The sequence below is a fragment of the Nuphar pumila genome, chromosome 1, assembly GCF_984573655.1.
Source record: "Nuphar pumila chromosome 1, dmNupPumi1.hap1.1, whole genome shotgun sequence".
NCBI lineage: Eukaryota > Viridiplantae > Streptophyta > Magnoliopsida > Nymphaeales > Nymphaeaceae > Nuphar > Nuphar pumila.
The window spans coordinates 11,624,494-11,912,851 of record NC_143249.1 but is presented as its reverse complement, the minus strand read 5'-3'; the positions used below and the strand labels follow the sequence as shown (position 1 = coordinate 11,912,851).

The 288,358-nt window shown below is 37.8% G+C and overlaps 4 protein-coding genes, 1 long non-coding RNA gene and 1 pseudogene across 8 annotated transcripts; 3 read left to right on the top strand and 3 right to left on the bottom strand.

Moving 5' to 3' along the window:
• Window positions 1–1,325: 1,325 nt before the first annotated feature.
• LOC149847976 (large ribosomal subunit protein eL39) lies at window positions 1,326–2,024 on the bottom strand. The gene is made up of 3 exons (XM_090011601.1): window positions 1,959–2,024; window positions 1,717–1,820; window positions 1,326–1,588 (listed from the first exon to the last, which is right to left on the bottom strand). Exons 1-3 carry the CDS (start codon window positions 1,959–1,961, stop codon window positions 1,540–1,542), a joined length of 156 nt encoding a protein of 51 aa, XP_089867727.1. The 5' UTR covers window positions 1,962–2,024; the 3' UTR covers window positions 1,326–1,539.
• A 25,866-nt stretch (window positions 2,025–27,890) lies between these two features.
• Window positions 27,891–28,817, top strand: LOC149847975 (uncharacterized). The gene has a single exon (XM_090002869.1). It carries the CDS (start codon window positions 27,891–27,893, stop codon window positions 28,815–28,817), a length of 927 nt encoding a protein of 308 aa, XP_089858995.1.
• Window positions 28,818–52,323: 23,506 nt separating this feature from the next.
• Window positions 52,324–72,299, bottom strand: LOC149847973 (plasma membrane ATPase 4-like). The gene is made up of 18 exons (XM_090009971.1): window positions 72,135–72,299; window positions 65,759–65,878; window positions 65,473–65,571; window positions 64,908–65,045; window positions 64,380–64,694; window positions 63,957–64,283; window positions 63,585–63,704; window positions 63,305–63,427; window positions 62,843–62,947; window positions 61,383–61,692; window positions 60,988–61,226; window positions 60,806–60,838; window positions 60,633–60,714; window positions 54,333–54,493; window positions 54,018–54,191; window positions 53,724–53,906; window positions 53,387–53,568; window positions 52,324–52,666 (listed from the first exon to the last, which is right to left on the bottom strand). The coding sequence occupies exons 1-18, from the start codon at window positions 72,195–72,197 to the stop codon at window positions 52,570–52,572; spliced, it is 2,871 nt and encodes a 956-aa protein (XP_089866097.1). The 5' UTR covers window positions 72,198–72,299; the 3' UTR covers window positions 52,324–52,569.
• LOC149847974 (NADH dehydrogenase [ubiquinone] 1 beta subcomplex subunit 7 pseudogene) lies at window positions 60,090–60,422 on the top strand (annotated as a pseudogene).
• Window positions 72,300–84,828: 12,529 nt separating the features above from the next.
• On the bottom strand, window positions 84,829–264,782 carry DCL4 (dicer-like 4). 4 transcript variants are annotated; one of them, XM_090011173.1, is made up of 25 exons: window positions 264,580–264,782; window positions 264,322–264,499; window positions 235,019–235,129; window positions 233,930–234,064; window positions 233,752–233,824; window positions 230,763–230,827; window positions 230,503–230,646; window positions 230,071–230,199; window positions 228,548–228,686; window positions 191,629–191,725; window positions 150,128–150,317; window positions 147,335–147,495; window positions 147,029–147,235; window positions 146,633–146,898; window positions 146,278–146,552; window positions 145,748–146,187; window positions 138,713–138,813; window positions 126,560–126,765; window positions 117,446–117,655; window positions 115,848–116,315; window positions 115,493–115,768; window positions 106,469–106,795; window positions 101,894–102,173; window positions 101,639–101,759; window positions 84,829–85,417 (listed from the first exon to the last, which is right to left on the bottom strand). In XM_090011173.1, the coding sequence occupies exons 1-25, from the start codon at window positions 264,672–264,674 to the stop codon at window positions 85,258–85,260; spliced, it is 4,854 nt and encodes a 1,617-aa protein (XP_089867299.1). In that variant the 5' UTR covers window positions 264,675–264,782; the 3' UTR covers window positions 84,829–85,257. The 4 variants fall into 4 exon arrangements, with proteins under 4 accessions (XP_089867299.1, XP_089867381.1, XP_089867457.1 ...); XM_090011255.1 differs by having other exon boundaries at window positions 115,493–115,765; XM_090011331.1 differs by having other exon boundaries at window positions 126,560–126,762.
• On the top strand, window positions 133,245–134,253 carry LOC149847972 (uncharacterized). Its single transcript, XR_016432798.1, has 2 exons — window positions 133,245–133,767; window positions 133,867–134,253. It is a non-coding gene; the product is annotated as an uncharacterized LOC149847972 (long non-coding RNA).
• Window positions 264,783–288,358: the final 23,576 nt, after the last annotated feature.

Genomic DNA, 288,358 nt, shown 5'->3' with positions numbered 1-288,358 from the left:
CCACTAAAGGCAGTGTATGAGATCAATAAGATGTCTTAAACATCTGCATCTAGGCTGTGATTTCCTCTTTCTCACCTATTGGTGTCCAAACAACTCCCACTAAATATTTATCACCTTCAACGAATGCATTCCAGCACTTCACATAATTTTCAAGCAAAAAATAGGTGCCGTATAGCCTTTGCTCATACCCAAAAAGAAACAACAAACAACACTAACACAGAATTATTACAATGAAGCTAATGAAACAGCTGAACAAGAAATCATATAATATAACTACACCAGTAGCAAGAAACACAGCAAGGTTAGCTGGAAACAAGCACCCATATAAAGCATAGAGAATGAACTGATGTCTGCTCTAACATGTAAGCAACCTGTTGGAAGGCTCTATGAGATCAGGCCCAAAAGAGGGATGGTTGGTACCACATAGTGGTTGTGGTGGTGGTATAGTGATGTGTGAAAATCAAGTAAACAACACAGAAACGCATGAAGAGTTCCACAGGCTCTTGCCATATTAGCCACCATGAAACAGCAATAACAAAATCATCAGTAAGCTTTAGAATTATTGTAAGTAAACTTTTCACGTATCCATCAGGAAGTAGGAAGATTCTAAATACAGCATCTAGTAAATACAATTAAGTGTTTATGATAAGACAAAATATCCAGCACGACATATACAGCACACCAGACCATATTGTTTAAAGGGTATCAATACTTTCAATGATGTGAAACCACCGTTCCAAACATTGCCACAAAATCCATGACGTAACCAAACTGCAACATGGCTGCAAACTATGAAAAACAAAGACAATTCATCTATCAAAACAATCAATCTAAATGGTTCACAACCGATAGACCAAACCTCTGGACCCCCATCTTCACTGATGTTCTCCATCTCTCACATCCACTCCAGAGCATAAGATTCTACCGAGATGGTGCAAAATTTTGCAGAAGTTGTAGGATCAAAATCCAACTCAACAATGCACCCATTTTCACGAGGTCAAAAGCCATCTAACAATACTATGTATGAGCCACAACAAAGTGGCGCTGTGGAAAAGTGAAGTTGAAGCATATTTTAAATCAAAAAAACAAATTCAAGCTATCAATCATATAACAAAACCAACAAAAGGAAAACAAACTAGGCAATTCGTGCATCTTATTATCCACCAACGACCAAACAGTCGACCGGCTGCGCAGAATTCCAACCGACTCAGAACAAACTCAAACACCAGCCGCAACAAAGCATACGCAACGTCCATCCACATAATGCACACAAGAAGAAGAAAAAGAAAAAGAAAAATAAGAAGAAGCGTAGAAGGAAGAATTCATAAAACAAAGTATGCAACTTCTCAAGGTATGGAGTTAACACAAAGCAAATCAAATCCATCCATTAACGAGAATCCAATAATATGAGAAAACAAAGCAACAACTCTCGCCGCCGCACATCTCTTCGAATCAGTCTACAGATTCCATATCAAGCTGATGTAACAAAAAGAAAAGAAAAAAACCTACTCTACGTATCCAAAACATTCGGGAATGACCTCAAAACCCTAACTTCGTCCTGCGCCAGTGTCTGCGCTTCGCGTTGTACCTGCATCGAACCGATTCAATAACCGATCGTCAGAAATTACAGAGAAACCCACGAACATTCTACCAACTCAGTTTAAAATAGAAACAAATATTAGAAAAACGCTTAAAGGAAAGAGATTAAGTTCTTGCCTGATGGTGTTATCCGTCCTCATCCTGATCCAGTGAGGGATGGGCCTATTTTGCCTCATTTTCTTCGCCAACTTCTTCTTGATCTTGAACGTCTTGTGTGAAGGCTGCACCACGTCAAATGGGAGAAAGAAAAAGCTCAAAAATTTCCCTTTCGATAGGCTTAAAATATCGAACCAAATTGAGAGAGAGAGAGAGAACAGTCAAGAAAAACACAAATTTTTTTTAGAAAAATAGCGATCTACCATCTCTGCGACTGCGCTATGCTCCGACCCCCCGACCGAACGAAGCAACGAAGACGAAGTCTCTCCCAAAACCCTAAACGGCGCAGGAGGGTATTTATAAGCAAAAGGAATTACTGAATCAGTCCTTCGATGGAAAATAATTTTTCATCTGGAGCCCTTCTTGCTTTCTTAATTTCTGAAAGGCCCTCCTCTCTTGAGGCAACCATGTAAAAGGGTCGGACTTGATCGGCTGGCTCTTTGATCCGAACGAGGGCTGGTATACAAACTGAGCCGCTTGTGGTTCGACTCGGCTCGGTTCGGTTCGCTCCCAAGCTCCTTTGTACTCAGCTCATTTAGCTAACGAGACTCGGCATACTTTACCGAGACAAGTACAAACAGTGCATGTTCATCTTTGGTTCCACTGGTTTACGGGTTGTTCAACTCGTCTATTGCCGGCAAAATCGTTTGAGCTCGGTTGCTCGTGATCGTAAGATTGCATTAAAAAATATTTTGAAAAATCCTAACTTATTGAAAACATATTTTTAAAAAATCTAGAATTACTATTCATTTATCTCAAAACAATGTCGTAAAAATCCTGACTCATTAAAAAAATATTTTTAAAGAGTCAAATATTAAGAATATGGTTATGCTGACTGAGAATAGCGTTTTATTTTTTTGAATGCTATAATAAAATATTACAAGTGACATATATATATACAAGTTTAAACATAAGAGTTTAAACATAAGATACACAGTTATACACTATTGTTATATCTCTACCAAATTAGCTGGGATATCATTATCCTAGGCTGGACATCTTATCTGTACTGTTAAGGTTGTCAAGATAATTTTTATCGTGATCTGAGGTTGTAACTAACAGCTACAATATCGCTCTAACATGCTCCCCTTCAAGTTGGAGAGTGGGGATTGATAACACCCAACCTGCTCTTCAGTTGAAAAAATTGATCTCGTCCCAATGGCTTGGTAAACATATTTGTGCACTATAAAATTTGTCGAAACAAATTGAGTTCTAATTGAGCCGTTTTAAATTTTTTCTCTTATAACATGATAGTCGATCTCTATATGTTTAGTACATTCGTAGAACACTAGATTTGCTACAATATGTTACGACAATGAAGCCATACATGATACTTCAAGTACAAAGTTTTGATGATGAGCAAGTGGAATCAACTGCATTTCAGCCAAGGCTATGAAGAAATTGAAGAATTCGATGAAGAATCTTTGAAGACTAGTGTGCAAATGTTTAATTCATTAAAAGTCTTAGATTCTTGTAAGAGCCTTACTTAGAGTGCATATTTAGGTTGCATTTCACCTTAAAAATCTTTAGAAAAACTTTTCTAAAAGAACCCCTCATGAAAATCTTTTTAGAAAACTCTTTTCTTAAATTTTCATGTTTATTAGTCGACCAATCGACTTACCAGTCGACTAATCCTTTCGCGTCATATTTTCTAAAAAGTCATTTTTGTCAAATTAGTCGACCGAAGGTTTTATCAGTCGACTGGACAGAATGTCTGTTTTCTGGAAAATTAGCAGCAGTCGACTAATGGTTTTATCAGTCGACTGAACAGAACATGTGTTTTCTGAAAATTTAGCAGCAGTCGACTAATGCTTTTATCAGTCGACTGAACAGAATGTTTGTTTTTCAGAAGATTTTAGCAGCAGTCGACTAAAAGGTTTTTTAGTCTACTGATGATATTATCAGTCGACTAACTTTTCTCAAGTCGACTAAGTTTCAAAAGTTCAGATTTTCAAACGGCTCGATTAACAGATCAGTCGATCGACGATAACTGTCAGTCTACTAATAACTAACTATTAGTCGACTAACTGATGTTTCAATCAACTAATTTTTGTCGTTTTCCTGAAACTTCAAAAAGGCGTGTCTTTTCATTTTTCAAATGTTTTGATCGTTCAAAATGGACAGTTTTGACACCCTTTCATACTCTCAACGTATGAAATCTTTCAACTATAAATATGAGTGCATTTTACACTCAAAACAAAACAAGAATTCAATTGATTTGAATCATTTACTTATTGTTTTTCACTCCTATTCAGTCAAGTATTTATTTTCTCACTCACTTGATATTTTCACTTCAGTTTTTCACTCAAATCACTTTGAGAGATAGTGAATTCGTGAGTAGAGTATTTCAACAACCTTAAAAGCCAATTGCATCTCATTTGCATTCAAAAGAAAGGCTCATAGGTTGTCTTGTAAGTTGTTACTTATTTTCTGTAAAAAGAAGGACTCCTTGGTTTAAAGGAGTTGTTTGCTTTCAGTAGGGTTGTTACTGAAAGTGTGACCGGTTTTGGTCTGTGTGATCTTGTAGTTAACAAAGTTGATAGTGAAATCTCAAGCGGGTTTTGCTTGGGGACTGGATGTAGGTCGGGATAGACCGAACCAGGATAAAATCTTGTGTTCTTTGTGTGTTTGCTTTTCAATTTGCAAAATCCTTCAATATTCCGCAGATTATTTTTAAAAGCACTATTCACCCCCCCTCTAGTGCTTGTTGCCTCGATCCTAGTGCACTTTCACAATATGCAATGCCACCTGATTGTCATAGAACATCAATATAGGCTGGGGATGCTTGATTCCTAAGTCGAGTCAATAAATGTTTTAACCATGTTAATAACTCCATTTGTTAAAAAAGACATAATTGTTTAGCCAAAAGACAATTTGAGTATATTCCATCAAACTTGCAAGACATCGATTTATTAGAATTAACAAGATACTGAAAATGAGAATTTGAAATATGCCCGAGTTGATAATGCCAAAGATAAAGAGGGTTGAACTTAGAAAGAACGACTCCACTCTGGATTTCAATTATATAAAGTCTAATTTGCATTTTACCCACTCTAATCATCTGTTTCAAGCAACAATCCTAAAAATTGCATGATTCGTTGGTGAAGACAACATCACATTATAAATCTTTAGTCAATTTGTTAACAAATATCAAATTGTATTTAAAACTAGGGACACATAAGACGTCAATGAGGGATATTTGTGAATTTATGCTTGCAGTGCCAATGTGAGTGACTGGAGTAGATAGTCCAGTGGGTAATCCTATTGGTGGACAAACGATGGATTATAGAGAGTGTAATAAATCCAGACTAAAAACTATGTGGTTAGTAGCTCTAGTGTCTATTATCCAACAAGAAGAGTAAGAAAGAAAAGCTAAAATTTTACCTGTTAAATTGGCTTGAGGTTCCGGTTTATCTTGTGACATGAGGGTTATGAGATGTTTATATTGTTCGGACATGATTTGTGGTAGGGCAGCCCCCTCACTTGACGTGGCCGAATTCAGCCTTGCACTTGTGTTGCTTGAATTGGGGTAACCATGAAGTTGATAGCATTTAGCCTTGACATGACCCAACTTATCGCAATGGTCACACTTGGGTTTTGGGTGATTTAAATGTAATCTTGGTTGAGAAAATCTTGGATTCACGCCCCTATCATCCTTACACTTAATAGTGGCAGCCAACATGTTGTGTTCATTTGATGACGGATAAAGAACTCACATCTTTCTTTGCCTTTTTTTCTGAATTATGAGGGCATATGCTTTCGAGACGAAAGGAATAGGTTCGATCAATAGGATCGAACTATGGATAGAGCTATAACTATCATTAAGCCTCATAAAAATTGCATCAGACGGTCTCTTTGTCGCATGTCTTGGACTACTTTTATTGCTCTACAAGAGCAATTCAGATATAAGACATATGAAGCTAACTCATCCCACATTCCTTTAAGCTTTGTATAGTAAACAACGATGGATGAATGATGTTGTATATGATCGATTATATCAAATTGAATTTGATAAATGTGTGGTGCATTTGATTGAGAGAATTGTTTGTGAAGCTCATTCCAAACATCAAATACACTTGTAGAATATGTAACACTTGAAGACGGGTTCTTATGAATTAACTTCAAGATCCATGAAAGAACTATGTCATTGTATCTTTACCATCCTGCAAATAAGGTAGAGTGAAGATCCGGTTTTGGACCATCAATGAAACTGATCTTATTTTTGGCACTTAGAGCTATACGCATAGCTTGTTTCCATGAAGAATAATTATCCTTAATTAAAACTTGGGATATCGGCACCGTACCTGGATTGTTAGAGTGATGTAAAAAATATAGGCTAACGATAGACTCCATTGACGAATCCCCTTCGGTGCTGATGGATTTTGTGGTTTTTGCATGAGTCATGGGTATTGTGCAGAAGCTGATTTAGTCGGCAGAGAGGTGCACGTAGATTGGGAATGCGCAGACTCTAGATTTGATCTAGATAGAAGCAGTAGAGCGATTAGAGGGTCAGTAGGGTCTGGTTAGCAGCGTGTTCCTGATCCGCCTAGACTGCCTAACCGGACTGACACAGCAGACCAATTTGATCACGTTTATGAGCACAGAGAGTGCGCATGCAGCAGCATACATTGATTGAGCAGGACCTAACATTTGTGAGCACAGAGAGTGTGCGTGTAACAGCAGACGTTGAGGATCTGTGAACAACAGTAGAGGGCATCAACGAATATTGTAGGATATCAAACACCGATAATAAGTGACAAGCATCGTCGAAGAAGCTGAACGACTGATGAAGAAGACTGAGCTTGATCTCGATCTGCACAAGCACATACATTGAATGGGATGTGAAGAATCATGATCAGGGTATCGACTGCTCTGATACCATATTAAGAATATGGTTACGGAGACTAAGAATAGTGTTTTATTTTTCTGAATGCTATAACAAAATATTACAAGTGATATATATATATATATATATATATATATATATATATATATATATATATATATATATATATATATATACAAGTTTAAAGATAAGATACACGGTTGTTGTATCTCCACCAAATTAGCTGGTATATCACGATAAGGTCATCGTTATCCCACGATAATTTCTATCATGATCTCGACTGCAACTAACAGCTACAATATTGCTCTAACAACAAACTCATTGAAAAATATTTTTAAAAATTCATTCAGTGCAAAAAATATTCTAAAAAATACAAACTCATTGAAAAAACTATTTTTATAAATCTAGACTCTCTGAAAATGTATTTTTACAAATTCATCTTGGGCAAACAAATATTTTAAAAAATGATACATTAAAATTATGTTTTTAAATATCCAAACTTGCTGAAAAAATATTTTTAAAATTTTATTTAGTTCAAAGAAATATTTAAAGAAATATTTTAAGAAATTCTAGATCATAGAAAAAATATTTTTGAAAATCCAAACTCTTTGAAAAAAATAGTTTTAAAATTTTATTTAATGAAAAGGGAATCAACTTTTGGATAATTCGAGTATGACACATGAACATGTTTCTATAAGGTTTCAAAAATCAATTTTTCAAAATTCTCATAAATGTTAATGCTCATAAAATCACTTTTTAATAAAAAGAAAGACAATCCATTCATCAATTTATAGCAAGTAAAATAAGTTGAACACATTTGTAAGGTATGATTTGCTGACTTAAAATATCCAAAATTAATGTGTAATCATAGGGTGGACATTCAAGCCATTATAGAGCCTACCACCTACCTACATGGCTGGTACCCGCTTTGACAGAGAACTTCATCATAAAAAAAAATTCAAAATTAGCACTGTGCACAATATCCGAACCATAGAAGAAACCGATTTTGATATATATATATATATATATATATATATATATATATATATATATATATATATATATATATATATATATATCAAAATTATTAAAATATCAACTATAAAATAGTATAAGACATAATATAAATATATATTTCAACATAAAATATAATATAATTATAAACTATAATATATAATAAATGTTTTACATATAATGTAATATAATATTCCCAACTATAAGATATTATGAGACATCATAAAAATATATATTATAACATAAATACAAGATATATGCTTATAATATTATATATGATATAATTTTGATCATAAATATATAATACAATATTGAAATGTTTTTTATATAATAAAATATAAATTACATAATATAAAATATCATACATATATAAAATAATAAATATGAAATGGCATCTTTATTATTTATAGGGATTTAAAATGTGACTAATGATGACATTTATGTAATATTTTAATTTTATATTTAAAAATTATTTAAAATGATTGGTAAAAACAATCACAGTTTTTAAGTAATAAAATATTTGTTTGTAATTATAAGTATAACATAATTTAAATATTTTATTATGCTCTTTTATGTGTATTGCATCACACCGTTGAAGCAATGTTTTTGAGATCTATATTTGGGTGTAGATTGTGTAGATTGGAGACTAATTATTTGATACAATTTTTTCCATATAAAGCGATTATCTCCAACTATTTTTACCGGATCTGATATCGCCATATAAAATTTGTATATGGATTTAACTCTACCTCATCACATCTCGTATGAGTTATTTTGATGCAAAGTTGTTGCCCAAAATTAGATTCAGATTCAAATTACTGATCGTTTATACTGCATCAATCCGGTTGTACGCTATCGGGTCCTGGTTTTTAGATTAGGTTTTTTTATTTGGGTTTTTGTCTAGAATTGAATCTTTCTTTGTGTAATGGATCCATTTCTCTATAGATGCTCATTATAAGGTTTTTGTACGGGTTAGACTTGATGTGATTCTTCATCAACCCTTTTCTTTTCCTTTTTCCTATTCTCTTTTACTTTATTGTTAATATTATTTCTCTTTGATTTATTGAATTTTCTGTTTCTTAGTGTAATCATAGTTTAGTTTTGTGAATCCGGTGAGGGATGTGATCACTCGTTCAGGTAAGCAATGACGTTTTTTCTTTAAAATTTAAAATTGTTTTTATAGATATTATCATATTATAGGTCTTTTGATTTGTAAAACAAGAAGCCAAACAAAATTTTAAACCAACAAAAATGCTCGATTTTCATAATTTTTTTTTTTGACAGAGAAAGCTGGGGTTAGGCAGACCTCTACCAGTTATACAACTCTACCACAAGGATTCGAACTTGCAACCTCCCAACACAATGTCTCTTTTCATATTTTTTATTTAAAATGTAAAGATGGCAAATAAAAGCGACCTTTTTAATCCAAAAAGTGTTTTTGCCGATACCACCGTTCTTCAAGGTAGATAAAATTAAAAAAGGGTCCATGATTGGGTTTGAGTATTTGGAAAACTGACAGCCCACTGAACCCATATTATTTTAGTACTGGTTTGCCCACAGGTTATACTTGGCAAAGATCAAGACTGTAGTTGGTACTTTTGTGCAAAAGATATATATATATATATATATATATATATATATATATATATATATATATATATATATATATATATATAGAGAGAGAGAGAGAGAGAGAGAGAGAGAGTCTAAGTTTGCTAACGTATATTTTGTATAAACTTTACAAGGCCGCTATGCAAAACCTAGTCCAAACTTGTTTTATGTTTGAAGGTTTTTTTGTTTCTTTAATTTGGAAAAAGATAAGTTTGGTTGCTATTTTATCAATTCTCCCTAACCATAAGTAAAGTTTCCACCTGGAATTGAATGAAATCTCTTACCTCCACCTAGGTCGATTACCAAGTAAACAAATAAAATAAAACAAGTGCCATCCGAGATAGAAGTTGAACATTTTTTTTTGTTGTTTTTTCGGACAATGGGTGACCATGCATGAAACTCGACAGTGGTTTTTCTTTGTTAAATTTTGTTGTGTTCCAATTGACAAGATCTATTCAAGTTTGATACCTAAGGTGACTTTCTTAGTATACAAAGAGGTACCCTCAAGAGTTTTACATTGTCAACTAAACCAATAATGGTGGTAAAATTGATGAAGAAAAAACTGACTTTCTCACAAGTGTGAATCAATGGAGGCAATACAACGATGACAGTGAAAGAAAGATAAATCAACATCGAAAATAAAAACAGCACACAAATTTATGTGATTTCCTCTCAAAATGAGGTACGTCCACGACCAATAGGTCAGCACCTTTCGCTATTTTCAAACAGAGATTACAAAGTGGCCAAAAGACATAAGCCTTACAAACACACACGGTGTAATGAAAAATAAACAAAGAGGATATACCTCACTGAAGAACAAAGAATGAATGTTCTGAAGATCCAGCCTCACGAAGTTGTCCTGAAAGAAGTGTAGCAACACTTCTTGCATTGTTCTCTTCACACCTTTTTGGTACCCTAAAAGGTGTTTCTCACACTTTTTTTCTGCTTTTCAGCTCTATCATTATCTCACTCATCATTCCTTAAATAGAGGATGAGACCCACATTTAATGCGAAAGACTAAACATCTTGCACAACTTACAATGCGCCTGAATCGCCTTATTACAAATCGCTATCCAGCGAATATTGAAACAAAACGCTATCCAGCGAATACTACAAATCGCTATGCAGCTTAAAGCACTAACCACAAATCTCCATCGACAAATCACTGATCCTCAAAACTTTGAACAACTGAATCGTCATTTAGCTGTGAGGACTTTTATAAATCGCTATCCAGCGAATACTCCAAATCGTTCTCGAGAAGATCAAGCATCGTGCTTGAGAATTCTGCCGCGATAATGAATATGCATCAAACTATTGATGATGCCATAAATGATCAGTTATCAGACGATCCATTTCCAAGATAGATGGGTCCCATAAGGAGAGAAACCCAACAATTCTCCCCCTTCCTGACTTATGAGGAGGCTTCTACCATTCCTGCTAGTAATCGACACTTCTCAAGCTTGTCCTTAGGCAATGCCTTAGTTAACATATCTGATGTATTATCATCAGTGTGAACTTTCTCAAGTTACAACAATTTGTCATTCAAGACCTCGAATCCAATGGTATCGAACATCAATATGTTTTGATCTTGAATGAAATGAGGAATTCTTACTCAAGTGAATTGCACTCTGGCTATCACAGTGAAGAACATACCTTTCTTGCTTCAAGCCTAACTCTTGCAAGAATTTCTTCAACCACAGTAATTTCTTACTTGCTTCTGTAATGGCGATGAACTCAGCTTCTGTGGTGGAGAGAGCTACACATTTCTGTAATTTTAACTGCCATGCAACTGCCCCCCTGCAAAAATAATCAAATACCCAGAAGTAAATTTTCTACTATTGACATCACCAGCCATATCAAAATCTGTGAACCCATCGAGAATAGGTTCACCATTTCCAAAACACGGACTAATCTTCGAAGTGCTCTGAAGATACCTTAGAATCCATTTCACTGTTGCCCAGTGTTCTTTTCCTAGATTTGACAGAAATTGACTAACAACTCCAACATCATGATCTATGTCTGGTCGAATACAGACCATAGCATACATCAAAGAACCTACTGGCGAAGCATAAGGAATTTTCTGCATCTCAATTTCTTCTTCATCATTTGCAGGACATTAACTTGAGCTAGGTTTGAAATACCCTGCAAGAGGACAATTGACAGGCTTTGCTTTATCCATGTTGAACCTCTCAAGAACCTTTTTGATATAACTCTCTTGAGATAACCAGATCAACCTATGTGATCTGTTACGAATGATTCTTTTCCCAAGAATCTACTTTGCTGGACCTAAATCCTTCATGGCAAAGGTCTCACTCAGCTCCAACTTCAGCTTGCTTATCCTACTGATGTCTTGGCCCACAATCAGCATATCATCTACATAAACTAAGAGAATGGTAAAATTTTCATCTGGAAATTTTTTCACAAGCACATAATGGTCTGTGGAGGTTCTTGAATATTCATGCTCAGTCATAAAAGAATCAAACTTTTTGTACCACTGCCTTGGTGCTTGATTCAATCCATACAAGCTCTTCTTCAGCTTGCAGATAAGGTGTTCTTTGCCCTTATCAATGAAGCCTTTAGGTTGTTTCATATAAATTTTTTCTTCCAAGTCACAATGCAGAAATGCAGTCTTCACATCAAGCTGCTCAACTTCTAAGTTCATGATTGCTGCTATACCGAGCACAGTTCGAATGAAGGACATTTTCACAACTGGTGAGAAGATCTCATCAAAGTCAACTCCCTTTTTCTGACCAAAACCTTTCACGATAAGCCATGCCTTGAATCTAGGTTGAGAGACGTTCCCATCAGTCTTCCCTTTAGGTAGCTTTACCAGATCAAAGGCGTGATTCTCATGCAATGAATTCGTTTTCTCTTTCATTACCTTGAGCCACTCAGACTTGTTTTCATTTTCCACAAATTCTTTCTTCAAAAGTTTCTGGCTCTTCTTGATCTATAAACATCACATACTCATTTGATAAGTATTTTCTGAATGGTTGTTTTTTTCTAGTGAACCTCCTTACCAGAGTCTGAGGAAGTGGCTCTTGGGTTGTTTGCTCTCCCTCAATTTTTGTCTCAACACTTTCTTCCTTTGCATCATTATGAAGAGGTGGGATCTCTTTCACAAAATCATGAACAGTCGGTGCATCAAGGAGATTTAAGTCAATAAGATCACCTTTACTGGACTCTGATGACTCAGACTTACCAATGTCTTCAATGGTCTGATCTTCCAAGAAGACAACATATTGACTTCTGACCACCTTCTTATCAACAGGGTCATACAGTCTGTAGCCAAATTCTTCATGGCCATAGCCAAGAAATATGCATTGCTTGGCCTTTGGATCAAGTTTGGACCTCTCTTCCTTTGAAACATGAACAAAAGTTTTGCAATTGAATACTCTTAAGTGATCATAGAAAGCTTCTTTTCCAGTCCAAACTTTCTCTGAAACATCGCCCTTTAAGGGAATAGAAGAAGACAAGTTGATAAGATCAATTGCTGTCCTTATTGCCTCATCTTAGAAAGATCTTGGTAATTTAGAGTATGACAACAAACATCTGACTCTCTCAGTAATCCCATTTTGTTGAGGTATCATCCTCATAATCCTTTCATGCTTGATGCCATGATTGATGCAATACTAATCAAATAGCCTAATGTATTTGCCACCATTATCTGAGCGAACACATTTTAACTGTCTGCTAGTTTCTCTTTCAGCCATGACCTGGAAATGATTGAATACATTTAGAACTTGGTCTTCAGTTCTCAGTGTATAAGCCCAAACTTTCCTAGAGTGATCATCTATGAAAGTTACAAAATACAATACACCACCAAGTATCTTGACCTTCAAAGGTCCACACACATCAGAATGTATAAGATCTAAAACATGAGATTTTCTAGATGCAATGCTTCTATGAAAAGAAACCATATTCTGTTTATCATGGAAGCAATGAACACATGGTTCCAAAGATGTACCTTTTGCCCTTGCTAGGAGCTCTTTCTTGACCAAGACTTGCAGCCCCTTCTCGCTCATATGCCTGAGCCTTTTATGCCATAACTCTGTGGACGAGCCATTCTCCACAACATTCACAACATTTTTATAGATCTTCACTTGCAAAGTGTAGAGGGAGCAGATATTCGTTCCTCTTGCTACCACTAAGGAGCCTTTGGTTAGCTTTCACCTTCCGTCATTGAAGGTGTTGTTGTAGCCTTTATCATCCAACTTTCCGGCAGATATCAGATTCAGTCAGGTGTCTGGTGCATGCCTAACATCTTTGAGCAATAATTTGCAGCCAACATTTGTTTCCAAGCAAATGTCACATATGCCAACAATCTTTGACACTTCTTCATTTCTCATTTGGACATTCCCAAAATCACCTTGCAAATAGAAAGTGAAGAAATCACCCCGTGAGGTAACATGAAATGAAGCTCCAAAATCAATTACCTAATCAGTCTTTTGACCGATCAAGTTGATGCTAGTACCATCACAGATAACCATGAGCTCTCCATCTGTGACACTTTGCTTTTCTTTTGAGCTTTTCTCTTTGTTCTGCTCCTTGAACTTGAGCTTCCTATACTCCCGCTTCATGTGCCCTTTCTTGTGGCAATAATAACACTCGACGTCTTTCTTTGAACTTGAGTATGAGTGACCTCTGAATTTGTCACGATAGTGCAGAGTCTTGCTCTTACTCCTTCTTCTCCCCTGATTTTCATTCACAAGTGCCTCAGAGAGGGAAGGACCTGATGATTTTCTCCTAGTTTCTTCATTCAGCAGACTGCTGATAACTTGGATCATCATTACCGTTCCATCAGGTGTGGAGTTACTAACTGTGACCACCAAGGTTTTCCAACTCTCAGAAAGGGAACTAAGGAGCAACAAGGCTTGCAACTCATCATCAAAAGTGATTTTCATTGTAGCCAACTAATTTATAATGCTTTTGATCTCATTTAAATGCTTTGCAATAGAGATGCCCTCTTTATATTTGAGGTTCATAAGCTTTTGAAATAGAAAGATTTTATTCACTATGGTCTTTTTATCATAAAGACTTTTCAGTTTGGTTTAAAAACCATGCACAAAAGTTTCTGTAGATACATAATGAAAAATACTATCATTGATCCATTGCCGAATGAAACCGACAGCTTTCCTATCTAGCTTTTTTCATTCATCATCTTTCATCTCTTCTGGTTTGCCGCTATCACCCTCTATAGGTCCATTCAAATATTTACAAATTAAGAGGTCTTCCATTTTTGTTTTTCAGGTCATCCAGTTTGTGCCATTCAAACTGATCATACGATCGACATTGTTCTCCATGGCTTCACACACAAATATAACAAGCTGAGACTAAAGGAACCAAGGCTTCGATACCAGATGTTGGAAAAAAACTGACTTTTCCACAAGTGTGAATCAATGAAGGCAATACAACAATGACAGTTAAAGAAAGGTAAACCAACAACGGAAAGAAAAATAGCACACAAATTTACGTGGTTCCTTCTCAAACTGAGGTACGTCCACAGCGATCAATAGGTCAACACCTTCCACTATTTTCAAACAGAGATTACAAAGTAGCCAAAAGGCATAAGCCTTACAAACACACACGGTATAACGAAGAATAAACAAAGAGGATACACCTCACTGAAGAACAAAGAACGAATGTTCTGAAGATCCAGCCTCACGAAGTTGTCCTGAAAGAAGTGTAGCAACACTTCTTGCTTTGTTCTCTTCACACCCTTTCGGTGCCCTAAAAGGTGTTTCTCACACTTTCTTTCTGCTTTTGAGCTCTATCATTCTCTCTCTTATCCATCCCTTAAATAAAAAACGCGACCCACATTTAATGCGGAAGACTAAATGTCTTGCATAACTTATAATGCACCTAAATCGCCTTATCACAAATCGCTATCCAACGAGTACTACAAATCGCTATCCAACGAGTACTATAATTTGCTATCCAGCGAATACTGAAACAAATCGCTATCCAACGAATACTACAAATCGCTATGCAGCTTAAAGCACTAGCCACAAATCACCATCGACAAATCGCTAATTTTCAAAACTCTGAACAACTGAATCATCATTCAGCTATGAGGACTTCTACAAATCACTATCCAGCGAATACTCCAAATCGTTCTTGAGAAGATCAAGCATCATGCTTGAGAATTTTGCCGCGATAATGAATATGAATCAAACTACTGATGATGCAATAAATGATCAGTTATCAGACGATCCATTTCTAAGACAGATAGGTCCCATAAAGAAGGAAACCCAACATAAAATACTCCCGGAAGATGATGGAGAATTTTCTCGTAGAAGATACAGAGCAGGAACAGTACTCGATGGCATTGCAGGGGCGGGGCGGCCCCCTCCGAGAGAGGATCTAGGACAACCAACACTAGAAGCTTAGAGCAATCTATGCCAGTTCCAGAAGTTGAATCATGGACCAATAACCAAGCATTGTTGGAAAGAAAGAGGCAATGATGAGAGACAAATTGGTGGCAGTTAGCCCAGATACCTCATCGGAGCACCCTAAAGTCATCAACTAGACAAGAAGGTACTCCCAACTCATGGAACCTATGAAGTGGACCCTTCTTGCTAGCAGACCAGAGGATATCAATTTCAAAAGTTTAGAATATAGCTTCATGTTCGAAGCTTTGAGGGGGAAATGTTGAAGGATGGATGATTTGATATTTTCCATTCTTATGGATTCTTTTTTATCTGGACATCCAGTGATGAGTAAAATCTATAATAATATAAAAGAATATTTCCAATCACACATATGGCAGTTATCAAGATATCATTTATTTTGTTCTCAAAATTATCACTTATCCTTAACTATTATTTCTTATGAGTTATTGATAAAGATTATTTATCATTTATGATAAGATTGAATAAAATGAAAAAAAAAAGATAAAAAGAGAAGATCAAAGTTTTTTCCATGGATGTAGGCCTTTGGTAATTTATTAAATTTTATTTAATCAAATTTTATTTAATCAAATTTTATTTAATCAAATTTTTTATTTTATCAACACTCTCATTGCTCAAAAGGGCAAATGGGGGGTTGTAAGAAGGAGCTCGGTCATCAATCATTGGTTTCCAAGCAATCAAATTAGAAATGAACTCTGCTATCCCAATCTGGATTCATCCCCCAAAATTATCAGTTGAACTTTAGTCGAGTAATGTATTTATGGGCATTGCCTCAACACTAGGAGGGGAATACTTGGGGTGAGATTCCTATAGTCGATCAAAAGAAAGGCTTCACTGTGCGCGTCTCAAGGTAGAAGTCTCTTTGGACTTCAAACCAGCCCCCAATGTGGAGATTAAAATCGAAGGAAGAGTAATTTTATAGGAGGTCTGAAAGAAAAATCGAATCAAGAATACAAGAAAAAATATTTGTATTTTCTCTTGAAAAAAAACTTGCAGAATGGTGCAGTACATATATAGATTACACATACACGTAACAAAAGAAAAGATAACAAAACGGAAAAGACACATGTTCAATTGTATGTACATCTTGGCATGTTCCCTTGATAGTTGGTGATATCCCTTGAGAATCGAGCGTGTTCCCTTGATTATCAGTATCGATATTAGCCTTGGTTATCAATACAACAAGATAAACCGAGCCCTTCTCCTTGATTATTGACATTTACCATTATCAATAACATTTGATAACATTTTACCATTATCGATAACAAGGCCAAGATAACACATGTATAGTAAAAATGTACACGTGAAATAAAAATCTTTTACTTCCCCTCAAGTTGGAGGGTGTGGATTGAGGACGCCCAACTTGGTTTTGAGATGAGAGAAATGGTCGGTGCCAAGTGTCTTGGTGAAAAAATCCGCATACTGAGAATGTGTAAGAATGAATCACATTTGAATCAGACCATTTTGAATTTTCTCTCGCACGAGGTGGTAATCAATTTTGATATGTTTGGTGCGCTTGTGGTAAATTGAATTGGCGGCAATGTGAAGAGCTACTTGGTTATCACAATGTAGCGTTATGGGTTGAAAGTGATAAATGCTGAAGTCCAACAACAGTTATTTGATTCATGTGAGTTCACAACATGCTAGGGCCATAGATTGATACTCGGCTTCGGCCGATGATCGTGATACAGTGGACTGCTTTTTGGTCTTTCAAAAAACAAGGTTGTCCCCAATCATAATGCAATAACCATATATGGATCGACGAGTTATTGGGCAGGAGGCCCATTCCGAATCACAGTAACCAACTACTTAATATTGTTGGTAGATGATATTAAAATTTCTTATCTTGGGGAACTCTTAATATATCAAATGACCCGCATGACAACATCCATATGAGGTTGGCGCGTCTGATTACTGAACTGAGTTAGAATATTGACCGCGAAAACGATATCGAGTTGAGTTATAGTGAGATATAACAACCAACCCACTAAACGCCTATACGACCCTAGATCCTCCAACAAATCTCCATCTTAATTATTGAGTTTGATATGTAGTTCCATGGAAATTTGACTTGGCTTGGCTCCAAGGTAACCCATGTCCTACAGAATATCGAGAGCATATTTTCGTCGGAATAAGAAAATATCATTTTTCGATCTTGCAACTTCAATGTCGATAAAATATTTTAATCGTTCAAGGTCCTTTAATCAGAATTGTTGATTGATGTGAGACTTAAGCTGCTTGATGTACGTAATATCATCTTCTGTAATGATAATGTCATCCACATAAATTAGAATAAAGATATGTGCCGCATTAGTTGCTTTTGAAAAAAAATAAATAATTGGCTTTAGATTGGGTGAATTCTTCTTGAAGTAAATAGTGTGAGAGTTTGGCAAACTAGTTTCTAGAGGATTGTTTGAGTCTATATAGTGATTTATGCAACTTGCAAACTTTACACTCCCCTTGAAGAGAAAACCCTGGTGGTAAGTACATATACACCTCTTCATCAAGGTCCCCATGGAGAAAGGTGTTATTAACATCTATTTGATATAGATGCTAATTCTTTATTGTTGCAATAGCTATCAAGCATCGCACTATTACCAACTTAGCAACGAAAGAAAAAGTCTCATTATAATCCAATCCTTCAATTTGGGTATAGCCCTTGGCCACGAGTCAAGCTTTATACCTTTCAATGGAGCCATCAGAGTGATGTTTAATTTTATACACCAATTTGCAATCAACCGGGTATTTGTCCATGAGTAATTCCATAATCGATCAAGTGTTGTGCTCTTCCAATGCTCTAATCTCTGAAGTCATAGCATCACGCCAATATTGAAACTTTATGACATCAAAAAAGGATTTGGGTTCTAAGTGTTGAGAAATGACACTTAAGAAAATATAATATCCTTTGGAAAAGTGATCATACCCTATGACTTTTGACAATTCACGATTCGTGTTATAAACCTTCTCTCTCATGTCAGTTGATTGGAGTATGGGAGCAACCATGTAATAGCTGTAATCTTTGAGATGCAGTGGTCATTGACGGATTTTATCGGATCTTTGGAGATGGACTTGAGTTAGTACAAGAGTTTCATGATTGAGAGATTTGGGGTTTGAATCAAGGTGACCAGGGTTAGGGATCTCATTGACTTGAATATCACTGGGTTCTTGAATCTCATAAAGTCGAGGCTCGAATATGGACATAGGTAGGATATGCCCTTTCCCTTTATCCATATTATTATAATCTTGAAAAGGAAATACGTTTTTATAAAACTTTACATCTCGACTAACAAAAACCTTTTTGTTTCAAGATTATACACACGATAACATACTTTACCATATGAATACCCTATGAAAACTCCTTTGCATGCGCGATTGTCAAGTTTATGAGAGTGATGTATGTTGTGGGCATAGAACATACATCCAAAGACACGAAAATGATCATAAATGGGGTTCTTCTCATGAAGTAGCTCGTAAGGTGTTTTGCCCATTAATGGTTTAGAAGAAATGCGATTAATGATATATGCAGCTGTTAAAACACATTCTTCCCAAAACTTAATGGGTAAAGAGGCTTAAAATCTCAAGGCTCTTGCAACATTGAGAAGGTCTATGTGTTTGCGGTCGACCACGTCGTTTTGTTTGGGGGTCACAACGCAACTATGTTGGTGTTTAACACCCTTTTCTTTTAAAACTTTTGCATGTCGTTTGAGAAAAATTCAGTTCCATTGTCAGATCTGAAACTCAAAATCTTGCTGTTGAATTGATTTTCAACAAGTAAAAAAAAATTGATCTAGACTATGGCTTCTGATTTATGTCGCATGAGACTAGAATAGTCATCCACTATGGTTAAGTAATATTGTACTGCAGATAATGAGGTGGTTTGATATCCTCCTCATATGTCGCAATGGACTAATTGAAAAGGTTTTGACGAGAAAATCGACCCATTAAGAAAAGGAAGATGAGTTTGCTTGGCCATATGACAGATATCACAATGATTGTGAGGAATACAACCACGTAATTTATTATCATTTATAAGGGTTTGCAATCTGGTATTCGAAACATGTTTAAGTCTTAAGTGTCAGATATTGGAATCAAAAGATGAACTACTCATAAAAAAATTATCACCGATCTCAAAAACATAAAGTCCACCATGTTGTTTACCCACTCTAATATTCCTCTTCGAGAGATGGTCTTGAAAAACATAATGATCATGATAAAAGAAAACATTACATTTCAGATCTTAGATTAATTTACTCATAGAAATAAGATTGAATTTGAATTCTAGAACAAAAAGAACATTTGATAGAAGAAATTTTGGCGTCAATCGAACACTACCTATATGAGTTGCATGTGTAGATGATCTATTTGGTAATCCAATGGGAGAAACAATGGTGGGCCTTGGAAGCATTATATTTGACAAGGAATTAGTAATATGCTCTGTCGCGCCCGTATCTATGATCCAATTTTTGAGCGATATGGAACAAACAAAAGGGGCATCAAGATTACCTGTTAGGTTGACCGCAAGTGTTTTTTTGGGATTACTTAAATTTAACGCAACTAATATTTGGTCAAGTTATTCCTGGGTAAATCGTTGGGGGTTTGGACGAATACTGACTTGTTGCCTTTGAAAGTCGCAAAGTTAGCGTTAGCCTGACTCCATTGATGGGCATTGGAGGATGTACTAGATCGATTTGAAAACCCGTGTAGGAGAAAACATTTGGCCTTCACATGATCGAGTTTTCCACAGTGATCACATTTTGAAAGAATATGATTTTGTCGATTTTTACTTGGATCCATGTTGATCTGAGCATTAGACCTGTTTGTGATTGCCGCCACTGGTTCTTCGTTAGACGTAACCCTAAGATCACGATGCCTTTCTTCCTGTACAAGTAGTGCGAAAGCTTTAGATATATTCGACAATGGTGTCATCAAGAACAATTGGTTATTTAATGGCACTGTAGCTCACATTCAATCCCATAAAGAATTATATAAGTCTTTTCAGGTTTTGTTGTTCATAAATGGCCTTCACAGTTCCACACGTGCATGACAGACTAGTTATATATGTTGACAACTCATCCCATAGGCCCTTCATTTTTGTGTAGTAGGCTACCACAGAGGTTTGCATCTGCTTAAGATTTATGATTTCTTGCTGAATTTGATATATGTGCGAAGCATTCAATTGAGAGAATCGATCACGAAGTTCAACCCATACTTCAATAGCGGTTTCAGTGTAGATGACGCTTGAAGATAGATCTGGATGCAACAAGTTGAGTATCAATAATTATATCATGTTGTTGCATCGTTCCTAGTTAGCAATGGATTTTGTGGAAGAAGACGATTTTTTGATGGATTCATCTACGAATCCAAACTTATTTTTTACAGATAGTGCCATAGTTATATCACAACACCATCTGGTATAGTTGTTGCCAGTAAATGGTTGTGATACAAACGTCATGCTAGGGTTGTCTAAGTGATAAAGGAAAAATGGGCTCTCTATTATTTTAGAATTCTGGCTTGAAGCACTTTCATTTTCGCTATCCATCATGTCAAGATGTCACCTGAGTGCTTGGATACCACGATAGAAAAATGAAATTAAGGATACGTGAAAAAATATTTTTATTTTTTCTTAAAAAAAAACTTGCGAAATGGTGTGGTCCATATATACATTACACGTAGACGTAACAAAAGAAAAGATAACAAACAGGAAAAGATAATGTTGAACAGTATGCACATCTTGGCATGTTTCCTTTTCCATGTTTTCACGTGTAAGTGATTGACCCGCATGTGGTACAGTAGACGATGCTCGTGTAGATGACCTTAAAAGATTATTATTTCACGTGTACGTTCTACTGTACATGTGTTATCTTGATGTATCATCAACAATCAAGGCAATCTGTTAGCCTTGTTATCGATAATGGTAAAATGTTATCGATAATGGATGCCAATAATTAAGGAAAAGGGCGCGGCTTATCTTGCTGTATTGTTGTATTGATAACCAAGGCTAATATCGATACCGATAATCAAGGTAACACGGTCGATTCAGTGAGATCAGGCAACAGAGAGGAGAAGCCCCCGATAGGAGACCTCAACCCAAACCAATGGCTTTCAAACGAGGTGGGCAAGAAAATGCTACAAGGAGAAGGAACTCAATTGGGAAGGTGTGTCAAAATGGAGGAGTATCTAAGCAGGCTATTCTGCAAGATTTGAATCACTTGGCAGAAGAGCTAGAGAGAGGGCTTCAATCCTTTAAGAAGCGCAAGAAAGATAGAAAGGCACCCTCATGAACCATATCAGATGAGTTAGAAGTGGAGAATTTGAAAGGATGGAGGCCACTATGACCCCAAATAGAATTGAACCTACCCCAAGCCCTCATCCATGAAGATAATGTCTTGGTATGATAGAGGTTTGGGGCAAGGGTGGTGGGTACGAAGGGAGTTAAATTCTACCCTCCAGCATGAATGTGTGAATGTTGATTTCTTTCTGCAGACAAAAATTACAGTAGAAAAGTTTCAGCTGATGCAAAAGGAGTCCCCCCAGGTTTTGGTACATATTTTGTATAAAAATCAATAGAGTCAGAGTTTGCTTTGTCTCATGTTTTGCTCATTTTTTGGACAGACTATTAGCCCCACTGGCTAAATCGGGGTTGAGGAAGTCCTGAAAGGACCACCGATACCCTTTCATATGAGGGTGTTCAGTGTATTTTGAAATCATTTTTCATCAATCAACTGGTAGATGTCTGCCTAACCCCAGCTTGCCTATCAAAAAAAAGAAAACAAAAGTTTTACATTGTCATATTGAAACAGGGCTAGAGTCAATGAGACACCTCTGGGCCTGTGTTGGAGATGTGAGAACCATAACAGTGGGTTTATCTGAAATTAAAAAAAAGGTTCATAGGTTGATAGGCATTTAAATATTTGCAACATACACGCATCATCTAGCTTGGTCAAGGACAAAGATGTCCTCCCAACAATAATAACAAAACTAGCAGTCTAAAACTTTAAATTCATTAAATAATCATCATTTGGAAATTTAGTTAATTTTTTATGATGGTAATGCTGACAATGATAATGGCCATTTTGAGAGAGAGAAAGTGAACCATCATCATGGTTAGGATGCTCTATGTTATGGGCCAAGAAGTGCCAAGTTGACGGCCGTGATTCTGTGCCTGTGATGTAGAACTTTACGAGTATTTCCTCCTACTCACCGGAGATATTTTCCCGATGGCTTCAACCTTGCAGCAAGAGACAGCAACACAAGACAATATAATGCCTGATTACACAAGAAAATGTGGCGCCCCATCTCATGCAATGGCAGATGTCTAATTCAGTTTAGAACCTAGTCAGAATCCATCGGACATGCATCGTTAAGGGAAAGATTGACACATGTTTCTTGTACATTAATCATATTGCACCTGACTCCTCATCAGAGGGGTAACTTGCACGTCCTCGTGAGATGAAGCAATAGACGGTGAAGATGTCAAATCAGGGAGCCTTTGTAGTGGGCAGCTTGATTATGGTAAAAGATAACATAATAATATCATTAGTCGTTGATGGTAACAGTCTTATAATAGCCATCACGAAGCACTTGGTGATAATTTGTTTTTTCATGTAAAACCAAACACTCAGCGTGGTGCATACGACGGACTTAGTGTTTAGGACCGTCATGTTTTTCACCTTTTTGCTCTGATGTATATACCTTTTTGGCACTCTAGAGTGCTCCACAAGACCTTAAGGCCTAAGAACCCCGTGTATTCTGACCCTCTCTTTCCCTCTTGATGTACTTTGCTTTCAAGTATTTATAAAGAAGCTTTTTGCATCTCTCTTTCTCTTTGTGCTTGTGCATACGCGTACTCTTGCTTTTGCTCATGCACGTGTGTTGTGTGTTGATTGTGCGCTTAAAAGGCCTGCCTTCGGTGTGTGTTTGCCCAAAGCTATGTCACGGGGGCCTTCGCTTCTCAGCCCGTGACACTTAGGCCCCATATGCATGACCATGATCATTAATTAAGGGGCATTTCATCCTCTTGCTTTTAAAATGGCCGGCATTCAGGGCTGAGTGTACTGTCCTTTTTATATTCCTTTATACCTTCCATCAAACATAGGAAAAAGCTTTCAAGCCATCAAGTAGGATCACATGCATTAAGGCAGAACTGTTTCCCACACCCATAAAAATCGGACTACTTTGTGTCTTTTACTATTTGTCTTGGCATCACTTTTACGTAGGAATCCAATCCCATGTTGTTGGATAGGAGTCCGGATCGGGTGCAATCACATGGCACAAAATTTATGCATGACAGGCCTGTCCCCAAGATGGAGGGTGCTTAATGCACAAATGTGCAATCATATTGCACCTGATCTCTTCAGGATCGACAAAACTAAATTTTTAAATACACACCAAACTTTTGGCACCAAAGGTTTCTCACTTTTAATCAAATGCTCCATCCCTAAACTGCCGTTAGCGTGCCCTTGGGGCAGCAATAACTATTATATTAAATTTACTAATTTGCCCTTGCAGCAATTGAACTGCACATCTTGGCTTTTCTTATCAACCCAAACTTAATTTATATCTAATTTTTTTTATCCACGTTAGGATGGTGCGATAAATGAGGTTTGAATTAAAAATTTGATTATGACAAAAATAAAAATCATTGAAATAAAATTCAGTATACATTTAAAATTAGATGCTTGTTTGAAAAAAGTGCATAAGAAAATATAACTACCTAAACTATATACCAAATCCAATGGCAAAAAAAAAAATGCTTAAATCAGGGATGTCAACGGGTCATATGTAACCCAACATCCGACCTGAATCCAAATCCGATTTGTCAGATTACTAACCAATTTCTTTTATTAAGTCGGATTGAGTTAGCATAAGCATGAAAAAATCCAAACTCACAGTTCAATTGCTTCAAGGGCAAAATAGTTACTTTAAAATAATAGTTAGTGCTAACCCAAGGGCAAGCTAACCGGCAGTTTAGGAATGGGGGCATTTGATTAACAGGGAGAAACCTTTGATGCTTAATTGAAAACCTTCAAAAGTTTGGTGGACATATGAATTAGAGCCAAGTTTGGTGTGTATTAAAAAAATTCTCATATGATGATGATGATGATGATTACAAAAAAATAAATAATATACATATCACATGATGGCATAGCACTATCCAGTGAACCTTGTGTGACAATGAACCGAGATGTAATCTATGTAATTCATTCAGTGAAAAACATATTTTAAATTGCACAATTTTGATATTTAGACATGTTTTAGAACTAACAAAAAAAATCTTACAATACAAAATGAGGATTTTAATTATATTGAAGCAACACCATGCAAAACATGTGTTATGGTGAAAAATGAAAAATGATAAAACACATGGACACGTTTCATTTAGGTAGATAATACTTGCAAATCCAACTTAAATTTTGTACGGTATCATCAGTAGTATTGAATATTTACATATGAAATATTTTGGTACACTCAAAAGTATTATACTCTCTGGTAGTCGCCTTCCAAACGCGACCATCCTTTTAGTGGAGAACATGAATTAGATCAAGTGATTTTTATGTGCAGACGTTTGCAGAAAAGTCTTAAGATCAGTAGCCCACAATACACTAAACTTTCACATAAAAGTTTTGTTTTTACATGAAATTAATTTCTTTTTGCTAAAGGAGAGTGCCAAACTCTCTCTCTCTCTCTCATAAAGCTTAGCACTTTTGTTAATAATAGATTTTGCACTTGTTGGGCTTGCACCAATTGAAGCCTACGAAGTCTTTGTCTTCTTGGTTAGGGGCAGTTATGGTTTGTCACATGACAGTTGGATGACCATGGTTCGAAACCTACATAAGCATTCCTTGCTGCAAGGTTGAAGCTGGGAAAGCTAGCCTACAACTTGGTGGGCTGGGGGCACTCAAACATTTTACCAACCGAGATCTGGGAACCAATTCAGGCATTGTTGCCACCACACAATTTCGAGTCCAGTTGACTCGAGCTGCCAAAGTGGTGCACATGCAGCTCAGCTGGAAGTGGGCATGCCCACAGCATAGGGATGTCAACGAGTCGGACTTTATCCAATATCCGACAGAATTAGATTATATTTAGTTACATTTGGTAAGCCAAAACCATACCCGATTATAATCAGATATGAATATGGTTTTGAGTTTTGCTACCAAATCTGACAAATATCCGAATATGTTTACATGTAAAAAAGCAGATCTAATAGTATCTTTTTACCATCCAAATCCAAATCTGAATTCAAATCCATTTAACCAACATCGATTAGTCGAACATGGTATTGGCCACATCCGAATAGTATCAGCTTACATCCCTACCACAGCCCTATATGGCCTGGAGCTTGAAGCTCCAGGAGAGGTCCAGAACCGTAACCCTACTACGGTTTTGGGGACCAAGGTCCAGTCTAACGATCGCTATCTAACCAACTAACTGACCCAACCGAGCAGGTCTAGCCGACCTAAAACTGAGCCGTGCAGGCCGGGCTCGCATGGACCTTCGATCCAGTTTTTCCTTGGTTGGAACGGGGAAGGAAGTAGGAAGCAGATCAGGTCATGCTGAAAATGAGCGTTTTTGCTCATGCGGACATCGTGGCCGTCTGTTTGCATTTTGGATGAATGCCACGTGGTTTTGTTGACTTTTGAGCTTTTTAAAATGCAAATCGGATGGCCACGATGTCAGCATGAGCAAAAACGCTGATTTTCAGCATGACCAGATCTGCTTCTGTGAGCTAGCGCGGATCACGTAAAGCGTATCTCCAAGGTCAAAATTGCACTTGTCATGCGTTGTGGGACCCACAAGTTCTTGTGACTAGTGCCAAATAAAACAGGTCGCGTTTTCACCGTTACATAATGAAAGCTTTTCTACTGGCCTGGCTTTTATTATTAACGCATCTTCTTCTTTTTTTTGGAAAGACAAGCTGGGGTGTGGTGAGGCAGACCCACACCAGTTATTACCACAGTGGGTTTTGAACCTGCAACATCCAACCAGAAGGAGAGGTGCACTGACAGCTCCTACCAACCACCCAGAGTCCCCGTTGGTTATTAACGCATCTTCTTTAAGAACAGATAGTGCTCATAGCATATTACAAACACGGTTTCATTACATTATTTCAAGATTTCCTTTTATTTTCTTTTTTTGTTTCTACGGGTATTACTTTTTATTGTCATTGATTAAGTTATTCACCCTTGAAACTGATATGTTTGCTTAAAGGTTCATTGCCTTCCTCTGTGTTGCTGTCATGGCCCAAACCAAGGCTTGGTTGTGTGCTAGTCAAGACGGTTTGAGTGCAAACCTTGCCACTCTCTCAACACTAGAGCTGTCAAAGGTGGTAACTGCTAATCACTTTTTTAGCTAACTGTCAGTTAATCAAACTTTTAAAGGTCTTTTTTTTTCATGTTTTCTTTAATTAATCTCATACCACATATGTATTCTACATGCTTGATTTTATAGTAACCAACTGAGATTTTTGGATTTTGAAATGCAGGTAGCTTTTTTATAAAGTTTAAAAAGCAACCATCTTAGATTTTCTATAAATATTTAAGTCTTAAAAATTAAATTTTTTATGAAAAGCTATTGATAAAATGTCATTATAGTAAATTGATCATGTCGAACACATTTATACAGTCAAATTTAAAAAGATATAATAAAAAAATCCTTCAAAAAGCGATTAGCTAGCCGGTTAGCTGAAAAAGTGGTTCGCAGTTACCAGGGAATATATATATATATATATATATATATATATATATATATATATATATATATATATATATATATATATATATATATATATATATATATATGTCATATCTTAAAAATCTAAGCGTAAATTAGACTTTCTCTCTCTCTAAACATCAGAAAAGGCATGGTCAGTTTTGTCAGGTCAAAGAAAAAAAAACCCCAGAAATTTCCCGTCGAGCAGAAGACAAAGAGCTACCCTTCAATTTAACCCACCACGAGTCACGAGCAAACTTAAGATTCGAGAGAGAGAGAGAGAGAGAGAGAGAGAGAGAAAAGGCATCTCATCATCGTCATCACCATCTTCTTCTTCCTCAACTTTTTCACTGCCTTCACTCTGATCTCCAGAGAAAAAGAAGCCCCAAGAAAAGAAAAACCACCGTTGCCAAACATGGTCATTTCGGGATCGTTTCGGAGATGAAGAAGCCCGCAGGAGCCATCGGGTGACCACCTCCATCGGGCTGTTAGTGGGTCGTGCCGGGCACCAAAAGCCTTCTGAAGAAGAAGAAGAAGAGAGGATGGTTCAGAACCTGACCACCTGCCTCTACCAGACGGAGCTGGGCTTCATCACGGTCACCTGGTGCCGTACCCTGATGGGTGGCCAATCCCTCAGCTTCACCGTCCATCCCAATCATAACGGCCAGGATGACGACGACGACGAGACGGCGTCGGTGTCGCACCGGGTCCAGATGAACCCGTGGCTCTTCTGGAAGAAGAAGGGATCGAAGAAATTCTACCTCCAGGGCAAGAAGGCGAGGGTCTACTGGGACCTCTCCAAGGCGAGGTTCTCCTCTGGCCCCGAACCGGATCGTGGCTTCTACCTCTGCCTCGTCTCGGATCGGAAGACCATGGCCCTCCTCGTCGGCGACCTCCGCCATGAAGCCTACGCCAAGACCCGCGCCCAGCCGCCCCGCGATGAGCCGGCCCTCGTCTCGAGGCGCGAGCACGTCTTCGGGAGGAGGCTCTACGCCGCCAGGGCGAGGTTCGGCGGCGGCGAGCCTCACAGCGTCACCATCGAGTGGGAGGCCGACGGGCCGGTTCTCTCCTTCCGAGTCGACGAAAAACCGGTTCTGAGAGTAAGGCGCCTGGCGTGGAAGTTCAGGGGGAACGACCGGTTCGTAGTCGACGGCATACCGGTTCAGGTCTACTGGGACGTCCACAACTGGCTGTTCGACCCGGGCTTCGGCCACGCCGTGTTCATGTTCCAGGAGGAACGAACCGGCGGTTCGTCTTCGGTATCGGAAACCGGGTGCTCCGTGCCGTTTCCGAGCGGGTTCGGGCTGAACGGACCCGAAAAGAGCCTCCTGAAAACCGGTTCGTCCTCCTCCTACTCTTCCTGCTCCTCCTCCTCCGGCTGCAGCTCTTCTGTTCTGGAGTGGGCCAATATGGAATCCGACACGAACGCGTCAGGGTTCTCGTTGGTGGTGTACGCGTGGAGGACTTGAGAGTTGCCGGCGGTTTTCCGGCTTTTGGCTTTTGAGTTGACATTTTGTATTTTTATGTTTTTAAACAATGTATGGATAAATAATGCACCAATCAGAGAGGGAAGAAAAAACGAATTCCGTTTTGTGTTTGTGGTTTTCTGTTCAGTCCCCCGCCGTAAATCTCGCCGGTGATAATGTGGTCGTCCGATTTCCGGCGAGCTTTTTGGGGGGGGGGGCTTTGAAACAAGGATTTTGCCATGGCGTGATTCCAGGTGCGAAAATAACGTTTTGGACTGCAGTTTGACCGTTGACCAGTGGGCTCCATCTAGTTGACTGGTTCACGTGGTGAACCGTGCACGCCAAAAGCTGCGTTTGGTGAATTCATTAAATGAGCCAAGCTCGAGCAAGGGCTATTTAGCCCCAGCTGGGTTCGTATAGGATCAAGCGGGCTTGTAAGGACAACGTACGTATTGTTTGTAAAGTATGTCAATTTGTTTTAAATAAATTGGTAGTTCGTTTCTTCGCTTTAGCAATTTATTTTGAAAAAACAGACCCAAGGGGTTTGGAGTAGTGGGATGGTGCCTAGACTGCTTGACCGGCAGTCTAGGTTCAAATCCCATGGGCATCTCCTCCCTGCGTAAGCCAAAGCTCGGCGACTCCCTCGGGTAGAGGGGTAAACCCTTGTAGTTTGATGCTGACATGGACAGAGACCATAAGTACGGCAGGCTGAGCCAAACTGGCTCTGTGCCTGGGGGCGGTTTCTTTGAGTAAAAAAAAAATTCTTTTGAAAAATCCAAAAATTATGTGAAGAGTTCTCAAAGTTCAAATTAACCCCTTGTCTCCCTTACGAAAAAATATAGATATACAATTTTTTTACATATAAACTCGTTAAGCAGTATTGCTTATATTTTACATATATTTCATATCGTAGATCGTCGATGATTGAAGTGTCTGGCTTGCAAGCAATTAGAGTTCAAATCCTATTGCTTACAACTCAAACAATGTATTCATTTTGCAAATGAGCAAATTTGAGCTGGCTCAAGTGAATTGTTCTGAATCAGTCAAAAATAATTAAACTATATTACGTGTCAATCATAACATGACACATGTTATAACTATTAAATTAATATTAAAAAATAATTTTAAGTTATTTTTTTATATATTTTGTAAAATATAACCGATTGAAGTCGATGTCGCCATACGATATGTATGGGCCAATATACGCACTGCATCGGTTTTGGACAGGCCCACGAAAATAATAATAAGATTCTGACATTCAAGTAAGACATTTTCAGGTTTTTTTGGTAAATAACCTCTATGAAAAAGGGTGACGGATAATTGCCACAAATTCTTTGGAAACGACAAACATCTCTTTGTTTCTATTCAATGCATCAAATCACGATAACCTCATTTTCAGCCATTCCTCATAGGGCAAGTTGAAAGCAAAAATCACTTAATCCCTTAAACTTTCTCTTTCAAATCAACCCATCACTCACAACGACAATTAAAATGTAGATCATGAAAGACAAAAACCATCCGGATTGACGAAAAATGAACTTTCTATTTTAGCTTATACATAAAATTGATTAAATAGAAATCAAAAGAAGAACGAAAGCCAAAAAAGAAAAAAAAAATGTGTTCTTTTTTTCTTTTTCTTTGGCCTTCCTTTCAAGAAAAACTATAGAGACGGGAGACAGCTGAAAGAGATGAGAGACCAGCAAATTGGGAGAGACAAGAGACCAAAGAGAGAGAGATCAAGGAGACAAATGAGATGGCAGAGATGAGAGAGCGAGAGAGAAAAGGAGTCATCAACCCTAATTAAGGTCAGGGACTCAACTAAGGCATACGTCTCAAAGCGCATTAGGCATACACTTCAAGGCATTTACGCTTTGTTTTAACTTCTCAAGGTACAAAGGCCCTTCTCTCCTTGAGGTGAGACGCGCTTTTGAGATGCATTTTTAATAACATTGCTTGGGATTGATTTTCTTAGAGACATCGGGCCGTTTGGTTGGTGGGTGTTCTTTGCATGTATAGATGGTAGTCCAGCAATCAGGGTTGGGTGCAATGTTTTTTTTTTTTTATATGATAAGAACGGTTGGGTTATATTAAGGATCTGCTTTAAGCCCTTTCTTATTTGCTATAGTGATGGATGAGCTTACGAGATCAATTCAAGAAAATGTGCCGTGGTGTATGTTGTTTGTTGATGATATTGTTTTGATTGATGAGTCTAGAGCTGGGGTTAATGCTAAGTTAGAATTATGGAGACAGACATTGGAAGCAAGAGGTTTTAAGTTGAGTAAGAGTAAGACAAAATACATGGAATGTCGATTTAGTAAGCAACGAAGTAGTGATGGGAGTGTAGTGAAGCTTGGTGAGCATGAAATACCGGTGGATGATTATTTCAAATATTTGAGATCTATCATTCAAAAGTATGGAGAAATTAATCTTAAAGCTCACACCGGACGGACTTGGTCTCAAAGCAAAGTGCTCCACACCCTAGTCTCCGTCTGCAACATAATTTTGCATAAAAAAGAAGCATTTCATTGCATGACATGCTGGTTTGAATGTGGGCATCACACCGTTTGACCCCCTCTCGAACCGAATCGTACAAGTTTCATCCTAGGAGAAAAATTGGCAATTTTTTTTTGTGCAATCACGTTGCACGTGATCCCTGCAGCCTGCTTAACATCAGTAAGAGGTCCAAGAGATAGCACCAGGTGATATTGAAAATCACCATTATGGTGATTTTCAATATCGACCGCCCACCCTGGTGGATCAAAGCCTCCATCTCAAATGATTTTTGGGGGATTTGGCGTTCGGTGCAACACAATTGCCATCAATGGTGATTTTCAATATCAGTTGATCCAAAACCGAGATCCACTGCATTCAAACGCAACCGTAGCCCTCTGTTGTGCTTCCATCAGCATAGCAAAGAAAAGTGGGGAAGCATGAAGCCGTCAGCATGCAACGATTGAGACAACGCTGTTGGGGTTGCACCTTAAAAACAAGCCTTCAGTTGACATCATGCCACACAGACATATCACATCTCAGGGAGTGATAGTTGGCACGTCCTCATTAGAAGCTTGATTTATATAATACATCTGATCAATGTTATTATTGTTGAACATGCCTCGCTCTCCCTTGCATTTTTATCGGACGATAAAATAAATAAAAGATTAAAAAAAAATATATATAAGAAAAATTAACAAGAATGTTGAGAATAGGTAAAAAAATCGAGTAAGTGCCATTTTCAAGTATTCTGCCAATAGAATCCCGATTCAAGTGCAATATTTTTGCTTAAAAGATTGATGCCATGGTATTTCAAAATATTGCAATGTATTGAACGTTTTAAAAGGCGAACAAAATATCATATATATATTTTTACGACATTTTCACAATATCTCCCATATTTTGTCACTATGATGTAGATTAAAAGTTTGATTCCAAAGCTCGTGCTTGCCTGATAATCGTGACCATGGCAACCACCAAAGTGAGTGAGCCCACCAATTCGCAAGTAGATTCTCATTCTAGGGGTTTAGGCCATTGAATTCATCTCTCTATATATCCATTTTATAAATAAGAAGCTTTACAATAAGTCGGAAATTTTCACACGAGTTACCCAAAAAATGGTAATCTAGAGATTGAGAATTCTCTTTCTTCATATTTCTTTGGAGTGAGGTTTCACTTTTACATGAGAATTCTATTCCAAAGTATCCAAACACACTAGACAAGTCGGCAAGGAATGTTGTTTGTTTCACATGGTTTTCTTGATCAACTATTGAGTATGCATCGCTTTCCTTTCCTTTATGAGACAAACATCCACGCCTGATAACAAGAAAGTTCCATGTTGGTACAAGTGGGCCACAGTTTTTATTTTAACCACATTCTTCTTTTCGGGCATGTTTGCAATGTCCCGGTGATTATAAACCATAATCACCATACTTCCTCAAGGTTAATTTTTTTATCAAAAAGTAGAAATTGTGATTGTGATTGCTAGTTGTAAACTTGTAATTGATTTTTTGCCTTGAAACTTATGAAAGTAGATAACCTTACTTTCTCGGCTTCAACTTTCTCACCTTTGACCAAAACAAACATGGCAATTTTCTAGAATCAATGCCCCTTTTTTCCATGAAAGACCATTCCCCCCTAAAAGGTTTTCAAATTAACAACCACACTCGAATAAATCATAAACTTTATCAATTTTCTGCCCATAAAATACAGGCCGATACTGACAACATTATTGGTCCAAACACACCTTGAATGGTTCTCCCTCGTTATAAAAGTTTGATGCTGTCGTGGTCACCAAACACATTGCAGGGACAGAAACATCTGGTGGGACCCACTGATCAGCGTTGAAGCAGAAGCTATTGGCCATTAAAAGGCAAGGGTACAATGAGGGATGACTGGCCTCTTTGATATTTGAAGCCACTGCCTAGGGTCTCTAATTTAAAAAAAAAATGTAACGCTTATATTTTACATGCTGCTGAGGGCCTCCAATGAAAAGAAAAAAAAAATAGAGAAATATAGACCTCCAATGAAATATGCCTAGGGCCTCAACTTCTCATAGCACCACCTTGAATGGTGCAGGTTTTGGTAAGACTTTGAACGGGGCCAAGTCAAAAGTGGGTGGTGCCCCCACGGACTTTGGTCCGCTCCCAAAAATGATCTAGTCTATACACGCTTTGTCTGGACCAATATTATTAAAAATGCGTCTCAAGGTGCAAAATATGTGCCTTGCCTCAAGGCGAGGGGCTTTATGCCTTGAGGCGCACATATAAAGCGCAAAAGGCTCAAGGTGTGCGCCTCATAGGCCTTGAGGCGCACGCCTCAGGGCGAGGCATATACGCCTTTAATTTTTTGGTCAAATGAGGGTCAAAGCCCCCATTTGACCAGAAATGAGGGGTTTTCACGCGGTTTTAATTGATTAGGTTAGTAAAAAGGCATTTTCATGCTCCACCTTCGCCTGCTCGACCTTCAGTTCCTCTTCGGCTCGTGCTTCCCTCTCCTCTCCTACTCGCGCTTCCCTCTCCTCACCTGCCCACGTCGCCACCACTGAGCCAGCTCGCTCTCCCTCTCTCGGAGGTCAGGTGTGCTCTTCCCCCCCTCTGTCTCAATCGTTGATGCTCTTCCCACCTTTCAACAAGTGTGTATGCGAAAATCAATGACTCTGCAACTGCTGTGCTGTTAGCATGCTATCACAGGCATGTCTAGTGCATTTGATGGATTTTGCAGCCCATGCGTGACCTCTACTTCTGATGGTAGAGGTCAACCTGATGCCATTCATCCATGCGATGAACAACATCCCATATAGTGTCAGTTGAAAAACCTTAGCTGGTTTCTTTTTTTGTTTCCTGTTTTGTTTTAATATTGTTGAATTGAGTATCGTTTGCATTTCATTTATAATGAATGATTTTTATTAGCGTGTGCACACAGTAGATTGCTGTATTGTTCTACGTTCTGTTCCCTTTCCCTTGTTGTATTTGTATTAGCATTTTATTTTCATTGGATGTTCCCTTGTTGAAAAAAACAAAAATATGTTCATTGGATGTTCTCTTGTTGCATTAAATTATATTGTGCTATGTCTTTATCCTCTTTCCTCCTTATACAGGATCATCTAAATGGTCTTTAAGATTTAGAATATTCGTTTGGACATTAAGATCACGTTTGGATGTTCTTTAATGTTAATTTTTTATTCAATGAACGCCCATGTTTTATTTTTTAGATACTTACATCAATCAAGTTGTTGCATTAATGCTACTTTTACATGTTAATCTCATATTTTTTCAGTATTTATTTGAGATTTTTTATTTCTTGTTGGTTGTTGCTTCATCAATAAAGAATTTTTTATTTATTTATAATTTTAGATATTTTTATAGTTTTTTTTAAGTTAATTTTTTTTTGAGGCTTATACTTTACGCCTCGCCTCAGATTTTTGTGGAGCGCCTCGCTACGCCTCAATGCTTTTCACAACACTGGTCTGGACCAATATTATCAGTATCAGTGAGTATGGGCCAATACACATCATATCATAATTTTGATACTCTGCCAGCCTGAATCGGCTAATTTTTAATAAATATAAAAAACAAAAGGTATTTTTTAATATTATTTTAAAATTATATTAATAATTTTAACACGCATCACGTTATGATTGAAATGTAATGATTTATCATTATTTTCGGGTCAATACAGAACAATTCAACCGAGTATCGGTATCGACCGATAGAGCTGAATCAGTGACCCAACCATTCAGGTTCGATACCGATACTGACAACATTGGTTTGGACAATCAGATCCCTTCACAAACAATGAGCTTTTGTGAAGAATAATTCCATCAGGTCTACATAACAAGTGTCACTTATGAATGTAGGACCTCATCATTGTATACCATCCATCTTCATGATGTACTATAATGAGATTATTATAACGCATTAAAGCATTTATGCAAATACTGTAACTGAGATTACAAGAACTATTCTATAGCCTACGATCTGTTGTATATTAATCTACTTTAGATTAAAATTTTGGTGAAAAACAATGAAAATAATCAGAAAATAAAAGAAACGGCTATCAATAATCAATCACTAACCTCTTGCAATGGGTCTTTATAGTTGCTATTTATAGGAGTATAGGACATGAAGAAACCATAATTTTAATATCGATGAAAGACAGATCTAATATCCAATTAAGATTCGAAAAATGAAAACTAATATTCAAATAAAAAAAAACCCAGCCCTAAAGGGGTTTGGCATAGTGGGATGGGACCTAGGCCTTTAGGCAGTTTGTCTAGGTTCAAATTCCATGATCACCCCTTGTGCAAGCTGAAGCGTGATGACTCTTTTGGGGCAAGGGATGAGCTCACAGAGCTTTACGCTGGCAAGACAACGATCATAAGTATGACAGGCAAAACCAACAGCTAGGTATCTGATCTTCAAGGTGGTTTTTGTTGGATGTAGAAAGAGGAGAGGAGATAATTCAAATAAAGAAAACAGTTGGGGACCACTCCTTTATAGAGTGTGTTTGGCCTTTGATGATGTGGAATAGTCCTATATTAAAGAATCTCAAAATAGTTGTGGGCTTTATAACCTACATGGAGGTTCTAACACTTGTTTCAAAGAACAAGGGAATGTGATGGCTACCACACACGCTCGTGTGCACGCCAGCCGCGCCGCACCTTGTCAGGTTTGGGTAATTGGCCCTTTAGGGGCATATCCATTCTAAGTCCAATGTTCTTTATAATCGAACATTGGATACCAGATCAATCTGTTGGATCGTCACATCCATTTATAATGGGTAACATGTCTCTTTCACATCTTTTGTAACCGTTCAGGGGTTATAAAAGGGCGTGGTTAGAGGGTTACTGCATACACAGAACGTGAAAAGGTTTATCCTCTCTCTCTCTCTCTCTCTTGTGTTTCCCAAAAAGAGGTTTTCTGCAACAGTAGTTTCGAAAGGTTGTCTTCAGAGGGCGATCTACCGTCGGAGTGCACCGATCCGGATCGCCGAGGCTATTGTATCCTGGGGGAGGGACGCCATACCCTTTTTTGCACCGTATGTGGGGGTGAATCTTCTCTAAGAGAAGTATTTTCATATGCCTTAGCCTGTTGCATAGTATTAACATATTTCTATTGTTTTTATTATGTTCTATGCATTTGTTTGGTCCTTTGTATTTGTCTGAATTTTGATATAATATGAAAATCGACATGTCTGCTTCCTGTTTTCGTTTCAATCGACTGTTAATCATGTTTATTATGTTAATACCTATTTGGATTTTTATGATGATGTTGATTGTGAAACGATGTGATTGAGAAATTAATCTAACAGTTTTTTCATGTAAATATAAAATCAAACAAATCAATTTCCAATCCATGTCATGTGCACCAAACCATGCTTACCAAATTTACAACCTTGTCAATGACCCAAAGTGCAAGGCATAGAGAAGCTTCATCGCCATGCCAATTTGTCATCATGGAATAGTTTTGTTCTTTAATCCTGGGCCAACGAAACCGCTTCAACCTTGTGGCAAGAAACACCTACGTCCTTAGTGTGAGCTTCGAACTCGTGATGTCCCATCAACTTGGTAGCAAGTCTCTCCTACCTCGTACCAACAGACGCTCCTCTTGTTTGGTAGGAACAGCTAATACACGTCCTTTTGTGTTGGGACGTTGCAGGTTCAAAACCCAATGTTAATTATAATTATATAACTGGTAAGGGCTAATTGCTTAACCCCAGCTTGCCTTTCGAAAAAAAAAAGTCTCTCCTACCTCGTGAGCGTCATCATGGAATAGTTAGAAGCAGGGTTGGTAAGTGAACCGAGCAGTTTGTGACTTTGCTGAATTCGGCTTATAACTACTTATTCACGATCGTTTAGCTTGAACTTGTCGAGCCATAACACAGGGTGTTCAGCACCAGAGGGCTCATACAAATAAAATATATATAAATGTTTTATGTATAATATATGTGTTAAATATAATATATAAAAAGAAGAATGCATAAAATATATGTATAAAGAGAAGGACGCATAGAAAATATATACATAAAATCTGAACCACTAAGTATAATATACAAAATATACATATTTTAAGTGTAATATATATATATATATATATGCCTAACATGAAATGTTTTAAAACAATTCATTAAAATAAATAAATGTTTTTACACAAACCAGCGAGCTTATTCACTAGTAAATGAGCCAAGCCCGAACATCCCTTGTTCGGTCTACTCGTTTACCAACGCTAGTTAGAAGGTGAAGTCAAAATAAAATGTCTTAGCCAATCACGTTGTGAGCTAACAGTGTTTTGAAGGATGGACGCATTTTCAAAGCCTTGCAGTGATGGCTTTGAAATTTAAGTTGGAGGAGAGGACAGTGGGTTTGTGCTCGCCATAACGTTCTTCGTATTAAATGCTCACTGACTCGTATGGCAAATCAACAAGAAGTCACATGCTCTCTGTATTGATTTGTCGAGAGAGAGAGAGAGAGAGAGAGAGCACCAAATAATTGCATCATATTGAAAGTAGTGGGGACAGAAGATTGTGCCTCTGGCTGCACAGTGCCTTGGATGCTTTTCATCCATGGGGGTTTGATTGGCGGACAGACTTGGACAGAGACATCATGTTCTATTTAGATGCCCAGGACAGTAACAAGTGTTGAAATTTGCATAATTTTTTAATGAAATTTATAAATATTTAAATGAATAAATTAATTTATGTTTTGTTTATAAACAATTTCATATCATTGCATGCAATTGTGCCTTGTATAAGTTTATATTGTGGCATCATATTGGAAGTAGCGGGGACAGGAGATTGCGCCTCTCACTGTATAGTGCCTTGTTTATCCATGGGGGTTTGATTGGAGAACAGTCTTGGACAGAGACATCATGTTTAGTTTAGATGCTCAGGACAGTAACAAGTGTTGAATTTTGCATAATTTTTTAATGAAATTCATAAATATTTAAATAAATAAATTTATATTTTGTTTATGAACAATTTCATATTATTGCATGCAATTGTGGCTTGTATAAGATTATATTGTGGCATCATATTGAAAGTAGCGGGACAGAAGATTGCACCTCTGACTGCAAAATGCCTTGGATAATGTTCACTGTATAGTGCCTTGTTCATCCATGGGGGTTTGATTGGCGGACAGTCTTGGACAGAGACATCATGTTTTGTTTAGATGCTTAGGACAGCAACAACTGTTGAATTTTGCATTTACGTTTAGTTTATGAACAATTCCGTAGCATTGCATGCAATTGTAGCTTGTATAAGTTTATATTATGGTACTAACTGGTTATCTATAGCATGAGATCATCTAAAATTTAAACATGACCGATGTCCCCAGCCTAAGGACTGTTAGATGTAAAACACATGAAATTTCAATATTTTTATTAGGAATAAAGGTGAATTTAATTTTAAAATATTATTTGAACTTAAGATAAGATTAAGTTATAATTTGAGCTTTAATTTGTTTTTGGAATGAATTTCAAATTAGAATTTATTTTAAATTAGGGTTTTGTTTTTTTTAATCAGATTTAATTGGGATTTAATTTGAAGTTTTATCAAATTTATAAATTTTGAAAGTTATTCAAAAAAATAATTTTTAAATATTTAATTTGAGTGAAATCGGGATTCTATTTAATGCCAACTTGAAATTTAATTTACATGTTAAATTAAATTACCATTGAATTAGGGTTTAAAATTTAATTAAAATTCAAAGTTAATTTAGGCTTAATTGATATTTAGAATTTAAATGCAATTTAAGGTGAATTTAGATTTTAGGAAGTCAAATTTGGATTTGGATGTGGAATTGGGTATGAAAGTTAATTGGATGTGATTTAACTTAAATAGAATTGGATCCAATTTGGATTTGGATTCAATTAGGATTTTAAATTAGGAATTTATTTGAATTGAAATTCAATTTAAGAATATAAATAGATTGGGATCATGTAATTTATTTAATGTAGTAAAACTAAGATCCAAGGATGGTGGGACATCCCCACTCATTTTTTAATAAAATAATTAAATTTGTTAATTAAACTAAATAGAGTTCTAATTAGCTAAAATAATTAGTAGACCTTAATTAATTAAAAGCAACTAAGCTAAGCTAGGTATTTTATAAGAGACATACTTAGTTTAGGCAGATGAAAAAGTCAATTTTGAAAATCTTATCCCTCTCACTTATTTTGTAGACTCCATATAGAAAAGAAAAACAAAAACAAAGAGTCTGCTTTCTTGAACTATATTACATTGGACTCATTAGATGTGGATCTTAACTCCACACCAACACATGCTGCTTGTTTTCATGGTCAATCAGGTTACCAAAATAATGTGATACAGACATTTAAGAGAGACATGTACTTCACGTACCAAATTATGTTAATAGAACCTTGCCATTTGAATTATACCACAAAAAGATCAAAACACGGTTTGCAAAATTGGCAAGGTGTATCAATTGCTCTATATGTGAATCACCTACATTTTTGTATTCTCCAGAAAACATGGCCAGAGAGGAGGGACATCCCCTACCTTGCCATATTAAAAATTTAATAGAAATTGAATAGATATAAAGAATGAGAAAAAAAATCTTTAGTAAAATTGAAATAGTATGAACGTCCCACTATTGTGGGTGTAACGCCCTGAAATTTTAACCCTAAAATTTTAGAGAAAACTTTTTTTTTTTTAAAAAATAGCGGAAACAACAGTTTTATTTGAGTTAAACATTTTGGGAAGGTAACAATACAACCAATCATCATAACTGAATTAAAATATGACCATTAAGATTTAATTCAGTTTCAATAATTTAAAATACATATCAGAGTATTTTGATAACAATAATTATTTTTTCAAAACTATCCCCAAAAAAGAAAAAGAATGGCTCTCGATGCCGCCTAAGCATTCTGCATCCACTCCGCGGTTACACGTCATAATCTACCTGAAAACCCTATAAAATAGGTCAGACACATGAAAGCCTGGTAGAAAATAATATACTTGCATAATATACGATATCAGAATACATTCAAATATAAGCTCAGAGATATCAATCATGTCATACATATCTTAGCATACTATAATATAAAAATCATGCTAACAATTAAAATAACAGATCAGTTATATGCACATCCATTCATACTAAGTTTTGCATCAACACAATAAATTATGCATATGCATGAATATTTGCAAAATGCATGAACTTACTATTTTAGTATTGTAAATCCTTCGTACATGAATAACTTATTATCTTCACTTATTGTTTTCTTGCTTAAATGATGCATACCATGTTCTATCTATATGTAATTCAAAATCTTATTTTACTTGCCAATATCTTTTTATAGGTACAATACAGACTCTCCCAGATAGAGGTACGACCCAGGTTTATATTTTTAAACAATTGAGTATTATTAACCTGCATGACGCTTCAACTGTGCATACTACGAAGAGAGAATATAATTTTATAAAGAGACTTCATAACTTCTGCAATCTCGATATATCAGATTTTTCTCATAAGTCTTACTTACCACACTGCGGATAAATCATGGTAGTTCTCTTGATTACTGGTCCTATGAATGGGAGACAAAAGCAACCTTCCATGTTAAGCTAAATATCTCACAGAACCGTCAGTACCATGCTTACTCTCTTAATAAGCCTCAAGATAATTAATTTTATTTTGATTTCTTAATTAACTCACTTGTTAATAGTATCAATGTAAACATGCAAACACATTCAGGGTTCATATGCAACAATATTCATGGCACTCTATACATGCTTTTGATTAGTCTCTACCGTAAACTCAATACAATAATATAATCATTATGCATTTATACAGTCAAGGTATGCTAATCATTGATATTTATGCATGCTCAATTCAATCAATAATGAAATGCATTCATTTAACATGCATATCAGTCCAATATCCCATTTAAGCACCAACAAACATGCTGAAAAAAGTAAAATACAACTCGGCATTCACACATGTCATACTGTGCAGTTCAGATCTCTGTTAACCGAATTTTGAAAAACCCATCAAAAATCATAAGTACCGAAGTTAACTCTCAAAAGTTTATTGGGATTGCCCCATCATCTTAGGAATATAGTCCAAGAAACATAATTGCAAAATTCGTTGTAATAAAATCAAGAAAATTTTGGGACTAAACCCTATTCAGAAAATATATCAGACAAATCCTATTAATTGCAAAAATTTAATCCGGTTTGAGGAATTTCTCAAGATTTACAAAAAAATCTTTTGACAAAATCCTTTTTACAGAATATTTTTATACATGCTACCTTTCACCAAGATTTTTTATAATTTATTTTGATTAAGGTTTTAGAGCTTTCAAAATCTTTGGTTAGAACAGTCCTGCTGACAGGGCAGAAAATTTATGCTATGTTCCAATGGATGTTTTGATCTCCAAATTAAACCAAACGAGACGAAACGAGATTATAAATTTAAGCTCTGGATGTGTAGAACACTCTAGTATTTTTATTTTTATTTATTGACCTCGCTTTTATAGAGATTATTTTTTTTGAAATTGGTCAAAACAAAAAATATGAAAAAAATAACCAAGATCTAAACTCATGCAAGATCTATTAAGCAAGATCAAGAAATATAGTGAAACTCATACAATTACATTTTTTAGATGCTCTAAACACATTTACAACATCATACAATATATCTTTGATTATATTTAAGCTAATCTTGCTAAAATATTAACAAACATAATCCAAAAATTACAAAACCTTCATGCAATATCTCAAATATGATTTTATCTATACAATAATCACAAGAGACATAAAAATAACATGAAATCATGAATTGTTTTTCCAATAACATATTGTTTAATCATGCTATACATGTCATAATCTATCATATATGATTAGATTAGTTTTTTTTATCATAAAACATCAAAACCCTAAAGCATTTTTGGCAAAACTTTCTTTAAAATGATTTTCGCATATTTTTAACCAAGATCTATGCAAGAGACATATTTATAGCATCAAGATCCGTGAAAAAATACTCAAAAACATGCTTCTACATTCATTATTCATGATAAACAATCAAATAAAATATAGATCTATCTATTTACATGATTTTTGTTTTTTAAGGCTTTGAAACTAGTCTTTTCCAAATTATTTTCTTAAAATCAATCATCCAAAATACCGTTTTGAGTTTTTAAAAATCTTTTACATGTAGATCTAATAGCTATAGATGTTTTAGGCATAGATTACATGAAGATCCAAGCTCTATATTCAAAAAAGGGTATGCTAATGGATCCCAAAATCGAACATAATAAAAGTAGAGATTCTTTACCGAAAACACATTTTTCTCAATGTCACCATCATTTTTTCTCCACTCGTACCTTATTCCAGGCTGGATTAGACCCCGATCAAGGTGGTTGTAGGCCTTTAATGAAGGTCTGAACTTTCTTAATGGCTTGGAGGAAGAAGCAGATGTGAGGAAGAAGAATGCACATCCCTATTATGAGGGTCTATATTTATAGATAGGCCTAGGCAAGAGTCTTATCTCTAATGTATGAGATTAATATCTATTATTTTTTTTTATTAATAAAATAGGTAAATAAATTATGGGTCATAACTTATTAAATTTTGAAATTGATTAAGCTAAAGAAGAAAGGTGGGGTATTCTTACCTTGACTTGAACTCTAGTGACATAGTAACCTTCTGTGAGACTTACAGACCCAAAGACTCAACATAATTTGACATTTAAATAGTTGATTTGATAACACTCAAAATGCAGATCATCGTGGCGGTCTTAGATTTCATCGTACACACACAAATCATCAAGAAAATTTAGTTGATGTCGAAAAATATTAATTTTTGACCTACAATTAAGCATGAACTTTGATCGATAATAAAATGCTCAAATCAACACCAATTTGGGTGTGTAAATAGTCGATTTTGATGCAATCAAAATGAGAAACGTTAAGGTTAAATTTAATTTAATAAGTAAGGCACTGAACGACCAAATTTTTTGTCAAAACAATAATAACGCTGATTAGTGCGTCTGACCCTATGGGTCCAATCCAATGAGATTGGATCTAAACATCCTAAGTTATATCTGACCCAATTAATCTTTAATTAAATCTAAATGTTATAGATTATATTCAACCTAATCGGGTTAAATAAAAAAATCATTAGTTAAATTAATTACCTAATTTAAGGTCCAAATTCATATTTAATCTAAATCTGAATGCTAGGATTTTTATCCAAATCCAATATCCATAATCTAAAAATATTAAAATAATTTACATTCTTGTTTAGTTCACATATTTTAAGTTTTTTAATTATTCTTGCATTGTTCTTCATAACTAGAGACTTAATCTCATAATAATTTGAAATAAAAAAAATCAAGAATTTCTAGAAAACTAAGAAATCGCATTCATGTCATAGATGCCACAAAGATCATCATTTATTTATTTTAATTGTCAAAGAAAAATCTTGGGTTTTAGATCCTACCTCCCTTAAAAAGAATTTTATCCCTGAAATTCGATATAAGCATAAAACAAAAGAACTCAAAATATAGTTCAATCAATTTTAAACAACCACATTCTGAACATTATCCAAGTTGGAAAAATCCAAAATAGAGGATGGTTAATTTTAAAAATTATATTTTTTGAACCAACTCATAACTGAAATCGCCAAATCTAATCTATGAGATCTACGACTCATAACGACCTAACTAGAGTCATAGTTCAAATTAAACTCTTGAATTTTACCTAAATTTAACTTGATTTAAGCCTATTTTTTATTGAATTTTGCCTACATTTAAATGTTAAAATAAACAAAATTCACAAGTGTTACATTTTACCCTTCTTAAAAAAATTTCATCCACGAAATTATCAGTTTCTAGGTTTTCAATCACATAAATAAATTATATCAAATAATAACAATATAATTAAATTAATAAATAATTAAATCTACTTACCGAGCGATGCCGAACTACTGGACGTGCCATGAGCCAATGTTTTCATCCTGCTCTGATACCATTTTATAATGCCCTAAAATTGTAACCCTAAAATTTCAGTGAAAGCTTTTTTTTTCTTTTTAAAACAGCGAAAACAACCTTTTTATTTGGGTTAAACATTCTGGACGGGTTATAGTATAATAAATCATCATAAGTGAATTAAAATATTATCATTAAGATTTAATTCAGTTTCAATAATTTAAAATATATATCAAAGTATTTTGATAACAATAATTATTTTTTCAAAACTATCCCTGAAAAAAGAAAAGATTGGCTCTCAATGTCGCCTAAGCATTCCGCATGTGCTCCACAGTTATACGTTATAATCTACCTGAAAACCCCATAAAACGGGTCAGACTCATGAAAGCCTGAAAGAAAATAACATACTTGCATAATATACAATATCAGAATACATTCAAATATAACCTCAAATATATCAATCATGTCATACACATCTTAGCAAACTATAACATAAAAATCATGCTAACAATTAAAATAACAGATCGGTTATATGCACATCCATTTATGCTAAGTTTTTCATCAACACAATAAATTATGCATGTGTATGGATATTTACAAAATGCATGAACATATATAATATGCATGAACTTACCATTTCAGTGTTGTGAATCCTTCATACATGAATAACTTCTTATCTTCACTTGATGTTTTTTTGCTTAAATAATGCATGTCATGTTCTATCTATATGCAATTTAAAATCTTGTTTTACTTGCTAATATCTGTCTGTGGGTACAACACAGACTCTTCTAGATGAATGTATGACCCAAGTTATCATTATGAGCCGTAGATCTCGTAGATTAGATTTGGTGATTTTGGTTATGTGTTGGTTAAAAAAAATATAATTTTTAAAATTAACCGTCTTCTATCTCGGGTTTTACATCCTACCTCCCTTAAAAAGAATTTTGTCCTTGAAGCCACTCATGTATACGAACCAAATTTGGCAATGGTAAGTGCAGACATTTTTAACTGCTCATGTATAAGATTTTAATTGCTTATTAATGATATTCTTATAATAAAATGTGATGATATACATAATTGAATGAATAATTGTTTGGATCATTGCATGAGTTTATTTGAAAATATGATTATGCATATTGCTTTGATTTACTTGAGATGGATATTTACTTGTTTTAATACACGATAATATATCTCATGTATATTGGTTTCAGTTTACTTGTATTGGTAATCTCTACTAGGTTTTCACAAGTTTGCCCCGTTTTATGGGTTTCGGGTGAAGTATGATATGCAACTATAGAGCAGATGTGGAATGATTGGGCGGCGTCAAGAGTCAGTCTTTTTCTTTTGTGGTGATAGTTTTGAAAAAATAATTTTGTTATTTTAAATTGAAAGGACTCTAATGTAAGTTTTAAATTATTGAAACCAAGTTAAATTTTATTAGTGAATGTTATTTACATTTTAATTCAGTTATGATGATTGATCTTAGTGTAACTCACCTATAATGTTTAACCTACAGAAAAGTTTGTTTTCGTTATTTAAAAATAATAATTCTCTTAAAATTTTGGGTTAAAATTTTGAGGTGTTACATTAGACACATTACATTTAATGTCTCACATATCAGCTAAGGGTAAATCTTGAGTAAGTTGAGGTGATGCAGTGTGTTTTATTCTGTTTTATGGCAGTAGGATCTTCTGAAGAAGAGACCTTCAAGAGATAAACCTACTCATGGTACCAGTATGGGAAAATTACTCATGAGCCCAACAAAAAAATGTGGTGCATGCAACACACGTGCTTGCAGGAGACCCATATTGTCCCTCTATGTCGGTTAGACATTTTTCGGTGTGTGAATGATAGGTAGTCCTATGAAGAACAATGATTAACAACCACACTCGTTGGAGACCTTCAATTTGGAATTAAATGAGCAAACTTTGGTCTTAGGCAATTAATGTATCGATTATTGGTTTGCATGTCCATGTACTGGATAAGCAAGGCTTTCAAATACCTGTTACAATACGGAGTTTGAGCACACTATGCAAGCTAAACATCTAATACGTCTTTTAATGTGAGTTATATTAATATGTAATAATAATTAAGTTTATTGAGTCAAAATTATGATTTATCAAACAAGTTTTTATAAATCAAGTTTTTAAGAACGTGCTTATAAAAATCAAAATTATTGGATATTATTTTGGTACCCTTAAAATCTCTACAACCTTCTTTTAGAAAAGTTATAATTTATTAATTAAAATTAATTAGTGAGTGTTTTGGTTTAAAAAAATATGGTTGGAGATAAGGCCAACTAAAATTCCTATCTTAACGAGAGAAGGGATTCCCGACACTATAAATAGGGATCTCGCCTTTGTAGGGAACATAGAAAAATGGCCAAATTGATATGCCGTTCGTCTGTGCAATTAGGCAAGCTACATGCTCAACCCGGATCTAGTTTGATGGGTATGGCTGTTGAAGTAGCATGAGCTTAGTTGCCATATTTATTGAATCACAGTTTTTCGTCTTTTTCTGTTTTTTTTTTTGTGAAAGGCAAGCTTGAATTAGGCGAACCCCTACCAGAACAACATTCGCCCAATGTGGTAGAGGGATTCGATCATGTGTTTTCAGCTTGACACATGACCCCGTTTACGCCTCTGTTAGTTTGGCAAGATTCGTATTATCATAAAGTTGCCCATTGATTTTTAATGATATTTTTTCTTCTTGGGTGGCTATTAAAAAGTATGATAGTAATATTATCATTATAGTAATATTATCATTATAGTAATATTACCATTAACATATTCCACGTTCTATGACAATGTGTTGACATTATTATGTCATATCTTCGGGATGGCAGTGGGCGGGAGCGGGGACAAGGTCTCCACCCTCTTTTTGTCTCAAAATTCTGCCCTCCATTCCTGCCTCCATCCTTTCATGGGTTTCGATTTTAACTTCCTTCCCCTTTTCACTTCATCCATCCCCAGTCCAAACGGGGCAGAGCGAGGCCCCGTTTTCCCTCAGTCCACTGACATCCGTAAAGACAGAGAGGAAGGTTTACTAACGAGGATCGGGGACAGGGCAATGCGAGGCAAGGCGGGGCAGGAAAAAGTGTAAGTCCATCCCCACCTCCATCCCTACACGGGTTTTGATTTTAACCTCCATTCCGGTTTCATGTCCTCCATCCTCAGTCCAAACGGGGTGAGGCAGGGTGGAGCCCCATTTTCTCCTGGTCCACTGGTCCACTGCCATCCCTAGTCTACGTTTGCTAGAACAATATCGTGGTTTGAAATTATTTTATTGCTTTTACATATTTGTACTACTTCACGTTTTCTTTGTTTGGATGAGAGTAGCATATAGTATGACAATCAACTCATACCAACAATATTGTTGAATTAATTTTCTCAGTTTTCTTACATAAGGATTGTTTTCATGTTATGTAGTGCTATGATATGTTATGAGCATGGTTACACATGAATCGACCATTAAGAGATGTGCATGGTGGTTTCTTTAAAATGCAAAACTTATTAAATATATTTTGTGAAAATTTACATTATGTCACATAAATGAAAAGCATAGTATGAGCCATGACCAGTTTTATTAAAAACAAACTTTATGATTAACCACATTCAAAATTTGATTTAGCTTTAAACAAAATTTATTTAATTTAATTAAATAAGATCTATATGTTATTTTACAATCCTAACCTATCACATTTTCCAACAGCAAATTGTTTATGTCTCGCATTTGCCTTGACCACGGTCCATATGTCTCGCACTTGATTCATCATTGCCGACAACTTGGACACAAATGTTTAAAATTTATGTATTTTGATTAAAAAATTCATATTTTAAGCATAAAGAATTCGATTTAGCATGCATTCACTCAATAAAATAGAAAATTAAAATATACTTCATAAATTACAAAAATAAGGATTAAAATACAAAAGCCTAAAATCTACATGTGTCTGAAAAAAATTAGATTTGGAATACATACACTAAATAAATTACAAAAATATGAAATACAAAATCCCTAAAATCCAAAGCATATCCAAAAACATTTAGCAGCATTTACTTAATAAATTGCAAAAGCTGAGATTAAAATAAAAAACTTTTAAAACCTAAAGCATCTAAAAAAAAAAACAAATTAAACATCAACCACTCAATAAATTATAAAAATAGTGATTAAAATACAAAACTCCTAAAATCTAAAGAATACTTGAAATAAAAAATTAGAATTTATCATTGTTCACTCAATATATAAAAAAAATATGATTAAAATACAAAACTCCTAAAATCTAAAGCATATAAAAAAAATCAGATATTTTTTTTTTAATTATCAAGCTGGGATTAGGCAAACCCCTACCAGTTATATTAATATTCTCAAATTTGCTCAAATATTATCAACGAAAGGATACTAATCAGGTGGCTTGTCATTCCAAAGTATGTCATACTCCAGCATTCCTAGGTTGGCTAAGAAAATAGCAACATTGTTACATTCTTTGGGAATCCATACATAACAAACATTGTTTGTGGTTTACAAAAAAGTCTGGTATATCTCAGAGGACCCTCACTCTATGAAGACGACCTTCCAATGCATGTTTAAAACACATGCAACATTCTTGCAGGAAGTTTGTATGATGAGATTGGGTGCCTCAACCTCCAATAAGTCGATACATATTGCCAGAAAATCGATATGATACTGACCTGAATCAGCTATTTTTAAAAAAATATAAAGGTAGCATTAAATTAAATTTTAGATTATTTTTGGTCGATTCAGAATGATTCACTTGAGAATCGATATCGACCGATTCACCTGAATCGTTGGCCAAACGATACAGGTTCGATTCCGATAATGACAACATTGATGTCATTCTGTGAGTGATAGCAGCTCTAGGGACATGGTTTTTCACCCATATAAGCTTGTAATAGGCTTTTTATCTCTTTTTAACCTTAAAAATTCTCACGCGGACTTGGCTTCAATAACATCGGATGGATCCCGTAAGAGTTTATGGGATCCTTCTCCCCTTATTGCTTCACTAATCTCAATCGGGACTTGCAAGCCCAAGTAAGTGATTGAGCTAGCACCCTCAATTACATCTTGTAAAGATATAACCCTCATGGCCTCATATTATCTCGTCAGGTTGCACTTCCAACATGCCTATTAGTGGAATAAAACCAGTAATCGAACGAAAACTTGATCATGCTACCTGCTACTACACTCTTCCCTTGACTATGCGAGAACCCTCATGTAATGATCTCCATCCCCATTACCAAAGTTGTTTCCTCCACTCAAACCACAAGGAGTTACGACATAGATACTTTTCTTTGACTAAATCAACTCATACATTTGATTTTTTTGAAGCCACTGGAAAGCTCATTTATGGTAAGCAAAGCTACATTCACTTCCGCAATCCTTCGAATTCTTAATCCCCGTTCTTTTTTAAGAAGGCAAATGGGCAACTAATTTAAATACAAAACCTCTAAAATTTACAACATATCTGATCAGATTTAGCATCATTTACTCAATAAATTGCAAAAATAAGGATTAAAATACAAAACTTCTAAAATCTAAAAGTATAAAAAAAAATTAGATTTAGCAGCATTCACTCAATAAATTACAAAAATAAGGGTTAAAATACAAAACCCTTAATATCTAAAGTATATCTAAAAAAATTAGATTTAGCAGCTTTCACTCAATAAATTACAAAAATAAAGATTAAAATATAAAACCCTTAAAATCTAAAGCATATTTTAGAAAAATCAATTTTTAGCAAACCTTAAACCATAAAATCAAGTTAGGGTTCACTCAACAAGAGAGAGAGAGAGAGCACCTACCATATCAGAGATATTACCGCCAAGAGTGGAGGACACCGGTATGTGTGGTGGTGGTGTGTGGGGGATGGAGAGGAGGTATAGGTATAAGGGTCATGAGATGTTTTTCCTTTTGTATAAGGGGTGTTCAACACCGTTTGGACACCCTTGCTCCATGGGAGAGGGTGGAACAGTGATGGACATGCCCATGATGGACACGCGGGGATGCAGTGTCCAGCAGCCTCATGTGTTTTGTGTTTGCATGGGCGCGTAGTCCCCACGCTTTGCAGGGATGGACACTGCCATCCTCGCAATCAAATGCCCCCTTGATGAGCAGCAGCGAGAACACGATCTCAGTTTGTTGTTGTTGTTTCAGCCGTTCATTTTTTTGCTGTAGATGCTGTTAATCTAAAACCAATGTTGATAAAATGGGTCCGAATCAGTTTCATGTCGGCTTAGATCGAATTGGATCAACAGAGGTTTTAAAAGGGTCGACTCAATTCTGATTTTTAATATTTTTTAAGAGGGTTAATTCTTTTTTAATATTTTATATTTTCAAATGACGTGTGTCATTTGCCCCAAAGGGGTTTGGCATAGTGGGATGAGACCTAGACGGCTAGGTAGGTGGTCTAGGTTCAAACCCCATGGGCATCACCCCTTGCACAAGCCAAAGCGTGGCAACTCCTTAAGGGGCAAGGGGTATGCTCATGGAGTTTTATGCTACCAGGAGAATGACCACAAGTACGACAAGCAAAGCCAGCAGCTAGGTTTCGGATCTTGGGAGTGGTTTCCCCGTGTAAATATAAAAAAATTGGTGTGTCTTTGATGGTGAAAAGTTGATCGATTTAGCTCAATTCGATTTTTTTTTTTAAGAAACCAATTAATCTAGTGAACGGAATAACTCTCAAAATCTTGAATCTCTCATAAAATTTGTGAGACCCATCTCAGAAACAACCGATCCATCTATGTTTCACCTGTACTAGGTCTGGGAAACAAAATGAGCTGCTTGTAGCTTGGCTTATGTTGAGCTCACATAGAGATGGTCGAATTTATAAAATAGGTTCGGCAGGCTGAACACAAACAACAAAGCATTTAGCTAGTCTTGGCTTTTATATGCTCATTAAATAATAATAAATATACTTTATGTATATTGTATATCTTAAGGTGTTAGATGTTTAAGTGTTTAGCGCATAAGTGATAAGACTAGAGTTCAAATCCTATGGCTTACAACTTTGAAACAATGTTTTCATATTTCAAATGAGACAGTTCAAGCTTCACCCAATGGCTTAGACTCTAATTTTACTAGCTTCAGCGTTAAAAAAATATAGATTTTCTTTTTGTAAGCTGGTTCATTTAGCTCAAGCTCGTCATGAGCTTGAGCTCACTCGGCTCACCACAAGAACCAAATAAGCTTGAACACCCTAAAGTCGATTTGTCTGGCTCATTTTCGCCAGACCTATGACGAAAGGCTTGAGAATGCACGATGGACACTCGTGACGAAACGCTTGAGAAATGGGCTCCAAGAGGCCCTGGTGGGTCACTATACGAGATTTGTGATAGTAGACTAGTAGTTTAGTTTGCCATTCCGTTGCTTGTATAATTAGATCCTAGTGTTGTTGGAAATTGCTTATGTGCTTTAAATTTCCATGCTCACCGGCAAATGCAACAGGTTTATTGAATGCATTACGAGTACGCCTAGCCCATCTAGGCCAAGGATCCATTAGGTCCACCTTTACTTGTACTTTGGTTACATTTTGCATTTGTATTCTCTTGAAATTTGGATAGGATTTATTAGGAGACTTGAAATCAAAATCTCATGTAATTAGCCACATCATTATATAAATAGGTGGGGACTCTTGTATAGCTCATATCTTTGGAATCATAGACAAATTGAGCTCTTTCTCTCTTGAGATTAGCCTTGGGCGGATCCTCACCTTTAATTAGAGAAAAATGAGCTTTTGATCCAGTCTTCCACCACTAAAGATTAAACTTCATTAGCCTCTACTCCATCTCAGTTAACCACTCTTAGCTAGCCAACTCCCTTCTTTCCACCATTTCCTTCTCAAATCCCTTCATCTAAGCCTCTAGATCCTATCAGAATGCTCAAAATTAGAAAACCCTAATTCTTAAGACATCTCTTACGACTTATGGAACCATGATAACAATTTGTTCGCTATGTGGCCTACAATTTTTTTTTTCTCCCAGAGAGTGCATGATTTCAGTAAAAGAAGCCAAAAGAATACACTAAGCCACCGTCTTCTATACAAAAACAAAAGAAGCAAGATAAAGCTATCACTAAAACGAAAAATAATACAAGAAAAGAATATATCAATAATAGCACACCCCCTTTCATGTTGCCTTTTTCACCCTGCCTTGTAAGATAACCCTAGCATACAGAAATTATTGCTTATTTTTTCACCTACATCATTCAGTTAAGACTGAAACAAAAGAAAAACACATCAATTCCATCCTGCCCCAAACTGTGTGTATCATCTACCAGCTTAACCAAACCAGTCGCTTAAACGGTATAGTGTTGTTGCAAGGTCTCTATATCCAACCCTTTCATTTTCACGACAGACTCCACATGTCCTTTAAGTGTGTGAAGCTCCCGCAACCTGTGATCGGATACGTGAAGAGAACAAAATTCAGTTTAAATGATCAACAGACCAGTAGATTGTGCAACCAAAAATGCTTGAAACCAATCTCAACTATAAGAACTGGCAAGTATCTAACCTAAAACCAACGCCCTTCATTTATGTTAATTCAGAGTCAGATTCCAAATTTACGAATGAGCTCCATTTGGGAGTGCCTATATTAGAACGAAAACGTCGAACCCTAGATATCTGAAATATTGGATTTGGGAGCCTTGGGATTCCCCAACACCCATCACTGTTCCGAGCTGGTATTTGGCAACTGGCTGGAGTTGACGTTACTACCAGCTCCTAAACAGTGAATATGAACAAAAAGGGAATTGAGAAGGGAGATGACAAGGGTGTCCAACATTGGAGTTGCCAACTACAACCATACACGGTGGAGCTGCCAAATCCTATCTCATCTCTTGGGATTTGTCATATCCAAGCTCCCAAACAGTTGTGGGTGTTGGGGGATTCTTTGAATCCCCTCCAACAACTACCAACTAGAGTCTCCCAAACGGAGCATGAAAAACAGTTAGTATGAGCCAATGCAACTCCTTATAAAGCAAAGGGTGTTGGTCATACAAACACAAGGATGCAACATAAACCACCCTCTTCTTCTTGTTCTTGTTCTTGTATGGGCTGCACTGGCTCACAATAAGATCAGTTGTCCGTCAATTATTTGACAGTTTGATTCATTACCTTGCAACTTCGGCACGCCTCTTTGCCTGCTCTGCGATCTCTGACAGTTCCCTAAAGTTGTTCTTGTAGCTGAAAAGATTAGCCGACTCTGGCGGATGAAGCCCATGAAGGGTGCGTTGAGCAAGAGCCCATTGGGCCTCTCTCTCCCCTCTTCCATAATCCTTTTTGGTTGTGAAGGCCGTCTGCCAGAAACCAAACACGCATGATTATCATAAGATCAACTTCACAAAGGATTGGGGGAATTTTTTTTTTAAAGTCAGTAACAATGAAACAAGAAGGATATCTCATTCTCCCCAACTGCTTTTCATTCCGTGTTCTTTCTTTTCTGATAATATACCTTGTTCTGGAGCAGGGAATCCCAGGCCTTTCCACTCAAAGCATAACGGACACAAAGCTTGATAAAGTCGAGAGGAATGTAGAAGACAACGCTGTAGAGCCAGATCACTCCTGCCCATCCCCATCCCATACCCTGGATCCTTGCGAAGCCCCAATTGGCATACACTGCAATGAATGTTGCAATCTGAACAAAACACAACGAAGCTTGAGATTCTGGTGTATAAATGTAGGAAATTCTTCCATGGTTGGTTGAGATCTCGTTCCAACTCAAAGGAAATGAAGAAAGAAGACTCACCAACTGAGCAATGACGAAGGCACCGACCAGCAGAACACCAGGGCGCTCAATGAAAGACCAACTTCTCGACCGTGTCACGAAGATGAGGGCCTGGCTCACTATGCTCACTTGAAGGTAGAGAGCGGCCGTCAATTCGTAATCGTTGTCTCTAATTGAACTAACCCCAAAGACATTCTGCCAAACACATACCAAGATTGGAGATTAGCAACGATTGCGTCATTGCATTTTCACAAGGTGGTTTTGTTTCAAACTTTCAAGGTCGTAAACCATCAATTTCTTTGATGCGGTGGGGCTCGATTGTGGCCGACTACTTACGGAGAAGAAGTCGGTGTCGTAGGCAGCCCAGAAGAAGACAACCGTCATCATTGCGAGGTAGGTTCCTAGAACGATGCCGGTGGCGAAGATCTCCTTGAGCTTCCAACTGTCCGGCATGGGCGACGGCTTCACTCTGTCCTTTGAAATCGTCATGATCGTCCCTGCTCGATCCACAAACAAGTTGCAGGAGAGAGAGCCAGGATTTCAACATAGCCACGGAAAGGTTGAACACAAAAGCAGAAAAATAAAAACAAAACAGAAACAACCAAAAGCAAAACAAACTAAAAACAAGCGATTCAAGCATGAGCCGCAAAACCAATAAGGTTCGGAGGGAGCGAAGTGACAACAAGAGGAGACGTTAGATCGAAAAGATGAATACGCAGAATCGCATAAACGTCCACTAAGATTTTTTGCGCAAGATGATTAATGTCGACCGAAGATTCCCGAAAAAAGACATCGTTGCGTGCCAACCAAACGAACTACCAAATGGTAAACAACCCTGACCTCCAGATTAACCGCCACCGCTTACTGCACCGAAGGCAGACCAAACCCAAGATGAGGTTTAGTGCAAAGGACTCCTCCATAACCAGGACCTATGGGTGCCTCCAAGTCCTACGAAAGATCTCCACAAAGGTAGGGCAAGACCAGAAGAGGTGGAACGAGGATTCTTCAGCAGCATGACAAAGCACACACCAGCTCGGAAGCTGAAAACCCCACCGCTTTAAGGTAGAGTGAGTTTGAACCTTATCGTGCAAGATTAACCAAGCCAGAAACCGAGAACGGGGTGAAGGGTCCTTCGTCCAGAGCGCAGATTCGGGCAACTAGGCCGCCCTCGGGGGAAACAACGATCTATAGACTTTACTGGTCAGGAACCTCCCGGTAGGAGTAATGGTCCAATGCACCCAATTACCAATATCGGCGGGATCATCAAAATTATCGTTGAAAAAAGCTAAATCCGACAACTGTGAGTTACGTAGATGAGAAAACGCTCAACGCCGCGAGCGGAGGAAAACCAGAAGAAAAGAATGAGGCTCATACTTAGAGAGAAGAAAAGTAGCGTAAGGATTATCCGGTTGATGAGCAAACCAACATTGCTTAGAGACTAGGGCAATACTCCTGAGTCTGGGTGCATGAACACCTAAACCGACCATAGAACGCGGCAAGACCACCGAACGCCAGCCAACCAGGTAGCACTTACCCTTGAGGTGACATGCAAACCAAAGGAAGCCTGCCAACAGACGCGTCAAATGCTTCTCCACACCCACATGCATAAAAAACATGAATATGAAGAATTTCGAAATGGTCAAGAGAACGTGCTTCACTAAAGTTAGGCGGCCAACGTATGAGAGATAAGAAACTTGCCACAAGAGTAATTTGCGCTTAACTTTAAGAAGCGTCGAAGCCCAGGCCACAGAGGAAAGGCGCTTAACTTGTAACAGCAAACTCAAATACAACATATGCAACTCAAATATAACACAATTAAAAATCTTTATCCCAACAACTAATATAGAGGGTTGGACGTGGAACATAGAAAGAAAACATTTTTGCTCATTGAGAGAAAGGTCAGAAAGAGAGAAAATTTTGAAGAATAAGCTTGAACCAAAGCATCTGCTGAACACTAGCGCGACCGAAAAATGATCATATCGTCAGCATAAATAAGAGCATGAGCATGAAAGTCCTGGACCGGTAAGGGATTAATGAAACTGCAGGCAGCGGTCCACTTAAGCAGCACAACAAGACCCTCAGCGACCGCATTGAACAATAAAGGTGAAAGAAGGCAACCTTAACGCAAACCCCACTCCAGCTTGAATCATTCCCCAAAAGTGCCATTGATATTCACAATAGCCTGGGCATTCGAGACTAGTTCTCTAACCTAACTAGAGAACTGACGACTAAACCTGAAGTTCGATAACATTTGAAATAAGAAGGATCATTGTACAAAATCAAAAGCCTTATGAAAATCTAATTTAAGAATGAAAGAAGGTTGACCGCAAAGATGCAAAGAGTGCACAACCTCGGTTGCCGTGATAAAAGAATGATAAACCCTCTTATTATGGATGAAGGTGAACTGAGAGTTGGAGAAGATTTGCTGAGCCACCGATTTTAGCCTGTTTGCCAAAACCTTGACAATCATACGGTAAAGAACACTAGTTACCGAGATCGGGCGAAACCGAGAGATATCTGAAGCGTCGACGTCTTTAGGAATAAGCAAAATATTGGCTAAATGAAAAGGGTAGGGCAGCTTGAAATTGCGATAAAACTCATCGAAGAGGCTAACCACGTCCGGTTTGACAGAATCCCAAAAAATCCTGAAAAAGTCAACATGAAACCCATCAAAACCGAACGCTTTTCAATCAAACAGATCCTTGATAGCATGAATGATCTCAACATTCGAGAATCTTCTTTGTAAAGCACAGGCTTGGCATAAGAGATCGCTCGTAGCATGACAGACCCAATATTCCCCTCCACAACCACTGAAGAGGCATAAATAGACTTGAAATAACACGTGACGACCTGGTTGACAAGTTGATCAGAGAAAAAGATGCCCTCAATGGAGATAAAAGGGATGGCCTTCCTCCTATGGCGATGTGACACATATGAGTAAAAAAATTTAGTGTTGCCGTCACCGGTTTTGAGTCAATTCACCCTGGATTGTTACTTCCAACGGATTTCATCTCCGACTCTCCAGTTATTCAACAACATAGATAGCTCAACAGACCTGGCCTGAAAACTTAAAAGTTGAGGTTCTAAAAAAGTATCATAAGAAGAAATAGACTGGTACAATTCAGAAAACTCACGCTCCCAGGCATCCAAATGCTGAAATTTCACAGCGTTGCAATTATGGATCCAGGCCCTGATATCCATAACAAGACGCGAAAGCTTGCTGATAAGCCGAAGAGCAACCCAGTGCTCAACAGAAGGTTTAGACCAAAAGATCGAAATAACCGAATTGGAATCCGGCTCCTGAAGCCACCATTGCTAAAAAACAAAGCGTCTGGTGAAGAAGAAGCTATCCCCCCCAAAGAGTGATGAGCTGTCCATGGTCAGAGATAGAGGGCACAAGCAAGACACATTTAACGTCAGGGATGAGGTCCAACAAAGAAGATGTGACAAATACCTTGTCCAGAACCCGACAGCACGGGCGCGACCGCCTATTCGACCAAGAGAAGCACTTGCTGGTAAGAGGATAAAGGAGATGCCGGTGAATAAAGTCTTGGAAGCCTCGAATAGAGGGATTAAGAAGGACAATAGAATTGAAATCATGAAGAGAAAACAAATAATTGAAACCCATAATAAGGTGACACTGATCATTAGAAGTAACCACTCTATCAAGGTCATCTCAAAACGTAGATCTCCTGTTAGTAAGGTTGGGTCTATAAACCACCGACACCACTGCTCTCCGACCAACCGACTGTAAGCTAAAAACAACAGACAAAGAGTAGAGACCCACGTCCAACTGCGATAAATTTAAAGACTTTGGCAAACAGGTCAGGATTAGCCTGTCTAATCCAACTCTCAAAAAACAAGCGCTTGGGGGCAGAATTGAGACCCCTAATATTCCACCAAATGAGCTTTATGGTACAAAATCTAAAAAGACCCGTGGCTGCCGCAACCTAGGCAATCTACGAGGAGACCAATCAGGAGAAACCAAATCTGAAAAGACAACCCTCCTCCGTCTACGATTACCAATGTGAGAACGTTGAACATTCCTGATAGGAGAGTCATCCTGCGAAGAATTGAATGAAATAGAAGGGGGGGGGGGCAAAGGATATCCTCGGAAACAGAATGAAGATAAAAAATAATCGAGTCCATGACAGCCGATAGAGCTAGCAACTGAGATGCAGAGAGAGATATCCAGCAGCCGATCAGCGTCGCCGATCTCAATACCCAGGGGGTGCGGACTGGGATGCAGATAGAGCTGAGAGGAAGGCAAGTGGGTCAACCCCCCCCCCCCCCCCCTCCCGACAAATCGCTGCTGGGGCCAATGATAGGAGAAAAAATCGAACGCGGGGAATATGAGATAACCTCCTGGGCACGAGGGAAAAATGGGCGAGGATGAGGAACCGAGAAGCCAATCACCATGCAGTTGTTGGCTTGGTTGAAGATATCATGAATCGCCATAATATAGATAATAGGAAAGCATAATTTCAGGATAAAAAGAGAATGAAGGAAGAGATTGAACTAAGGCTACCATGAGCAAGACTGTCCATCCGCGCTACCGAGCAGCAACTGAAAAGAGAGAAGGTCGAAGAAAACGTCGGGTCCTAAGCATGCGAAGAAATGAACGACTGACCTAGAGAATGAAAAAAAGAGCAAGCCTTGGTATGGGACTGCAAGCCCAAACCTGGTGGCACGAGCTGCGAAAGAGAAGGCAGAAGCACCACAAGCCCACCTCGAGCAAGCAAACCTGAAGGCGTCACCAATGAGACTTGGGAAGGCACGCAAGAATAAGCAAACTGAGGGCCCCACCCAAGAGGAGAAAAAAGCTTCAGGTCCTGATAAGAGAAATCATTGAAAGGGACATACTGCATGGGACCTTCCCCATGCGAAACGGCTGACGTCCTGAAGAGGAATGAAAAAGGTGCCAAGTCCTAAGGAGACAAATTGATCGTATGAGCTGCATCAGATAAATCTATGCAGACCTGGGCATAGGCATGCGAGGCCATACCAGGCAGCACGAGCGATAGTGTTGAATGATGAAGGTCTGATTCCCCACTCTATTCAAGCATACTTGGAAGAGCCGCCAAAGAGACTCGGAAAAGAGCGCCAAAAACAAACAAACCCGCGTAGAACAACCAACAACTGGGAAACACGTGCATCGAGGAGCCAAGCCAGAATGAAGATATCCTTCACCGGAGAAGAGACAGAGGAATCCAGAGACAAGGACTGAGAAACCTTAGCACTGGGCGGCGGTCGGACCAGGACCCAGATAGACCTAATCTTGATCGTGAGGAAGGAATCCGTCGGCTGCTGAAGATCACCGATTTGCACCCACAGTGAGAAAGATAGATGTCTGATTGGCCGAGGATTACTTCAGCGAGCATGAAAACGCCCCAACCCAGCAAGGGCTTGGGATGGAAGAGACGACCCCACCTAGAGCGAAGGAGAGAAGGCAGAACGCCTGCACATCCAGACCGGGTGACGCCGAGAGAAAAAGGAGGAATCACACTTGTAGCAGTGAAGGCGCTTATGAAAATTCAGGGAGAAACAAACAACACACCACCAATCCCCCTGCCTAGCAAGGCTTAACTGAGATCTAGAGCGAAGTGCATGGAAGGAACGCTGTCAGGAAGTGAAAACATGTTGCCACGACTGATCCGCTGCTCGAACCGATAGCACACGGAAGAAGAATGGTGGAGCCAGCGTTGCCTGAGCAGAGCACGTGGCGAAAGACTCCAACCTTACCCCACGCAAGAAATGTTGAACGTCCGAGATGAGAAGCGAGCCCACGATAAGGCAGGAGCACAATGATGCCGAAAGGAAAGAGAAAAACCTATATTTGAGCCTGAAAGGAAGGACAACATCGATACCCTACTAGCGGAGAGCAAAGGCAGCCCCCTAGTCATTGATAGCAACCTGGATGAAATGAAGGGCTCGCTGGTTCGAGCCCAACGAGCGATTCAGAGCGAGGCCCCAGAAACGGGCTATATATATATATATATATATATATATATATATATATATATATATATATATATATATATATATAGAGAGAGAGAGAGAGAGAGAGAGAGAGAGAGAGAGAGGTGTTGCAGAATGGTGGTGGAGGGATCGTCGAAGAAGATAATCACGACTCAGGAAGAGATAGTGGAGGCCAGGGTCCCTGTCCCCTACCCAGACTAGAGTGCCCACCTTCTCATCTCCCTCAACAAATGCAGGGTCAATGAGTTCTACCTTCTTTGGAAGTGCGAGAGACACCGCTACGAGAAGTGCGAGTACGAGCTGGTGATGGAGAGGGTCATGCAGATGCAAAAGATTCATGATGAAGAGACGAAGCTCAAGGAGCAGCAGAAGCAACCCATTCTGTTGATCCCCAAGACCGCCAACGCAGAGTCCCGTTGTCCCTCCAACTTGCCAAGAGAAAAGTAAAGCAATAGGAGAGAGAGAGAGAGAGGCCGTAGGCTGTGCAGTTAGGGCAAAACGGAGGAGGAGAAGGGCGAGGACTAGGGGAGAAGGGATTAGGGCTGGAAAGAGGGGAGGTTCGGGTGGTTGCGCACTGTGCAACTAAGGCAAAATGGAAGAGAGAGAGAGAGAGAGAGAGAGAGAGAGAGAGAGAGAGAGAGAGAGAGAGAGATTTACCATCGTTGAGGATGGCGATGATCAGAACCATAAAAGGGGAGAAGTCGAACTTCCAGATGAGAGCAATGAGCATGAAACCCAGCTGCCATTTTCCAAAGAAATCGTGTAAAAGCCAAAGTTCTAGGCAGCCGGTGCAATATACTAAACGAGATTTAAACTGTTTTGGTACTTACAACTATACGGATTGTAATGGATACGGCATATATCTGCAAGGAAATCAAACACCTTAGTGAGAGTTTTTAAATAAGCAACTACCAAATGCAGTTGAAGGGCAGCGAACGATTCTTATTAAAAGACGGAGAGAGAGAGAGAGAGAGAGAGAGAGAGAGAGAGAGAGAGAGAGAGAGAGTTTTACAGTGTAGTTCTTCATCCTCTGGAAGATGGCTCTGCTCGTCAAGACAGCACTAACAATGACGCTCAAACCAGGCTCGGTGAGGACGATATCAGATGCACTCCTGGCCGCATCAGTAGCGTCGGCCACCGCAATACCAATGTCGGCCCTCTTGAGGGCAGGAGCATCATTCACACCATCTCCCGTCATACCACAGATGTGCTTCCTCTCCTGCAGTTTCCTCACGATCTCGTATTTGTGCTCTGTTTTAACATTCAGAAACCAGAACAGAACTCCATCAGAGACACTAATTCAGGTGGAGAAAAATAGCATACCCATCACAGGAATTCATTCTATAGAGAGGGTTAATCTGAGAGGTGGGTGGTGGGTTGGGTGGGGGGAGGGTCTTTGAAGCTCACCTGGGAAGACGCCAGCGAAGCCATCGGCCTTCTCAATCAATTCGTCGACGGGGAGAGCAGCGACGGACTCGCCCTTGCATTGGCCCAGCAGATAGGAGGAAGGATACATGTTGGTGCCCATCCCCAGCCTTCTCCCGGTCTCCTTGGCGATGGCGAGCTGGTCACCGGTGATCATCTTCACATTGACGCCCAGGTGGAGAGCTCGGCGAATGGTCTCCCCGCTATCGTGTCTAGGAGGGTCGAACAGGGGCAGCACACCCACGAATTGCCAGGGACCTCCAGCACCCTCTTTGGTGGCCTCGGGCACCATCTGCCCATGCACATAACAAGAAGAGAAGTCACAACAGAAGCATTCTCCATACTGGGATTCGCCTGCTTCTCCATTCTTCCTAGTTGCCAACAAAACACTTTTGTTTTTCTCCCCCCACAATGGCAATATGTTCAGGGTGCAGTCTCTTCTTTTCCCACATTATTACTTGGTATTTGTCTCGAAGTTTCTCTCTTCACATTCAGGATCCCCTAGTGGCGGATCACTTGGTAGGAAATTTTGGGTGTGAATCCTCTGTCAGACAAGATGGACTCAGAGACAAGTCAGGTCCGAGCCCTGTCTTAGAGCCATGATCCAAGCTTGTCTGTGAAGGTACCAACAGGGGCTCCCATCATCTGGTAGGAGCAGTTTGTGCAAGTCACCATGTAATGGGACGTTGCAAGTTCAAACCCCACTGAACAGGCCTCTGGTCTGTCTGGATTGGCTTACAGGCTGTTGGTAAAAGAGGGGCCCTAATTCCCCCAGCTCTGTTATGGAAAGAAAAAAAAACGCCTGTGAAGATTTCACTGTCACTAGTACTTGCTCGGAATAAAATCAAGTTGGCGAACCCAGCAAACATCCCTATCAAATTAAGGTGCACATGATTGGGCCTTAATTTGTGAGGAAGATTTTGACACTAAAGAGAGACAAGCTTCCTTTTCAAAATCTAGACCACCTTTTCTGGGTCAAGTAAATATGGTCATTTTTGTGACTTCCATTTCAGGCTAAAATGCCAAATTACCAACGCCAGAAGCAAACCTGTGAGACTCGTAAAAGCGAGATGCAGGGATCTCACATTGCGATTCTTTACTGAACGGTTTTATCTTTCAACTTCCCCCAAAATAAGTGGGAAAGGGGGCAAGGTAGTCACGAGATTCATATCTCAATGGTGGGACTAGGAACTTCTACATGATTGTTTCATAGAATTTTCGTCTTTTAGATCAAATGAAATTCAGACTCCACAGTCTGGGAAAGCGAGTGCAAGGCAAGCTGATGTGTGATTTGGAAGTTTTATTCCTTGATTTGTTCTATAATAAATGCTAGGGGTCAAAATCAATTCCAAAGAACAAGCTTCAAGAACAAAACAGGGCGCTAATAACGAGCAGTGCGAGAGAAAAAAAAAACAGAAAAACTGAGAACACTGTGTCCAGACCTGTCTTGCAACGGCCAGTGAACGGAGACCACGTTCAGCAAACTTGTCAATGATGGTGTGCACTTTCTTCTTGACATCGCCTCTCAAGTTGCATAGCTCTACTATCTGTTTGATTCAACGCCAATCAAACAATCAATAGCCAAACGCAGATGAGAGCAATAGGGTGAGTAATAGCGCCTATTTGCGTGAAGTTGGTTGTCTCGGAAATTAGCAAAAGGGAGATCCAAGGAAGACAATTATCGCGCTTCATATTGGCAGTAGCAGCTGCACGAGCTTGTTTCCCAAGAAGATTCGAGAGTTATAGAGCCTTTTCTTTTAGGTTTCTCGCCAAAATGATAGAGTGAAGAAAAAGAAAAGAAAAGACCACCAACAGGAGCAAGTGAAGACTGTACAGTTCACGGACATCATTTGAGTATACCAAAGCCATCTCATGATGCACACGAGAGGCGTGAAATCTCTCACCTGCTCGGGGGCACCTTTGCTAGCACGATGCCAGGTGCCGTCTTGGTCGATGTAGGTGATGGCAGTACGCTTGTCAACCGGGTTGAAGGGCAAGAAGTGGACCTCCCTGATGCCTGCTCTTGCCTAATTAACCAACAAAAACAGCAAACCAACTCCGACCAGTTAAGCTTAACGGAGCCATGGTGGTGTCAGTGCATTTCCCCATAAAAAAACTTGAAAAAGTGGAAGAATCCGAAAGCGAAGCAAGGCGGGGGGGAGGAGGGAATTTTTCCAAATATACCTCTTTGGGGTCTGCCAGCATTCCGACGGTGGCAGCATCGATGGCGTCCTGGTTTTCTACTCTTGATGCCCTTGCAGCAAGCAGTACCACCATATCCTTGTCCATGTCCTTGACGAACACCTGCAACCAATCTCCCAATAAAATCATCAGTTCATCACTCGTAGTATTCAAGAAGCTAAACAACGCCACCTGGATAGAGAAGTCCCGGCCCACGTCGGTTTAGCAGAAAACACAATCTCGGTCACCTTTACTAGCTAGGACGTCCTAACGACCTGAAGAAATACTAACCCGATTTATATTCACTCTTCTCTAGAATTAGAGAAGCGGTAATGTGTTAACATGCGTAACTGGGTCAAGTAACTAACTGCATACCTCGATGAGGTTCTTGTCGATGGTGAGCTTGTTGAGGGTGAGGGTGCCGGTCTTGTCGCTGCAGAGGACGTCCATACCCGCCATCTCTTCGATTGCGGTCATCCTCTTGGTGATGGCACCCTGCTCAGACAGCCTGTGCGAGCCGATAGCCATGGTCACCGAGAGGACGGTGGGCATAGCGATGGGGATCCCTCCAATCAAGAGCACCAACAAGTTGTCGATTCCATCCCTGTACCTGCGGCGCTGGATGGGATACATCACCAGGATCTCGATGATCATGCCCACCGCAATGGAGCAGATACAGAAGTTCCCAATGGCCGTAAGAACCTGCAATTGCAAAATACCCAGTCAAAAACAACGAACAGACATAACCAATACGCTCATTATTTCATTATAGCTTGAAAAGAAGAAGAAGGAGAAGACCTTTTGAAAGTGACCAACTTGATTGGTGCTGTCAACCAAATGGGCAGCCTTGCCGAAGAAGGTGTGCACACCGGTGGCAATGACAACGGCTTCGATCTCGCCCTGCTTGCAGGTCGACCCGGAGAACACCTCGTCTCCTGGCATCTTGGTCACGGGCAGAGACTCTCCAGTGAGGGCCGATTGATCGATCTTCAGAGGATCACCCTCGAGCAGTCGGGCATCGGCCGGGACGATGTCACCCAGCTTGATGCTGATGACGTCCCCTGGCACAAGAATTGCAGCGTCCTGCTCGCTCCATTTACCATCTCGAAGGACCTTCATTTCAGCATTAATTAGCATCAATACAAACGGCTCAGTATTTTTTTTAAAGGCAAGCTGGGGTTAGGCAGACCCCTAACAGATATCTCTTAAGCCACGTGGCAGAGGGATTCGACCCCGCTTACCTCATGGGATACCGCCTCGGTGGTACAAATGGCTCAGTATTGGTGTTAACTGTAACCACTTTCAATTTCATTTCGTTGTGCTTACCTTCGTCGTTGGTGAGAGACCTGCCATGAGAGCAGCTGCTGCATTCCCGGCGTTGTTCTCTTCAATAAAACTGATTGTGGAGTTGATGACCAGCAAGACAACGATGCCCACGAAGTCTTGCCAATCTGGGGGCTTGCCCTGCAAAGGGATGATGGGTCCATTAATGATAGCAGTTGGACGGGACCGCCAGTTTGGTGGGTAACGTGAGGAAGAGGTGATACATGGAACAAAGAAGGCTATGGAATGTGGAGTAAATTAAAAAAAGGGGGTTACTCCGTTCTTGGGGATTGACATATTTGTTTCATCTATTTTTCTTGTATACCAACTTTTTCTTCAAAAATGGCAAGAATCGGAAGCCATTTTTCATTAATGTGTCTGTTAGCTTTACAACATAAGAGCTGACACACAAGAAAATTAAAGCCAAACATGGCAAGCCCCATAAAAAATGGCACGCACTAGATAAGACAGTTGGAACGTCTCATATGTGGTTAAGTGGACCATGAAATTAATGCAAAACTAATGCGTCACGTGACTTTCCTATGCATATGAAGGAAAGCAAACGTACCCCTCCGTTGGCTAGAGCAATGGCCATCACGGCAGCGACCTCCATGACCCATGAGAGAGGGTTCCACATGAAGCCCAAGAACTTGAGGATCTTGCTTTCCTGAGGGAATTCAAAAGAGTGGAATTACAAATTTACAAATCCGGCTTAAGTCCATAAACCCCACCAAAAAAAAAAAATCATCACCCGAGTTACAAAAGATAAAAAAAGAAAAGGGTAACATTGATTTTTTTTTCTCTTTTTTTATGTAAAATGGGCAGTGAATAAGTAGTATAGAGAAAAAACACACCTTCTTCTCCTCCAACTTGTTGGGTCCAAAGATCTGGAGACGCTGCTCGCCCTCATGCGCGGTGAGGCCCTGCTTGCTGCATTTGAGCTGCTCGAATACCTCCTCGATCGGGATTCTCTCCTGATGGCATGAAGATGATCGTGGGTGGTGATCCAAACGAACAACCCCAACGATAATAAATAGTTAAAAAATCAATAAAATGGAATTATATATTAATATTATATTACCCAGATAGCCTATTAAAAAAATATTAACATTTTATTAAAGAAAATGCCTCCTTGCAGTAAAACCGTACGTACAGGTTCGAAGGACAGAATTATCATGGAGAGGAGAAGATCCGTAGGATTTGAGGAATAATTTTATTTTTAATTTAGTTTATTTTTGTCTTTATTGATTGGATAGGGTATTAAAAACAAGCCACCGTCAAACAAAAAAAATCGAAAAAATACGAAAACAAAGAATGCGGCGTAACTACTTGCGTAGATTTGCGTAAATTACTTATTAAATTTACTTTATCCGAACTGGTGTAGCTGTATCCGAGTGGTATCCACACGGTTTAACCTCCCTCCTTATCTCTATCGTCTCCTCGTTAAGAGGCTAGAGGTGATATATGTATAAACAGGAGATTTGATGTAACCTTTTTTTCTCTTTATTAGAAAAAAAATTATCATCTTTGACGTGGACACAGGCTATCGTAGCTGAACCACGTTAATTTCTTTTTCACGTTAATTTCTCTTTTGACATTTACGTTCCTCATTCATTGACATAGCTTAACATGGTATTAGAATGGGTTGGAGATTGATCGTCTTTCTTGGATCATAACCATAATCAGCGACGCCAGCAGAACCAATATCCCTAACAACGAGTAGCATGGCAACTCCGTCACCAAGAATGTGGTGCAGTTGCAGAATCCCATGCTCAAAATCACCACGGTACTTCTCAATGGTACCAATTATCGGACATGGTCGAAGCCTGCGATGTTCTACTTAAGCGAGAAAGGCAAACTCGGGTTCGTCAATGGAAAGAACCCTACCCCTGTCAAAGAGCACGCCACCTACGATGAATGAGAATTAGAAAACCACTTGGTTATGTCTTGGCTCCTAAACTCAATGAAGCCAAAACTAGCTGAAGGCTTCCTCTTTCACAACACGGCCCAAGAGTCTACGGACAACAGAACAACATGACACCTTTCACGAATACGTTGACGATTTGCGTGGGATGATCAATAAACTGAGCCAGTACCGGCCCATCACTACTGACATAACAGTGCTCAAACAACAAGTAGAGGAAGATAAAGTTTTTAAACTTCTTGCTGGTTTGCATGATAGTTACGATAATTTATGGTGCCAAATTCTGATGTCAAACACACCAGTATCCTTCAACAATGTCTGTGCCACCATACAACACAAGGAGACTAGGCGGCAAGTAATGAGAACAAAAAACAAAACCAACAACGATAATGCTCATGAGAAATCAGCATTCACGGTGCAAAACACATAGGAGTCCAACAACAACCGCGACAAGCCCAATTCCAACGATAGAAGTCACAACAGAGAACATATGTGCACACTGTAACAAACTTGAACACTCTAAAGACCGATGCTGAGAGATTGTCTGTCGACCAACTCATCTCAATAATCAGAACATCAAGAAGCCTCCATCCTCGGAAAGAAACATGGATGATCTTGCCAGACTCCTTAAGCAACTCAACAAAGCTAACTTAGCAGTAAGAACCGTGATGGATGATAAAAATGAACCCTCAGGTATGTCTCTTATCGCTCTCATTGTTAGCTCACTCCAAGACAGATGGATAATAGATTCCGCTGCCACATATCACATGATCGGACACCGTGATTGGCTTGTGTCAGTCAATGACACATCTCTTAGCCCTGCGCGCATAGATAACGGTACCCTTGTTCCCGTTCAAGGCAAGGGAACTCAAAATTTTTTACAAAGCAATGAAGACTTCTGACGTCCTTTACATACCTAAGTTCCCAGCAAATCTCATCACTATGATGTGATTTTTTTGGCTAAATAAGTGATTTTTCAGGACGTCAAGACAAAGAAAACGATTTATAGAGGAGCGGAAGTCAATGAACTCTACATTTTGGACAAAGAAACTAAGGCCATGTTGGCGAATAAGAGGGTTGATGAAAGCAAGCTATGGCACTCCAGACTTGGTCATCCATCCGATCGGGTTTTAAAAGCTTTACTTCCTGATTTAGTAGTTGATACAAATACATCTTGTGATGCATGTCAATACGCAAAGCAAACAAGACTTCCATTTGATGTTTCTGAAGATAGGTGTAAGAACATCTTTGAGTTGGTCCACTCTGACGTTTGGGGTCCAACCCCCTCAGTTTCATATTACGGTTTTAAGTATTTTGTCACATTCATTGATGACTGTTCGAGAGCTACGTGGATTTACTTTTTACAAAAAAAAGATGAGGTCCTTGATGTTTTTAAAGAATTTTGCAATATGGTTCATAGGCAGTTTGTCTTCCATGTCAAAACTCTTCGATCCGATAATGGAGGAGAGTACACCAGTAAGGAATTCAGAGAATACCTCAGTCAACATGGAATCCTACTCCAAAACACATGTGCTGGCACACCTCAACAGAATGGGGTGGCCGAGCCCAAGAATCAACACTTGTTGAATGTTGCGAGAGCCCTCATGTTTCAAACCAAGGTCCCAAAACAATTTTGGTCTGATGCCTTGGCGGTTACTTGCTATACCATAAACAGGTTACCGAGCAAAATCATCGGAGGCATGCGCCCCATGCATATATTGCGTGGAAAGAATTTCTCCATTGCTCATCTAAAAGTTTTTGTTGCACTTGTTACGTTCGTTTACAAACCAAGGACAAGGACAAATTGGATAGGCGAGCCATCAAATGTATTTTCTTAGGCTACTCTTTTGTCAAAAAAGGCTACAAGTGTTTTGACCCACATCAGAACAAACTTTATATTTCTCGTGACGTGCAATTTTTTGAGCATGAGCCATTCTTTCAGAACACGAACTCGGATAAGTTGGAATATGAACCTCAGGGGGAGTCCACCAATACCCAAGTTCTTGAACTTGTTTTACCCAACATCCACAATACTAAAGCCTCCCAATCCACTCATACAGAGCGACGTCCATTACCAAATGTCACCATTCTATCTCCGCTCGATCCTAGCACTCAACCATCACAACCTATGGTTGAAACTAAACCCATCAGAAGGTCCACTCAGACCACTCAAGCTCCAACACATTTATGAGATTATTATACTTACCTCACCTCCAACTCCATTCATCATCCCATCGAAAAATACCTATCACTTCAGAACATGTCCAACCAATACCTAAATTTCCTAGCAGCTACCTATTCCCAAATAGAACAAAAGTCCTTCCAAGAAGTCGACTCACAACCTCATTGGAAGAGAACCATGCAAGATGAACTCTCCGCTCTTGAAAAAAAAATCACACTTGGGATGTTGTCTCTCTTCCTGCAGGTAAAAAGCCAGTTTGATGCAGATGGACTTACAAAACAAAGTATAATAGTGATGGTAGCATAGAACGCTTCAAAGCCAGACTAGTGGCAAAGAGCTACACTCAGATCGAAGGCATTGACTTCAATGAGACCTTTGTGCCAGTCGCTAAGATGAATTCCATCAAAATCCTCCTTTCCATTGCATCAAATAGAAGGTGGGATGCGTACCAACTTGACGTGAAGAACACATTCCTCCATGGTGACCTCGAGGAAGAAGTGTAGATGGACCTACCCCCAGGCTTCAAATGAACCCATAATTCGAACATCATATATTGATTAAAGAAAGCATTGTACAGCCTGGAACAATCATAAGGGGCTTGGTTTGCAAAATTGAGTGAAGCACTATTTGAACAAGGATTCAAAAGAAGTAGCGTCGATCACTCCATGTTTGTCGCCAAATGTGTCTCCGACATTGTCATTGTCCTTGTCTACGTAGATGACATTATTGTGACGGGGGATAACAAGAGAGGCATGGAGGAGGTAAAGTAAAACCTCAACAAAAATTTTGAAATCAAAGATCTCAGAAAGCTGCAATATTTTTTGTTCTCTCAGAGTTCTCCCGCCAGCATCAACTCCAAGCACCCAACTGACCAGCCTAATTCTTGGGATGGTGTCCGTCAACTTGTTAAGGACACAATGCGTGACTATTTATATAAAGCAATTTTCGACGTTATTCGTAATGAGTTATGCTGCTTTTTCGTGACAGGAGAACTTTGTCTGTAGGTGCCTGTCAGGTATGAAAGTTTCATGTTATTTGTTTTATGTCATTAGATTTTAAGCTAGTATATGAATGATTTCATCACATATGAGCATGATTTCATCACTATGAAAGTTTCTGCATGCCTTATAACATATATATGCATGATTTCATTACTATTAAAGTTTTTTTAGAACACATATAAGCATAATTTCATCACTACGAAAGTTTTTTCACTACCTTAAAACACATATATGCATGATTGAATCACTATGAAAGTTTTTTGACAATCTTAGAACACATATTTGCATGATTGAATCATTATGATTTTTTTTCTGTCAGCCTTAGAACACATCTGAATTCTGTCAATATCCTTCACTTTATTGCTAGCTAGAGTATGTGTAATTCACTCATGTTACTTTGATTGCCTTAGATTAGGTGCATTGCATATAATTTATTTCATTATATTTTGTTTATCAATACTAACCTTTCTTTTCTCTTATAGGATGCTGGAGATAATCAGCGTAGAGGAGCTGAAGGGGCAGATCGAGACAATGAAGAAAATGATGCACAAAATCTTGGCGATGATTAGATTCATGTGTTGAATTTATTGTACCTTCTTATTGTTTCAAAAGAAACTCTTTGTAAATGTTCACTTGTAAATAATTAGAACTTGACGAGGATTATAGTGAATCAATAAATTGTTTGTAGTTGCTTTGTATATGTATTTTTTAGGTGTACTTTGTTTTTTATTCACAGGATATATAAATTGTATCACGAGAATTTTTTTCTCGATATTTATATTTTATACATTTTTTTATTTTTTTTATTTTTTACGACGGATTAATGATGGATTTTATCCGTCGCTAATTGGTATCGGCCTCTAATTTAGCGATGGATCAGAGACGGATATTTAACCATCGCAAAACTGACTCGACTGATGTTGTGCGACGGATTTTAATCCATCGCAATTCTGCCGGTACAATAGCGTCATAATTAGTGACATATTTATATCTGTCGCAAACCCAAATCTTTGCAGATTAATGACGGCCTTGCGATGAATCATAGCATTCGCTACTTCGTCATAATTTAGCGACAAAAGTAGCGACAACTATGTTTCGTTGCTAATTAGCGATTAGAAATTTGCGATGAAAGTTAGCCGTCGCTACTCATCGTTAAACTCTACAGCAAGGGATTGGCGACAGATTAATGACGGATTGCAGCCATCGCTAATCGTGTCCTCTTTGATCCTTGATTCGGATGCCACCTTTCATATGAAGAGATCTTATGTAACCCATTTTTCTCTTAATTAGAAAGTAAATTACCATCTTTGACGCCGTGGAGGTAGGCTATCATTGAACCACGTTAATTTTAGCTTTACATTACTGACTATTTTTTATAGATCAAGAATCTCTAAACAGGGAAAAACAATCCCAATTATTTTTACAAATTCTGGAAAATAATAAGAAAACTAAGAAAAAGAGGTAGCACTTGCATAAGGAAAAAAAATCACTGAAAAATAAGAAAAAAGAAAAAAATAATGAAGAATTGTCACTTGATGCAGTCTACCATTTACTGGATGTCAATCTAAATTAAAATGCTTATTGAAAAATCAACACAAATTAATTGAAATCAAATAAATAAATAAATAAATATCTTCACGCTCTTAAAAGCCTCTACGAATCATATTTAAAAAAAGAAACTTAAAGAAATCTTAATTTTATCTCGATAAATAATGAATTTAATATCCAAATTAAACCCAAAAGCTTCAAACAAAAAAAAACCAAAAATATTAAAAAACAGAACCAAATGAAATGTTCTTCAAGCCGTTTCCTGACCAGCAAGAGAGATCCAACATTTGAGACGGTAGCGTCCATAAAGAAAAATAAATAAATCCGGTCAGAAAATTAGATAGGATGAGGTCAGAGACGATGTGTAGAATGAGGAGTAAAAATAAATACCGCATTAAAAGACGCTTTTTGAAATAAAATAAACGATTAAAAATAAAAAAAATGTTTTGCAGGGAATTCAGTAGCGTTTCCTTTTAGAAAAATTTCAGTGGAGGATTAAACAGAAGCTAAAATTCAGCCAACAACGACCAAAAATGTCAGAAAAAAAATGAACGAAAAAAACAAGGAAGACTCACGAGATCGACGGTATCGTTCTTGAGGTCGTCGAGGCTGATCGACCTCGCATTGCCGTCCGCCATCTTCTCTCTCGGACGGGAACCTCCCCGATCTTAGGCCACCCGCCGGAAACCTCTCCCGAGAGCGAGAGAGACGAGAAGAAGTACGACGACGACGATGACGGCGGCGGCCGCGGTCGCTCTTCCTCTTCCACTTCCTCTCCCGGCTAAGCAACCTCTACAGCGAACCGACGAGCATCCTCAGGATGCGGCATCCCGAACTTCGTTCTGCTTCTCCTGCTCCCTCGCTTGCTCTGGCTCTAGGCCTCCTCCACGGACATGGTCGAGTTGGTGAAGGAAGGGAAGGGGAAGAAGGCTACGTCGACCCGCGCTCTCCGCTTCCCTTTTATGCTCTCCCAGACCCCCACTCCTCCCTCCCTTTCCCGCCGTACGACCGGGGCCACCGGTGACGTGTCAGTCTCTCCAGCGCTATTTCGTTAGTCGTCCGTCGCCCAGGCCAGCAGGACGCCGCCCGCTTCGCTCCGTCCTTACCGATCGTGCGGGGTCAGCAAGTGGGACCCACTCTCCCTCGTGGTCCACGACTCGGGCCCGGACCGGACTTAAGGAGGGGGGATCTCCTTTTAAGTGCCCCCCGACTATGTGACCCAGCCAATCGCATGACAGCATTCCATGCAATGCGGTCATGTGATTGGCTGGGTCACATTGTCTTGGGGGCACTTAAGCGGTTCGCGCTTTTTTTTTTTATGATTTTTTTTTTCAGGCTAGTGGGACGTGGTGCAGTGGCCCCTACTGTGGTTGAGGTTCCAGACGTCTGATGATTGGTTGCGTGTGTGTTGTGTCAAAAATAGGGCCTCAATGGTCTGCCAGGGGCCTCTGCTCATCTGGTAAGAGCAACTGGAAATTCACCAAGTTCGTGTGAACTGATAGAGTAGGATGGTCCTTACTAACGGTGTCAACGGGTCCGGTTTGGTTTGGATCCAGGTAGAATCAGACTTGGACTAAATTTTTGGATTTGGTATCGGGTTCGGACCCAGGTCTAACCGGGTATATTATAAAAAAAATCATACCCGGACTAATAAGAACTACATGAAACAGACCCGGCCGATACCCGATAAAATAGTATTTTTTATCATTTTTACATTGAAAATTTGTGTTTCTTAATCGAAATTCGGGTTGGGCCCAGGTCTGGTATAAAATTTCACAAACTATACTCAGGTCCATGTAATAATCAGACCTTTGTGTCCCAACATGGGTCTTAATCGGGTCTTCTTATTTGTCACTATACCCAAACCCTATAGGGTTTGGTTTAGGTGGGGCAGGGGTAAACCCGACCCGTTGTCCTTACCCCATACTTTCTCTTTAACATGGATCTCTTGCTCGCCCGTATTTATAGTTGAGGTACAACTCGGTGAGGGATAGACCCATGTGGCCTTTAGTGAGGCTGCGACCTACACGTCTGCCATGGGAGCCACTTGATCCGGACCTTGGGTTCTAGAGATGGATGGTTAATAACACCTGCTCATCTTGCGTAAGTGAGGCATGGTGCGTACATGGATCTCTTAGGAGACGACTTAACTAAAATCAACCTGGATCTCGTTATCATGACTGGATCCAAACCAGAATCAGGGAAACCTGTCGCTGTAACTAGACTTTGTGCTGTCCATGGGTTGGATATCTGATCCAACAGAAGATCCATATCAGAAAATATGGTCATATAGGTCTCCCCCCCCCTCACCTTGAAAGATCCATTCCTTTTCCTGTGTGCACAAATGAAGAAAGCCCATAAAAAATGGGTGAAATTAATCCGGGTCGTACACGTCTTATATGTTTGTTGGAGTTCATGACCCTGGACCAGATCCAATAAGATAATTAAGTGGAACATTGACGATTGTGTGGGCCCTAGCTTGGTTGCGTCATCTGCAAAATATGACTGAAAGAAGAATATTTTATTTTAAATATATAAACCAAACAAATAAATAACTTTATTTATTTACTAGTATGAAAATTCCTAGAAGGTTTTTACCATGAGGCTATAGCTGGATGTCCTTATAGTATATGTCCCTTTGCCATGAGATGAGGCTAAAGCTGGATGTAGTACCTAGTGAAGCAAGGGGGATCTACGGTTTTTACTTGGCAATTTTTCAGAGGTTATCAAAAAGAAAAAAGAAATTTCCTATAGTTTTAGTGTCTTCTCTTTTTCCTTTTTTATACACCATTATTTATGCAAATCCGCCTATTTTATTACTCACGAATAGCTCAATTAAGAAGTCCAAACTGTATGAGCCGCTCAAAGGTTAGGTTGGTTAGGTAGACCTGAACCTACCTAGCCCAGAGTCAGGTCCATTCAAGATTACTTGCTCCCTCCATGACTATGACACGAAAGAGTACCGATTTCACCCTCCAATCTATCCTCATGTGCAACGTGCCACAAGGTGCAGGGCTCATTATTAATAGCTTGAGGGTTATGGCCAAGAGCCTTTTCTTGCTTTGCCTATTGACCATTTTACATCGTTCCTTAGCCCACAAGGGCTCCACTCACCAGGTAGGGGCGACTTGTGAATGTCACCAAGTTGACGGGATGTCACAAGTTCAAAACCCAGGTATTAAGGGTTTTACCAACTGGAGGCCAGTCAATGTGCAAATCAGAAAAATAAAAAAAGACATTGAACCTTTGACTCACAATTGGAACCCAAGTATTTGAAGGTCATGAAGTGCACTACGTTCGTATTTTTTTTCACCAGAAGAGCTTATGCATGACAACCAGGACATCCATTAAAAGGGTGTACTATCATACAGGATAATAATAGTAAAGGGGATATTTAGGTATGTCAACGGGTTGGATGTAACCCAATATCCTACCTGAATCTGAATCCGATTAGTCAGATTTAGTAACCAAATCCGGATCCGATTAGAAATCGTATTCGAATTTGGTATTAATTTTGCATTGAAATCCGAATCTTAATCCGATTAAAACATGGATTTAACTAAGATCCAAATCCGATTAAGTGTAAATATGGGGTTTTAGACTAGTTGGATCTGGATTCAATTTTATCTTTCTCCATCCGAATCCGATTAGGTCGGATCCAATTCAATTTTATTTTTTTCCATCTGAATCCGAACCATTGACATCCCTAGAACTTTGGAGCATAATTCTCATAAAAAAGTGAATTCTCAATGCAAATAAAAATCAAGAAAATAATTTCTAATATCTAGATTTCCATAGTTTGGGAAATTCAGTTGAGCTCATTCCTTTCACAATTCTCGTTCCTTTCCTTTCACTGGTGGAGATGTAAAAGGTAGAACTCAGTTTGGATATCGATAATTGCTGAAACCAACCTAATTAGGTCTGGCCTAATCAGATATTAATTTAGATTAATTTGGAGTTGAATGATAAATATAATACCCAAATCTGGTTCATGATAAAGCTGATCGAATATGTATTCTGTACAATTGGATCAGATTATTCATCAGATTTGGATTTAGTATGGATTTGGTTGTAATCAGATCCAGATTAATCGTCAGACTCGATTTAGTTTGGTTTGGTTTTGGATTCAAATTCAAGATGCATGTTGTGTTTCTCATTTGCACAATTAACCAAACATGTGATTTGGAATCTCATACAAATGAGAAACGAAAATGTGATTGGGGCACGTTTGGAAGAGAGAAAAACTCTGGTAGGAAAAGAAAGTTTTGCCTATAAGAGTTTTTTATATGAAAAGTTTTCCAAAAAAAAGTTTTTAGCTTGTTTGTTTAGCATGAGAAAAAAGGGCTGAAAACAAAAAAGAAAAAATTTCGCTTGTTTGTTTGTGCATGAAAAATTTTCTGACTAGCTAACAAATGGTAGTTATTCTAGCGTTGGTTAGATCGCACTATCATAACTGAGCTTCTCCAGTTTGAATCCGGGGCAATCCTGCAGCATGTCTATCAAGAAAACCAAAAAAAAAAAAATGCTGCTGCACCAAGAAGCCTGCATTTGCATGTGGCGGGTAATGAAAGTTCAACCTTACTAATTGCAGAATTGATATTGCCCCTTTCCCATAATCACGTATGCTACTGAAAGATTACAATGATGCCTAAATTCTGCAACAAAGAGATGATAAATTCTTCTATACGAATGATCTGTTTTTGCTGTAACCATGAAGTATCCCAAGGCCAACTCACAAAAGCATATTAGCCCAATAAAGGAACCTCATAACTACGAATATGGCACAATTGTGATATTCAACAACGTTAACAGAAAAATTCATGGAAACATGATTATTTATATATGCATTTATGTATATATAATTTAGAACATATTAACATAAAATTTCAGCATATATTAACGGAATTTGGAAACATGCTTTCACAGAATACACACAGTATACATAAACAAAAATACATGTACAATATATATTAACAGAATTTGGAAACATGCTTTCATAAAATACACACAATATACATAAACAAAAATACATGTACAGTATATATAAACAAAAAAATTCAGCATATATTAACAGAAAAATTCACAAAAATATATAAAGTATATATAAACCAAAATAATGAAACAAAAATATCCGTATATACAGTGCATATAAACAGAAATATAGTCTACAGGTTATACAAAACATATATATATATATATATATATATATATATATATATATATATATATATATATATATAAGAAACGCCAGAAAGAAAAATTCAACTCTGACATAAAAAATCCAGGCAACAACAACAACAAACAACAAACAACAAACAACAACAACTACGCCTTCATCCCAAAACAATTGGGGTCGGTGATATGAACCAACAAAGAAAATCATTCTGGGTCTTCCACATGAATCCTTCTCCTCCATTCATTTCTATCCAATGCCATGTCCTCGGTGAGGTTCAAAGCATTCATATCCTTTCCTATCACCTCCATCCATGTCTTCCTAGGCCTACCCCGACCTCTTTTAACTAATATATTTTCCCATTTCTCCATCCTTCTAACTGGAGCATCATTAGGCCTTCGTCGAATATGTCCAAACCACCGTAAATGATTCTCTCTCATCTTATTTTCAATGAGTGCAACGCCTACCTTCTTACGTATCTCCTCGTTCCGAATCTTATCTTTTATTGTATTTCCACACATCCATCTCAGCATACGCATCTCAGCTACACTCATTTTTTGAATATGATGTCTCTTGGCAGCCCAACATTCCGTACCATATAGTAAAGCGGGCCTAATAGTCGTCCTATAAAACTTTCCCTTCAACCGCAATGGCATTCTACGATCGCACAACACTCCGGTTGCACTCTTCCATTTCATCCACCCAACCTTTATCCTATGATTTACATCTTCATCAATTTCTCCATACTTTTGAATGATAGATCCCAAATATTTGAAAGAATCATCCACCGGTATTTCTTTCTCACCAAGCTTCACTACACTCCCATCTCTATTTCATTGCTTACTAAATTGACATTCCATGTATTCTGTCTTACTCTTACTCAACTTAAAACCTCTTGCTTCCAATGTCTGTCTCCATAATTCTAACTTAACATTAACCCCAGCTCTAGACTCATCAATCAAAACAATATCATCAGCAAACAACATACACCACGGCACATTTTCTTGAATTGATCTCGTAAGCTCATCCATCACTATAGCAAATAGGAAAGGGCTTAAAGCAGATCCTTGATGTAACCCAACCGTTATAGGAAAATTGGTTGTCACCCCTCCACAAGTGCGAAAAAAAACCAAAATCAAGCAAAAAAAACCAACATCAGGAACAAAGAAGGCGCCCCAAAAATCCTCTCTTTTAGCGAATTCTCAACTTACTTGATGGGTTCTCCGCCGATCTTCTGGAGATCTGCAATCTGCTTGGCTTGGATGTAGATCCTCTTCTGCAGGACGACAGTGAGGTAGGCTTCATCCCTCCTCTCCCTGCCGTTGCTTTCCACATCTCCCCCTTGATCGCACGTCTGCTATCAGCAGAGTCGACGAAGGAAGGAGGAGGAGGAGATGAAGCAGAAGAGGGAAACATAGAAAATGGATGGAAGAGAATGGGAGAGAAGCAAGGATGAAGATGGCGTGGAGTCACTGAGGGAAGGAGACCAGGCGAGGAAGAGCATTTCTGGATAAGTGGTTGCCTTGTGGAGTCTTTCCTATCAAAAGTTGTACTTTTTTCGAAAATGTTTCATCTCATGACATGAGATTCAAATCACATGAGATGCAACTGAACATATCTACCCCAGGAGTAAAAAAAAGGCCCCACAATGCTGCTCTATACCTGTTGCAGGTTTGACACCTTCCAGATGTCCATGGTTCACGTTCTTCATCTCTTTGACGCCTTATCAATAGAGCTCCTCACCTGGCATCAGTAAAAGCACATGGACTAAGATCCAATATGAAAGAAAATGCTTATCCACAATTCATTCATTCAATCTCATTCGAGCAAGTTCAACGACTAGACGTGTCTCTGAGATACGATTTCCAATTCCCATCCTTTCATCAGTGTCTTAGCTTGCTGCAAACAGGGTTGTGAGCAGGCAATGCGATATGTTTATTCAGGATATGAGAAGATTTTTCAGTCCTTGACGAATACATGTGAATTCATGAATATTAGCTTGTGTATCAATACCAGATAGGAACATCACACTCGAGCTTGTTTTTGCCAAGCATGTAACATGTCAAGCTGTGCAGCTTGCTTACAGTCCTCATTTAAGAACTAAATCACAAGAATCTGCACCTTCAGTAGTTTTCTTTGAACAAACTTGAAGTTTTGCATATTGGCAGTGATAACATTAATACTCATACACCTCTAACAATGGATGGAAGCCGCGCTTACGGGCTGGTGATGCTACATGGACATGAAACTAAAACTGCTGTTTCATTAATTTTCTGTTATTGATTATAGGCAATCCAATAAGATCCAGAAATCGTCTCAAATGTAAATAACAAGTAAAGAAATGACATCCACAGAAGAAAAGGAAATGCCTGATATATCCTTACAGATGAGACCCAACAAGAAAAGAATGATATATATATATATATATATATATATATATATATATATATATATATATATATATACTGAGAATCACCAAGTAAGAAATTGCCATATAGTCTGAATATATGTAAACTGGAAACAAATTGTTGAGCCTTAATTAGTCAACCTGCAGTCCACCAAACATTGAGAAATGAACAGCTCACCACTCACCAACAGAAGGCACCCAACTTCCTGTCGTCTGATAAATTTGTCCCTCACAACTCTTTTATTTTCTCTAAACAGTATCACCTAAACCACATTTGATGGTAAACCCTCCAATCATTCTAGCAGCCCAGAAAACTTGCATCCAGAAAGGTTATTAGCAAAAGCTGCCACCCCAAAGTATACAAATCACCAATGATGACCATGAATCTAAGGAGAGAACAGTTTTGAAGAGACACCTGCCCTTTATCGGATGATTGCCAAGGTGTTGGCTAATAGGTTGAAGGTCATGGCTTACCATTTTTTTTTTGAACTCTCAGTTCGTCTTTATCCATAATAAGAGGATTCACTATTCATTCATCTTGACCTCTGAAGTCATTCACTCCTTACATCTTAGTGGCCAACCCTATTTTTCTCTTAAATTAGATTTTCATAAAGCCTTTGATTCTGCGCATTGGTCCTTCTTATTTCAAATGTTATCTAATTTTGGCATTGGTCGCCATTTTTCTAGGTGGGTGAGAGAATTGGTCTCTAATGCTCATGCCATGATTAATATTAACGGCACTAGAGGTGGCCAGATCAAGTTGGGGCCTGGATTAAGGCAAGACTGTCCTCTCTCGCCTTTGTTGTTCAATGCCATTGTTGAGGGTCTCGTGGTGTTGCTCAAGCGTGCTGCGGAGAAGCGCCTGATAGATCCTCTAGATGTTCCGGATTTTTCGGACCATATTCTTATTTATGTTGATGATATGATTATTTTTGGGCGAGAAAACATGCAGCAGATGCTTGGATTCAAGGTTATTCTTCAGTTCTTTCTTTCTCTTTTTGGGCTTTCCCTAAATGATAGCAAATGCTAATTACTATGTTCAATGTTCAGTCTCCTATGCTTGCAACGGGTCAACGGATTTTTAATTGTGCAATCTCTGAGTTGCCGATGACGTATTTGGGCCTGCCGTTACAAGTGAAGCACCTCTCTTCCGCTGCTTGGGCTCCAACTATTCAAAAAGTGAAAAACAAGCTTTTTTCGTGGAAGGTGTCTTATCTCTCTATTGCTGGCCGTCTAACATTAATCAGACATGTTCTTTCTTCTATCCTTGAATTTTTCATGTCAATGTTCGTGATGTCTGTGGGTGTGGAGAAGCAGATTTGTGGTTTAATGACGAATTTTCTTTGGTTTGGGTGTCAACTTAAGAGTAAGAGCCATTTGGTTGGTTGGCGAACAATGGTGTTACCTAAGCGTATGGCTGGCTTAGGTATTTTTGCTCCAAGATAGAGGAGTATTGCTCTTGTGGCCAAGCAATGTTGGATGGCCCATCAACCAGGTTCTTCATGTGCTCGTTTGCTTCATGCTAAATATGGTGCTCCTGATTTATCTCATTTTCGTCATGCAACCCGGGGATTGGCGATCTCGCACTTGCGAAGCATGTGGCTAAGAGCCTTATCGTCCTTCAGAGATCAAAATGGGGATGCAGGAAATTATGATCAGTGGTTGCAATGGGCGATTGCACCAAATGGTTCGTTCCACACCCACAAAGTGTATAGATCGTTGCTCCCCCCAGGGGCAGATTGGTTTCTTGAGTGTGCGTTATGGGGTAAGGGCCCTTCCCCAAGATCTCGGGTCTTGGCTTGGTTAATTTTGCATGATAGGGTTTAGACTCACAGTTATTTAAAGAAGCTGGGCTTTCAGTTTCCAAGTTGGTGTGTGTTGTGTCAAGCTGCTGAAGAAACTACTTTTCATTTATTCTGGTACTGCCCAATCTTTGTGGCCCTATTTAATAGGACGTGAAGATCTCCGAACGTAATTGTCAAAGAGGAGTCCTTTGCGCTTGATCTGCTCCTGGGCCATATTGAAATTAGACGATGCAAGCGGTGGAGATTGATCTGGAAGACATGGTTGCTTACTACTTGGTGGTTTGTTTGGATGGCACACAATGATGCTACTTTCCATCAAATTCCAGACATCCTTAATAATCTTGTCCATAAAATCCTGGTTGATGTATATGTGATTCTACGTATGCATCTTAGAGACCTCTTCTTCCGTCTGAACAACGTTCACTCATCGGTGGTTTCTTTTAATCCAGCGAATCCTGGTTGAGCTTGGCTTTGTTGTTTGTTGCTAGCTGTCTGTAGTTTCTTTTTCTTTAGCTTTTGTTTTTCTATAATTTAGTTTTATTTTCTATTTTGTTTGGTTCATGGGTTCAACATTTTGTTGATCTTCATGAGTGATAATGTTGATCCTCTCTCTATCTCTCTCTCTCCGGACAATTAAATCCTAATAAGTTAAGCTGAAATAGAAGCTTTAACATGCACTCTGCATGTGCCAACTAAAATCACATAAGTTCATGCGTAGAAAGAGGTAAGTATCAACCACACGGGGCTGCAAACACTTATTCTTTATTGGTCACCAATAGAAAAATCAAATAATCAAAAGTCAGACCATAACTTTGATAAAATTAAAAGCCAATGACAAACAAGTACTGGTTCAATTCCACTAACTGAAAAATCCATATCTGCATGAAACTAAAACCCTGCCTTCTGGTGGCATTCTTCATATTGGGATCCAATGTCAATTCATACAACAAAGACTTCGAAAAATGAAGATACTATTCCTGTGGCTTCATTAGATTAACTCTAGGAACGAAGGGAAAAACAGAAAAAAAAAACATATAACCTTTTCACTTTCAACTAATTCTAGAGTTAAGGAATGTCACGACTTAAAAAACTACCGAAAAAAACAGAAAAGGGAAAAACAATATAACCTTTTCGCTTTTAACTAATTCTTAAGGAATGTCACAACCTGAAACTCAAGTTTAAATATTGAGCATCACCAAATTAAGTTTCTGGAAAAGAAAATGACAAGCTATAAAAAGTATCTAAATACACTCAACAAATCTGGTATTCATATTGCAAGGAAGCGGAAAGCACATTACTTGCTTCCAGATATATTTTCCATTTTAGTGGCAGAGACCTGTTTGAATGTCATTTTGCGATATAATACAGCATGACCTAATTGAGAAGAGCCAGTTCTCCCTTCTTTTCTTTGAGGATTCTAATGCCTTCAATTCCCTTTTAAAGTATCTTAGGCATTCAGTCTATTAGAAAAGATCTATCACTACGTTAGGTGATTGCACTCTTCAACATCTTTAATCTTTCATTGCCAACGATATAGCATTGGATCAAGATGTGTTCAACGATAGTAACATGTTTATCCCCTATGTCGCATTGGTGCAGGTGCTGGTGCAACACAACAATTTCAAAAAACATGGGTGTGGGAGTGCGGCTAGGCTATACACACAAAAATGAATGAACTAAAAGATATGTATATATAAGGGTACTATTGAAGGCACAAAATTATTGAGCTGGAAATCATAGGCTCAAGCTTATCATCGATGTGTTAGCATGACTTGTCTGCTGAGGATCAACTCTTGGATCATGTCATTTCATCTAAAAATATGATTTTTTGAGTTGTAAAATTTTAGTGCATTGTGAGCGATTGATTTTTGAAGCCCTTTAAAAAACCCTACGTACATGTTACAATTACATGATTGAAAAGTCTTTGTCTACTAAGCAAACCTTGTAGTATCACGTCCATAAGGTCCAATCTACAAAAAAAAGTCTTAAAAATATGAAAAGGTGATTTATACCCAATAGTTCCATGTCAAATGGACATGGATGCTGGAGCAGGACATGATGTGGACTCCATTGGTATGATTTGACAGTTTTGAATAATTAGGACATGGGGACACGACTGTATACACACATACATGTATGTGTATGTATAAAAAAATATTTCTAAATCGCTATAATTAAATACATCAAATAATGAAAATAAATTGAAATGTAATGCAATTGGTGATAAATTTTAAAAGAAAAATAATTCAAGTGAATATGAAATAAGTAAATACAATAATAAAAGTTAATGACACAATGTTCAGATTTGCTACAGTCGTTTGTATATGCAAACGACATGGGGCAGAACCCCCTTTGTTTTTTTTTCCTCACATCTAACATCATCAAGTTTTGTTTAGTTAGAACCAGATTTTGGAACTCCGGAATCTAATCTGTATATAGGTTTTTTCAGCAATCCAAAAATCAATGGCTATGAAGGCAACAATTTTTCTCGACTCATAAAAGCATGTTTTTTCATTGAAAAAACATGATCCAACCGTCAATTCCTACTAAATCAATCATTCTGAACACACCTATGAGGTTAGATTGTGTCAAAACAACTATTTTTTATTGATTCAAACCAGATTGTATGTACAATCGATTGTACCAAATATAAACGCAAATATATATATGTTGACTACATTGACACTATGGAAGCAGCATCCAAGCGTCACACCAACACGGGCACTATCTCATTTTAGGAATGTCCATATTACATAGTTTATTCCTATAAGAGCAGAACCCATATCCAATCCATCCGCAAAAAACGGCCGAAACTTAATATCTCATACAAAAGATTCATATATTGTGATCGCCTTGAGCCCTTATGAAATGAAACCTACACTCCATTTAGTTTGAATCAATAATGTCCATCTAGCACTTAAAAACATGTTCAGTTGGTTTTAAATTTGTGGGAGAACCCGTTTAAATAATAGCAGGTCTGACACTAACAAAAAAATGTGAAATTGTGTTTATATGTTATAAAGAAAAGACTCGAAAAACAGAACTTTCCAATATGTTCTCAGATAAAACTATCCAGAACTTCAATCTCTATAACCATCAACACCCATCATCATAATCAGCAAACCTCTTCCGCTGATATGTAATTTGTCCAATAAATTCAGGGGAACAGCCATATACACCATGTTCCATGATAAAACTAATTTGATTTTAGTCCCTTTTCTTTCTAACTCAAACCTTTCAAAACCATTAACCAAGTAACTAAGTTTTAACCCAAACAATCAGTTTTTATCATTGTTAAAATTAAAAAAATATAAGAAAACATATAGAATTCTGAGGCATCAACAGCAATAGCAACAGCTAGATCAACAACGATGATGATGATAATGAGTTCTTTCACATGACAGAGCGCATAAGTAAACATCTCGAAACATTTTTCTTCCTTGCAGTCGTGGAAAAAGAATGTACAGAAGTTCCACCAACTTTTCCCTTTCATTTGTGATTGTGCACGTACACATACACACATCTGCAAGTGTCCATGCCTACATCCACACGCATGTGTAGTAGTGTGACTTAAAAGAGTTGGATCCTGACTCTTGTTCGTGAGGGATGAATTAGGCGACTCCAGATTGTCCCCAATTTTGCATACATATGAGTGGCAAAAGGTTCCTAAAAAGGAAAAAAAAAACCTCCATTTTCCTATGCAGGTGAAACAAACGTGCCAAATTCATCTTCCTATGGGGCCCATAGTCATGATGAGTTTTTTTTTCAAATTGACCATGCATTTACTATGTAAATCTATACACCCCCCCCCCCGCTTGTGTCACATGGTGACCTTCCCATCATGAAACAATTGACCCTAAAGAAAAAAAAATGCTAGGATTTCAGCATAATATGTTTATAAATATTGGCTATCCAACAAATTTTATTTACATGAACATAAAGTTAGTACTCATTACATCTCAAAATAAGGAAATAGCTCCTGCAGCCAGCAGCTTCCATACAAGGAGAAATCATAGGAATCATCATGTTTCAGATGATCTGGAACTGAGTTTGCCATGACTGCAACCCAAACAGGAATTGTTCAAACACATGCAGATCAAGATCTTGATAGGACTGCAATTACTAGAGCTGGAGACAAACATGATTGATGCTGAAATCACTATAAATTCTGCTTCTGCAGCACTCTCAGATGCGTCTTTCTTTTTCTTCCAGACTCGTCAAAGCGTTCTAGTTATAGGAGATCACTCGGCTGTTATTGGACAAAGGTGGCACTTGTACTTCCAACCTTGAACCTGGATCTTGGTAAGGAACATTTATAGAGCTGGAGACAAATAACCTTGATGCTGAAGCCACCACAATGCCCCTTCCGCAGCATGCTCCGCTGCATCTTTCTTCGTCTTCCTGGGTTCACTAAAGCACTCTAGTATTGTATTAGTGGCACCTAGTATTTGAACAGTCACCTTGAATGTATACCTAGAAAGCACATGAACAAATTCAATTATGGTAAAGGAAAAGAAAAAGAGCTAGTCTACAGATTGATTTGGAATCCTAATAATAGTAATAAATGAATGATTCAGCTCTACCAACTTCAGAAACAAGGCCAATATGATATAGGTAGACAAAAACACATAGCTACCGTCTTGAATGGTTCCCAAGGTCAAGTGCAACAGGGACTTCATTTAGGCAATTAATGCAAAGGAGACACACACTCGTCGCAAAAAAAAAAAACAAAGGAAACACCCCCACCTTTGAAGTGCATCCCAGATGGATAATGAAGGCTAGAATATTCAGGAATTTCACACAGATATAAAGTTATTGGTCATGACATCTTTTGAAAATGTAAAACCTCAATCAAAAGTAAAATCCAGAAATTGTACGAGAGAAATCCAAAGCTGCCAATTAACTGATGCAACATTCACTACTGTACAGAAGGATTTTTGACTTGACAAGCAGACTCAGATTGTCTAAAGAAACTCCTACATAATTATATCCAAGGAATAGAGGGACAGTAAAGTAGGTGATTACACTCATTCCATCACTTCCAATTCACAGTAATGGCTTGTCTGCAGGTTGCAGTTTAAGGGAATAGCACGCCTGTATGCCTTCAAACCAAATGGCAGGAATCAGAATTCACGCAACTCAGAAGAGGAACCATATAGAAAGAGATTTTGTGCGATCACAGTATCTATATCCTTTTGGGATGTTGCCAGTTTCATACATGCTGTGCGACAGAAATATTTTCGTATGACGTATGATCTGAAACCTGAATGTAACTTAGTATATATGTAATATCTTGCAAATTTTGCTAAATTATAAAATTTAATAAATGTATTTTTTTATTAAATAAATTTTTTTTAGCATTTAAATTGATATATATATATATATGTGGCTGACGTTAAATGGATCCTAATATGGATCGTGGACCCTTTGGGCTGAGATCCAAGATCCATGTGACGTTAAATCGATCCAGATATGGATCTGGACCCTTTGGACTGATATCCAAGATCCATGAGTAGTTGGAAAAATAAACTTAAAAAAAAAAGATAGTAATAATGTAATAGATAATATATATATAGATATATAAATATTATAGTTAATGTTTTGATTAGAAAGATTTCTATTGCCTTAAAGGAATAGAAATCTTTCCAAAACAGTAGGGGACGCCCTCTTTAGAATAGGAGTCCTATTAGAGCTATAAATAGGGGCGTGAGCCTCCCTCAACATCGATTTTGAGAGAGAGAGAGAGAGAACAGCCCAACGTGTTCTCCTCCATCTTCTTCAACGACCTCTACTTCTTTCTTTCTCTTTTCGCGAATCTGCAGCAAAGGTACGGGTTCTTCTCTTATTCCGATGGTCGAGGGGTTTAGCATGGACTGAATCATGCGTGGCCTGGGTAATAGGAGGACCAAATCTGTGTTTCTATGCACAGATTTTTTATTTATGAAACATTTATTTTTTGGCTGTTTCGAATATCAACCTTGATTAGGTTTTCATGGACCTGAATAGCTAAATCTATGGTAGTCATAATACTAAGACAAGTGATTATTTGTGTTGGGTTAGATTTTTTTTGGCCTATCTATAATCTGTGTTTTTCTTGAATCAAATTCAAGATGGATATTTTACTTTAAAAATTCCTTTATCTAACGTTTTCTGTTTATTCCACAGCATGAACTGGTTATACTTGAAACATGAATAGCGTGTATTGATAGACAGCTGCATAGTGTGGTATGCACAAGCTTTGTTTTGGATGTTGGACTGATTTTCTATTGGGTTTCTGATTGAACCCAAGAGGCTGTCCCTAACTAGATTTCTGATGGGTTTGGGTTCATGAAATAAAAGAAAAGATCCGAGTCTGGTTTGTATTCAACTTGGGTGGTCGAGCAATATATATATATATATATATATATATATATATATATATATATATATATATATTATGTGCTGCAGGAGATGCAGAACCGTATGTTGATCTGATTCCAAATATTAATCTGGTGTGGTTTTGTTTATCAGTCCCAACTAACCAGATTTATATTCAGTTATATATCAGATTCATCGACATCCCTACTCACTGGGATATCGACTATAACCTATTTCTGTGCGTGATCAAATTCTGTTATACAGACAGAATCAATGTATAGTTTGAAATTTAAATCTATGTATCCTGAAAAATCATGTATCTGACGTTCCAGCAGGGGCAAATATACCTACTACTGTGCTGAATCTGAATTTTTACAACCCTTGTTGTCACGTTTTACTCTCTTATTCGAGCATAATGGAGTAGCAATGTTCAATCTGAATTTTTTATTTTGTGCTTAGGCTTTTATCAGCATGAATCATCTTTCTTAACCAAAGCAGTGTCAGTCAAACAAGATCAAAATCCAATATCAATCATAACACGACTAAACCTGTCATATCAGGCTTTTAGTGCCTGTTTAAGACCGTAAAGAGCTTTTTCTAAGCAAAGAGCTTTACCCTTAGAGATACTAATACCAGGTGGAGCTTCCATATAAACTTCTTCAACTAGATTTTTATTGAAAAAAATATTATTGACATCCATTTGAAATATAGGTCATTTTCTAATAGAAGCTTAAGTTATTAATGTCCTGACAGTGGTCATTTAGGCAACTAGAGCAAAAGTTTCTTCGTAGTTGATGCTATACTCTTGGGCATATTCCTTAGCCACTAATCTGGCTTTATACCTTTCAAGAGTTTCATCACTCTTGGTTTTAACTTTATAAACCCACCGACAACCTATAGGTTTTTGTCAGAACTTGGAGTTCCAGCCACGTCAATCAATCTTCAGCAAAAAAGTAGATGGAAGATAACAAAGAGGTTGCACAAAAAGGGTCATCAATCGTGACCTAGAAGTATGAACAATAATGTCCCCTGATTATAAATATAAAATACAAACATGTGCAAAATACAAAACCTAATATATGAGTATGGACCAGACGTGGATCCAAAACCATATCACGTCTTCTTAACAACCTCCCTCAAGTTGTGCATGATCTTGAACCATGGACAACTTGCCCTTTACAAACCAAAAATTGTAGGGGTGGCCTCTTGGTCCAACTTTATAACTCAGTAGTTAGACGACCAAGTCTTTCCACCACAGGGCCTCTACCCCTAATCGAGCGACAACGCATCCGTCGCGCGCCTCTGCTCGACCCACTTCTCGCACCGTCAGAAGGGTCCATATGGTTAGGCAGAAAACTTCAATAAAACATGCAAGGTTCTTTTAGCCTAACGATGTAATCAAATTACAACCAAGAAAAATGATTTACTTACAGCGCGATGCGGATGCTTGATGGTCAAGAACCACTGTTTCAACAAACTTTGATACCAAGTTGTAACACCCCAAAATTTCAAACTTATAAACCTTTTCAAAAGGGTCCATAGACTAGAAAATTCTCTTTTTTTTTCAGAGTTTTTTAACAAATCAGCAGAAACATTTTTTCTTTGAATACGAAAGGCAAGTTGACAACCTTGGGCGCATTAGCGTAAAAATCTACATTTTCAACACATATAACTTGCAAACATTTTCATAAGCCATTTGTATTAGAAATAACTTCAAGTAGTACAAAATTAGGATTTCTTGAGGAAACCCTTGCCAAAAACCCAAAAATTCAGAACACGAGCTGCTAACAGAAACAGTGGGATCCTGAGATCATCTTGCAATTGTGCCATCGTCTGCCTCGCAACCTATTCATCACCTGTGCCCATAAAATGGGTAAGTTTCGCGAAAAACTGGTAGGTGCACAAGAGAGACGACAGGAAACTGAATTAAGTACATTTGATTCAACATGTTAAGCAGTTTAAAGCAGATAAGCCGTTAAAGCAGATAAGCAGTGCAACTATAAAAAACAACATAAAGATTCATTCAATCGTAGGCTGTGAACTACCGAGCAACTAACAAGTCTTATGACCCATCAACTAGTGCAAACAGACTTATTCTTCGATATTAACTGGCCTGCGGGTACGCGCAGACGCGAATCGTAGAAACAACTGAGACTAGTTCGGGCGTCTGTTATTCTATGTATTTTCAATAACCCGAATAGCTAATTGAGTCTGCTCCTAAGGAGATGGCTTTTGGCCGAGAGAAGATTCCCCAAAGGCAGTTACTTGGCAACAGATGCATTCAACTTATGCAGAAGTCCATGGGATCTACCACCTAGGATAATGTCTGGTAGTCCCTTCCCCTAACTCTAATGACTGGGGAGGCCGAATCTTTGCCCGTGGGATGGTTGTTAACAACCTGTCCATTGGAGTTTTTGTACTGATACATCCTCTCCCTTGACAGAAACAAAAGGCGAATGAGTGCGTCAGGCGTTGCTTAACCGATGACCCATTCTACATGCTCTAGTCTTTCAACTATTCGAACATTTTGCCTATGAAGGCGATCCATCACCATTTTATGTGATTACAGAATTATGCAATTAGCACTGTTCGAGGTCACATGACCGTCTCATCCGATCATCGTAGTACTAACGAGCAGTGCACGTCTACAAGTACTCTATAATGAAAGGGATATAGTTCCTTAACAGGAGCCTCAACAGAAGTGTTTCACAAAGATGTAATGTTTCTCAAACCTTACTTTTGACATTCTTTATCTTTCAAAACAGTCGACAACTCGTAACAACATATGACATGCGATTTTCTAGAATCTCTCATCCGTTATCGGAGTATCTGCATGATTCGCATGGCTCGATACTGGCCTTGATGAACAAGATACGGGTTTCTCAACAGAACCCCCGCCAAGAAGTTCGTTCGAGCCTCAATTCGGGGTTACCCGAGATGTGTCGGATACACGAACTGAAATAGACAAACACCCATTTTCCAAATACGTAGATTTGGGTAGTCTTCGATGTTTTAGCGCAACTCCCAAAAATCCTCAAGTCTACTTTGCAGGACTGCTCACTCGAAAAGCAGGGATCCTTGCTAGGGATCCCTCTCCTTAGTCGAGGATGTATCGTTTAAGCCCCCGACTCGTCTCTTATCTTAAGAGGGAGAGTGGTAAATGCCTGTGCATACTCCACGAGGATGTTGTAAGAAAGTATGCAAAAAGGTATAACAAGAATGCTTAATGCATTCGCACAGTCCAATGAATGAACAAACCCAAACCCACAATGGAGAATATAGAAATAGTCCACTAAGGGACAACACAAGAAGCCTTCAAAGAGGCAACACATAAAAAATATATGAACTTTATTGAACGAGGGCTTGAAAAGCCATAAGTTACATAGGAGATTACCCCTCTATTTATAAGCAAAGGAAAGAATGAGAGAGTGAGAAAAGAGTGAGAGAGAGAGGGCATTGGGAGGCCCAACAAGGACTCGTTGGGCCCCCAACGGTCACATTTGTGACCGTTGGGGGTCCAACGACTCTTAGTTGGGACCCCCAATGCAATGCATTTACAATAAAAAAAAATAAAAATAAGAAAAAAAAGGAAAAGTAAAAGTAAAAGTAAAAAGACTAAAATGCCCCTATTGGGCAGAATTACAGAAATACCCTTTATCAGGTATGATGTGATATATATATATATATACATGATTACATATATTTTAACACCCCCCTCAAACTTTACGTGGAGATAACGAAAAGTTTGAAGATACAAAAAGAGGATTCCAAGTCTTCAAAAGTCTTCAATGAAAGCTATCATCTTTATAGCAGATGAAAGAACTTTGCAAATGTCAACCTTTAACTGTCTTTAATGATCATCCCCAAACTCCTTCCATGATGTATCATAGGTACTTCTTTCATCTCGTCTTGAAGATCCTATGGAACAAGCCAAAAAACTCCAAGTAAAAAGTATCTTTGTATCTCAATCAAATAAAATATATCAAATAAAATGAATCAAAAGACCATAACATTGATCAAGAAGAACATATGATTCACAACAACAATTCAAAAGATATTCCACGCATTTCAATGCAAAAAAAATGAATTAAACTTAAATACAATATTGATAAAACTCACTATGTTCTTGAAGAAAGATATGTGCACAAAGGCCCGATAAATACTCGCAAAGGAATTTATCAATACTTGGAAGTAAGAAGTGTGTGCACAAAAGAACACAGAAAACACTCACAAGTGCACAAAGACTCACAAAATATGAGATTTGTATTAAAATCAAGTAAGACTCTTTTAGAAAAGTTTTATGTATTAGAAATATCTTTAAGAAGACAATGTTCACACAAGAACTAAATGCTCCCAAGGAAATGTGTATAAGAGCACACGAAAGAAGGTATGTTTAACACACACAAATCAATAATAGGGAGACATTTTATCACCAAAAGATGAGTTAATGATTTCTCAAACATCTTAGAGAGAGGAAAGACTATGCCAACAAATGTCATGTGTGATCTTACAAGAACATGATTTAATTAAGTATAATAAAGACATCCACCCAAGAGTTAAGAATGAATGTTATTTGAGTAGAGAACCTTACACATTGAGGAGTTTCTTACTCAAATATTTGCAAATACAAAAGTTCACTAGGTGACCGAAAAACCATAAACACTTAATATGCAAAGTACCTGAATTCCCTATAGGGTAAATGCCAAAATGTAAAATTGATTTTCAAATATGCATATCAATGATATGATCTTTTTATCGATAAATATTTTTCTTTGCAAGTAGTAAGGATTAAGGAAAAACTCATTTAGAGGGAAATCTCATATGATATATCCAGATTAAAAACAAATTAAGAATGAAATTTTACAAATTTCAACAATAGTTCATCCACTACAAGCAACCACCTCATTAGTCCTCTAAAACCCATAAATCAAGTGTATAAGCTACTAGAACAAGAACATAAACATAATGCCACTAAAGGCCAAAGACACACACAAAGATGTGTATAAACACCTCTTATCTACATATAATAATACTTGAAATGAGTGTATCAACGACTAGAACAAGAGTACAAAAGTCAACAATGAGCTAAAATCACACATAAAAATGTGAATAAACATCTCTTGTCTACATATAATGACACTCTAAATCAAGTATGTTCAACTACTAGAACAAGAGCAAAAAACCAGTCATGGGCTAAAATACACACGAAGGTGTGATAACACATCTCTTGTCTACATAAAATGACACTTGAAATGAGTGTATCAGCGACTAGAACAAGGACACAAAAGTCAACCATGGGCTAGCATCGCACACAATGGTATGAAACAACAAGCCTTGTCCATATATAATGACGCTCAAAACAAATGTGTTCAGCTACTAGATCAAGAGAACAAAGCCAACAATGAGCTAACAACACACACGAAGGTGTGAACAATATTTATTTTCTACATATGATGACACTTAGATAAGAGGCATAAGAGGAGAAGACACTTGAGGCAAGAAAGCTTGTAATGAAAAACATTTAACAGGAAGGATATCAATTTTTCAATAAACCTTGAAACACTATGGTTTCAAACCTTAGACATCCATCACAGGTATACATAATTAAGAGCATCCATAATAAAATCAATGGCCAAAAACAAACAAGTGACACACTCATAATCAGAGATCACATAACATGTCATTTAGAGTCAAACTACAAGTTGACAATCTAAAATAACATAACACAAGGTGCACATAGCTCACCCCAACAAACATCTCTATAATAACAAGGTCAAAAAATGATGCATTAAATAATAACCTGTGATGGACAATTATAAATGTCATAAGAAGGCAATAAACACTTAGGGAATTATTTTCCAAATAGGTGATTTGAAAAAATTAAATCAAAGATCCAATATTGGTAGATAATCAATCACAACAATATGCCTTATGACAACAATTTTGCGTAAATCTGAATCATGCTTAACATGATCAATTCTTCAAAATGAAGACATTTATACCAAAAAATCTTATTATGCAACAAACACAACATGAAATATTAAGCAAATAATGCATATGAAGTTTTTATACCATGTAAGAAGAGGAAGCTCACAAAAGATCTCTCTTAATGAACACAATGGTTCATACAACACACTCACAAATACTCAAAAAGTGCACACACAAAAGAGAGAAAATATATCTCATTAAAGTGGGATAGAGCCCACACAAGAAGTTTTTAGAAGAACCTTTTATAACACAATTATTACCAATCACGAATATTTGAAAGATCATTTATATAGAGGCTATGAAATTATACCAATAATAATGCAATCTATTTTGACACATTTTTAGAGAACATTAAGTTATCAAAATGCATTCAAACCAAACAAACTAGAGATGAACACAAAAATCTAGGATTATTCTCAAGCATCGAGAATGTTTTTAGCTTTGATTTTTGAGGAAAACATCTTAACGCTATCAATTGTAATACAAAAACACATATTTTTAAAAGATGACACAAGAGAGTTTAACAAGGAACCAAAACATATGTATAGATAAAAGAAACAATATGAGAGACTAAGTGCATACATTCTCATAGAAAAAGCACTCATGCAATAATTAAAGTCACACATCTTATACAAAAGACATGTTTTCAACCAAATAAATGCAAGTGATAGGATTTATATAAAATTTTACATTTTAAGCATGTAATGGGTCAAAAAAGTTTTAAACATGAACACACATGTCTATCAAGGATGAAATACAAATTGTATTTGACGATTATCATATATATATATGTGTGTGTGTGTGTGTGAAAAATAAGTTTATATAAAATAAGACATCATTATCAAGTTATTAAGATAAGACAATGATTGACGAAACATCTAGAATTAATAATTCATGGTTATATATATACATATGTATATATATATATATATATATATATGTATATATATTAGAGTTATTTTCAAAAAGGCTTCAAGATTCAAAACATACTACGTATATCTAGTTTTCTTAAAACAAGTTCAATGATGGTTAAAATACTATTTTAGAATTTTTCAAAAACCATATATTTCGTTTTTATTTTAATCATGCAAAATATATGTTTATATGTATATATGTTTACATATATATCTATATATCTATATATATTCAATGGTAAAGAAAAAAAAGTGTTTTTCTCATGCGTAATGCATGGGCTAAATACTTGAAAAGTGTAAGAATACATGCCAAGTAATTCCAAGTACAAGGAAGAGAGATAAGAGATAACAAACACTTCACCAAAACATAGAGAAAGAAAAGAAGTAACAAATACTTCACCACTTTTTCGAATTTTTGAATATCACACTTTCCGATGTACTAAAGGACTAGCTTGATTATAACCTGGCTCTGATATCATGTAAGAAAGTACGCAAAAAGGTATAACAAGAATGCTTAATGCATTCGCACGGTCCAATGAATGGACAAACCCAAACCCACAATGGGGAATATAGAAATAGTCCACTAAGAGACAACACAAGAAACCTTCAAAGAGGCAACACAAAAAATATATGAACTTTATTGAATGAGGGCTTGAAAAGCCATAAGTTACATAGGGGATTACCCCTCTATTTATAAGCAAAGGAGAGAGTGAGGGAGTGAGAAAAGAGTGAGAGAGAGGGCATTGGGAGGCCCAACAAGGACTCGTTGGGTCCCCAACGGTCACATTTGTGACCGTTGGGGGTCCAACGACTCTTAGTTGGGACCCCCAATGCAATGCATTTAATGCATTTACAATAAAAAAATAAAAATAAAAATAAGAAAAGAAAAAAGAAAAAGGAAAAAGAAAAGTAAAAGTAAAAAGACTAAAATGCCCTTATTGGGCAGAATTACATAAATACCCTTTATCGGGTATGATGTGATATATATATACATGATTACATATATTTTAATAGATGCATCTAATAGTGCATGTGATGAGCGAAAATATTAGCATCATGTGCAATGGCAAGGCGATAACAACACATTTGCAAAAGCAGGAGCCTGGGCGCAAAGCGCAACGGCAAAGTAAAGACTGAAAGCAGGAGTGCAAACGCAAAGCCTGTGCACAAAGCGCGATGACAAAGTAAAGATTGAAAGCAGGAGTGAAAACGCAAAGCATGTGCGCAAAGCGCGACGGCAAAGTAAAGACGGAAAGCAGGAGTACAAACACAAGGCTTGTGCGCAAAGTACGATGGCAAAGTAAAGACTGAAAGCAGGAGTGCAAACACAAAGCCTGGGCGCAAAGTGCGGCGACAAAGGAAAGACGTGACAGAAAGTAAAGGACAAAGATCGTGAAACCACGTCCTTGAGCTAAATTCGTACTCATATAAATATATATACATATATATATATATATATTTATTTAATTGTCTTGTTAATTAATTGAACTTAATTCAATTGTCCAAGTCCTCCGTGCAATCTTTTCCTACCTTGGGGACTCTCAAAGTTGCGCTTGCCTTCGTGCGTAAGTAATGAAGGGCTCGGGCTGCGAGGCGCAAGTGGGATCCGTCGTACGAGCTGCAAAAGCGACATCCTTAGCAAGCTAACACTAAAATAGAAGGACAGGGGCACTGTCCTTGTCCTGACGTGAAGGAAGCAGAGGCAGGGGCTTTGAGCCTCTGCGCACCTGCTATCAGCGCAAGAAGCAGGGGCAGGGGCTGCGAGCCCCTGCTGACCTGCTGTCAGCAAACAACGGGGAGGCAGGGTGTTGCACGTGTTGCACCTCTGCCTGTCGATTGTTCAGACAGAGGCAGGGGTTGCGCCCTTGCCTTCTAGGAGGTCGGACAAAGGCAGAAGCTGCGCCCCTACCTTCCGAAAATGAGAGTAGCCAGGGGTCGTGCCCCTACCTAACAAGGTGGAAGAGAGGCAGGGGTAAAGGCCCTGCCTAACAAGAAACAACGAGGGAGGCAGGGGGCTACGCCCCTGCCTGCTGAAGGAGCAAAGAGGCAGGGGCGAAGCCCCTGCTCGTTGGTCACAAAGGGGGAGGCAGAGGGCTTCACCCCTACCTACCAGAAGAAGAAGGTGCAGGAGGGGGCTCGGCCAGTCCCCCGTCAAACTGAGGGTGCGGGGAGGGGGCTCGGCCCCTCCCGTGCAAAACGAGGGCACAGGGAGGGGCTTGGCTCCCATCCCTGCCAAAGGGTATGCAGGGAAGAGGCTCGACCCCTCCCTTGCATACAGAGGGTACAGGGAGGGGGCCCGGTGTAAGATCGCGTATTTTTGGTCCTTAGTCAATTTATGAGATTTTTGAAATTTGTCTGGTAGAAAAATTGTTTGAGGCTCGATTTTTAGACCAATGTCTTTGAGTCTAGGCTTGACCCAGGTATCGTCGACAAGGTCGAGGCAAGCCAATCAAAGTGTAGTAAAGAGTTTTAAATTAGACCATCAAATACACGCGAAATTCGGGTTAATTTCAGACGGGATTCAGAATTTCATAGGCATGTCGTATTTCGTTGGATGCGTCTCAGAATTTTGAGCGCAACAGTACTTTATTTTCCTCGATTTGGACTACGGTTGGCCCGAAAATTGTATTTTTACAAAAAAGGAGCAGTTTGGATCTCAGATCCGAATTTGGATCGGATCTGATGGGTTTGACCCAAATTAATATGGATCTGGACTCTTATCCAAACCCATATTAATCTGGTTTTGGTTCTATCCGAAATTCATTTGGATTTGTCGAGTTGGATTTGGATTTGGATCCGGATCTAGATCCAAATCCATGTCCAACAAAATTATAACTTTAAATTCAGTTAAGGGCTTTAAATTGAAGTTATTTTCATATAAAAAGTCTTCCTAGTCAATATGACCAATTTGGAAGCTTTTAAATATTTAAGAATTAATAAATTAAAAAAAATAAATATTTAATTTATTAACTTTTATTAATTTCGGGATGGAGGTTAAGAAGGATTAGGGTTTAGGTGAGATAAGCCTCTTGCTTAGCTAAAAAGGAGGCTAAAGACTTCCAAGAATATGAGAAAGTCAAAAAGTCAACAAAGAGGAAGTTAAAAAAATTTGGAAACCTCCCTTAGAGAGAGTCCCACTTTTGGGAACTCTTTCTAAGAGAGATTGCTGGAGATAGGGGGGTGTCACCTCCTCTCTCTCTCTTTTTATTTAAAAAAAAAAGAGAGAAAGAAAGGGGGAGAGAGAGAGAGAGAGAGAAGGAAGGAGGAAGAAGAGGAGGTTTGGAAACCATTAATCCTCAGCCCAAAGCTTGTTCCACCATTGATTTTGTGTTTTTCATCAAAGGTACGAGTATTTCTTGGTGAACCGGATGAGAAATTGGGTGGAGATGGATTCCATGCATGTTTTTGATGGAAATCCATGGGGAATAGTGGATCTATGATTCCACTGTTATATATATGTATTTTTCTAGGTTTTTCTATTGTTTTTCAAAATAAAATAAAATATATATGTATGACATCAGATGGCATGGAGATGTCGGCTGACAGACTAGTCGAACCAGGTTCGGCTGGCCTGTCAGGTCGTGCCTCTGGTTGTAGGCCCAGCCGAGTGATCGGCTGGAAATGACTTTTCAAAAAAAAAAATTATAAATAAAGTTTTTCGTTTTGTTGTGCTGTTAGGTCTGACAGCATACACGGGCCCGGATCGGGCCTGTGCATATGCTGCCAGACCCAGCCGACAGGGTCGGCTGGGTATGGGATGAACCAACAACAAAAAAAAAAGAAGGTTTCTGCTCAGTATGTAAAATACATATTTTTTTTTTAATGTTACTGGGCTGGGCTGGATGTCAGATGAGCCCAACCCAGTGGTCGGCTGGGTGTGGCTGAACAGGCCCAGCCGAGTGATCGGCCGGGTATGTGTCCCTTCGGAAAAAAAAAATATAGGCATATTTCATGTGACTGAAACCTCTGATCTACTGTCCAATTTTGACAGGATACACAGGCCCGGATCAAGCCTGTGCATAGGTTGTCAGACCCAGCCGACAGAATCGGCTGGGTATGTGCTTAGTGTAAAAATAAATTGTTTAATTTTATAATGTTTATGCTGCTCGGTCTTGACAGCATACATAGGCCCGGCCCGGATCGGGCCTGTTCATATGTTGTCAGACCCAGCCGACAGGGTCGGCTGGGCTGGATTTGTTTAAAAAAAAAATAGCTATAAGATAATAATTGCATCTATATGAGTCTAGTACTGGCCCATGATTTATATTTTCGTACTTGCAATCATGTATGCTCATGTGATTTCTGGACTGGCTGGGTTAACCGGCCAACAGGTTGTCCGGTCCGGGGTTGACATACCCGACCAGCAGCTCAGATATATGCTGAAGTATGTGCTTTGACAGGAGGAAATGTGAATTTTAATATATGCAGCTTTTATAGTAGTGAGCATTCTTGTGGTTATGCAACTATACATGTAAAATTGTGTTGTCATGCATTTTGCTAGATTATTGATGTTTCATTTAACATGAACATGCACAATTGATGGGTTTATTGACGTGCACATACACTCAAGGGAGTATGTTTTGACACGGATGCATGTATGTTGATGCAAGATTTCACGTAGCGAAGATGCATATACATTTAGAAATCACATGCTTATGAATAATCTGTTTGCATGTTCGATAAAGTGTTGCATGTATGTATGTGCATTTGAAATATGAGTCTTGTATGATAAATGACACAATGCTTGGTTTTGGCATGCGATGCATCGATGGTCTAAATGAACCATCACCGGCTTGGAGAGCAGTGAGCTTGGTTGTTTTTCTTAATTTTTTAATTGCATTGTTTAAATCACACTTGTTGGTACTGCACACTACTATATTGTTCTTGTTGTCCTCACGGGCTGGAATCCCGTAAAGGTCCTCGCAGGGGTGGATGCGAGCTTTGTGAATGTTGTTTCAAAATTCCTATGATTAAAATCCGGTTCAATCAAAGCAGGTTGTGTGTTGTTTGTTGAAAGCAACCTGTTTGTGTTTCTCAATATGACCGTGATTTTTTTTGTGCTGATATATTTTCCTGTGGACTGAACATTGCATATGAGTTGGATCTTAATCTGTGTGATTAAAATATATCTGTTAATGTTTTGGTAAAAAAAAAAATTGGAATTCATTTAAGTGATCGGTTGCTGAGTGCCATGTAACGAGCCCAACTGCCCCCTTCGTTGGATCTGATATCCACTAGTTCGTGTTGCAAATTTTAATTGATATGACGTATTTACTGTCACGTTATTTGGTTTGTTGGATTATCGTGTCTTGCGTGTTATATATATGTGTGTGTGTGTGTGTGTGTGTGTGTGTGTGTGTGTGTGTGATCCAAATCTTATAGAACTGCCACTTTTATTGTTTATGATACTGAAGTTCGGTGGGAGTTGGAGAAGGGAATATTAGAGTGTTCTTATTGCAGGTCGCGTTCGACGTTATATATATATACATATATTGGGTAGATCACGTGTATGCGATCAGATTTTATTATCACATTGAATTTGAAATTATATTTAGAATTGACACCTTGTTTAAAGAGTCAAAAATCACTTCCGCATTAGAAAGTAAAGTGTAAGTGCATTTGCGACCCAACTCCATTAGTCGGTCGCATCATCAACCCTCTAAGCAATGTTGTGATAGCAATAACCCAATATACATCGCCAACAATCATACGTTTTATAAGAAAAACATATTGAGATGGACTGTCACTACGTTAGCCAAGAGTATTTACGGGGAACTATCACTCTTCCATATGTTTCCTCGGAGTACCAGTTGACCAATTTTTCACTAAGTTACTACCATCACCAAGATTTTATTTGCTTTTAGGCAAATTTTCAATGTTAGCACCGTATGTTTAAGAGGGGGTGTTAAGTTATGTAGTATATATATAAGTTGTATTTAAGTTTTATTTTAAATGTATTTTTTGTTTTTCTTACATAGTGTTTATAGGAGGGCAGTTTGGCCTTTCTGCCAAACTAGTTGTTGGGGACTCCCAACCGCAATATTTCTAGCCGTTGGGAGCTCCCCAACAGCTACTAGAGGTCTCTCTCTCTTCCCTACTTGATATATATGGGACTTAAGTACCTCTTTGAGTATGCATTCTTTGTGCATTTTGTGAAGATTAATAAAATAAATATTTTTATCTATTGTGTGCTCTCTTGCCCTTAGTGGCTTATGCTCTCTTGCCCTATTGGCTTGTGGTTACGCCCTTAGTGGCTTTGTGTGTGCCTACTTCCTACTTCATTACAAGGTGTACGTAAATGTTTGTAAAAAATGAAGTCCAACTAAAAAAAATGTGAGAAACTAAAAAGACATCGCTTATATCATTCAATGCTTAAATATTCCTGAACAAGAGTAAATGTGATTGTTGGACCACTAGAATTGTGATATCCATAACCTATGTAGTTAAAATCCTGCCTAGGCACAAGTCTACTGCCTAGGAGCACCAGGATGCCTAAGAAAGTACATAGGTTGGGGTGGGGGGAGGGAACCAAGGTTTCCGCTTTATGTTTGTTTTTATAACATTTAAAACATTAAATCATGTTCTGATTGTGAATTTTGACATATTTAAGTTTCTCAATATGTTTTCTTATATTTATGTTTTTTACATATTTTTTAAATAATTTTATTCTTTTGTGTGTCTCTAGGTGATGCATCTAAACAAATACTTGCTTAGATGGAATAGAATGTCAAAAATATAACCATATTTTAATTGTTTAGATTCATTCATGAATTTCTTTTTGGTTGTTTAGCTTCATAAACTGTGTTGAATATGAATTTTCTATTATTTTTAAGAACATATTCTAGTTTTGTAATTTTTTTAGTTTGTTTTTATCCGACTAGGCCTTTTAGGAGGTTAGGGACTAGGCACCGGCTAGTGCTTTTGACTACTTAGTTCATAACTAAAAGGTCTCAAGCTTGAACCCCAACTTGATCATCACTCTCCTCCCTCACCTGCACCTAGGCAAACAAAAAAAAAGGCAAATCATAGCTTGGAGAATATTGAGATTTAACTCTCATCAGACAATAGAGCCCTATCATGGCACAGATGTCGCCAATATTTGAAAAGATTTGCATACTATCACAAGTGGAAAGATGATTTAAAGGGTAATATCATAACATTATTGTGATATCATCACAATAATATACCACAATCGTTTGTATTTTATCTTAGTTTCCCTATAGACGTATATAGGCTTGTTTACTATCCTTTCCTTTTCTATGTTTCAACAATTTTCCTACCTCATACCAAATTTATATAACCAAGGAAAAAATGCAAATGATGATCATGACACATTAAAGCTTGATGTTTAATAAACTAAGAATAGCATGCATAATCAGAACAATCATGTAAACACTACATTTTCTTGCAAAAAACTTGAGAACAGTTTGCTTACAATTTCATATGATTTGGTCCTTCATCCTTATAGCAAATGAATGATGGTCGTTCCCAAAAATGTGCTGAACAAAGCTCATATAGGTGAGACCTAGCTGACTGCAACTGCATAGCATGATAGCCTGGGGAACCAAGAAGGATGAATGCTATAATTAAAGCGGTGAGATGTGCATAGCTAGAACACAGTTGTTGGTCATGGAAGATAGTGAAAATAAAATATGCAGAAATCGTAAGTTGCATGTATGCCAAGCCTTGCCTATTTTCTGTTCATTCTTGTGGTAATTTGCTCCATTTAAATCACTCGAATTCTTCTGCTGCAGAGTTTTGAAATGGGAGGGTTGCACAGAAGGCTTGTCACCATTATAATTGCAAGAAGAGTCTAATTCTTCATGAAGCAAAAAACCTTCAAGTGCCAAAACTTTTGATTCATCTGCAAGAATGGGGTTTTCATCATAGCCGATGAGCACTGGAACCCGTTTGCAAGGAGACTCTATAATTTTATTTAAAGATTTAAGCTTATGCTTGTAGCCATGAGTCTGCACAGATTGAGACAAGGAATTAGAAAGAGGCAAAAAAAAAGGACAACATGCTAGTAACGTCACATGATTCTTGGGCAGTCGTCTTGAAACTACTAAATAGGGGTATATATCATTAAATTCTAATTCCAGAATAACAAACTGATGTTCAAAAAATTAGCACAGAGTCTTCAGACAATTGTATCCAACAATACATCAGTAACAGCTTACTAAAACATGTCAAGAAAAATGAAAAACTACCCACAAACTGTAAGTAAACAAAGGGAGCAGCAAACAATATTAATACCAGAAAGGAAAAGCTATATGGTTCCAAACATTTGAAGTGGCTTGATACAGTGGGACACTGGAAGAATATCTGCAAACTACTTGCTCCCACTCTTTAACCAAGCTAAAAGTAACTAAATCTCAACCAATAACTCATGAAAAACCCCAAGAAACACTCCATTGAAGAAAATTAAATAGATAAAAAAATGTCCAGTGATCCAACACAGGAGATCTTGTTAATATGCTAAAATTTCCTAAATATCAAGGCACTTGAATTTGATTGCACAAAATACCACTTAGAACAAAGATCCTAGGCTTTCTAAAACTCAAAATTACCTAAATGTTCCAGCAGAGGCTAGAACAGCAACTTTAACCTTTTTTTTTTTTTGTCAAAGTATGACAACTAACATGTCTCAGATGAGCAATCTCAAATATAGGCTGGATCAGTGAGGCTTGATGATTTCAATTTGAAATTGCTCATTCAATTCCCACAAGCCAAAGAAGGTACCCAACTTCATCAGGTCTTTCAATGGCTCGCACATGATGACCCTAGGTGATTTAGGTGGTAGCTAGGTTGCATGGCATGTATCAAACCTGCAATGTGAGCCTTCCTTTGGCATAATTGTCCCTGAACACCTGGCTTATGGCTTGCATATACCCACAGATGTAGGCCAGTGCTGTGGTTGGATTCTCATACTTGGCTCTGAGACCGTATCATATAGAGCCACATGAAATTTGGTAAAGATGTCATATATTATTAGTTTGTTGTATTTATGGATGGTCAAAGGTATCACAACCAAATATGTCCAGTATTGCCTACTTAAGGCATTGTTGTATTATTCTCATGTAGGAGCAGTTTGGTCCAAGAAAATTGTAGAAAAAGGGTGTTGAGTCCTTTTATCTTCGTAACCTTACCCTAACTGAACAGAAAGAAGTTTCCTCTTATTGTGCTCTTCTCTTTCAGTGTGTAACAAGATACCAGAGCCATGATTACAATCTAAAGAGAAAATTGATCATGGCTGCAAGGAGGAGGAAGCTCTATTCAATCATTGTGAACAGTGCCAGAGCTGACATCAGTGTGACATCATCCCAGGGTGTATCAAGCAGTACAACAAGGCCAGGTTTGGGGATTTTAAGTTCTGGATTTGCTAATATATGAATTTATAAGGCCTATGAATTAAAACCAGACTAATCTGGAGAAGTTTTGAAAATTTGGAGATTTTTCCTGCACCCAACATTTGTTTGATGAGAATATGACATCACATACGTGATCCGAGATTTGAGAGACTGAAAGTAAGTTAAGATGTAGTTTTGGTATAAGTCTTACTTTTGGAATATAAAACTTGTGTTTTGTCAAATCATTTTTAAAAATCCCAACACCTTTTATTTCCAGAAAAGTTCCATCAGCAGTAGAAACAAAGGATACATTTGAGTTAGATTGACATTCAGACAAAATAGACTTGTGTGGGGTCATATGAAATGAAGCTCCTGAGTTAAGAAGCCAAGAGCACATACCAGGGGTTGAAGAGGATGCAATAGCCGCTCCTGATGTAGATCCTTTAAGCAATGGTTGAAATGCCTCCGTCAATTGAGACAATGATTTGGTGAGATCTTTAAGACTTAGAACATCCTCTTCTTGTTTTAACGAAGCCGCAACAACCCTTTTTTCTTGAGGTCTATAATCCTTTTTGAATCTAGGACATTGAGGTTTAATGTGACCGTGCTCATGACAATTATGGAAAATTATTTTGAATTCTCTTCTATTCTTATTAAAATGAGGAAGTCTATATGGTCTGATATAGTTTCCTGGTTTGGAGGCGGCAAGAGCATAATCCTCTTCTTGACTGTTGCTAGGAGTAGCAAGAACACTATCATTCTTACTCATATTTAGTCTAGTCTCTTCTCCACTAAGTTTAGTGAGAATTTCATGAATAGGCAGGGGTGATGTAGAAGATAGGAAAGAAGCCCTAGTTTGTTCAAACTCGGGTCTCAATCCATAAAGGAAAGCAAAGAGTCTATCTTCTTCAACTTTAGTCCTCCGCATCTCAATACACTTACCTTCCCATTTGGGTTCAAATTGAGCAAGTTGAGTCCAAATGGAAGACAATTCTATAAAATAATCTCTAACATTTTTATCTCCTTGTTTGATATTTCTAGCCTTTTCTTGGAGATAATACTTATGGGTCATATCTTTTTCGGTAAACATACCCCTAAGATACTCTCATGGCTCGTTTGCTTTTTTGAAACACAAGAGATTTGAGGCAATTTTTGTTTCGACTCCACTTAGCATCCATGAAAGAATCTTGGCATTTTTCATATCTCATTCATCTAATTTTTTTTAATATTCCTCCATTGTTTTGTCTCTTTCTTTTTCTTTGAGACTTGTCTCGACACCATTTTCACATATTGTAATTTTAGGAGTGGGTTCAAAAATAGTACCTCTCACGTACCCCCACAAACCTTGTCATTTTATGAACGTCTCCAAGTGTCTCGCCCAAATGATGTAATTGTTTCCATCAAGCTTAAATGGTGGAATAAAATTGGAGTTGCTTGAATTGTGCGGAAAGTACACCCGTGATGAGAAGAAGAGAACCACGACCAAGGAGGAATCATGAACACGCTTCACGAGGCAGCCCACCAATGCATGCTTTACGAGGCAGCCTTTACCAGTAAGTATAAACCAAGCTATGATACCATGTAAAGAATCTCACAAATAATCAAGTTTATCAAAACTTGACAAGAACATACACTCATTAAATGCACTAAGGCATAAATATTAAAGTGCACTAAGGCACAACAATACACACATGAAATACCGAATATTATTGAGAGAAAACCTCACTTGAAAGACACATTACAATGGGGTAATGACCCCTTATTTATAGACTTGAAAACAGGCTGTAGCCATTGGGCTACTTCCCAACGGCTCTAATTATAGCCATTGGGAACAACCCAACAACTATTCAAACAGTCAACTATGTTGACTTTGACTTGACTAAAAGACAAAAAAGCTAAAAATAAAAAAGATGAAAATGGAGTATTACAAAATGTATTTATTTTATATACGTATATACTTTAAATACATATATATATATACATACTCTTATATTACGAAGAGTATATATACATATATATATATATATATATATATATATATATTCAAGTATATACGTATATATAACATGTGATGTTCTAACAATGTTTGTATATGTTATCTGGTAGTCTGTAGGGAGAGTCTAAGTCTTAAAGTATAATCATGTAAAGTGTTGTGAAAGAAGTTCGTGAAAGATCATGTCTTGTTTTTTCTTTTTAGGGAGGTCAATGGCAGACGGCTCGGTTGCCCTTAGTATATACATGTAAACAGACTAAGTAGACACCAAAAAACTAATAATGCAGCGTTCACTCAAAGTGACCAACACATATATAATGAAAACCTACCCAATAAAAAACATGCCAAACCTAACCAATGGAAAATTTATGGTGTTTTTTTTTAAATTCTGACTGTACAGATGTGTTCAGCATGATTGATTGACTAGAAATCGACACTTGGATCATGAATTTTGGATAGAAAAAATGGTATTTGGAACCTCAAAACTTTATGAAAATTGTACGCCGTAGCTTTTTGAAACTTATAAAAACCTATCCATGCATCAGAATCAAATGCTCCAAGAACTGATTCCTATAAAAACAAGCATATAGATGACATTTGTACAGTCCGAATTTTGAAAAAACACCAAAAATCCAATAAAATATGTGGTGGGTAGGTTTGGCATGTTTTTTAGTGGTTAGGTTTTCATTCCTCTATATATATATTTATATATATCAGTAAGAATACCCCTGCAACAAATTTGATACAATAGTATAGTTACATGTTTTCACAAATATTACGTGCTTGTTCCATGGCCTACTTATCATGACTTATAGCACCATATAATCACAAGCAAAACAATCACAAGAAATGTAAAGTATGACATGAACATTTAATGGAACATTCCAATAGACAATCAGCTACAGAAATAATTGCCACTTACCTCCAGTTCCATCAAAGCTTCTTCAGCAGCCAGTTTTTCAGCAGCTTTTTTATTTCGATTAGTTCCTTGGCCAATCAAGAAAATATCATTTACCTTTATCTTTGCCTTGATAGAAAACTGATCTTTAACCTTTTCGGAAGAAAAACCCAGTTCCAAGTTGCAAGATTGACACAGTTCTCGAAGTTCCCTTATTGGATTCAGTTTCAAGCTAGAAATATCCGCAAGAGGGTCCAAGATGACAATCATAATATTCCAAACAAGATTCAAGTCAAATCCAGAATCTAGAAGTATAGCACCAGCACAAGATTCCACCAAGTCACCAAGAACCTGGAATTAAAAAATAATAATTAATAAGCATGCAATCAGACAACTCCTAAACTCAAATCTGATGGAAAAAGCATCAAGAAAAAAAAGGAAAACCCACAAGAACTTATCAAAACTGAATTAAACACAGAAAGCATGAGCATAAAGGAATATACAAAAATGAAAAAAGAGATTTGGTGAAAAAGAAACCAACACACTGGTTTGGACCCCAATGCTTCATGGACTTAGTTTGGATCCATTGCCAAGCCTATAAGAGTGGCTAGCTTCTAAAGCTTTATTGTACTACTTCCAATGATGGTGTTTGGATCCATTGACACTTCCTATGAGTGGCTAGCTTCTAAAGATTTATTTTACCACATCCCAATGATGGCCACAACTCTGCTACATGATGAATAGTTAAGAGTACATTGAATTGGGTAATGAAATAAAAGTTGAATTAAGATTGGAAAGGCAATGCTTGTCACAAAAAGAAAAGGTGCACTTTTTCAGTTTCCTTCCCCATATATACTCTTACTAAAATATCTACACAAATGGTCCCCATCTCATCTCTCACAGTTGTATTCATGTGAGAAACATGCTAAATAAGACCAATAGTAAAATTAAGCAAGTTTTTACTATACAAAAGAGAGTACGAGAACCTACAAAACTAGAAGCAACCAGCATCCCTAATTTTCTGTTTTAAGCTTAGCAACAATGGCGTGAAACCCAAGAATCACTGACTTACATGCAATAAACCTATCTGCCAATCATATATGTATCATATTTAACATCAAAAAGCAGTTCAACTGCAAACCTATGTCACAAGGACATGACATTTTGGCTGCCTATCCTTGGTGTAACAAGCGGACATGGATTAGTATTATCAAAGCAAGAAGATGAACTCTAGAAGAGAGAAGTTGAGAGGAAGCACAAAAGGAAACTCCAATGCTTCAAAAATGAGAAAGAGACAACAATATAAAGGAGACTCCCCTCTACCACACTAGATGACAAAAATAATTGACTTTACACCTAACTACGACAAAGTACAAGAATGCCTCTATAAATAATAAAATGTACATATACATAAGAGGGGTATGTATAGTAATACATACATTACATCAATCTTAACACCCCCTCAAACTTGAGATGATACAAAGAGGAATCATCCCAAGTTTGGAAAGAAAAGAGCTACAATGTAAAGGAGCAAAACTCTTAGTAAACACATCTACAATTTGATCCTTAGAGCTCATGTGTTTAAGAAAAATGCTTTTGTAACAACCCCAACTCATAACCCTTGAATTTATTTTTTTTAAAATAAGTGCGGAAACAATCCCAGAGACCCGGGGCCTTTACAGTTTCAATCACCATTGGATAACCAACCAACCACAAGGGATCTTATACTCATCTTTCATACCAAACTAAAATCAAACCAAACTTTATTTATTCAAATGTAAAGAGTCTGAGACATAAGTAAATGAAAGTAAAGAAAGCAAAAAGGAAAGACAAGAAAAGAGTCACGCCATACAAAGAATCTGCCATGTAGTCGTGTGGCCCCCTCGTGACTCTTCTCAGAAGCCAGTCCTCCCCACTAAGCATCTAAGGCTGCGAAAAAACCATAGAAGTAGGGTGTCGAAATCGAAATCCTGAGCACAGGTACTTCTAATGAAACAAGTGAGCATAACGAATACAAATAAAATTTCATGCAATCATTTAGAGGAAAGCAATTATGACAACTTCATAATTTTAATTAAACATTCATGCAACAGGGAATAATTTCTAAGCATGAATAATCATTAAGCAATAGCATGGATCATAATTTAAGCAAGCAGGACATTTAGCATGCATTAGGAATTAAACCTCATGCATTCACCATCATCTAACGATTAAGGGAACATGTAAAATATGCAAGTTCTAAAGCATAACACGGATATGCATGATTTTAATGCAATGCATGAATAATTTATTATCTCCAATTAAGTTTTCTTTTATATGCATGTCCTTATTAGGATGCACACAATTTAAGTTTTTCTTTTCAATTACTGTTTCCCGCGGATACACCAAACGGGTAAAATTTCCGAGGTCAAGTAGGGTTTCCAGGGTAACTTAGCACATAATTTGTATTTTATTACTCGGTTCCAAACTTAGCCCTCGACCGATATCAGAAAACAACACTATCCATCGGAACATTGGAAAACATCCAATGTCGGGGACACCATGAAAATCAGCATCCACTGATGTCACTTTCTTGGTATACCAAAACAACAACAGTTGTGTCAAACACACCACCCCCAGGCAAAGTGGCGGATTCTCCTTAAAACCGTGGACAGGAGAAAGAACCTCAATATCGAGTTCAGGGCAACAACAACGCACACGGAGTTTTTGTATCCTCACGATTTCCCCAAACCGCAACATCCAAGATTCTCACACTAAAGAAGAGACATCAAGGAAACATAAATTAAAGGTTTCTCAAATGAAACAAGTGAGCTAAAGAATACAGATAAGATTTCATGCAATAATTTAGAGGAATGCAATTAACCACTTATGCAGTAGGGAACATTTACTAAGCATGAGGGAACATTAAACAAAAACAGGGATTATAATTTAAGCAAGACATTTAACATGCATTAAAAATTAAACATCATGCATTCACTATCATGTAATAATTAAAAGGACAGATAACATATGCATATCTAATACATAGCAGGAATATGCATGATTTATGTGCAAAGCACGAACACTTTATTATCGTTTATTAAAGTTTTTCTTTCTATATGCATGCCTATTAAATGCATATAATTTAAGTTTCTCTTTTTAATTACCGTTGTCCGCGGATACACCAAACGGGTAAAATCCCTAAGGGCAAATTAGGTTCTTAGAATAACTTAACACACAATTTGTATTTTATTATTGGGTTCCAAACTTAGCCCTCGACCGAAACAGTATTCAGAACATTAGACCACCCATCTAATGTCGGGGACACCAGGGACACCCCATGCCCACAAGTGTCACTTTCTTGGTATACCAAAAGAACAGCTATGTCTACATACTACTCCCAGGCAAAGTGGCGGATTCTCCCTAAAATCGTGGTCAGGAGAAGAACCTCAATATCGGGTTCAGGGGTAATCAATATAAAGCACACAGAGTTTTTGTATCCATGTGGTCCCCCAAAACCGAATATCTAAGAGTCTTGTACTCTCGACGATACCTCTTAGAAAGTACATTACACTGTTATTTTATTTTTATTAGATTATTATTATCCCAATTCTTTAATTTGCAATCCATCATGCAAACAAGGCAACAACTCACATTTATCCCTGCGAGAGCCATCACGGGACTCCCGCCCGTGGAAACACACAGAATAGTGCAGTTCAGTGCAAAATATTAATGTGATTTATGTGATGCATTCAAAATTAATAAAGGAGCAAACCACAGCTCGAGGCCCACCCGACCCTCGATGATTAATTTTGATCATCGATGCACTATATGCAAAAACCATAACAGTATGCCACATATAACATAATGTCAACATGCTTTCAATGCACATTCATGTATGCCAACATAACAATGTGCATGCAACACTAATAGTCATATGCACCCTGATGCGTATCCATATATCTCAATTCAACCATATGTATGAGCCAACAAGTTCAGTTAAAGCATTGGGAACGACTTATACGACAACAACCAAGGATGATTACATGTTTAGCTAAATCATTATAGCACTCGTAACATTTCTGTCGGTAAAGCTTAAAACACAGTGTTTCACAATTATATAGCATCACATAATTTCAACTACAGTCAGAATGCCATACACAGGTTCATAATGAATCAAGAATCATAATGGCAATAAAGATTAAAAACACAGTTTTTCTTCTTTTCTTTTTCTTTTCTTTTCTTTTTCTTTTTCTTTTTTTTTCTTCTAATATCGCCCATTTTTTTCTACAAGTGTAGTGCCCATATACAGCCAGCAAAAAGGGTCGGCGACAGTTGGGCTTTCAAGGGTTTGTGCAAAAGACTATATTAAAGACTTGATTTATTCACAGTTAGGATCACCATAGGAAATACATGTATACTTTTTTTTTAACATGCTTAAACCTGAAAATTTCTAAAGCGAACCCATAGCCAATATATTTTCATTCTTGGATTCACACAGAGGCTGATTACTATACTTTTGCTATTTAACATTATGTAAGAAGAAAAATACCCAAGGTATACACGTGAGTCTTGAGTTTGGTTATTGAACATAACTAAAAAAAAGAATTCTGTTATGTATTGAACACAGATGAACACTGTATCCTTGAGTATAAAACAAAAATCGAAAAGTGAATGCATTTAACATAGAGATCCCAAACTGTAATTGAACTTAATACACCATTTACACATAACAAGTGACTGTAATTAATGAATCATTAAGATTGTAACATAAAGCTTACAATCTATGTCACACGGACTCGGCTAGGGAGGCACTGCACCCGAGTCGACGCGCCCGGACATGGGTGCGGCTTCGAACACGGCCCGGACTCGGTCAATGCCGAGTCAGACTCGGTCAACGAGTTGAGGCTGAGTCCGTCCTTGTTTTGGACTCGGTCAATGTTGACTGAGTTCAAAAATGTCCATTTTTAGGATAAAAAACAAAAAGAAAAGATCTTTTTATATATTTAAAAAAAAATTATATATATATATATAGCATGAGTCTCAAACATAAGCCCCAGAAAAAAAAAATCCAGGGGGCGCTGCCCCCCTACGCCCCCCCTGGACCCGCGTCGGGGAGAGCCCCCGGACCCCCCTTTCTGCAAGTGCAAAAGTACAATTTGCAAAGTTTGTAAAAACACTCATGCTGGTGCCAAACTTTAGAGGACAATATCCACATATATGCACACACTGGATATAATATTATATATATATATATATATATTTTTAAAATATATATATATAGCCGAGTCCCCGTGTCCAAAATTTTTAAACTTGCGCCGCACCCGTGTCGCACCCGCACCCATGTGATATAGCTTACAATTAATCTTCACCATCATTTTCATCAATTCTAAGCTTCCTGACCCACCTATACTATGAGAGACTAACAAATTGATAGTATAGCTGCATCAAACAGAATTCCTATCTATATAAGATTCAGATGTTCCTTGAGGGCTCCAGCCAACAGTCACAACATTTTTTTTTCAGATTAGCACAACTCATTTGTTTAAAAGATTGAAAAAGCAGTAATAAGAGAATGTGCAATAAAGCAGCACAGAATACAAGTCTGAGTGCAGATTTTTATTTACTTCAGCTACTGTGATAACTCAACTAAGGACAGGAAAGAAACGAAATAAGTCTCTAAAGGTAGTGTAGGAGACGGCTAAAACAAATCAAGCATGATGATTTTGCACGTCTTAACTTATTCCATTTGGAAACAATTAAACTTGAAAAGAATATTTTGGAAGAAACGAAATTCCAAGATTAAATGTACTAACAATTCAGCAGGTTGAGGTCCCTTTTTTTTTCCAAGTATTCGAGATACAAAAATTTTGTGTCTTATGCAGCTATTCAATGCTTCTTGCATTCACTTATTAGACAGAAAATGTGCAACTGATTATAAAGGTATCGATTTTTGGTACTGGGAAATCAGAACACACAAAAAAAACATACCCACTATCAAACTACGCAGGCTGCTAAGCTTTAAATCCTTTTCTCTCCAGGTATATATTGAAATTTCATAGCACAACAACCCAAAACTCCCCCCATCAGCGCTCCAAAATCCCCAAATCTGTCGATTTGGGGTTTCCGGCACCTCAAGCCCCCAAACCTGCCTCTCTCTAATGATTTCCCTAAAACATTCCATGGAAAGCGAATCTGCACCGTCTTTCTCACTCGAAATCAAAAGGGGAACCCGTACCTCAGACCGGCGATCAGAGACTGCTGTCGCGAAAGGAGGGTCGGTCGACGCTAGTGCTACTGCTGCCGCGCGCGAAAACCAGAGGAAGAAGGGGATACTGAGGGTAGAGAAGAGAACAAGAGGCAGAGGTGGGGAGGAAGAGCACGGGAGGCCCTTTGTAGAAAGGGGGTCTCCCGAAAAGGAAGGAGTTTACCTTCCATCTTCCGGCGGCCACGTATCGCCCCCTTCCCCCTTTTGCGATTTTGGGGTTTCTTCTATGTTAGGGTTCATTCAGAACCCTAACTCCTCATTTTTATCGGGCAACCCGTATCGGGTTGCCTTTGAGTTTTTATCTTTTTTTTTCGTTTGTTTCACAGGGCACGGGCCGGGTCTGAGATCGATGTCCGGGTCCAGTCGGGGTTTTGGGTCCGCACCACCCACACGATATGGATCCATGGATTGGATCCGAATGGATCCAATCGTGGATCCCTTAATATACTTACGTCCATTTATATATATATATATATATATATATATTCCACTTCTTATTTTCTTTTTCTTAAATATATATATAAGATATTATACTTATATAAGTAAATATCTTGGATCCGAAACGTGGATCCCTGGCTTATTTACGTATTTTATCTACAAAAATTTTAATTAATTCCCAAAAAAAATGCGGTTATTACACCATGTGATGTATTTACCAGTTTTCTCAGCTGGTTCCTGTTCCAACAGAATATGCTTGACCGACAATCCATACGAAAAAGGGTTTGCAAAAACCTTATATTCTCCAAGAACCTCCCCTTTTTTATCCTTGTCTTTAGAATGTGAATCTGCCATTTTTAACTTCAGGAACTAACACCAACTAGACAGGACCAGCGCGTAAACAGCCACTGACTTCAATCAAACCTGGCTGTTCCACATATATATATATATATATATATATATATATATATATATATATATATATATATATATATATATATATATATATATATATATATATATATATATATATATATATTACTCACCAGAGGTTAAACTGGAATTAGATTCTGATCATCTCCACTCAGCCAACGAAAGCCATGGTCTGAACCCTCATTCAAAGCCACCCAAGTGTCACGCAGACAGCAGGCAACTCTCACAGCCCATAAAATCGATTCTGATCAGAAAAAATACTTTCCAAATCTGATTTGGATTCCAGATCTGATCGACAGAAACAATCTGTTCCCTATCAAAAAAATATTGATAGCTCTGTTAAAAAAAACACGATCGGTTCTCCACAAGCCTGATCTGCGACAGACAAAAAAAAATTCACGGCAGAGCTGATTTAGATCTGAATGAACCACGACAATCAACAACCAGTTCTCCATGTCAGATTTGAGACTACCGCATAAATCTAAAAGGTTCTTCACGGCTATCAACAGATCAGATCTCCACTTGATCTGATTCCACCGATCAGATCTCCACTTGATCTGATCTTCTCCACAATCCACACGCCACGATCATCTTCAGCAGCAGCATCCCAAATGAGAGTCCTGCTCTGATACCATGTTGATTCTGGCTAGACTGAACCTAGCCGCTAGACCTAGACCCAGCGGCCAGTCAGCCACAGGCAAAATAAAGAGGAAGAGAGAGAGAGAGAAGGAAAAGAGAGAAAATTAGAGGGAGAGATGGCTCAGATATCATTGATCCCTAATCCCTAATCCCTTTAAATAGGGATTAGTTAAAGAATAGTTTACAAAAGAACTCTACATACTTTGCCTTAATTACTTATTACTACTTAGACTTATAAATATTTTCTTTTAACAACCTGGATTTTGGAATTAGGGATTCAGAATCTTCAAATAATATAGCGAAAGGAGTTTCCTAGGCAAGCACCAACCAATAATAGCTATGGATAAGAATAAACAAGGAACAAAATAAGCGGTAATTTAGCAAAGGGATTGCCTAGAGAAGCATGAACTGATAATTTTTAATAGCAATGGACAGGTATGAACCAAAAGAAATAGTGTTCACTGATATGCATTAGAACGAGTTGAACAACTTAGATCTGTGCATATTGGGTCTGCGACAAATGGCATAACATCAGGGAAAAAAAGGGAGCCAAAAATTCTAGGTGTTTACCATAAAGTTAGCATAACAGTTCCAGGCCAATGCTGAAATAACTAAGAATTCAGAAAGCAAACTTCCCTGTGTGGATGCGTGCAGCCAAAGTGCAACGTTCAGAGAATCCCATTTCATGAAGCAACTCATGAAATTCAGCTAAAAAGCCACCATAGTACTTTTTCAGTTTGCCAAACAAGATTAATGAAACATACCAGAAAAACAAGCATGTTAAAGAAGGTAACAAAAATCTATGGAACTGCTATTCTGCTTATGTCACAGAGGTGTGGATAATGGTGCACAGAATGTCACACACGTGGTTTTTTTCCAAAAGGAGGGCACTGGTTTGAGTATGCTGTGCACGTGTGTGTGCACATACACACTGTAAATGGAGAAATCCACTGAAGTATAAAGGAAAAATATAAAAAGGTATAAATATACATGAAGACATGCACCATATCCTCATATCATATAATGTGTCTATGTGTAGCAGCCACCTGGAAGCACCCCGCACCAGGACATAGAAGTACCAATATAGACATGGATATACTGGACATTTACCCATGTCACAGTTATAATGTCGAACAGAGAAAAGAGCTTTGGATAATATATTACAAGTCATAAGCAGAAAAGAAAAATTGTACCTTGTTGCAGGAAAAAAAATGCTACAGCACAAAAAATACGTTTACACAAGCAATCAAACAACAAACGTGAAAAAGAGAAGAAAAAGTTTGAGGCTAAACCTTTGAATATTTAGGCTCCTCCATCAAATCTCTTTTGGATGCAGGTGTTTGAGCAAAATTCACAAACTTGTTTATGCCCTCAGAAAGACCAGCAGAGTCACTAATGAGATAGGAATGGAGGGAACAGCGAACTGCCGTATGTGCAAAAGAATTGTTGTTTACCGAAAATGCTCTTAAATCTGTTAATTGTCCTGGCTTAAGATCCGGACAGGATGAATACAAGTATGATGTTATTAGGTAGTCCAGGACTGCATCTCCAAGAAACTCAAGTCTCTGCTGAAAGACATAAACTGCAATAAGTACAGATTTATTGTTTGTGCAACAATCAAGTAGGTATGCCATTAAACATGCTAACCTGATAGCATCCGCCACTATTCTTGTTGCAGGAAGGATGCGTAAATGCCTGAAGAAGCAAACCCTTATTCAGAAATTTGTATCCTAATAAAATTTCCAAGGACTCAACATCCATGGAACCCACAAGAGACAAACTTCTCTGACTTTTAATCCATGCCCTAAAAATATCTCCAGAATCAAAGCCAACATCTATCCCTATCCATTCTAGAAAAGTGATAGCAGCCCTGAACCCACAATCAACAATAAATGCTCCAACAAGAGCTTCTACAACATCTGCAATGGTCTTCCCATACAGTATCTGGTGGGACTTACTGCATTTGATTGTGCAGGAATCTGTTTGATGTACAAATTCTCCATTTTCCTTTTGACCATGAATTATTGATTCTGAATCGTTATTGCAAATCACAGTACATGGGCGCCCAAGTGCATAAAAGTTGCACGGATTAAAACATTGATCACGAATATACATCTGTATGGAAAAAGACAACAGATTAAAGAAGTGCCATAACAGAGAATGCAGCACCATTCAAAAATTTCCCATGAAAGCATCCTTGCCACTTCTTATATTGCAAATGGCCAAGCATAAATAAAACAGTGAAAATGGTGCAGATTTTGAATTTGTCAAATATATAATACTACAATTCTTATAACAGAACTGTTAATACATGCTCATGAAGCTCATATTGGATACTCTAGGCCCCACAGGCCATTTTAAGTTTGGGTGGATTTAATTATTGTAATATTTCTGTTTAATGAGTTTGGCTGTAGGTGGCCAATATTGTCTGAACATTGAGCCACACATGCATGCACTTGAATGGAAGCTCTTCCTCTATGTGATAGAGGCTATTGCACTTGGCTAGAGAGTACACAGAGACATGCACTCTAGATTCCCTATGCTACTCATTGAAGTGTCCATGTTTAATCTGAGGATAATCTTCTAGTTAGAGATACCAAGTCCAAAAAAGCATAGAACCATATTGTCATCAAGTACTCTTCATAACCAGGACAATCATATCATCTGCAAGCTCTCCACGCATTTGGAAAACAAGACAACCAACCAAATTGGCCATTTAATTGGACAAAGGTAGCTCAAAGTTAAGGCCTATATGTTTGGAGGTTGCTAAACATTAGATGGTTGTCACTGATGAAGCCGTTTAAATATAAATATATGAATAAATGTTGCACCAATAACTGCCTCTAATATGAATGACATCCCATTCATTTTGGAGGAGATTGGACAATCTTCTGCAAGTTAACTAGGTATTTATCTATGATTTAGCATCTGAAAAAATATGTTTGAGAGGTAAGAATCTGGAAACGTCTCACAGTGATAGAAAACATTACACATGGGTATCTCAACGCAGTCAGATCATGGATACAAGTTTTGGTCCCAAAAAAAAGGAAACATTCACTTGTAGTGGCCATCTTGATGTTTTTGCATCAGTTTCATCTCACACATTGTTGAAAAATCCTTCACATTTTAGCAAATTGTGTGCCATAAGTCACTAGCTTTTCCAGAACTACTTCAGATGAGATAATGTTAGAAGATCAATATGCATTGAAGAGAAATTGGAAAAAGTGATGGAAAATCCATTTTACCTGCAAGTTTCTCCTAATGGCCAACTTGTACAAATTGTGATTATTGACAGTTCTTGAACGCAAGTCTGTTAGTTGCCCTTCATCCAATGCTTCATATGAAAGGAATAGGTGTCTGCTAACAGCATATTTGAGAAAGGAGTCACCAAGTACTTCTAGCCTTTCCAGAGAAAAGCGCTCTAAACATTTCTCTGTAGTCAAGGCTTCTAGAACCTACAATGAAGCCTCTAGTTCAGGGTAAAAAATCTCTCCCACACAAACAAAATTAAATAAGCCAAAAACTTAACATGCATGAAAGTATAAATTGTTGAAGAGTATACTACGGATGTATAGTATGTATTTCTAGTTTTGGTGCTACCCTACTCAATTGTACATAGGATTATTTATCAGGGACACATTTGTATTTTGTCAGGAGGTTAGAGGTCAATCAGTTTTGTCTTTTAGTGTAACAAACGGGATCGTCCCCTATATGTTGTATTTCTTTTACGTTTGCTTACTAATGAAGTTACAAGTTCTCCTCTCTTGTTGCTTCTTCTTCCTCTTAACTTCCATGGCTGATTAAATTTGAACGTGGTATCAGAGCCATATTTGGAAGAGAGCAGAGACATCTGGTCGTCTCAGGGAGGCTGCAGCTCCATTCTGGTCGTGGGACTCACACCATTGCTGACATCATCAAGGTGAAGAACTGTATGGTCAGGTGCTTTGTTTTTCAATCTAATTTGGGGCTTCATTAGGGTTTGATTTTAAAAGTCTTTGGAATCAAACTACAGTTGTTTTTGGTGCAGTTCTGGATTGTATACAGATTTTCTAGTATTTTCACTGTCGTTAAAGGAAGCCTGACCAGATTTCAGAAATCTGAAGAATCTGATCAGATTTCTAGTAGTTTGGGACTCCGATTGCTTGCTCAAGTATTGTTTGCTGATGTCAATTTTTAGGCAAAGATCAATTATATTTTGGTGGCTATGTTGATTCTTGTGAATATGACTAGCAGGCAGAACTCGTTACTCTAATTACAAAAGCACATATAAGTCCAAGAGTGAACAATTACAAAGAAGATAGACAAGCACAAAAGGGCATAGACAAAAGTCCACTAAGGGACAATACAAAGAGCCAATAAAAAATAGAATATTATTGAAAATGTGCTTGGAGAGCAATGAGAAATATAGGGGGAACTCTCCCCTATTTATATACAAAATACAAGAGGGAGACCATTGGGAGCTCCCCTTCATAGAGACGTTGGGGAGCTCCCAACGGTCATATTTAAGACCATTGAGGCCCCCAACGATTCTATGAAGTGGGGCCCCAATGACATGAAAAAAAGGAAATAAAAAAAAGAAAAAGAAAAAAAATAAGAAAGAGGAAAAATAGTTGTTTTTAATAAACAACTATTTTTATATACAAAAGGACAAAAATGCCCCTATTGGGCAAACTGTTACAATACAGATTATATATAAATATATATGAATATGTATATATATACATAAGTATATATACATACATATATATTTTAACACTCCCCCTCAAACTTTACGGGGAAATAACAGAAAGTTTGCTGAGGAAGATAAAATGAATAGTGTGGCTACTTGAATAAGGAGCACCAGAGCCGAGGCAGACGAGAGAGAGAGAGAGAGAGAGGTCGGCTGAGAGAGAACTCGTGGTCTTTGATTAGGGTTAATCTCTATGTTAAATAGAGAGAGGCCAATGTAAAAATTTACATACAAGTCCCTCATTAAACAAGAAATATCAAATAACATACAGTTTAAGAAAACTTAAACTTAAAACCTCTTAATCTCAACAAATAGCAGAAAGAGAAAACGAGTAGCAGGAAGAGCTTTGGTGAAGAAATCTGCCAACTGGTACTCCGATGTGACATACATCAACATAATAGTTCCTCTTAGATATTCATCACGAACATAATGACAATCCATCTCAATATGTTTGGTTCGCTCATGGAAGGTGTGATTGCTCGCAATGTAGATTGCACTCTTATTGTCACAGCACATCTTCGAAGGTGTTGAGATGATGATTCTCATATCACTGAGAAGACTTTTAAGCCACACAAGTGTGAAAGTATCTTCAACAAGATACTTTAGTCGATAACGCAACAACCTTAAGAATAAATGTGTGAACATACACACCCAAGAACACTTGTGCACAACAAGCACAACACACCGAATCACAAATGTGCACTTGCACCCATAAGTTTCATAAACACTAAAGAGGTTGGGCTATAATCCCAAATCCCTTGAGAAAATACAAGAGGAGCTGCCCATATATATAGGGCTGGAGGAGGCCTTGGGAGGGGCTCCACATAGTCGTTGGAGCCCCTCCAACGGTCACAAATGTGACCGTTGGAGGGGTCCAACGACTAGTGGGTTGGGCCCCTCCCAATGCTAGTACAAGCATTAAATGCGAAAAATAAAAAAGAATAAAGAAAAAGAAAAAAGAAAATAATTACAAAAACATATTCTTGAAAAAGAATATGTGTAAAATTCCTAAACTACCCTTACTAGGAATATATATATTTTATATATATAATTGGTAAATACATATACATATACATATATTATATATATGTATATGTATTACCTTATATATATAAAATATATATGCGAAATTACAAGTTTGATTACATAATTTAACACCCCCCCTCAAACTTAGGGCAAGATGACCGAAAGTTTGCCAAGAAGAAAGTTGAACCGTGGGGCGCACAGGGCTTTAGTAAAGAAGTCTGCCAACTGATATTCGGACGTGACATAGGGAAGATCAATAACTCCTCATAGATATGCTTCACGAACATAGTGACAGTCCATTTCGATGTGTTTAGTCCGCTCGTGAAAGGTGTGATTCTTTGCAATGTAGATTGCACTCTTGTTGTCGCAGCATAGCTTGGTGGGTCCTTCAATTTTGATCCCCATGTCTTCTAGCAGTTGGTGAATCCAAACAATCTCCATAGTAGTAGTTGCCATGGCCCGGTATTCAGCTTCAGTTGAGGAGAGCGACACCTTTTGTTGTTTCTTGCATCTCCACGAGATTAGTGAGTCTCCTAAGAACACACAAAAACCAGTGGTGGAGTGACGGTTATTTGGGTCACCTCCCCAATCTGAGTCAGTATAAGCAATCAATTTTAAGTCAGAAGAAGAGGACAGAAAAACTCCCTTATTTAGAGTACCCTTTATGTATCTTACGACCCGTAAGATGGCACTCATGTGAACGGATGTAGGCGCATGCTGGAACTGACTTGCAGTATGGACTGTATGGGATATATCTGGTCTGGTAATACTTAGATACATCAAAGATCCTACAAGCTGTCTGTAGGGTGTCGGATCCAAAAGGCGAACCCCATCATCAATTTTCATCTTTGCTCCTACAACCGCAGGAGTTTCACAAAGCTTTTCATCTGTAATACCTGACCTGTCAATGATCTCAGAAGCAAGCTTAGTTTGAGATAAGAAATATCCTCTAAGAGAGTATGCTACTTCAATTCCGAAAAAATAAGTCAGAAAACCCAAGTCAGACATTTCAAATTTATCTTTTAAGATAGATTTTATACTCTTAATCCCGTTAGAATCACTCCCAGTGATGAGCATGTCATCAACATACAGAAGTAAAATTACAATCCCTGCATTGGATTTTCTAACAAATAGAGCAGTGTCAGTAAAGCAAGAGGAAAAACCATTTTCAATCATAACAGAGTTAAATCTATCATACCAAGCCTTGGGGGCTTGCTTTAGACCATAGAGTGCTTTCTGAAGACGAAGCACCTTTCCCTTAGGAATCTCCATTCCAGGAGGAGCATCCATGTAAACTTCTTCGCTTAAGTCGTCATTTAAAAAGGCATTTTTCACATCCATTTGATAGATGTTCCATTTGTTGATAGAGGCAACGGTTATAAGACATCGAACGGTGACCATACGAGCTACAGGAGCAAAAGTTTCTTCATAGTCAATACCATATTCTTGACTATATCCTTTTGCAACCAAGCGAGCTTTGTACCTTTCAAGGGATCCATCACTTTTAGTTTTTACTTTAAAAACCCATCGGCACCCTATTGTTTTCTTGCCTTCAGGAAGATTTTGAAATTCCCAGGTTTTAGCTCTTCTTAGGGCCTCAAGTTCATTGTCCATGGCATTAATCCATTCAGGGGACTTTCGTGCTTCTTCAAAATTTCTCGGTTCGGTATAGGAGTGGATGGCACTAAGGCAGACTCTATATCTTGGTGAAAAAGAGTCATAGGAAATGAACCTAGAAGGAGGCCTTCTACTTCTCTCAGTTCTACGAGGGATCACTTCATTCTGAGAGGTACTGGAACTGGCATCATTATATCTGTCAAGAGCACTCCTAAAGTTGTTTTGATCTCTATGAGAGTAGGTGATAGGGTCTCTAGGTAATTCAATAGGTTGATGTGACGAGGGTGGTAAGGAGATGTTTTCCTCGGTTTCAAATTCATTTGTGTTACTTTGATCTGACTCATTATCACTAGTGTCATCGTCCTTGTTTAGTAAAGCAAATAAAAAAGAATAATCCATATTTTCATTATGGGGGTCACAACGTTCAAATCCACTAATATTTTCCAAGAAACTTACGTTTCTGGAAACATACAATTTATCACTTTTGATATCATAACAACGAAACCCTTTTTGGGTTTCACAATAGCCAAGAAAGGCACAAGGAATGGCTTTAGGAGAAAGTTTGTCATTCTTATCAGTGAGAACAAAACATTTACACCCAAAGACCCTTAACCTGCTATAATCAGGTTCCTTATCATACAGTTTTTCAAAAGGGAAAATTTTGTTTAAATTTTTCGATGGGAGTCGGTTTATGAGATAGACAGAAGTAAGGGTTGCCTCAGCCCAAAGATTTTTTGGAATGTTTTGAGAAATGAGCAAAGTCCTAGTTGTTTCAATGATGTGCCTGTGCTTTCGTTCGGCTAACCCATTTTGTTGAGGGGTTTTCAGACAAGATTTTTGGTGAAGAATACCAAAATTTTCAAGATAACTTTTAAATTCATTTGAGAGGTATTCTCCTCCAGAGTCAAACCTAAAGATTTTCAAACATCCAATGAATTGATTTGAAATCATCATGTGAAAATTTTTAAAGGTTGAGAAAACTTCATGTTTATGTTTAAGGAAATAGATCCAACAAAACCTAGTATAGTCATCCACAAAGATCACATAATATGAAAATCCTCCTTTTGACATTACCGGAGCCGGTCCCCATACATCGGAATGGACAATTTCAAATGGTTTTGTCGTAAACATGGATCTTTGAGGAAAAGGCAAACATTTCATTTTCCCAAGAATGCATTCATTACACAAAAAATCACTTTTACAAAGATGTTTAACAAAAGGCAAATAGGAGATTTTAACTATATTGGGATGACCCAATCTCTTATGCCATACATGAATATCTTTGTTTTGAACGACGTTGCAAAATTGACTCTTGGGAACTTGAAGAAAATCAACGTAGTAGAGGTCTCCTCTTCTAGAGCCTTCCCCAATCAATCTCCCGGACTGGCGATCCTGTATCCAACACTTATTAGAAGAAAATTTTATATCGCAACCATGGTCCGAGAGTTGGGAAACGGAAAGAAGATTTAGGTTAAGGTTTGGAATAAAACGAATTTTTGGAACAAAGAAGTCTTGTTTTTCAAAATTCCCTATTCCTTTAATCTCAAGAGATGTTCCGTCCGCGGTTGATACAAAGGATGGAAAAGAGTTTTTAGAAAAATTTGAAAGAGAGCAATAGCTAGGGGTCATGTGAAAGGATGCCCCGGAATCTAAAAGCCAAGATGTCTTACCAGGGGAAGGAGATGACATAGCGGCTCCGGAAGTGCCTCTCTTGAGAAGAGGTTGTAGAGCTTCTACGATTTGTTGAAGAGAAAAAGACTCACTTGATGAGGAAGGGCGTTCTTCAATTTGAGATGCCATAGCCGTTGCAATCAATTTCTTCCATTTAGGACACAAAGGTTTGATATGTCCGGGTTCTTTACAATGATAGCAAGTCACTTTGCTATAGTCTCTTTTACCATACCGATCATTTCCTCCTTGACCTTGATTCTTGAAATGAGGAGGTCTATAGGTCCTCATGTTATTTCCTGGTCTTGACACGTCATTAGCCATTTCACCATCTTCTTGAGTAGAGGAAGTAACAAGAATGCTAGGATTATTTTTGCCAATCCCCATACGGGTTTCTTCACCACTTAGCTTGGTGATAACATCTTCAAGAGAGGGGGATGTGAAGGCGGAGAGAAGAGAGGACCGAACTTGTTCAAATTTGGGTCTCAGGCCATTCAAAAAATTAAAGAACCGATCTTCTTCAAGTTGTTTGTGCCTTAATTCGATTGCCTCACCACTCCATTTAGGTTCAAGGATGGCAAGCTCGTCCCAAATGAAGGATAATTCGGCAAAGTACTCCCGAATGGTCATGTCATTTTGTTGGAGAGTCAAAGCCCTCTTTTGGAAAAAGTACTTGTGGGATAGATCTCTTGAGGTGTACATTTTCTCAAGATATACCCAAGCTTCGGAGGCCCTTTTAAATTTGATGATATTGGCGTTTATCTTGGTCTCAACGGATGAAAATATCCAAGATAAGATCTTGAAGTTCTTCATTTCCCAATCATCATGTTTCTTAGAATACTCTTCAAGAGCCTTTTGTCTTTCATCCCCTTCAAAGATCTTAATATCCGCTCCTTCAATAATGGCAATTTTGGGTTCCGGTTCCGGTATGGATCCATGAACGTAACCCCAAAGCCCCTTTCCTTTAATATGAGCTTCCATATTACCGGCCCAAACATGATAGTTTGAGCCATTAAGCTTAAACCCAAGGGAGAAATGGGAGTCTTTTTCGCCCATTAGAGAGGAAAGAATGCAAGGGATAGTACGTACCTTAATTACTTTTCGCGTCTTTCTTGACAAGAGAGGAGCCTAAAATATTGCTCGAAGAAGGTGATCCCCTTTGATTTCAAAAAACTTGAAGGCACGCTTTTCGAGGAATGCAAGAGGAGGCGAATCGTAATTCTTCTTCTTCAACGAGGCTCTGATACCATGTGAAAGTATCTTCAACAAGATACTTTAGTCGATAACGCAACAACCTTAAGAATAAATGTGTGAACATACACACCCAAGAACACTTGTGCACAACAAGCACAACACACCGAATCACAAATGTGCACTTGCACCATAAGTTTCATAAACACTAAAGAGGTTGGGCTATAATCCCAAATCCCTTGAGAAAATACAAGAGGAGCTGCCCATATATATATAGGGCTGGAGGAGGCCTTGGGAGGGGCTCCACATAGTCGTTGGAGCCCCTCCAACGGTCACAAATGTGACCGTTGGAGGGGTCCAACGACTAGTGGGTTGGGCCCCTCCCAATGCTAGTACAAGCATTAAATGCGAAAAATAAAAAAGAATAAAGAAAAAGAAAAAAGAAAATAATTACAAAAACATATTCTTGAAAAAGAATGTGTAAAATTCCTAAACTACCCTTACTAGGAATATATATATTTTATATATATAATTGGTAAATACATATACATATATTATATATATGTATATGTATTACCTTATATATATAAAATATATATGCGAAATTACAAGTTTGATTACATAATTTAACAACAAGCTCCATTGTTGTCGTACTCATTGCACGATATTCGGCTTCAGTTGAGGATAAAAATACTTTTTGTTGTTTCTTATATCTCCAAGAGATCAACGAATCTTCTAACAAATACAAAAACCAGTAGTTGAGATTGTATCATTTGGGTTACCACCCCAGTCAACATCAATATAAGCAGTTAAATCTAAAGATGATAAGGAGGATAAAAAAAGTTCTTTTGAAATATTGTTTTTAATGTATCACGCAATCCTCATAAATGTCGTCATGTGCACTGTGGTAGGGTGCATGTTGAAACTGACTTGCTGCATGAACACCATGAGCGATATCAGGTCGGGTGATGAAGAGATAAGTGAGAGATCCAATCAATTGACGATATGGAGTAGGATCTTCAAGCAATACGCCATCTTCGAGTTTTAATTTTGCATTTATGACTTCTGGAGTCTCCACCTTCTTTTCAACTGAAACTCCTAACCTAGCACATATGTCAGCAGCTAATTTCATTTGAGAGAGAATATATCCTTTGGGAAAGTAGGCAACCTCAATTCCTAAAAAGTATCTCAAAAAACCCAAGTCAGACATATCAAAAGTTTTCTTTAAAATTGATTTAATTTCATTGACACCTTCTTTGTCATTTCCTGTGATGATCATATCATCAACATATAGAATAAGAATCACAATTATAGTACATGTTTTCTTGACAAAGAGGGTAGTGTCAGTATAAAAAGATATAAATACTAAATTAATCAAAACATTACTAAATTTATCATATCAAGCCTTAAGAGCTTGTTTAAGACCATACAAGGCCTTTTTAAGTTTTAAAAAAAATCTATTTAAACTAACCCCTGGAGGGGTTCCATGTAAACTTTCTTACCAAGTTCTCCATTTAAAAAGGCATTCTTAACAACTAATTGAAAATTAGACCATTTTTTAATAGAGGCAATGGCAATGAGAGCTCGAATACTAGTGATTCTTGCCACAACAACAAAGGTATGGATAAGATGGCTTTTGAAAGATCTTGGTATTACAGTTTCCGGGATAATCTCCTTATACTTTGACAACATGAGTGTCATTCATATTGCTAAAAATCCAGAATTTCATGAAAGGAATAAGCATATCGAGATTGATTGTCACTTTACAGAGAAGGCTTATGAGGATGGGACCATAGCTTTGATGCATATGAGCTCGAGAGAGCAAATTGCAGATGTGTTCACAAAGAATTTATCATAGTATGTATTTCTAGTTTTGGTGCTACCCTATTCAATTGTATATAAGATTATCTATCGGGGGTACTTTTGTGTTTTCTCAGGAGGTTAGAGGTCAATCAATTTTGTCTTCTAAGTTACAATCCCTCTCTTGTTGCTTCTTCTTCCTCTTAACTTCCATGGCTGATTAAATTTGAATATAAATTAATTTAAATAATCTGTTTTGATGAATTTATAAATTAATTGAAATAATCTATTTCTGTTACTATTGGCAGATATATTACAGAGGCCTTACACGATTAGCTGTAATTTGGGATCCTTCAGAAAATGAACTTGATAACAACTCCTTGAGCTCAACTGCAACTAGCAAACTTTCCAGGCGATGCATTAAAGAAGGCAAAAGTGAGAGTGAACTTCCAATGTCCCTAGGGAAGCCTTTTATCTTCAAGATGCAAAGTTCTGGGGGTAACTCCACAAAGTGTTCCTCACGCTCGCTTGCTTCTAATGGAAAAGAAAACTAGTTAGTATGCAAGTCAACAGCCTTTTCTGAAGAAAAAAGGATATTTCCCCATATCAACAATTTCTCAGAACAGTAGATACATGACTGCATAGCTAAACATTAATGAGAACATTTAATGTGCCTCTCTCAAGTCTCAACCAATACAATGTAAGGATGCAATATTTACTAGTCTAACAACTTCTATATTTCAGAAGCTGAACAACTGTGATTAATACCAATGTTACAAAGGCAAATAAAATGCATAACAGCAGCCACCTAATCATAATCAATAAAAATTGAATAACAGACAACATAGCACCTATGAAGAAGGATCTTGCAGTATAAAGGGTCAATAGTTGGTTGATAAAATAAAAGCAAAGAAACAACATGGCCGTTGAGTTATATTTCTATAATAGCCAATGACATTAGTATCCAAGTTCTTTGATCTGAAATTTTCATAAAAACCTATGTTAGCTGGGTACTCCTGGCAGCTCATAGTATTCGTGTCTGGCACTTCACAACACCAACACTGACATTTTCACTTGGACACTTCTAGGCACTCCATTTTTTTATGTCCAAGGCTTCTCGACATTTTTTTTGTTATCATATATATTATCTTCTGTTCAGCTGGCTGTCTTTCTCGCCAAAGTACAACCACTCTTTGTTTTTGCATGCTGCTTTCCAAACTCATGATGGTTCCTTTCACACCATCTTGAGTTTGAGGGGAAGCGTATAAAAAAGTGACTGTATACTATGCACTTTAGTTTGTTACAATATGGTATTTTGTCTTTTCCACCCACTAATACATTGTAGTCTTTTTTATATTTGTCAATATCCTTTTAGTCTAGGGTTGGTTAAGAGTATGGACAACTTTTCATTCTCTAATGGAATATATCCAGGAACATAATGAACATTCGTGATACTTCATTGGGCAAAGTGAATATGGAACCAGTCTTCACCTAATTTTTCATGGTAATAGCATTTTGCATGAGATGACTTCTCCAAGAGCATCTGATTCTAAATAGTACAGCACAAACAAAACATTGCAATATAGCTAAAGATGATCCCTTTTTATGATCTTTAAATAAAAGAAAATGATGAATCTTTAGATAAAATACTAGGTACTAGCATTTTGAATGAATACAGTCACCTTATTCCATGTTGCTTGATAAACATCTCAGTTACACTTTTTTCTTTGAATGCTCTCACTTGATAAATTCTCTCCTAGAGAACAAATTTGCCACTTGATTGATTACGATGATGAGTGCAAAAGATATAGATGTTCCAGTCAACACAAGAAACAAGTTATATTAAAGCATGCTCCAGTCAACACAGGAAACTCTAGAATATTTATTTATAAAAATTTGTTTCTCAGTACATACATCGTATTTACAAAAGTTTTATCGAAGCAAATTTTCATAACTATCATCCAAATAGGACCTTTGTAACGGCCCCAACTGACCCACGAAAATAGTGGAAATCTTTTTTTAAAGCATTTGCGGAAAACTTCCCAAGGACCCGGGGTACATCACAGAATTAATGTAATATCTCATAATTTTTCCATCATTTTTAAAGTCAAAAATATAATTTTAAATTATACATTCATATTTAAAGTTGATATCGTGAAGCTTGATTTGAATTCAGTTAGGGATGCAAATTTCCAGAATATGCTATTTGTATTACACTTGGCTTTTCGCATGCAAAAGAATAAAATGATCACATGCTTAAACTTGATATACCATGCTGAATCAAAGTGTTAATGCAAGGTTGCTTTCTTGTGCATGTGCATACATTAAATGGATGTGTTTTGACATGTGCATAATGGCATGAGTGTGCACACTGTTTACTTGAGATTATTCTTGAATGAAAGCATCTAAGTGGCATGATTTTGTGAACACATGCATATGAATATTGTTGTTCATGCACATCTCTGAATTTGCATATGTGATTGTGCATTGACAAAGCATGTGAAATGAATGCATAAGTTGCATGTTCTTTATGATTCTTTTGCATATGGATGCATCGATAATCAAAATGGGTCATCATGGGACGTGTGAGCCTTGAGCATATGTTGCTCATTGTTTAATTGTTTATGCATAGCAAAAAGCATATTTGATATTATTGTACTAATTGCACTATTTTATGTTACCATGGGTTGTGATCTCGTGAAGAGCTTCGCATGTTGATTTATGAACCTGTGTTATTAATTATGCACGTTGAACGAAAAATTAAAGAAGTTGAATTAATAACAAGATAAAAGAAAAAAACAGTATAATCTACGTTTCCTCGATGTCCCTTCTATAGTATGAGAATCCTGAACATTGTGGTTTTGGGGAACCGTGAGGATACTAAGACTCCATGTGCGTTGTTGTGCCCCTAAACTCGATATGGAGGTTCTTCTCCAGACCACGGTTTTAGTGAGAATTCCGCCACTTTGCCTGGGGGTGGTGTGAAGACACGGTTGTTGTTTTGGTATACCAAGAAAAGTGACATTAGTAGATGTTGATTTTCATAATATTCTGACATTATATGTTAATTTCTAATGTTTCGATGGATAATGTTGATTCCTGATATCGTTCGAAGGCTGAGTGTGAAACCCAATAATAAAATAAAAATTGTGTGTTAAGCTACAACTGGGGACCCACTTGACCTCGAAAAATTTTACCCGTTTTGAGTATCCGCGGACAGCAGTAATCAAAAAAGGAACTAAAGTTTGTGTGCATTTAACAAGGACATACATATAAAAGAAAACTCTGATAAAAGATAATAATTTATTCATGCATGTGCATTGACATCATGCATATTTTCATGTTATGCATTAGATCATACATAATTACTTGTTCCTACTTATGATGTATTGGTGATTGCATGATATTTGCTCTGTATTGCATGAAAAATGTCTTTATTGCTTAATTGATGTTCTCTATTGATAATAATTGTTCTCTATTATTTAGCAATTGTTCCATATGGCTTGAATGATTATTTGAATTGTGAATTTGTCATAATTGCATCTCTCTAACATGTTGCATGAATCTTATTTGTGTTATTTTTACTTGTTTGATTCATTAGAGGGACCGGTACGCAGGATCTTTGGATTTTGGAACCCCTACTTTTGTGTTTTTACCAGTGTTATTAAAAACGCGCCTCAAGGCGCAAAAAGCGTGCCTCGCCTCCAGGTGAGGGTCTTTTCGCCTTGAGGCGCACTTAAAAAGTGTAAAACCCTCAAGGCGTACGCCTCATGCGCCTTAAGGCGTACGCCTTGAGGCGAGGCGCGCCTCACCATGAGGCGCGCATTAGAAAATCGGATGGGCCCGGACCCGAGTCCGACCCGGACCCGTATGCTTGAAGGTTTGAGAGAACCTGTGTCTTTAAAAAAGGCATCGACTCCGTCCCCTCTCAAACCTTCTCTCTCCACTCTGTCCCCTCTCGTCACCCGCCATCGCCGGCCACCACCCGCCGCCGGTCATCGCCTCTTCCACCTTCTTCTTTCCTCTGCTGAAAAGGCGTCGACGACCCGCCGACTACCACCGTCTTCTTTTCTCTGTTGCGAGGGGGCCAGCGACTCACTGCCACCGTCGTCCGTTCTGGCGACCTCTGTTTCTCTGCGTTTTCCGGTGACGTCGAAGTCTCCGCCGCCAGGTAAGCCCTCTTCTTTACTTCTTCTCAGTGAGGGGTCGACCGACAGGGGGGAGAGCCCCCTGTCGTCGCCTCTCGTCGGCAGGGGGTTACCCCCTCCTCTGCTTTTCTTTCTTGGTCGATCGATAGAGGGGCGGAGCCCCCTGTCGTCGCCTCTCCTCGGTAGGGCCCCTGCCTTTCTTTTGGGATCGACCGACAGGGGGCAGTGCCCCCTGTCAGCGCCTCTCGTGGGCAGGGGGTTCCCCCCTCTACTTTCGTCTCTTGGTCGACCGACAGGGGGGCGGAGCCCCCTGTCTTTGTATTGGGGTCGACCAACAGGGGGGCGATGCCCCCCTGTCGTCGCTTCTCGTGGGCAGGGGTCCCCCCCCCCTTTGCTTTTCTCTCTTGGTCGACCGACAAGGGGGCAGAGCCCCTGCTTTTCTCTCTTGGTCGACCGACAGGGGGGTGGAGCCCCCTGTCGTCGCCAGGGGGCTACCCCCTGTCTTTCTATTGGGGTCGACCAACAGGAAGGCGGTGCCCCCCTGTCGTCGCTTCTTGTGGGCAAGGGGTCCCCCCTCTGCTTTTCTCTCTTGGTCGACCGACAGGGGGGCGGAGCCCCTACTTTTCTCTCTTGGTCGACCGACAGGGGGCGGAGCCCCCTGTCGCCGCCAGAGGGCTACCCCCTGTCTTTCTATTGAGGTCGCTTCTCGTGGGCAGAAGATATTTCATTTTATCATATTCCTGTAATGTTGTAGAATTATATGTATATATTGGCGAAATGTGAATAGAAAGTTCATTTAATACATCAAGAAATTTTTGGTTGATTTATTTATCTTTTCTATGCAGTAACTGAGGCCCTTTTAACTTATGATAAGCCTTACCGATATTAGTTGCTGTTATGGATTAATATTTCTCAATTACAATATTTTAATTCTATTTGACGCATATTGCAACGTCTTAGTTCTTTTATAGTGGTTCTGTGAATGGCATTTCATGGTCGTCGCTTCGTATGAGTTATCCTTCTCCATGATTCCGTTGTCAGTTTTCTTTTGTTAATCTTTCTTTGTGTTTTCTGAGGTTTTGTGATTTTTACAACAGAACAACATCCTCAACAGTATGTCCTAATGCAACCATGGGTTCAAGAAACACCCACTTTTTGCAGGCCAATTAAAGTTCTTTCCTTACCCATCCTGTTCACATTTCATCAAATCAACATTCTATCTAATAGCAGTATGTTTACATTTTTACATCTCCTATTATGGATTAAGGGAGTTTGTTTTATCATGCAATCGATGCATTGAAGTTCTTAAATGTGCAGCAACATGAACATGTTGGGCTTTGAAGTCCCCTTTCCATGGTACTTAATGTGAATATGCAGTTTATTTGTTAAGTTTATTTCTTTAAAAATCTGACTAAACATGACAAGTTTTGAATGTGGTTTACATTTTTTGCATTTGTTTTCATGTAATGTGGTCAGCAGAATGCATGATGTTAATATATATTTTGTTATATGTATTTTTGCAGTTAAATAATGGGAAAATATGTGGGATGGGATCATGGAGTTAAAGTTTCAAATCCCACTAAAGATCCCAAACTCGTAGGACATGGGCGAGGGTTCAAACTGCCTTCTTATCATGAGATCAAAACATGGATTTTGAAGGACGAGGTAGATTGTACTCATAAAATTTTGAAAGAGTTCAAAAAAGAATGGCCAAATGTTGGTTGCAGTATTATGGTAGATGGTTGAACAGATAGAAAAGGAAGAAACTTAATTAATTTTCTTGTGAACAGCTCATTTGGGTCAGTATTTTTGAAGTTTGTTGACATCAGCGACATGAAAAAAACTGGTGCAAATTTGTATAAGTTGTTTGAAGAAGTTGTTAAAGAAGTTGGTGAAAGTAATGTGGTGCAATTCATTACAGATAATGTACCAAATTATGTGGCAGCTGAAAATATGTTAACAGCAGAAAAAATATATTTTTGGACACCATGTGCAGCGCACTGCTTAGATCTTATGTTAGAAGATATTGGAAAGATATCAATTTTTAAAGATACAGTGGAAAAGGCAAAAAAAATTACAAGATACATTTATAGTCATGCATGGGTATTAAATTTAATGAGAAAATTCACAAAGAAGAAAGAACTTCTGCGTCCAGCCGTCACTCGTTTTGCCACAACATATCTTACACTTCATAGTATTGGATGTTATAAGAAAGTGTTAAAGTCGATGTTCTTATCTTCAAAGTTTAGAACATCTAATTACTATAAGAAATCATATGCTAAGAACATTTCTTATATTGTTCTTAATAATCATAAGTTTTGGGTTGTCGTATCATATGCAATTAAAGCTACACTATCTCTCGTGAAAGTGTTGCGACTCGTTGATGCAGACGAACCTCCTATGAGATTTTTATATGAGGCAATGGATAGAGCGGGGGAGGAAATTGCTTCAAACCTTGACAATGTCGAAAGAAAATATAAACCTATTTGGGATATCATTGATAGACGATGGGACTTGCAACTTCATAAGCCTTTGCATGCAGCTGCCTATTATTTAAATCCACATTTTCATTATGCTGACAACTTCAACCCTGATGGAGAAGTTATGAGTGGCTTTTATGATTGTATTGAAAAATTAGTTACTGATGCAAATATTCGGTTGAAAATTATAACACAAATCGATGCATTTAAAAAGGCAAAGGGCTTGTTTGGCAGAGAGGCAGCTCTTACAACAAGAAAATTAAAAAGTCCTGGTAAGGTTGCAATTATGTTGTTATTTGTCAATATTTTTTTATGTTTTTGTTAATTATGACATTCTTAATGTTTTTATCAATTTTTTATTATTTTATTTGAATGCAGCTGATTGGTGGAGTTCATTTGGGCACAAAAATCCTAAGTTGATGAATTTTGCAATTCGAATTTTAAGTTTGACATGCATTGCATCGAGCTATGAGAGGAATTGGAGTACTTTTTCATTGGTTTGTGACTTTGTATTTTATTTTTGAAATACATTTTTATTAGTTTAATTATCTTATATTTGATTATCAATGATTTGAAATTATAGGTGCATACAAAACGAAGGAATAGACTTGAACAAGAGAAGATGAATGCATTGGTTTTTGTAATGTCCAATATGAAATTAAGAGAGAGAAATATGAAGAGGAGGGCTACCAAAGACCCTATATGTCTAGATCATATAGACTCAGACGATAAGTGGATTGTGGAGAAGGAAGATCCAGTGTTGCCAAGTGATCTCAATTGGTTGGAGGATTCATGGTTGGATCCGAACTTCGACATAAATGCCATTGAGCATGTGTCTATTGAAAAAGTCACTTCACCTCATGTTTCACAAAGTGGTTCTAGGCAAGACATGTCTTCAAGAGATCGAGGTAAAGTTATATTCCTTTTACCTAGCTATGAATATAAATGTATTTTTTTAATTACATAACATAAATATTTAATACATGATTTTTTATTGAAGAAAAAAGAAAAGCAAAAGAAGTAATTGAGGACGTGGATGAAGAAAGTGTAGATGATGAAGAGTCAGAGAATGAAGATGAAGAAGAACCTATTTATATGGATTCTTCAGATGATGATATTGAAGACTTAAATATTGATGATGACGAGACACAACAAGAGCCTAGGCCCTAATTCATATCATAGAGCTATTGGTCATTTATATGTTTTTTGGGTCTTTCAGTTGTAATTGTGAATGTTAACACTCTCATTTTGAAGAATTCTGGACAAATACATTAACATTTGGTTGTTAATGTTAACATGCATTTTTTAATTATAACATGATGTTGTTAGTGCTAATATGCATTTTGTTGTTAATGTTAGTTTTTTATTGAATGAATGCTCATATTTATGCAATTAGATACTTATATAGATCAAGTTGTTGCATTAATGTTACTTTTACATGTTAATCTCATATTTTTTCGTATTTATTTGAGATTTTTTTATTTCGTGTTGGTCGGCGCTTCATCAATAAAGCATTTCTTATTTATTTATAATTTTAGATAATTTTTATAGTTTTTTTTAAGTTTAAAAAAAAAAATTGAGGCTTACGCTTTGCGCCTCGAGGCTTACGCCTCGCCTCAGATTTTGGTGGAGCGCCTCGCTACGCCTCAACGCTTTTCACAACACTGGTTTTACAGTCTCTGAGGCTCAATGAAGGAACTTGCTTTTGCGAGGAGCTACGAGGACTACACGACTACTTGACAAACTTTTCTTGGGACTGCGTGACTATATGTTTTTGCTTTATTTATATTCTTTTGCACATGTCATCTAGACTATATGAATTCAATTAATAAACTTGGTTTGTTTTGGGTGATGGTAATATAAGATCCCTTGTGGTTTGGTTGTATTACAATTGTAAAGGCCCCGGGTCTCCGGGAATGTTTCCGCAATTGTTTAAAAAAAATTACCACTTTTTCACGGGTATAAGTTGGGCTCGTTATAAGAGGGGGTGTCACCCTCTAGATAAATCCTTAATAAAATGAATTAAATAAAAAAAAAAAAGATAATGAGAGGACAATGGAGAGTGGTTTGGTAGAACTCTACCCTCTATGGGATAAAGACCTCTAGAGGGGCATCACCCTCTAGAGGAGTCTTTTAGATAAAAAAAATAAGAAAAATAAAATTCTAGATAACATGATGATAAAGGGGGTTGTTTTTCCCCTCTCTAGAAACATGTGTTTCTAGAGAGAGAGGGTGAGAGTTGAACTCATGGGAGAGAGAGAAAGAAAAAAAGAAACAAACAAAAAAGAGAAGGAAAGAGAGAAAGAAGAAGAAGAAGAAAAAGAGGAAAGGAGGAAGATCCACCTCCCATGTCTAACATCCGATGATTTTTCTGGTCTATTTTCACTTCTAGAATAAGGTACGGGTTCCTCTCTAGATTCGAACAGGGAAAAACGGGTTTAAATCCGATTCATGTAATATTTTCAAGGGAAAAAATCAAATCTGATTTATAAAAACAGGTTTAAACCTATGTTTTGATTCATGATTTTGTATATCTTTGGTTGATATAACCATACCAACGATTTTATGGATTTAACATAAAGTGTTCTTGAGTATACACACATAATGCTAATTTTTTGCATCTAGTTCTCTCTCTATGCTGTATATATATATATATATATATATATATATATATATATATATATATATATATATATATATATTTATTTATTTATTTATTTATTTATTTTTGGCCCAGCCGATTTTGGCATAGGCCTGTTTTTATTATTCATGTTCAAAGAGAATATTGACATATGTAACAATATTGTTTATTTATTTCTGCATGTAGTTGTTCTTACTGAAAATACTTTGCCCAGCCGATTGCTGTTTTGGGTTGGTTGTGATCAAACAGAAGATCTGAAGACTTATTTTCATACACAACTTTGGGGTATGGTGTTTGACATCAACACTATTTTGATGTTGTCACTTGGATTAGCATCAAAACAGTGTTGGATGTCAACATGTTTGCTGTTGTAAATCCCTTTTTAAGAAGTTGTCAAACTATTATTGGACTTTTTATTTTCTGGCCGACTGCCATTAAATCTATTTCTTGCTATTATGCTGATCAGATTTAAATCTTGTAATAGCCGTAAACATGTTTGGGTGTTATGTATATCAAAATTGTTATTGAACTAACTTTATTTTCTAGCCGACTGTCATCAACTTGATTTCACTATATAAAATTAAACCATATAGTGGACTGTTATTAAACTTATTTTTCTGACTACTAATCACATTTGTTAAACCATACGGTGGACTGTTATTGGACTTATTCTTTTTTTGTCCGACTGTCATCAATCTAAATTCACGTTTTACATTCTGGTTTTGATGCTGATATGCATATCAAAACTGGTTTTGATGTTTTTTTATACATGTCAAAACTGTTTTTTTTTTGCTGATTATGTTGTCTACCATTAGAATTGAATATACATGTCTGGGGGTGGTTTTGTTAGACTCAACTACTGTTATTAGTATACCAAAAAAGTGGCGTCAATGGATGTTGATTTTCTTGTCGTCCCAGCATTAGATGTTGGTTCCTAATATTCCGATTGATGGTGTTGATCCTTGATCTTAGTCGAAGAACATGTGTACAACCCCTAGACAATAAAATACAAATTGTGTGTTAAAGGATTACTGGGAATTGCCTTGAACCTCAAGAATTTGGCATATTTTTTAGTATTTGCGAGTTTTATATAAGTGAGAATTTAACTTTGTGCATTAAGTAAGAACATGCATGTAAAAACAATATTGATAATTAAAGTTAAAAAGTCATTCATGCATGTAGCATTTATTCATGTACCCCTAAATGTTTAATTTAGCATACGATTGTTGGTTGTTTGAATTGAACTGCTTATATTGCAAGCCTGTTCTGAATGAAATATTTGTAGAGCCCTCTTAAACTTATGTTTGATTTGATTTATGTTAATTTTCTTACTGTTGGATTTCGAAAGGGTCTCGTATGAAACTTCGGTTCTTACCCTGTTTTTAAAAACCTTTTTCAAGTACTGTGGCTCAGTGATAAAAGGACCGGCTTGCTGAAGGGAGCGACTGTTATGATATGGTGGCCCAGATTCTGACAAAGTTGAGAGTTTTTGTTTTGGGAGAACATGTTAAACCCTAAATAGGAATTATTTTATTAAATTCGTTATTTGATTTATTTTATGTGTAGAATGATTGTTGGGTTGTGTATATTAAATCTGTAACGTGCCCCGGATCCCTGAGATATCTTTCCGCAATGTTTTAAAATTATTTATTCATTTAAAAAAAATCTGTAAAATTTTCGAGGGTCAGTTTGGGGTCGTTACACAACTTGTGCTTTATCATGTTTCACTAAATTTGAGAAAGAGTTGTGAGATTTGTAATCACAAGAAGCTAAGAGAATCAAAGAATTACAAGACATTGCAAACATGCCCCTATTATTTTGTGACAATAAGATTGTCGATTTCTACTGATACCGTGCAACCTGTCAAGATGAATCATGTAGAGCTGGACCGATATTTTGTTCAAGAAAAGGTTATATATAAGAAATTTTAACACTTGTACATCCAAGATCTGTTTAATGAACTTGTAGCTTTTGAAGACCAAACTATCTATTATACTTACCAACTATGGTTTTAGTGGACTTGTCAAGAATAAGTACTATTTAAGGGGTCTTACATATAAGAGTTTTAGTATACAAGAAGACAGGACGCATAATCTTGGTAACACCAACCAGATGACCTTCAATAAAAAGTAAAAATCCATTACAAGTTCATGAATGTCCTTACTTTTTTTCTTTTCTAGGTTTTGCACCTTGTCATTCAAGTTAACAAGTACTTATTTGCAAATTTTGGCTTCTCTATCCAAAAGTTCTTTATATTTGTTCATCATGCTCTCTTCCATATTCTGATATGGGCAACTGTTTAGAGTCAAGTTCAGAGAAATTTCATCGTTTTTGTACATTTGTTAGGAAGGAACAAGGAAAGGTCTTTCAACATCAAACATAGAAAAGTGGTACCAATTTGTGCAGCATATATCACAGATATGGGTACAGCTACAACAGAAATTTCTAAAAAGATGGGTACATGGGTATATATGTATATATCTGTACATATATGCATATGTATAGGTGGATATAAAAGCATATAAAAACATGCAAAATTGCACAATTATGCTACAGTTTACAAAATGCTCTAGATATGAATTATAAGCTGACAATTAAAAATGAGAAGTCTAAAGCATGTCTATATATATATATATATATATATATATATATATATATATATATATATATATATATATATATATACAGTTAACTAACAAATGATTATCAACAAATATATAGTTAACCATAGACACTTGATGCCAAGCATAGACTACACATTGATTGGGTCATAGGATAGATAAAATATATCAAGTTAAGTTTGAAACCTGGTTGACACGTAACCAGAAGTACCCAGTATCCTTATGGGTATGCCATGGCTACAACATTGTACATGTGCCTAGCAGAAGTACCATGTTATATAGGTTATAGGATGACATTTGAAACCACTTGATTTCTTCACACGGACTGCACCTTCTAACTACATGAGGTTCTCATCTCCATTTTCCAGTTTTCGGCAGCAGCCACTTTACCCAGATGACCAACTTATCCAAGCTTCTTCCCCACCCCCACAAACAAAACCAAGGTCCATTTCATGCACTATTTAGAGAGAGAGACGAATGGGGCAAGAAGTACCTTTCTGTGTGTGCATGCTGGTTCTTATATGTGCGTCAACATCATCTTGAAAACAGAAAATATACAAAATCAGCACATAGATTTTCCATTAATTTTACCTGAATTTTTGCCTAACCGGTTGTGCAATAAATTGTGCAAAGAAAAAAGTTGCTTGGCCTTCAAAAGTGGCTGCTCTGGATATTTTAAAATAATATTGAACCTGATTTAAAAAGGAAATAATAACATAAGAGAGTTGGCTAACAACAAAGTACGAAAACCAGAATAAAAGATGCATTTCTTAAAAGAGGAAATATTTCCTAGTGTAATATAGCACACAAATGATAAGTTACTAAAAGTTTAAACAAAATAAGGATCAGTACACTTGGCTTGTGCAAATCCAGGTGGACACATAATAATGAGGGCCAGCACCTTAGTCATTTTATTTATATAGGAAAGTCCTAATCAAAGTAATACCATTATTCGAATAAAAAAATTACATGATGCTATTTATAAATGATGTGATGCAAGAAATAATAGACAGTAATGAATGCGTATATATATAAATATATATGTATGTCTCCCAGAAGTAGTGCGACTAATAATAAAAATACAAGAAATTACACACATGCCACAGTTATTCCTCAAGTTATACATCATGTTTATGTACACAACCATGTAGGTTTTCGCTCCAGAAGTCCTTAGAAGGTGTTAGGGTGGATACGAGGTGATTCAGGTATGTAGAGAACAGCAGAGAGAGAGGGGGTCTAGGAGCGGAATAGTGACCTCTCACCTCAAACCACCTTAGAGCTTCTACTAATTAAATTTCAAAACAATGCATACAACGTCTACATTATTGTTATATAACTTATATGACAAAGTGTACCCAGTCAACTCGAAAACAGAACAAAAATAATCTCCATCTACTAACTGTAAAACCCGAAAAAAAAAACTTGGATTCGGGTCGGATCCGGACCGGGACCCAACCTGAGGGCACCGCCTCCCTCATGCCTTCTAAAGATAGTGAGGCAGGGGATGGGTTTCAAATAGAAACCCCCTTTCCCCTCTCGCTCTCTCGTTTCTCTCTGTACTCTCTCTCCCCTTTCACTTCGCGTTGGCAACCTCACCGCCACCGGCGACCTCCTCCGGCAGCCCCAGGTAACCCTAACCCCTTTGTCTCCTCTTCTCTCTCCCTCGACCCACTCTCCTCGCGTCTGTCGAGTAGCGGCCACCGGCGACCCTCCCTCCGGCATGCTTCTTCCGAAAACCTCCAGGTACGCACTGTCTTCTTCCCTTTCTTTCGCGTTGAGTCGGCAGGGGAGGGGTCAAGCCTCCTCCCTGCTCCCTTTGATGGTGGGGGAGGGGTCGAGCCCCCTCCCTGTGTTTCCTTCCGGCAGGGGACGGGTCAAGCCCTCCCTGTGCTCCCTGCGGCCAAGGGAGGGGTCGAAACCCCCTCCCTGCACCACCTTTAGCAGGGGAGGGGCCCAACCTCCTCCTTGCTCCCTTTGACAGTAGGGAATGGTCGTCCGGCAAGGGCTTTAGCCCCTGCCACTTTGCCGACAGGTCGGCAAGGGTAAAACCCCTGCCACCTGTGAGAAGGGTCTTGATAGGGGGTTTTGGGGCCCCTGTCTGCCCTTTTGTTTTCACCAGAGAGGGTCAAGACCCCGCCCTATCTCTTCTTTTTCACAGGGAGGGTCGAGCCCTCCCTGTCTCCTTTTTTATTGCGCAGGGAAGGGTTCGACCCTCCCTGCCTCTGTTTGTTTCGAAGAGAGGCTCGAGCCCCTCCCTGCTTGTTTATTGCGCAGGAAAGGGGCCGGCTCCCTCCCTGCTTTCCTGTTTCGTTGGGGGGGGGGGGGCGAGACCCCTTTCCTCCCTTGGTTTGGGCAAGGGAGGGACTGAGCCCCCTCCCTGAACCCTCTTCTTTAGGGCAAGGGCATCGCCAGTTTTTGACAGGCAGGAGCGAAGCTCCCTGCCTCTGTACTTTCCGACAGGCAAGGGTGAAGCCCCTGCCTCTCTCCTTGCCTTCGTCAGGCAAGAGCGCAACCCCTGCCTCTGTCTAAACAATCGGTAGGCAGGGGTGCAACACCTTGCCTCCCTGTTCTTGTTGACAGTGGGTCAGCAGGGGCTCGCAGCCCCTGCCCCTGTTTCTTGCACGTAAATAAGGTTCGTCGGGAGCATACTGCCCCTGCCTCTGCTTCTTTCACGTCAGGACAGCGGCAACGCCCTTGTCCTCTCTACCTTTCTGATTGAGATAGCATGTTGATGTCTCGCTTTTGCAGCTCGTACGACGGATCCCGCTCGCGCCCCGCGACCCGAGCCGTCCATCGCTTACACCCACAGACGCCAGCAATCTCGCAACTCCCCAAGGTAGGAGAAGATTGCATGGAGGACTTGGACAATTGAATTGAGTTCAATTAACTAAAAAGGATAATCAAATAAATATATATGCATATATATATTTATACGAATACACATTAAACTCAAGGACGCGATTTCACGATCCTTGTCATTTACTTTCTGTCATGTCTTTAATTTGTTGTCGCGCTTTGCGCTCAGGCTCCTGTTTTTGCAAATGTTTCGTTATTGCCTTGCCATTGGAGATGACACTCAAGTTTTCGTTCATTGCATGTTCTATAAAGGGCATCCTCATGGAGGATGCCAGAGGCATTTACCGTTCTCCCTCTTGCGATTAGAGTTGAGTCAGGGGATTAACGATACATCATCGTCTAAGGAGAGGGATCCCTAGCAGGGATCCTGACTTTTCGAGTGAGTAGTCTTGCAAAGTAGACTTGAGAATTTAGGGAGTTGCGCAAAAGCAACAAAGACTGCCCAAATCAAAGTATTTAGAAGGATGTGATTGGCTGGTTTTGTTCGTCTATCCGACATATCTCGTGTAACCCCAAATTGAGGCTTGAGTGAACTTCTTAGCAAGGGTTCTGTTGAGAAACTCGTATCTCGTCCATCGAGGCCGGTATCGAGTCATGCGAGGCATATAGATACCACGATAGCGGATGAGATTCTAGAAAATCACATGTCAAATGTTGGCACAAGTTGTTGGTTGTTTCAAAAGATAAATAATGTCAAAAGTAAAGTTTGAGAAACATTACATCTTTGCGAAACACTTCTGTTGAGGCTCCTATTGAGGAGTTATATCCCTTTCATCCTAGAGTACTTGTAGTCGTGCACTGCACGCTAGTACTGCGATGATCGGATGAGACGGTCGTACGACCTCGAACAGTGCAAAATGCACAATGCTGTAAACACATAAAAATAGGATCGCCTTCATAGGCAAGATGCTTGAGTGGTTGAAAGACCACAACATGTAGAATGGGTCGTTAGTTAAGCAACGCCTAACGCACCCATTCGCCCTTTGGTTTCTGTCAAGGGAAAGGATGGATCGGTACAAAAACTCCAATGAATAGGTTGTTAACAACCACCCCACGGGCAAAGATTCAGCCTCCCCTGTCATTGAAGTTAGGGGAAGGGACTACCAGACATTATCCTAGGTAGTAGATCTCATGGACTTCTGCAGAAGTTGGATGCATCTGTTGCCAAGTAACTGCCTTTGGGGAATCCTCGCTCGGCTGAAAGCCGCCCCTTAAAAGCGGACTCAACTAGCTATTCGGGTTATTGAAAATACATAGAATAACAAACGCCCGAACTAGTCTCAGTTGTTTCTACGATTTGTCTGCATGTACACGCAGTCCAGTAATATCGAAACATAAAGTTTGTTCACACTGGTTGATGGGTCATAAGACTTTCGTGTGTTTTGGGTACGTATTTTTTGTCAAGTAAAACTTTATCGATGAAATTACGTATGATTTTGGTGTCTCCGAGATTCTTATGACTATGATGCTTATGCAGGTAAATGACACGTCACACCTACATAGTTGTATTGCAGAAGATTGCATTATGATTGTTATCTGAATATATCATACCTGTATAACATGATTGATAAGTATCATCAATATTTAATTAAAATGTCTTGAAGATATGTGTGTGAGTTACACGCTAGAAAGGTCGAATGTGATGTGCTTTGAGATAAGAATTGTGAATGCATATGATGATGCAATGATATGAATATTTGCACATATAACTTGAATCCTATGTGAATTTATTGAACTACGGAGAAGTTACGTATGTTGAAGTTTAGTTTATTCATAATATATTATGTGTATGCGACTGTGTTCTCATATGTATAGAACTCATGCTTTGATTTCGCATGCTTTGAGGTCCTATTTGAGGAATGCAATGTTTTTTGTGGCAATGATGCGATGCGTGGTGTAATATGCTTCTGTATGATGGGATTGAAATGCCAAGTGATAAGAAATGTTGAAAGCATGCGATAAATGTTCATGGTTCATGGAACCTTATTGGAGGAATGTGTGATCTTGTGATTTTGTTTTACCATGTGAAGTGATACGATGCATATTGCTGGTATACATGCTTGTGCCCATATTGGTGGCTACTGACCCCAAGAGCGGTCAATTGTTCGGACCAGTCGATTGTATTGATACATATATCACTGAGTATGGTATCTGTTAAGGACCTGATCTCCAAAGGATTATCTGTGAGGGTGTGTATGATCAAGATCAGGTGACCCGGCTAGGGTGGTAGATCTCTATGAGGATGTACACTATCCAAGAGCGAGTGGCCGCAAGGACGGCAAACTCCTGTGAGGAAGTGTATGGTCCAAGACCAGGTATACCATCTAGGGCGGTAATTCCTTGTGAGGTTGTACATTTCCCAGACTAGGTGATCCGACGTTAATCTTGTTAATTATAATAGTGGCTATCGACCCTAAGAGCGGTCATTTGTTTTGATGCGTGTATCACAATAATTTTTATTGAATATGGCTTTTGTTGAGTAAGAGCAAGACAGAATATATGGAATGTCGGTTTAGTAAGCAACAAAGTAGTGATGAGAGTGTAGTGAAGCTTGGTGAGCAAGAAATACCGGTGGATGACTGTTTCAAATATTTGGGATCTATCATTCAAAAGTATGGAGAAATTGATGGAGATGTAAATCATAGGATAAAGGTTGGGTGGATGAAATGGAAAAGTGCAACTGGAGTGTTGTGCGATCGTAGAATGCCATTGCGGTTGAAGGAAAAGTTTTATAGGACGACTATTAGGCCCGCTTTACTATATGGTACAGAATGTTGGGCTGCCAAGAAACATCATATTCCAAAAAATGAGTGTAGCTGAGATGCGTATGCTGAGATGGATGTGTGGAAATACAATAAAAGATAAGATTCGGAACAAGGAGATACGAAAGAAGGTAGGTGTTGCACCCATTGAAAATAAGATGAGAGAGAATCGTTTACGGTGGTTTGGACATATTCGGCAAAGGCCTAATGATGCTCCAGTTAGAAGGATGGAGAAATGGGAAAATATATTAGTTAAAAGAGGTCGGGGTAGGCCTAGGAAGACATGGATGGAGGTGATAGGAAAGGATATGAATGCTTTGAACCTCACCGAGGACATGGCATTGGATAGAAATGATTGGAGGAGAAGGATTCATGTGGGAGACCCAGAATGATTTTCTTTTTTAGTTCATATCACCGACCCCAATTGTTTTGGGATGAAGGCGTAGTTGTTGTTGTTGTTGTTGTTGTTGTTGTATGGCTTTTGTTGAGGACCGGGTTCCTAAAGGATTCTCTGTGAGTGTATGTATGATCAAGATCTGGTAATCGGCTAGAGCGATAGAATCTGTGTGAGGAAGTACATTGTCCAATAGCGGATAGCTGCAAGACGATGAAATCCTGTGAGGAAGTGTATTGTCCAAGACCAGATATACTATCTAAGGCGGTAATTCCTTGTGAGGTCGTACATTTCTCAGACCAGGCGATCCGACGTAGAACTTGTGAATTTTGATTACCATAAAAAGTTATGGTGAGCTGTGATGATCTTCTGAGATTTATTGAAATAGCCAGTTATGAATTTATAGATTTGGCTTTCTGTTTTAGCATGATTATATGTTGAACCCAGATGTGAGAATCAGATCTTTATTGATTTGAGAGCATGTTTTGGACATTCTATGGAAGGGTGGGTTTTTCTGAGAAAGTATGACGCCTTAAGTGAGTCATAACAGGTGACAGTTGGCCGTGTAAGGCCTTGAGAGATGAGAATAAATTAAGGTTGTTTAGGACAAGGAGTTTGTTAGAAGTAGTGAGAGCGACAAACGATGACCTGATAATGATTAAATATAAAGACCCCGTTCAAGGAACGAAAACAAGCTAGAGCAATGTCTCATTGTGTCTCTTCATCCGTGTCGAATCAAGTAGAAGATAGCATTCTTATAGTCTTCTGCTAAACCCTTTTTATGGATCTGTATAAACTTTTGCGAAGACAAAAGTTTAATCACACATGTTTTGTTCAATCGAGTTTTGAACTGCTTACTTGCTTTGAACTGCTTACCTGTTTAACTGCTGATCTGCTTTAAACTGCTTAGCATGCTGAATTAAATGCTCTTAATTCAGTTTCTTGTAGTCTCGCTTGTGCACCTACTAGTTTTTCGCGAAATTAACTCATTCTATGGGTACAGGTGATGATTAGGTATACCACGGGCGATGGCGCAATGGCAAGATGGTTTCAAGCTTTCCTTTTCCTGCTCTTAACTCGCGTCCTAGACGTTTTTGGGTTTTGTCACAGATTTTCCTTTGGATATCCAAATTTTGTACTATTTGGAAACTTCTTTAAATGAAAGTGGCTTTTCCAAGTGTTTTGCAAGTACCATGTGTAGTGAGTTTTGGTTCTTTTAGCTAACGTGCCCAAAGTTGTCAGCTTGCCTTTCTAAATTCAACAAAAGAATTATCTTCCGCTGATTACATAAACAAACTCTGAAGGGAAAGAGATTTTCTTCTAGTCTCTTGCCTGTTTTCTGAAAGGTTCGCAAGTCTGAAATTTTGGGGCGTTACACTAACACATACAAACTAAGGGAACATGATTATCGATGTGCATGATAATCAGTCAGGACAAATAACTTGGAATAATTTTTAAAGAGAAAAGGTGAAATAGCACAACCACCATAAGTACTACATGAGACAATGGTGTTATTCATTCATTTCAAAGCAAAAGGAGAATTGTTTATAACCAAACTGACATGAAACAGAAATTGCATTTATCATAAACACCCAGCAAAGTATTGTTACTTACTTTTTCAAGTAGAATTCAGCATAACTTGCTGCCTTGGAATCCTTGAATGTGCTATTCCCATTCATTCCATCAAAAATATCACAAATAAAGAAGAAGAGTCCATTATGGGGGGCAAGTACCATACTGGGCAAAATCTCATTTAAAGCTACAGCGCCATTAGCCAATTGCAAAACCCTGCCTCCATATGGAGACTCAGCCTCTAAAGTATTCACTGCTTTGCTAAAAACAGGTGATGATAAACAATTTTTCACAGTACTCCAGTCAACAGTCAGTTGATCATCAGTATAACCAACTTGCTTAAGAGGTAGCAACAAATAGTATGTTGATGAGCTCAAGTGTGGTGAATCTTTCTTACCCAATTCAACATGGTCATCTGTAAGCACTGACCTGTCAAGTATGATTTTGAAACACATTTCTTGAAATTTTTCAGCATCCATGATCTGCCCATGTTACAAATATTTAAAACACATTAAAAAAATATAAACCTAAAGTTGTAAACTAGTATTCTATTCTAGCTGGAAATTGCCTACCTCACTTTTACTAAATGTAATTATCCCAGATGGGACAAGTTCAGTTTTGACAATTCTACCATAAGCAAGATGAAGATCAACTTGCATAACTTCGGCTTCTTTGGGAAGAGGAAATGCCAAAAACAGGCCAAATTTTCTGTAGCACCGATCCCTTGGCACAGGAACAAAGTGCAAATAGTAAAAATGAAAATTGAGATGAGAAGCAGACTCATCCCAAGGCACTCGAAGTGCATCAGGTACTACCATTTCATGAAGTTCTGCCCTGGAGAACTCATCTACACATACCAGACATTGTCATAGAGTAGATATCAATTAGAACAAAAAGAGAAGTAGCCATAGAAACACAATACAGTACCACTAAAGTTTTCAAGCTTAGCATGTGGAGTTTCCGAGCTTTCTTTCATCACATCCTTTTGACTTGGCAAAAGATAGTCCGTCAGGGAACCTAACTCATGTAGCTTCCTGCATGCTTGAAGAGATGCAGCTCTTTTAGCTATATCTTTTGAAGTACATGATGGCCCCTCCACACGACGAATGGGGGCATTGGAAGGAAGAACCACATGGCAGGAGACTCCGTGCAAATCATCAATGTAAAAGAACTCTGGTATAGGATTAGAATATCTGTGTATAGCTGTAAAAAGTAAGTCAAAGAGGCTACAAATATAATCGTCCAGGCTGAAAATAATCCATTTAGTCTAGATGAGAGAAATACAATCCAATGTCCGAAAGTGAAATAAAACTCAAACCATACTCATCTCGTGGAAGTCTTGAACAATAGTGATGCAGCAGAGATACACTGCATCCAGTACTAATAGAAGCACCAGTTATTTCAACATTATACATCAAATCTTCCACATCATCAAAAGCCTCATCAGATGTTCGGTCTAAAATTTCACTGTTCATGTGTTTTTCGCCAGATATGAAATCTTTGACCAGATTTAGCTCATGGTTATTATTCCTAGGATTAGATAATGAAATTAATAGTTTAAACAACAGAAAACTAAATTAGAGATCAAGACACATGGATCCTGTGGCCAGCTAAACAAATAGAGATTACCTCTCTACCAAAAACAGATATTCAGACTCCTGCATGCGAGCACGGCCTCTCGACTGTATATAGCTGGCAACTGTTGCTGGTAAATCAAAGCGTATAATGAGGCAGCAAGATTGAATATCAAGGCCTTCTTCAGCAATATTGGTTGCAATCAAGAGATTCACCTAATAATGTGTATATAACAAGCACACATGAAGCCCGAAAGTAAAGCAAATACATAAAGTAGCACTAATGAAGAAAAAGAAAGTCCTGCTCCCACAGAGGCGAGGGATCTTAATTAAAATCCTAATGAATGGTTCAATGAACTCCAAATATCATCAAAATGACTTAGTGATTTATGTCTCAAAATATAATACCCAACAAAACAACACAAGCAGGGACAAAAATTACAATATATCAAATCGAAGCATGCTAATTACCACTATCTGATGATAATGGTGAAAGAAATATGTATGGTTTTTATAAGAATATGTATTGTTAATAGAGGGTATATTTGTCATTTAAGTTATAAGAGCTGATTGTCACCCTTCATTAGTGAAGAGTATTTTTGTACTTTGAGGGAATTACACTATACATAGATACTAAAGGGACATCCCAGGCGCCTTCTAGACTGCCTAGATGTCCACCTTTGGCTGCACTCTCTTCTTGTTTCCTTCCTTTTACAAGGCATGCATACTGAGGTTGAGTAAAACATAATATGGTATAAGAGCCACAGCAAGATGTAAGTCCCCTGTTATCTCTTAAAGTTTTCAAATCAATTATTTCTCCTCTTATATTTTTTTTGTTAATAACTTTCAAAGAACTAAATCTTCCACTAAATATTTTCCTTTTTCCTAAAAACTTTCTTTATTCTATTTACTTTCATCCTTTGAGAGAAAGAGTACATGATCGACTGATACAAGCTTCAGCCTGGAGATCCACCTTCTATTAAAAGGGGGAGGGGGAGTGACATCAGCACTGATGCAAGCACAGACATAAGCAGTCACAGCAACCTTATCTACGATTGCTAATGCGATTGGCTGTTTATTTCACATGGACACTTCTGCTTGACATGCATATCCCATGTAAACAGAAGTCAGAACTTGGACACACCACGACCCTTTATGTACAGTTGTACACCTTCAAACTTGTACCTGCCACAATCAATACTGTGTCAACTTTATTCCTTTTTTTCTTTTGGGGAACATGATTGTTTATTTTGTATTCAGTTATGTATTTTTTCTTTTAAATTTGTCAATGATCATCTTACATTTCACTTTTTAACTTAAATTATTCTTTAACATTTTTTTTTCATAATGATCTAGAACTGGTATTCAAGATTTGGACATTAGGTGCATTCATGCCTTATTGTTTTACACCAAAAATTTTGAATGCACATAATCTATGCACACACTAATATATATATAGAGAGAGAGAGAAATTGCACGAATGTCCCTATGTCTTGATTTTATAGAACTTACACGGCATACCAAACATGTCTACAATGTGTCCCATAACCATATCCATGTCTATGTGACATAATCAACTGGATTTTCCAGACAGTTGCAGCCCCTTTTCCCAACAGAAAAAAAAGTTGTCTTGGTTTATAGATCTGATTGTATTATTCTCCTTGTTGTTTTTCTCCTTTTTGTAACCTCTTCATTGCCATGGTTTCTAATTCCTCCTCGGCCACCTCACATCTTCTCTCCCCAATCAAGTCATCATAGAAAAACTTTATTCCTTCAATTTCATCACTTGGAAGAAGCAATTTTTTCCTCACATTGGAAGTTTTGATATAATGGGGAACCTTGACAATTCTAGACCCATGTCTTTAGAGTATGTGACCTGCAAGAAAACCAAAGATAAGAAACCTACTTGAAGGATTAAGAGAAAACCCCAAAGTATACCACTTGGAAGAAACACGAACAATTGGTTGTTACCTACATCATGACAACCCTATCCAGAGAGGTCCTAATTTAGGTCCTCTCTATTAGGAAGCATAATGGATGGTTCAGGGTAGTAGGGTGAATCGTGAAACCAATGCAAGAAGGCGTCCATGAGTGGATTTTGTGGGAGGAGTTTATGAAGGAGATTGACAACACTCAGAAGGTGATCATAGAGACGTCAAGAAAGGATGTAATGACTCATGCCAATGCAGCGATAGAAGGCAGGGGGATTGAAAACACCATGGATTCAGGTCTCATACGACAAATGCTTAGTTTTGATAGAGTACTTTGTATATGGAGTCACAGTTCACATAATTTACAGGATCTGGAGGGAATCGAGGGATAAGCCACCTGAGTGGTTCCCTAAACTTGACATTTTGCAATACCCTTTTTATTATTTCTTTATACTGGTCAGGTCCTCATAACCCCAGCTTGATTATCTCTTCCCACACCTCCTTTCCAACCCACCCAACCCCCCACACCCACCAAAAAAAAAACTACATATAACAATCAACCTAAAAAATGTGTTGCATTCTGAAGTACCACTGAGATAACAGGTTATGGTCTTGAAAACACAGAATCCTTTGTTGTGCACAGAACACACCAGTAGCAGTTGATACTGTAGGAGAAACAATGATAAAATGTTTTAATAAAAAAGAACAGGATATTGATAGTTTAAGAATTAGCTATATGGTGGTAATGGTTGAGAATTGACACAATCTCTAGGCACAAAGGTAAAAAACATCTTACAACACAATTTTTTTAACAAATTAGGCAAAACATTTTAATATTAACGTTTCTGTCTCCTACAATTTGAGACACAGAACAAAGCTAAATAATGAATAAAATTTAGTGCAAAAAGGAAAGATACCTCTCCTGAACGGAAATTATCAACAATGCCATTCATCTTTTTTCGTGACATTGACTTTAGTCCCGAGTGAAACCCCACAAGAAAATCACACTTCCAAAAGGACACACACTTCAATCTTCCAAGTATATGAGCCAATAATCTTGCAGAAATGATCCTACTAACAAAAACTATACACTTCATATCATGCTGCCTGATGAAAAAGAACAATAAACAGGTAAAATGAGAAAACATTTGAATCACATCACCAATTCATGATGTGTCATTAACAGCAAAATGGATGAGAAATGCAACCATAAGTAACATATTAAAATGTCAGAAGAGAAAAATGAATTACTTTGTGCTCTCAGGAAGATTGTCTAATTACAATGAGCATCAATCATTTATAGTGCAATAGTTGGTACAGAGAAATTCTTATTGTAATATCTCATATTTTCCTAAAATTTTTTAAAGGCAAAAATATAATTTTTTAATTATATATTATATTTAAATTGATAAAATTGTGGGAAAATAATTGATTTATAGGTGACGTCAGCTGGGTTTGGGCGTGGCCCATAGACCATTGACAAGACCTAATTGAGCTATGTATAATTTGAGAAATTTTTGGTTTTTAACCTTTAAATTCAAGCGAAATTTGAGCAAAAAATGGGTTAAATTCATAGGCAAAATTCAGGTACGACCACCGTTAGATCCACCTTGGAATGTAGATAGCGTTCGTGACCTGTTTTTCTGAAATTGGATTACGGTTAGCCCCAAAAATGCATTTTTCAAAAATGATTGGCCTCTATTTTTGACATTTTTCTGGAAAGGATCAAACCGGATCCACTTTGTTTGATCAATGTTAATATGGATCTAGACCCAGACCAGGATCCATGTTGACTAGGATCTAGTCCAGGTTGAATCCATTTGGATTTGGATACGGATTTGGATTTCGGATCCAAATATATATCCGAAATCCATCCATGGCAATTTTAAAACTAAATTGAATTTAAAGTTTTAAAAATAACTTTTAAATAAAATAAGGATGAAGTAGAGTTCTACTAACTTTTAAATAAAGTAAAGATAAGGTAGAGTTCTACCTGAGGTAGAACATTACCCCATAAAGAGCTTTCCAGAAGAGGCGTCACCTTCCTAGAATATCCTTTAGAATATTAAATAAAAATTAAATAAAATTTTTAAAAGATAAAGTTATCGAGATGAGAGTGTATAGTTCTACACATAGTAGAACTCTACTGTCATAGGGGATAGATCTAGAGGGGACGTCACCCACCCTTCTAGACTAATACACATAATATAAAAAGGGGTAATACTCTCTCCCTCTCTAGAACTCGAGTTCTAGAGAGAGAGAGGTAGAAAGAGAGTGAGATAGAGAGTAGAGGTGAGAAAAACAATAAAGGAAAATCGTGTGAGGGTTTAGAGAAGAAATAAAAGGAAAAAGAAAAGAGAGAAAAAGAAAGAAGAGGAAAAAGAAGAAAAAATTTATTTTTTCAAAGCATCCATCGATTTTCTAGTCTTTTTCACGCTATGAAACAAGGTACGGGTTTCTCTCTCAATTCGCATGGAAAGGAACATGTATAAACTAATTTACGCATAAGTATTAAAAGGAAAAGGGAAAATCCGACTTTAATATATATGTATATATATATATAATGTCAATTTTATATATATAAATAGGTTTATTTCTTTATGATTGTTGATTTTCTCTTGTTTATCTAAATCTGAAAATATGCATGTTGAATACATATGCGCCGATTTTCTTGATCATGCATCTGAAAATATGATATCGATTTTTTTTAGACCATGCATCTGAACTCATATTGTCGATTTTCTCATTTTCACGCAAATCTGAATATATATATATATATATATATATATATATATATATATATATATTCTAGGTTAGTCGATGGTTATAAATCTGAACATGTATTTGTTGTTTTTAGATTTGTTGAGTTTCATATACATGCATCTGGAAATATAGTTATGATTCATATTTGTTGAGTTTCATATACATGCATCTGAATATATTTTTTCATTCAAATCTGTCGAATTTCATAACCAAGTATCTAAAGATATTTTTGCAATTTAGATTTGTCGATCACGCATCTGAAAATATATATATATATATATGGTTCCATCGATCATATGAGCATGCATCTGAAAGAGTTATACATGTACTACTGATTATTGACTTTTCTTGATCATGCTTCAAAAAATCTGCATGTAGTTCAGACCTAATGAATTAAATATTCATGCATCGAAAATCCTGTGTAAGATTCAAATTTTGTCAAGTTGATACTCATGCATCGGAATATTTGTGTTTCAGATTATCGAGTTTCATACGCAAGTATATATGCCGTCAGCATGGTGTACAGGCTGTTATATGTATATTTTTTTGGTCTGGCGGACCCATGTACATGATTTTAATCATGTACATGGATCAACCAGTATGTTGTACAGGCTGTTATATGTATATCTTTGGTCTGGCCGACCCATGTACATGGATCAGTCAGCAGGCTGGTACATGAGTAATTTGTGGTCTGGCCGACCCACATACATGATTTTAATCATGTATATGGATCAACCAGCATGCTAATTTTCTGCTTATTTCAGGTCTGGCCGTGTAATAACCCAAAATTTTGAGTAGTTTTATGCATATTGGGTCCAAGATCCATTACCGGATCGAAAAGAATATATAATAAAAGATTTGGGTAAATGGGGTTTGGATCCATATTGGAGCCAACCAGATCCAATTTATGGATCCATTACCCAAATTCAGGTGGATCCATGTGGATCTGTCAAATGGCTGCCAACTCGGATCCACATTAGAGTGGATCCATAGTCTATTATTGACCCGGACCCGACCGCGTCTTAAAAGATTTAAAGACAAAGAATCGTGCCTAGGGCACGATTCTTGCCCAATACAGGAAGAATGGGGGAGGGCTACAGAGAGGCTGCAACCCATTTTCTCCACCATTCTCGGAGAGGGAGGGGGCCTTCGCTCGATTTAAGGGGAGAAGAGGACCTCGCCCTTCGGCAGATCCCCTTTCACCTCTCATTGTTCTTTCGTCTCCCTCTGCTCTCATCTCTCTCTTCCTCTCGTTCGTTTTCGAGCACGCCGGAGGAAGCCCAGACCACTTGCTGCCATCGCCACCGGCATCCTCCTTGCAGCAGCGCCGACCATCTCCTGCCGCCAGCAACCATTCTTCTGCCAAGAGGGTAGGATCATGTGCTTTCTTTGTACGTATTGACTGATTTTGTATGGGATTGGGTTGGTCAGGGGCAAGAAGTTTAGATCTCGCATGCCTTAAACACCTGGTGCGATTCTGGGCTGCCGGAAAACCCAAGCCTGTAAGTTGGGGTTCTGGCAGCTGCGACAACAAGTTGGAAGGGGGTTAGGTGTGTGTTGGCGTAAACCCAAATCAACTAATCCTGGGAGTCGGGGTTTACGGTCGTGGTAACAGGGATTTGGTGAGTCCAAGAACCCAAATCGTTCAATTTGGAGATTTGGACTGTCAAGAAAGAGAAATCTTGACTGGCAAGAATGGGAAATCTTTACAGTCAAGAAGGGGGGGGGGGGGGGGGGGGTTATATCAACCCTAGTCCGAAAACCCCAAATCTACGATTTGGGGGTTTCGGAATTTTGTTTTATAGAGGGGGTTTGCATACGGTCATTAAGGGGTTTCGAGTGTTACTTCGATCTTGTTGTCATGTGTTTCGGTTTGAACTGTGCCAACAACGAATGATGAACTTTGTGGATGGGTCTTAGTTGATTTTCGTATTTGAGATTTTTGTTTAGAGGGTATTAGTATGATTTCGGCAGCCACTGAGTACGAATGTGGATTCTGTTCATCTTTTTCTGAGTTTTCCCTTGCTTTGTAAACCTAATGTTCTATAGTTGGACAGTTGAGTTATTGGGTGTGCTTTTCTCTTGATGGGATCTTGGTAGTTTGGTAGAAATTATCACTCTATGTAGTTTGAAGCTTGAATAATGAGAGTTCACTGTAGTGGTCCTCACTTTTATGCCTGAAACTGTCTCAAAGGTTCTTTGGGAACTTATGCTGGCATATTATCTTTGGAGTAAATAAAACGATTGGATGGTGTTTTATATCCTTTTCTAGTTTTTGGTACATGTATGAATCGACATGGATGACGTCATTGTTTTGGTTTAAATTATCATCAGATGGTATAATGTGATTGGATGACACTTTCTTATTTATTGTTTTCTTGTCTGTCTGTATGGATTACTTTAGATAATGTGATCATATGGATTTTCTTGATCCAATTTGTTGTCTTGATCATATTTATTGTCTTGATCAGATTTGTTTTGTGATCATATGGGTTTTCTTGATCAGATTTGTTTCCTTGATCATATTTATTGTCTTGATCAGATTTGTTTCGTGATCCTATGGGTTTTCATGATCTGGATCATATTTATCTTCTTGAGCAAATTGGTTTTTCTTGATTCTTGCATTGGATTCTATATCATCTACAAAGTTGTGTGTCTAGATTCTGTTTTGGGCACCTGATTTCATGTGGAAAAATATATAAGTAAACCATGTCTTAGCATCGTGTGCTTTATTGATTGATTAACCGAATATTTCTATTGTTATTTTGTAAACATAATAAGTTTGATGTTACTTCTGAATTGTCTAAATTGTGCCTGAAATGCTATGTCTCTCATGTTTTTATTTAGTAATTAGCATGTCTGCCTGACTGCAAGATTGTGGTACAGATGAGTCACTTCACTCTTAGATTTGTCTTACAGGATTCAGATCAGTTCACATCCACTGTAGGCCTTGTCATATGCTGAATAGATAACCTGTTTAGCATATCTTATTCTGACTAATGTACCATGTTATATTTTGATTAGACATTGTTAACAATATTCACCACATTGATTTCATTGCAATAATATGATTTGTTTTCACAGTACTATTAGTATTGCACTATTATGACTGTTTTTCACAGTAATGATCTATTTAAAATAACATGGATTGATTTCATTGTAGCGAGGGAGGGTTTCACTTGATTACAGCAGCCTTACTATGGGTTTTGCATAAGGTTGTATCAGTTGGTTTGACTCTGTGTTGTATGATAGTAACAACAAAGTACTTGGGTTATATTTTTCCTGAAAGTAGCTAGCTGGAAATGCTGTGATGGGGTTTGATGTAATACCATGTATGGTACTCTGTGTTGGGTTCATACGTATGCACATGCCGCTAGCTTGTGCTATAGAAATGTTCCTTATATGTAGATACCCATGATCTATATACTTATTATAATGATCCTCGATTTCTTATGAAGCTGCATGCATTCCATACTTCCAAATGTCAAGCTAGTTGCCTGTTATGATGCATATGCCTTACTGTTTCAAATGCATGATAAGCCGTACATTCAGAAAATTAGTTGCAAAGTTTTAATGCTCAAATGCCTATTTAGTTGCATATTCGCTTATGCCTGTTAAGCTGCAAATGTTCTAATATTCAATGATAGTTTCCAAATCTTATGATAAATTCTCTATCTCTTTTCGTAGAAAAGGAGTGTGACGTATCAAAGAGATGTGTATTGACACTATTTGTTGCATATATTTAGATTATGGGAATTGCTTTTCTTTGGTTCATTATGAATTGAAAATATATAATTTGAATTGCTTGTATGCAACCTGTTACCTGTGTTGAGGAATGGGGTTGTTATATTGGTTTCACACATATGATGGTGTATTTAGTGATATATGGATATGTGCTTTGCCTAAGAGGGTAATATGAATGAGTTACCCGATGTGGGTATTTGGCTATGAGTTTGTGTGCTATGGCAATAAGAGTGATGAAAACTTAATTGCAGTTATTGTGTGCTTGACTGGTTTAAAGGCCCCGGAGCACTCTGGGTGGGATTAAGAAATCGATATGGAAAAAAAAATATGGATGGTTTATACATCTTGGTAAAATGACTAAGGTTGGGATCTACTGCTATGGCAGTAGAAGGAAGTTGGGAAATGTTCTGAACTTCGGAACAGTAATTAAACAATGAAACCAGTTTTTGAGGCTTACCTTGGAGAGGGTAGGTGGTACAAAACTTCGAGGACTTGTATTGTGTTTCGAGCGTGAAGCAACTCGTTGGTCCCCGTCCTCGGAGTTAGGGACCAGGACTACCTATGTGTCCTAGGTGGTAGTTTCATGTCTTCTGCAGAAGTTAGGGATGCATCCTGTCTTGAGTTGAGCCATTGGGAGATTCTCCCGGCTATTGGTCGCTCTTTTGGGGATTCAGTCTCAGTTAGAATGTTCGGGTTAATAAAATACTCTTGAATAATATACCCCCGAACGTTCTCTTCTGAGATGGTCACTGTAAACACCCCAAATTTTCCACATCCATTCTCAAACAACCCTCCTCATGCAGTGCCAACCCTGTTAGGTCAGTGTAGGAGTCAAACCCCGAGTCAGTTTCAGAAAATCACCATTTTACCCATTTTCATTAGGAAAATTACCATTTTACCCCTAGGTCATCCCAGACCCCAGTCAGTTGGAGTCAACCAAGCTCGTTGGCCAGTTCAGAACAGTTAGAATACCAATCATTTCAAGCTCACCCGAGCTCACAGTGAGAAGGTTATTTTCATTTCTGACCATTCCTGCTAAAATGGGATCATTTCTTCAGAAACGAGCTCATTTCTTCATAAACGAGCTCATTTCTCACCCAAATCCAAGCTAATTGTCTCTGAGTCAGTCATTTACAGTCAGTCATATTCCTTAGAGTCTAACTTGAGCTCACCAGGAGTTCAAGCGCTCCAGTTTCAGTTCAAAACCATTTCTAAGTGTCCAGGAGCCCATTTTAGTCAATTTCAGCTCTTTCAGCTGAAATTGAGTTGAGTTCAGTCAGTTGAGCTAGTGTTTGAGCCTCGATTTTAGTTCATCTCAGTATTACTGACCTTTGTTTCAACTCAAACCCAGTTCAGGTTCGTAATTCACTTCATTCCAGTGATCATTCCGTACCATTTCTCTAAAAATGGCAGTTTTTCTTGAAAATTCAGTCGGAAAGGTCAGTTGAGTCAGTATCATTGTCAGTTCATTTGAGTTCTGAAACTCTAAAACTCAGCTCAATCTAGCTCATCTCAGTTCAATCCAGCTCGAACCCCAATTTTCAGTGTCACTCTGACCCAGTAGAGTCCCGAAAACCATTTCTTGAGATATTTTGCAAATTTTATCAGTTTTAATGTTTTTTTAAACGGGTACAGCTGCCAATCGAGGTCTAACATCTAAAATTATTCATTCAGTGTCTGCATTTCGCATGTCATTTCTTAGCATTTCATAACATTTCTTAGCATTTCATAACATTTCATTTCATTTTCGAAGTCCAGAACTCCAATTTTATAAATTTCAATCCAGATTGAGTTTTAAAAGTTTTCAGAAATCAATTTCAAACCCCGGGTTTTCAAAATTGACATTTTTACCCACGGGAGTCTAAATTTGAAAATATTTTCTCAAGAAAAATAATCTGGATTTATTTCAAACTCAAAATTTTGAATTCTACACTGGATTTGCTTCACAACGAGGTATTGAACTTCAAAATCCGAGCTCGTTTCAAAAATTGCCAAAAATAGCTCGTTTCGTCTGAAAATAAATTTGGAAGTATTTTCTTGAGAAAAACAATCTAGATTTCTTTCAAAATTAAATTTTCAAATTCTACACTGGATTTGCTTCGGAACGAGGTATTGAACTTCAAAATCCGAGATCGTTTCAAAAACTGCCAAAAATAGCTCATTTTGTTTGGAAATTTTCTGAAAAAACTATTTTACCCCTCTAATCGTCAAAATGAATTTCAAAATCAAAATTTGGACCCGCTCTGAGATGGCCCATTCATTTACATTTCTACTTTATTAAAAAAATGTTTCTTTTTATTTGTTTGTTTTGTTTTTATTGATTTTTATTTTTTTTTTTTTTTTTTATTTTAGAGATGAGGTGGGACCCACAAGGTGGTCACCCAAGCCTCCAGCCCCATTTCCTTCTTCCTTCATTTTCTTTCTTCCCTTCCTTTCATTCTTCTTTCTTTTCTTTCCTTTCTTCTTTCCCTTCTTCCTTCCTTTTCTTCCTTTCTTTCCTTCTTCCCTTCCTTCCTTTCCCTATTCTCCAACCCATCTCACCTAAACCCTTCTTTCCCTCTCATTCCTTTCTCATTAAACCCTAAGTTGAAAATGAATTAAGACCTAAGTTAAGAGGACCAAAAAAAAGAAAGAAAGGAAAAAGGAGGCTTTACACGGCTGCTCCCCATTGAACGTCTCTCTCTCTCTCTCTTTGTCTCTCTCTCCAACATCCTCCTTCTCTTGCACACCCAGCCAACAGGTCCCAGCCATTACAGCTCCACAACATAGCAGCTCCTCTCCTCCAACGTTGAAGCAGCTACCTCATCAAGTTGCAGCAAATCCTCACCATTGGTCCAGCCACAACATCACCAGCAACTCCCTTGGACGTCCAGCTCCATTGTTTCAGCCATCCTCAACACATCAAGAGCAGCCCTCCTTGCTGCATCTTCATCCAGCCAACAGCTCCACAGCAACTTCTCTCTTTGTGGCAGCCATTGCTCCACCTTGAAGCATCAGCCGACAGCCACTTCCTCTTGCCTTTCCTTTGATCCCAGCCTCCTTGCCTTCACCGGTTCAACAGTCTAACAGCCACCACAAGGAGCTACAGCCGACCCACGGTGAAGCAGCTTCCGCCACCAGCCCGCCATCCCCAGCAGGTCTGCAGCACCTCCAGCACCATCCTCTACTTTGCTTCAACCATCTCCCTGGCTGCAACTATTCCATCAAGGTGCCAAGGTAAGATCTACTATTTCAGCATTGTTCGCCAAATTAAATCCATGATCTCCTTTCTTTATGCTGTTTAATATTATGAGATTATCACAAAAATTTTCTTTCTTACCAAAACATGAACTGGTTCCATCGTGGTATTTTATTCTGGATTCATGGTCTTTTAGGTTAGGGTCGCGTAAACGAGGTGATCCGTCCAATGGATGGATCGGGTCCCTCGATTCAAGGGCCAATAAAAAAAAAAATGGATCATATCCCCTTGTGTATTTTGATTTAGTTTGATGTGATTTTTTATGTTTAAACATGGCATTTAATCTTATCACATGATCTCACATTCGTTTCATTAGTCTCATTGAAATGTTATTAGATAGTGTTAGATATTGATATTATGCACGCAGTCCAATTAGGATTTCATGCTTAAATTTTTGTTTAAAATTTCTGAGTTTTTCGTGATAGATGTACTTATATGTTTGAGATTTCACGTGAAAAATACAGATTAATTTGATAGCTGTAAACCCATTTTGAAGATCAAACTCCAAAACTGGATTTTCTCCTTTTGGAATTTCCAGAATTCCTTTTAGCAAGCAAAAACCCATGAAATCACCCTCGTGGGAGATCCGGATTGTTCTCAAAAAATCACATTGGATTTATAATTGAATCTACTTATGATCTGGAAATTTTGAGGATTTTCCTGACAGTTTTGACCTCTGTAAAAAATCGGATTTCTCAGACCCCTGAGAAAATATCGATTTTCTTTCGTCAGGGTATAGACAGACCCTAATTCATCAAGTCCACCCAATCTGTAGCCCGTCTGCAAAAACTTCCAATATGAAAGTTGTTTCTAACATAATTTCCTGTCATTTCCCAAAATTTGGGAATTTTTTGATCTATTTCATTATTTTTTCCGGATTTTCGTTTTCTGTCTAACAGATCCAATGTCCAAGAATTCCAGAGATTTAGGTCTCTGATAACAGTGTGGCCTTTTCCAAACCGTAACCCGAATCCTAATAGTGTCAAAATATCAAATCTTCCTCTGTTTGTCAGGGACAGTTTCTCACAATTTCAGCCATTTTCCCATCTGTCTGCCATTTTTCCCACATTTTCTACTAAAACCTGTCTGTTTCATTCATTTACTAGAGTCGCCGGATTTCGATCCGACTTGCCGGAGTGGTACAGCTCCGACCATAGGTCAAAAGCAGAAAGTGTAAAAGACAAAAATCCTTTCCCTACTGTTCTCTGTCACCCCATAAAATTTGGGAAATTTTTATGGAAGTTTGATATCCTAAATCTCCTTTAGAATCAACATTTTAGGCAAAAATCACGAAAATTAGGATTTTTATTTGAATTTCCATATTTAAAAATACAAAAAAATTAGATTTTCGAGTTACATTCTGTTTTTAGGGTTATTTTAGGTGTCCATGCCAAATTTGGTTTAATTCCAAGTTCATTTGCTCCATGTGTTAGTTTATCTTTAAATTTAGAAGCGAAAATCAGGCGAAAATCAGATTAAATTCGATGTTTTATGATATTTTCGCCATTTTAGGGTTTTTATCATGTACATAAGCATGTAGAATCATATTAGGGTTAATTTCAATATCATTTTCATTTCATATTTTTCAATTTTACAAAATTTATTTCAGAAAACCCTGGTTTCAAGGCCATAGTCTTGTTATTGGGGGTATTTTGGTCATTTTGACCTAAATTTCGAAATTTCAATTTATAATTCTCCAAACTTTCATGCATATCATCATATATTATCATATTATGTTTGATTTATTTCATTTGATTTTCAAAATTCCAAAATTTACAATAATTCTTTCAGAAAACCCTGATTTCAAGGTCATCAGGGGTATTTTGGTCATTTTGACCCCAATTTCGAATTTTCAAGTTTATTTTCGAAATTTATTCATTATTTATCATGTTTATATCAAAGGGGGTATGAATTTGGGTTTATATCTGAATAATATCCGATAATTTCCCATATTTTTGGATAAATTCAGAAAAACCTACATTTTTGTGCTAACCTTGTTTTCTAGTTTTGCAGAAACATTCAAGAAGAAGACTTAGCTTTTATTTTTTTTATTTCAATTCAATGTAACCTCAAATGTAATAATTTGGAATAAGAGTTACTTTTCTGCTTAGAATAGGGCTGTATTGCATATAGTTTAATTTATGCAAATTTCAATATGTGATGTATGATCCATGCACATTATTTCAAATTCACTATGGTTTACACGAATGGCATATGCACAAGCTCTTATGGAGTTTATAAACTCGGTGGGATTCGTATTTATGGCCATAGTCAGAATACGAAGAAAACCAAGATTTATGATCTTCATATTAGCCACATTCAGCCTACACTCTTAGGCTAACTTCAAAAATGCACTGCATTTCTCAAAGTTTCAAAAAGATTTCCCAATTCCCCAATGAAATTCCCTTTTCAAATTCATATTCATTCATTTACATCATTCAAATTGCATTATTTTCAAATTCATTTTCCAATTTCAATTTCAAAAAGAAAAAAATTCAGTTTTCTCAAGAATTTCCAAGTCTTTCTCAGGATCTGATTTTCTCAAAATCCTAAGTTTTCAAATGACATTTCAAAGCATTTCCCAAGTTCAAATCAAGATTTTCCTATGCTTTAAAATTCTCAAATTTCAAAATCCCAAGTTTTCAGAAATCGATTTTCTCATATTTTCCAGTTTTCCTAAGAATTCATTTTCCATTTCAAAAGTCATTTTCCAATGAATTTCTTAGATTTTCTCAGAATCCTCAAATCCATTTTCTCAGAAAAGCAATTCCAAATCTCAAAATCGATTTTCTAAAGTTCAAATTTTCCTGAGAAATCACTTTCCAATGCAAATTTCTGATTTCCAATAGAATTCAATGATTTTCCCAGAAATTCCATTTTCAAGCATTTTCCAGTCCTATTCTGAATGCATTTCAATTTTCCAAAGTAAACATCATATTTTCTCAAACTTGCAATTTTCAAAATTCCATAGCACAAGCCTGATTCTTTGTGCATTCTAGGAAAAATAGAGCATAATTTAGATATTTGAGTCAAGTTAAAGCACATAATTGGTCCTTGGTTCAATTACCCCTGGTAAAGGCGCCAGGAACGGTTGAACCTCGTACCGACAGGCGGATCCCATTCCATGGAATTTTCCCGCAAATTTTCAAAACGGAGGCGAGTAATTTTTAAAACCATTTTCAAAACTTTGGTCGAGTTTGACTCGCGAAATTCGTTTCTCTCTCGCAAGGGAGGAAAAAAATTTTTGCGATGATAACAGTTTTGGCGACCGTGATGGGACCTGTTTTCGTCTGATCAATTTTGTGCTTTGACTTAGTTCAATTATCAAAATCCTGTTCTACAAAATGTCAGCTTTATTTTCTAATATCATGTGAACCTAGGAGCCTAGACTTGAACCCAGCTGACATGGATTGCATGTAGACTAGGCATGGTTTGGTAGGACCATATTGAGGAGAATTATGCACGCTCACATAGATTTAGGTCTGAAATACAACACTCCTCAATCTAGGACTTGTATGAAAACAATGTTTGATTCTTCAAAAAATTTCAAAATTCTATCTCTTTAGGATTTAGAACCCTCTGTTTGTCTGCATGTGATCATATTTCAAAAACCACCCCACCTATGTCTACCCGGTCTTCACGTTGCTGGGCTCTCTTCCAGAACCATAGTTCGGGACAGAGCCTCACAACTGGGCCACTTATTTGGGCTAACGCCCCCCTGCCACGTACCAAGGGCCATAGTCCAACGTATATCGGCAGGCGCTCAAGGATGTTGGGAAAACACAAGCCTAGAACCGGAGATGAATTTTTATGCCACGTACATCGAGCCTCGGTTCGAGTATATCGGCATAGCATGGTTGGACACAGATGATCTGAGCCTAGAGTCAAGATTAGGGTCCTACAGATCTTTCAAAATTGATGCATTTAGAGTCAGCTTCTTAGGGAATGTTGTATGTGCATAATTGTTTGTGTAGGATGTGATTAAATGCATTCTTCTTTTATTTCTCAATTCTCTTTTATTTTCCTTTTACAAATTTCATCTATTTTTCTTCAACAATTTTATCAAAAACCCTGGACGATTTTCAAAACCTCATATTTTTCCTCAAAAGTCCAGGCGATTTTCCTTTTCCTACCTTTCCTCTGGACTTCGAATTTCTAACCTTATTTTGATCCTGCCTGCAATTTTTCAAATGTTCAAATCTTGTCAAACTTCTCTTCTTCATATATGTCTTCCAAATTCTATTCAGAATTTTTGTCTCTTTCCAAGTCCTTAGACATCTCCTTCATCATCTCTATTTTTCCCAAAAATCCTTCAGTCTAAACTATTCCTTTATTCTGCAGAAAGTATTGGCATTTCACTATAGTTCAAACAAGGTCGGGAAAGAGAACAACACCAAGCAGTATCGAAAAGATGAGTTCTTCGAGGCCAGTCAAGAAGCAGGACAAGACAAGTGAAGATGAGATTGATCCAGTCATGTACAGAATGTTTCAAAAAATGATGACAAAGATGCTATTAGAGCTACCCGAGTCAAGCACCAGAAAGGAACCAGCCAAGCGGAATGATCAACCTCTCCAGTCCAGTACCCAGCATAAAGGGAAGGAGAAAGAAAAACCAAAACACAAAGACTGGAGTGCTGATCGAAAGTTCACCCCTCTGGATCAGAAGCTCGAGACTATTTTAGAAAATTTGCTTGCAAAAGGCATGGTCCATTTACCAAGAGTCGTTGATCCTCCGTCAATCATGGGCAGATTCAAAGAGCAATTTTGCAAGTTTCACCGTGCAATAGGACACGATACAGAAAATTGTTTTGTCTTCAAGAATATCGTTCAGGATCATGTTGATAAGAATATTTTAGGGGAAAGCAAAATAGTAGACCAACCGGCTGTCCTAGCCAAACCCCTTCAATCCCGCTCCCAGCAGAAAGCAAGCAGTCAAAAGAGGCCAAAACATGACGGTTGGGGTTACGATCGCGAATTTACCCCTCTAGATCAGCCCCTCGAAGAGGTCCTTGAATACATGCTGAGCAAAGGAATGGTTAAACTTCCAAGAATTGCTAATCCTCCGGTCGCCCTAGGGAAATGGAAAGATCGCTTCTGCAAATTCCACCGAGCTACAGGGCATGATACTGAGCGATGCTTCATCTTCAAAAATATCGTTCAAGACTGCGTTGACAAGAATCTCCCTATTAAAGAGGAAGACCAGTCGGCCGTTCTGACCGAGCCTTTCCTTGATCATTCATGAAGACGACAAATGCCAATGCTTTCTCATTTCCATCATTTCTGCTTTTTGCTTCTCTGAATAAATGTAGTCTCCAGTTGCTTTCTTTAAATTTTTCATCCTTCCTCCAAGACATCAATAAAATCATCAACTTTCCTTATATTTGGAGGTCATTTTCTTCATAATGTTATTTTCTGAACTCTCCTGCAATATGCCCTTTGGGATGAATGCTTTTCCCTGAAAAAAATCTTCCTTCTCAGATAACCTCCCAAGTTCGTAGGGAAGCTCATTACCAATTATGCATTACTTTGTTATATTCATTTAAAAATGTCTTTTTCTTCATGGTTGACGGCCTCGCCTAGGTAACAAGACATATCTCGGTTGTTTATTTCCTCTCATGGAATAACAATGCAATTGTCGCAATCCCAGCAATAATCCCATCCCTGGTAAAGGGATATCCTTCAAACTGTCAACCCAATTTCAGATCTTCATCCATTATTTTCATTCTATTCTCCAAGTCATTGCCTTCAAGAATTTTCTATCATTCTAATCATCCTATTTGTCTTACAGAGAATTTCAGCATCGTGGAATGGTTCAGACCAGATCCAAGAAGAAAATAGTGTTGCTTCAGTACCCTAACAGTAGCAGCGAGCAAGAGATGGATTCTCCGCGATCTGCTAGGAACCAAAGTCAACAAGCCAATGATGATATCGATCCTCAGATATATGCCATGTTTCGAAAGATGTTGAATAAGATAATGGCAGATCAAACAGGGGACAGTTCTGACAAGATTCCTACCAAGAAAAAGATCAAGGGCCGAACATTAAAGAAACAACTGAAGATATCCAAGAAGTGTATCCAACATGAGGATACATCTGATGAAGCAGAATCAGGAGGTGGCACCGATGAAGAGTGTGAGGCTCAGCAAGCTTTTCAGAAGATGACACAGGGGCAGGGGTCAGACAATAAGCTAAAAGATCATTTTGCTAATAACTCTGACCAGTCGCAACTCAAAGATGTGGTCAAAATGGTTAAGGATCTGCAAGCCCGCGACAAGGGCAAAAGGATTTTTATAAGCGAAGATTTCTATGATGGTTTAGATGGGGATGACAGCCTAGAAGATCTCCCCCGTAAATTTGTCAAATTTGATGGGACAGGCGATCCCAAGGCTCACCTGTCTATGTTCTTTGCCGAGTGCAATCGATTCAAGAGAGACAATCGTGCTTTGTTCAGATGTTTTCCTCACAGTCTGGAGGGCACCGCCGCTAAATGGTACTCAGAGCATATCAATCCCATCGAATTGAAGGAATTTGATAAAGTGGTTAATCTGTTCATTGAACGATTCCTTTTAAACACCAAAGCGTCGCCAACGCTAAACCATCTCTATAATACAAAGCAAAGAGATAATGAGAAAGCCAGAAACTTCATCCGCAGATGGAGGGGCACTTGCAATAAAATGAGAAATCCCATCTTAGAGGAGCACGCACTCCAGATTATTCTAAACAATTTCTCACAACCTTTGAGAGGTCTTATCTCCACCTCACCCTCCAAATCTTTTATTGAGCTTACTAAACGGGCCGAGTGGCTCGAGATGGGAATAGAGAATGGGGTCTATGATGGCATCACCCTTGTCAAGAATAATCAAGATTCAAAGAAGAAGGAAAATTTCATCTTCTTTGCCAATGTCGGCCGCAGTGGCCACAAAAATAGCAAGAGCAATCATGCAGGTCAGAAAGAAAAGTCTTCAAAGAAGAATGAAAAATTGAGTCAGCAGAAAGAAAAGATAAAACAGGATGGTTGGGGTGACGATCGTCAGTTTACTCCTCTTGAGCAACCTCTCGATGAAATCCTTGAATATATGTTGACCAAAGAAATGGTAAAGCTTCCAAGAGCCACAGATCCCCCCATGATCATGGGAAGGTTCATGGACCAATTCTGCAAATTCCATCGGGCAGTAGGACACGATACTGACCACTGTTTTGTCTTCAAGAACATTATTCAAGATTGCATTGATAAGAATATCCTCGTTGAAGATAAAAAGAAGGACTAGCCATCTTTCCTCGATTACTCAAAAAGCCGACGATGCTAGCATTTTCCCATTTCTCATTTTGCCTTCAAAGGATGATGTAATCCTGTCTATCTTTCCTTGATTTGTCATTTTCCTTCAATGCATCAATAAAATTATCAATTTCTCCTTCTCTGCACCATGTCCTTCTGCGAGAAGTGATATTTTTCAGAGTCTCTCCGGAATCAATCAAAAGTCAGGAAGTATTCTTCAAATATCAATTACTTATCCTTTCATCCAACTTCTCACTCCCCAGTTATACTGGGGCATTATTTTGAAAATTGTCTTCAAAACATCCTGTATGCAGGCAGGGTCAAATAAATCTCTCATTTTGCATGCATTTGCATTCATTTACATACATTTGCATTCATTTGCATTTGCATGCATTCATTCGCATTCATTTGCATCCATATGTACCATTTTCATTTTCCCCTTCAGGTTAAGGGATAAACCTGAACATCCCCTTCAGGTTAAGGGATAAACCTGAATTTCCCCTTCAGGTTAAGGGATAAACCTGAACTACCCATTCAGGATAAGGGATAAATCCTGAGACCCCGACAGTTGTCTAAGTCATCGTGAGAATGAAAATTGAAAATCTCTCATCAGAATCAGTTGGGTAAATTTTCAAAATCCAGTGTTCGTGCTGGTAAGATTTTCAAAAACCAGTGTTCGTGCTGGTAAAATTTTCAAAAATCCAGTATTCGTGCTGGTAAAATTTTCAAAAAACCAGCGTTTATGCTGGTAAAATTTTCTAAATCTAGTGTTCGTGCTGGTAAATTTTCAAAATCCAGTGTTCGTGCTGGTAAGATTTTCAAAAACCAGGGTTCGTGCTGGTAAAATTTTCTAAATCCAGTGTTTGTGTTGGTAAATATTCAAAATCCAGTGTTCGTGCTGGTAATTCTTCGAAAAATAGTATTCGTACTAATCCATTTTTAAAATCCAGTACCTATACTGGTTCATTTCCAAAATCCAGCATTCACACTGGTACATCTTTCAAAATCTAATTGTTATTGGTCGGACTTTCAAAATCCAATTTTTATTGGTCAAACTTTCTAAATCTGGTTTACTGGTTAATGTTTTTAAACCTAATCCATGCTAGTCTAGTTTTCCTTCGGGATTCGAGTTCCGACTCAAATTTTCTTTCCTTCTAACCGGTCTAGTTTTCCATCGGGATTCGAGTTCCGACTCGAATTTTCTTTCCTTCTAATTAGTCTAGTTTTCCTTTGGGATTCGAGTTTCGACTCGAATTTTCTTTCCTTCTGACCGGTTTAGTTTTCCTTCAGGATTCGAGTTTCGACTCGAATTTTCTTTCATTCCAATTGATCTAGTTTTCCTTCGAAGATTCGAGTTCCGACCCGAGTTTTCTTTTCCTAAAATTGGTCTAGAAGATTAGAGTTCTGACTCGAATCTTCTTCCAAATCCAATTTCAAATATCAAATATCAAATTTCAAATTTCAAAGTTCCAAATTCTAATTTCGGCCCTCGGGCCACCCAATTTCCAAATTTCCAATTTCGACTTTCGGGTCAATCAATTTCCAATTTCCAATTTCCAATTTCCAATTTCCAATTTCAAATACCAAATTTTAAATTTCCAATTTCCAATTTCCAATTTCCAATTTCCAATTTCCAATTTCCAATTTCCAATTTCCAATTTCCAATTTCCAATTTTCAATTTCCAATTTCCAATTTCCAATTTCCAATTTCCAATTTTGACATTCGGGTCACCCAATTCTCTATTTCAACCTTCGGGTCACTCAATTTCTAATTTTGACCTTCGGGTCATTCAAATCCTCAATTTCGACCTTCAGGTTATTTAATCCTTCAATCTCAACCTTTGATTTCCCATTTCGACCCCTTGTGTCATTTGACTCCCAATTTCGACCTTCGGGTCATGTAATTCTCAAATCTTGACCTTCGGGTTATCCAATTTGATCAATCAGGCCTCTGGGCCGTCCACTCTATCAGATTCTCAATTCAAGCCTTCGGGTTACAATCTTACCAACATCAATCATTCTCCTGCCTTCGGTTTACAACTTTGTCAATATCTATCACTTTCCAAGCCTTCGGGTTACAATTTCATTAATGTCAATCATTTTTAAATAAAAAAAATCCTGCTTTTGAGCTGGTCGGTCAACAAATCCTGCTTTCGAGCTGGTCGGTCAACAAATCCTGCTTTCGAGCTGGTCGATCATCAAATCTTGCTTTCGAGCTGGTCGGTCATCAAATCCTGCTTTCGAACTGGTTGGTCAACAAATCCTGCTTTCGAGCTGGTCGGTCAACAAATCCTGCTTTCGAGCTGGTCAATCATCAAATCCTGCTTTCGAGCTGGTCGGTCAAACCAAATCTTGCTTTCGAGATGGTAAAATAAAACAAATTCTGCTTTCGAGCTGGTCGGTCATCAAATCTTGCTTTTGAGCTGATCGGTCAAACCAAATCCTGCTTTTGAGCTGGTAAAACAAAACAAATCCTGCTTTCGAGCTGGTAAATCAAAACAAAACCTAACTTTCAAGTTGATCTCTTACTAAAGTATTTTCAGGACTCAATTTGGTCATGGATGTGTCAATTAGACCTCAAGCAATTTCTTTCACCAAGGATTTCAAGAACATTTTGCCAATTTGCCATTAAATATTTGTTGATTTCAAAATTTTTATTGCACAAAAACATTACCTCAGAATACCTTCAATATTATTTTCGAAAGGTCAAAGCTTTTGTGAAAAAGAATTCAAAATTCAAATTCTTTCTATTGGCCAACCAAAAGGATGAAGAATAAATCCTCGATATGGCCAGCAAAAGGAAATTCAATGTTGTTGCAAAGCCATAAGTGATCGGTATTGATCGCAGTCAATGGCACATTTTTAAAGATCATTCTTGGAAAATAAAGCAGTCGAAATATCCTGGGTGATACAGAAAAATCCATTCAATCCCTATATCTCCTCAATCACCTAAAGCTGCAATTAAATATCTGCAAAAGGGATCTCTCAACTGTCGTCAAGATGAAGGCAAATTAGGCGAGTAGACCCCCGGGGCCAAAGAAGATTTGGATCATCTCCAAGATGAAGGAGTTTGTGACGGATCCTTCCAGGGAAAGTTCAGAGCACCGTCAAGATGAAGGCGACTGCGATAAGCCTCCCGACAAACCCTAAAGGATATTTAATTTCCGCTATCATCAAGAGATTTTCAACCAATGAGTCAATAACCGTCGATATAATCCCTGAGAGAAAAAGAAGGATCGGAACATCTCCAAGATGAAGGAGTTTGTGACGTACCCTTCCAAAAAAAAAAGAGAGAAAAGTCAGGACATCTCCAAAATGAAGGATGATGTAATAAAATCCCCAAAAGCCCAAGAGAGCTCTAATTCTGCCAATAAAGAAAAAAAGTGGGCAGAAAGATCATCATGAGAAAAGAATCCCAGGATATCAGACTGCCAAATTTGCCAACGAATCTTCTTTAATTTTGTGAAATTCTATTATCAATATTCTTTCACCAATTGCTCTCACAATATCAAGAATACTCTCTTTTCTGCTCATATCAAGGAAATTGATAGCTTCTTTGAAAGAAAGCCAATTGCAAGCAATTTGAATTCGAATCTTGATTCTACGGAGTTAAGCACAGTCGAAGGTAATACTTCAGGTAGAAAAGAGGAAAGATTTTCATACCAATATACATCAATTTCAAGCATTTTGAATCAACAAACAATTTTTAACATTTTGGCAATATTTTCTTACTATCTTGACATGAAGTGAAGAGCTCGATGTCCATCTTGACACATCCTGATATCACCTTTTACCTCCTTGAGAGAGTAACCTTTATTCATCTTTCGCGTTGTTGAAAGATTAGCCTTTTCTGTGAAAGGATCGCCTTTGTTATCTTTCGCGTTGTCGAAAGAATTCATCTTTTGCGTTGTCAAAAGAATCGCCTTACTCCTTTGGATCGCCTTGTCATCTTTCGCGTGTTGAAAGAATCGCCTTGCTCCTCTGGATCGCCTTGTCATCTTTCGCGTTGTCAAAAGAATTCATCTTTTGCGTTGTCAAAAGAATCTCCTTGCTCCTTTGGATCGCCTTATCATCTTTCGCGTTGTTGAAAGAATCGCCTTGTTCCTTTGGATCGCCTTTTTCCATCTTTCGCGTTGTCGAAAGAATTCATCTTTTGCGTTGTCAAAAGAATCGCCTTGCTCCTTTGGATCGCCTTATCATCTTTCGCGTTGTTGAAAGAATCGCCTTGTTCCTTTGGATCGCCTTTTTCCATCTTTCGCGTTGTCGAAAGAATTCATCTTTTGCGTTGTCAAAAGAATCGCCTTGCTCCTTTGGATCGCCTTATCATCTTTCGCGTTGTTGAAAGAATCGCCTTGCTCCTTTGGATCGCCTTTTTCCATCTTTCGCGTTGTCGAAAGAATTCATCTTTTGCACTGTCAAAAGAATCACCTTACTCCTTTGAATCGCCTTGTCATCTTTCGCGTTGTTGAAAGAATCGCCTTGTTCCTTTGGATCACCTTTATTATCTTTCGTGTTGACGAAAGAATTCATCTTTCGCGTTGTCGAAAGAATTCATCTTTTGCATTGTCAAAAGAATCGCCTTGCTCCTTTGGATCGCCATGTCATCTTTCGCGTTGTTGAAAGAATCGCCTTGTTCCTTTGGATCGCCTTTATTATCTTTCGTGTTGACGAAAGAATTCATCTTTCGCGTTGACAAAAGAATTCATCTTTTGCGTTGTCAAAAGAATCGCCTTGCTCCTTTGGATCGCCATGTCATCTTTCGCGTTGTTGAAAGAATCGCCTTGTTCCTTTGGATCGCCTTTATTATCTTTCAAGTTGACGAAAGAATTCATCTTTCGCGTTGTCGAAAGAATTCATCTTTTGCGTTGTCAAAAGAATCGCCTTGCTCCTTTGGATCGTCATGTCATCTTTCGCGTTGTTGAAAGAATCACCATGTTCCTTTGGATCGCCTTTATTATCTTTCGTGTTGACGAAAGAATTCATCTTTCGCGTTGTCGAAAGAATTCATCTTTTGCGTTGTCAAAAGAATCGCCTTGCTCTTTTGGATCGCCATGTCATCTTTTGCGTTGTTGAAAGAATCGCCTTGTTCCTTTGGATCGCCTTGTTATCTTTCGCGTTGTCGAAAGAATTCATCTTTCGTGTTGTTGAAAGAGTCACCTTATTCCCCTTCAAGAAAATTGTCTTATTCACCATCCAACTTACCATTTTCATTTCCCGGTCAGGTTAAGGGTTAAACCTGAGCCGCATTTTTATGAGGTATTTCGTTTCCCAATCAGGTTAAGGGTTAAACCTGAGCCTTATTTTGATGAGGTATTTTGTTTCCCGGTCAGGTTAAGGGTTAAATCTGAGCCTCGTTTCTACACGAGGTGTTTCCCGTCCTATCCAGGTTAAGGGCAAAACCTGAATCTTACTTCTTTTGAGGTAAAATTTTTCTTCTTTATTCTCCATTTCATATCTACCATTTTCATCAGGGCTAATCTCTTCACAACCAGTCAGATCCTTTTAACTGGGGCATTTTTATAGTCCAAATTTGGTGTGTTTTTCTTTGCCACTAAGCTCGTCTTCAAGCCGGCTTAGTAGCAAAGAGGGGCATTCTGTGCCCGTGTGTACCTTCGGGGTAAGATAATTTAAATACAATTTAGAGCAGTTAGGTATCACAGTGAGTGGAAATACTGGAAAGATATGTTTATGTTCTTTAACATGCTTTATATTTTGAGCTTGTGACGATATAAAATTGTGAAATGTGTAGATATGAGGTAGTTGAAGAATTATTTGAGAGTTGTACATGTTATTGTTATGATTGTTGCAATACACATTGACTTGCTTATTAATGTTGCACAGGATGCTTTACCTGCTCAGTTATGGTTGTTGGATAACTATTTACATGCTCATGTATATGAATGTTGGTTTCTGTGGCATAAACTGCTTACTTGTTTAGACATATGTTGAGAATCACATTTGACACCCACATCACATGCTAGATTCACGATATACCTGCATTGAAAGTTACAGTTTTCCTACTTAGACGTGGTACTCTAATTCCAATCTTTTTAACATTTTCAGGTAAAGAGTAGTCCTATTAGCGGTTGCAGGATGAAGCCTCGGATCGAGATTGTTGATTTACTGTTCCAGTGATCTCTTGGGTGTATGGCAATTTAGTTGTTCATATCATAATGAAATGAAATACATGTGTTGAGTTTTCTCTCAAATGTAATGTTCCGAAATGCTTAACCCTATATTGGTTATTCTTTTCGCTGTTAAAAAAAAAATCCACATAAATCTGAGTTAAAATTTCAGGGCGTTACAGGCCAACCCATGTACATGATTATGATCATGTACATGGATCAGCTGGCATGTTGTGTATGTATTTATACAGGTATGGCCAACCCATGTACATGATTATGATCATGTACATGGATCAGCAATCATGTACATAGATCAGCCAGCAAGTTGACAACATGAACTTTTCAGCTTGGTTGACCCATATACATGATTCTGATCATATAGATGGATCAGCCCCAGCTATTGGCTTGATAATCAGACCAGCTACGATATGTTTATTATTGAGTGGTCAATTCATGTACATGAATCCGATCCATAGATTACACTTCTCTACATGTACCTAAATTCTAAGTATGTACATGAATCGAACCAATAGTGGTAAATTTACTGCATAGTTGATTTGAGTATATGAAATTGGTCATGTACATAAATCTGATTGGAATATGTATTCTTTTTTAGATGATACATAAATCTGATCTTAAATGGATCTGTTTGCAATTGTGCATATCATACGCATGAACCTGAAATTAATTTGATGTTTGCATGACTGTGATCATATGTATGTTTGGTTGATTATGCATAGAATTGATCATGAATGGTATGTTCTGTAAGTATTATATTTACATGCGTATGTATTTGGCTTAATATGCATTAATATTTTGTGTTTTGAATATGCATTGTGAACATGTTTGGAAACAGTGTGTGCTAATTGTTCACTGAAATTTTGCAAGTTGCATAAATTACATTGAGATATGTTGGTGGTCAGATATGAACCACTACGAGCCGTGTAGGCCAGAAGCATGTGTTGCTCCAACTGTTGATTTTATTTATGCATTGCAAAATTTATTTTTAAAAAATTTTGGTTTTCAAAATTTAATTACACTGTTAAATTGTGAGGGTCAAGGCCCCAAATTGTTTGTTTTGCATGTAGATTTGCAAAACGGTTCTTGCGTCAAGAACTTGAAATTTGTTTTGAAATGGTATAAGAGACCAAATAGAGTAATTATTTTCTTGATATCCCTTCCACAGTGTGAGAATCTTGGATGGCGGTCATTGGGGACCGTGAGAATACTAAAACTCCGTATGTAATTGTGCCCCAGAACCCGATATGGTGGTTCAACTCCCGACCACGATTTTAGAGAGATTCAGTGGGAGTGATGTTGTTGACTCAGTTGTAGTCATTGGTATACCAAGAAAGTGGCATCAATGGCTGAAGATTTTCATTGATGTCCCGCCATTAGGTGAGCATTCATAATGTTCTAATGGAAGGTGAGGATCCCTAATATCGATCGAGGAACAAGTGTAGAACCCAGTGATAAAATACAAATTGGGTGTTAAGCCATGTCACATGGGTGCGGGTGCGACACGAGTGTGGCGCAATTTCAAAAAATTTGGACACGGGGACTCGGATATATATATATATATATATATATATATATATATATATATATATATATATATATATATATATATATATATATATATATATAAGACTCGGTCAAAGTTGTGCCCATTAGGGGACAGGTGATGAATTGTGAAGCCAGATTCAAGGTTTTTTTCCTTACAGGAGGGGGGGCTTCCCCCCGGCGCGGGTCCCGCTGCGCGGTCAGCGGGTGGGGTCCAGGGGAGGCCGCCCCTTACGGGGGTTATCTGGGGGCAGCACCCCCCCCCCCCCCCAAGAATGTTTTTTTTTTAAATTTTGTAGCCCAAATTTTTAAAAAAAAAAATCCAAAAAATGGACTAAAATGACCCTGGGTGTGTTGACCGCACCCAGAATCGGGTTGACCGAGTCCGAGCCGCTGTGAACACCCCAAATTTTTTAAAATTTTGCAAAAATGACCTTTTTGCCCCTGATTCTGTCTTCTGAGAAAACCAAAGCTAAATTTCAGTCATTCTTCAGATTTTCTGGATTAAAGCTCATATTGATACATTCAAACTCGATTTCGGAGCCGAACCCAGTGTTCAAGGTCCAAATTTGAGCTTCGTTACTCGATTTACAAATCGAAATTATAAAATACCAAAAACATCTTCTGAATGGCTCAAATAGCTCATTCGGCACTCCGTTGGATCCATTATTTTATATTTTCTCGATTCGAGGTCCAAATCTCGAATATCACCTCAAATTTCGGGTCCAAATTTGCTTTCTGAAGTTTTCAGAGAAATAACTTTGAATTCTCAGAAAAACTCTCTTTTGTAAATATTTTGCAAAAATACAAAAAAAAATAGTTTTTAATCTTGGTTTCTCGTAAAACTTTAGGATTTTATTCTAAAAAGGCAAAAAAAAATGAAAAATAACATCAAAAACCAAAAAAAATGGAAAAACTACGAGAAAAACAAATGATTTTGAGCCTTTTTGAATTTAATTTTGCTAAAAGCCTCGAAAGCCCCCTCTTTGTAAAATCTCGAAAATCAGAGGGGCTCCTCTGCAAAACCTTTTTTTAGGGTTTGAAAAACCCTTCGTAAGCAAGGAAAGGGCGAAAGAAAGCCGCCCCCTCCCTCCATTCTCTATTCATTCTCTCCATCGGAAACCCTCCATCTCCAAAGAACCCTTCCTCCACCTTCGATCTCCAACGGCCCTTCACGAACCTTCCTCTCCTTCCTTAAAAGGAGGCACGCAGGGCTCCTTCTGGTCATCGTTTTCACCCCTCTGAAAAGAAGAAGTCATTTGTATATGTCTGACCCGATCCATTTATATAATGGATCGGGTCCAGATCCAATTAGTATAGAATGTATATTAACTCCTTTTAAAGGGTATTTTCGTACCCTAGTTTTACACACTAATTGTATTAATAGAATGAGAGGGCAGTCACGATGAACTGACCCCCTTTTCTCTTGATATCGTTTTCTCTTTCTCCCTCTCCCTCTCTCTCTTCTCTCTCTGCAGATGACAGGACCATGCAGAGAATAACGAGCGTTATTTCTCACATGGTATCAGAGCAATCATCTGGAAACGTAAGGCATCAGGTGCGTGAATCAGTGTGGTTGGCCTAAACGAGGCTGGTTGACCTCGGTCTGGATCTGCGTGGGCTGCATCATTTCTTGTCCATCAACGTAAATCTGGAACGTAAGGCAGCGTGAATCTAGAACGTAAGGCACAGGTTACCTCCTTTCTATTTCTGAAAAACTCGACTGAGGCATCAACGTGAATCAGGGAACGGAAGGCACAGGTGAGTGGATCTGTGTGGATCTAAAAGAGGCTGGTTGACGTCGATTCCACGATAACAGGTTTTCTCTTTCCTATTTCTGAAACTCTTTCCTCTTTCCTATTTCTGAAACCCTTTTCCTTTGAGATTCTATCATCGTGATTCTGTTTTTCATTTCAGATTCCCTTTTTCCTTTGAGATTCTATCATCGTGATTCTGTTTTTCATTTCAGATTTCTGTGTTTTTCCTTTTTTGTTAATCTGATTTTCTTTTGCTAATCCCTGTTGTTTTCTGTTTTCGTTGACTCGAAAAGGAGTGTCTGCAAATCACTATTGCTCTCTATGTCAACATCTATCAGCCGAGTATTCTCTTTTTGTTAATCTGTTTTCCCTTTGTTAATCCTTGTTGTTTTTCAGTCTTCGTTGGCTCTGAAAAAAAGTGTCCGCTGTTTGTTTATCCCTGCTGTTTCTGTTTTCTGTTGCTCTCTCTGTTGGCATCTGTCAGCCGAATATTTTCACTGGTCGAGTACTCAAAGCAGTGTTTTGTTTTGTTTTTCTTTTATATACCTAAGTGTCAGTTCAATCAAATGGATTTTACTCATGGGAATTCATGCCTGTCCTCAAGTTTCCTCGGCCAACTAGTCTCTGAAAAACTGAATAACTGTAACTTCTTAACCTGGAAAAGACAGATCATCCCGTTTATAAAGAGTCAGGACCTCTCTGGTCATCTGGATGGATCGATTCCACCACCTCCAGAATTTCTTTCGCAAGAAAGGGCCGATGATAAAGGAGAACAATCTGTTGTTCTTCACAAGAATCCAGAATATGTTGCTTGGATGAAGAGGGATCAATCGTTAGTGGCGTATATTACCTCAACTCTTTCACAGGAGGTCCTTATTGCTCTTCCTGATGATTGTTCGGCAAAGGAACTGTGGGATATGTTAGTTCAAACATATTCACAAATCTCTGAGGCAAGAATTATGTTTCTTAAGCGAGAATTTCAGATGCTGAAGAAAGATTCCATGTCTATTATGGAATATCTGAATAAAATGAAAGGCATCACAGATCAGTTGGCTGTTGTTGGGTGTCTTGTCAGTGAAAAAGATAAAGTACAACAAACCTTGAGTGGATTGGGGTCAGATTACCATGTTATGACGACAACCTTACTATGTTTACCAGAACTTTCAAAGTTTGAAGATCTTCGTGCAAAACTGTTGCAATATGAGATGAATCTGAAAGGTTCCTCTGAAGCCTTTCATGGGAATTCCGGAACACAAGATGTGTTGGCTATGGGAATGAGTTATGGTCGAGGTAGAGGAAGTTCTTTTCGAGGAAAAGGAGGACAAGGGAGAAATAACTATGGAGGTCGTGGCATACTTCCAACACCCAATGTTCAGGGACAAAGACCCATTCCCACCTGTTTCCTATGCAACAAGAAAGGGCACATTAAAGCGGATTGTTGGTTTAATCCTCAAAACAAAGGGAAAGCTCCACAAGCAGAGGCTAGAAAGGATGGAGAAGTAAAAGAGTTGTTGTTGGCAGCCTTGGCAGGATTGAATATGAAACAAAATGACAAAGGAACTTGGTATGTCGACTCTGGAGCAGCTACTCATGTTACAGGTGATGTAGGTAAACTCTTGACTCTTACACCTTATGTTGGAAAGAATAGCATTGTCACAGGGGATGGATCACATCATGCCATCTCACATACTGGAAATGCCATTATACACATGTCAAAGTCCTCTCTTAAACTTCCAAGTGTCATCCATGCTCCTAATATTCAAAAGAACATTGTTTCTGTCTCAAAGCTTGTTGATGATGCAAATGCTTCAGTTGAATTTACTCCCTCTTCTGTTTATGTCAAGGATCTTCGCACGAGGAGGACATTCGCTGAAGGAAAACGATGGGGCAACATGTACATCTTCCAAGAAGATCCTTCCTTCATTCATCCCAACTATTCATCCTTGAAGCCTCACCAAGTCTTTGATTCTGATTTTTTATTTAATGTTTCTGAAAGTAATAAGCCAAGACTTTGGCATAGTCGTCTTGGCCATTGTGGTCGCCATTTTATTGAAAAACTTGTCATGAATAATCTTATTCCTAAGTCCAGTCTGAGTTCAGAAGTCATTGATACAAAATGTCCTAGCTGTCATTTATGTAAGAGTCATGTCTTACCTTTTGCTTCCATTAATAAAAGAGCTTCAAGGCCATTTGAGGTCATTTGTTCAGATGTCTGGGGTCCTGCTCCAATTACTTCTTTTTCTGACAGTAAATACTATCTTATTTTCGTTGATAGTTATTCATGTTATACTTGGATATTCTTTATGAAGCACAAATCAGAAGTTTTTGGATTGTTCCAGAAATTCCACTCTTTCGTTCAAAATCATTTCTCTACCAACATTCTTAATTTCCAGTGTGATGGAGGAGGTGAATTCTCCTCGAGTGATTTTGTTAATTTTCTTCAACATAATGGGATAAAGAGAAGAGTGTCTTGCCCTCATACACCTCAACAAAATGGGATTGCTGAGAGGAAGCATCGACATATTGTTGAGACTGCAATGAGCATGATGCACGGGAGCAATCTCCCTACATCATTATGGACTGAGGCCTTCCACTCCACAGTTCATGTGATAAATCGCTTGCCCATGAATATCTTAGAAAATAAGTCACCATACTTCTCTCTTTTTGGCATACAACCTGATTATCATGAATTACGTGTGTTTGGGTCTGTTTGTTATGTGCACATTGATAGCTCACTCAGGCACAAGTTCCAAGATAAAGCTTTGAAATGCAGGTTTATAGGATATGCCGAAGATTACAAAGGGTACAGGTGTTATGATCCCCTGAGTAAGCGTGTCAAAATATCAAGGAATGTTATTTTCGATGAAATGAACTTTGCTGATCAGGATAATAATTCAACTATGGTGGATACTGATAACTCAAGCTCCAGCATTGAGGTATACTACCCATGGTTAAATTCAGAACTCTTCTCCAATGGTACAGTAGAATGTTCAGAAAATTGCAGTCAGAATGAGCCACATGAGTATTCAGCCAATGAGACCCAAACGGAGGAAACTGTCACATGTGACTTGCAGCCAACAAGGTATAAGGGTATTGTATACACTCGGCGAGAGAAAGAACCCTCATCCATTCCTTGTATGAACACGGATCCTTCTGGATCATCTGTTTCGCAGCAAATGGATATCAGAAGATCTTCACGGATTCGACATCCGCTTGACAGGTGGGTAAGTTATAAAAAAATTTCATTGGACTTTCAGCTATTCTTGACATCCATATGGAAAGAGGATGAGCCTCTTATGTTCTATCAAGCTGCGAGCTCTAGAAGATGGGTAGAAGCAATGAATGAAGAAATGGAGGCCTTACATGAATGTGGCACATGGGAGATTGTGCCTAGACCACTGAACAGAAATGTCGTTGGGTCAAAATGGGTGTACAAAATAAAATATAAACCAGATGGGAGCATCGAAAGGTACAAAGCTCGACTTGTAGCCAAGGGATTCACACAAGAGGAAGGCCAAGACTTTGATGAAACCTTTAGTCCTGTAGTTAAGATGGGGACCATTCGTATTGTGTTGAGTCTAGCCATTAAACATGGATGGACATTGAGCCAGCTGGATGTAAAAAATGCTTTTCTACACGGGGATTTAAAAGAAGAGGTCTACATGGAACAACCCACTGGATATGCAGAACGAGACGCCAAAAAATATGTATGCAAATTAAAGAGAGCACTCTATGGTTTGAAACAAGCTTCTCGTTCCTGGTTCGACAGTTTTTCTCTAGAAATACAACGGCATGGCTTCTCTCGGTCTCTTTTGGATCACTCATTATTTATTCACAATGAACAAGGAGTCACTACTCTTCTGTTGATATATGTTGATGACATCATCATCACAGGGAACTGTAAAAGTCACATTGAGCAGGTGAAGAAGTTATTAAATCAGAGATTTAAGATGAAAGATTTGGGAGAGCTGCGATATTTTCTTGGGGTAGAAGTTGATAACAGAAATGATACCCTTATCCTTACTCAACACAAATACACGTTGGACATTCTTGGCAGAGCAGGCATGACAGATTGTAAGCCGTTAACCACTCCAAGTGTCATTCATCAGAAATTGAGGTCACAGAAAGGGGATATATATGAAGATCCCACTAAGTATCGCAGCTTAGTGGGCATGTTGCAATACCTGACCTTTACTAGACCTGACATAGTATATTCGGTTAATCAAGTATCCCAGTTTATGCATGAACCTCGTATGTCACATATGGAGGCAGTCAAACGTATACTTCGTTACCTGAAGGGTACAGTTGGTGATGGGTTGGTATACAAGAAAAGAGAATTAGATCCATGAGGGGGCCATGAGATCGTCACTTATGCTGATGCTGATTGGGCAGGTGATCCAGACGAACGACGATCAGTATCCGGTTATTGCAGCTTCATTGAGCCAAACTTGGTATCCTGGAGTAGTAGAAAACCAAAGGCTGTTGCTAGATCAAGCACCGAGGCTGAATACAGATCGATGGCCACTGCCACGGCCGAGGGCACATGGATTAGACATCTCCTGACAGAAATGGGAGAACCGATTGCTCGGTCACTGTTGTTGTGTGACAATCAAAGTGCCATCAACATGTCATTCAATCCCATCCACCATAGTCGAGCAAAGCACATTGAAATAGATCAACATTTTATTAGAAAAAAGGTTGAAGACAAGGAGATTGAGCCTGTGTATGTGCCAACTGAAGAACAGGTTGCTGACATCCTCACTAAAGGCTTGACAAAGGATAGATTTTGGTTTCTGAAGAACAAGTTGTTCATGGTCCAACACCATGCACAACTTGAGGGAGGGTGAAAAGAAGAAGTCATTTGTATATGTCTGACCCGATCCATTTATATAATGGATCGGGTCCAGATCCAATTAGTATAGAATGTATATTAACTCCTTTTAAAGGGTATTTTCGTACCCTAGTTTTACACACTAATTGTATTAATAGAATGAGAGGGCAGTCACGATGAACTGACCCCCTTTTCTCTTGATATCGGTTTCTCTTTCTCCCTCTCCCTCTCTCTCTTCTCTCTCTGCAGATGACAGGACCATGCAGAGAATAACGAGCGTTATTTCTCACACCCTCCACCGCCTATTTCTTCCTTCCCTTTTCCTTCTACTGTGGTAGAAGCAAAAGGACCTCCCGCAGCAATCTTCCTTCAGCATCGATCCGGGATTTCCCTTCAATCACCCACCGACTTCATCCATTCTCAACATCATCGATCTCACGCTCTTTCCCCCTTTCTTCTTCCCCTTTTCTTCGTTTTTACCATTTTTTTTATCTGGTTCTCATTGACATCAACTGAAAACAATCGATTGAAAGTCCCTACAGCAGAAGGTAAGTGGCTCCATTCCTTGCTATTTCCTATGGCTCATTATATTCTGATTTATGATTTGCTTTGATTTTTTTTTTTAGGTTTTGACAAATATTCATTACCTAATTTTTTGTCTTTCCATCATTCGATTCATGTTGATTTCGAATCTCTGAGTCTTTTTTTTCTCATTTTCAGTATTGACCCCCCCTTTCTGATTTTTCTTTTTTTTTTCAGCCCCATTTACGCAATAATGGTGGCGTTGGGTTGCCTGTGCAACACCAACCCACTCTTAAGCTACAACAAGAGGAACGAGTGTGTTCCAACACCATTTTTTGTTTTGATTCATCCATCGCTTTCGCTGTTTACATTTCCATAACATGTAATCTTTCCATCAATCTGTATTTCCAGAGATTACTTCCCTGTGAATTGAGATCTGAAGTTACTGACTTATTTTATTTTTTCTGAAATTGTGATTTATAATCTGAGGATGGCATGTATCTCGTTGATTCCCTTTCTGAGATCTTACTTCTGTAATGGGTGATTTGGAGATATCGTTCGTGATTTCTACTCCTCAGATTATGCCCTTGTGAGGGGTAATCTAAGGGCATAAGTTCATGGGGACGATTCGGGTCTTCTGGGAGCTGTGACCTCTGTGCTGCCAAGATCAACCAGCCCCGATCAACCCAGTTATCTGATCCAGAGCTACCATCTGTTAGCACTTAGATCAGTTCAACCATGATTTTTCCTTTTATTTGTTCCATCCGATGTGGAGAGAAGAGTTTCTCTTGATAGAATATCTTGGTACTTGTAAAACATGTATTTAATAATCATTACAGGACATCAATCCTTCAGTTACCCTATGTGTCACGAATGGATATGCAGCACCATATTTGTGCCCCAGGAAGTTTTATTTAGAGAACAGGATCATCGTCATGCCAGGCATTTCGTGATTCTCTGGATATGATTTCTTATGTGCATTTCATATCACGCTTCCTGCAGGTTCTATTTTCTTTTCTCTCTTTGCTTGCCCATATCATGCTAACAAAATATCTGGTACAGGATCACTAGGCAGGATCTTTTGGGTTAAGCCCCGTCTCATTAATCAATTCAATTTCAAAATGAATCTCATTCAGCATTGAGTGGACATTAGAGCTGGAATTTTGTCACAGCCTCTAATATCCTCCTTTTGGAATCCATATGTCTGCCATGATACGTTTGATATGATTCAGTTGGAATAGATTCAGCCATGATCCCACCTATGCATCGAATCGAAGTCTTACAAAGATAAAGGCAGGTTGAGATCCAATCGAACCCAATACCAAAATTCTAGCAGGATTAAGAGGCGGCGGTAACTTTCTAACAGGTCAGCCCTCCATGCCTTGCATCTTTTCATTATTGTGTTTGTTAGCATAATCCTAACATCTCCAATAGCCATCAGACTATAAAAGGGAGTTTGAGGTAGATATTCCTGAATATATCAATTGATTAGCCACGTCATTTGTGCCAGTTTTTCTTGAACTTCTGTATCTCGTTCATCTCTATTATTTGGCTTTATTAAACTTGCTGTAAAATCATGTATGTTCCTATTCTACTGCTAAAGTTTGATTTGTCATTTGATTAGTTACACAGGTAAAATTCCAAGTGCTTTCAAAATACAAAATGTAGAAATTAGTTCCCAATCGTGGATGGTGTAGCATCACACCGTCACCAATTTTGGCACAGAGGTTTCCTTTATTGACTGTCAACCATATACCAGTTCCTTTTTAATCTTGTTAATTAATAATTTCACCATGAAATACTGATGTAAGACTTATCTTTGCCTTGAATTTTTTAATATCCTGTGTTAATCCTTGAATCTTAAGGCATCGTGTTGTGTCTCATGATCATTTTGATTGCCTATGTGTCAAGTTACCTGATTATGTATATTGAGTTATGAAATCAGAGGTATGCCCTACAATAGATGGAATGTGTTGCAATTCGTTATTATAATGCTAAAGTCATTTGGTTTGGCATAGGATGATATAGTATGTAACAGTGTACCTGAGAGCACCAGTCAAAACCTGTAAGCACAGGAAGGTGTTGTTCCCGAGGAAAGCGATCCCCGGAATGGCATTAAAATAAGCAATTAAAGTGGTAGAGGAAAATTTTATTGGATCTCCTGTGTGGATCCTCATGTTTTCATAAGCCTTCATTTGTGCTTCATGGTCAACTCCATCTCTCCTGTTCATGTTCCCTGTTATATAGCATCACCACATATCTAGATGATATTGACAAATTAAAGCCTGATAGTGCCACAGATTTGAAAAGTAAAAGTGTGAAGGAGCTGAATAGTAGTGAAAATTTGTGATCAAGCTAACTCTATCGAAGTTAAAACTGATGCAAGAGTGGGTGAATCAGCAGTGGTTAATGAGAATGAAATTGGAAAGGAGGAAGCATCAAAAAAAAAGAAAAAAAGAAAAAAAAAAGCTATGGTTGATCAGCAGCACGATGCATCAACACGGGGTGAGATATTTTCCTTTACTCCAGTCCAAGAAACAGAAGAGGTCTTAGCAAATTCTGCTGGAGCAGATGCTCCTATGGTGTCTGCTTCTGCCACAGAACCATCTGGTTTAGATTGTATTGCAGCGGCCGATCCAGCTTCAAAGATTGATTTCAATTTGAATGAAGGATTTCCTACTGATGATGAAGATGAGCCAGTATCAGTAGCAACTGTATCTGCCAGTTCTACCGCCATACATCAACCCAGTCCTGTGCCTTTTTCTGTTTCTACAATATTAAGTGGTATATCAGTTTCAATTACTGTAGCTGCGGCTGCAAAATACTCCACTACACTGTTACACTGTTATTTACCCTCATTCACTTCCCCCTATATCATCGGTTTCCTACATATACACTGTTTGCATGTATGCCGAGTGCACATTTTGTTATGTATGCTCCACTGTAGGTATATTACAATAGGCACTGATCTTAAGTCTACCTCCAATGTGAGCACATCTTCACTGCCACAGTCACATTCATCACTGTAAACACAATGGCTCCAACACCCAATAACTGTCTCCCAGCCTCCCTCTTCCTATAGAGTAGTCTAATTTTCATTGTTCTTTTGTTTTTGTTGTTGTTTCCTAAATACAATCTGTTCAAATTTCTGTATAGCAGGTGTGTATCATGAAAACAGGAATGCAGACATACTGTTATGAAATTTTCTTTTAGCTATATTCTCCATTACCACATGTTATTTCTCTATTGCTGTAATTTGTACATTTCTTTTCTTATAAACTTGTTTAATATCACCTGTTCATTCCTGCATACCATATTCCCACCAAGCTGTCAAGACTTGGCAGCCCTGATAAATAGTCTGTTAGCCAAGAGCATGCATTGTACATATTCTTGCCGTTATATTTGATTCATGTTTGAGGAGGGCAATGATAAGACTGGCTAAAAGGTTTGATGCTTCAGAAGATGCTGATTGAATACTGTGAGAAAAAAAAAAAACATCTAGCTCCTCTTCCATTGGTGCAACCCCAATGAGACCAGTAGATGCTCACTTTCAGTAGCAGTCGAGTAGGGGATCTAGCTTGGAGAGCCTTAAAACTGACGTGAATCAAAGGCGCAATCCACCGGACTGCTCTCTCCTGAATTTCAAAGCTATGGCATTATATGGCTTCTCACATTTTCCATAGTAGCATTCCACCTCACATCATCCTCTCACTTACTACCCATGTTACTTCATCTCCTGAGAGTCATCTCTTGTGTCATTTAGCACACCCATTAGTTTTTGGCACAAGTGTACCTTCCCTTCAAACCACCTCACAGCAACATCACATCCTACGAATCTCATCTATGTTATGCTGTGTTTACAGCGATGTTATACCCGATGTAGCAGAACAATACCTACCTGTGGCACCCTCCTTGGATGCCCACTCCATCTATACAACATTTCCTGTATATCTTATGCCCTTTTCAGCAACATTATATTTACACTTCACATCTGTTTGCACCATTGTTACATGACCATATATGGCTCCATTACCCCCGTCACAGCCTATACACTGTCACCATATTTCACTTGCATAGCCTCACTTGACACAATTCACTTACTCTATATTCATGTCATATATGTATATATATATATATGTATATATATAAACACATTAATGGCTATCCTTCCATATCCTAAATTATCAAAGTTGTTCCATCAAGTATTAAGCGCAAAGCAGGGGATATGTGGAAGATATCATTTCTTAGAGTCGTAAAATTTTCATATCTTGTAATAGTTAGATCTTGAATGAAAATTTATATTCCTTGTCTTAGATAGAATGAATGAGCATCGTAAATATCATAAATTGTTTATTTTCATGCTTTTTGCCTTTATTTCTCAAATTCTCACAATGGTGAAACACGAATGGCACGTGCACCATTTCGTAAGAGGTAATTAATCCTAAGTTGATGATTTACATCAATGGCCATAGTCAGGATGTAGACAAAACTTAGGATCCTTATCTTTTATAAAGTAACACTAGATCCACAGTGGATCATTTTCAAAATTCATCATGTTTTCCTTAAATATTTTTGTTCTTTTATCAGAATATAATTTAAAATTAAGTCAATACATATACCAATGGCCATAGTCAGGGTATATTAAGGGTTAATTTCATTTTAAATTCTATAAAAACACTAAAATGTATTTTATTCTTCATTTGAATTTAAATGTGATTATTATATAATACATTCAATGACCATAGTCAGGAGTGTATTATATCATTAATCTTATTTACATTCATTTAAAGAATGAAATATGATTTTCAAATCCAATTTTAAAATTATTCACATTCATTCATCATTTAGGATAGAACTGCATCATATTTTCAAAATTCTTTTCAAAAACCCAAGTGATTTTTGAACATCTTTTTTTAAATTTCTATTTCAAATTCCAAATTCTATTTCAATTTCAAAGTCCAATTTGACTTTGAAATTTCAAAAATCATTTTGTATTCAAATTCTAATTCAAAATCCAAACTTCAAAGTTCAATTTAACTTTGAAGCCATCTTTTGTTTCAAAATCAAGTTTATTTTCCTCATCTTCAAATTCAAAATCAAAGTTTGAGATTGATTTGAAATCTCAAAATTTGACTCTTCTTAAATTTTAAATTCAATCTGGGTTTTCAAAACCCAGATCCATCTTTAAAGGTCCTATCTGGACTTTTCAGAATCCAAATCCAAAGTCAGACCCTAATCCCAACTTGGATCCAGATTTCCAAGTACAATATTCACTTTTGAATCTCAGACTTCAGATCCAAATTCCATTTAGGATCCAGAAACCAACTTCATCTTGGATCTCAGGCTTCAGACCCACAATCCATTTAGGATCCAGAATTCAACTTCCACTTTAGGTCTTGGATTTCGGATCCAAAACTCATTTTAGGATCCAGAATCCAATTTCACTTTGGATCTCAGAATTCAGGTCAAAAACTCATTTTAGGATCCAGAATCCAATTTCACTTTGGATCTCAGACTTCAGATCCAAATTCCATTTAGGATCCATAATTCACTTCCATTTCGGATCTCAGACTTCAGATCCGAATTCCATTCCAAACTTCGGATCCAATTCCATCCTGGATCTCATATTTCGGATCCAATTCTCCTTAGGATCCCAAATACAGAATTCAGTTTATCTTGGATTTCAACTCTATTAAAATCCAGACTTTGGATTCAAATTCCATCTTAAATTCCAGATTTCAAAATCCAAGTTTAGATTCCCAAGATTCCAAAAACCAATTCCATTCTATTTGGATTTCTCTGATTTCAAGCTTTACAGCTGAAGTTCAAATTACATTCCAAATTTCATCTCTATCCTGATTCAAAACTTCTAAATTCAAAGTCCATTTATGACTTTGAAATTTTCTTTCTTCTCCTTTTATCTCAATTTCAAGATCCTTCCTTTCAAAAGTCCAGATTATTTTCCAAAGCTCTGATTATTCCAAAAATTTGGAATTTTAAATCTTAAGTTCTGAGTTAGAAACCATTCCTTCACTCTATTATCAGATTCATCTCAGAAATATTTGGAGATTTCCAAATCATTTTAAAAAATAGCATGCATCCTTGCATTGCACAAGCATGATTCTTTGTGCATTTAGACTTAGGATAAATTCTTAGGTAATATTAAGGCAAAAGCAAAAGGCATAAATTCGACCCTTAGTTCGATTACCCCTGGTAAAGGCGCCAGGAATGGTCGAACCTCGTACCGACGAGCGAATCCCGTCTCTCAGTTTTCCCGCAAATATTTCAAAACGGAAGCGAGTTATTTTCTTAAATATTTTTAAAATTAAGGTCAAGTGAAACCCCGCAAAAGAGTTCTTCTCTTCTTTTCTTTTATTTTCTCTTCTCTCTTCTTTTCTGTCTTTTATTTTCTCCCTTCAAAAAGGAGGAAATAGAGGACTGGAAAGGGAAAGAGAAGGAAGAGAGAGAATATTACGAGAGGAAAAATTTTGCGATGATCACAGCTGCACCCGTGTCTGTGCGTGTCGACGCGGGTGCGGCGACCTTGGAGCCGAGTCCGTGTGACATAGGTATTAAGCTACAACATAAAACCTAACTTGAACTTCGGGAATTGTGTCTATTTTGAGTATCCGTGGGTTTAAAGAAAAGTAAAAATTAAACTTATGTGCATTTAATAAGGATATGCATGCAAAAGAAACTCTAATAAATAACTAATTGAGTTATTCATGCATGTGCATTGAATCATGCATATTTTACTATTCAGCATTAGTTCATGCATTTATACATATTTGGCTTTGCATAATATTTGTTTTTGCATGATATTTGGTTGAATGCTTCAATATTAAAGTAGTTGTGGTATGTTATTGCTTGTGATTCCTCTGAAATTTATGCATGAATTTTTTTATGATATTTCCTTTACTGTTTGGATTTTTAGAGGAATTCGTACAAGGACTTCAGTTCTTACCCAACAACAACTACGCCTTCATCCCAAAACAATTGGGGTCGGCGATATGAACCAAAAAAGAAAATCATTATGGGTCTTCCACATGAATCCTTCTCCTCCAATCATTTCTATCCAATGCCATGTCCTCGGTGAGGTTCAAAGCATTCATATCCTTTCCTATCACCTTCATCCGTGTCTTCCTAGGCCTACCCCGACCTATTTTAACTAATATATTTTCCCATTTCTCCATCCTTCTAACTGGAGCATCATTAGGCCTTCGCCGAATATGTCCAAACCACCGTAAACGATTCTCTCTCATCTTATTTTCAATGGGTGCAACGCCTATCTTCTTACGGATATCCTCGTTCTGAATCTTATCTTTTATTGTATTTCCACACATCCATCTCAGCATACGCATCTCAGCTACACTCATTTTTTGAATATGATGTCTCTTGGCAGCCCAACATTCTGTACCATATAGTAAAGCGGGCCTAATAGTCGTCCTATAAAACTTTCCCTTCAACCGCAATGGCATTCTACGATCGCACAACACTCCAGTTGCACTTTTCCATTTCATCTACCCAACATTTATCCTATGATTTACATCTCCATCAATTTCTCCATACTTTTGAATGATAGATCCCAAATATTTGAAACAATCATCCACCGGTATTTCTTGCTCACCAAGCTTCACCACACTCCCATCACTACTTTGTTGCTTACTAAACCGACATTCCATGTATTCTGTCTTACTTCAGTTCTTACCCGTTTTTTTTAAATTGTTTTACAGGAACAGATGCTTAGTGATGTCTTGGACTTGCTGGCTGGAGGCTGCGAGCCTTGTGAATGGTGTTCTGGGTTCTGACAGGATGGCTAGAATTTATATAGACGATTTTTATGTCTGATATTTGACTTCTTGATAAATTAATAAAGTTGATTTATTCTTCAGTTGATTCAATGCACGGTATGGTTTGTGGTTTGGTATATTAAATTTGTGATGCCCCGAATCCTTGGTTGAGTTTGCGGAATTATTTTTAAAAAAAATCCATGATTTTTAAGAGGATCAGTTGGGGTCGTTACACTTATTGTTCCTTTTCCTTTTTTGGCTATGCAAGAAATTCACTGTTGCAGAAAACCAAAGCCTAAAATATAATAGGGTGCTCGATCCTTATGAGTAATGAAATGCCCAAAATACATTAGTCTGCCTAAGGCAGTTTTCGCATTTATGGTTTCATTCATGCTCTTGTTTCATACATTTCAACATCATGGCATCAATGTCATTGATACATTCAATCATCATGATTATGAAAAAGATGTGGTCTTGTACTTTTATCACTATAAAATTAGATATTCATCTTTATTATTTTCTTATTAAGCTTTAATAGACGAAAATGTGACATGGTAACAATGCAAACCAATCCACCCAAACAAGCACCTTGAATTTTATTTGAAAGAGAAAGGAAACGTGCATCCAGCTCATAGTCAGAGATATTGTTGATACTTCTAACATATAATGATATTACCATTATAAGTCAAAAATTGATTACAAAGGCAAATATTTGTAATGGAATAGGTCCAAAAGCACAAAGGTTCATAAAGCCACCAAGGTCTGACCAATACAAGCCACCAAAAAGCACAGGAGCGCTTAAAATAAAGGGATTTTATTTCACTTAATGAATCAAAAAATGCATTCACAATGAAGGGCTTTGCCCCCATATATATACACAAAGAGGGCCTCCTAGAAATAAGACTAGCCAGCAAAGGAAAAAAATGTCCTTGAAGGGCATACAAAATGCCAAAAAGAAAATAATACAAGGAAAAAAAGGAAAAATACATATAAATTTTATAGTACAATCCATGTATATATATATTACAAAAATATACACATATACATGTGTGCATATATAAACATATACATATACACAAAACACATACATGTATAAACATACGCACATATACACAAAACCTAGTTGACCATATCCTCAAGTACCCAGTACCAGCATCATTTTGACATGGTACAACGCAAGTATGACGCCCATGTTACATAGTTTTTCAAGATATTATCCTTGTTTGAGTTAAATACATTTTTTCAAGATATTATCCTTGTTTGAGTTAAATACATGATAGAAAAAATCTTGGTTTACAACCGAATAGTTTCACAATTCTGGAGCAACAAGTGGAGTGCTTCCCATTCCAACCATTCCAACTCTTTATATTTATTTGATATTTTTTATTGCTTTTCTTCATAATCAGTGCACCCAATTCTTTTTATGGTGTAACCAAGTTTCATAAGATTGGAGTGTGTGCTTTTAGATTTAACTTTTCTTTTGATTTCAGCCATATAACATGTTCTAGAGCATTAGCATTGTATGGTGAGTCACTCTTAAAGCACTATAAGACCATGAACTGCAGTTTGGACTTTCGACCAAACTCATTACATATGAATGGACAACACTTTAAATATGAACTTACCAACAACACACGTGCATAAACACACATATTCACACACACACACACACACACACACACACACACAAAGCTGCACATGCGCACATGCAGTTCATAAATTGAATTTGAATATGAAATTATGAAGTCAGCTGCATATAGTAACTGATTTATTACTAAATAATAAATGATGAATAGATGAGCTCTCCTGGTGAGTTCTAAAACCTAAACTCCAAAAACTTGGGCAGAGCACGACAAAGTCAACAATTGTTTGATTCCAAAATGTTGGACAATATTAGTCAAATCAGATGCTCATTGAGTTCATCTGATTCCTTACTAAAACCTAAAATACTAAAAAAAAACTTGAAAAAAATTAACCGAAGCCAACATTCCCTGAACCCATTAATAGGAAAATACTCAAGTCAATATTGACTGTGTCCAGAATTAGATGCATTGGGTTGAGTGGCTCTTGACCACACCTGAGTCCTTGTTGACCGCAACCTGACCCCACCTGTCTGCCCATACTGGTAAACATGTCATGTGAAAGTCTTTTATGTAAATAATTTTGTAATTGTTTAATGTACATAGTGTAGAGCTAGGGGCATTGATGTGATTCTTTTTATTGTACAAAGATAAACCTGTCCAAAATCAGTCCTTAGTTATGTAAGCCAGTAACTTGTAATGTAGGGGCATTTTAGTCATGAAAAGTTTGTAACTAAAGGGCTCGACCCCTATATAGTGCAATACCCTAAAGAATGAACGAACTAATCTTTCTTGCTCTCTCATTCTTGTTTTCCTCCCTTGTTGAAGATGTCACTCTCTATCGAAACAAGTACTGCTCCGTTGCTAAACAGGAAATGAGTCCTAGCTTCTTGCAATATGATTCTTTAGGACTAATGTCATATACTTGTCTGAAACATCCCTTTCAGTGAATGTAGCATAGGATCAGCCATTTTGATGATCATCTCTATTTTGCAAAAGACTGTAACAAGGAGGAGAAGAAAAATATTGCCCTATTGCATAAGTAACCACCAAAAAATCAGATTTGACAAACCCCTTCTGCCATGAAAACAATGGTGTACACCTCGTCAGCTATGCATTTCTCATAGAAGCCACATGTCATGTTCAAGATATCACCATTTAGTAAGAGATGGAAATCCATCCAATATAGATCATAAAGCATGACAAAAACATAAACCAAATTTACAAACCTATAAGTTGAAAGGATTTCAATAAGAACTAATAGTTTATTTGAGAAAAATGGTTCTTCTAAAGCCTCTGGTAGAAATGCATCCAGTTGATCGCCATCTATCAAATAACCAAGCAAAAAGAAGAGGAAAGATTAGAAATCATACTTAGCAATTCAGAAGTTACTACAAAAAGTAGCACTTAGATCATGCCACAAATCTCAAGTTCATTCAATGATTATTTCTCAATTGTAACACACCTAAGGTACTAGTGTTAAAGGATTAAAAATATGAAACAAATTTCCTGTTCAAACAGACAGACTAGAAAACCAAAAGAACGAATAATTGGAATTTGCTTTCATTTAAGCAAAGCACATTGAACTAGCATAAATATGCAAGCTTATCCACCTATGCAACTACACAGTCTCAAGGTAGATTTGGAACAAGAAGCAGACTAACAATTGAAGATTAGTAAACATAATTTATTACTAGCATCAACAAAAAAATAATTGTAAACATCTACAGGATGGACACAATGTGTGAGATTTCAGAATGTAAAAGGAGAGCATCAAACCTAGGGATAGCATGGTAGTCACTCCAAATGTAAAAAGTCAGAAATAATGGACACTTTTCTGATGCTTCCAAGTTCATATTTTACCAAAACACTAACAAGCATAGCAAATGAATATTAAGAAACATGATCCTGTTCTAGATTAGTGTCCCTACAGATAACATTAATAAGATTTTTCAAACGTTCAAGATATCAAATAGCCAATATATTATGATAAAACAAAGACTCATGGAGACCTATGATGTGCATATCTATAGCATAAAGACTGAACAAAGAAAAAAAAAGTTGATTTTTTCTGGTTTAAATTCCAGAAAGAATATTTCTTCACAACCCATCGGATAGGTTTCAACGTTACGAAAGCACAATTTGTCGGAACAATCATATCAAGTTAAAGCATCAGATAAAAAATGACTTTAAATGAATAAAAATCATCCTTTGGTTAATTCAACGATGATCGATTCCCAACGACATTCCTTTGTTTTCATGTATACAATACATACAGGACTATAAACTTTAATACATTTAGAAAATGATGATTTATTAAGACCATGCACAATTTCTCAAATAGCAATCTGCTTTAGCGCCCATTTTCAATACAACAACAACAACTACGCCTTCATCCCAAAACAATTGGGGTCGGCGATATGAACCAAAAAAGAAAATCATTATGGGTCTTCCACATGAATCCTTCTCCTCCAATCATTTCTATCCAATGCCATGTCCTCGGTGAGGTTCAAAGCATTCATATCCTTTCCTATCACCTTCATCCGTGTCTTCCTAGGCCTACCCCGACCTCTTTTAACTAATATATTTTCCCATTTCTCCATCCTTCTAACTGGAGCATCATTAGGCCTTCGCCGAATATGTCCAAACCACCGTAAACGATTCTCTCTCATCTTATTTTCAATGGGTGCAACGCCTATCTTCTTACGGATATCCTCGTTCTGAATCTTATCTTTTATTGTATTTCCACACATCCATCTCAGCATACGCATCTCAGCTACACTCATTTTTTGAATATGATGTCTCTTGGCAGCCCAACATTCTGTACCATATAGTAAAGCGGGCCTAATATGTAAGGAAACGGCACGGCTTTGAATATATTAGGTTCAATAATGAACCAATACACATGCACATGAAGTGCGAATATACCCACTAAAGGGGAAAACACAAGCACATAATGTGCTAACACATAAACCCACAAAGGGGCAAAAATGTCTATAAGGCATAAGTTGATATTATTGAAAAGAGGAAGGGTGTAACACCCATTACATGGAGCAAAGGCTCCTCCAAAGGAGTGCTTAAATTACAAGGGAGAGACCCCTATTTATAACACAAGAGAGGAGCCACATAGGGGGCTCCCAAAGGAGTCGTTGGGAGCCCCCAACGGTCACATTTGTGACAGTTGGGGGCTCCCCAATGACTCTTTGGGGAGCCTCCCTAGGTGGCGCAAACCACAAGAATGAATAAAATAAAAAAGAAAAAGAAAAATACAAACATATTCCAAATGAAATATGCGTAAAAAGGGAAAATGACTAAACTACCCTTATGCCTATTAATAGAGAAATATATATTTTATATATATAATTAGGAAGATACATATGCATATATACCATATATGTATATGTATCATCCTTTATATATATAAAATATATATAAGATTACAAAGATTGAATGATACATTTTAACATAATAGTCGTCCTATAAAACTTTTCCTTCAACCGTAATGGCATTCTACGATCGCACAACACTCCAGTTGCACTTTTCCATTTCATCCACCCAACCTTTATCCTATGATTTACATCTCCATCAATTTCTTCATACTTTTGAATGATAGATCCCAAATATTTGAAACAGTCATCCACCGGTATTTCTTGCTCACCAAGCTTCACTACACTCTCATCACTACTTCGTTGCTTACTAAACCGACATTCCATATATTATGTCTTACTCTTACTCAACTTAAAACCTCTTGCTTCCAATGTCTGTCTCCATAATTCTAACTTAGCATTAACCCCAGCTCTAGACTCATCAATCAAAACAATATCATCAGCAAACAACATACACCACGGCACATTTTCTTGAATTGATCTCGTAAGCTCATCCATCACTATAGCAAATAGGAAAGGGCTTAAAGCAGATCCTTGATGTAACCCAACCGTTACAGGAAAATTGGTTGTCACCCCTCCACACGTGCGGACATTGGTTACTACTCCTTCATACATATCTTTAATTATACTAATGTACTTGAGAGAAACACCTTTATTCTTATATAGAGGCACCAAAGTACTCTTCCTCCACTCATTAGGCATCTTATTTGTCCGCCAAATCTTGTTAAAAAGATTTGTCAACCATTTTAAACATTTATCTCCCAAGCATTTCCAAGCCTCGATAGGTATACCATCTGGGCCAACTGCCCTTCTTGATTTTATTTTCTTCAAAGCCTTTGCACAATACAAAGATAAAATATTAGGATTTTTTTTACATATTATAACCTTTAATACATTGAGAAATGATATTTTATTAAGTCCACACACAATATCTCAAATAGTAATCTTCTTTAGGGCCCATTTTGAAATAAAAAATTAAATGTCCAGAGGACCTTTTTAAACTCTCCACAATTTTAGGGGCAAAAAGTCCTCACTAAAGTTAAATCCCTTGAGGTGTGACTATTTTCACTTGAAAACAGAAGTATTTTGGACAAATGTTCAGTGTTTACATTTGTGCTGGGACAGGAAGGTCCTGCCAAGTTTGAGACAAATTGTCTCTGAGACAATATGTTGGTGCATTCAAACACTCATATGGGTCATGGAATGCCGCATCTCATCACCAATGATAACTGTAACGCCCCAAAAATCCAAGACTTGTAAGTTTTAGAATAGTTTAGAAAGCTTTGAAATCGTACAATTATCAGAGTCTAAATAGTACTTCAGCGGAAAATGATATTTTTAAAACAACAAGTCGATGGACCTTGAGCGCATTATAGCGTAAACTTTCCTTTACCGAATTCCGCACAACTATTGAAATCAAATGGTTTTAAAATGCAATTTCAATGATTGAGAATTTGTTTGTTGAAACAAAGAAGAAGTTTACTAAAACAGTTTTAGTAACTCAAGGTTTAATAAAAAGAGAAATTTCGAAATACACTTTATACCAAATTTACCAATATGTCCTCAGGAGCGAAACGTCAGGGAAAGAGCTCAATCTTGATCTCATCACGCCATCGTGCCATCGCAGATTGTATTACCTATCCATCACCTGCCCATAAAATAGGTCAGTTTCACTAAAAACTGGTAGGTGCACATACAGGACGATATAAAACATAGTTAAGCAAAATAATTTAATATGTCAAGTAGACAGACAATTATATAGCAATTTAATTTCAATAGATTCATGGAGCAACTATCATAAGCAAAATGCTAAAACTATTACAAGCATTTCACTGGCACAAGTAGGCTAATTATTATAAGCAAAGCACTGCATAAGCAATTTAACTCGCAAAATACGATGCTACATCAACCACACACACAATTCCATAAGTATTGAAACCCGTTGCATGCTATAGTTTTCATACGTGCATAACTCAACAAATTGTGTGATCGGATTTAAATTAGGTTTCGATATTAACTGGCCAAGTGGGTACGCACAAGGCACGACTCTAGAAACAGCCTAGACTGATCGGGGGTTTATTATGCTATGTATTTTAAGATAACCCGGATAACTGACTGAGTCCGCACCTAAGGGGATGGTCAGTGACCAAGAGAGAAATCCCCAAAGCAGCATAAACAATGGATGCATCCCGAACATGGAGAGCTACCACCTAGGATAATTATGGTAGTCCCCTTCCCCTAACTCCGATGACTGGGGAAGCCGAGTCTTTTGCTCGTAACTGTCATTAATGGCTTGTCCATCGAAGTTTTTGTACCTTCTCATCCTCTCTCCAGACAGGAGTCAACAGTTCGAATGAGTACATCAGGGTTAGTTAACTGAAGACCCATTCTACATACTTTGGTCTTTCGACCAAACTCGAGTATCTTGCCGGTGAAGGCGGAATCATCACTTATTTAGGTGATCTCAGCGTTTTGTTATTTGCACTCATCAAGGTTGTCACAACCTACTCATCCAATCATCGCAACGTAAGAAGACGTACTTGTCAAAAAGTACGGACGTATTTGTCAAAAGTACGACTACGATGAAAGAGATATGATTTCACCAAAGAAACCCCAACAGATATTATCTACAAAAAGAAGTAACACATCACAATTTGGCAAGATAAATCTTGAATTCATTTCAACAATATTTTGCATATTTCATGATACAAGGTCGTCTCGGATCTCTCGTCCGATCAACAAAGTACTTAACACGTCGTGCATGACTAAAACTATGCTACACCAAAAAATGGGGGTGTGTAGGCTTCTCAAAAGGAACACCCAACACACAACTTCATAACGATCAAAAGAATATAGGAGTGCTCATTTGACACGATTCATCCTTAAAAGCCATAATATCACATTTAGTCATTCACACAAAGCACAACACTATCAATCTTGCATCCAAAATTTATCTTAGTATCGACATGCGACACTAGATTGATAAATGAAGAATGGGTCCTTCAACAGAACCCCACTCATTCATAGGCTCATGCCCCTGATCGGGGTTATAAAACATTTCTCCCAAGTGTGGACTTGGGAGGGCTCAAATGTAACCTCGCAATCCTGCGAGGCTTAAAACTTAACTTTGCAAAAGTTGTGCAATTTGAAAAGCACTGGGTTCGCAGAAGGAAACTCGCTTTTAAAGAACTACAATGCACAAGCTCAACTTCTAGTGTTTTGAAAACAAGTGATAACAGGATAGGCACAAGACTATATTTATGTAACTACATATTTACCATAAATGTGAGCATATGCAAGTTATAACATGACAACAAGCAACTCTCGACTTGTGATGCCGCACATCGAGGGAAAAGCACATAAGTAATACACGAGGTACCAAAACCATACCTTGGCCACTTAGATAGGCAAACACATAAGGTCATAAGTAATGCATGAGACACGAAGTCGTACCTCACTCAAAGGAAACGTGCAGGCAAAAATGTATGCAAGCAAACAAGGGCATATGTATTTCAGGAAGTACGAAACCACACTTCAAATTCATAAACAACTACACAAAATAATAATCAAAGAATGAAATTGAACCTCGACCCATGAGCATGCAAACAAGAAAATACGCATTTCAAAAGCAATATAACTCTAAGCATGTCTAGCATGGGCATCTTAAATATTTCAACTTAAATAGGTTCATTTATTGCCCTTTGTGCGACTTTACCCTACCTCGGAATGTTGTGTAGTTGTGTACGCCTACGCGTGAGGATAATACGAGGGTCGGGCCGCGGAGCACGAACGGGGTCTGCTGCGTAAGCTGCAAAGGTACGTTATTGGTATGCATTTAAATGAATAGGGAAAACAGCAACAAAGGACTGGGGTCTCGGCTTCTCTGCAAAACAAGACAGGGATCAACGGTCCCTGCCGACTTGAAACAGAACGGGGTAGGGTCCAATGACCCATGCCGCCAAAGGAAACAGGTGCAGAGGCCATCGACCTGTGCCGGATATTTAAAGAAGGGCAGGGGCCGAAGGGGCCATCGGCCCCTGCTGGGTTTCCGAAAAGGGAGGCAGGAGCCGAAGGCTCCTGCTAGCTTTAAAAAAAGGGCAGGGGCCATCGGCCCCTACCAGAAAGAGAAATGGCAGGGGCCGATGGCCCCTGTCGGAAAAATGAGCAGAGAGCGGAAGCGCAGGGGCCAAAGGCCCCCTGCGGCTTTCAAAAGAGGAGGCAGGGGCCAATGGCTTCTGTCGTTCATGGAGAAAAAGGGGCAGGGGCCGATGGCCCCTGTCGGAAGGTAAGCAGAGAGAGACGCAGGGGTCTTTAGCCCCTGCCTGCGACTGTCGGGAGAGAAGAAGGTAGAAGAAGAGGTGGGAGGGCTTACCTGGGGCTGCCGAAGAGGAGGTGCCGACAAGGATGTCAAAGTGGGGGAGTTGAGGGGACTCGAGGTCGCCGATGTCGAGGCAACGTTGGTCGAACGACCATTACTACGATGATTGGGGCTTGCGGAGGTCGCCAGCGGCGACTGTGTTTGCAAGCGACGGCCAGGATACGAAGAGGCAGCGAGAGGAATAGGCGGTGTTAAGGGTAGCTTACCAGAGTTCTGATGAGGGTTGCTGGCGAAAACCAAAAGAATGGGAGACGAAAGGGAGGGACGGCGATGGGGAGGTCGTCGGCTCTGGTCGTCAGTGGTCGCCGAAGAAACGAGAGATGGGAGTGGCGGAGAGGTGAGGTCGCCGGCGGCAACGGTCGCTGGTGGCCACAGAGGAAGGAGAGAAGGCGAGGTGGCTGGCGGCTTTGTTCGCCGGCGACAACAATCGCGGGGGAAGAGAGGAGACGACGGGGTTTGCGAGAAGGGTCGTCGGCGCAAGGAGCGCGAGGAGGAGGAGAAGAGAAGGGAGGTGTGCCCCCCCTCCCTTCCTGCCATGCTCTTAAAGAGCTCGGGGGAGGAGAAGACTGAGGAGATAGAGGGCGTATGTGAACACCCCAAATTTTTCAAAAATTTGTAAAAATGACCCTTTTTGCCCCTGACTCCATCTCCTGAGAAAATCAAAGTGATTTCAAAGCTAAATTTCCGTCATTCTTCAGATTTTCTGAATTAAATTTCACATTGATATATTCAAAATCAATTCCGGATCCGAATCCAGTGCTTTAAAACCATATTTCTTCAAAATCCGGATCCAAACGCATTTTTTTTGAAGAAATTTCCCCAAAAATAGCTTTTAATTCTCAGAAAAACTCCCTTTTGTAAATATTTTACAAAAACACCAAAAAAAATAGTTTTAACCTTTGATTTCTCGTAAAACTTTAGGATTTTATTCTAAAAATACAAAAAAATTGAAAAATAAAAAAAAAACCAAAAAAATTTGAGAAAAGCTACAAGAAAAACGAATGATTTTCGAACTTTTGAAACCTTTTAAGATAATTTTTCTGAAAACCTCACATTTAAACCATTTTTCAAAAATTTTTCTAAAAGGGAACCACCTTTTTTGAAATAGGGAAAACCTTACAACGGAATCCTCCCGCGCATCCTCTCTCCTTCTCTCACTATCGTCCATCCTCAAACGGCCTTCTTCATTCTCCACCCTCAATCCTCAACAAATTTTCTTCCCGAACTCTCCATTTTCCCTTTAAGAAGGAGCCTCCATCGCTTCTGTGGGGGGGAACAAAAAAAAACCAATCATTATCGGAGCTTCTCTGCAAATCCATAGTCGACAACCATTCTCTCCATTGATCATTGTGAAGCACTCGACCACTTTCCCCAAGCTCCTTCTCCCCCGTTTCTTTTCCATCAATTTGCCGGAAGAGATCGATTCTGGACTTCTTCAGGGTTCTCACGAAATCAGAGATCTATCCGCATCCGCAGCAAGAGGCCTCCAGGATAGAACCAGAGCCTCGTTTCCCTCTTTCGCAAATCCCTGCTAAAAAGAAAAGAGGAAGTAAGTTTCTTCAAGTCTTCTCTCTATCATTTTCATTTTCGTTTCTTCTTAGTCACTAGCCCCGGTTGACGCACCATGGTAGTGTCTGAGTTGCCTCTAGCAACCTTGACATATACCCGTGCAACAGAGAAGGGATAGGATTAATCCCACATCCGTTTACATTTCTGTATTTTTTTTTTATTATGCTTTAGGTTGATTTTGTTGTTCTAACCCTAAGATGCATTGCTTTCCTTTTCCTGATCCATCGATGATCGGTCGGATACTGGTCCACCATCGGATAAAAAAAATCAATTTAGATCAGGCAATATTTTGAAAGAATCGGTGGTTCAGATTTGATCAAAAATTTGAATCAGACCCCCATAATTTGTTAATCGGTGTCCATTCTTGTCTGCATTTTTTTTTTACTTTATTATCTCCATCAAGTTGATTCGTCACCTAGGTGTTTCATTTGAATATTTTGCAAGTTTGATCATTCGGATCATTGCGTTCACCTTTATTGATGTGTTTAGATTACTGTCGCATTGAATCTCTCATATTACCTGTGTGCAACATCTAGGCAACGTATCTTCCTTCCATTGTTATAATCTGCATTTACATAGTTGTTCGCGATTGCAGTGATTCTGAATCTACTGCTTCTGTTAAAAGGAACTGGAGATCTGATTCACTGAAGAGTACTTATTTATAAGCATTTCCTCTACATGGTCCTGTTTTGAAATAAACTGCGCACCACTTTATGCATCATGTATAAACGCTCAATCTCATCTACAATAACGTGTCATATGTTTCATTTTGTTAACCCTTTGATCATTTAGTTTGCAGGTCTCACTTACATTGAGTTAGCTTTACTGTAAATAAATCACGTTTTGTTTGTTTACTTTAATAGATCACGGCTTGTTTTTCTTTTGCTGTCAATTTACTATGCATCAGCAATACTAACCCATTAATTGCATCTTGGTATCTCATTCTGGGTTGCCATTTTATATTCCCCATTAATTCTACGTCATTGATTCCTTTCCTTGAAAATTTTTTTTTTTTTTTGGCTGAAGAAATCTCAGATCAGCATCACTGACTACCTGTACAATGTTAGTGGTATTAGCATAGGATTTTGTTACCATTGGTCTTGTGCTTTGATATTGTATTTTCCTCATCCTGTGCTTATCTCCTCTTTATTTCCCAATAGGTTCATTACATCTTACCATGAAATATATCATTCAACTTACAGCATCAGTTCCCATTTCACAATGCCCTGCTTTGCCATAGTTCACCACGTTTTCTGTTATTCTGATGCTTGTGCATAATTTTTTTTTACACTGCCTAAACCTGGAAAGCCAAGAGTTCATGGCAGTATGGGCAGTCATTTTACTGTTTCCGTGAAGGTAATTTTCATTGATCACCCTTCCTCTGTAACTATATCTAAATTATTCAATGTCTGATAATCCTATGACTGTCAAATTTTGATAGCAAAAGAAAAGAGGAAACATTCGTGCAAAACCCACTTAGATCATCCCTAATCAGAAGCCCACTGAACCTATCACGGTTCACCTGAGTTGGATCAATCCCATTACTGGCTCTTATGCAAAGGGGCTTGGTTCCATCACAGAGGAATCTCCATCTTCATCAGAGCATCTCTATAAATTATATCTCTGATTTGAATTCCAAGCCAGGGATGCATCAGTCCAACCGTGCACTATTTACACTTGCCACAAGAACTTTGTTTTGGATTCTTCCTCTCTTCTCAATTTGTAATGGTTTGGTGAGTTTGTCCCATCGGTTTGTACAAACCTGCTTTTATATGCAAAAAATCCTGAAAGTCTTCGTTGTGTCAGGTAACCACAGCGGTTGTTCGAGAACTAACAAAAAAAATATTGGTATTTTAACAGGGATAAAAACCTGTAGGGAACTGTCAGACTTCCATGTATCACTATCAAACCAAAAAAAAATTCTCTCAAATGGGTCATCTTTTCATTGTATTTTAAAGCACTCACAGCATTTGGTTGATGTTTTTGACATGCTTTACTGTAGGATTGTCTAAAAGTCTGTAGCGCCAACATTGTCATTGGTGCATGTAATGTTGCTTTGTGGCCCTACAAATTTGTAGTAAATTCATCTGGGTTAAGGTACTTTTGTCCAAAATTACAACACATGAATCACAATATTTTCGGTTTACTGTAATGTGTTTACTCTGTTCTTATGCTACATGTTTATACCTGTGCCTAGTGTATTAGCGATATAAGTTTGTGCAAACTTTCAATGTTGAATCCTTTTACTTGCTTTTCTGACTGCAAGTCACCACCACTGCCATCCAATCCTACAGCAGCCTCTTGCTGCGCCACTTCCCGATAGCTTATCACAGCCCTATGATGTCTCGAATCTACTTTGTCACCTACTGCGCTGTTCCTTCATCTTCTCGTACACTTCGCTGCAACCATTGCAGCTATCTAACCAATACAACAGCATCATCCCACAGTCCATTACATCATTGCACCAGTCCTTAACTAGTTGAACCATAAGAATCTGCAGTCAATTGTTGCAGAAATGTAGTTTTTCTGTATGTGGTCTTTTGATGGTTTCAGCAGTTGATTCTCACTTTCCTGATATGTATTTGTTCTCTGTTGGCATTCTTCATTACTGTTTTGTTTCCTTAAGAATGATTATCATCGAGTGTTATCTCCCAAGTGGATCTTGAATCATTGTATATGTCCTATATTTTGCAAAAAGTGACTGACTAAACAAAATTTCTGATACTGTGTGTCATCAATTGCTGTTTTGTTTCCTTAAGAAATGGCCTTTGCCAAACAAGCTTGTTGTTGTGTCTTTATGAACACCCTTATCTCACCTTACTGCAATTATTTACAGCATCCTCACGCTGCTCCCCCTTTGTCCCATTCCTTCACCTCTTACTTCATTTCCCTGTACTATGTATTGTATCCATATAAATTTCATCTCTTACCAATATCACCATGTGCCTGCTCCTCGCTTTTCAGCTTGTTGCCCACGGCTAGAGTACTGTTTTCAGCAAACTCGAATCAAATTCATTCTCTATTGCACAACCCCCCCGTACAATGCTTTAGTTTTTTTTTATTTATGCATAGCTCACTTCTAGCACTGTTGCACTTATACATTCCCTTCATATTAACCATTCCATATATATATTCATATATATCTACGTGTATAGGTATACATATATATATATATATATATATGTATATATATATATACATTCATAGGTATATATCATTTTCATCTTTTTGCACTTTAGAACTTGAATATCATTGGCACATGAGCACTTTATCATTAACGTCTATATGATATGTGTAATTTCTCTTCTCTTTTCATACTAACCTGGTTATTTTGCAGGGAATATGTGGATAGAGTCATTGCTTTGAGTCGCAAATTCAATTTTGTATATTGTAATAAATTAGATTTTAATGAGAATCTATATTTCCTGCTTTAGGTAGAATGGATGAGCATTGTAAATATCATTGAATTACTTGTTTTCATGCATTTTGCCTTTATTTCTCAAAATTCTCACAAATGGCAACACGAATGGCACGTGCACCATTTCATAAGAGGTAATTAATCTTAAGTTGATGATTTACATCAATGGCCATAGTCAGGATGTAAACAAAACTTAGGATTTTTATCTTTTATAAAATAACACTGGATCCACACTGGATCCTCTTTCAAAAATCATCATATTTTCTTTAAATATTTTCCTCTTTTATGAGAATTTAATTTAAAATCAATTTAATACATATACCAATGGTCATAGTCAGGGTATATTGAGAATTAATTTCATTTTAAATTCTATAAAAGCACCAAAAAGGTATTTTATTCTTCATTTGAATTTAGATATGACTATTATATAATACATCCAATGACCATAGTCAGGAGTGTATTATATCATTAATCTTATCTAAATTCATTTGGAGAATGAAATATGATTTTCAAACCCAATTTCTAACTTATTCAAATTCATTCATCATTTAGGGTAGAATTGCATCATATTTTCAAAATTCCCTTTCAAAAAATCCAAGTGATTATGAATATCCCTTCTTCAAAATTCTATTTCAAATTCCAAATCTATCTCAATTTCAAAGTCCAATTTGACTTTGGAATTTCAAATCATTTCATATTAAAACTCCAAAATTCCAACTCAAATTCAAAATTCAATTTCAAAGTACAAATTAAACTTTGAAGTTTCTGATTCATTCTCAAAATCAAAATCAAGTTTATCTTTTTATCTTCAATCACAGTTTGAGATTGATTTTGAATCTCAAAATTTGAATCTTCCTAAAGTTTTAAAATTCAATCTGGGGTTCTAAAACCCAGATCCATCTTTAAAGGTCTTATTTGGACTTTTCATAATCCGAATCCAAAGTTAAATCCTAATCTCAACTTGGATCCAGATTTCCAAGTATGAATCCAACTTCACTTTGGATCTCAGGCTTGAAATCCAAATTCCATTTTAGGATCTAGATCCCAATTCTACATTGGATCTCAGATTACAGATCCAAATTCCATTTAGGATCCAGAACCCAGTTCCACCTTGGATCTCAGATTCAGATTCAAAATCCATTTTTTTAGGATCCAGAACCCAATTCACCTCGGATCTCAGATTTAGATCCAAAATCCATTCTAGGATCCAGAATCCAATTATACTTTGGATCTTAGACTTCAGATCCAAATCCATTTTAGGATCCAAAACCCAATTCTACTTTAGATCTCAGACTTCAGATCCAAATTCATTCTAGGATCCAGAACCCAATTTCACTTTAGATCTCAGATCTTAGATCCAATTCCATTTAAAATTCAGAATCTAATTCCATCCTAGATCTCAGATCCAAATTTCCCTTAGGATCCCAAATCCAGGATTCAGTTCATCTTGAATTTCAACTCTATTTAGAGTCCAAACCTTTGATTCAAAATTCCATTCTGAACTCCAAATTTCAAAAAATCAAAATTCTATCTCTGAATCTCAATTCCATTCCAAGTTTACCTTGAATCCAAAAAAAAAAAATCAATTCTATTTCTCAATTCTATTCTGATTTCTCAAATCTTATCTCAATTTCAAGCTTTATAATTGAAATTCAAATTACATCTCTATCTTAATTCAAAGTCCTAATTCAAAGTCCATTTATGACTTCGAATTTTTCTTTTCTTCTTCTTTTATCTCAAACTTCAAAATCATCTCTTTCTAAATCCAGATTTATTTTCCCAAGCTCTTGATTATTCCAAAAACTTAGAACTTTAAATCTTAAGTTCTAAGTTAGAAACCATTTCTTCACTCCCTTGTCAGATTCATCTCAGAAACACTTGGAAAATTTCAGATCATTTTCAAAAAGAGCACACATCTTTGCATTTGCACAAGCATGATTTTTTTTGTGCATTTAGGCTTAGGATAAATTCTTAGATAATGTTTTAGCAAAGCAAAAAGGCATAAATTCGACCCTTGGTTCGATTACCCCTAGTAAAGGCGCTAGGAACGGTCGAACCTCGTACCGACGAGCGGATCCCGTCTCCCAGTTTTCCCGCAAATATTTCAAAAACGGAGGCGAGTTATTTTCTAAATATTTTCAAAATTAAGGTCAAGTGAGACCCCGCAAAAGAGTTTCTCTTCTCTTCTCTTCTTTTCTTTTCTCTTCTCTCTTTCTTTCCGTCTTTTATTTTCTCCCTTCAAAAAGGAGGAAATAGAGGTTGGAAAGGAAAAGAGAAGGAAGAGAGAGAATATTACGAGAGGAAAAATTTTGCGATGATCACAGCGTACCTAGAAAGGGGGGCGCCGTCGTCGATGTCGGCTCCCTTGCGAGGTCGCCGGTGGCGGCGATTGGAGAGAGGCAGCAGCGTCGGGGCTTGCTGGAAATCGCAAATGAGAGAGAGAGACGTCGGGAGGAGAGGAGGAGGAGGAGAGAAGGGAGGTGTGCCTCCCCTCCCCTCCTGCCCTTCTCTTAAAGACTTCGGGGGAGGGCGATCTTCGGGGAAACCCTAAAAGGGTTTCCCTATCCTACCGAGGGGGTGGAGCAGCGTGGGTAGGGCAGGGTGCGACGCACAGGGGAGGGTTTTGTCTTAAAACCCTCGCCCTGCGTCGGGTTTTTAAAACCCTAATGAGGGCGGGCCTGGGTCGGGTCCTAACCCGACCCGGGTCCGAATTTTTTTTTTTTTACGTGGGTTTTACAATAACAACACATTTACTATGATAAGGAACAATTGTAAAACCCATAATTTTTAAGGATTATTAATAAATAAAGAACCCATTTTTTTTATCTCTAAATTAGAAATGTGTTTCTAGCTTTTGGCTTTTATTTATTTATTTATTACATATTCATTTGTTCATTCAAGTCAATCAGGGTATAATTTTCATTTATAAAACTATTTTGGGCTATAAATCACTATATATATATATATTATATTTAAATATATTTTTGATGGTGTTTGTAAATTATTAAAGTGTATTTGTGTGTTATTTGGCTCTTGGTAATGATTTATAGGGTAATTTGCTATTTTTGACTAATCTTGTTATAATTGGCATTTTTTGAGTTTTTGGCATTTGTGATCGCATACGAAGGGTTCATTGTATTACTTGGATAGCAGTCTTTGCGGACTTCAAAACTCCTCGATCTTTTGAGTTTCGATTCATTGTTCTTCACATTATTAAGGTAAGATACCTTAACTGAACTTATAGAGAGCATGTTTAGGTACTAATTGTGTAAGCATGATGTTGCACTGAATATCTAAATGAAAATAAATTGCAAATACAAGTTATGCTCACACACTTCACTTAGTTGTGGATATCTAGGACTCTTGTGATTGTAGTTCGGAGATCATGCTTGTCATGATTGTAGTTAGCGGAATATGGAGTGTGCTTGCTGCAGGTACACCTGTGTGTGGGTTTGAATGCTTGTGCACTTATGAATGTATAATATGTATGCAATGTGTGTCATCATACTTTGGTTTGTGCATACTATATTGCTTTGTGTGTTTGTATGAATTTGATACATGGTGCATATATAACTACTATGGACATGTATAAGTCGTGTTCGATGCATAATGTGAATGATATATATATTGTTTTGTCATATGATGGACTCATTTATTCTTGTATAGAAGAAAGCATGCGAATGTTATAAATTGTTTTGAACTTGTATGTCTTGTTTGCTTGAGAAATATATGTGTATAATGTACGGTAGGATGGTCAATGAGATTTTGACCAACCCTTACACAATTATATCTAAGGTAATATATCGATTCATCTGGTAAAAAATGCATATGACTTTTATCGTGTGTGCAAATCTCGAACTACGTAGGAGTTATGTATGTTGAGGTTTAGTTGTTTCGTATTATGAAATGTGAATGTTCACGTATGCATTCATAGAACTCATGTTTTATTTATGCATGCCTGGAGGTTCAATTTATGAATTGCAATGTTCTTTGTGCCGATGATATAATGTGTAGGATAATATGCTTATGTATGATATGATTTAAATGCCACGTGAAATGAAATTATGAATGCATGTGATAAATGTTTAAGTTCAATAGTGAACTTTGGTTCATGATGCCTTATTGGTTAAATGTGTGATTTTATAATTTTAATGTCATGTGATGTGATGCTTTGATTGTATACATGCTTATGCCCGTGTTAATGGCTATCGACCCTGAGAGTGGTCAATTGTATTGATGCATGTATCACATTAGTTTTCACTGGATATATTACCGTTGCGGAATTGTTCGCAAAGGATTCTCTATGAGGGTGTGCATGACCAGATCAAGTAATCCGGCTAGAGCGGTAAGTCTCTGTAAGGAAGTGCATTATCCAAGAGCGGGTAGCCCACGAAGATGGTATATTCCTATGAGGAAGTGCGTTGTCCAAAACCAGGCAGACCATCTGTCTAGGACGGTAACTCCTTGTGAGGTTGTACATTTCCCAGACCAGGTGATCCGGCATGGATTTTGTAAATCTTTATTATGAATAAATGAAATGTTATGATGAATTGTGATGATCTTTTAAGTTGATTGAGATAGTCAGTTATGAATCTATAGATTTAGCTTTTCTATTATAGCATGATTATCTATTGAACTCAGATATGATAATCAGATCCTTATTGATTTTAGATCTTGATATGAGATTATGATTATGATGCTTATGTTAGCGTATAGGTGAATGACACATCACGCCTATAAATGACTAGTTTTGACTTATTAGGTGAATACATCACGCCTACATAGTTTCATTGCAAATGATTGCATTATGATTGTCTGAGTAAATATATCACACCTATGTATCATGATTGATGTGTATCATGAATATCTAACTAAATTACTTATAAGGTATGTCCGTGTGTTTCACGTTGGAATGGTCAAATGTGATTTGACTTATTTTTATAAAAATTATGAATGCATATGAAAATGATGCAATGATCTGAATGTCTTATATATATATATATATATATATATATATATATATGTATATATATATATATTTATGCGATGACTTGTATGACTTGAATGCATATAGATTATGCTTTATTACGTGAGTTAAGGTTGAATAGAATATTAAGTGATGAAATGCTTTTAAATGCTTTATGTTCGAATGCTTGAAATGAATGACTCATAGGACGTTGTTCCCTCGTCTATCACTTGACAATGGATGAATAATATATCTTTATCTTTAAATGCTTAATATGTTTTCTTTAAATTTGAGTTTGGGTTGTTTTACCAGACTTTAACGAGTTTGACCCCGTTTTATGGGGGACAGGTAATGCAGGTAAAGTGTGATGAGTAGTTAGAGCGAAGGGTTGGTCGAGCTGTATCCTCGAGGGTCCACTCTTACCTTGCGATCTTGGTATTCATGATCTTTTTGTTTTAAGTACTTGATCATGTAGAGACTGAAGTATTTTTTCATACTCTAATTTGAAATGAAATTAAAACCCTTCATATTTCAGTCTTATATTGTACGTGGTTTGAAATGTATATATCCCGTACATTTTGATTTGATTATTATCTTTAGTATAACCACGCCCAAAGTCTTAACCGTTTTTAAAAATCGTTTCCGCATTATAAGATCTGATTTACTTATACTTATAAAAAAAATGGTTTCGAAATTTCAATATTTGAACTATAATAAGGTTAAAAATTTTGGGGCATTACAACAATAGGAAAGAGCATACCTAGATTGCCCATCACATGATTTACAGCCACCACTGTCCACAAACCAAGCTTGTGCTTCAAACAGCGAAGTTCAAGAGTATCATCAAGAGACAATATTACTATGGTCACTAGATGCAATCTTGTCTCTCAAAGATAAAATTGTACATCTCCCTCTCTTGTTCATTCCTCTTCCATGTACTTTCTTTTCGTAAGTGATTGCCTATCAACCTTTATGAAAGATATTTACTTCCTTTCAGAAAAGAGAGAGAGAGAGAGAGAATTGTACACTCCTAGTTTCCATTAATTATCCTTCTATTAGCTCTTTCATAATGGTAATCAACAAGGTGACTCTAACCACCACAAGCAGTGGACACCATCATATTGTAATTATTACAAAACTCAGCACCAGTTGGGTGTAGGGAAAATTGCATGTCCATTATTCATGAAAGTTGAAACCAAGGTTGCCAAACTAGGAAGCGGAAGCGGGAAACAATACGGGAAGAGGTAGCGAGAAGCGATGCACTTTAAAATGTATAGGAAGCAGGAAGCGAGGAATAAAAAAAACAATATAAGAATTGAATGGGAATAGAAATGGAACGCAAATAAAAACTAAAGTAAAAGTGACTTCTTAGATTTCATGATTTTCTAGTGTAAGAATTAAATTTTTAACAAAATCTAAAAATGATTACCAATTTAGAGAAACATGAGAAAAAACACATAAAAAACATGAAAAGTACAGTGAAAAAACATATAAGAATAGATGAAGCATGTGGAAAGCATAGGAGAATCGAGATTCCCATCAAGTTTAGGAAGCGAGGAGTATTACGCTTCCGAAGCGAGGAGTATTACGCTTCCGAAGCGAGTTTCTGGGAAGCGGACTTCCAACCTATCTAAGAAGCTTCTGCTAACTCTGGTTGAAACCACCTCTTTTGCTTGTATTATATCCATCAAACGCTCCAAACCTACTCCAACCTTGTTATCTATTGTTGAAGCTATTGAACCACCTATCTCCACCTCTACGACCAGTATTTATGCTAGAATTGGAAGATCATGCCCAAAAACTTGGGTTGCAAAACTACCACAACCAAAACATGTGTTAGGAAATAAAGATTCATCGCGAAGAAGCATAGGTAGCATCTCAGAAAAAAGTGGGAAATGGAAGTTTAGCATAAAAAAAGACTCATATCCTAAACCTCATAAAACATACAAGACTTTATTGGAATCGCTTATAGGTCATTAAATCATAGCAAGTGTAAGACCCGAGTTGTTTTAAAAAAAAAATTTGTGTTTGGACCCAGGTTGGATCCAACCGGATCCAGGTTCTTACCCACCCCCCGTGCCTTATTTAAACACCCCGTAGGAGGGGTTTTCTTTAAACTGAAAGCAGAAACCCCTCTGCGTAAGGCACGAGCCCCCTCAACCCTCCCGACTATCACTGACGAAACCCGAGCCCTCCCCTCTCTCGACTCGCTGGATCCCCTCTGCACTCTCTCCCCCCACCCCTGCTCTACCTCTCTCTCTATGCACTTTCCCTCTCTCCCCGAGTTCCTCTCTCCTCCTTGACCCTCCCATCTCACACTCTCTTCTTTGGAGCCCGAGCCCCTTTCGTCGGGAGTTTCGCCGAGAGCAACCCCCCTCAGGTAATCCTCGCTCTCTCTCACCTCGTTTAGCAGAGGAGGGGCGCAACCCTCCCCCCTACTCTCTCTTTCCTCTGCTCTCTGATGTTGGGGAAGGGACGCAGCCCCCTTCCCTCTGCTCTCTGATGTCAGGGGTGGGGCGCAGCCCCCCCACCCCCCCTCTCTGCTCTCTTCTCAGTTGATCGGGGAGGGGCGCAACCCTCCCCACTCCCCGTCCCTCTCTTCTCAATTTGCCGAGGAGGGGCGCAACCCTCCCCACTCTCCGCTCTTTCTCGATTGACAGGGGAGGGCCGCACCCCCCTTCTCCCTGCTTGCCCTCTCCCTCTTTCGTTTACACATACAGAAGGGGTTCCTACCACCTCTTTGTTTGCTCAGGCAGGAGGGGCGACCCTCCTGCCTTCCCTCTTTGGTTTGCGTAGGTAGGAGCCCTGCAGGACTGATCCTAGGTTGGGGGTCGGGTCAGGCTCGGCTTGACTACCAAGCCCACCCCATCCCCTGCATCCTTTCCCCTGATTCCTGTTGTGGTCCGAACCGAGCCCAGCTCGATTGAGGGATCCAACCGAGTCCGGCTCTGTTGGGGCCTAACCAGCCCACTCGACCGAGTTGAGCCCAGCTCGAATGAGGGATCCAGACAGATCTCGCTCTATCTTTGTTATAAATAGCCTCACTCCCCTCTCTCTCTCCTCACTATCATTTTCAATTTTGTTGCCCTCTCTCTCTCTCCCTATCTCCTGCTCTCCTCCCTTTGGGTGCTTTGGAGCAAAGGAGCTCCTCTTTCTTGATTTTACTAGAATACCCTTAATACAAATACATCTTCCATAACATTTTATAGAATGGACTGGATCTGTCTGGATCCGATCTAAGACATTTACATATCAATTTTCTTACAATGCCAACTCATCCCATAAGGAGGATAAAGCACTAAAGTAATCCCAGACACTCATGTCCCCTAGCTCGGTAGTTCGTAATTTCTCTTACAAGAAATATTTTCTTACAAGATCCTTTTTGTCTTACAAGATCCTTTTAGGTATACATGTCTTTCATAAATAACCAAGCTTCACTAGCCTTTCTAAACTTTGCAATGTTGGCACATATTTCGATATCAACATTATTCATAAACCATGCAAGAATTCTTACATGATTACTCTCCCAATCCTTTACTTTGGCTTGATAATCACAAATAGCGTTGGCACGGTCATCTCCATCAAGAGCTTTAACTTTATTTCCTTCCTTCTTGGTGAGCACAAGTTAAGGCTCAAAAATAGTGCCCATCGTGTATCCCCAAAGCTTTCGTCCTTTAAGATTGTTCTTTGTAGCAGAAACTCACATCATGTAGTTTGTTTCATTGAGTTTGAAGGAGAGGTCAATCTTGTAATCATGCTCTATGTTGAAAGACAGGAGGTAGATGTAGGAGAGCACGTCACGAATACTTGATTGTTACCTCTACAAGTCTAGAAGCACTATAGCTCTGATACCATGTAATGAAGTACACGAAAAACAAATGCAGGCACTACACAAGTACAAAGTGTAAATACATTACTTCAAAGAGTCAAAAAAAGAACACAAGATAAAAAAATAGTCATTATTGATCATAATTGTAATAACCTAAATTTTTTTCGTTAATTTTTAACGCATAAATTGTTTGATTTGGGCCTAGGATCCAAGTTTCGGATCCAGGACCCATAAAGGGGTATATATATAATTAATATCATATATATTCATATGTATAAAAAAATAATAATAATAAATATTTAAAATATAAATATAAATCTAACTCAAGGATCCACATTTGGATCCATATCGAATGGGTGAGACGCGGACCCAACTCGGAGTTGGCTTCGGGGTCCCGAGCCGCGCCCTGTGAAATGAAAAAAAAAATTATAAGGGTTTTAAGTAAAGGGGCATACGAAGGCCCGATAAACTTTTTTTTAGGGTTCAGAAGGAACCCAAACACGATTGTGAAGGGGGGAAGGTGTGTGGGCAGCCGCTGGGAGGAGGGAGGAAATATCCTTCCTTTTCGGGAGACCACCCTTCTACAAAGGCCCTCTCGTTCCTCTCTTCCTCCCACTCTCTCTGTCTCCCTGTCTTTCTCCCTCTCTCCCCCCCCCCCCCGTGTTCTCTCTGCTAGCTGTCGACGACCTTCCAGCCGTCGGCGACCTCGCCTGACACCCCCGCCTCCTCCTGCGGCACCCTATCCACTGCCTCGCTTCCCGGTGACCATCGATCGTCGGCGACCTCCGAGCGCTGGCGACACCTCCCTCAAACCCTCCTGTTAGAAGCCGGCAACTTCCGTACACTCCCGATCGCCCTTTCACGGTAGAGGATCGGTGACCGGCAAAATACCCTTCTCGCAAGGGCAGCAGGCCCCAAACGCCGGTTTGAGGTACGGGTCTTTTCTTTTGATTTCAAGTGAGAAATCGAATGCCGGTTCGATTTCGCGCGATATCTTGGATGGAATCCAAGGAGAAAATGCTTAGATGGCTGATTTTCGGTTGTTCTCCATCTTTTTCATAGAAAATTTTCTGTGTATGCTATAACAGAAATTTTTATTGAGGTGGAAGTGGTTCTTTTAGAACCCTAGTTAGTGAATATCAATTTCTACGGTTGGATCGTAGCATAGACTGAGTTGTGCGTGAAAATATAGGTTGGAATCGCATAGTATGTATGTATTTTTGGCATAAACGTATGTGCAATGGGGTGCCTATTGAATCTATTGGTCATCTATATGCGTCATTGAATAAGTTTCTAAAATAAAGCGTATTGTCTGTGATATTTTCTGAATAAGTATAAGCTTTAATTCGTTCTGCAAACGTGTGGCAATGTGGTTATGGATATGGTATGTTTTTTTTTCTTACTGTATATATATATTCAAGTGACTATGCAAAGTTTACGCATAGCTTAAAGAAAAAAAAAAGTTAAACTGGGAATCTGTTTTTGGTAGCAGGGTTATATTAATTGGTCTGGTCAGCAGACCGGTCGAGCTCTGCTCAACTGGCCTACCGACCAGGCCATTCTCATATGCTGGCCGGTCTGACAGGCCTGGCTGAACTAGGTTCAGCTGGCCTGGCTTGCCAGGCCAGCCGGTGTTGCCGGACCCAGCCGAGTCCGCTCGGCTGGGCAGTCTCGTTTTTTTTTAAGAAAAAAAAATTTATAATACTTCATATTTTCCTTTGGGTTGACTGGCAGCCAGGCTGACCGCACAGGCCCGGCTAGGCTTGTGGGGTGGGCTGTCAGGCCCAGCCGACCGAGCTCGGCTGGGCTGAATTCGAGCCCCAGTCGACCAAGTCGGCTCGTGCCTTTCAGAAAAAAAAAGGGGGGAGGGGAGATTTTTTTTAGTTTGGCCACATGTGGCCAGACCTGGACAATGTCCAAGTTGGGCCGACAGGTTCGATTGCCAGGCCTGTTCAGGCCATATGAGCCCAGCCGAGTAGACTCGGCGCAGTGAGTGTGTTTACAACAAAAACAACACAGAATTTAGTACATGCATGTTAAACATCCAGAATGTGTACGAATGAAATTGAATTCATGTTAAAGTCAGAATTTTTCATGTGCTTTGACTGATTATGACATGCTCACGTAAAGTGTTACTTCAAGCTTGGTTATGGCATACCTGTATATGTTATATATATATATATATATATATATATATATATATACTGAGAGATACATATACATATATGTATATGTATCTATCGTTATATATATATAAATATATATTTCCCAACATGTAACAGGTAAGGGTATTTCAGTATTTTCACCTTTTGCACATATTCACATTAGTGAATATGTTTGTACTTTATTTATTTCTTTTTCTTTTTCTTTTTCCTTTTTTCTTCTTTTCCCTTTTCCCTTTCTTTTTCCCTTTTTTCTTCTTTTTCTTTTCTTGTTGACTTGGTCAACCTTGGAGGGGGTCCAACACTAGACGTTGGAGGGCTCCAACGTCTAGTGGGAGCCCTTCCAAGGGTCCCTCTTGTGTATAAATAGGGGTGAACCCCCCTCATAAATGTATTCAATGCTTGGAGCATTGTTCTCCAATTGTTCAATAAAATTCATTACATTTTTGCATTTATGTTCTTCATTTGTAACTTGGGTACATTTTGTTCTAAGTGTTCTTGTGCCTTTGTGCACATATCCCTTCGTGGAGTTGGAGCTTGGTTTGCACACTATCTCTTTTTGAGATATTTTTACAGTATACATGAAACTTATATGATCGTGCGTGTGGGCAAGAATGCATTGTCATGGGCAAAAGCATTATGTGGATGTATGCACTTGTAATAAATATGTGAATGGCAACCATATGAATTGCATAAAAGCAACCACAAATGAACACAAGCATTTGAGTGTTATATTTCATGCACATTGAATTGGTACATGTGAATGAAGAATGCATGTGACTTAGTGCATGTATGGCACATTACCATGGTTTTTGCCTATGGTGCATCAATGACCCAAGTGAGTCATCGCCAGCTTGGAAAGCCTCGAGCACCAGGTGCTTCTTGTTTATTTACTTTTAAATGCATCGCAAAAATCATATTTACTTTTATTGCACTGTGTTTACATTGTTCTATGTGTTTCCACGGGCAAAAGTCTCGTGATGCCTCTCGCAGGGGTAGATGTGAATTTTTGCTTTTGTTTTGCATGTTGAATTGCAAAACTTAATAAATAGCCTTTAAATAAAAAGATAATGAATAGAGCAGTATAATGTATGATCTGAGATCTCCCATCGAAAGAATGGGCATCTTAGAGATTCGGTTTTGGTAGACCACGATGATAAAAAAACTTGGTGTGCTTTACTTTGACTCCTGAACCCGATATTGAAGTTCTTTCTCTTGGCCACGGTTTTAGGGAGAGTCTGTTACTTTACCTGAAGGTGGTGTGTTCGCTACAGCTGTTGTTTTGGTATACCAAGAAAGTGACACTTGTGGGCGTTGAGGGTCTCTGGTATCCCGACATTAGATGTAAAGGTCTAATATTCCGAAGGTGATTCGGTCGAAGGCTAGGTTTGGAACCCAGTAATAAAATACAACTTGTGTGCTAAGCTATCCTGAAAACTTAACTTGACCTTAAAAAATTGTACATATTTGGTGTATCCGCAGGCAACGGTAATTAAAAAGAGGAAACTTAAATTGTGTGCATTTAATAGGGCATGCATATGGAAGAGAAAACTTTAATGAAAGATAATAAAGTGTTCATGCATTTGTAATGAGATATTGCGAAAATATAAAGAGTGCATACAAGCACTTACAACAATGAATAAAAGAGACAATATCACAAGTCCACAAAGGGACAATACAAGCACAAGCCTTTAAGAAGGCAACAATATAAAAAGCCTCTTATTGAGAAGAGAGAAAGCTCTCAAGAATGAAAAATATACAAGGGGTTCACCCCTATTTATACAAGAGGGAGAGGAGCAAAGGGAAATAAAAAGAAATAAAAAATAAAAAAAGACTCTAAGGTTGGAGCCCCTTTTAGTCCTCAAAAGAAATAAAAAAAGAATTAAAAAAATAAAATTACATTTTATCAAAAAACGAAAACAGTTATTTTCTAAAAACAACTATGTGAAATTACAAAAATACCCCTATCAGGTATTGATGTAATATACAGTATATATATATATATTAGATACATTTTAACACCCCCCCTCAAACTTTACGGGGAAATGACGGAAAGTTTGCCAAGAAGAAACATGAAGCGAGGAGCAGGAAGAGTTTTAGTGAAGAAGTCCGTCAACTGATATTCTGAAGTGACATATGGAAGAGCAATGGTTCCTCGTAAGAATTCGTCAGGAACATAGTGGCAATCCATTTCGATATGTTTTGTACGCTCATGAAAAGTATGATTGCTCGCAATATAGATGGCACTCGTGTTGTCGCAAGATAGTTTTGAGGCTTCGGTAATATCAACTCCCATGTCTTTAAGCAGACTGCAAAGCCATACAAGTTACATTGTCGTGGTTGTTATAGCCCGGTACTCAGCTTCAGTGGATGATAGTGAAACTTTCTGCTGCTTCTTTCATCGCCAGGCAATCAAAGAGTCCCCTAAAAAGACACAAAAACCAATAGTTGAGACTCGATCATTGGGATTACCTCCCCAATCTGCATCAGTATAGGCAAGAAGATTCAAGGAAGAAGAGGAGAATAGAAATAGCCCTTTATTGATGGTATTCCGAATGTAGCGGATGATTCGGAGAACAACACTCATATGCACAGTTGTAGGAGCATGCTGAAATTGGCTAACTGAGTGAACCGCATGAGTGATATCTGGTCTGGTGATGGTTAAATAGGTAAAAGACCCAATGAGTTGTCTGTAAGGTGTGGGATCTTCCAGAAGAACCCCATCCTCCAACCGCAATTTAGCATTAATAACCTCGGGAGTCTCTACTTTCTTATCATCAGAAATCCCAGACTTATAACATATATCTACAGCAAGCTTCATCTGTGAAATCCTAACTTGATCATGATATCACTGAAACGATCATACCAAGCCTTAGGAGCTTGTTTAAGACCATACAATGCCTTCAAAAGCCAAAGTGTTTGACCTTGCTTAATATTAATTCCGGGTGGCGGATCCATGTAAACTTCTTCACTTAAACTTCCATTTAAAAAGGCATTTTTTACGTCAAGTTGATAAATAGGTCATTTTTTGGTTGATGCGACAGCTATTAAGGTCCTTACACCGGTCATTCGAGCTACGGGAGCGAATGTTTCTTCATAATCAATGCCATATTCTTGGGAGTATTCCTTAGCAACTAATCTAGCTTTATATCGTTCTAAGGAGTCATCGCTTTTAGTTTTAACTTTGAAGACCCAGCGACAACCAATAGGTTTTTTGTGTGAGGGTAGATTAACTATTTCCCAAGTATTGGCCTTTTTTAAAGCATTTAGTTCAACTTGCATTGCTTCAACCCAATGTGGTATAGATTTAGCTTGATTATAGTGAGCCAGTTCAAAATAAGAATGTAGGGTTATTAAACATGCCCGATAGTTGGGGGTTAAGGAATCATAGGATACAAACCTATTTGGGGGTATTGATATTCTAGAAGAATGCCTAACTTGTGGTTCATCAGTGGATTCAGAAATTTGAGAGTATTTTTCGAGGGCACTAATAGGATTTTCTTGATTTCTTCTTGAGTAAACATTTATATTGGTATCACTATCATGAACATTTATATTTGAATCACTATCATTTGAGGATGTTATGTCAAGAGGGGATACCTCACGTGTATCGTCTATGTTTTCAAGAAAATCTTCTTGTATGTCATCAATAAGATCATATAAGAATATATAATCAATTTCATTTGTTTCTTCTATTTTATCAAAACCGTTTTCTTCTTCTAGAAATGTTACATCTTTTGAAACATATAGTTTATCATTCTTAAAATCATAACATCTATACCCTTTTTTATTTTCACCATATCCTAGAAAAACACATTCAATTGCTTTTGGAGATAACTTATCCCTTTTATGTAATAATATAAAACATTTGCAACCAAAAATACGAAGACGATTGAAATCGGGTGAAAATTTAAGGAGTTTTTCATAGGGAGAAGCATTTTTTAACTTAGAAGAGGGCATTCTATTGATTAGATAGGTTGAGGTTAGAACGGCTTCGGCCCAAAACTTCTTTAGAATATTCCTAGAAACAAGTAATCTTCTAGCGGTTTCTATAATGTGCCTATGTTTCCTTTCCGCTAGGCCATTTTGTTGGGGAGTCATAGGACATGACTTTTGATGGCAAATGTCATTTTGGGTCAAATAGTTTTGGAATTCGTGAGATAAGTATTCGCCACCGAAATCGAATCTTAAAATAGATATGTTATTTTGAAATTGATTTTGAACCTTTTTATGAAAATCTTTAAAGAAAGTAAATACTTCTGATTTATGACTAAGAAAATAAATCCAAACATACCGAGTAAAGTCATCAATAAACGTAACATAATATGAATAGCCCCCTTTATACATAACCGAAGAAGGCCCCCAAACATCTGAATGCACCAATTCAAAAGGTCTTGATGAAAGAAAAGTTCTAGTTGGAAATGGAATAGACTTCATTTTTCCAAAAATGTAATCTTTGCAATTAATTTCTTTTTCCTTACAAAATTTGTTTCCAAAAGGAAAGAGATATATTTTGGAATAACTTGAATGACCAAGTCTTTTATGCCAAGTTTCCATGTTTTTTTCTTGGACATAAGAACAAAAATAATTTGTAGGGAGATCGAGATGGTCCATATAATAGAGGTCTCCCTTTCTATGGCCTTGCCCAATCCGCTTCCCGGACCGGAGATCCTGCACAAAGCAACCATTACATGAGAAAGATATTTCACATCCATGGTCGGCAATTTGAGAAACCGAAAATAGGTTTAAATTTAGTTTGGAAACAACTCTTACTTTTGGAACACAAAAATTTTGAGAATCTTTAAAAGAGCCAATACTTGAAATTTTTAAAAAAGGTTCTATCGGCCGTAGAGACACAACAGTCCTTTGAATTGGTGCAAACATCAATAAGTGTATTTTCATGAGGGGTCATATGAAAAGAAGCTCCGGAGTCAAGGATCCAAGAATACGTACTAGGTGATGATGTCGAGGCAATAGCCGCACCCGATGTGGAGGAAGAAACTCTTAGTATTTGTTGGAGAGCCATAGATATTTGTCCAAGAGTTTCTTTGATGTCATTGTTCTTGCCTTCATCTTCTTTGGTAGTGGTTTCTTCAAGAGAGGCCACCTTAGGCTTGAAGGTTCCAATAAGCTTTGGACAAGCGGGTTTAATGTGACCCGGCTCATTGCAATAATGACAAACAATCATTTTTCTTCCTCCATTGTAGTTTCCTTGTTTCCCAAAATGAGGAGGCTTATAGGTTCTAACATTGTTACCTGGTTTTGATACGGCAAGGACTTCATCAATATGCTTACTCATGCCAAGCCTTGTCTCCTCTTGAGTGATTTCGGCAATAGCATCCTCAATAGGAGGAAAAATAGATCTATGGAGAAGTGAGGATCTCACTTGCTCAAATTCGGGACGTAGCCCAAAAAGGAATTGAAACAATCGCTCTTGTTCCATTTGTTTTTGCCTTAAATCAATATCTTCCATAGAAACCCATTTTGGCTCCAAAAGAGCCAATTCATCCCATAGTGGGTTTAGGGCACTATAATAGTCTTGAATACTAGAATCACCTTGCTTGGTGGTTCTAATCTTTTCTTGCAAGAAGTATGCTCTCGCAAGATCCTTTTGGGTATACATACCCTTCATAAAAGACCAAGCCTCATTGGCTCTACGAAATTTAGCTATATTAGCACATACCTTAAGCTCCACATTGTTCATAAACCATGCAAGGATTTTTGCGTGATTGCTTTCCCAATCTTCCACTTTTTTTTTATGATTTTCAATGGCCTTGAGGCGAGCATCTCCTTCAAGAGCCTTTTCTTGACCTTCTTCGTCCTTTGTGAGCATAAGCTTAGGTTCCGGAACGGTACCCATGACAAAACCCCAAAGCTTCTTTCCTTTGAGATTATTTTTCATTGCCGATGCCCACATCATATATTTCTTTCCATTGAGCTTGAAAGATAGGTCAATCGTTGCCTCCATGATGTTGCCAAGAAGTGAGAAGATATCCACTAAATATGAGATACACGAACCACACCTTTCCTTCAAGAATCGAGTGCTCTGATACCATGTAATGAGATATTGCGGAAATATAAAGAGTGCATACAAGCACTTACAACAATGAATAAAAGAGACAATATCACAAGTCCACAAAGGGACAATACAAGCACAAGCCTTTAAGAAGGCAACAATATAAAAAGCCTCTTATTGAGAAGAGAGAAAGCTCTCAAGAATGAAAAATATACAAGGGGTTCACCCCTATTTATACGAGAGGGAGAGGAGCAAAGGGATGGCCAAAAGGCCTCAAAAGGAGAGCCAAAAGGGGGCTCCCATAGAGTCGTTGGGAGCCCCCAACGGTCACATTTGTGACCGTTGGGGGCTCCAACGACTCTAAGGTTGGAGCTCCTTTTAGTCCTCAAAAGAAATCAAAAAAGAATTAAAAAATAAAAAAATAAATTACATTTTATCAAAAAACGAAAATAGTTGTTTTCTAAAAACAACTATGTGAAATTACAAAAATACCCCTATCGGGTATTGATGTAATATACAGTATATATATATATATTAGATACATTTTAACAGCATTGCACATAAATCATGCTTAATCCGACTATGCATTAGAACATGCATATTTTACCTGTTTCCTTAATTGTTAACTGTTGGTGAATGCATATTATTGTTCCCTAATACATGTCATATGTTGTATTGCTTAAATAGTGATTCATGTTATTGATTAATGTTCCTTCATGCTTAATAAATGTCTCTCTGTTGCATGAATGCTTAATTGAATTATGTAATTGTCGTAATTGCATTCCTCTAAATTATTGCATGGAATCTTATCTGTGTTCTTTAACTCACTTGTTTCATTAGAAGTACTTGTACTCAGGATTTCGGTTCTGCCACCCTACTTTTACGGTTTTTCGCAGCCGCAAATGATCAGTGAAGTGACTAGCTTCTGGGAGAGTTACGGGTCTCACGCATTTACTAGATAGTTCACAGATGGATAGCGTGGGTCTTCTTTTATTTCCTTTTTCATTTTATTTAGTTGTTATTGCACTCTGAATTATTTATTTATGCAATTGTCTCGAGACTTATCACTTATTATTTAATAAAGGTTTGGTTGGGTATGGATAAAAATTGTAAGCTCTACTGTGGTTGATTGTTTTATCCAATTGAGAGTGGAATTGTAAAGGCCCCGGGTTTCTGGAAAGATTTCCACAATGATTTAAAAAAAAAAATCGTGTTTTCAAGGGGTATGAGTTGGGGTCGTTACAATAATATGCTTAAGAGAAGCATAAAATACAATAGAGGGGATCAGCCCCTATTTATACACAAAAGTGGGCATTGGACTCTATTGAGGAGTTCCCAATAAAGTCATTGGGAGCTCCTAACGATCATAAATATGACTGTTGGACAGCTCCCAACGACTCCATGGTTGTTTGACCATAGAGCCCAAGCTCAATCTCACAGAGACAAAAAAATAATAAAACAGAAAACTGTTCTTGATGAATAGTACTTATTACAAGCAGTAAAAAGACCAAAATGCCCCTGAGGAGCAATACAAATTATAGGACTGTATAGGTACATATATATACATGTATGTATGTAACCTATTTTAACAATGACATCACCCGACAAGAGTAAGATAAAACTGATGAATATAAAGTGACTTAAAATCTCAATAACTTCAATAAAAATAAAACTCTACACAATAGATGGACAGAGTTCCCGAGGTGACATCAGTCAATAAGAGCCAGATCTAAACTGATGGCTGCAAAAGGGCTAAAAAATATCCAAAATTGCATAGTTGAACAGAATACAGACAAGATCTTATAAGAACAATTGGATTGAATGAAAGGGAAATAAAGAAATAGAAATTGGAAAATTATTAGGAGAGAAACTTGCATGAAAAGATTCAAGATGCTGAGATAAAAAAGGAAAAGGAAGAAAAGAGATAGATTTGGGAAATATTAACAAAGATGGCAGAAGACAAAAAAGAAGGATCCAAGAGAAACGTAGTGATTAAAGAGAGGTGCAAAGAAGTTGAAAAGGAGGGATATTACCTTTTCATACTTGGCAACTTTAGACCACATGAGATGTTGGCTCTAATACCATGAAAACACACACCCAAAAGCATTACTCATGCAAGAAGGGAGAAAGAAGGATGGAGGGACACCATGGTTAGCCCTTGATTATCTTCCTGGTGAAGGTCTGTATTAGAACATGGAACAGATATGGGGATATGGATCCAGTAAAGGATCCATATCCAATACAGCACATACATGTTTTATATTTTAATGTAATATGAATTACTAATACAGGGCAGTTTTGTCCTTGTAAAATATTGTAACCCTATTAAATTAATGATGTATTAGTGCTGCAGCAACCAAGAAAGTTTTGAGCTGCCGATTTCTCAAGAAGAGCTCTCTCTCTCTCTCTCTCTCTCTCTCTCTCTCTCTCTCTCTCTCTCTCTCTCTCTCTCTCTCTCTCATCGTTTCCTTTACCAAACACACTGCTCAAGGCAGTTTTCACATGGTATCAGAGCAGGGCTTCGTCTGACCTCTGTTCAAGGGCGTGAAGTTGATCCCAGAACGTGTCTCGAGAGATCGGTCCTCACATTCCAGGTTAGCGTGATTTTTCCCTTTATTCCAACTCCTATCGTATCTCTTTGTGGGTTTCATTCCTATCATCGTTTCTTTCTCAAGACAGATTTTGTCAGTTTTCTGTTTGCATCTTTATCCTATCTTTCAGATCTGTTTTCGATTTCAGATCTATGTCTTCATCTTCTTTCTTGTTTTCAGATCTGATTTCATAAATAGCATCGTTTTCATACCCTAACCTGATTAATTTGTCAAGATCTCTTTTGTCGTTACATATTCTTTCCAGAAATACAAAATCTGAAAAGCCAAGTTCTCTTCCTCAGCGACGTGAATCAGTCCACGTGAATCAGGTTGTCTTCCTATTCCCCTATTCCTTTTCTGTCATCGTCGGCTACATGATTTGTCCTTTGCACCTTTTCTTTTCCAGCAACGATTAGTTATCTATATTGCAGATCTGAAAACCATTCAGATCTGCTGTGTGTGTTCCAACTGATCTGAAATAAATTCAGATCTTCTCTCGTTTTTTGTATTACACCATGTTTCATGCACAACAGATTTTTCCTCCCCTAGTTCTTCTTATTCCTCGTGATTTCATCTCCTTTTCTTAATTCACATCGCAACTGTTGGTCACGTCTTCTTCTTCTTCATTTATTCACAGTTTAAACAAAAAGGCTGAGTTTGTTTCCTTTGCTACCAATTTCTGTCATAGATCATAAGTTGCATCATTTTATGATAGCAGTCCAGATCGTTTCTGTCATAAGCTGCGTCACTTTATTCTTTATTTTCAGCCGCATTTCTCTGTCTGTCATAAGCCTACAAATGGATACTTCAGGCAATTCTGGTCTTTCTTCCAATCTTTCAGGTCACTTGGATGGCTCCACTCCAATGCCTCCGGAATTTGTCACAACCGAAGCAAAAGAGGATGGAGAAATGTCAAGCATCATTCGCAATCCTGTATTTATTGCTTGGATGAAACGTGATCAGGCTCTCGTCGCGTACATCACTTTCACACTGTCGCAAGAAGTTTTGGTTTTTATCCCTGATGATTGCACATCTAAAGTATTGTGGGAAACTTTAGCTCAAACCTACTCTCAGATATCAGAGGCTAAGGTGTTGTTTCTCAAGCGTGAATTTCAGCTTTTAAAGAAGGGAGCAATGACCGTTATTGAATTTTTAAATCAAGTCAAAAGCATCACAGATCAATTAGCCATTGTTGAATATCCAGATAAAGAAAAGGTGCAGCAAACACTGAATGCCCTGGGATCAGAGTATCATGTACTTGTCACCTCTTTATTATGCTTGCCTTCGTTGCCCAGTTTTGAGGAATTACGTGCTAAACTCTTCCAGTACGAGATGTCTTTGAAAAACATATCTGATGCTTCAGCAGGGCAATCATCTACACATGAGATTCTTGTCACAGGGACGTTTGCTGATCGTGCACGAGGAGGGCGTGGTAGAGGTAGGGGAGCCCAAATCCAGAGAGGACGTGTATTGCTACCTACTCCAAATTCCACTGCCAGCTTTTCAAAGAATGTTCCCACATGCTACCAGTGTAACAAACAAGGTCACATCAAAGCCAACTGCTGGTTCAACCCACAAAATTGTAATAGAATACAAAACAATAGAAATTTTGCTACATCAGGAACTTCAGGTACTTTTCGGGTCAGCAATGATGTTGAGGATCTTCTCTTATCTGCTATGGCCAACATGAATCTGAAACAGAACGATGATGGAATACGGTATGTAGACTCTGGGGCAGCAGCTCATGTCACTGGCAATGCAGGTAAGTTTTCTACTTTGACTCCCTATTTTGGCAAATCTAATATTGTAACTGGAGATGGGACTCACCACCCTATTTCAAACATAGGCAACGTCCTCATCCCTTTGTCCGAGTCTTCATCCATTCCTTTATTTGATGTTGTTCATGCTCCAAACATTAAGAAAAACATTGTCTCTGTTTCTAAGCTTGTTGACTCTACCAATTCATCTGTGGAATTTACTCCTACTTATGTCTTTGTTAAGGATCTTCAAACGAAGGAGATGTTCGCTAAAGAAGAGCGACGTGGCAACATGTATATCTTCAATGAAGATCCAGCCGCCAGTGTCCTGAAGTCCAAGTCTGATCATGTCTCCAAAACCATTCTAAGTATATCCAAATGTAATAAGCCAGATCTTTGGCATTCTCGTCTTGGTAATTGTAGTCAAGTCTTTATTGAAAAATTAGTGTCCAATGGTTTTCTTTCAGAGTCTATTTCACCTTTGTTAAAAGGCAAAGTATGTCCTAGTTGTCAGGTTTGCAAAAGTCATGTACTTCCTTTTCATCAAATAAATAAAAGAGTTTTCATGCCTTTTGAGATAATATGTTCTGATGTTTGGGGCCCAGCTCCTAATCCTTCTTCTGGAAGTAAATATTATGTACCATTTATTGACAGTTTCTCTTGTTTTACCTGGATATTCTTTATGAAGCACAAATCAGAGGTTTTCCTTATTTTTCGTTAATTTTATGCCTATGTTAAAACCCAATTTTCTCAAAATATTCGAACTCTCCAATGTGATGGAGGTGGTGAGTATTCCTCCAAAGAATTTTTAGATTTTCTCCAAGATAATGGGATACATCGTAGAATTTCTTGCCCGTACACTCCACAACAAAATGGAATTGTTGAACGCAAACACAGACACATTGTGGAAAGTGCAATGAGTATGATGCATGGTTGTAACTTGCCTATTGGACTTTGGACAGAAGCTTTTCATACTGCCGCTCATGTGATAAATCGCCTTCCTATGCCTATTCTAGAAAATCAATCTCCCTATTATATTCTTTTTGGTGTACATCCTGATTATGATGAATTACGAGTTTTTGGATGCACGTGTTATGTACATATCGATAAATCCATGAGAACTAAATTTCAGGACAAAGCCTCTATATGCCAATTTGTAGGCTATGCAGATGAACACAAGGGTTACAGATGCTATGATCCTGCCAGCAAGAAGATCAGAATCTCCAGAAATGTTGTTTTTGATGAAAATAGTTTTCTGGAAAATAAAGTTGATCATAATCGTGATCATATTGATGCAGCTGCTAATTGATATAATCCATGGCTCAGTGTTGAGCTCATTTCACACGTTGCAGAACATACTACCCTGGCCCCTGAAAGCATACATGATGAGGCGACTTCAGATAAGGCATCAAAAATAGAATGTCTGAGATACAAAGGAAGCGTCTATACCCGGAGATCCAAAGAGCAGATATACCAATGACAGAGAAGCACCTAGAAGATGAGGCAGGATAAGGCATCCTATTGAAAAATGAGTAAGTTATGACAACTTTTCTATGGATTTTCAGATCTTTTTATCCAAGATTAAAAAACACGAGGAACCACTTGGGTTTTGTCAAGCTATTCAATCTAATAAATGGATTGAAGCAATGAATGAGGAGATCGAGGCACTTCATGAGTGTCAAACATGGGAGATAGTTGGTCGTCCTCCAGATAAGAATGTTGTTGGCTCAAAATGGGTATATAAGATTAAATATAAACCGGATGGTAGCATTGAACGATACAAGGCATGCCTTGTTGCCAAAGATTTCACTCAAGAATATGGTCAAAATTATGATGAGACATTCAGCCCAGTGGTGAAAATGGGAACTATTCGTATTGTTCTTGGTCTCGCAATTGAACATGGATGGACCCTTAGTTAGCTCAATGTTAAAAATGCATTCCTTCATGGGGATTTAAAGGAAGAGGTATACATGGAGCAACCTCAAGGTTATGCAGAAGGGAACCCAAAAGAATATGTATGCAAATTAACTAGAGCACTGTATGGTTTGAAGCAAGCCTCCAGGTCATGGTTTGAAAGCTTCTCTTTAGAAATTCAGAACCACGGTTTCTTTCGTTCCCAACTAGATCATTCTCTATTCATATACAAGGACGGAACCACTATGGTTTTCTTACTTATATATGTTGATGATATCGTGATCACTGGTAATGCTCCAGATCATATTCAATGAATCAAAATTTTACTAAGTATGCGATTTAAAATGAAAGATCTTGGGGAACTGAGATATTTTCTTGGTGTAGAGGTGGACAGACAGGATGAAAAAATGTTATTAACTCAACACAAATACACTCTTGACCTTCTGGCCAAAGTAGGAATGACAGATTGCAAACCTCTACCCACACCTAGTGTTGTCAATCAAAAACTCAGTCTTTGCGATGGTGAGTTATATCCTGATGCAGGCAAGTATCGCAGTTTAATGGGCATGCTACAATACCTCACTTTTACTAGACCAGACATTGTCTATTCTGTAAATCAAGTATCTCAGTTCATGCATGAACCGAAAACTTGTCATATGGATGTCGTCAAACGCATTCTTCGTTACTTAAAAGGCACGGTCGGTGATGGACTCACATATGTACACTCTTCGTGGGGAACAACAAAACATGACATATTGGCCTATACAGATGCAGACTGGGCGGGGGATCCAGATGAGAGGAGGTCTGTTTCAGGATACTGTGTTTTTATTGGCGGAAATCTTGTTTCATGGAGTAGCAGAAAGCAGAAGGCAGTGGCGAGATCCAGCACAGAGGCAGAGTATAGATCCATAGCAGCCACCACAGCAGAAGTGACCTGGATTAGGCATTTACTTACAGAGATGGGAGAGAATATCTCAAGTTCAACTCTTATGTGTGACAACAAAAGTGTTATACAAATTGTGTTCAATCCTGTTCATCACAGTCGGACTAAGCATATTGAGATTGATCAACATTTCATCAGACAAAAGATAGCAGACAAAGAAATTGAACCGATCTATGTGTCTTCAGAAGATCAAGTTGCTGATATGTTTACAAAGGGCCTCACAAGTAACCGTTTCTGGTATCTAAAGAACAAGTTACACATGGTTCACTCCCATGCGCAACTTGAGGGAGGGTATTAGAACATGGAACAGATATGGGGATATGGATCCAGTAAAGGATCCATATCCGATACAGCACATACATGTTTTATATTTTAATGTAATATGAATTACTAATACAGGGCAGTTTTGTCCTTGTAAAATATTGTAACCCTATTAAATTAATGATGTATTAGTGCTGCAGCAACCAAGAAAGTTTTGGGCTGCCGATTTCTCAAGAAGAGCTCTCACACTCACTCTCTCCCTCATTGTTTCCTTCACCAAACACACTGCTCAAGGCAGTTTTCACAGTCTGCACCTCACTCCTTTGATTAATATATGAATGCTCTAATTGGGCTCATTACAATCAAAACGCATTAAAATACAAAATTACAATCATATGGCATAAGAGGGATAACAAAGAATACAAATTTGTCATTCCTAATATTACCTTTGGGAGAGGTAGTTCCATTGTAGCACAATCCACTATGGCTAATAATACTAAATAAAAAATCCAACTTAAAAACTGAAACACATGTAGCAAATGACAAATTTTATAAGGAAAACAATTTGCAAGTAGGTAAAAATAAAGGTTCAAGATCAATAAAGAAAAAAAAAGTGCCATGGTGTGCCAGATATCATATCTAGTGTTGTGGCATGTCGAGGTAGGAAGTACACACAAGTGAAGTGTCCATATGACATAGTTTGAACCACAGTTGAATCGGATTCATCCAAGTAATTGATTTCAAAAGGCAAACAAGTCTCAGCCACAACTAAATTGAACTCAGCCAAACCATTGATCTGTTGGTTTTGTCTAGATCTTCTATCTATGATTGCTTTTCAGTTCAAAACACAGTTAATAGAATAAAAGCTTCATAACCTGAGTAACACAGTCATCAATTAAACTGTAGAAACATAAAAACACAAATTGCAGGAATAAGTTTTGAAGATTTTTGTACCTACCTTTCATTAAAGTAGGATCAAGAACAGACAAAGCCATCTGCAAGTATAGATCTGCAATTTTCTTATCATTAGAACTATTTTGCTCCTCCATTATTTCTGGCACATCATCTGAATCTCCACTTTGAAGAATCCGCACAGCCTTATACCAAGATAAGACTCAAAATTAGCACAAAATAACTGAATACAAACATATAAGAGACTAAGGAGAAAAAGCATACAGAAAGCGATATCACAAAGTTTTCAGTATAAAATGGAAAGCAACACTACAATGAGGACGATGGTCAAACAAAAATGTAGTTAATCGATACACATGAATTCAGATATTCTTCAGATGGTGAATAGATGTCACCATGACTCATTTTCTAATCCAATTACTGTAAAATCTGGAAAAGAGGCTTCTTTCAGAAGATTGAACTCATGCAGTGTCAGCATTCATGTTATTTTCTGAAAAAATGCACCAATTTGACTGATCGTATTTTGTTCAGAAAAATCAGCTGCCTTCACATTGTAATCATCATACATACATCTTATCTATTGCATGCTTGCATTATGTATATTTCATATACCTCTCTTTTCGCAAAGTTGTCACTCAAGCATTACAGTTGCATTGCATAGAAGAACTTTTAGCAACATAGTGATCTACCCATATAGCAAGAAACTACAGAATGTCACAAAAGGCTGCTAGCCTGCTACACGAGCCTACCTTCCAGTCATTACACATGCACATGCATGCACACAACCTCACATACAGGTAGAGATATATAAATGAAATTGGTCGTCCATTGTTGTGTTTTTTTTTCCTTCATGTTTAACTTTCCAAATGAGTGTGTTAAGATCCAAATTTGTGCCATTAGTTTTGTTAGAGTAATTGCCCACATAATCAATACATTAAACTTAACGCAAGCATCCAAGGTTTAATGGAGTAGCGACCAAGCATGACAGCTGTGATTTTGGTTTCAGAATGGCAACCTGCCAATAGAAGAAAAGTTCTTTGGCAAGTAGAATTAGGTAATACTTTTGTTTTGCCTCAGCTAAAATGGCAGCTTCTCCCAATTATAGAAGTAATCATGCGCATATGGGATTATTTTTTAACTTGTTTCAACGGTCTATAACATAGGTGGAAACTAAGAATAATGTTTATCTGAACAATCAGTTTCAGATAGACCGCCCAAGACATGGTAAGACGAACCTTTTCTGCAAGTAGAAAAGTATTGTTTCCATCTATGCTCATAGTTATCTTACTAATAAATAACTGCTTAAAAAGAATATTAATACATAATTCTAGCTCCAACAGTGAAGTCCGAAAGAGGACATTGGAGAAGGTTTATCAGGTTCCATTTCATTAACTTAACAGTGGAAAAAATAGATCTAATGCCATATTCTAGCATAATTATTCTTGGAAAAAAATCATCACAAAAACCCCAAGAACAAAAGGGTTAGTAGTAGCTGATAACAGCTCTGACTGAGCACTCAATAACTAACACAAAGCTAAAAATCACTTCATATCCACAGCATAAACTCACTTCAGTAGCTGCCCAAAGCCCAAGCTTTTCTAAGCAAAACAATAAGCTATGATGGACTCTTGTAATTAAACGAGCCTTCTTCTGGAGATCCTTGAGGTTGTCAGGCGTCACTCTTGCTTGTGTTAGACACTGTGAAATTCGACATAGAAACCCAAATGAAGATTTTATTTTACAATAGCTATGAATTCATTTTTTGAATGACCACATTTAAAAAATAAGGAGAAGAAAGGTTTGCTTCATTTTCTTTCAGAAATCATTTTTATTAAAACCAATTTCTTCTCAAGTGCACGTCTCGCTTTAGGTAGACAGAAGATGTAAAGTGAATGCAATATGAATTACAGGAACATGTCATGCTAATAATGCGAAAGTCACAGGTTCAAGACCTGCATGGGCCATTTTTCATAAAAAAAATATGAATTGCAAGAACATTACCTGATCTTTAATCTCCTCAAGCTTTGTACCATAAGTCACATTGAATTGACAAGTACCGTCAATGGCAGGGTTGTAGAAATAAATTTTCACATGTGGTGAAGGCACAAGGCACTCAAGCTCTTCCTTATCCTCAACAGTGCAGACCTATTCATTTAAAGAGCAGCAAGACACGTTTACTTCACTTGCTTATGAAAGGTGTTGGCAGAAGACTTGAAAAGAATAAAATGTTCCCGCATAGCTGATGCTAAGGAGCTTCATACCTTTGCATCAAGTAAATGCTCTAAAGTGTTGATGCATTTGGTGTAGTTCATTTGATGTGACCCACCTTAAAGACAGGACATAAGATATCCAAAGTATGTAAACATAAGCCAAGCAGGCTTGCTTATGAAACTGGCATGAATAAATTAGCTAATGTACACAAAAAAACTCACAGACTAGCGTAAGCAAAATTAGTGAAGCAATGCAAAGTAAATATTGTATAAGGTACCATACCTACTGTACCCAACTATAGGTACTCCAATTATAGCAGTTTCTGTACGAGTCAAACCAATGTCCTTATTTGTCCAAGTGTTATAAAGGGTGACCATAAAGGAAAATAATCTTTAACAAATAAATTTATAAAGGGTGTCCTTATTTGTCCAATTGTTTTTATTCAGATATAATGTCATTTAAAGTATGTTCATTAATAAAATGCAAGTGGGCTTCCTGCTGGATGGTATATTAACCTCTTGATAACCATATCAAGGATTATTAGGCCTGTAGTCATGGCCCTTGTTTGGGTGACGGCGGCAAAACCAGGTTTCTGAGAAACCTGCTTTTGCCTCGAAACCAAGTTGGGCAAACCTAGTTTGCCCAAAATCTGGGTTTTCAAGTGTTTGCGTGAAACCCGAAATTTCAAAAAAAAAAAAAGGTTTTGGATCCAAGTTAGATCCGACTGGCCTTTTTAAACAACCCCGCAGGGAGGGTTTCTTTAAACAAAAGATGGGGGTATCGTTTTCTTTAAACAGAAGACACGGATACCCCCTGCGCCCCCGACATGATCTCTCTTTCTCTCTTCTCTCTCACCGATTCCCCCTATCCCCTGCTCTTTGTCTCTCCCCTTGTGCTACTCCCTCCTCGACTCGACGGGATCCCCTCCCCTGCGCAACCCCTTCACCCTGCTGACATTTTCCGCACCTCCAAGCCCCCGACCCTTGCTCTCCTGAGTCACGTCGGCGCACGACCTCCCCCACCTCATAGTGTGCAATCGCATAATGATAAAATGAAATCACATAAATGAAGATAGTCGGGACTTTGAAAATTCTAAATAATGTTGGGGTTTCTTTCTGAGAAACTAATACCCCTCTCATCGTAACGGTACTATTAGACATGCTAGTACTACGATGATTGGATGAGAGGTTTATGGTAACTTCGTAGCGTGCAAATGCACAATGATAACATGAAAATCACATAAATGGTGATCATCGCCTTCACAAATAAGATGGTCGATTTGGTTTGAAAGACCAACGCATGCAGAATGGATCGTTAGTTAAAATAGAACCAGACGTATTAATTCGCCTCTTGGTTCTGTCAAGAGAGAAGATGGGATGGTACAAAACTCTGATGAATAGGTTGTTATCAACTACCCTCGAGCAAATGGCTTGGTGTCCCCAGTCATCGAAGTTAGGAGACGAGACTACCAAAAATTATCCTAGGTGGTAGTTCCCTTGGACTTCTGCAGAAGTTAGATACATCTCTTGCCACAAATGCCTCTGGGAATTCTCTCTCGGTCATTGGTCGTCGCCTTAGAAACGGACTCAGCTAGTTGTTCGAAGTATCAAAATACATAGTTGTGATCATGCAAAATTTTCCTCTCGTTTCCCTTTTCCTTTTCTTTGCCTTTCTAGCCTCTATTCCCTTTTTGAAGGGGAATAAAATATAAAAAAGAGGAGAGAAAAAGAAAAGAAAGAAGAAAGAGGAACTCTTTTGCAAGGTCTCATTTGACCAAGGAAATGTTTTGAAAAATCGCTCGCCTCCGTTTTGAAAATTTGCGGGAAAAATGGAGAGACGGGATTTGCTCGTCGGTACGAGGTTCGACTGTTCCTGTCGCCTTTACCAGAGATAATCGAACCAAGGATCGAATTCATGCCTTTTGCTTTGCTTAAGTATTTGTCTAAGAATTTATTCTAAGTCTAAATGCATAAAGAATCATGCTTGTGCAATGCAAATGCAGAAATGTATACTTTTGAGAAAACAGTTTGGAATTTTGGGATTTTTCAAGTGATTCTGAAATAAATTTGATAATGGAGTGAAGAAATGATTCAAAGGGCTGAAATTGATTTGAAAAGGTCAGATTTTGAATCTAACTCAAAATTTTGAAATAGATCTGGAAGAAGAGACTTGAAATTCCGAGACTCCAAGTCTCGGAATGATCTGAATTTGGAAAGATAAGCCTTTAGATAAAAAGAAATCAGTTAAATAAAAAACGACATCGATCCAGGTTCAAAAAAAATTTAATAGATGATCTGATATGAACAAATCTCAGACCAACTACTCCACCCGATGCAGGATTCACGACACCACCAGATCTGTGATCTGATCTAAATTTAACCAAAAAAAATGACTACGTCAAAAAAAAATCCCTCGACAGCCAGATCCACGACTGAACAACATAGTTATTCTTTACCCCACTCAGATCCATTATATGATCTGAACTAACCAGATCGAATCCAAAAAAAAATCCAGTTTCACGACTTTTGCACAACACCCGTACCTATAGCTACTCGATCCTGTCGACATGGATATATAGATCCATCGTAACCTTTAGATCTGACTACAGATCTGAGTCATGACAATTGTCAGACCTCAGATCTGTTATCAGATCTGTATCACTTATTTTCCAAAACAGAGATCGATCACACCTTTTATTTTTCTTCACGTAATCTATTGTCCTTCACTCAAACTAGGCGCAGAACACGAGATCACGCTCCCAGAGTCGACTGCTCTGATACCATGTAGAATACACAGAAACCGAGAGAGAGAGAGAGAAAAGAAGAGGGAGAGAGAGATAGAAGAAAAAAATGTCAAAAAGTTGTATTAGGTCTAATCTCTTTTTAGTTAAATAGAGATTAGCTAAAAGGTTAAAATTACATATGGGTCCCTTATTATATATAAAATACCTAAAAACAACTTTTAAGAATAAAGACTTTAAGTGGTCGACTATTCTTAACAAGCTTGAGCAATCACTAACAAGACAAGTAGCCACCTCACCTCTTCCAATGACTGGAGATGCTGTTAATCCAAATATCCTTGGTAGCTTGATGGTATCTCTTCTATAGAACTCCTGCCAATATGAACATAATTTAAGGATCTTATGCTCAGAAAATATGCAAAAACATATAAGAAAAACATTATTGAAAGTGAAAGTAATACAAGTACAAACACTCACTTTCATGATTTGAGCATATGGATGCCTCTTCTGTGCATGGTGACATTCATCAAATATGAGAAGAGCAATTGCCTCCATCCTCATGAAACAATGGTGCAAATTTCGTAAGAGTATTTCAGGGGTCATAACAAGAACCTATAAAATTTATACAGCAGCACGAAAGTAAAGATGCATAATGAATATTACACAAAGCGACAGAAAAAGTGAATCTCTCTCTCTCTCTCTCTCTCTCTCTCTCTCTCTCTCTCTCTCTCTCTCTCTCTCTCTCTCTCTCATCTTTTGTTTAAACAGTTAATTTTCTCTGTTGGATAACATATGATGAGTCTTATATGTTGTTATTTCAATATAATGAATTTAGATTGAAGCTGATGTTGGTATTTTTTCTCCCTAGGTTATTTTTTTTGAAAGGTTCGTCTTGTATCTCTCCTCAAAGAAAGATTTGGGATTTTGAAGCAAGTAGTGCTATGCCCTAATCACACGGAAAGGAATATCCATGCATCAGCGATATGCCAACAAGAGAAAGGAATATCCCTAAACCCGCCTGGCTCAACCTACTGTCTCATGGGCCTAGCAGGGCCATCCCCATATGATGGAGTTTGGACACAGATCATCCTGGATTGGGTTGTGGCCCGGCCCAGATAATATGTAACTTTTGTTGACAGGAAAATTTTAGAGGATATTGCGATAAAATACATACGGGAAATGATCGTATTGTACAACAAAAATAACACGTTTCCAAAAAATGCCCTACACGAATCAGCAGAGATGTGACAAAGTAAATCCACTCTCAAGTGACCGAAACACCCAACACAGCTTAGGAATAAGATGAGGAAATTCATATATTTATTTAGAAAACAATCTTTAAAATATAATAACCAAATAGCTTCTTCATTTTAAGAACGCAAAGTGGTTTACCTTACATGGATGACACATGCATGTAGATGATGAAGTCATCAAATACATATAGAACCAACAGAATCCAACATAATTTTTTATTTGTTTCTCTCTCGTGCCCTTCTGGGCGGTACAAACAAATTCGGAATGAGCCAGATCAGACAGATTTAAAAAAGAATTGAAAAAATTACAAACCTCATATTTTTCAATCTCCGTTTCCCATTCTTTAAGACTGTCCAAATGCTTGTGAGTGCCAAAGTAGCTCCCAACCTTGAAATTCGTGGAATGCTCTATGACCATTGCTTGCTGCACAGAATATCAAAACTTAAGGAGGATTAACAAATCAAGAATGCAGTATCCAAATGATAGTAACTTACACCATGTTTCTTCAAGGGAAGAAAAAATTTTAATGAAATATCTTAGTGATGAGCAGACACCAAGTATGTGAGAGAGAGAGAGAGAGAGTTTTCTTTTCTTTTTTTTCCCAAGGAGGAGAGAAGAGTATTAATACATCAGGTAAACAAAAGAAATAATGAAAAAATACTGAAAACTCCACAATTGTTCTGATCCTGGGAAGACCTACCCAGTGCACATCTTTATCATGTCATTTTGAAAGACGTAATGTAATTTAAAGTTTTAAGGACATGAAATATCATATTGGCTTACAAGAACACGCTAATAGCAGTTATGTCACACACCATGACAAGCTCAGATACACTAGACTAATTATTGTTTTGGTCTTCTGAAATCAGCATAAACAAATATCATGGGAAATCAGAAGAAACATTAAACAGTCATGTGACCAACATATTTCACACCCAACCAAGTCAAATGTGCATGAGGCCATGCCTCTTTAGAATAGCAACTCAAGTTGCTTTGAGCATGGTTGCATACTTTTGTGTTCCGTATCGGGTGTATCGTACGATACAGCGTTGGCGCAGTTAAAAAAAGCTGAAAGTTGTATTTTTTTTCATTAAAAAATGCAGTGTTGGCGCACTTAAAAAAGGCAGAGTTCTCCATATGTCTAGAGTCAGTTAGAAGGGAACCCACGCACCCTAAGTTCCGTGAGATCGATTTGAGGGCCGATTCGTGCGCAAGAGAGAGAGTTTTGCGATTTTATCAGGAGTGCATTTTCACTATTTGGCACTTAAGGAAGTGGGTTAAGGTACAAAATCCATATTCTTTGCTTCTTATTGAGTGTTTTTGGGTAAATGTGTGTTTGGTGCTTATTTTTTGCTTCTTATTGAGTTTTTTAATTGGTTTTGTTTTATTTTAGATCCTTCAATGTCATCTTCACGTTTATGTCATATTAGAGATGATCATGCATGGTAATATGTACCACGACTAGGGTAAACATTGAATTTGAGATGTTTGTTCTGTGGTGCTATTATTAGAGGTGGGTTGCATAGATTTAAGCAACATATTGTGGGTCAAGATCAAAATATATGTTATGTGATTCACCGTCTATTCCTGCAACTTTTTGTGTTGATGTTATTGCTGAAATAGAAGAAATTCGAAGAAGAAGAATTTTGCAAAAATGTAAGGTAAAGGACTTTCAACCATTGTTCTAGATTCTGAAGATGATGATAATGATGACCCACTTGCCAAAAAAAATGGCTCAACATAAAAAGATCATCGAGCAACAGTTGGATGCAGAACTAAGGAAATACTATCCTGAAGTTTGACAAATAAGCGCTAGAAGATAGTTTAGTTTTAGGATCTTTATGGTTTAGAATTTTAGAACTTTGAAGATGAAGATTGGCATGTAAGGCGTTGGTTAAATGTAATGTTTTTAGTTATCATGAGCTCTTATTGGTGTTGTAAGACTATAATTGTGTTTAAAATTTAAATTATGTGGTTGACTTTTAATTATATTGTCAGTTGCATGGTTTGTTATTAATTTAAATTATGTAGTTGCCTTCATATGTGAATTTATGGTTGTATTTTGTGAAATTCATCATTGTTTTATGTGGTGTGATTTTTTTTTAATTTATGCTAAATTTTTCTGATGTTTCTAGATTTTTTTGGAATTTTTGAAATTTTTTTATTTAAAAATTTATGATACAATATGATACTTTGTAAATAGTTTTAGTACAAAGGAAAATGACTAAAATGCCCCTATCGGACATTTACCTATTACAAGATTAATAGCTATATATATGTGTATATGTATGTATATATAAGTGTATACATACATGTATACATAGATTTTAACACTTCCTCTCAAACTTACGGTGAAATAACCGAAAGTTTGTTAAGGAGAAAAATAAAATGAGATGTAGGAGGAGCTTTGGTAAAAAAATTGCAAGTTGGTATTCTTATGTGACATACGGCAATGTAATAGTTCCTCTCAAATATTCATCCCTGACATAATGGCAATCCATTACAATGTGTTTGTGTGATCATCGCAAAAATTTTTCTCTCTCGTGGTTTCTTTCTCTTCCTTCTCTTTTCCTTTTTCAACCTCTATTTTCCTCCTTTTTGAAGGGAGGAAAATAAAAGACAGAAAAAGAAGAAGAGAAGAAGAGGAACTCTTTTGCGGGGTCTCACTTGACCTTGATTTGAAAATATTTAGAAAATTACTCGCCTCCGATTTTGAAATATTGCGGGAAAATGGAGAGACGGGATTCGCTCGTCGGTACGAGGTTCGACCGTTCCTGGCGCCTTTACCAGAGGTAATCGAACCAAGGATCGAATTTATGCCTTTTGCTTTACTAAAATATTATCTAAGAATTTATTCTAAATCTAAATGCACAAAGAATCATGCTTGTGCAAATGCAAGGATGTATGCTCTTTTGAAAGATGTTTTGAAAATTTCCAAGTTTTCTGAGATGAATTTGATAATAGAATGAAGAAATGGTAGAATCTAACTTAGAATTTGAGATAGATTTTTGAAGTTCTAAGTCTTTTCGGAATGATCAGAGTTGGGAAAATAAATCTTTTGAATTCAGAAAGAATGATTTGAAGATGAGAGAAAAAGGGAGAAGCAAGGAAATTTCAAAGTCAGAAAATGGACTTTGAACTTAGATTTAGGAGAAGAGATAAAATTTGAAATGGAATTGAATTCAAAATTTGAAATCAGGATGGATTTGAGGAATCCCAGTGGTATAGAAATGGATTTAGGAGATTCAAATTAGATCTGAAAATGGAATTGGATTCGAAATCTAGAATTGGGAATGTAATTGGATTCTGGATCCTAAAATGGAATTGGATCTGAAGTCTGAGATCCAAAGTAGAATTGGGTTCTGGATCCTAAAATGGAATTGGATCTGAAGTCTGAGATCCAAAGTAGAATTGGGTTCTGAATCCTAAAGGGATTGTGGATCTGAAGCCTGAGATCCAAAAGGTGGAATTGGGTTCTGGACCCTAAGATGGATTTTGGATCTGAAGTCTGAGATCCAAAGTGGAAGTTGAATTCAAAACCCTTTTCAGAGGGGCTGGCAGCCCACAGAGGGAGGGGGATCTCCGGCGAAACAGGGGGTGGGCCCTGTGTGCGCCCCCTCCCTATAAAAAGGCGAGAGGGGAGAGGGGAGGGCTTACGAGCCTCCCCCGACTCTCTCTCTCATCTCTCGTCTCTCTCCCCTCTGTCTCTGCTCTCTCTCCCCCAGACTCCATCTCTCGTCTCTCTCTCTTTGCATCTCCGGCGAGCCCCGCTTCACGACGGTCACCTCTCCGGCGAGCCCCCCCCCCCCCCCCCCCCCTTTCCGACGACCTCCCTTCCCTCAGCAGCCCAGATAGCCCCCCCTCTTTGCTTCCTCTGATTCGCCAGAAGGCCGGCAGGTGGCCGACGGCCCCTGCCGAGCCTTCCTCCTCCCTTTTCCGTCAGGCAAGGGGCTCCGCCCCCTTGCCTTCCTCTTTTTCAGCAGGCAAAGGGTTCCGCCCCCCTTGCCCTCATCCTCTTAGCAGGCAGGGGGCTCATTATTCTAGCAGGGGCCGATGGCCCCTACCCCTCTCCTTAAGAAAGGAGGCAGGAGCCGAAGGCTCCTGCCTCACCTCTCGGAAACCGAGCAGGGGCCAATGGCCCCTACCCCTCTTTTTACCGACAGGGGCCTCTGGCCCTTGTCTCTTTATCTGTCGAGCAAAGGCTCGACAGGGGCCTTTGGCCCCTGCGCTCCCCCTCCCTATTTCATTGGCAGGGGCCATCGGCCCCTGCCCCTTAATTTTGAAGAGCTGGCAGGAGCCGAAGGCTCCTGCCCCTCCTTCCTTTAAAACCCAGCAAGGGCCTCGAAGGCCCTTGCCCCTCCTTTTGAAGACTCAGCAGGGGCCAAAGGCCCCTGCCCCTCTTACTGTTATCACGGCAGGGGCCGATGGCCCCTGTACCCATCTCCTTTAACGGCATGAGTCATTGGACCCTACCCCGTTCTCTTTCGCAACTATAGGGGCCAATGACCCCTCGTTGAGTTGCGGAGAAACCGAGTTTTCTCCCTATCTTTATTCATTTTATGCATGTTAAACAACGTACTTTTGCAGTGTTACGCAACGGAGCCCGTTCGCGCCCCGCGAACTAAACCGACGATCACCTACGTTCGTAGAGGACTTCATTCTCGCAATACCCCAAGGTAGGAGAAGTTGCACATGGACTTAAATAATTAAATCAAGCTTAAATAATTAAAGATCGAAAGGACTTAATGATATATTTTTATACATATACGTATATAAGTACACTTTTAAATCAAGGACGCGGTTTCGCGATCCTTGTCCCCTTTGCTTTCGCATTTCCTATTTCTGTTTGCCGTCGCGCTTTGCGCCTAGGCTTTTGTTTTAGCAATTACTACTTACTGTCTTTTAATTCAAGGACGCGGTTTCGCGATCATTGTCCTTTGCTTTCGCATTTCCTATTTCAGTTCGCCGTCGCGCTTTGCGCCCAGGCTTTTGCTTTCGTATTTACTACTTACTGTCTTTAATTCAAGGACGTGGTTTCGCGATCCTTGTCCTTTGTTTTCGCATTTCTTGTTTCCGTTTGTCGTCGCGCTTCGCGCCCAGGCTCTTGCTTTCCGCATTATTGTCTTTCGTTCTTGCCTTGCCATCGACACAACATATTCAGAAGGAATACCTATTCCTCTATTTTTACCTAATATGTTTGGGGAAAACCCTCGATCTGGGGCAAGATCAAGTTGTTGGGTGATGGGTTCATTTGTGAAGCCCATTTACCAAAACCAGTGTCGTGACTTGCATAGCACCTAGACATTGCGTCATCAGTTGTCAGATTCGAGAAAATTACATGCCATATGTTGGCAAGTTGTGTGTCGTTTCGAAAGATTTGAAATGTTAAAATAGCTTTTTAAAAACATTATATCTCTGCGAAACACACTCCCGAGGCTCCTATTAAGAACCTATATCCCTTTCCTCGTAAAGTGTACTCTTGAACATGCGAGGCATGTTAGTACTACGACGATTGGATAAGAGAGTCTTATGACCTCGATTAGTGCTTAGTGCACGTTGTTGAAAACACATATAAAAATGGGATCGCCTTCATAGGCAAGATGCTCGTTTCGGTCTAATGGACCAGAGCATGAAGAATAAGGCAACGGCTAAGAAACCCTGTCGCGCTCAATTCAACCTGGCTTCGTTAAGAGAGAGGACGAAGGGTACCAACTCCGATGGATAGACTATTTATGGCTTTTTAAAAGAGCAAAAGACCCGTTTTTCCTCAGTCATCGGAGGTTAGGGGGAGGGATAGGGGCTACATAAGTTAGCCTAACACTTCTGCAGAAGTTGGATGCATCCCTATCAGGCCTTGGGGACTTACTCTCTTGACCATCGGTCGTCTCCATAGGAATAGGATTCAGTCAGACAACCGAGGTATCTTAAAATACTTAACATAATGAACACTCGGCCTGGACTCGACTGTTTCGACTCACGTGCCATGTATGTACCCGCATGGCCGGTTATCAAGTAATAACTAAATTGAGCATGCTCACCCTTTTTCTGTTTGTTGTACTTAGCTTGTTCCTCCAGTCTATCTGCTTAGTTTGCTCGTTACTACCTGCTGCATAAATTATCTATGCCTAATTTAGTTCTTTCTGTTTTTGTACTCTCCTACTAGTTTTTCGCAAAACTAACCCATTTTATGGGTACAGGTGGTGAATAGGTGCATCAGGCGATGGCGCGACTGCGAGATGATTTAAGGATCCATTGTTTCTGCTCGTAGTTCTTCTCCTGGACATTTTGGTTTTTGATACGGGTTTCCCTAGAGGAAATCCAAATTTTTGTACAAACTTGATACTCTCTTTAAATAGAAGAAATGGTTTCCTAAGTATTATTGCAGATCGTCCATGGTAAATCTTTGTTTTCTCGCTAACGTGCCCAAGGTTGTCAAACATGTCCTTTTTCTTTTAAAGAAATCGTTTTCGCTGATTTTAAAAATAAACTCCGTAAAGAAAAGGAATTTTTCAACTATTTCAAAGAAATTATAAGGTTCGAAATTTTGGGGCGTTACAGAATATATATATATATATATATATATATATATATATATATATATATATATATATATATATATATATATATATATATATATATATTTGTCATACAGCTCAGCCAAGTCGACTAGGCCTGGCACCCAGTCCAGCCGACTGGGTCTGTATGCTCCTCTTTGAATTTTCTATATTGCCTTTGGAGTAAAAAAAACTACTTACATACACGGAGAAAATGAGAAGGGTACGTAACTTTATCATTTGAACGCATTAGTCACTTAATTCAATTTAACAGACATTTAACCTAAGCTAATGGTCAATGGTAAGAGTATTAACTCTAGCTTTGTATTGGTTGTTCCAATGCTTTGCATTCACTGCAGATGACACAGGTCTCTTATAATGGTTTGGCACATAGAGTGTTCAGACAACAGGGGATTCAAATGGTCATTCAAGCAACTGATATCCCAAAACAAACAATGTGTTTTGTAAAGGTAACCAGCATCACAAAGACCTTTGGTCACAACACCCCCCCCCCACACACACACACACACACACAAGGATGCATTTAAGGAATATCAGACTCATTACAGGAAGCACGATATGATGCTTGGAAGATACATGACATAATCATCTCATCTTGATATATGTTAACCAAGAGAAGAAAATCTTGAACAATATTTGAAGCAAAACCATGTAGAACATCTGGGGGGTTTCCATACTGTCAGTAAACCATAAATAAATAAAAAAACCATACATTTGACCCTATCAGCTGGGCCTAACAGCCCAGGTATAGACCCCAGTTATGGGCCTGTGTGCATTATCAATTCATAACAACGAATAACAAAAATTATTATCTTAACCCCTTATTTTCTATTTTTTTTTTCACCCAGCCGACCACTCGGCTGAGGTTCTAGCAGGCCTAGTCGACTGGGGTTCCAATCAGACCCAGCCGACTGGGGTTCCAATCAGACCCAGCCGACTGGGGTATCCATCAAGCCCAGTCGATCCTAGTCGGCTGGGTTCGTGGTTTTCCTACCCCAGGGGAAACCATCCAAAACCCACAAAATCAAACCTGAGTTCGATTTCTCACCCATTTTCACAAGAGGGGACCCGTACCTCTGTTCGGCGTTAGATGGTTGCGGCAACCGCGTGAGGATGATCCCGCTGACCCTGATTGCATGATTGCACACTGTGAGGGTTGATATCGCCGCCTCCGGTGATCCTGCTGTCAAACAAGGCTGCGCTCCCCCTTCACGCCGCGCGCACGAGAAAGAGAGAGAGAGAGAGAGAGAGAGAGAGAGAGATTGAATGGGGAAATAGAATCTACTCGGGACCCTTTTTTGAAGGGGAAGGCCCGGCAAAATCGAAGCCCCCTTCCCTCCAGCGGCTGCGCTTCAACCCCCCCCCCCCCCCTCCCTTTCTTTCATGCGACTTCGGTTAGGGTTCTCTCTCAGAACCCTAAACCCCCCCCCCTTCCTTCTTTTGCTTCAGACTTATCGGGCAACCCTTATCGAGTTGCCGCTTTTTTTTCTTTTTTTCTTATAAGCTTGTTACACAGGGCGCGGCTCGGGTCCGGGCCCGAGACCCGTAAACCGACCCCAAACAACATGGATCCACAAGTTGGATACAACTGTGGATCATCGGATTAACTTTATAATTAAAATTTTATTCATTTATTATTAGTATTATTATTATTAAATCGTGGTTGATATCATTTATACCTGATTACCCCTTTATGGGTCCTAGATCCGAAATGTGGACCTAGGCCCAATTTGCATATTTTGAAATATTTTGTAATATAAACAATGATTTGTTAGTGAAAACTTACAGTTTTTACAAGGGGGAAGCAAGCTTCCCCTAAAAAATCGGCGCTTCCGAGCACGTTTCGAAAGCGCCACGTTTCTGGCTTTCGAAACGCGCTTCGGGGAAACTCCCCACACTTTCGGTAACCTTGTCCTGCACGAAGCAACCCTTAAATGAGAAGGAGATTTCACATCCATGATTGAATATTTGAGAAATTGAAAAAAGATTTAAATTTAATTTTGAAACAACTCTAATTTTTTGGACAAAAATGTTTTGAGAAGACTTTGAGCTTCCAATACTTTTAATTTGCAAGGATGTTCCATCGAAGATGGAAACATAAAAACTTTTTGAATTAGTGCAGACCTTAGATAGACTATTTTCGTGTAGAGTCATATGAAAAGCAGCTCCCGAGTCAAGGATCCAAGAACACATAACTGGAGGAGAGGAAGATGTTACCTGAAGTTGATGGAGATTTAAGTAGTTGTTGGAGTGACACCGATAATTGGATAAGTGAAAAAGTGTCTCCTCTTCTAATGGATTATTCTTTCTTTGGTGTAGTCTCATCAACGAAAGCTAGTTTGTTTTAGAGGTATCATTGAGATTGAGACAATTTCCCGGTTCATGACAATGGTGACAAATGGCTTTCCTATACCCACCATTATAGTTATTTTGTCTCCCGAAGTGCAGAGACTTGTAAGTTTTAACATGGTTGTCGGGTTTAGAGACGGCCAATAATTCATCTCCCCCTTTAACCATACCAAGACAAGTTTCTTCTTGGCAAACTTCGGCAACTGCATCTTCGAACGGAAGAGCTTTAGCTGTATGGAGGAGAGAAGATCTAACTTGCTCAAACTCGGGCCTAAGCCCGTGTAAAAATTGAAAAAATATTTCTTTTTTCATTTGTTCTCTCATTAGCTTCACATCTTCACTAGCAACCCATGTAAGTTCAAGAAGAGAACCCAAAGTGGGCCAAGAGAGCTAAAATAATCACAAACGCTCAATTCACCTTGTTTGATTGTTGGTATCTTGTCTTGCAAGATCTTTTTGGGTATACATTGTAAAAATATCTTCAAAGAGGCTATGTGCACAAAGGCACTAGATTCTTGACAGACAATATGTGCACAAAGGCACAAAAAGAACACTCATAAAAGAGTACAAATGCACAAAGGCATCAAAAATAAAGAATGAATTTATTGAATGAGTAAGAGAACCTTTACAAAAAGCTTAAATTTACAAGGGGGATGACCCCATATTTATACAAGTGAGAGGACCCAAGGAAGGGCTCCAATATAGGCGTTGGAGCCCCTCTAACGGTCATATTGGGGCCCCTCAATGCCTAAAAGACAAAAACAGAATAAAAAAACGTATTCAAAAATGAATATACGTGAAATGGTGAAAAGACTATTTTACCCCTAGTAGGTATTACAAGATATATATATATATGAATTACAATTTAACATGTACACCCTTCAAAAAGAACCAAGCCTCATTGGCTTTACAAAATTTGGCAATGTTGGCACATATCTTGAGTTTAACATTGTTCATAAACCATGCAATAATCTTGGCATGGTTACTTTCTCAATCCTCTATTTTAATTTGATGGTCTTGAATGACTTTCATATGTGCATCACCTTCTAAGGCTTTCTCTTGATCTCTTTCTTTTTTTGTGAGCTTGAGTTGTGGTTCCGAGATGATGCCCATGACATACCCCCAAAGTTTCTTTCCTTTGAGATTGTTCTCCATAGCGGAAGCCCACATTATTTAATTTGTGTCATTTAGCTTGAAAGAGATCAATTTTTTGTGCATGCTCCATTCTTGAAGAGAAGGATAGTACGAGAAAGAGGAAAAGGAAGTAATGTGCAAAAGCACGTATAAAGAAGTTTTTCCTCACTTTGAGTCACCATGAACACACGATCACTTTGAAGATGCACTTCCTCAATAACTCCGGCTCTAATACCATGTAATGAAACAACGGAAGTGGTAAAAACAATGCTACTAAGGGCTTACAAGATCACACTCACAATGTGCACAAGCAAAGTCTACTAAGGGATAACACAAATAGCCAACCAAGGGCAAACACAAGAGTAAAAAATATAGGATCTTATTGAAGAGGTGCTTAAGTAAGCATTAAAGAATAGAGGGGTTACACCCCTATTTATACAAGAGGAAAAGAAGAGAAAAGAGACACCATTGTGGGCTCCCAATGGAGTCGTTGGGAGACGCCATCGACTCTATGGTCAAAAAGACCATAGAGTTCCTAATGGCTCCTCTAGTTACATAAAATAGAAAAAATAAAAGAAAATAAAATAAAAAAGAAAAAATAATTGTTTTAATAAACAGTTTTATTACAAAGAAAAATAACTAAAATGCCCCTATCGAGCATTTACCTATTACAAGATTAATAACTATATATATGTATGTATATATAAGTGTATACATACACATACATACATGTAAAAATGTATGGCTATAAGACAAGTCATATAATTAGGTTCCAAAAAAATCATAGGAAACAAATCTACTAGGAGCTTTAAAAATCCTCATGGATTTTCTAACACTAGAGGAATCTATGTCTTGGTCTTGGGTATATCTTTCTAAGACACATAGTGGATGATCATCGGTGCGATGAGTATAAGTTTGAATATCGCTATGAGATTGATCTATATCATTAGATCTCGCACTCATATTCTCATGTACATCATGTGTGTCCTCATTGTCACTTTCATACACATCATGAATATCAATATCATTGTTCTTATGAACACTATCATTTATCATACTTTTATCATGTTCATTAACAAGATAAAAAAGAAAAGAATAGTCAGAATGTTCTTTAACTTTATCTTTATCAAAACGACTCTCATTTTCAAGGAAAACAACATTTCTTGAAACATATAACTTGTTATTCTCTATATTAAAACATCTATATCCTTTTTTATTTTCTCCATAACCCAAAAAAATTCAAGTCCTTTTGTGGATAGTTTATCAACTTTATTAGTAAGAATAAAACATTTGCAACCAAAACCTCTTAGTCTCATATAATCAGGAGTTTTAAATAGTTTTCCAATAGGAGACACATTTTCAATAGTTTTTTATGGCATTTTATTAATTAGGTAAACCGCCATAAGAGCGGTTTCGGCCCAAAAAACTTTTGAAATATTTTTAGACAAAAGAAGGGTCCTAGTGGTCTCTAATATGTCTATGTTTTCTTTCTGCTAAACCATTTTGTTGAGGTGTATAGGTATAATATCTCACAAATTTTTCCTAATTATAAAATTTAATAAATGTAATTTTTATTAAATAAATATATTTTTATTATTTAAATCGATATAATATATATAATATATATGTGGCTGACGTTAAATGGATCCTAATATGGATCCTGGACTCTTTGGGCCGAGATCCAAGATCCATGTGTTGAATAGATAAGCCTTTAAAAAATATTATAATATTAATAAGATAACATATATATATATATATTATTTATATTTAAGAGTTTTATTATGCAAGGACTTTTTATTTCCTTATAGAAATAAATGTAACGACCCCAACTCATTGTGAACACCCCAAATTTTCCCAAAAATCCAAAAATTCCCTTGTTTCCCCTGGGTCCCTTTCTTTGAATAAATCGAGTCAATTTTTAATCAAATTTTCATTCATTTCTCGGATTCACTGGAATCCAGACTCAATCTTCATTTTTTACCCAATTTATGATCTAAATCGAATATCTGGATCCAATTCTGATCCTGGATCTCTTATTATTCCAAAAAAATCAAAAATTTCAAATTCTTTATATTTTCTCAGAGGTTTTTCTCAGTTCAGGGTCCGATCTCAATTCAAAGTCCGAATTCTAATGTTTTATCAAAATTCTCGGACCCAGATCCATTTCTGAAATTCAATTTCCAAAATTAACCCTACTTTTCTCAAAAAAACTTATTTTCAGAAAATTTTAAATATTTTAAAATAAATATTTTACAAAAATCTTTCAAAAGACCTCATTTGGGTCTCATTTTCCTAAAAACTCCCTCGTATTTTTCTCATATCTTTAGACCTTTTTATCAAAAATCTAAAAAAAAATCCGAAAAATATAGCTTTTTACACCATTTTTTAAAAAATACTTGTAAATGGACCTTCTTTTTGAAAATCTCTGAAAATAAAAGACCATTTTGAAAAATGGCCTAACGGCCTTTTCCTATAAAAAATGACCATCGGGGTCCTTCTCCTTCATCACCTTCACCCCCGCATGTTCTCGACACTTCTTCCCCTTCCCTCTTCTTCTTCTTCTTTTTTCTTCTGATTTCTCTGTTTTTTTTTTTCATTTGGCTGAAGGAAACCGATCATCCTGGCCGCAGTTACAGGTAAGTAACTCCTTCCTCTTTGATCCTTTGTAGAAATTTCCTTCCTCCTCCGATTTCGCTTTCCCATTTTATTGCATTTCCCACTATTGTCGATGCCTTGTTTCAGTTTTCTTCTCTTTTCGTTTAACTACAATGCAACGGTGATAGGGTCGACTTGCATATAGCAGGATTGACTCACCCCTTGCAACAATAATGGAATCTCCGATTCCAACATCTTCTCTCTTCCCTTTTATCCTTTATTCATTGAATTTCTTTGATTTTCCTAAAATCTTTAACGCATGTTTATAATTCGATTTATCTGTTTTAACTTTCATTGTCCGTTCATGCATAGATTCCCATTTGCATTCTAATTTCTCATGTTTATTTTGGTTTCAAATTTACATTGGATCCTCAATTTTATTCGGTACATCTCCGGATATACTGGTAGCTGATGATGCCTCGTAATGGCATCACCGGTTCACCTGGGTTTCGAGGTTCTGGGTTTATTTTAGTTCTTTTTTTTTTAGTTTGATTCCCCTTTTTTTTTATTCTTGATTCCCTGCTCGCAGTTCAGTTTCCTTCCCAGTCTTGATCTTTTGTTTACATTTTTGTTTCCTTTGTAATGTTCACTTCTTATGTTCATGTTATTTTCTGTCTTCAATTAAATGTTTGTGTCTTAATTCCTCCGCATTATCTTTTCTCCATTTCTCTGTATTTTAATTCCTGATTTACATTTGATCTCCGGTTTTGGCATGCATTCAGTCATCTTCTTAATTGCATTTTATAATTTACCTGTATTTTTCTTTACAACATTTCATTATGGAATAATTGCATCTCGTGTTTTCCTCCACCCCCCCTTTTCCCAGGTTGTGAGCTTTTACCATTAGATGTATTTCTTTTCCCGTTATAGCATTTCTCATCCATGTATCGATGCAACTTAATTTAGAGGATTCATAAGTTATGATTGAGTTTTTTGTGAGATCATCAGAGTTATGGATCGATGGCTTCTTTAATCTTGATTCAATTGTTCAACGGATGAGATAGCATACCCTTCCAACATTGTGGAATCTCTGGATTCCCCCGCCGTGATGGCCCAGTTACGTTAAGATGATTAATGGCTGTGATGATCAAAGAAGTCCGTGGCAATAAAAATCTGTATATTGGAGTTGTAATAAAGCTTCGATGCAACTTCCTGCGAGTTTGATTGGGTCAAAGGTGCCTGTACATTAGCACTCTAGATAAACATCACCCATTTGTCTGCATAATATTAATCCTTCTCAGCACCTGTGTAGTTTTTACTTTGCATAAATCGCATTGTGTTACATTCTTTGATCTTATCATCTTTATTCTTTTATGTTATCTGAAACCTCGGATTTCAGCAGTAGTTTTAGCATTTTCTTTTATGATCTATCTTATTCATAATGCCTCTCATTAGTGTCTCCCTGCGTTTCTGCGTTCTCATTCTCAACTGCCATTTACATGTGATCTTTGCATATAATAGGTATTTTACTACCCACATTCACATTCATATCTCCCTCTACTAGTACCTTGCCACATATCCTGCCGTTCCAGCCTCCCATTTCTTTTAATTCACTTGCCGGCATCACCCTGTTAAACCCGACCATTTAGATCACTTTTATTCATTTATTTGATATAGGTAGATAATATCATTGGGCATCATTCAACTCCTTTGATTCATTAACTTCATGTGTTCAGCATGGTCTTGTTAGTTTACCAGCATTGTGCTTACCTGTTGATCCATTGGGATCGCGCTGGTATCATCTTCTATATGCATCTGCAATTTTTTTTTTCCTTCAGTTTTCTGTTTAGAATGTTAACAGCAAGTGATCAGGCCAATAGCAAGCTTTCAGCGCCAGTGTCAGCTCTCTCCCAGAGTTATCCAGGTCTGCTCATAACCCAAAAAGCATATGGTTGGGTAGGTTTCAAAGGCTAACTGCCTTACATGCTAAAGAAAGAACAACGCCATCAGGAGAAGTCATCTTACGAGCTTATGTTCAGGAAAATCTCGTGTATGTCATCATAAGCAGGATGATGATAGTATAAATTTAGGGGTGAAAAGACTGGAAAGATCTTCCGTTTCATAATGATCAGATGCAAGGCAAAAGCTGGTGCAAATTGTTCATCACTTCAATATCATGTACACGCTACCACTAGCAGGAACGCTCCTTGAAGGATCTGATGCTCTTGCAATCTTGGCACTCTGAACCAAGCTCAGCAGTTATGAATGGGGAAGAATATTTAACAACTACACTTGGTTCTTCTGATGCATATTATCCACTCCATTTGCACAGCCTCCTTACATCCATTCCTTTCATAAATACACTCACCTGTGCACCTCACATCTCCACCACCTTGTTGTTCACTATCCACAAACTACACCATCACAATCCCCTGTTGTCGCCCCCACTGCATTCCACTTAACCACGTATGCCCTGCTACACAGCAATGTTCCATTATCAGCTACAGCCCCTCTCCCGAGCACCTCACCTCTACTTAAGCCCCACAGTGACTCAAATTTTCCCTGCAAAAGTCACTATTCACCATGCACTTTTATACCCCACTTCAGCTGCACATGTCCCATACCTACAACAATATATACAACAACAACAACAACTACGCCTTCATCCCAAAACAATTGGGGTCAGCGATATGAACCAAAAAAGAAATTCATTTTGGGTCTTCCACATGAATCCTTTTCCTCCAATCATTTCTATCCAACGCCATGTCCTCGGTGAGGTTCAAAGCATTCATATCCTTTCCTATCATCTCCATCCAAGTCTTCCTAGGCCTACCCCGACCTCTTTTAACTAATATATTTTCCCATTTCTCCAACCTTCTAACTGGAGCATCATTAGGCCTTCGCCGAATATGTCCAAACCACCGTAAACGATTCTCTCGCATCTTATTTTCAATTGGTGCAACACCTACCTTCTTACGTATCTCTTCGTTCCGAATCTTATCTTTTATTGTATTTCCACACATCCATCTAAGCATCCGCATCTCAGCTACACTCATTTTTTGAATATGATGTCTCTTGGCAGCCCAACATTCCGTACCATATAGTAAAGCGGGTCTAATAGTCGTCCTATAAAACTTTCCCTTCAACCGCAATGGCATTCTACGATCGCACAGCACTCCAGTAGCACTTTTCCATTTCATCCACCCAACCTTTATCCTATGATTTACATCTCCATCAATTTCTCCATACTTTTGAATGATGGATCCCAAATATTTGAAATAATCATTCACCGGTATATCTTGCTCACCAAGCTTCACTACACTCCCATCACTACTTCGTTGCTTACTAAACCGACATTCCATATATTCAGTCTTACTCTTACTCAACTTAAAACCTCTAGCTTCCAATGTCTGTCTCCATAATTCTAACTTAGCATTAACCCCAGTTCTAGACTCATCAATCAAAACAATATCATCAGCAAACAACATACACCACGGTACATTTTCTTGGATTGATCTCGTAAGCTCATCCATCACTATCGCAAATAGGAAAGGGCTTAAAGCAGATCCTTGATGTAACCCAACCGTTATCGGAAAATTGGTTGTCACCCCTCCACAAGTGCGGACATTGGTTACTACTCCTTCATACATATCTTTAATTATACTAATGTACTTGAGAGAAACACCTTTCTTCATCATTGTCCACCAGAGAACGTCCCTAGGTACTCTATCGTATGTCTTCTCTAAATCAATAAAAACCATATGCAAATCTTTGTTCCTCTCTCTATATCTTTCAATAAGTTGTCTAAGAAGATGTATAGCTTCCATAGTTGATCTTCCAGGCATAAAACCAAATTGATTCTCCGATATCATGACAACCTTCCTCAACCTAGACTCAATCACCCTCTCCCAAAGTTTCATAGTATGACTCATGAGTTTTATACCACGATAGTTTGTGCAATCTTGTATATCACCCTTATTCTTATATAAAGGCACCAAAGTACTCTTCCTCCACTCATTAGGCATCTTATTTGTTCGCCAAATCAAGTTAAAAAGATTTGTCAACCATTCTAAACCTTTCTCTCCCAAGCATTTCCAAGCCTCGATAGGTATACCATCTGGGCCAACTGCCCTTCTTGATTTCATTTTCTTCAAAGCCTCTGCAATTTCTTTCTTTTGAATCTTGCGCATGAAGTCACGATTTATCTCATGAAAAGGAATGGAGAAGTCTCCAAGATCTTGAGCATGACTATCATTAAATAGCTTATCAAAATAATCTTTCCATCTTTCCTTAATCTCCTCATCTTTGACTAAAACCCTTTGCGTTTCATCTTTGATACATCTAACCATACCCAAATCCTTCGATTTCCTATCTCTCATCTTTGCAAGCCTATATCCTTCTCGCCTTCTTTGGTATCCAACTTGTCATAAACCTCCTTATATACCTTAGCCCTCGCGTTTCGAACAACTTTTTTAGCTTCCTTCTTTGCTATCATATACTTCTCCAAATTCTCATTATCACGACTCTTACTTAGATTTCTATAACACTCTCTTTTAACCTTAATAGCTAATTTGACATCCTCGTTCCACCATGATGTATCCTTACCTAGTGGTGCACCGCCTTTAGACTCACCCAATACCTCCTTAGCTACTTTTCTCATACCACCCGCTATCTTATTCCACATTGATTCTGAATCCTCCTCGAGACACCAATCAACTTCCTTAACTACCTGCTCTACAAACATTCCTTGTTTAGCTCCTTTCAGTGCCCACCACTTAATTCTAGGATCTATCCTATGTCTATCCCTTTTGCGGCATTGTCTAATTCTAAGATCTAAAATTAAGACTCTATGTTGTGTAGCTACACTTTCTCCTGGTATAACCTTACAATCGATGCAACAACCCCTATCTCTCTTTCTAAGTAGGAAAAAATCTATTTGACTCGTATTAACCCCACTTTTAAATGTTACTAGGTGAGACTCCCTCTTCCTAAACCAAGTGTTTGCTAAGATCATATCATAGGACAAACAAAAATCTAAAATCCTTTCTCCACTTTCATTTCTTTCTCCTATACCATAGCCTCCATGGATATTCTCAAATCCATCCCTACTAATGCCTACATGTCCATTAAGGTCACCGCCGATGAAAAGCTTTTCTCCATAAGATGTCTCTTGTACTACTCCATCTAAATCTTCCCAAAATTGATGCTTAATGGAATCATCTAAACCTACTTGAGGTGCATAAACACTAATAATATTAATAATATCCGTACCTAATACTAATTTAATAAGTAAAATTCTATCACCCTTCCTACGGACCTCAACTACATTATCTATAAACTGACGACTCATAACAATCCCTACTCCATTCCTATTCCTATTTATTCCTGTATACCAAATCTTATATCCCCAAGGTTCTATCACTTTAGCTTTCTCACCTACCCATTTGGTCTCTTGAAGACATAAAATATCAATCTTTCTCCTACACATAACATCTACTAACTCTACCAACTTACCAGTTAAAGACCCTATGTTCCAAGTGGCTAACCTAATTTTATGGTCTTGGACTAACTTCTTTACCCCCACCCGTCCAACAAAGTGAGGGAACCCTTGCCTATTTGACACCACACCCGGGCGCCGGTGTGACGCGTCGCTTCTGGGCGACGACCTAGCAACCCTTGCACATTTATCACTGCCTCCGGGCCTAGAGAGTACAGCGCGTCGCTCAGTAGGGAACGCCCCAACGAAATTCTCATATTGGTTCATTTTCATAGGATATGACAAAGTTTTTATGCTGGCTGTCACAGGCCTACCGCAACCCTCCTCCTTTATCCGGGCTTGGGACCGGCAGTGTATAACTACAACAATATATATATATATATATATATATATATATAGTTGCATTTCATTCCACAATCTTCCACTCACTGCAGCATGATATTCCGCCATACTGGCATCTTCAATATCACTTTCCTGTGCAAAACAGCACTCACCATCTACACTCCATTCACCAATTTCCCTCCCTATAACAGCACTGTTGTACCCACTATAGTTATTCATAAGTATTTCCTACAACCATCAATGTAGCAACCATAGCACCACACTCATTCATGGCATTTTTCCTATCTATTCCCCTCATGTCCATACCCACTATTTCCACTTCACAAGCATCCCTATGCTTCACTCACAGCACCCTCCTGCATGCATATACTTTACCTTCACCACTGTGCATAAACCCTCCCTCTGCAGCACCTGTCTATCAACCGTCACAACCCGTTACACCTCCAATTAGCCCCAGCCTATGCCCTTGCTGTCCCGTATCAGCAGACACCTTACAACACCCATCACCTCCCCTCCTGCTAACACTCTTCCATCACAGCACCCTTCACAATACACACATGCCAGCCCCTTTCACCCTGCTGGAACTCCCTCATATCATAACACAACTGTTATGTTTGCTCATGCATTGTAATACATATAGTCCCTTCAGCCCACACTCCCACCTATTACAAAGCACTACCTATGGTTAGCACCATATCCCCTAAAATCACCTGCTGCATCCGTTGTAGCAGGGTAGCACCTATTCTACCTCTCTCAGTACATCTCCATCATCTCCCTGTATCACACCTTGTTTGCTCCCAGCTACCACATCGCTTCCCACTGCCACCTTACTTGCTGGAGCTCTAAACATTCCATCCATCCATCTGTCGTCTGTGGTGATCCCGGCTGCAACCTCATCAATCCCTCCACTTGTGGTGACCTTTCACATGCTTACAGCAGTGCTAGGCACTGCTGTAACCATTTACTTGGCACTGCTGTAGTCATTTGCATATCTATAGCAGTGCCCATGCACTGCTATGATTCACTTACATTCCCGCAGTATCCACCTTGTGTTAACACCTATAGCTGCTGCGTTGATTTCCTGCAAATCACCTAATCCCCAGTCCATTCTTACCATGAGCATATTACTTAAAGTGTTCTCATATTGCATTTCTCATTAATATCAGCCCTGCATACACATGTCTATAAGTATTTTTTTTATTATTATATATACATTGTTTAATATCCATTCACCCATTGGTTTAAAATATCATTCATATGCTTCAACACCCATCCTTAGCTTAGAATGTTGTATATATATATATATATATATATATATATATATATATATATATATATATATATATATATATATATATACACACGTCATATTCTTCCATGAACACATGCATTCCTACAAACATCTCTTCATTAATACAAATATGATCATATGTATATCGATTTCAGCATGGTTTGCTTCTATATTTTTGTATCTTTGTTAAGTGCTAACCCTGTTTTGCAGGAATTACATAGAAAATACTACTTTTTCTTCCTAAATTAGGGATTTTTGTAATTTGAATTTCAATTCAAAAGTTGTAATAGCTAGATTATAATGAGGATTTACATTCCTTGCACTAGATTAGAATGTATGGGCATGCATATCCTCTAGAAGTGCTTGTTTCATGCCATTTTTTTCCTTTATTTTCAAAAATTCACGAATGGGAACACGAATGGCACGTGCACCACTGTAATGAGAGGTAATTAATCCTAAGCAAATGACTCACATTGATGACCATAGTCAAAATGTGGGCAATGCTTAGGATTTTTATCTTTTATGGAATAACATTAGATCCACACTGGATCTCTTTTCAAAAATCATCATATTTTTTATTTTCTTACTTTATCAGAGTTTAATATGAAATTAACTCAAAATATATATCAATGACCATAGTCAGGATACATTGAGAGTTAATTTCATTTTAAACTCTATAAAGGCATTAAAATGTATTTTATTTTTCATGTGAATTTAAATACAGATTATTATATAATACATTCAATGACCATAGTCAGGAATGTATTATATCTTCAATCTTATTTCAATTCTCCTAAAGAATGAAATATGTTTTTCAATATTCAATTTTCAAATTCTTTAAATCATTTCATCATTTAGGATAGAATTGCATCATGTTTTCAAATTATTTCAATTTTTTTTCAAAAATCAAGTGATTTTGAGACAATTCTTCAAATATCTACTTCACTTTTCAAATCAATTTTCAAACTCTTATTCATAAATTCAAATTCATCTTCATATTCTCATTTCTTTTATTTCTTCAATTCAAAATCCATTTTTCGAACTCTGATTATTCCAAAACTTGAAATTTCAAGTCTCTTCTTCCAGATCTATTTCAAGTTCTTAGTTAGATTCAAAACCAACTTCAACTCCATTAATTATTTCTCCAAATATCTTCAAATTCATTTCAAAAATCACTTGGATAAATCCAGAAGTTTCTAAATTATTTTTCTCAAAAACATACATTTCTGCATTTGCATTGCACAAGCATGATTTTTTGTGCATCCTTAGACTTAGAATAAATTCTTAGATAATATTTTGGCAAAGCAAAAGGCATAAATTCGATCCTTGGTTCGATTACCCCTGTTAAAGGCGCCAGGAACGGTCGAACCTCGTACCGACGAGCGAATCCCGCTCTCCATTTTCTCGCAAATATTTCAAAAATGGAGGCGAGTAATTTTCAAATATTTTCAAAATTAGGTCAAATGAGACCTTCACAAAAGAGTTCCTCTCTCTCTCTCTTCTTTCTTCCCTCTTCTCTCTTCTTTTCTATCTTTTATGTTTCCCCTCAAAAAGGAAAATAGAGATTAGAAAGGAAAAGAGAAAGAATACAAGAGGAAAAATTTTGCGATGATCACACTCATCCACATGAAAAGTGAAAAAAAAAAATTTAAACAATTGTGAAAACCAAAACCCAATAAATATGCAGAACAGTAAACATGCATGATTCAATGCACATGCATGAATAAATTATAAAGTTATTATCAAAGTTCTCTTTTGCATGCATGTTCATATTAAATGCACACAAGTTTAGTTCCACTTTTCATTAAACCTGCGGATACTCAAAACAGGTACAACAATTCCCAAAGTTCAAGATAGGTTCCCACTTCCCTGATATAGCTTAGCATACAACTTGTATTTTTATTACTAGGTTTCACATTTGTTCTTCAATCGATATCAGGAATCAGCACCATCCAGGAACATTAGAAATCAACATATAATGTTGGGACATCAGGAAAATCAGCATCCACTAATGCCACTTTCTTGGTATACCAATAACAACAGTTGTGTCTACAACAACACCTCCTGGCAAAGTAGCTGAAAACTCCCTAAAACCGTGGTCGGGAGGTAAACCACCATATCGAGTTTAGCGGCACAAACGCACACGAAGTTTTAGTATCCTCACGATTTTTCCAAAACCGCCTCCAAGATTCCCACACTGTAGAAGGGACATCCAAGAAAAAAATTTATTAATTACAATGTTTATTTCTTTTATCCTTTTAACAAAGGTCAAATTCTTTACAAAAGAATCATTTTGCAAATCAACATGCAAAACACAACACGAGACCTAGCCCGCTACAATTTAATAGTGTAATTAATTTAAAAAACCAATAATTTCAAGAATGAATTTTATAATGCATAAACGCAATACATGCTCTTGGCCCACATGGCCTACATTGGTTCACATCTGACCACCGATGCATCTTATGCAAAACCCTCAGTGAATATGCACACTCACACATTACTTGAACATGTCCACAATACACATTCATTCACACACAACAAGAATGTACATGCAAGACTAATTGCATATGCATATGAACAAATGCTTACAACATGCAATATTTCATGACTCATTTTATGCATAAACTCTTAAATATGCACATAAACATCTCCATACTTACATCGAATTACATTTCAGAATTTTCAGTACGTATGAAATAACATTCACAATGTACCAATGAAATGTATGCCATGCCCAATCAATATTCAATACATGCATCACCTTGTACCATGACAAATATGATTGGTTTGCGCACAAACAATCGTTGGCAAATTTGGTTCCGCTTTCACATGTGTAACAAGTGGCAAATTTTGTCCAGATTGCATATATGTTACCAGTGGCAAATCTGGTCTAGATTGCACGTATGTAACCAGTGGCAAATCTAGTTCAGATTACACATATGTAACCAGTGGCAAATCTGGTCTAGATTGCACTCTCATTACATAACTCTCAAAGGAGGCGGCTATTTATATATAACGAAGGGCATAATGCCCTAGCCAGTCTCCGGCCTAATGGCCTGATCCCTCCGCTACCACCCCAAACCTCATTGAAAATTCTCATTTTACGAACACCAAAATATTTTGGATCGAGCCACGGATAGAAGCATGTCCAAAAATCAAGATACCCATACAACACAAACTATAATGGGAAATCTATTACCTGGAATGTGCTGCAGATATCAATCGCCCCATTCTCCAAGTAATGTAGGCTATATGGTAAATGACATGAAATAAAACTACCCTTTGAAATTGCCAACATACCCATGAGTGCCACCATCTGCAACTTTATAACCTCACACCGATAATCAAAAGTGTTAAAATATGAAATCTCATATCTCATATGTAATCTCATAGGGAGCTCATGTATTTCCTTGTAATATTTTTTCTTTTTTTTCTAGTTAGTTTTTAGTTTGATTAGTTCTAGTTTAAACCCGACTAGAACTAACTTAAATCCTCTTTTTTGGACCCATATAGGCGTCACCTTTTTGACTAGTCAAAAAGGTTTTTTTGACCAAGTCAAAAAGGTGCTGCCCCAAAGGGAGCCGTTGGGAGTCCAATGACTCCCTTGAGGCTCCTCTCCTCTTCCCTATATATATTCCCACTATTCCCCCTTGTATACTCACTTCTTCTTGTATGGAATTTTATCCCTATTCATTAAAGTCATTTATTTTATGTTTTTATACCCTTTCGGGTAGTTTATATTTGAGAGTTCTCTTTGTGAACCTTAGTGGTTCTTATGGTGCATTTGTGAGAGCTTGTTGAGAGATATCTTTGCGGTATTTTTTCACTTTCTTACATGGTATCAGAGCCGGGTTGGTGGACGTGCATTGAGAAGCGTGTCACTTAGGGTTTTTCAAGAAAGTGAGATCTCTTTGAAGAATTGATTGTGTGGCCGTGAAAAGCTTGGAAGGCTACCCATTCGTGCTCCTTGTGGTAAAAATATTCCTTTTCTTACTTGTTTTTCTTCTTCCCCTTTCTTTCTCAAGATTGTAAAATGGATGACAATGATAATGTCACCATTAAGCCCATAAAACTCAATGATTCAAATTATGTTACATGGGCTTCTATCATGAAGCATCTCATTTGGGGAAAAGGTCTATGGGGCTTAGTTGATGGAACCGATGATGAACCTCAACTAACTCTCACTAAAGAAGGAGGAAAAGAAGTATCTCTTTCGGAGATGAAAACAATTAAGGTTATTTCCACGTATGAGAAAAATTAGAAATAATGGAGAATGGATCACGCCAAGATCATGTCTTGGCTTATCTCCAGTGTAGATATAAAAAAGTGTTCAAGTCTTGCAAAATTTGAACATGCCAATGATGCATGGGAGTATCTTAAGAGAATGTATTCTCTTAAAGATATTGCTCACATTTGTAATCTGCAAGAAAAGGTTCGGAATATGGTTCAAGGAGAGAAGAGTATTAGGGAATACTATAATAGCTCATCCGAGCTATGGGAAGAGTTGGCCCTTCTTGAACCAAAGTGGCATTGCCCACAAGATATTGAGTTTCGCCAAAATCAAGTAAATGCGGAGCATTTCTTTCAATTTATTAATGGGTTGAGACCCGAATTTGAAACCACCAAGTCTGCTCTTCTACATCGGGGAAAGGTTCCCTCTATTGAAGATACAATTGAGGAGCTAAGTATGGAAGAGAATAGACTCAAGAAACGAGTCGCCAAGAGTGATGATGATACAGTTCTAGCTGTATCAAGACCAGGCGATCACATTCGCACATACAAACCACCACATATTGGAAAGACGAATAATGAAAGGCAAGGAGGCGATTTTGAAAGAAGAAAGATTATTTGTTATTACTGTCATGAACCGGGACACGTTAAAACTTACTATCCAAAGTTGAAGAAAACTTATGAGAAGAAGGTAGGTGTTGTGGAATCAACGAAAGAATCCAATGAGGTACCCATTGGAAACATGTCCCTGACTCAGCTGGTGGAGGCCCTACAACCTCTTCTTAAGGGAACTTCTTCCTCTGCTGGAGTTGTTGTTTCTTTAGTTGGCATCTCCGATCCAGGTAAACCCCAATGGCTTCTTGACTCTGGTGCTTCCTTTCACATGACACCAAATTTAAAATTATTGTCACATTATTATATCTCAAGTGGATCGAATGTTTTGACTGCGGATGGATCAGCCCTTGAGATAAAAGGAATAGGAAATTTCGAAAATAGTTCTCAAAACTCAAAAGGCTTTTGCGTTCCAAAAATTAGATATATGCCTAAGATTAATCTAAACCTCTTATTTGTCTCTCAATTAACTGATCATGGGTGTAATGTTTTCTTCTCTTCTCATGATTGTCATTTGTCAAGTACAGGATCATCAGTCAGGGAAGTTGATTGGGGAAGGCCGTAGAGAAGGAGGACTGTATTACATGGACTTTTTGGAATTACCCAAGAAAACATTATGCTGCAATGTTCAAAAATTGGGCTTGGATCTTGTACACCAAAGATTTGGACATCCCTGTATATCCAAGCTTCAGTATTTTCTAAAATGGAAAAAAATTATAATTTTGAAACTTTCACTTGTGAAAAATGTATTCTTGGAAAAATGAAACGTCAACAATTTCAAGAAAGAACTTTTGTTTCTACTCGACCACTCGAATTAATACATTCTGATGTTTTGGGTTATGCACCAGTTATATCAAAAGGTGGCTTTCTATATTATATAATTTTTTGTAGATGACTTTATACGATATACCTGGATTTACTTTCTCAAACACAAGTCTGAAGTGTTCTCATTTTTCCAAATATTTCATAATATGGTCAAAAATTAATTTAAAAATGATATTTCTATGTTTCGCATTGATTCAGGGGGAGAATTTTTGTCTACTGAATTTAAAGAATATTTGAACTCATATGGAATTTCACACCAAAAATCATGTCCCTATACCCCGCAACAAAATAGGTTAGCTAAGAGAAAACACAGACATATTATAGAGACAACTAGAACATTACTCATCACACATCAAGTCCCTAGGATTTTTTGGGCCGAAGTCATTTTGACTGTGGTTTATCTTATCAACAGAAAGCCCTCATCCTCGATTAACAATATTTCTACCACTGAAAAGCTTTTCAAACAAGCTCCTGATTATTCTAAATTGAGGGTATTTAGGTGCAAATGCTTTATTTTTACAGATCGAAAGATAAATTCTCTCCCTGAGTTGTTCTTTGTGCATTTTTAGGATATGCAAGTTATCAAAAAGGATACAGGTGTTTTGATCCTAAAAATAATAAGTTATATGTCTCAAATCCTTTCTAGAAAATGAAAGTTTTTTTGAAAACAAAAACTCTACTGAAATAGATGAATATTCCTTGTTCGATCTAGTCCCAAGAGATAGTGAAAGAGAAATTGATCTGGATGATCAGACCAATGTGATTGGTTCTGATCCTATTAGCAACAGTCAGGATTGCATTCAATACTCTAGACGAGGAAACCTAGAAAGACAGTGCGCTCTGGATAAATACACAAGGGAACATGAATCTGGGACTTCATATAGAAAATCCACTAGGATTTCGAGGGCTCCTGAAAAATGTGTATCATACGAGTCCTTTTCACCAAAACATCAAGCTTTTATTGCCTTAATTCATTCTTATGAAGAACCTTCTAGTTATGAGATAGCCAAGAATAAACCTGAATAGGTCAAGGCTATGGAAGTCGAATTAGAAGCCTTAGAAAAAGCAAACACTTGATCCATTCAAGACCATCCTCCAAACAACAAGAAACCTATTGGGTGTCGATGGGTGTACAAGGTAAAAACTAAGAGTGATGACACTCTTGAAAGATTCAAGGCCCGATTGGTGGCAAAAGGCTACTCCCAAGAGTATGGAATAGACTTTGAAGAGACCTTTGCTCCAGTAGCTAGAATGACCACTGTTAGAATTTTAATAGTGCTTGCATCAATAAAAGAATGGCATATTTTTCAAATGGATGTCAAAAATGTTTTTCCTAATGGAAATTTAGCTGAAAAAGTATATATGGACCTACCATCAGGAATGAATGTCCCTAAAGGGAAAATTCTTTGTCTGAACAAGGCCTTGTATGGTCTCAAACAAGCTCGAAAAGCTTGGTATAACAGGTTTAGTAAGGTTATGCTTGATTTTTGCTTTCGTTTTTGTCTTACTGACACAACTTTATTTATTAAGAATTCTAATGCAGGTATTATCATCCTTCTACTCTATGTTGACGACATGATCATCACCAGAAGTGATAAACAGGGAGTATATGACATTAAAAAATTTCTCAAAACACATTTTGAAATGAGTGATTTGGGTTTCTTGAAATACTTTCTTGGTATAGAAGTTGCATACTCACCTAGGAGATACTTGCTAACTCAATCTAAGTTTGCATTGGATATTGTTGATTGGTCAGGTATTTTAGATGAAAGACACATTGATACTCCTGAAATTGTGAATGTCAAAATGAAGATTGATGATGGAGAACTACTCGAGAATTCAACTCCATATAGACAACTTGTCGGGGCTCTTGTTCATACAGCCAGTCAATTTCAGCATGCCCCAACTTATGTTCATGTGGGCACAGTCTTACGCATTATTAGATACATTAAAAATTTCATTTCTCGAGGTTTATTTTTATCTGCTTCTTTTAATTTAGAATTGCTTGCTTATACTGATGCAGATTGGGGTGGTGATCCAAATGACCGCCACTCGACTACAGGTTCTTGTATCTTCTTGGAAGAATACTTGGTGTCATGGCGATGCAAGAAGCAACAAAAGGTCTCCCTCTCATCAACAGAAGCTGAATATAGGGCAATGGCTACAACCACTATGAAATTAGTCTGGCTTCGACGTCTCCTTTCTAATATGAGAGTTGAAAGTTCAAAAGCTTCAAATCTGTGTTGTGACAACAAAAGTTCTATCTACATTGCAAGCAATCGGACATTCCACGAATGCACCAAACATATAGAAATAGACTGTGATTATGTTTGAGAGGAATTCTTGCGCGGCACCATCAATCTTCCCTATGTTGCTTTAGAATATCAGTTGGTTGATTTCTTCACCAAGCTTCTTGCTGTTCCTAGATTTCACTTTCTCTTAGACAAACTTTCGGTTATCCAACCGTAAGTTTGAGGGAGAGTGTTAAAATATGAAATCTCATATCTCATATGTAATCTCATAGGCAGCTTATGTATTTCCTTGTAATATTTTTTTTTTCTAGTTAATTTTTAGTTTGATTAGTTCTAGTTTAAACCCAACTAAAACTAACTTAAATCCTCTTTTTTTGACCCATATAGGCTTCACCTTTTTTACTAGTCAAAAAGGTCTTTTTGACCAAGTCAAAAAGGTGCTGCCCCAAAGGGAGTCGTTGGACTCCCAACAGCTCTAATAGAGCCGTTGGGAGTCCAATGACTCCCTTGAGGCTCCTCTCCTCTTCCCTATATATATTCCCACTACTCCCCCTTGTATACTCACTTCTTCTTGTATGGGATTTTATCCCTATTCATTAAAGTCATTTATTTTATGTTTTTATACCCTTTTCGGGTAGTTTATATTTGAGAGCTCTCTTTGTGAACCTTAGTGGTCCTTATGGTGCATTTGTGAGAGCTTGTTAAGAGATATCTTTGTGGTGTTTTTTCACTTTCTTACAAAAAGAACCCCTAATTTTTTAAAGTTTATCTCAGCCAACCATAAAGTTGTGGTTTAAAGAATTACCACGTGAGCACTGAATACTGATTTAATGTATTGATTGGCTGGCGATCATTAGATATTGCACAGGCAAACATCACCCATATCCATCAAGATTGCATTATGTACATCAGTATCTTGGAAGGTACCTACGCATCTGCCATCCTTAGGAGCATAACATGGTTTCAGACAATGTGGCTAACACTGAAGTGTATCATAACATAGAAATTGTGGGTGCAAGTGAACATAATCTTGTCTTCTAGTTTGTTAAACTTCCACCAAAGTATAGCCAAAAAGCTAGGATGAAGCGACAAGAACACGTCATCGCACAAAATTTATGATGATGATCGATACCTATCCTGTAACATCTAAAATGGGAGAAATACAATGTCTTTTCTAAGTCAATTCCAACTGCAGGAGGAGATTGGTATGGGCTAGGCAGGACTCAGGTTGAACCTGCCAGGATTATTCTATGCGGTCAAAAATCGGGATCAGGAATAGGCCGGTCCGGTCAAACTTGAACCAATAAACTAGACCAGAGTTAACAGATACTAAATTCAGAGATAAAAGCTACTTTGGGTTCTAATTGAGCCCAAACAAAACCCATTCCAGGCCTGGTAGATGAAACCCCTGACAGATTTCACTTCTAATTCCATCCAAAGGTATGTTAGCGACCTGCCTTTTATTGCATACACAATCGGCGAATTTGCTCTCTCTGGAAGTCGAACAAGCAACGCATACTACGCTATGTCCATCATGTGTCTACTCATTCTACAACAGCATCTGACAAGTCATCCTCTAGAGAACAACTGACACTTTTTCTGCTTCCGATCCTTCGTCGGTAGGGTCGCCAACGACGAACCGTGCTTCCCTTACTTCTGATCATATCGCCCCAATTGTATTGTTCCCCTCCTCCTAACCAAAGCAATCACGTCTGTTCCTCTAACATACTGAAAATTCTAGTGTTCCTGATTGTTGCCTACCCATATACAATCATTACAATTCATCAAAACATTCACTGGCCCGTGAAATTCAGTATACCGGAATCGGCGGCGGCGTCTAGTTATGCATCAACCGGCGCATAAATTCGATACGCAGAACAAGAACAAAAAAAAAAGAGAAGAGATCTGACCTGCTGGACGAGATGCACGGTGGGTGCGAGGAAGACGCAGACGGACTTCTGCGGCTTCCTGATGAGGTGGCCGAGCTCGTATATGAGAAGCACCGCAATGTGCGTCTTCCCGCACCCCGTCTCCAGGTACACGATGATGTTCTCCTCCACTGCCTTTTTGCAAAGCTTCGACTGATACCTAAAATACCACCAAAAAACACATCAAACGACAAAAAGAATAAGAACGAAGAAAAGGTGAGAGGTGATGATCAAACGGACCCTCTTGCGATGCTTCTGGGGTCCTTGACCGGAATCCGATCGTCCGGACCCTTATGTTGCTTCTGTCCGCCGGATCCCTCCTCGACAATCACCATGCCGGAGCAGTAGAGTCGCAGAGACGAAGAGTAGCAGGGTCGGAAGTTGGAGTGACGTCTCCCAACATGGGAAACGTGGGAGGGGAAGGCACTTATTCGCACTCCGAAGGCTTCGGCGGAAAGGAAGGAATACGCATACGCGCATTTAGCGTTCCGTACGAGCGTGGCGGCTTTTTCGCCCGCGGAACGGTAAGGGACGGGAACGACCGGAATTTGTGTTTTTCCTTGCGGGGGAGGACCAGGACCGACCCGGTAACCGCGACGTAGGTCCGGCTGACGTCTTTGGGAATTGGGACTAAGCTGGGTGTACTTTCTCTGTGTCGGTGGTAGCTTGAGTGGGAGGACTCGAACGGCGTTGGACTTGGTGGGCTTTGGGTTTCCGATAGTACTGCGACGCTTGGACTCCTTTGACCCGGACTTTGTCGAAATGGGACATGGTGGTGACGAAGGGAAGCATGTGCTTACGCGTTATTTCTGGCTTTTGTTCTCCCTTTCTTAGCGACACTTTTTTGTTAAAAAGTTACCAGACAGCTTAGTGATTTTCACCATTTAATAATTGTCTTTCCTCGTGTTTATATGTATTTCTAAGTAGTGAATAGTTTATATATATATATATATATTAAGTATACATTATTTGGGTACTTTTATTATTTTATACTGGATAAATTCTTCAAAATAAGTATATAACTCCCCGTGTTTCAAAAATAAGGGTACTTCCATTATTTTGTATTGTATAAATTCCACCATTTTTCGGGTTGGGGCCTAACCGGCCCACTCGATCGAGTTGAGCTATGTCCTTACCGAGCCCAACTCGACCCCTCCCCGCTTGCAGCCAGTCGGGCTCAGCCGAGCACGACTAACCCCGGGTCCAAGCGCATCTCACCCCGATTCGGGACCCGACTCAGTGAGGCAACCCAAACCATGGTCAGGTTCATCCCCTGCGACACTAACATCACCAACGCGTGATTTTAACAATGAATTCCCTTATTCGTATTTTGATATTGCGATGAATACTTTAACGCACCCCATCGGGGCAACAAACTCTACGTGCGCGCCGATGCACGAGCCACTTATCATTTACGCTCAAAATCATCAGCGAATTCGACAATCTCTAAGGTATGGGAAAATTGCATACGAAGACAATGGCAAATTTATTTTGACGTCACGCTATCACATGCACAGGCTACTGCTTACGCATTTATTTAGCCGATGTATGGTTTCGTACCTCATGTATTGCTTACGCATTTATTTAGCCAATGTATGATTTTATACCTCATGCATTGCTTTCATTCTAAATTTTGCTCATTGTGCTCATTTTGCTCACTATTCGAAGACATCTGAAAATATTGGAACGATACATAAACAAGATTAGCATGCTTATATTTGCTTATTCTAAATTGCATATCACGAATGGAACTATGCATGTATTAGTTTTATTCTGAATTGTCATATTTATGCACCTACCATAGTTTTATCGATCTGACCCTATTTCATGGGTACTGGTGATGATTTGGTCGGTACGGCAAGCGATGGCATGATGGCATGATGATATCAAGATGAGACTCTTTCCTTGACGTTTCACTCCTAAGGACATCTTTTGTAATTTGGTAAAGGGGTTTCTTTGAAATTCCACTTTTTGTATAAATTTTAAAACCTCATTTTGAATCTATTTGGTTTCAATGAATGTACGAAGTTACGAATCCGTTGTATAAAGAAAAGGTTCGCAAGTAATGCGCCCAAGGTCCGTTGACTTATTTTTTCAAAACATCATTTTCTGTTGAATTATTATTTAAAACTCTGATAAAGGAATAATTACAAGGCTTTCAAAATTTTCCTAAAAAGTTAAAGGGTGATGCTAATTATGACTGAGATTTTGGAATGGAAAAGATGTTAAGTTGTATTATATATATATATATGTCTTTCTCTGTGTGTGTGTGCGCGCGTGTGTGCACGCGTATGTGTGTGTGATCATAAATGTATACACATACATAGTATATACATATAAATATATATATGATACATATATTCGTATCATTCTTTAGGAAAGAAATATATTGAAAAAGAGTTATTAAAAAGAAGGAGTTATTTAGGAAAGAAATTTATAAAAGTCAAAATTTGAAATTTTAATAAAAGTTTGGAAAGTGGGTGAGAGAGACTCCAAAAAAATGGAAAGTCCTCTCTCCAACCCACATTAGAAGAGGCTGGAAGGATAAGGGCTTAATTTTCTATATAAGCTAAAAAAAAGGAAAAGAAAGCAAGAGAGAAAAATGAGAGAGGAAGATGGAGAAAGAGAGAAGGGAAGAAGGAAAAGGAAGAGAACAACGACAAAGAAGAAGAGTTGATCCTCGTCCTCTCCTCTCATCCGTTGTTTTTTCGGTCCTTCAAAAAATTCAAGAAAATGTACGGGTGTTCTCTCGTGTCTCAACTGAGAAAAATATCTTAAATAAGCTTTAAGCAATATTTTTGTAGGGAACCATGGATTCTATCTTGATTTTCCACTGTTTGATCCATGGAAATCGATGTAGGTAGGGCTTGAATATGTTAGATTTGATTTTCTACCCTATTTCTGTGTGTTTTTATGTTTTTCCCAATATATATATATATATATATATATATATATATATATATATATATATATATATATATATATATATATATATATATATATATATATATATATATATGTGTGTGTGTGTCTCGATGGACACTTTAAACTCATCTGTCCCATTTGTTTAGCGGACAAATCTGGCCATCATGATGATGGGCAGATCTTGCCAGATCTGAGTCCCTGTCCGTTCTAGACAGATCTGTCTACTGGACAGGTGCATTCATCCAAACAGATGGACACAAGACTGTGGTTCTTGAAAGTGAACCTAATCTAGGGAAAAGAAACAAATATATATGCATATTCAGTTAAAAAGAAAAAAAAGTCTGAATTTTTTTTGCTTTTTGTCGGGGATGAGACAAACAACTGTCCAAGTGCAACCGACTATCCAAGATGGGACTAGGGCCCTGTTCAAAATCTCTCTCTCTCTCTCTCTCTCTCTCTCTATATATATATATATATATACTTAAAAAAAAAGGATTTATATGAACGGTGGCTCTGTTGCCTGGCAACGCAGCCGATCAGTGTTCATTTGGGCAGTTGTAGGCCCTGCCATGCCCAGCCGATAGGGTTCGGCTGAGCAGGCCTTCTTTAAAACATATATATATATATATATATATTAAAAAATTCTGGGCAGACTTGAAACAAAGTGAAAAAAAAAATCTGGGCAATCCCCTTGCCTGTTAACATAAAGAAAATTTTATATGGGCTGGTTGAACCACAATGAAAGAGGGGTGGCAGATTTTAGAACTGGTAATGCCGAGTCAATTGGCAGCTGGGCAACACCAATCGAGATTCAGAAAAGAAAAATAAGTTATGGGTAGAACTGAAACAGAATAAAATCAGGACAGGCTTGAACAACAAATATTCTCTGGACAGCCACTTGGCTGGACATATTTAGAAAGAAAATTTTTTATATGGGTAGCATCAAATAGAAACAAAACAAAAGAAAATAATAGTAAATAACACCAAGCTGAATTAAAAGAACAAGCTGAGCAGTTTTCATGCTATGTTGAACCTCGTCAATGTAGTTAGGCTGGGTAGATTCATAATTGCTTTAAAAAAAAAAAGATCAAGATCAAGGTATGCAATAATCTTTTTTTCAGATATTTGTGGTACACAGTATGTGGAGTGAATTGAAGACATTAGGTAGAGTTTCCAAAGCACCACATTTGATCAAAACCCAAATGGGTATCACAAACCTCAGCAGGTACTACCTAGGCAACTTGTCTGATAACATTCTTGATCTAATTAACTTGTATTTAGGAGAGTGATTTCGTTCTCCTATGATAGACATGCATTAGTTTTTGTGCATGCTGAAGTTATATATGTTGTAAAGGCCAATAGATCAATAACTTGAAAATGAAAGTAATTGAATGGCTTTTCTTGGTTAAAAATGATCATTAAATGAAATATCAATTCTAATTGCTCCTATTTAGCAATTAAGTACCGGTTTGGATTGGCTGATATGTCCATCTTTCTGAGATGGCATGCCCTTTCTAATTGAAATGATGATTATATAATATGACAAAACTAGACAGTCTTCATGCCTTGCTGAACCCAGCCGACCTGTAGTTCAGTTTGGCAGGTTCACAAAAACAAATCTGACAGTTTCAAAAAAAAAAGAGGGTAGGTGTGTGTACATACCTGTGTTCAGTTTGCAGATTGGAACATATTCATACAAGTTACATATGACTATTGGTTTTTACATCTTCGTGTATGCCCATATTTACAAATCTATGTATGGTTAGATTTACATGTATGTTGAGAATTACATGTGCATGTGTATGCTTGATGAATGCTCATGATTATGTTCAGAATTTAATATGTCTAATACTCTTGTTTATGCTCAGATTTACGTATGCTAAAAGTACAAACCTGAGCCTTAAGAGACTTCTAAAATCGCCTTTATTACCTCACGTGGTTGAGGTCATGGTTCCTACCGAGGATGCTGGAATGAAGGAAGGGGTCAAGGTCGTGGGCCTCCATGCAATTCGAATCTAACCAACCTTAATCAAAGTTCTTAGTGTGGACCTGTGTCTTGTCAATATTGCAGAAAGTGAGAGCATATTGCTAAAAACTGTTGAGACATACCCAAAGTCTTCTCTACTATGTCCCTGCAACAAAGTATCGATGATTATTGGTATCCTGACACCCGTACCACCAATCATATAACCATGGACGATCAACAATTCACCAACAAAACCGCTTGTCAAGTGAATGAATTGATCATGGTTGGTAATGGTACGACCTTACCCATATATCATACGAGTAATTTGGTTTTCTCCTCCAAATGATCTAATTTTGAATTAAAGAATGTTATTCATGTTCTTGATAATGCTAAAAAATTATTATCTATGGGATAGTTCACTAAGGATAATAATTGTGTTTTCGAATTCACCGCTTATGGATTTCTTGTTAATAACTGACAGATAGGCAAGATTTATCTTTGGAGACCAAAAACCAGTGCATGACTTTACCCAATTAGATCAAGTGAGTCGCAGATGATGGCAACCTTTAAGGGAAAGAAAGCGACATTTGATCTATGGCATCGGGGACTTGGGCACACAAATAGGAAATTTGTTTTTTTTTTCTCAATTCTAGTAATATTATTTGTTTCAATAAAGACAAGAGAATAAAGGTTTATGAAATCTGCTTGATTGGGAAGGCTCATAAACTATCATTTGGACATTCCCAATCATGTAGTTCATGTCTCCTTGAGTTATTACATGCAGATGTTTGGGGTCCTGCTCCTGTAACCTCTCATGAAGGTTTCAGCTTCTAGATGATTATAGTAGATTCTTGTGGCTTTTTCCCATAATGAGCAAGGCACAAGTTTTTTATTGTTTCAAAAATTTTAAATCAATTGTTGAAAATCAAGTGAGCTATCAAATTAAAGATTTTCAATCGGACAATGGTGGTGAGTTCACTAGTGGTGCATTTGGAAGCTTTCTCAAAGGCCATAGGATATTGCATTGGTTCTCATGTCCTTATACACCCGAGCAAAATGAGTTGGTCAAGCGTAAACATCGACATGTCATAGAAATGGGACTCAGTTTGCTCAGTGGTGTCTCCCTATCTTACGAGTTTTGGGTTGATGATTTCAAAACTACAGTTTATGTCACCAATCGATTACAAATGCGGATCCTCAAGAGAAAAACTTCATATAAATTGATTTTTAAACAATCACCTGATTATCATTACCTTCGTTTGTTCAGTATTCCATGCCCACCGTTAATCACTCCCTACAACTCCAAGAAGGTTCGATCTAAAACCAAAGTTTGTGTCTTCCTTGGCTATGATTCGCATCCCAAAGGCTACATTTGCCTTTACCCTCAAACTAATCATACCTATGTTTCTCGACACGTTTATTTTGACAAATCCTTCTCCACCAAGTTGTGTCCCTCTTCTACTCTTGAGAGTTGCGGCATTTCTTCCACCACAGTTCTTGTTCCCCCATCACCCAAGTTCGCTGATGCCACCCAATCGGTTAACCCGAATACACCTAGTCACCTGACATTGCTCCCTCACACCTCCCTGGTTGACCACGCTACCCTGTCTTCTATTATTAATATTGATCCCCCATCATCTCCTGTCATGACCAGCCAAAAACTTGTACCCGCCTTCCACCACGATCCAATATCCATACCATCACTCGTGTCCCTTGTCCCTGCATCATCTTCCCCTTCTAGCACAGTCGTTGCTCTCCCGCCGACCATGTTTATCCCATGGTAACCAGTTCTATGACCGGTTCCCTCAAACCAAAATCATTTTCAGCCAACCTATATTTGATTACACTTACATGTCTTCATGCATTTCTTCTTGAGCTCAAACCTAAAACCTTTAAGCAGGCAGCCCTGCATCATCATTAGAGGACAACAATGAAAGATGAGTATTGTGCTCTTATGCACAACAACACTTTGCATCTTGTCCCTTCTAAACTCCAGTTTAATGTTGTCGGTTTCAAGTGGGTGTTTCATATCAAGCGGCATCTAGATAGTGCAATCGCTCGGTACAAAGCTCATCTAGTAGCAAAGGGCTTCCTGCAAAAGGAAGGTATAGATTTCTTTGAAACATACTGCTCTGTCATCAAACCGACTACTATTCATGTAATTCTGTCTCTTGTCGTCTCCTTTAACTGGTTGATGCGTCAACTGGACTTTAATAATGTCTTTCTTAATGGTTTACTAGATAAAGAGATCTATATTAGTCAACCACATGGCTTTGAGCATCCAGATTTTCCTTGCCATGTCTGTAAACTTGACTGAGCCATCTATACATCTCTCAATCAGATGCCTCTTTGTTTATTTTTAAATAGCAACACATTATTATTTATATTTTAATTTATGTAAATGATATCATCACCACAGAGAACTCTTTCAGTTTGATCAAACGCCTCAGTGCTTAACTTGCTGATACTTTCTCTATTAAAGATCTTGGGAAAATAACTTATTTCCTTGGCATTGAGGTGATACATTTTGCTTTTGTGATTCTTATTTTTCAACAGTTATATATTATGAATATTCTTCAACGAGCCAACATGGAAGCATCCAAACCCATCTCCATTTCTATGAGCTCGTATGCAAAGCTCTCGACAGATGACTCCACTTCGTTTCATAATGCCACTCTCTATCCTATCTGTAATGACCCCAACTCATCATCGTAAAAAAGTGGATTTTTTTTTAAATAAATTACAAAAACAAACCCAGAGACACAGGGCCTTACAGTCATAACCACAATCAACGCCACAAGGGATCTTACACCACTATCATCCAAACAAAAATAGCTTTATTCATCAATCAATAAAGTTTGAGAACAATGTGTAACTGAATGTCAAATAAAGCAAAATACAAAGTCATTCCATACCAAAGTAAATCATCAAATAGTCATGCAGTCCTCGTAGCTCCATATAGCAGTTGATCTTGTCACTGAGCTTCATAGGTTATAAAAAACATAAAATATATGGTGTCAGAATCATATATCCTGCATACATTTTTCTCTAATGAATCAAATAAGTAAGAAGAATAAAAATCAAATTCATGCAACATTTTTAAAGGAATACATTTACAACAAATTCATAATCCAATTAACCATTCATTCATTAGAGAACAAGCATCATGTAACATCAACATATCACAATGAAGAGAACATGTAAAGATGCATGATCTTATGCAGAATAGGAGTATGCATAATATCAATGCACATGCATGAGTAACTTATTATCTTTTATCAGAGTTTTCTTTTATATGCATGTCTCTATTAGATGCACACAATTTTAGTTTCACTTTTCATTAAAACCCGCAAATACTAAAAAACGAGCACAATAATTTATGAGTTCAAGTTAAGTCCTCAGTTATAGCTTAACACACAATTGTATTTTATTACTGGTTTCCATACTTGGCCCTCGACCACTATCAGGAATCAGCATCATCCATCGAAACATTTGAATTCAGCAGCTAATGTCAAGACACTAGGGAAAATCAAGATCCACTAATGTCATTTTCTTGGTATACCAATAACAACAGTTGTGTCTACACACCACCCTCAGGAAAAGTGGCAAAATCTCTTTAAAATAGTGGTTGTAAGGTGAACCACCTAGTTGAGTTCAAATGTACAATCACACATAGAGTTTTAGTATCCTCATGGTTCCCTAAAACCGAAGTCCAGGATTCTCACACTAAAGAAGGGATATCCAGGAAGAGCAATAATTACACTATTTTTCTCTTTTTTCTCTTTTTATCAAAGAAAAATTTATTTCTCAACATTTGTTTTGCAATTCAGCATGCAAAACACAACACCAAATTTCATTTTGCAAATCGACATGCAAAACACAAACGTGGGACCTCAACCCGTTATAATATGAATAGTGCAATTAATTCAGAACTCAATAAACATCAAATTGATTTTTTCGATGCATATGACTAAACAAAGAGCAACACTTTGCTCATGGCCCACATGGCCTACAATGGTTCACTTTTGACCACTAAACCACCTTATGCAAAACTCATAATGATCATGCGCATATGAAACTATTCATCATGCTCACAAATGCACATTCATGCAACCATAATGAGAATGCAAATGTATAACCATTTCACATATGCATATGATCACATGATTGCATAATACATCTTTATTTTCATGATTCTTCTCATGCACAATATGCAAACATGCATGTGATCATGCGAGTGCAACAACAATATAAAATTTTTGATGTACTTGTTAACTATATGCATATGTCTGTAAACAACATATTAAATTTTATAAGCATGCATAACCAAGATTTTTTTTTTGCCATTTAGGGCAAGCTCGGGGTACAACACATACCCACTGAGTCCAAGCCATGCTGCCTGCACATAGGACAACACTAATAGTCACATAAAAATAGTCCAATACTCATATGAAAATATGCATAACAGTCCGATCAAAAGAATACTTAATCTGGTCATGAACAAACACACTACTCTGAATATTATACATGTACAAATCTAAACATTTGACATGTATAAAATCAATACTTTTAACATAAGTAATTTTGTCCGCAAATATGAGTACTTTAAATATGTAAATCCTGAACACATTAATGAACATTTACATATGTAATACTGGACATCTAGCATGCATATTTATGAGCATATAAACATGTACATCAAGACATGCATATGAACGTGAAATTCTGAACAATTCTCTAAATTTGAACATATATGTGAATCTGCACATGTATGTAAATCTGTACATATATGTACAACTAAAATTTAAACATAAGTATGTATACAAATATGTCCAGTTTTCATTCCTTTTAAAACAGTCATGAATTTGCCCAATTTTGTTTCTCTCTCTCTCTCTCTCTCTCTATATATATATATATATATATATATATTTCTTTGTGTCCACCCATATATTTTTCTCAGAATCTGCCCAACCGATCAACAGGTCGGCTTGGGGTTCTAACAATATATACGCTGCTCAAATATTCATATTATATTACTATTTTTTATTCTACCTGAAACTTTTTATTCTGTGTTTCTATATGATTCTTGACAGAATATGAATATGTTTCTAACTCTTTTTCTTTTTTATAGTCTATTGGTTTCTGCCAAAACTCTTTTTTTTTTCTGTTTGATGTTGCCCAACCGACAGTCTGCTACGCTTTACGAGTCAAGTGGCTGGGCCCACTATAAATTTTTTTATTTTGATGATGACTTGGCCCAACCGACATACAATTCTGCCCAGTTGACTGTGTCAGCTGGGGCTTAGCCACATCTAATCAATACATATTATATAATTTTTTTCCATCTATACAATAGAACATTAGAATGGAAAAAATATAAGTAATCATGCATTCATCTTCATGTATCAAACTGTCTCGTCAAATCTGTCCAGATCTGATAGCCCATATGATGGGACAAATATGTCCATTATTGAAATGGTCAAATATGTCCAGATCTGACCATACATCTTACGAGACAGATCTATCCAGATCTGATCGGTTGTATGTCATATATATATATATATATATATATATATATATATATATATATATATATATATATATATATATATATATATATTGCGACGCCCCCAGAATTCCCGACTTGTAAAAATCCTTTAAAAATCCTTTTAATTTTTTGGTAAACTTTTTTTCTTTTTGAAAACACTTGCGCAAGTGCGGAAGTACCAAAAAGGAAACACAAGCGGACAACTCTGGGGCGGGTCGCAGGAGTGAAACAACAGTGAAAGAAACAACTTTTATTATCATTTACAAAATGTACAACCAATCATTTATACAAAACCAAAACTGTCAAGATCCAACAAGTGCCAGAAGTATGGGTTCATGTCCGCTGCGCACATCGAGCTCCATCGCATGCCTAAGCAAACACCTGTATCCCCATAAAACGGGGTCAGTACTCTTTCGAGCTGGTGAGAAATCAACCAAACAGTGCATTTGCACAATTCATTATATATAAAGAGGTATGCATCAAAGAACATAATAAACAAAAGTACTCTGAACTGTGTCAGGTAAGTGCGAAAGTGACAAGTACAAGTCAACTGAAAAGTAACAAGCTGTAGTAACTGTAAAGCAAGTACTCAAAGCAGTAATCGACTGTAACAAGTGTTGAACAACAAGTAAAGTAACTAAGTAACAGTTGAAACAAGTACAGTAACTGAAGTAAAAACTACTAAACAAGCAAAGTAGCAACTATAGTAAGTTAGCTGATTGGTTAGTCTTTAAGTTCTTCTGATTACTCCTTCGGGTACACGAAGGAACCTCGCATTCTGTGAGACATGCACCCAACGTCTGTTATTCAACTTCTAGTGTGATAACCGGGGAAGCTACAGACAGAGTCAACCTCAAGCGAACAACACACAGCTGGGAGAAAACACTCGCATATGCAAGGATTGTAATCCATACTACTGCAGTTGTGAGGTCCTAAAAAGGTAACCTCGACCTCCCTGACTCTGAGTGACTGGAGGCCAAATGACGCTACAGCTCTTGTCAAAACACGTGTCGTAGTAACGACAAGTCACTTAGAGTTGTACCATCCACCCTTTCCCAAGGTGAACCATTTTATGAATGGGACGAAGCAGGTTTATCTTTCTTAGGCTCATGTTCATACATACCTCTCAACGAGGAATTTGCCTCGTGGTCCCCGCGGGATACGCAAAACGAGGACTTGGCCTGCCCATTCACATGCTCAGCCTCACGCGGCCAACGAAGCACACTGCTCGTGAAAGCAGTCACAACACCATATTATTCATTTCTGATTCAGGGTATATCACATAAGAGTCCATTCACAACACAAGGGCCACTGCCCAAGGACTCCAACTGAGCCCACAACAAGTCATTTACATTCATACCCTATGGTGTTATATTTTCAGTCTTGTCATTTCATGAAGTAAGTGCATCTAGTGCGCTTACCAATGCCTCAAGCAATGTACCTCCTCAAGGTACACACTATTCAGTAACAGTGTCAAGATATGCCATGTGCAAAGTGTAAAGGTATCATATGCTTTCTATCATTTGCACAATAAAATAATCAGAGGCATTATATAATTTCATTTTTGAAAGACAAATAAGTATGCAAGCAGATATGCAGTTTCATGCACGTGGCAATTCATCAAATTGCATTCTATGAGATATTGTCTCTAAATTATTAACAATGGCACTTTGCATAATATGCAATAATACGAACTAAACAAGTAAAACACAAGTGTGTGTGAGCATACATGTGCATTATACAACAAATGCTTAAACATGCGATTTTAACATTGCAGAGCAACGTGCCTCACAATGAGACAGTTAGAAACATTTTGCCACAGTAGGGCAGCTCTCGAACAAATCAAGTGGCGTGCACAAGCATACAAAACTATATCTCTATCATAAGCGAGCTCGTCTCGCGAAGTGGGTCTACAGCTCGAAATAACTCACCAAGGAGTTCTAAAATCACGTCTCAAAAGACTGATAATCTCAAATGTGCATCTCACGAATCCCTTCATACTTAAGGAAAATACATTCAATATGCCAAAGTGGTTCGTGCAATCAAATATAACAAACACGACCATGACTACATTCATTTGATGACATTTGCTATAGGTTTTGCGAAAACCTTATTTTTATAAAAAGGCATTCGAAAGGGCATCAATTGTAAATATTTTTGCATTCTAAGCAAAAGCGTACACATGCATGCATTTACACACCCGTATTGACACTATTGCATTGATTTCACAAACATAAACATATTCTCTTTTGTAATTTCGCATTGGACAATGCGCACCCATCGCGCAAAGCGTAACTAATCAAAGCACGTAATGTATTCATTGGGACATTGGATCCCATGTCATAAGCATGCAGGATCAATACATATTTAACTTATTCTTTCGCTGCCATAGCGGCGACAACGAGATTAGTTTGCGACGGGATGATTCAACGACCATGTTGAGCATAATGCAGTGTGTTGCGAATCTAAGGCTGCTAAAGTATGCTAAGAACTCATGAAATGACACAGGTAGGTCACGACCACTTGTTGTCCCAAACAGCCGCAACAGCCCCACAAACTGGCTGCAACCAAGGCCACACCTTGGTCCGACAACCGCAACACCTACTCAACCCGATAACGCAGCCAAAGTGCTGCCGAAACTCTGAACCTACACAAATAGGCTGCAGCTGCCCTGCGGTGTCCAAATGGCCCGCTGGTCTGGACAACAGTCCAGACCTAGGCAGTTGGACCATGGGGTTCGGAAATGTTTGGCAGCAAGTCTGGGAATTGGTCCAGACTTGCCCCAGCTCAAGTCCACGAAAACACACCCTGAACCGTGTTGGTTCAGGTGCAGCGAGGCTGGACACAGGTCTGGTACAGATCTGTGCTTGTGCCAAAAGTGCTAAGGAGCCCACGGCAAGTCTGGTCCAGACTTGCCCCACGCCAAACGAGCACAACACCTGAACCGAATTTGGTTAAGGTGCAACTGACATGAACCGGGCTTGCTGCAGGCCCGGCTCCAACGCAGGAAGAGAGAGCATGGTCTGAACAAGGGTGTCCAGACTAGCAAGAGGGTGCAGGCCACACAAACGGAGGTGTGCAGGGCGCTACAACCCACACTAGCCACGAAGGGCAAAAGGGCCAACGCCTATGGCGCCAGCGCACCCAGGTCACCCGTATGGCCTGGGCCCAAACGGAGGCCTTCCCCATTGGTCTGAGCATGTGCTCAGGTCTGGGGAAGCCGATGTCCAGCCTGAACCCAGTTCGATTCAGGCTGAAACCTGAGAAGGAGAGGAGGAGGATTGGAAGGCCTATGCTATGGGCGAGCCGACCCTAGCTCGCACCTGCAATGAAGAAAGGGGGCAGGGTCACTGCCAGCACTTGCTGCCAAGTGTGGTGGTGGCTGCAACACAGCAGCCCACACTCAGCCAACGAGTCCACGAAGGAAAAAGAAAGGACCAAAACCCAACAATAACGAGATAAGTCGAAACAAATAAACAACCATGCTTTATAAGTAAAAATCCAACTAATCCACCAAAAAACCACTTGCATGCCATGAATGCAAGGTTGTTCAGTTTCATGAAGAAGTCAAAATGACCCACATCAATTCGAAACGGGAAAAAGAACTCGTGCAGCCCCGAACACTTCATATGAAAAGAGGAATCATGCAATAGCCCACTCAAAACTCGACTCAACATAAGAAGGCATTTCAAAATGCTAAAAATGTAGATGTATTATCTAATCCGCCAAGATCTCCATGTATATTGTCAAATACATATAGTGGAGCTCGGTTTCATGCCATACGAAGCAAAGAACAAGCATATGACTCTTTTTAAACGAAAACAAGAAATGCAAAACAACAGATGGTTGAAACCTCACCTTCGAGGCTTCAGGGAAGATGTAGATGGTAGCTAGGGTTGAGAAACTCCACCCAACGCAGCTGCAACACTCTCACATTTTTGGATATAGAGGAGAGAGGGGAGAGCAAGAGAGGAGAGAGAGAAGGCTCCAAGAAAATCGCCCCTTTCTCTCTCTTAAGTCTTTAAATAAGTAGGGTTAAAAGCAATGGACGGCTGGGATTAACCCAGCTAGGATAGAGGGCTGGGGTGCTCCACGCCCCCTCCTAGATGTCCACGCCTAATGCATGTCATGCATTTGAAACATTTCAAAAAGGTTTCACAATTGCCATTGAAAAGGTTTTAGAAAAGCCTTTAAAACTTGTAGAAATTACTTGAAAATGCCCTTAGCTGCCGCCCCTTATGCCCAACCGAGTTTTAGCATTTGAATTAGTTCAAAACTCTTTCAAAAATACCATGGGCGCCAACCCCATGCTCCTTTTTGTGAAAAGACACCCCTCATAATGAGCTCTAGGCTTCATTTTGGTGGTCTTGAAAAGAACAATGGCCAATAATGACTTTCTTTTTAAAAGCCATGCACATCCTTTCAAAAATACCACCCAGCTGATCAAACCTTGACCAACTGGTCAACCAAAGCTAAAAACGTCCTCTAGAGAGGACGCCCAATGGGTTTGGGTCCTCTCTAGTCGATGCAGATCCAAATCCAAAATCGCCTATGCATAATGTTTCAAAACAATGCTTATTTAATGCATTAAAATATTAAATTAATTACAAAAAATTATTTAGTTCTCTTTAAAACTTTAATTAACATGGAATGCTCGATGCCTCTCAAGAAAATTGTCTTTCGTTTGCAAGAATTAAGCGTATTACGATTCATGTCCAATCGTAGAGCAAAACTCGTAATTCACATGCATTGACGAGGTTTTTACGTCGTATAGGTCCCAAATTCGGGGACAAGCTATAAAAATATATTATAAATTAACCTTTAAAGTTTCAAAGATTAATTCGTCTAGAATTAGGCACTTCTTACTTACACAGTGTATTTACGCGATTTTCGGGTCGCGCGTGCAAAGCTAAATCACAAGGCACGGTCAAAATATACTTAATTATGCGATATAACCTCGTAAATATACGAAAGCATACATATCAACACTAAGTAAGCAGTAAATTTCTCAGAAAATTTTGCGGGTGTTACATATATACACCTAAAAAAGATCGAATTTCACCTTCTCATCTATTTTTCTTTTTCCACTAAAATAATACATAAATCCCATCTATGCCATTCCTAACAATTCAAAACAAGAGAGAAACCCGTACCTTGTTTTGAAGCTTGAAAGAAGATCGAAAAAAACTTCCAAAGGCCGGAGAGGAAGAAGTTCATGCTCCTCCTTCTTCTTTTCCTCTTCCTCTTCTCTTTTCTTCTTTTCCTTTCTCTCTCTCTCATTTCCTCTCTTTCTTTTCTTTCTTTCTTTCTCTTTTTTTTTTTTTAAGCTTTTATAATGAGATCCCTAGAGGGTGACTCCCCCCCTTCTAGGGATCTCTAATAAGTGTTGGAGATAGGACGTCCCATATGGGAGTCCATCTTCCAACACCCTTTCCTAATCGTCTAGATTTTCCATGTTGACTTTTAAAACCTCTTTTCTTATTCCTTAATTCTTACTTCTTCTTTTTATTTTTATTTTACTTCTTTCTAATTAGCCATTGGATCTTTCTAGAAACCCTAATCAACTCACTATCTCATCTAATAAATTTTAGAATTTACTTATTGTAATATTAAAATAATTAATTAATAACTTATTATTATTTATTAAATTTTTAAAAAGTTTTAGAGGGTACCTTATCTCTTTGGGAGTCTTTCAAACCTTTCATTTCCTTAATTTAAACCTAAAATTTTAAATTTGAAACTTTTATTTTTGTTTGATCCGGATTTTGGATATGGATCAAAATTCCATATCTTCGATCCATATCCAAAATCCATTTAGATTCTAAGCTGGATTAGATTCTAATTAATATGGGTCTTGGACTGACTCCAGATTCATATTAATTTGGATCATATGGATCAGATCTGGTTCGATCCAATCCAGGCCCGATCCTATCGAGATAGGCATTTTTTGAAAAAAATATAATTTTCGGGCCAACTGTAGCCCGGATTCAAAAAATTAAAATACCGTTGAACTCAAAATTTCAAGGTGCATCTAACGATATATAATTAGAATTTTTCTTCAGAAATTCACTTGAATTTAACCTTAATTTTACTCAATTTTTGTTGATTTTAAATGTTGAAAATAAAACTTTTTATTACCTTTTACTTGGCTCATTTAGGTCTTGTCATTGAGACCTAGGCCAAGCATAGACTCAATTATCACACCCTAACATCAAGGGTTCTACCTATATTTCTACAATACTTAACCAAATTTCAAAAATCTGTAAATTTCACTAAGTATAAAAACACATAATATTACAGTAGCTTTGTTGGTGGATTGCAATATCTATCTCTCACACGCCCCGGCATCACCTTCACTGTCAACAAGGCTTGTCAATACATGCATCAGCCCACTGTTGTGCACTGGTCAGCCGTTAAAAGGATATTATGATACTTAAAGGATACCTTGCATCTTGGCCTTCTTTTTCATCGATCCACCTCGCTCCAACTCAGTGCTTATTCTGATACGGATTGGGTCGGCTGCCCTAATGACAACAAATCCACTGGCGACTTTATTGTCTTCCTTTGTTCTAATGTCATTTCACGGTCCTCTCACAAACAAAAGATTGTGGCTCAGTCAAGTACAGAGCCTGAGTACAAATCGCTAGCCTGTGCGGCATCTGACCTCCTGTGGCTCAACGCTTTGCTTTTTGAACTTGGCTGCATACCGTGATCTCCTCCTATTTTATGGTGTGACAATCTAAGTGCCCTATACCTTGCTGCCAACCTTGTTTTTCACGCAGGAACAAAACATGTTGAGATTAATTTTCATTTTTTTTCGTGATCATGTCTGGAAAGGCGCCCTTCAAGTTCGGTTCTTCTTATCTCAAGATCAACTCGCCGATGGCCTGACCAAGCCGCTGCTGTTCATACGCTTTGCTGCAATTCGAGACAAGCACAACGTGTGGGCCCCCACGTTGAGCTTGCAGGGGCATGTTAAGGCAGTCGGTAACAAAGGTAATGCAGATGGTAAAACAGGTAAGTTAGAGCCCAAATCCAATTCTGGAGGTCGGTCTCACGAGGATTCTAACTTTCTTCCGGATATATCTCAAGCTTTTCCAAAAAATAAATTGTGGAGGTCGATCCCTCCAACTGATTCTCAACGTGTCCAGATGCATGGATTGACTCCAGCTAATGTTGTAATTTTCCCTTTCGTAAATCCTTTCCTATTGTAAATTTTATCTTTATTGCCAAGAGGTAACTATATGCAGTTACCAAAATTTATTTATGTAATCACGGTAACATTTTTTGTTACCGATTTTTTTATAATACAAATCCTCACACTCACGGTGAACAAGTGAGTAAAAAATGTGAGGTTTCTCAGTGTGTTCAGTTTTCTTTTCATTTATCATTGTTTACTCGATAGGGAGTATATATTTTATTATGATGTTTTATGCTTAGATTTGTATTTTAAAGTGTAAAACAATTATACTATATTTTGATGTTAAAATATTTACATTTTTACATTAAATCACTATAAATAAAGTTTATTTCTTAGTAAATAAGCAAATAAGCAAATAAGCACTTCTAACGCTCAGATCGAGTAAAAAATACTTGAAAAGTATGATTTTTAAAAAGTCCTAGCGGGCCCTAACAAAGGGTAGAACCATCCCCTTGCATAATCGTGTCAGTTCCTCAATGTGCCGATTTTATAAGGGGCTTGATAGCCCCTTCGTTGAATAGAAAAACCACTAAATTGAATTGAATGGGCCTATTCTTGCTGATTAGATCCAATATTGACAATACTAGTGTACACCTGTAAGTTCCCTTTGATAATGAGCACCTAATGAAAAATGATCATGCATTTCCTCATTATTACAACAAAAATTGCACTATTAAAAAGTTGAAGTCTAAAACGAAGCTAATTGTTCTCACCCTTTTGATTTCTCTATCCGAGTATAGGATGAGGTTGTCTTTTGAGTAGCAGCTCGGATGGATTGTTATGAAAGTAGGTAGGTCTTACAAAATGACTCCACACTCTGTAGAGATTTTGGGGACTACAACTAACGCATATCTTGACAAACTAGCCAATTTCAACTCTTCAAGACATTTTAAGCCAATGCTTTTCTTATCCTTTTGATGCAAACTAGTGGAATCCACGTGCCATGCACGTGAGGATCTCAACCACATATAAACGAAAAAAAGCTGCCCTTTTTATTCTGGCTAGGAGTGTAATAGGCTGCGTGTATTTTTTTTTTAAATGATGGTACTGTACCACTAATTTGACACATTTTCCTAAAAACCTTATAATTTTCATTATTATCATGTGTTCAAAATGGTAAATATCCAATTTTTTTAGGACCTTTTACCCTTCTCAATTGTGAATTAATGGGTTATTGTGATAAATTATTCCGCTAGACAAACTTTCACATAAATCCAAAATCGCACATTTTCTTATGCGGACTTCACAAACTTGTATAAATGTATTTGTGAAAATTCGGTGAAATTGAAACCACTAAAATCACAAATATTCTACGCATTCGCATATATAATACAAATCTCATATAAATTTATTTGCGCACATTCAGTTTGACTGAAACCATTAAAATTACAAATATCTTACTTAATCGTATATAACGAACCTTCTATAAATTTATTTGTGCACATCCGGTTAGACTGAAACACTAAAATCACAAATATTATATTTTTTCGCATATATAATATGAACCTCACATATATATATTTGCGAACATCCGGTTAGATTGAAACCCAAAATATCACAATTAACCTACTTATTGGCATATACTTCATGAATTTGCATAAACATATGTCCAGACCTCCACTTAAACTTAAATTGAACTTCACAACATTGCAATTATCGTACTTTAATATTTGCAAATTTATAATATATATGTGATCTTTCTTATTTTTTGTGGAGTTCACGAATCATATATAAACTCGTTGTCTGCACCCCCAAGACTCTTTGTGGTCCCCAACTTGCTTTCCTTCAGTGACTTGTTCTGACAACTATTTCTAGCAACTATTCATAGGCGACACTTCATTATGGCCAAACCATCGACAGATTTTTTTTTTCAGTAAACACATCTTCATGGTATCCTTAATTGCTTAATCAAATAGTGTTCCCTTACCAGTGGTCCCCAACATGCTTACCTTTAGTTATTTGTTTGTTTATGCATTGCTTAGCTTGTATTATAAGCATGTCATTATGACATTGTTTTGTTATAGGACTTGCCCATCCTCACAAACAATTTGTTTGTTTTTTGCAATAATTTTCAATATTCATGTCTTGTTATTATAGGAAATATTGAATTTGTTTAATACAATACGACCACTAAGAAGAAGAGGTCCACACCCACATGATCTTATAGTGTTGGAGCACAATAACAAAATTCAATGAAGAATTACCAATTGGGTTATCTTGATTATTTGCAAGCATGGCTTACTGTTCATAAGTGGATAGAGAGGGAGCTTCATCCAAATCCAAAAATGTGGGTGTTCGACATTTTCCATAAAAAATGCACCATAAATAAACACAGAAAGTTGAGCTCTAACAACAAGAAACAAAAACAATAGCTACAAATTTCAAAGTGACCCATGTCTAAGGCAACATGTGCAGAAAAGGTTGGTCAGTTTATGGGCATGTTTTTTATCTCCTGTCTTGAAAGCATCTAAGGAGGAGGAGGGTGACCCATTGGCACCTATAGTGACAGTGGCGAGATAAAGCTGGAGAGGGCGGAGGAGGTACCTCACCAAGGGGGCTGAAGTTAATGTGGACTCTCATCATGAAGATGTGAGTGAGGGCCATGTAGTTGGATCAGATGCAAACACTAAGATTGAGGTTAATGTGGACCCTCTTTAGGAGTTCGAGGTTAATGTCACAGAGGAGAAAGTGCAAGGTTCGAGGAAGAGGTCGCGATGGGAAAGAAGGTCTGGTGCTTGTAGACAAGTAGTTAATTCATTTATTATTTTGTAATCATTATCAATTTTATATTCAATCATTATTTAAATTGTCATGCATATATATATATATATATACAATCATTGATTGCTTTAATGTTGCCACTATTCATGGATGTAATTGATTAATTTATCATATATATGTGAAACAAGTAAAAATACACATTTGTATGTGTGTGTAATTCAATTATTAATTTGACTGATTATAGAAAAATTAATTTTGATTGTAGGATCTGCAACCAATTGATTAAGAAGAGCCAACAACCCGCATGCATTAGTCCTTTAAAAACCAAACACACCATTGATTCATAACACTAACGAAGGAAGCGAAAGAGTTGCTGGATCTGATGCATTTTTGCAAATTCTTAGAAATCATACCATGAAACATCAATCAACCCCTCTTATAGGTCATTGTACAGTTTTAGAATCTGGCAACCAACACATTCTAATTCAGAGGTCTTGAGATGACTATCATGTTAGAAAATGTGACATGAATCACTACATTAAAGCGTCATGGGAAGCCAGTGAGTGGACATCGATGAAAAAATTTCAAACACTTGTGTGATCTTTACTTGCAAGCAAAAGATGATGCGTTTGAAGGCAAAATGATCGAGTTTTTATGGCTTAGGAGCCACTATGACCCCAATAGGGCGATGAGGATAAAGGTAAAGCTACTTTGTATTGGAGGGAAGGGCGGTAGTAGGGTAGACATGGAGATGAGAGCATTTTTTTTCTACTTATTTGGATAGGGCTTATTCATTGACACTTGTGAGAAATCGGTCCATGCAACGTACATCGAACTATTGCAAGGCTAGGATCGCGTCGATCAATATGCATGGGAAGCAACCTTACTTACACAGTTGTATGCAAGTTTGAGTAGCGCGAGGAGTTGGAAAAAAATGTTACTGGGATATTGGTGTTGTTGGAATATGAGAGTACATATCCATTGCAAGGCCACAGAGTTTTGATTAAGACCCATACATTTTCAATATAAAAATAATAAAAAATAGTATTTTGCCGAGTATGGCCCGAGTCTAGTTCATGTAGTTCTTATCAGTTCTGGGTATGATTTATCTTATGATAGGTCTGATTAGACCCGATTCTGGACCCTATACCATACCCAAAAATTGGGGCCAAGTTTGGTTTCTCTTGGGTCCGAACCAAACCCAACCAGTTTACACCCCTAAATGTGACTACTATTAATGTTTTGTCTTTCTTTCTTAAATGCATTATTTTACATGAAAAGGAATATTCAATCACTTTTTTATTTTAACATTAAATTATTAAAAATGTTGATTACATGATAAATGGATTTAGTTCTAGAGATGGCAGTGAACCGGGGGAAAACGAAGTCCCATCCCGCCTCGCCCCGTTTGGACCAAAGATGGAGAACATGAAACGAGAAATGGATCAGGGATGGAGGTTAAAACCAAAACCAGTGAATTTACTCTTGCCCCTGCCCTGTCCCGCTCCGTCTTCCATCTTCATTAAGGAAATTACTATTATACTATTATACATATTATAAAAGCCTATATATATTCCTAACCCTAACATAAAACCCTTTATTGAATCTTTTCTCTCTCCTTTCTTCAATGAGCAGCATGAGCTCCTATTTTTCTCCTCTCTTTTATCTCCTTCCTTTAACAGTGAAAGGTAGCAATGGCGGATGGATCGAAGAAACTGGGTCTCGTTCCATTTGGACCAGGGATGAAGAACATGAAACAAGGGAATGGGCCGGGGATAAAGGTTAAAATTAAAACCCGTGCAAGGATGGATGAGGGGATGTATGACAAAATTTTGAGAATGTTGGGCAAAATTTTGAGACGAGGCAGGGGTAGAGACCTTGTCCCCAAACCCCGCACTGGTCCACTGCCATCCCTATTTAGTTCTATATGGATGAAATAGGAGAATCATGGCCCCTCCAAAACCTATAAAAATAGACCTACCATTGCAAAGGAAGCAATTCTTGACCGGTGGGCGCCTAAATCAAGATGAAAATAATTGGCAGGTGCGAGGCAAGCTCCTAATACCTGAGCCCGAAAAAATTAGGCCTGGGATTGACCCAATACATTTTTAGACGGGCACTCAGTGTTCCAAACTTTCTTTCGGGCCTGTCCGGCCTTAAATGGATCTGGATCGGGTTGACCTGCCTATCCACCCCTCAGTTGAACACCCACGGGAATGTTTGACCTTGCTTTTGGAGACATTGAGAGGCATAATTGCATAGTTGGACATATTGATTTTTACCACTACACTAACTCTAAAAGCAGCAAAAATATTCTTAAAAACAATAATATAATCTTTGTTAGCTTTCCAGACAAATAAAGCATTACCAAAAAAGAAAACATGAGACAGAGAGAGTGTGAGACGTGGGAATGTGAATCAAAAGTGATTCTCCTTCCCAACCAACCATCAAAAGTGTTCTAGAAAGCACCACCTGGACTAAATGACATGAATTTTAGATTATGTTTTTAAGGTGTTATGTATTTTTCCTTTTTAATTAGCATTAAACATCAAGAATGCATAATTAACTTTGGTTAAAACTTAGATTTTTTTTTCAATTAGAATAGATGAGAATTTTAGTTTTTTTTTTGTTTGAATTATCATGTATTTGTTTTTCAAGTATCAATAATCACGATTTCATTTTTTTATTTCTGTTATGGTTTGATATTTTGTGTTTTTAAATTTTTGATTAGTATTCTATATCTGTATATTTGTTTTAGTATTCGATATATGTATATTGTTAAAGAAATTATTTTTTCTTTTTACTTTACATTTGTGCCCACCTTGTTTAAATTATGGAAAATGATTTATATTGTACGACTAATTTGACGTGATTCCCTAAAACCCCTATAGTTTTTTATATTCTCCTAATGTCCAAAATCATAAATATTTGACATTGTTATAACACATTTACTCTTTACAACTGCAAAATTATGATTTTTTGTGATAAAATTATACCGGCCGTTGAATATGTCCAACACCTAATCAAATCCAGAATCACAAGTTTTTTATGCGAATTTAGGCCTTACAAACTCACATAAATTTATTTGTGAAATCTCGTGAAACTAAAACCACAAAAATTGCAAATATCATACTCTTTCGCATATAATAAATATTTTTGCATAAAAACATTTGTGAACATCTCTCGCAAATCACATACTTTTACATATATCTTGAAATCACAAATTTATGTGTGAAACACTTATCACTAATTTTGCAAATAGTTTATGTTTTTGCATATATTGCATGCTCTCGCATGAAGTTATCTGTGAATCTCCAGATATCACAAATATCGTACTTAAATATTTCAAAACTATGACAAATATGCAATATTTATTATATTTTACGAATTTCTTGAATCATATAAAAATCCGCTGTGGTCCCCAGTCTACGTATTTTTGCATAATATAGGGCATTTTTTTGTCTTTTCTTCCAAACCAGTGGCTCATAACTTGCTTTCCTTCCATCTACTAATTCTCACAACTATTTCTAACTCATTTGTGTATATCATACTTATTTGCATATATGTTTTGACATCTCGTGAAGTAATTACTCATTTTTTTATTGAGAAATACCCTCCATCCTCTGCATCATTTAATCTTTATAACAGTCAAACCCAA

Coding starts and splice junctions, on each gene's coding strand:
- LOC149847976 (XM_090011601.1), bottom strand. Junction 1,589..1,716: donor AGGACGGATAACACCATCAG/GCAAGAACTTAA, acceptor GGTTCGATGCAG/GTACAACGCGAAGCGCAGAC.
- LOC149847975 (XM_090002869.1), top strand. CDS start 27,891: ATGGTTCAGAACCTGACCACCTGCCTCTACCAGACGGAGCTGGGCTTC.
- LOC149847973 (XM_090009971.1), bottom strand. CDS start 72,197: ATGGCGGACGGCAATGCGAGGTCGATCAGCCTCGACGACCTCAAGAAC. Junction 65,572..65,758: donor ACAAGTTGGAGGAGAAGAAG/GTGTGTTTTTTC, acceptor GAATTCCCTCAG/GAAAGCAAGATCCTCAAGTT. Junction 54,494..60,632: donor CATCGCCATCCTCAACGATG/GTAAATCTCTCT, acceptor TGGATCGAGCAG/GGACGATCATGACGATTTCA.
- DCL4 (XM_090011173.1), bottom strand. CDS start 264,674: ATGGTGATTGTCGAGGAGGGATCCGGCGGACAGAAGCAACATAAGGGT. Junction 230,647..230,762: donor AGCATTTACTTGATGCAAAG/GTATGAAGCTCC, acceptor TTAAATGAATAG/GTCTGCACTGTTGAGGATAA. Junction 191,726..228,547: donor TGATCCTACTTTAATGAAAG/GTAGGTACAAAA, acceptor GTTATTTGATAG/ATGGCGATCAACTGGATGCA.